General features: G+C 39.0%; 2 protein-coding genes and 1 long non-coding RNA gene across 6 annotated transcripts; all 3 read right to left on the reverse strand.

The window, feature by feature from the left end:
• Nucleotides 1–3,990: 3,990 nt before the first annotated feature.
• SMLR1 (small leucine rich protein 1) lies at nucleotides 3,991–7,714 on the reverse strand. Its single transcript, XM_014874284.2, has 2 exons — nucleotides 7,582–7,714; nucleotides 3,991–4,145 (listed from the first exon to the last, which is right to left on the reverse strand). The coding sequence occupies exons 1-2, from the start codon at nucleotides 7,712–7,714 to the stop codon at nucleotides 3,991–3,993; spliced, it is 288 nt and encodes a 95-aa protein (XP_014729770.1).
• Nucleotides 7,715–54,786: 47,072 nt separating this feature from the next.
• On the reverse strand, nucleotides 54,787–136,603 carry LOC148224378 (uncharacterized). The gene is made up of 3 exons (XR_015802871.1): nucleotides 136,558–136,603; nucleotides 76,848–76,914; nucleotides 54,787–54,847 (listed from the first exon to the last, which is right to left on the reverse strand). It is a non-coding gene; the product is annotated as an uncharacterized LOC148224378 (long non-coding RNA).
• Nucleotides 136,604–154,369: 17,766 nt separating this feature from the next.
• Nucleotides 154,370–204,988, reverse strand: TMEM200A (transmembrane protein 200A). 4 transcript variants are annotated; one of them, XM_088161822.1, is made up of 4 exons: nucleotides 204,735–204,752; nucleotides 199,261–199,418; nucleotides 180,070–180,219; nucleotides 154,370–157,544 (listed from the first exon to the last, which is right to left on the reverse strand). In XM_088161822.1, the coding sequence occupies exon 4, from the start codon at nucleotides 157,526–157,528 to the stop codon at nucleotides 156,053–156,055; it is 1,476 nt and encodes a 491-aa protein (XP_088017948.1). In that variant the 5' UTR covers nucleotides 157,529–157,544; nucleotides 180,070–180,219; nucleotides 199,261–199,418; nucleotides 204,735–204,752; the 3' UTR covers nucleotides 154,370–156,052. The 4 variants fall into 4 exon arrangements, with proteins under 4 accessions (XP_088017948.1, XP_088017947.1, XP_014729745.1 ...); XM_088161821.1 differs by lacking the exons at nucleotides 180,070–180,219; nucleotides 204,735–204,752 and adding an exon at nucleotides 160,592–160,718 and having other exon boundaries at nucleotides 199,261–199,398; XM_014874259.2 differs by lacking the exons at nucleotides 180,070–180,219; nucleotides 199,261–199,418 and having other exon boundaries at nucleotides 204,735–204,988.
• Between the last annotated feature and the right edge of the window lie 33,088 nt (nucleotides 204,989–238,076).

The following is a 238,076-nucleotide window of genomic DNA, read 5'->3' on the forward strand; positions in this document are numbered from 1 at the left end:
CAAAACAAATCGTAAAACTTCTCACTACATTCTTCTTCACTTCTGAGCAATGTATTTTTGGTGCTATTCTCAGTTTAGACGGCTGCCATCTGTCAGCACGCTTGTGTAACAGAAGTTCTCCTTAGCTCTGGCTCTGCGTAGTTTGGATAACATATGACAACAGTAACAGAGATGTTAATTTCTATACATTCTCAACTGCATCCACATTGCCTGGAGAATTAGCAGATAACAGTCTTACCTGCTTTCCTGCAAAACCAGAGCTATTCTGCTTTTCAAAAAGGGGAAGAGAACCCCACCCAGCCTGGTAACATAACCCTGCCACAACACTGCATTGAGTAGGGAGGTTGTTAACGAAGTGGCAAGTTTGGGATATGTGAATGTAGGTCAAAATGGACACATATTCATTTAGAAGGGTTAGTGGATTTTTCCTACGAAAGTGTAAGAAAAAGCTATATTAAAATCTTTAAGGTATTTTTGATATGATGTAGTATTAGTTGCAGATCTCGTTTGATGGGAGGAAAGCATATTACTTGAATTTATTGATTTTGGATTGGTCTGATCAGTTAGACACTAGATCAATATTGGTTTAATTGCAATTGTATTTAATCCTGAAATCTGCAAATATAATATTCTTGAAACAATATTCTTTTCACTGAGATATGTCTTTCTTCAAATACTAATAGAACCTTTTGTCAGTGAAAAATAATAGTATTTTCAGGTCAGCATAGCTTGTGCATAGCTGTCATTTGCATTGATTAACTATGTACTAAATAAACAGCCATTGTCATGCAGAAAAACATAAGACCTAAGTGTGATCAGTCCTTAAAATAGTCAAGGTTCACAGATTCAGGTTGTATGTAATTATTCAAATATTCTGGAATATTGTGTCATTCTGAAATCTCATTGTTACATTTTTATATATAATATACCTACAGCCAAAAACTACACCATGCAAAAAAAGAAATTGTTCCCAAGGCACTTCACAAGCCAGCTTTATAATACATGGGCAATTTCAAATACAATTACAGTAATTAATTCTGCTTAAACACTTAGAAAAGTGAGTCATGTGGGTCTTACAAAAAAACCCCACTTAATACATCTTCCTTTTTAATAATGATAACCTCAGGGTTCATAATAGATGTTGAACTTGTTCTACAGATTATTTCCTAGATAAAGCTTTTGTAAAGGGTAAGCATGCAACTTAATGAAAAACTTTAAACAAATGATTTATTGCTCAAAGCAATGAGGAACTATAGTACAAAGTGTTTCTTGAAGTATTCTTCTATTTGACAGTCAAGCTGAATAGCAACTTTTAATTGGGCCACGGAAGATATCAAACAGATGGAATAAAATGCTGACAACACCTTTGGAAAGTTTGAAACTTCTGATTTTCAGGCTGCTCAGTTGTTTGGGGCTTTCATACTGCGCTTGAAAAAAAGGTAGAGTAGTAATGTTAATACATATTATAAGCGTTATAAATGCTGTGATAATTCCTGTAGTGTTAAAATATTCTGTTTGGTTTGAGGCAAATCCTACCAGAGATTTTGGAGGTAAGTCTATATGAATGTCTCTGCTGGGCCAGACTAAGTGACTAACTCCCCAGATCTCTGTCTCTGAGGGTATTGGTGTTTGCCTTAGGGTGTGTGTAACTATGATTATTATATTAGAAAGTAGTACTTTCCCAAATATTCTTCCAGCCTTGAGCGATTTTTGAAGACTTAGTGGTCTCTCAGTTTTTATCAGTATTTCTCTGCCTCTGGATTTTTGGCTGCTTTTTAAAAATTTTCTCTGGCTGGCATTTTAACCCTTCAGTGTGTCTTAAGGAAAAAAGGAACGAAAAGCACTTTTTGTGTCTTTTGAACCTGGCCCTGCTCTAGCATCCTTGGACAGCATCACTGCAGACATTAGGATAGACACCTATCAATCACTCTCTTCAGACTTTGCCCAGCCAAAAGTGGTTTCACAATCCCTCATCACTTTACCATATCTCTCAGTACCTTTCCAGCGTAAATTATGAGAATTTAAATTCTGTTCGGGGAAGCAAAGGGGATGCAGTCACAGGCAGGAAGGTTTTAAATGTGCTTACTGGTTTTAGGTAGAGTCCTAATTTCACATTATTGCTAGAGACAGGAAGACAGAGGACTCTTCAGTGACAGCAGTAATTGAAGATATTTCCTTGCAATTACTCTCTTCGTATGTATTTAGATAATGCTTGTACACTTTATCTAGACGAAGATGTTATTCTATGGTGTTATTTAAATAGGTGTTTACCGTTTTTGAAGGAATTGTATGGAATAGGATGATGTGTTTCATGCTGGTAGCATGAAAACACATTTCTTAACACTATTCTGTAATGGAACTGAAAACAACAAAGCCTGAGAATTGTCATTGCATGTTACTAAGTTGTGGATGTCAGATCCACCTACATGTTAGCAGTTACAGCTCAATAAGCAGTTCTGTCAAAGGCACAAAGTGTATGTATATAGTATTTTTAGTGTACAGAGAAGTGCTGTTTAAAAGTGTTACTACTTCTTGACATTTCGTATCTCCCCATTCTCAGACACAAAATTAACAAAATCAGTTTTCATTCTGTATTTTTACATGTGGTCCTGGCCAGTTTTTTCTTGGTCTGTGAGAGAGGGAGTGTTTGGGATTCTGTATGTTAGAATTCCTTGAGCATCTGATCCGTATCCCAAATCACTGCTTTAAGAAGGCAGCATCCTTCTTAAATGCAGAGAGTAAATTCTTTGCAGCAGCTGTCTCAACTTCCCTGAAAAGATTGTGTTTACAATTGCAAACAATTGTCTCTTCACCTATGCAATGTATTTTATGTTATTTGCACAGATGTAAGCCAGTGTGATGAATTATGTCTTTTTTAATTTGGGTAGTATGAAAATGGGAGAGAGTGTAAGGGAACTTGATGTTTGAATTCTTTTTTTCTCCACAGACTTTGATAAATTACAGTGTTTTTGTAAATCTGTGGTCATCGCCTCGTTAGTATTTCTATAAAATGATTGCAAGGAGTTTATAGTTAAAGTCTCTAAGAACTGAAACTGCAAAGTACAAAGTAATCTCAGACAAGGCATTATCCGCTCTCTTCTTGAAGGATGGATAATGACAAACAGCTTTAATGAAAGGTAATTGCAGACAGGGACAGTAAACACTGAGGATAGTAATGATAGTCACTTCTCATTCCTTGCCGGTTTGGGTTTAAACTTGAGTCAGAATCAGAGTAGCTAAAAGCCGGTGGTACTTGCAAACGAGTTGGATTTTTGTGGGCCATCTGCCACAGGCAATCTGAGATGCACTGAAAACTGTACATCTACAGCTACAGGGGAGCAGGGGGGAAGATTTTTTTAAAGAAATGTGTGTCAAAAAAAAAAGAAGTCATCCATTTGTCCTTGAAGGAGAATAATAGCTGTTTTACAGAATACTGACTGAATCTTTCCATTAATCTCAAAATTTGGCATTTTCAGTCAGCAGAGAGAAATCGTTTTGTTTCCTGCTACTGTTACATTTTGCTTCCAAATTCTGTGGAAAGGATACTTTACAAAACCCACAATCTTTCCCAAAGTGTACAAGCTAATAAATGTCAGTTCCCCTTCAAAACCCTTTTCAATTTCCCAGATGTCAGTGCTTGGTATCAACTTGCTATTTATACATCTCGATTTCATAAAGGCCGCCTGCCTTGTTTGTGCCAGCTCAGCTCTCCCAGGAGCTGGTTATGTTGCTTTCTCCTTGGCAGGCCAGGGAGGGGCTGGTGAGCAGGGCATTGTCCCTGTCCCCAAATCCTGTGTCACACAGGGGAACCAGTGCAGGTCATGGCAGGAGGCTGTGGTCTCTGCACAGTTTAGCACTTGGAAGGACTGGATGGTGGCAGCTGTTTCATTAGGATGGCACAGCACTGGCTTCTCCGCTCCAGTTTTGTTTTCCTGTGTGGTATTTATTTACAGCCAGTTATGGTTAAACCTGCAGCACTCAGTGCTGGGCTTAAGCTTGCTTCCTGAGGCGTGAAGCTCCCTTAAACGTCCTTGAGTTCTTGTATCTGTTGTCTTTTTGTCCGGATCTCCTGAGTTTCTTCCACTGGCCACGGTGATTCAGGAAGGTGTTCCTGGAGTCTTGTGCCGTGGCCATTTCCTCCTCTACTGAAAATTAATCCAAACAACACAAAAATTCTGTAAGAATATGCTGATTTCTTATGGTGAGTTTTTATAAAGAGAAACAGCTGGCATATATTAATAAGAACTGATCTTACTAAGGGGAAGCTGTCTAAAGAGCACGCTGGTATTAGTTGGCCCATGATCCTAGAGGGGAGCTTCCGAGTGTGAGTCTGGGACTATTGACATCAGCAGAAATGCTCTGTTTTCATTTGCCTCTGCAGCTTTCCATCAGAATAAAATTCTTAAACAGCGAAGAGCATAGTTAGTTTATACTGGCAATTTTTGTTCTGCTTTACAGAGCTGTGTCTGTGCTGTGAGAACCTTGAGCTGGCCTGATCCTCCCAATGCTGCCTGTGGTACAGACAGAACAGAAAAATGCTTGCTACCCACAGAACTGGACATTTTCAGAACATGACTGTGCTGTTGGAGGCTTGGAGAGTATTTGAAGAAGGATAGAGAAGCAGAGAAAATAAAAAATAGTTTGAAAAAACCCAAACCGTAAAATGCTTGTCATTGCTAATTGTTCGGGAGAAATGAGTGCTGTTTTGTTAGATGATTTAGTTTTATTTATAAGGTATTTATGTATTGATATATTTAGGCAGAGCCTCTCACGCACAGAGAAAAAATTAAATGCTTATTTAACAATGAAACAAGGCAGCCGTAGGCAGCCTTGATTTAATAATGAAAAAATCTGCCCTTTTTTTTTTCTTTTTTGTCTTTTTTGGTTTGTGGGGGTTTTTTTGTTTTGTTTTGTTTTTTTATTTATTTCCCAAAAAATGGATCTAGGGAAATAGGCAGCTGAAACCTGCAGAATTTCTGTTGTTCTGTAGGAGAGGTAGCATTTCAAGGAGTCTGCTCTCAGGCTTTTCTGTGGCTATTTCTCTCACCTGATGGTCTTAAGCTGGAAATGGCTACACTTGCTTGTACAGGGAGAGCTGCCCAGGATGTTTTGTGTAAATTGGCTGGAGACCAAAACAGTAGGTTGGTCTCTGACAGTCTCAACTAAAGACAAAGAAGATCTTTGAGCTGTACAGAGCTGGGTATGCAATGCCCAAAGTATTGAATAGACAGGGATTCATCTCACATCCTCCTGAGAATCCCAGCCAGAACACCTGTGATCTGCAAACTGAGTGTCTCCTTTTCTGAGGTATTGAAAAGCCAGATGATTCCCTTCAAGCATCCTTCTCGGATGTGAAAGAGAGAAGCACAGCAGCAATATTCCTTTGGCAAATTAGTCTGCCAACTACCTCATTCACCTCTCTCTTACACCCTTGATTACTAATCTCAGAAAATTTATGAAACCACTGCTTGCTTAAACTCATTACAAATCCAAAGCTAGAATTTCTGTGCTTTAAGAGAAGCAGAATTTAACATCTGGTGCTGTAGATTATTTACAGACCTGTAGAAAGTGTATCTAAGGAGGATGTGAGTGCTGTGAAAAAAGGCAGGACAGTCTGTTTCAGCAGTTGATTGTGCATCATGAATCTAAATGTCTGTGGGTTTTTTTCAGATAGGCTCGTCTGGCTTAATGAAAGTATTTTCTGAGCTCCAGCAAAATACCTGAACTGATAGGATCAGTAGCCCACCTGCTTTTCCTGGCTTGCTTCATGCTAGCTGGAATAGAAAAGCAAGAACATCACCAGGTAACGGAGAGTTCAGTAGCAACTCAATATTATTTCATAACTATGTCTGACTTACACATATGAGCACAGAGCTGATAATTTACTGACAGGGAAAATCCCTGCTTTTGTCTGAAGTCAAATGCAATAATGTCATTAGCTTTCATTTCAATCACTTTCAGGAAAGAAAACTGCTCTATTAATACTTAGCTTTCCTATTTCCTCACAGATACTGAATTGCACGGTGGTTTGGCATTGCACTGTTTTTGTTGTTGTTTTTATTAGTGTGTGAAAAACTATCAGCACCTTGCTCTAAGAATAATCTATAACCCAAGGCAGGGCTGGGTTAGGCATGTGGAGCAGGCTTCTCTTGCAGATTAACTCGGCATCTAAAGCACATCTTGAACAGGAAATTTTCGAGTTTTAGCAGCCTGAAGGTAACTTGAGGGGTGTGCTCATATGCAAACACCTTTCCTCTGTTAAAGCCTAGGATCTAAATGCCTGGAGATGTTACTAAAAACAGGAAGCTAGTTTATTTTATGTTTTTGGCTGCATATGACCTTTCTTATGTTAAGTGGCCAAATTTTCAGGATAGAGCAAAATCTGAGTGCACAGATTGCAGTGTTTGGCCTGGCATCTAAATGAGATTTCTTTCCTGGCCTTGCACTGGTGGGTAAATTCTCCTCCTGTTGGGCTGGTGCACCCCAGGCCAGCTGGGTTCGATGCCTCAGCTGATCCCAGAGCCCCGTGGGCAGGGCTGGCCTGGCTGCCCCAGCCCATGCTCTCGGCTGCAGCTGGAACCTGCAGAGGGACAGCTGTGAAACACTGTCCCAGGCAGGGTTCTCACCTAAATACATCCAGAAGCATCTGCAGTTTACAGAGAAAACCTGGGCTGTCCTCTCGGCTCTCCTGACACTCCATATGGAGAAAATATTCAAAAGACAGATAATCTGAGGAACAAGCTTAGCCCAATGTTGGCGAGGATGTGCTTTCAAAGAGCTGATGGAAAGAATGGTTGAGGCCTCTGATCCGAGTGTGCCCCTGGCTTTGGCAGCTGGAACCCTAAAAGAAGAGCACGTGTGAATCTGCTGCTGCAGCTGGGACCCACATCTGGAGGGCGTGAAGATCATCCCATCAAGACTGGATGGTTGGAGTTACAGGATTTTCCTGTCTAAAAGGAATTCCCTGCCTGCTACAAGTGTAGCCCAGCTGGACTCTGTGAGCATCCTTTATTCTCAGTATACAGATGTGTTACGATCCCTGCACATTTGCACTGGGGTGGGTGTTTGTTTTGGTTTTACTCAGAAGATGGATTTTCGAAGTGAGTTTAAGCTGATTTTAAAATAGAAAAGGCAACATGGCAAATGTGTGCTTAGGTACAAAGTAAATGCAAATACATACTTTTGAAAGAACACAGACACATACTCAAAGCCCAATTACTTATAGGGTGCAATTGCTGCTACCTGTCTCACTGAAGACTTACACAGTGTAAGCACAGAAGAAAATTATGTATATTTTAACTGCTCTTTTCTTTTTTTTCATTCCCCTTCCATAGTGTAAAACAGAAAAATCTCCTATGGTATAGTTTATAAACCCACGGCATTTTAAGTGAGGGGTCAATCCAAGTTCTAAACAAACTGTAGTGTTTTTCAAATAGAAAACGGTCTAAAATACAGTACAACTTCTAAATTTTTTTCTGATCAAGATTGTCTTCAGTTTAGTTAATGGTACAAGCCTAAGTTGTCTGTTGAATGAGAAGGTTTGTCTGCCTCCCCAGTCTTTGTGCCCAAGTCCTGACTCACCTTCTCTTAGTTTGATCCTGAAGTAGGCAATTAGCAGCAGCAGGAGTAAAGTCACAGGCATAAAGATCCCAGCAAAGAGAACATAACCAGGCAGCTCCCTCACAAACACTGACAGTACGTAACCCACGCTCATTTTCCTCTCTGGCAGCCGTGCCAAGCCAGATCCTTAAGGTCCCTAAGTTTGGACCTAATTTATCCTGCTTTCTTCCTTTTCTCCCTGATGGACATTCTGCCCTTTGCTCAGGCCATTATCTCTTTTTGGACTTTGGTTTGTTTGTGCAGGTCTGTGATCCCAGTAGTAGGGAGTTCACTCACAAAGTTACTCAACAACAAAGTTTAAAAGTGTCTATTGAAGTAATGCAGGGCTTTGAAACCTTTGGATGTTGGGCTGGGCAGGGCTCACTGTGTGAGGCTGCTGCTGCCTTTTGAGCAGTCTGTCATCTGCTAATACACTACAGGCCGTTCTGAATAAAAGCACCCTCTTCCTATATATATTATTAATTTTACAGTATATCTCAAATGCTCAGTCGGGGTGAGAATCCTGCTGTGCATTCCACACTGGCACACGTGTGGTCTCAACTCTGAAGAGTTTTCAGACCAAACCACTGAGACAAGAAGCAAATGACTGTGGTGATGCTGTACCAGCAGCATTCTTTCCAAAGAGCAGCGCTGGACAGTGAAACTCAGGAAGGTTTTTTTCCTAGTAAAGTTGAAAATGTATGATTTTGGGGAGTCAGATGTGCCAGAGAATTCAAGTGAACATTCTTTGAAATGTTCAAGTAGTTCTGTTTTTCCCTTCTGGTCATCGGCGTATGGTAAAACTGTACCTTGCATGCACTGATCTTCCTAATCAATTTTTTAAAAGATAATTAGTCATTTTATAGATCTCTACACCTTCAGGTTTGCAACCACATTGTGAGCAGTTCTGTCCAAGAATCCAGAAAGACTCTACAAGGTTTGCTTCACTAGTTGGGTAGGCTGGAACCAAGGGGAAATGCAGTGTATTTTTAGATTTTCAGGGGAAAGAGGTATTTCTGTGTTCACCTTGTTTTCTTCACCTATTGTTTTCAAGAGGCAAACAACCTCATCTAAAAAGTATTTGAAGTTTGCAATTTTTTTGAACTGTAAAATATTTGAGGTCCTCTCTTTTTAACAAGTGATGGAGAATATAATGTTTGCAGCTGAATTCCTTCTTCTGTTAATTACCTGCTGTTGTAATTGATAAAAGAGCAAATGGAATGTGTTTTATTTCTTGCTTGTCCTTGTTCAGCTTCAGCTTCTAACCATTGTATCTTATTCTGCCTTTTCCTACAAGATGTTTGACCTCATTCATAAAGTGCTTTATGATCTACTCATGAAAAGCATGGATTAAAATCCAGATGGTGAAGATATTAATATTATTATAGGCCCATCTGTTGCCAGACAATTCCTTCCTTGAATTGGTACCTGTCAGCTGTGATCAATAAATTCCTTAGACTTTTTTTCTTTGTGCATGAAAAGTTAATTCATTTTTTTTACACTCTTGTAATTGTTATTGTTCGGGTTTGCAAAACAGTTGCAGTATTTGATGAACTCTCTTCTGGCATATTTTTAAAATTCCTTCCTAACTGATGTTCTTATATAAAAATATCTTGAGTAATCAGAGAGCTCAGTCTTTGAGAGTGAAGTCTGTGACTGTCTGGGCACTGTGACATTACAAAATGAACCAGGGGATACTTCTCTTTGGTTTGCCTGTTACAGGCCATAATGATGTTTATGGGTGCTAAATACCTGCATACAGGGGCAAAACACTCACCTGGATTTTTAAAAATTGAGTTGCTTTGTGTGCCTGTGATACATTTTCTCTCTGTCAAATGCAAGGCAGGGGAGGTGAAGTAAGTGGCTTGAATTCTTGTCACACCTTCCTCTGGTGGATCTGGCAGCTGATGGATTGGAAGTGATTAATTTCTGCCCAGGAAGAATAAGAAAATTCTCAACCCTCCACATTTGTACAAACTCCTTGTGAAATGGCAGCTTCCAGCTCTGGTCTCAGCAGTGAGAACAAAACTTGGCTCGTGGCTGCTCAGTGCAGCAATTTTCCTTATTGAAGCAGGACAAATGCAGTAGAAATGAGATCAAACATGTATTTGCCATGAAGGCAGCTCATTTCCTACCTGTGTTGGCTGGGATGGTTTGGTAAGGCCAAGGGGAGCTCAGCTGCTGGGCAGGCAGTGGGGTTTGCAGCAGAGATGCCACGGCCAGAGGAAAACTGGGGAATGTGGGCCAGGTGTGGATTACTAACACAGGAACATACGGGTTCCTGGCTGATCTGTGAAGCTTGGGTGTGTTTGGGAAAATAGATGGATTCATGGGCTTTGTGAACTTGTCACTGACTTTTCACCCTCTGGAAAAACAGAAAGGATTGCTTGTTACCCCTATGGCACTGCAGGGTGGGCCTGCCCAAAGTTTGCTTTATTGTTAACAGGGTTTTCAGCTGTTTCAAAGTTTTCCTTTAGGCTTGAATCAGAATCTTAATTTCCTGTGAGAAGGAATTTAAGGAACATTAATTTTACAGCCAATAAAACTCTTATTTCAGCTGTGTCATTTTGATTATTTGCACGAAATGTGATTTGCACGAATGAATTAATTCAAACTTCAAATGACTTTCTGTTTTCCAAACTTGCCAACTAACACCAGAAATTATGAACATCAACACCTACCTTGTTGGAAGAAATTACTTTTACTGCTCATCTTTATGTGTGTGTGTGTATTAAGGACACATATTTTCACACACATTCTTGTTGAATATTTCGTTTCAATCACAGTTTCCAAAGGCAAATGTTCTCTTAAAATTTCTAGATGGCTTTAGTAGGAAATACAAAAAGGCAAAGAAGGAACTATTGGTGTTGAGGGGGAAAAGTAAGACGTGCCTGTGAAAACTGAACCACAATAAATAAAGAAAACCTGGTTATTGCAGGTGCTCAAGAGCCTTTTGGGCAGAAGCCAGGATGCTCACTTGTGGTACAGGCAAATTGCCAACGTGCACAGCAGATGACCTGGCAGAGCTGAGGTTGCACTTTCTTAGAGAAGACACAGTAAAATTTGCTGTGAGACTGAAACTTCTTTGTAAAAAATCGGTATTTCTATCGTTATGGTGGAAGGAGGAAGCAGGAGTTTGGTCCTGGCCCAGTAAGGACAGAGGCTTCCAGCACACACCAGTGGGTCAAAACTCTTGTTCCTTCCTGAGCCAGGGTTGGAACTGGCCCCAGAGGACTGGATATTCCCAGAGGTGTCCCTAGCCCAGGATGGATGTTGGTAAGCTGGGTAAGCCTGTTGGTAAATTGGTAGGCTTACACTGCTCAGAAACCACATTTTGGATGAAAAAGAGCTTTAGTTCCCAGGACTATCAATGCACAAGGTTTCCTGAAATGTATATTAAGGTTATTAAATCTAAATGCTAAATGTGCATTTAGATCTATCTTTATCCTGGATGTTCTGCTAAAACATCAAAATTGTCTATTCTCCTTTCCAACAGAAATTCAATAAAGGTTATTAGATTGGGTAGTTTGATATCTTTATTATTACAGGCAATTTCATTTCCTTCTATGTCCTTTGCAGAATCCAATAAATTGATTGAGGCTTGTTTTCCCAAAAAGCACTTAGCCTTTGTTTGAAAACATCAGGAGACAGATAATCATCTGTCTCTTTCCATGCCTGTTCATGATGTAAAACACTCACTTCACGTCTAGTTTAGGGTTTTCCATGGTTCTGCTTTCAGCCACTTCTTCTGCCTGCGCCTTCCTCAGTGCATCAGGGAGTTTTGGGAGACCTGTTACTTTTCCCCTGTGAAAGTACTTATGCCTTGCAGTGTCAGGTCTCAATCTCTTTCCTGTTAAGCTACCCATTCTTAATTCCTTACAGCAGGAAATAATGGGGGGTTTGCCCATCCTTGAAACTTCCTTTCAGGTTTTCTGTGCTTTGTCTAATTTTTAAAGGTATCTTTTGAAGTGTGGGCACCCTGACAGTTGCAATCTCATAACAGTGTCACCTGTGACACTCCTAGGGGTAAATTCATGTCTTTGTTCCCACTTGCTAATCAGTTTTTCACTCATTAGGCAGGCTTGTGGGCCCCTGATTGCTAGAGCACTTGGAGGCACTTGGAGAACACACCTACTCTCAGTCTCAGTCCTCTTCAGGATTGTGGTTGCCCAGGGCAAGTTTTAGAGATGACCTTTTAAGCTTGTTTGTAGATAGAAAATTTTTTGTTTGGAAATGTTATAATGGCTTGTGTCATGATATACCCAGCCTTTAACGAATGATCCAGATCATACAACCTAACTGCTTATTACTTCTCCTTACTGCTTAGCATTAACTTTGATTATCTGCACCTTTGAGAAGTGCTGATTTTATATTAGTTTCTACCTGAAGGGTTTTTTTCCCCTCTCCTTCTTTGCTGATTTTCTACTTTGTTGCTTTTCTGATACAAGTATTTGTGTCTTCATAGTGTAAATTGCTTCAAGTTATTGATCCAGCTGAAAAGCTGCATAAACTGTTTCTGGGGTTTGAGGGAAAGTGTTAATAAGATTATTGTGAAACTGGATCCATTTTCTGGTTGAGTTTGTAAACAGCTTTGCTGCCAAATGTGTAACCATCCCCTCACCAGAAGCGCTGTAGTAGCTACCCTGTGGATATGACTTTTAAGATCCCTGCAGCAATTCCTGATTCATTACTTGTGTGTTCTATTGATATAGAAAAGTGATTACTTTTTAATGAGCACATCTTGTGCTATTGATTCAAATGCCTTAGGACTTTTAGGTGTATTGAAGCTGTGGTTGACTTTATCAAACAGACTTGTAATCTCATTAGCAAAGTAACATGTATTTTGCATAAACCGTGCTAAGTAGCTTATTTATATTCTGATTTTCTATCTCTTTGAACAATCTTTGCATTCTTCATGGCTTGCATTAAGTTTTCTTACCCATAACTAGGCCAGATCATTTGAGCATTGGCACAAAAATAATGGGTTTCTACACTTCTCAATATTATGATTAAGATTTATGAAAAATTAACTGAAGTGGAAAAAATGCCAAAACCGTCTTGGCCAACTTCCAGGCCTCTTTCAGGCTTCTTGATTTTCAAAGTTCAGTACAGGTTATCTAAACTTCAGCTTTGTAGTTAATCACCTGTACAGGTGAATAGTAATCTACCTGTGCCCAAACATCTGGCAGTGGTACAAGTAGATGAGCCTTTTCTTTGAGTACAAACCAAAATATTCATTGAGAGTAATACATTCTATACATTATACTTAAACCACCCTAATATGAGCTGCTGTCAAAATCTCTCTTGCTTCTGGTACAATTTGGAAAAAATTAAAAATCTGATTGTTCCTAATCCTCTGACCATGACATTTTCCATTGAGTCCATTTTTTATATTCATGGCTTGTCATGCTAGTCCTTGACTTGAAATATGACTCAGCAGACAGCCAGCAAATTTTTGTTTTGGAATTATTATTTGTGTTTCTGCTAAATACAAATTTGAAAGTGTGTTGGATATTGTAAGTTAATGAATATTTACTCCTTCTATTGAAAAATTTTGCTAAAAATTTTGGAAAGGGATTGATTTCTATTACCCACTTTAGTGTGTGTGTGTATGTGTACAGTTTCTTGTTCGAGTTGCCCACTGTCCACCTGTACTAATGACAACTGGTTCCCAATGACTCTCTGTAATCAGCTGCTCTTCACTGGTTCCAGCACAGGGACTATTCCACCTGTATCTGGCATGACCTAGTCCTGCAGCATCCCTCCTGACAGCTGAATCCCTTTCTCTTAGAAGATCATGGATCTTTAGAGGCTATATGATGAATGATCTCTGTATGAGACTTCAAGCAGTGTGTTAAATGGAAGGGTATCTTTATCTTTTTAATTAAACACTGCAAAACAAACCCAATCTCTTTTTGTCTCATCTCTCAGACAGCTCATGGCTGCCTGTCAGCGTGCTTTTCTCCTTGATTAGTAAAGACGAAATCAGTGTAACCTTTAGGCAGTGTAGATAATTGAGTGAGTGAGGAAAAACAGTGCTGCTCTGATATGATGGAAAGACTGAGCCTGGTTGACCTGGGAATGGTTGTACAGTGGTAGCACAGAGCTGTCTTTTTGTCTAACCCATGGCCCCAGCTGTGATGGCAGTTTGCTGTATCACTGTTTGCTCCCTGCCATCTCGCTTTTCACACAGCAACAAATAAAGCAAGAAGATGTGCTTCTGGAAACTAGGAGAGGTCCAACTTTCATTTGGTGTCCTGATGTGTAACTGATTCTGAAACCACTATGTAAAGGCCCAGAGAAGTAATCACAGCAGTTATAAAATCTAAGCTGCCTGTTTTTTTAGCTGGCTTGATTTCAAGTATATTCTGCTGTTTGTTATGTTTCAATTGAATTATGCCATTTGTTTCCTCTTGGTTACCTAACACCTCATGATAATACTTTAAGACATGTCTGCTGCCCCAGTGTTGCTACCCTACCATACCTCAGGGAGTTCTGAGTCACCATGTAGCTGTAGAGTAATGCACTGTTTCTTTTTCCACTTTCCCATAGTAAAAGATGATGGAGAGCAGGCTACAGTGGCAAGATTTACATCTGTGCCCAGCCAGCTCAACAGGCTGAACTGGAAATGCCCCAGATTCTGCTTCTTGGGCAGCCTGACCCCAGCCCCAGCTGATTTTTGGAGTTGTCCTGTGCAGAGCTTGGAGCTCAGGATATTCTATGATTCCATGATCCAGCATGAGGCTGGGGCAGCTGCAGCGTGGAGAGTGAGGGAGGCTGCTCAGCACCACAGAGAGATTTTAAACCCTGTGAACAAGCTACGGGGTGGGACTAAGGCAGAAGCATTTTATTTGGTGGCTAAACATGCACAGAGGTGTAGCTATATTGACTTTGAAAGCACTGCACTGCAAAGTAAAAAGGTGGCATCTTCCAGATCAGAGTGATTTCCGGGGCATGTTGGCTTATTTGTGCCTACTTGTGTGCCCTAAGTGACCTGAGCCACAACACTTCAGCTGCTTTGCAGGACACCTGAGGATTTTGCAGTATCTCTGTGTGTCCTCATTAGACATACTTAAGAAACAGCCCAAATTTCATAAAGTAGATAGAGCTGTGGAGAGTTCAAGATCCACATTAAAAGTGTCTGTGCCGCTGTTGCCAGTCAGGCAAGCTGTTTCAAGTTACTCACTACAGGTTTGGCAGACATTTGATGTGGGTTTTCCCTGCAAGATTCCCTCATAGGAGACTGAGCTGTGACCGCCTGCTGTTGCACAGGCTCCTTCTCTGGAGAGAGAGGGATCCTCCATAGGGGGATCCAAGCTCCTGGTTGAACAGGGGCAAGCAAAAGCTTACAGGGCTAAGGCTTAATGTAACCCTGGGTGGAAATAACAGGCAGTGAAATGAACAGTACAGCTCGCCAGCAATGCTGGAGAAGTGAGTGTGTGTGCAGAGCTGCCTTCTCTGTCACAGCATCTGGAAGGAAATGAAATCTCTGTGTGAGACAAATTTTCAGCCGCTGCCAGCGAAATCTATGGTTAGTTTAACGCGTTTTGTCAGCTATCTAGTACTCAATTAATGTGACATGAAATAAAATGGCATGAGCACATATCATTCTCTGTTATGTATTTCTGGTGAGTGCTAATTAATTTGTCATTCCACTTTCCACACTGTACATTTACGCAGTAATGAGTTGTAGCCATCTGCTGGCATGAAATGATCTTTTTTTTTCCTCCTCTCCCCAGAAATGAGATAGACAGACCGCCTTTCATGTTTTTCCTTATACTCTAACATATCCAGAAAACCTTATGCTTAACACTGACGTTGGCAACAACAAATGCTAATTTACACATGCAACCATGTAAAACCAAGGAAAGGGTTTTTAACCCTACCTTGTTTGATGATTTAAAATAGTTATTGTGGATAATCTGTCTCAGGGAATTTCATGTAGTGTTTTAGAAGAGCAACAATTGCATTTTTTCCCTGAATGAGGAATGCATTCTAAGGTCTTTTAATTATAAGAATGATAAGGCAAAGATAGTCCATCCTCATCAGAAAACTGTCCCATAGGAGCAGCTTCTCTAGCACAAATGTTAAACCATGCAGAGCCATTTCCATGGCAGAATAAAGGAGCTTCAAACTGGTAAAATAGAAAGAAGGGAAAATAATTGAGGCAATAATTCCGATTTGAAAAAGGTATGGCTGCTCTGAGCATCTACTGCCCTAACATGCTGACTTTTCACTTTATATTGAGAATGCTGATAAACTCTGTAAGACTTGACTGATATGATGGTAAATATATCTGTAAGAGGAGGCAAGACTCTTAAGCTGATTTGTACAGGTACCTCAAGACATTGATTGCATAATTGATCCTGAAGTGAGAGAAAATGAAGCCTCTTTTGTTTAAAATAGCAATTTTACTAATTTGCTTTTTACACTGGAGTTCCCAATGTCTCTTATAAAACTCACTGTTTTTTACATCATCAAGCCCTCAGATAACAAGACAGTTTTAAGCAGTTACCCACCACTGTTGGTACCTCGCCTACTTCATCCTTGATTTCTCTTAGAAGTCCTCGGGGAATAATAGGGATATGTTAGTGTTCATTTTCACAGTTAGTTCAGTAACTTCATCTACAGCTACTTCAAATTTCAGATATTTGCTCCCCCTTATTATCCACCCAGGAATTCCAGCATGGGATCTCCCCAGTTTATTCCAAAGTGAATACTCATGAAAGGAATTCATTTAGCTTCCCTGCAGTGGCCTTGCCAGGTGTTGCCCTTGTAGAGATGTCTGATCCTTATTGCTATTTGACTCCTTGAAAAAATAGAAGTCACAAATTCCAGGAAAATCAAATAAAGCAGATGGGCAGGAAGAGCTGCAGATATGTTTGATGTATTAAACACTCTGAGGACTCTATCTCACAGTGTGCTATCAAGCAAACTTCAGTTTGTATGGACTGAAAAGTGTATGAACACAGAGCAGCACTCTGGCTACTCAGTGGGTATGTGCCCCCAAGCAGATTTTTACCTGCCCTGTCAACATGTGGTGGCTAATCACTCTTCTGGTGAGCTTGTGCCTGCCTGGGCAGTAATCAGGGAGCACATGTGAACTCATAGCCTGCTCTGCCTGGTGATATTTTTGTGTTATGTGTGGATCTGAAGGCTATGATTTATCTGGGCAGTTTTATTGTTTACAAAAACAGAAACAACACGGCATCTGCAGAGCTGCAATAATCTGTAATTATTTTTGCAGCTTCTTTTTTGGTAGGTTGAAAGGCTGGAGAGACATTAGTGAAAATACACTTTTAAAAAGTTTTTTGATTAATTTTCTTTTCCAATCGCCCACACACTGTTTCTTCCAATCATGCTGTTTTTATCTTGGTGGCATTATCTGTTTTCACTTATAGTTAGTTGTGTGACAGCGACCCGCTGATTTTTCAATGGCTTCCAACAGCACTTATTATCTAGCACTCTTCTTCAATCAGTGGATTGCAGAAGTACAGTGCACTCAGGGATACTCAGATAATGGGTCACAATCAAACAACGTTACAGAGATGTGTTCTGCTGTCTTTCTGCAGTGCTTATTTGCCCATTTGGCAGAGTCATGATACCGACATTTGAAGGTCTAATAGGGCTTTCTATCTAAGGGTCCCCAAGCATTGTGCAAAGCACTGATAGATTCGCTCCCTTAAATGTGCTGGGACTTCAGCACCTCCTGGGAATGCTGGAACTCACAATTCTAATTTTACAGCAACAGAAGTAAGATTTTACCCCATCTTCACAAACTTTTAGCAAGAAAGCAACTGCTTTATCTTCTGAGCCTTTCCTGAGGTTCCCTTGATGGAGGACACACAGGGCAGCTGTAGTTGGCAGATTTCCCTGAGCTGGATGGAGGCAGAGAATAATCTCATTTAATCAGTAGCAGAGTAACTTAATGTATCTTTGGTCATACCCAAAGAACTAAGAAACATCTCCCATAGCACAAGGTAGTGGGGAAAATTTGGGATGGCACACAAACAGAAAACAGCTGGGACTTTTTCTGGGCTCTGAACACAAGGGAAGGTAATGGCTGTAGGTTACTTGGGCCTGTCTGCCTGAGTGAGGAAGAACAAAAGCAGAAGGCAGTAGGCAAACTAGGCAGATTAATTAGAAGTTTTGGTGGCTTAAGCCTGAGGGAAACTGTGTTAATGGCACTGTTGGCTGCCGAGAATTTGGAAAAGCAAAGCAGAGTCCTTTTTTTTTTCATTACTAAAAAGGGTCATGTTTTTCAAAAATATATAAACATTTCTATCCCTACTTCACTTCTCTAAATAATAATGTAGCTTGGAAGTGTTCACTACTAGCTGAAGTGTAAAGAGGCAGAAAAACTGTCTCCTATAACCTACTAATCCTAAAAGAGGATAAGGAGCACATATGCTGCTCCTGTTAACTCTGCTTGCTGGGAGTAAGGAAACAGAGTTTAAACCCTAGTAGCCAAAAATGACAAGGAAAAAAAGCAGGAAAAGTGAAAGCAAATCACTCGGTTTACTGCTCTAGCCATTATTTGGAGTTACTAGGAGAAGTAGTACCAAAAATGTGGGGGGGATTACTCTGTTCCAGATATTAGAAATATTCCAGTACAACTTAGAGAAATTTACCTAAATGCCAAGTCTTCTGTCACTGTTGATAGTGTTTAACAGAACTAAATTAGCGTCATAGGGATAAAAAAAGACTTAATTGAAGTAATTTTGTGTACCTTTATGAAAGTTCACAGAGTATTGAAAGGCTTTCAGGCTACAAGAGTATCTTAGAGAAAAAATTTACTCAGAAACATTAGGCTTATTTTGAAAACACTCTTAAAAGGTGATACTGTGACCTTCTCACTGGCTTGTTGTCTCAGTGAATATGAAATACTCTTCTCTCTTTATAAATTTACTGATGGTGCTGAAATAAAGATCAAGGACTCTTTCCCCTATTGTGTTAACAATTTTATGCAGGTAGTGCTGAAGGAAGGCTGAGATGGGCGTTCAGTTTCTCTAGTAACCATTTGGAGATCTGCTCTTTTTACTTGCTGAATTATTTTGTGCTGCCTGAGAATGCTTCTTCTTTTAACTCCTTCACAAACACCCCAGATGGTCTTTGTCATTCACTGTCCCTTTGCTATGATCACATAGATAACAACCACTGGACAGCTATAATTGTTGCTGTAGGTATTTTCCAGCATTTGAAAGTAATACAAGAAATCAAAGAAATATCACTGGAAAAGTTTTCAGGAAGCTGTCTAGTCAATACTCTTCCTCTGAGGCAGGGTCAGGAGCAGCTGTGTCTCTTGAACATGTCAAAATAACCTATCCTTAAATCCCCCTGAGGCCAAGGTTCCAGTAACCTCCTGAGGTACTGCTTCCCTGGGGTACCATGTAATGAGTGGTGTGCTGAGACTTCCCTGCTGTCTAGCCTAAGTGGCCCTTACTGCAAATTAAGTGAATTATTGTTGTATCTTTCAACTGCAGGATACTGTTATCCTTTTATTTTTGACACACACTATAACTTTGTCCTCTGCTTTATGTGTCCTTTCATTCCACTTTTGGAAAAAGCCATTTCCCTCACACACAACCCCCCCCCCAAGCCCCCAGTTTGTTATTATTTCCCTACCTTATTTTTAAATATTTATAATTGTGTCTGTTCTTCTCTGAATTATGCCCAACGTTTTGAGAATAATCCACTCAAACTCCATCTGTAGGTGTCAAGTATTCCCTGGACTGTAATGCTTTTCTCTGTTTGGATATGTTTTTTTTTCTCATGTAGGACTTACCCAGGCAAGAACTGTTCATTTAGGATACACTTTCAGAGTATCCTTTTTTTGAAACTGTGTCTCTTCACTTTTAGATTTTGTGTCACAAAAGCCACCAGGATTGGAACACATCTTGGCTATTTTCCATGGTGTATGCGTATCATTCAGTTTTACTTGTGGCATGGTCCTTTGTACTTTGAATTTTATAATTTTCAGACTATCACTCCAATTGTTCACATTCACTTTAAATCCTAATCTTCTCATCTTAGCATGACCTACATGCTAACTCACCACCCAAGTCATTGAAAAAGATATGAAATAGATTTGTCTTGGGACAGACTGGGTGACCTCACTTGAATGACCCTCTCATTTAAAGCAGATAGTCTAACCTATAAATGTGCATTTACCTTACAGGCTTTATTTCAAGCTCTTTTCTGAGAACAGAAGTGGGACTGTATCAAAGGCGTGCTAACATCAAGACGTACTGCATCAGTAGTTTCTTTTCCTACATGAGACTAGTCATCTTTTCAGAGAAAAAGATGAAAAGGTTTCTTACAGCTTGTTCCTGACAAATGCAGTGTTGTTGAGGAAGGACCTGCTTTCGGGGTTGGAAACTCTACAGTGACATCAGTCAAAATTGTAGAGCATCAGCTCCCTGGATAAAAAGATAGTGGGTTTTTTCTTCACTCATATCTTCAGACAGAAACTGCTCTTTCCATTTAATTTCTTGTCAAACACATATGCTAGCTGAACTAGAACCATTTTGTGAATAAGTTAGCTAGCCCGTTGACATTAACGGGAGGTTTTCTATTGCCATAATTGGCCAGAGTCCTAACTGGCTACAGCTGAAAGCAGTTTCCATGCCAGCACAAACAATAATTGCACTCAGCAAATATTACATCCTGGCAGCTGCAGCTGAACCCTGTAGCTCAACTCTATCGTAGCCTATGAGGGTTCAGTTAATAGTTATTTTATCTTGCAGTAACTAAGATGGTTTTAAAGCTATTTTGTCCTTAATATTAAGCTATATAAATAATACAAATGAGCTGAGAATGTGTATTTTTATATTAGAGATATTCTAGCAATAAAAGCAAGTAAGCAAAGAATTAAAGTAACTTCACATGCTTTTCCTGTTCTCCATTAGCCCATGTGATAGCATTGGCTCTCCAGTTTGTATGGCAAAATGGAACATTAAAGCCCACGTAGTTTTAAAATAATTTCCCTGTGTGTTTCCTTTCTCATATATTTTCCATTCACATTTTGTTGGTTTTGTTGTTTGGGGATCACTTTGTTTTGTTTCTCTTCCCTTCTTCTGTCTTCTCATCCTCTTGTTTTTCAGTAAAATGGTTTGGTTGTGGTCTGTTCCTGGTCTGGCACAGTGGCAGGAAAGGAAGTGCCAGGAGCTGGAGGAATGGCTCAGCAGGCTGTAAGGTTGCAGGGTGTTTCCTACACCCAGTGGAGGGGGGAAGAGCCCAAGTGCTCTTGTGCACGTTGGGGTGGGGGCTGCTCTCAAGAAGCTGGTGATTGCTTGGTGCAACTCTGGTGCAGGAGATGGCTTTTGGCTTCCCAGGGGCTTCGGGGCTTTCTCATCGCTCATGGATGTGGGTGCCATTTGCTCAGGGTCTCTGCTGCAAGAAGTGTGAATGGACTGGAATTATCTGATACAAATATCCATTAGCACTGAAAGTTAATTGCATGTCTATTCAAGCTCACTTTAAGGTGAAATACAGTCTGCAGTGTGCTTGTGTGCTTTGCAGGACAACAATATCTATTTTCAAGATAGGCCTAAGGGGTGAAGCTCCCCTTGTGAACTTGTGAACTTTTCCAGGCAAGGCTGAGTTCCAGAGCAAGCCTATATTCCTGCCAAAGAGCACACTGCTGCTTGGAATGCCTCTTGTTTCTCCTTTCCCAATGAGCTGTGTTACTGTTATGTCTTCCTGAGTAATATTTACCCTTTGTCTCCAGTCACAATTGTTAGGAGGGACATTGGCCTGCCAACAATGCATTCGATGGCATAGGATGCTCTTAAATTAAGTCTTAATATTTGCAAGAACATAGGGTGTGCTCTAGTTTCTAGGCCTCCAGCTATCCCCCGTGGCTCCCTTTATTCATCCCTTCATCAGAAAACTGGAAGGTTTTTCTATCAATATGCTAGGAATAAAATAAATAAATAAGGAATCTGAAAGTATAATAATAGAATTATATGTTGTAGCTTGCAAAGTTCCGTGAATTTGAAACTTGGAATGGAAATGTGCTTCCCCTACAAATAAAAAATAATTGATTAAGTATTTCCATATAGACAGATGGTCACCTTCTCCTAAAAGCCAAGTATGAGACAGTTGTGAGCTAAAAATGGCCATGGTATCCAACATCTGGTAAAATTGTGAGCAGTAATGTAGTAATATTCTATTGTTTAATTTTCTTTATTGAGTTGTTTTCTATGCATGGAGTGATCCCCTTCTCAATTCTTATTTTCATCTCTTCTTGAAATACGTGCTGTGGGAAATAGAGTGTTTTAATTTGCTCTTCAGTATTGTAAAGAAAATTGTTCTTACCCAAAAATAGTGGAGCTTTACTTTTTAAAAACTTCATAGGTGGGTCATACTGCTTTTTTACACCAACGCCAATAACACAGCTCACAATGCTAGTTTAAAACATTCTACTGGATTGCATTAATCTATTGGCCATCATAGATTGTATATACATAGCTCTGGAAGCTTTAAATAGAGCTAAATAAAAAAGCAGCCTTGGGGACTGTATAACCCAAGTATAGAGCAAGAGGGGAAAAAACCCAAAAATCAATGTAATAATCAACAAACTTAGCACAGAGACCATGACTTGTGGTAGTTGTCATAGCAAGGAAAGTTTTAAAAAGTAATCTGAACACAGTCACTGAGTCAACTTTAAGTTGCTACGTTCTGATCATTCTCATACACAAAAGGGTATAATTTGAAACTCAGTGGGTATGTGATGCAAACTGGCAGTGTGAGCCTTTCAGTCTCTGGGTGTTGTTCAGAAAAATAGGTCAGTCAGGAGGGTCAGAATATGGGAAGTCAAAGTAGTCAACACTGGATGCTCTGTAGTATTACAGAAGCAGCAGCATGAATAGATTGCAAGATGAGAGTCCAAAAGGAAGGTTTAGAAAAGCAGATTTTGCAGGTATGCTCTGCATGGACTCAAACAGGTGGGGAAGAGAGCAGGGCTGTGCCTCTCTGAGCCAGGGAGGGGGAAATTGCAGAAACAGACATGGAAATGAAAGCCTCTCACTTCAGTCCTGAACACACACTTACAAATGCCTAGTTAGATTTTCATGGCCTGAAGTGCAGACTTCAGCTGTCTCAGTAATCTTTCATGGATTAAGCCACTGTCTCGAGAGAGACAATTAAGGTCAAGATGAGCTCACAATGTTGGATTCACACTTTACTGTTAAATCATAAACAAGTCGAGATTTCATAGTAGGATACTTTGGACTTTACTCTTAATCTAAAGAGATTCACAAAGAAAATATCTCTTGAAAAATGTAATTTATGCACAATACCTACATTCTTCTGCAAAGCAAATAGCAAAATTTATGCTAGCTTTCCTTGTTACATACTTTGTTTTCCCCAGAAGATACAAATTTTCCTGAATGAGGTTCTAGTGACAAAGTGAGTTTGGGGCTCCCCTAGAATGAGAGGAGTTAATTTCACATTGCATTTGTCCCATAAAAGTTCACCAGCTGCTGTGCTGTAGGGCAGCACGTATGGTAGGAAGGAAAAGAGCTCTCCCTCTGGTCATTGAAGCTACCCAATCTGTGGAGGAAAAAAAAAGCTTTGGGAATGAAAACCCAAGAATTGAAGAAAATTTGATATTATTGATATTATTTGATATTTCTGATTAAATTCCAGTTTTCATGCTTTTATTTGGGCAATATTGTCAGCTCTCACATGATATGTATATTGCTTTCAACCACCAGCAGAACTTTTCTTTGCCATGCAGAGAAGTTAGCAGTAAATTATAGAACTCTGACCATGTGCTTTTTTTCTTTATCCCAGTGGCATCAACCTACTTCACTACCTCTAAAGTCAAAAATGCACCACAGTCAATACAGAATTTCATATCCATACATACAATTGGTAAAAAACTCTGCTTTTTCATTTATTTTGATATTACACTCTGCTAAGTTCTTGGCTTTAAAACTAACACCTGTCTGAAAATCTGAATTGACCTAATATTTCCAGTGATGCATTTTTGAATGGACACATATCCTGTCTCAGATTATTGACCTGGATAAAGTATAAAACAGGTGCTGAAAGTTAAGACTTTACTTCATGGTATTGCTATGCCAAAATCTTGAATATATGTATTGGAACAGCAATTACTCCCATCGTTGTCACATCAGTCTTAAAGGACATAATATCAGTCTTTCTTCTGATGAATATTGGAACATGTGTCAAATCAAGAGACAGTATAAAAACCTGATGTTAAACTCAGTTTAGCTCAACCATGAGTTACTTTGCATTGGCTTCCAAAGTACTTAAAATGTTTGGAATAGAAACAAAAAAAATCTGTAAAACTTGGTAGGAATTCAATGAGAGAGGGAAATTCAGCACACGTCTCTTCTAATTGATGCTCTCACAGGTCAAGCATTCAAACGTATCTTTGGACTTTTCTAAATTTCTGGCAACCACCACTTTGAGACATGAGCTTGCATATATGAAATGATCAGATGAATAAAAAAATGCTACACAACCTAGTACCACTTTCCTGAGCATATTTGATGTTTTCCTTTGTAAAACAACACTACCTAAAACTCGAAAGGATTTCTTTCTAATTAAATATATAATTCAAAAATCTCTACTGAGTAGCCCTATTGAGTATGGTTCGTCACTTAAAAGCCACATTTTGTAAACAAACTTGTGAAGGAAATTAAGGAACTCCCCAAGGAAGGGAATGGTTTTGCAATTTTCCACACTGTTAATTAACTATGGTTTTAATATCACAACAATGTCTTGGGGAGAGTCGAACAGAGTTGAGGAATTCTCCATGATAAGCAGTTAACAGCTGTCCCATTCCAGCTGCATGAAGGACAGATAGCAGAGACCAATATTTGAAGGAAAAGGAAGTACTGCTATCTCCTTTAAAATGCAAGGGACTGGGAGAGGGAGGCTAAATGGCTGGCCAAAGGTTAGATGGTGGACTTTAGTCAGAGTCAAAAATAGAAGCATGATGGCTGGACCATCGAGTCCCAAGGCCATCCCTGCTCTCTTATAACCCTGAATGCAGCTAAGGTGCTTGTTTGTTACATGAAAATCATCAGAAAGGTTGGTTCAGATAAGCTTTCATTGCTCTGAGAGCTTATCTCTGCCTAACTCAAACTCTGACTACTGAGCCTGCAAAGTGGATATCTTACCAGAACTTTAAAAAAATATGTTTCTGTATTTTAAATTCCAGTTGGAATCAAACTGGAGAGCAAGCTAATAGGGATGAAAATTAAAGATAATGCTAAGTGAATAAACTAAATTTTAAATCCCAATTTGTTGTGTCAGACTTTGGTGAAAGTCGCTGTGGTTTCTCTTTTTTTACCTCCTGCCTTGCACCAGAAAGAAATGGAGTGCTTCCCCTGTCCCTCTTTGGTGAAGTGTTGCCCTCCTTGGCTTGTAGAGTACTGTTGTCCAAGATGTCCAAGGGATGTGAGAGGAAAGGTTCTTTCAGCCAATAAAGTCTCAGTATCAGACCAGCATGCACTGGGGATGGATCCTACTGCAGAGACCGTATTTTGCTGAACCTGTTTTGTGCTGTCCCAGCACAAAATAAAAGCTCGTGTCCTGCTTATTGCTGATTTAAACTTAACTTTCCTACCTTGTCTCAAAACACCCTAACCCCTCTTCTTAGGCATCAGAAATGTCATAAAAACCTCTGGAACATAGTTCTAAGGCAGACTGCTATTCTGGAGGGACAAGACAAAAAGTCACTTATGGGAGAGATGTGCAGATGAGTTGATGTGTTTGAGTGCAGCATCTGCTGAAAGAGGCTGTCCAATATGAGCCATATATTTGCCATGGCTGTTGTTCATTTTCAGCTGAACTGCTCCTGGCGGGACTTTCCCAAGGGATGTAGGATGACTGCACTGCATTCTTTCTCTTCCAGCCAAACTACAGGAAGAACTGGGTATCACTCTCTGATTTTTGGGCAACATTAGCTCAGTTACCATTTGCATCATACTAAGTGATAGCTAGTGGAAGCTGTGAGTTTTCCTGGGCAGGGATGGGACTCTGAGGGATGTTTTTGTCTGCAAATATTTCTTAGGGGAAGTGTCTTGGTTGGATATGGTTTCTGTATGTATAGAACAAGAATCTTCCTCCACAAAGCCTTTGGGGATATTGAACCCAGATGTGCTCTAATGATTGTTTTTGCTTTACTATCCTTACTGAGCACTGGCCTTAAAAATAACCTTAAAATGCTTCCTTCCCTTTTCTGTCCTTTGAATGCCAAGATCTCCTTTGATTATCTCTGAAATATCTTATTTTCTTGACAGTTGTATTTTTGGGTACAGACTTATGGGATGTTAAATGCTCTTTCTCTGTGGTGAAGGCCCCATGGTTTATTGTAACACAAGTACATTGACACTAGTAAAGCCATAAATTCATGCCTTGACACTGTACAAATACTGTTTGTATGTTGTGAGAGACTGAACTGTTAATGGTTAATGACTTAAACCGATTGTTTGTGGAGGCTCCAGGGTGCTTTGCTGAGGCCAGGTTTGCACCCTCAGTGGTGGGGGGAGGTGAATTTTTGGGTGTGTGGTGGCAATTTGCATGAGACAGAATGGCTTTGCAAGCTGGGCTTTGAGACAGGTAAAAGACAGATCCCCAGATCCTGCATGCAAGGTGGGATTTCTTTCTTTCTTTCTTTCTTTCTTTCTTTCTTTCTTTCTTTCTTTCTTTCTTTCTTTCTTTCTTTCTTTCTTTCTTTCTTTCTTTCTTTCTTTCTTTCTTTCTTTCTTTCTTTCTTTCTTTCTTTCTTTCTTTCTTTCTTTCTTTCTTTCTTTCTTTCTTTCTTTCTTTCTTTCTTTCTTTCTTTCTTTCTTTCTTTCTTTCTTTCTTTCTTTCTTTCTTTCTTTCTTTCTTCTCTCTTTCTCTCTCTTTCCCCTTATAGATTTCTTAAGGGATATTTTTATGCTTTCATATTACAATATTGCTAAACATATTAATAAATAAAATGGTTACATACTTGCTTTCCATTTGCAACAAAATTGCTATAAAATAAGCGTTACATATATATAATTTACAAAACCCACAAATCATTTAGTAATTTCACTTTAATCTGCCCGAAGGGATCTCTTAACAAGAGCTTGAGTTCCCCTCACCTTCTGGTGACTGTTTAAAGGGAAATACAACACTCTTTGGCAATGATGTAACTGCTGCAGAACTTTTCTCCCCTCTGTCTCTTTTCCATTTTTTACATGTAAAGAAAAATACAGTATTTTTGTACTTAAATAATATCCTTTGCCTCAGACAGGTGTTAGCTCTTACAATATTAGCATATCTCATTTTTCTGATGTATCTCCTGAAGAACAAGCAAGGTTATTCACAGACAGTTAAGCAGCCAAGGACTAGAGTTTGTCTTAAAAAAGAGATTTATTTTGCTTAATAAGTTGCTGTCAGACAGATGCTTCCTGAATCAGTGAATAATCCCTTTGATTTTTTCATGACTGCAGTGAAAGTTGAAACTCGTCAGCCCTTAAAAAATCATAGACCCACAGGGATCTGCTCTACTAAAAAGTCTGCAACTAGAGTGTGAACTTCCTATGGGGAGCTCTGCCCACAGCTGTGTGTTATCCTAATCCAAGAGAGAAGCTCCTTCCTCTGGCCTCTGATCTAACAGTTGTCAGATGACACAGAAAATTGGTCTTTGAAATCATGTCTTGGCATGAGCTATGAATCACGTCTTGTATGAACTATGAAACTATTTTTATTGCTGTTGAGGAGTTTATTATGTCTTTATCAGCAGCAATAATTGCTTATTAAATGTTGCTACAGCTTCTATTTAAATTTTTTGGGATTTATATCAGTAATAGAAAGGTAGGCTAACAAGAAGGCAGCATAATTATGTGAAAGGAAACTCCACCTTAACAAATAGTTGAAATACTATCATGCAGGAAGGTTCCTTAACAAGTTATAGCCTCGGAATGCAGCACAAAATTTCATAAGATCACATTAGTGAAGTATGTTTGTGTTGTTCTCTGAACGTGTTTTGGGTATCTATCAAAAATCAAAGTGGTCTTTGGAATGTTCTTGCTTATCCTCCTAAATGTACTGAGACATAGAGCATTGAGGCAAGGAGGATTTTTTGTGCAGGAAATATGACTACCAGCCATTAATTCCACCTTACTCGCTATTGCCCAAGACCTTGCTTGCTTTGTGTAGCCCTCTTTGTGCCCACGCCCACCCAGTCTGCATCTTAATGTGACAGTGTACAGGAAAACACGGTATAGGGTCTGGGAAATCAGCCCTTGAGAGCAGCCAAAGGAAAACTTTCAGCCTGAGAAGGAAGTGCCTGGGAGCTGGATGCAAAGAGAGCTCTGGTCCTCCTCTGCCCATGCCTGACCCTGCTCTGAATCCCTGACTCTTATGGCAAAGTTTTCTCTCACCCTACCCTAACTTCATACTTGTTCATCTCACAGGGAGCTCCCTGAGACAATGCTTTCCTTGGCTCAAGCTGAAAACTGAAATCAAAAGTCAACATATCCAACACGGCATATCCAATGTATCCAGCATGGCTCCATGCAAGTGATCCCTTGCCTCTCCAATGGCAGTGGCAGTCCAGGGGATTCCCATGAGTCTCTCTCCTTGGCTCACTTCTTGGCGTCTCAATTGCCTGGGGGAAAAGCTGTTCTTAATTTACCCCTTTGTTTCGCTTTATTTCACCCAGCAGCTCTCAGGAGCTCTCAGACACATGTGCTGTGTGCGTGGGGATAGGAGATCTTCATGTATTTACTGCCCAAAAAATGAGGCAATTCATCTCTGCAGTCTCTGTGCTCTCTTGGTGAACCAGAGATGCTGCATGGCACAAGGTGTATGTGGGGCAATATGGGAGCAATAACTCTGCTCTCTTTTAGAAACTCCTGCTCAGAAGGATCGGACCCCAAGAGGAGTCCAAGTGACCTTACAAATCCATCAGGATTAGTGAAGAGATGAGTCTCACACTGTGGTCTGAAAACTGAGGAATGGGACTTTATTCTGCTGCTGTCACTGCTAAAAGTGCCAAAGTACCAATGGATGCATGAACTGGTGAGAATAACGATTTCCACAGAGAATGTAGGACTCTGTCCTTAAAAAAACTCCTGTGTATTTCCAGTGTGTTTCTGCTCTGACTTGCCAAGTTCTGCCATGTGCAAGAGTGCATGCTATGTCTTCCAGGCATTCTGTTGGGCATGGTGACTTCAAGGGAATATGTGATTAGTCATTGTTAAGGAGTATAGAAAAAAACTAAGGGGATTAAAGGTTGTTGCAATTTCCTTGCAATTATCACATTGCAAATTCTCTTTTAGTACTTCTGGGAAAACAGGTCATAATGTCTAAATAAATTTAGAAAGCTGTAATAATTGCTTTTATGCTTTAAATAAATTCTCAGAGTAACATTGACATCTTAGTTTCAAGCTGATTTGGGAAATTTACCATGTGATATGTAATCAAATGAAGTCCTGGAGTAATGCAAGACCTGTCCTTGGATCCAGGGAATGATAGTGCAATATCTGGAAGAGAGCTTTGCCACAGAGGACCTCTCTGGCTGTATTCTTTATTACAAAAACTACTGTGAAGCAGACATGTGTCTGTAGTCTTATGTGTTGATTCAGCAAGGACAAAATGCATGTTTGAATGTACATTCCCTAATGATGGTCCCTAACTTTGGGTCCAAGCCCAGTCCCATGGAGGGGCAGAGAATCTCCTGTTGCCATTTAAGAGTCTAAGAGCCCCATGCCCAGCCCCCTTAACTTATCCTTAGTGGAACAGTGCCAGGTAGAGTCACAACACAACTCTTTTTCACAACTCTGTTTCAAACCATTTTTCTTCTTTCCAAGACTTGTTTTCAAGATATCAAAATGAGCCACAGCAACTCGACAAACCTAAGATGTCAACCTCCTAAACAGGTGTGTTGGTTTGAAAGTAAAACCAGTGCGAGACTCCAAGTCAGTAATACAATTTAATAGGAGAAAAGAGAAAAAAATAAAATACATGCAATAATATAAAAGAAACAACCACCAACACAGTCAGAAATACAACCTGACACCCTGTCAGTCAGGGTGTTGGTAGCAGTCCGTATAAATGGTGGCTGCAGTCCTCCTGGATGACGGATGTGGTTCTGTTGAAGCAGTGCTCCTGTAGAAGGTGCAGTTTTCCTCCGAAGATCTAGCAATGATGTGGAAAAAGGTCCGACTTTCCTCTGGGATTCAGTAGAAAGGTCTGCCTTCGGGTCCCAAACCCCAGTTTTTTATCTAGGTAGGAAAGGCTTGGCTCCTGCCCCTGGTTGGGGCATCTCCCAATGGGGTGATGTAATCTTATCAGTCACACAATAGGACTTAATGGCCCATTAACAGAATATATCTTCTGGAGGAGGGATGGGTTGTGAATAGATAACGATGATCATCCCCCGATCTTATCAGATGGCACATCAGCAGAGGATATCTCCCACAGAGATAAGGATCACCACCCCTCCCACATTTTAACAGATGGTGATAGAATACACATTTTTGCATTGTACCCCAGGACATAATCCACCCCTTATTCTATTACCATCTACATCACACCCAAACCAATACCCTCTTACAGATATATAATACAAAATGAAACCTTACACACAGTTCTCACTAAAAATTAGGTCTCTTTGCGGTACACAACGGGTTTCCCCATCTTTCTGCATTACCCACCAAGTGCAACCAGGTCTTTGAGCAAAAACAATCCCACGGATTGGTTTGCCTTTGCCTGTGGTGGGATTAATCCAAACAGTCTTTCCTAAAATACCTTTCATGTGTACCACTGGGACCTTGTCCCCATTCACTGTGTGTAGGGGTTCAGAGTGGGCAGGACCGGCTCGATTGATGGACCCTCGGGTGTTAACCATCCAGGTGGCTTTGGCCAAGTTTATTTCTCAATTTTTGAAGGTTCTACCACCAAGTGCTTTCAAAGTAGTCTTAAGGAGTCCATTACACCGTTTAACTTTCCCGGCAGTTGGCGCATGGTAAGGAATATGATATATCCATTCAATGTCATGTTTTTTGGCCCACGTGTTGATAAGGCCGTTTTTGAAATGGGTTTCGTTGTCTGATTCAATTCTCTCAGGGGTACCATGCTTCTAAAGGACTTGTTTTTCTAGGCCTAAGATGGTGTTCCGGGTAGTGGCATGAGGCACAGGGTAGGTCTCTAACCATCCTGTGGTTGCTTCCACCATGGTCAGTACGTAGCGTTTGCCCTGGCGGGTTTGGGGAAGGGTGATGTAGTCAATTTGCCAGGCTTCTCTATACCTGTACTTTGACTATCGTCTACCATACTACAGAGGCTTCACCCGCTTGGCCTGTTTGATTGCGGCACAGGTCTCGCAGTCGTGGATGACCTGTGAGATACTGTCCATGGTAAGGTCTACCCCTCGGTCACGGGCTCATCGGTACGTCGCATCTCTCCCCTGATGACCAGAGGCATCATGGGCCTAACGAGCTAGGAATGATTTTCCCTTGTGCTGCCAGTCTAGATCTACCTGTGATACTTTCACTTTGGCAGCTCGGTTCACCTGCTCGTTGTTGTGATGTTCTTCATTAGCCTGGTTTTTGGGTACATGTGCATCCACGTGTCGAACCTTTATGGTCAGTTTCTCTATTCGGGCAGCAATGTCCTGTCAAATCTTAGTTGCCCATATGGGTTTCCCTCTGCGTTGCCAGTTGGCCTTTTTCCAGCGATCCAGCCAACCCCACAGAGCATTAGCTACCATCCATGAGTCAGTGTAGAGATAGAGCCTTGGCTACTTCTCTCGTTTAGCAATATCCAAAGCCAACTGGATGGCTTTTAGCTCTGCGACCTGACTCAATCCACTTTGTCTCTCGGTAGCTTGTGCAACTTGTCGTGTGGGGCTCCATACTGCAGCTTTTTATTTTCGGTTAGTGCCTACAATTTGGCAGGAACTATCAGTGAAGAGGGTATATCGTTTTTCAGTCTCTGGTAGCTCATTATATGGTGGGGCTTCCTCAGCACGTGTCACTTGCTCCTCTTCTTCTTCAGAAGACAATCCAAAAGTCTCACCTTCAGGCCAGTTTGTAATTATTTCCAGAATCCCAGGGCGATTTGGATTCTTAATACGGGCGCGCTGAGTGATGAGGGCAATCCACTTGCTCCATGTGGTGTCAGTGGCGTGATGTGTGGAAGGCACCTTTCCCTTGAACATCTAGCCTAGCACTGGTAGTCGGGGTGCCAGGAGGAGTTGTGTTTCTGTGCCAATCACCTCTGAGGCAGCTTGAACTCCTTCATAGGCGGCTAAGATCTCCTTCTCTGTGGGAGTGTAGTTGGCTTCAGATCCTTTGTAGCTTCTGCTCCAGAATCCCAGTGGTCGACCCCGAGTCTCACCAGGCACCTTCTGCCACAGGCTCCAAGACAAACCATGGTTCCCGGCTGCAGAGTAGAGCATGTTCTTCACATCTGGTCTCGTCCTGACTGGGCCAAGGGCTACTGCGTGAGCAATCTCTTGCTTGATTTGGGCGAAGGCTTGCTGCTGCTTAGGGCCCCAGTGGAAATCGTTCTTTTTGCGGGTAACCAGGTAGAGAGGGTTCACAATCTGACTGTACTCAGGAATGTGCATTCTCCAAAAGCCTATGGCACCTAGGAAGGCTTGTGTTTTCTTCTTGTTGGTAGGTGGAGACATAGCAGTGATCTTATTAATTACTTCTGTTGGGATCTGACGACGTCTATCTTGCCACTTGACTCCTAGAAACTGAATTTCCTGAGCTGGTCCTTTAACTTTACTTCGCTTAATGGCAAAACCAGCTTTCAGCAGAATCTGGATAATCTTCTCTCCTTTCTCGAAGACTTCCCCTGCTGTGCTGCCCCATACAATGATGTCATCGATATACTGTAGATGTTCGGGGGCCTCACCCTTCTCCAGTGCAGCCTGGATCAGCCCATGACAGATGGTGGGACTGTGCTTCCACCCCTGGGGCAGACGATTCCAGGTGTACTGCACGCCCCTCCAGGTGAAAGCAAACTGAGGCCTGTATTCTGCTGCCAGAGGAATGGAGAAAAATGCATTGGCGATATCGATAGTGGCGTACCACTTTGCTGCCTTGGACTCCAGCTCGTACTGGAGTTCTAGCATGTCTGGCACAGCAGCGCTCAGCGGTGGAGTTACTTCATTCAATGCACGATAGTCTACGGTCAATTTCCATTCTCTTTCAGATTTACGCACAGGCCAGATGGGGCTGTTGAAGGGTGAGTGGGTTTTGCTGACTACCCCTTGGCTCTCCAGTTTACGGATCATTTCATGGATGGGAATCACTGAGTCTCTGTCAGTACGGTATTGCCGGCGGTGTACTGTTGTTCTAGCGATTGGTACCTGTTGCCCTTCAACTCTCAGTAGTCCCACAGCAGAGGGGTCATCTGCAAGACCAGGCAAGGTGCTCAGTTTTCTAATGTCGTCTGTCTCTACAGCAGCTATCCCGAAAGCTCAGCGATATCCTTTTGGGTCTTTGAAGTATCCATTTCTAAGATAGTCTATGCCAAGGATGCATGGGGCCTCTGGGCCAGTCACGATGGGGTGTTTCTGCCACCTGTTCCCAGTTAAACTCACTTCGGCCTCCACTACAGTCAGCTGCTGGGATCCTTCTGTTACCCCAGAAATAGAGATGGATTCTTCTCTTACATACTTTGATGGCATCAGAGTACACTGGGCACCGGTGTCAACCAAAGCCTTATGTTTTTGTGGGTCGGATGTGCCAGGCCATCGGATCCACACAGTCCAATAGATCCGATTATCCCTCTCCTCTACCTGGCTAGAGGCAGGGCTCCTCTATTCCTGATCCTGGTACACGTTGCTCTCTCCCTGTAAATAGGTTCTTGAGGTTCCTTCAAGAGGATCAGTCATATCATCATTCTGATACTGTCTGGAGTTCTGTACACGAGAGACTGGAGCAGCATTGACTCTAGATGAACTTCTTGGGGTAGGTGTCCTTCTTTTCAGCTCACGTACCCGGGCTGCTAAGGAGGAGGTGGGTTTTCCATCCCACTTCCTCATGTCTTCTCCATGCTCTTGAAGGAAAAACCAGAGGTTACCTCGTGGAGTGTGTCCTCTCTCCCTGCCTGAGGAACGCCGGCTCCTAATGGCAGAAACTCTTGTTGGTTCAGGAGAGATCTGGTAGTTGTTTTCCTTAAGTTCTTTTTTTAGTTTCTGATGGCCCTCTTCAATCAGGCTTCGGACTTGCTCCACCAGCCTTGTTTCCACGGATGAGACATGGGTACGAAATGGGGCTGTGACAGTGTCCTCATAAATTCTTAGTTTATTGGCTAAGACGCCTACCATGTCTTCACCTTCCCTCCACTGCAGCGTTGCCAGGTAACGGGAATACATCTTTGGTCTAAGTCGTGCAAATCTCAACCACATCTGTGACGTGCACCGGACACAGTCTGGGCTCTTAGGAAATCTCTCATCTTCTGAGAAAATTATCTCCAGCACGGCCAATTCCCTCAGGCATCGGATACCTTGTTCTATTGTGCTCCATTTTCCTTGGTGCACCTGAAGATCTTCTTTACAAAGGTATCTGTCTTTCACACTTGCCAGCAGTCGCCGCCAGAGGCTGAGAGTTTCTTGGGTTCTCCCAATCCCCAGGTCAATGATCCCGGGACAGAGATCCCAGTTGCCTGGCCTCATATCCATCCAGAATGGTGTCATTGGCTGCAGCGTCCCAGATGCGGAGCAGCCAGGTCAAGATGGACTCATTTGTCTGGCGGGTGAATTCTCTCCGCAGGTCACGCAGCTCACCCAGGGATAGAGAGTGAGTGATGATTTCTGGCTCTGTCACTTCTGCTGGGTGCGAAGGTCCTGCCACGTCCTCGTCAGTCACTATGCGAACTGATTTGCTCTTTGATTTCTTCTTTTGAACGGGCGCAACTGCTACTGGTCTAGGCTGTTCTGGCTCAGTGATGGTTTGTGTGGAGATGTTGATGGTGCTTCTGTCTTTTTTCTTCTCTGTGGCAGTCTGCGTAGACACGGACACTGTTGCTTTGCTTTTGGCTTTTTCCTCTTTTGTGGCAGTTTGCATAGACACGGGCACTGTTGCTTTTTGTTTGGTTCTTCTCTTCTTTGTGACATTCTGTGTAGTCGTGGACGAAGTTGATTTGTTTTTTTTTTCCTCTTCCTCAAGAATACGCATCAATACGCCATGTAGTGTTCTGTTTCTAAGCATGTTGTAGGCTGTAAAGGCTGTGCAGAGGAGACAAAGCAGAACTAACAACAATATTATGCTGTCCTTAGCATCCAGTGGGAACTCAACATTTCCAAAAACTACTGTATCAGGCCGGAAAGATTGGAAAAAATCATCCTTTACCCCTCCCCCCAAGGGCTGGGTGTGATTGTTAAAACCCCGGATGTAGCAACCTAGACTAGGACAAGCAAACAAAGTCGAGTATATATTCCGGATTATGTTCATTGCCTCAGAGGTTATCATGCAGTAGACATAATAGGCCAGTAAAGCAATTTTTATACCATATCCTGGTCTACACAGGAGCATTACAGCTGGCAGATAGTTCCCCATGTGTGGAAAAATATAGAGAGCAAGATATAAAACCCATGTAAGCATGTTGAGAATCATGGTGAAAACAAAATTGTAATACTGACTTTCCTCAGTACCCTTCGTGCCCCACGTTGGGTGCCAATTAATGTGTTGGTTTGAAAGTAAAACCAGTGCGAGACTCCAAGTCAGTAATACAATTTAATAGGAGAAAAGAGAAAAAAATAAAATACATGCAATAATATAAAAGAAACAACCACCAACACAGTCAGAAATACAACCTGACACCCTGTCAGTCAGGGTGTTGGTAGCAGTCCGTATAAATGGTGGCTGCAGTCCTCCTGGATGACGGATGTGGTTTTGTTGAAGCAGTGCTCCTGTAGAAGGTGCAGTTTTCCTCCGAAGATCTAGCAATGATGTGGAAAAAGGTCCGACTTTCCTCTGGGATTCGGTAGAAAGGTCTGCCTTCGGGTCCCAAACCCCAGTTTTTTATCTAGGTAGGAAAGGCTTGGCTCCTGCCCCTGGTTGGGGCATCTCCCAATGGGGTGATGTAATCTTATCAGTCACACAATAGGACTTAATGGCCCATTAACAGAATATATCTTCTGGAGGAGGGATGGGTTGTGAATAGATAACGATGATCATCCCCCCATCTTATCAGATGGCACATCAGCAGAGGATATCTCCCACAGAGATAAGGATCACCACCCCTCCCACATTTTAACAGATGGTGATAGAATACACATTTTTGCATTGTACCCCAGGACAACAGGTTTTGAAAAATAAATTATTAAATCAGCATAAATCTCAGAGCTAAAAAAAAAGCTGCTCTGGGATTAAATACACCTAACTGTTTAGTCTGTTTGTAAGCCAGTTTTCTCTGTGGTATCTGGCAGTCAGAGCATAAAAGGCATTCTTGAAATTAATTTTTTTCTAGGACTCTCATGCACAAAAGCATCTGGATACTTGGAACTCAAAAAAAAAAAAAAAGAAAACAAACATAACTCAGATATTGCAGTTCTTACTAAAAGACAGATACTTTCCAGGGATGCATTTCTGGTCAATATAATCTTGAAAAATCTTCAGAATACAATAGATCTGGAGAATGAACACAGCTTATCTGGCACAACAACTCCTTGTAATCTGCCCTTGCTTGAAGCAAGAGCAACAGTTTAAGTTGCTGATTCCAACTAGTTTTCTTGGAAGACAGAGTTCAATTTACATTTATGACTGCCTGAAGCTATTTTGAGGAATCCAAATAAAAGTACAGCTCGCCTTCAAAGCTGTCTCAGAAATGACACAGAAAATGTTAAGCATACTTGTGGCTTGCACTTGTGTCGTTTGTTATTATCAAATGTACATTGCCTCTGGTTTTGAAATCTCAGGGGAACATTTACTCTGCAAAGTATGCCTCCAAATGTAAAAGTGTTTTCTGAAATGCGTTTTGTTATTGTTTCTGAAATACTTTTGATTTTTTTTATTTCTCCTTTGCAAAAACAAAAAGCCTACAGAAAATAAACACATTCATTGCCCTTACAGTGACAGTTGAGGAAAGAAAGAAACCAGCCAATCAAGAAACCTTTTTATGACTTTGAAGTTGAAGTAGTTGTCATAGTAGCTTTTGAGAAATTACAAATTTTGGAGGTTTTTTAAGAGAGATGGATGGGTTTGAAATATGCTGTAAAACGATGTCAGCTCCCAGCCTGAAATAGGATCAGCTCAAAGGGCCAGATCAGCCACAGCACACCAGCACTGCACCCCCTTTTCAGGAGCACACTCAGCACCAGTGGGCCTGGACCTCTAAAGCCAGCAGCCCCTGCCTAGTCCTTGCCATGCTTCCATGGTACCATCCTGTGAAGTGCCTGGAGAATCCAGCCAGGGAGACAGGAGGCTCAGAGGGTCTGAGACTGGCAGCTTTGCCTTGCTGGACTACTTAAGTGATAATACCCTAGATGACAGCATTATATATTGCTGATATAATTAACTTGAAGGTAATCAATTCTTATGAGACCGAGGAGGGGTTGGCCAGTGCTTTGCATTGGGATTTGTACTGGGATCCTGGTGTTGTGAGAGTTCCTAAAAGACCAAAAAGTTTTCAAGCTTTATCCAGAGATTGTAGCAACTGTGTCATGAAACAGCTATGAATGTGTGCCCTCATGTATTCTCACTTCCAGTCAGGAATAAAAAAGACAGAGAGAGCATTAGTGTCTGAGCTTCCCCCATTCTCCAGCAGTTTCAGTGTATATTTGATTTAGCTGTAAGTACCCATTAACTCGGAGAAGTTAAAGGGGATGAAATTTGGACTTTACTTATTTCTTTAAGGTACAAAGAAAAGAAAAATCCTAATTAGCAACATCTTTTGTTTGAGATTTCTTTTTAGCCTGGAAAAATGCTCTTGCATGAATCAAGAAAGGCATTGAACTCTCTGTAATATCATGAGATATTAGTTTGCAACTTACAGGCTATTGTACAGCTCTCTGTATATCATAGAAGCAGTTAAGAAATCTGTATCCTCAATCATTTACTCACAGTTTCCTCACTTGGACCGAATCAGCTGTCCATGACACTGAACTGGGAAATGGATTGCTGAGATCATCTGAGTTAAAAAAACCACACAAAACAAACACAATAAGTCGACAAATAAGTAAAAACTGAGCTTTATTTTGTATTTCTGTATGGTGGAGATGGAACAAGTTGTGTTTGGTTTTGACAGCAAGGACCAGAGAGAAGGCAGGAAGTTTCACAGGCAAAGCAAAGGTACATAAAACTACCCGAATTTAGACCTTCCCTTGGCCCTTAAAGAGAGGCAAGGGGTGGAGGGGCAGAGAGGCATGCAACACAGCATAGTGCCACAGTGCTGCCTCTCCCCTTTTAAACACACCTAAGCTCAATATCTTGTCCATAGGGGGTATCAAACTCAGAAGTTTCAAAAGTATTTTAATCACTAAATATGTCTAGTTATACCTCTCCATGATATTTCCAAGGCACTGGGCTAGGAGAGCATTTGCTTTTCATGTTAATTTATCAGACATATTTGAAAGTTTGCAGTAGCTTTTGGAAAAGCAGAAGTCAAAGGAATAAATTTTTCCTGCCAGCTGCATGAGTTATAAGCTGCTGAAATGTAGTGAGATTTCAGGACAGCTGACAGAACATTATTATTGCAGAAATTCTGATAGACTAAGCAAGGGGACCCAGCAGTTTGAAAACCATCTCATACTTTCTCTTGAATGGTAACAGCCCCTCTGAAACTGAAATTTGTGGAAATGCTTTCCTTCCACTCCTGCCTCCTTCTCCATCAACCTCCTCAAGTCACTACCAAGGATTCAAAGTGATCTCCTTGTCATGCTGACAAAATAAATTAACATGACCCACTATTTTCCATAATAACTATTTGACATTAAAGCAGTTGGTAATTAAAGTGATCCTCGCTGCCTGGTGACACATGCAGTGTGACAAAACAGAGGTAAAGTGGCAGCAGAAGAGCCCATCTCCTTTATTTACTCACTGTATCAGTGCCTTGTCTTTTCAAGTGACTGATCATCTTTTGAGTTACCAAAGAGCGACCGAGTTACATTAAAATGAATATTTGTGGTGAAAATGTTAACTTGAAAGCATCTGCTGTGATAGCCCATAAAATAAAATCAATATACTTTCAGATTCATCATGTCCCTCCCGGGTCTGTGCTTGATTTTGCTGTGGTTTTCCAGAAAACAAAGGCTGCAGCTCAGCCCCGGACTGAGACTGGGAAGCTCTGACCTGGGCAGCTCAGGGATCCAATGTATTGCATGGTACTGGCACAGAGTGGGTTGCTTTGAAACCACCTCCTCTCAATGTTACCTCAGCAGATTTGGACTAGGTGCTTTTAAGAAGAGAAGGCAGTTAAAAGTGGAACAAAATGTTGATTTAAATTATCTGGGTCAGGCCAGGCAGGTTTTAGCAATGCCTTCTTTAGGATAGCCTACCAGAGAAGCGTAGTGCCACGGCTCTCTGGAGGGAGGAAGATCTCCCTGCTGTTGGACCAGCTCTGCTTGATGTGTGCCAGATTGTGGAGCTTGTCTGCACTCCTTCCAGGCCTTGGAAAACCAACACCCATCTGTCTTTTCACATTCATTTTCCAAAACAATAATGACATCTCTATCCTTTATGCCTATTTTACAGTTCCAGTAACATAAATGTACATTGCATTTAAGAAACGCAGTATGAAACTGTCTATATCGCGAAAAAATGCTATGTGAATCAGGACAAAAGAATACTTTGAGACAAAAGATAAAAAAGACGCTTTATTGATGAGTGGAATCTTATGCCAAAGTAGCTGCTAAAAAAAGGCTTTGGAAGATGGAAGTTGATCACACACAGCATGGTCAACAATGTCCTTCCTGCAGAGTGCTGGGCGAAGTGAGTCCGAAAAAGTACAAAGTCAAAGGACTCAGAAACCAGCTGTGGTGATAACAGCAGTGAGGATGGAGTTACACTCCATCCACGACTCTTTACAATGCATATGAGGAAAGGTTTGACCTTCAGAAAAAATACCCAAGTAGCCATCAAATGAAGGAGGAGGAAACAAAGTTCGTTTTAACTTTAACATAGTTTGGATGGGAGATTAAACTGAACAGGAACAATAATTTGCATGTCACTGGGGCTCCACAATATGGTGTGCCAGACAGGGCAAAAGCCTGTAAATGTAAACCTTCATCTCATCTGCTCTGCCACAGCACTTTTGTATGATTCTGGAAAGACTCTCATTCTCTACATGCTTCGCCTTCTCCCTTGTCTCCTGTGACAAAGATAATAAATTCCTGAGAGTAGGAAAGGAAGATGTGGATACATGCTTCAAAGCTTCTGAAGAACTCAGACGCAGTGATGTATTCTCTGCTGCTAGAATTCCTGTACTCATTCCTAAATGAGCTAATTGGAGTTAAGGCATCACTCATGTAAGCTGGGTGCAAAATAGTTGCTCACTCTAGATGTGCAGCTCCATAAAGACATGAAGCTTAATTTCAAAGGCTGAGCTATGACCAGCTGATAATTATACCTGGGGAAAGAACAGCTACTATTGTTAAAGATTCTGTTCTGTTGCTATGGAAACCTCTACAGCATGAAGTGTCTTATATGTGAATGGTATGGATGAAGAAATGCAGAAAAACATTTTGTTATACAAGATCGAGAGCACATGGTCTTTCTTTTTGTGCTTGTGGAAAACAGGAAATATATTTTCAGTGAAGCATGAAGTTATATTAAATATTTTGTTACTGTAACATTTGGTCTCAAGTGCTACCTCTTCTGAGTTTTGAGGAAAGATAATGCCATCTTCACTTGACTGCAGCAGTATCCCTTAATTCTCTCTCAGGGACCCTTGAAAGACCTTTAAAATACAAAATATTCACTCCCTCTGCTCAGTGTTTCTAAATTATTTAAATGACTTGAGGAAAAATCCTATTTAAGCCACTTCTGTGCTGGCAGGTGTCAGGACAGGAGCTCAGCCAGAGAAAAACACATACAAGAGAGTTTTTATTTTCCAAGCTATTTTTAAAATTGCCTAAAATTGTCCAAGGGCAGCTTCAAGTTCTAGGTCCATATGTTGATGAACATGGTGGCCATGGTGGGAAGGCATCTAAGCAAGCACAAGTACGCAAAAAAGTTTTAACTCCTCTAATTTTTACCCTACTTAAAACCCTGCATGAGAGGTGAAGCAATCTCACATGTCTGCCCAATTTCAGCCCTGATCCAGAGACGAAACCAGCTCCTGGTTGTAAATGCTCAGACCAAACCCTCCTAAGATCAGATCTTCAAGGAAATACCTGTGGTAATTAAAATGCCCAGGCTGTAATTCAACTAGAAATCATGCAGCTTCCCAAGAAGACAACCTGACTATTTTCCTTTACAGAGATTTGCATTATGCTTTGCATTAGATCTGCAGTGATCTGTAGCCTTCTGCCCCCAGGTGACCTGCAGCACAGCTCAGACTGTGCTTCAGTCCATCCTTCCAGATATCAGTGTGTCTGAACCATTGCAGGAGGTAAGTGCTTTCTCAGAGTCATTAACATCTGAGTTAAAATTGCCTCCACAATATCAGCTAGGCTGTAATATCAAACTGTGTATGCTCCAGCCATGAAATGGGTTAGCTGAAATCACCCAAGGCAGTGTTTTTTCTGTCAAGAGGTGAATTACACCCACAGTGTGTCAGTTTTGAATAAGCCTTAAGTTTTAAAAGCAAACATTGCACAAAACAAGAGATGCTCAACAGTTTCCTCCCAAGAAAAAAATCTAAACTGTTGATGCATTGATTCTATCTTTAAACCATGACTCCCTTGATGTACTTCAGGCTACGTTTACCTAGAGAGCAAAGAAAAATTTTGAAATTACAATCTAGCAAATTTTCTTGGATTTTAGTGTGATCTCTGCTTTTAAGAAGTCCAAATATAGTTGGTCTGTACTGAACTTCTGGACAGAACCAGATTTCTTGGTACCAAGATGTCGAGAGTTGTGGTTGTTGGTGTGGTGTTGAACTTCCTGGGTTTTTCCAGGAAGCTTTCAAAGTGTTCAGGTCTATCTCCGAAATTCAGAGGCATTTCAGTGTGAAGAGAGGCACCAGATAATGCAAGTTTGATAAAGCAGGGAAGCGTGCTTAGCTCTAGCTATCCATCTTCTGCCTGGTTGTTGCAGGGACCACTGCTCTTCATATAGGGAGTGCTGTTTCAGGCACTACTAATGCTCAGAGTGTGCTTGAGACCTTTTAAGACTCAACCCTGATGATAACCAGATTATTTGCATGCTCAGCAGTGAGATCAAAGGTTCTTGGCTGAATTCCCATTTTTGCTGAGACCAGGGCAAATTACTCAAAACATTACTTGCAGGCATGAATGCAGTTCTCCCTTCTCTGCTCTCAAGCATCCAAGCAGTTGTTTCTCACATATCTTTTTCAATGTGGTGGAAATTCTTCCAAACCCCAAGTTAGTGTATTTCAAGTCATGGCAGCTTGTAAGCTTTTCTGTGTCCTTGATTTTCTGGACTTTTTCTCTTGCTCCAATAATTTTTTTTCTGGCTTTGACATTTTCAAGATGTTTTATATTATTTTTGTGGACAAAGAGAAGAGGATTTAATACATGCCTTCTGTGTTGTTGTGGCACTCAAGTCTATTTCCTTATACATGCAGAATCAGATTTTGATATAATTAGCTAAGTAAGCATATGGTAGGAAGCATAGCTGATATGAATGTTTGTAGAAAGCAGGTCAATGCTTGATTTAAATCAGAACACACATTATTTGCTCTGAAACTATTAAAATTACTTTTTTGGACACTCTCAACTAACTGGCTTTGGCTCCTATGTTTACAAGTCTCATAATGCTTCTTGCATGTGCCTTCAATTTTTTCCAGGCTTTGGTAAGATGGAAAGAAAGTCGAAGCCTTTTTCTTGCTTTTATAAAGCAAATATTTTCCTGTCTTGTTCACGTATGGTGAAGCATGGAAGTACATGGCCAGCTTTTCATATTCTGAATGCTCAGGTAAAAACAGGTTCCTCAACTGAGGTCTGAACAACCACGCTTCTAAGAGTCTAGCAATCATTAGAGTTGCAATCATTAGAGTGTTTCATGTTATGTGCCTCATCCTTGAGGAACACCTATGAACAGATTAGATCCTAATTAATAGGGACCATAATTGGCCTTCTTGGAAATGGTTATAATTACTGTTGCTGAAGGGGCTGGCCCCTCAGCTGAACTCTGGGCTATTCAACCATTGATTTTGACATTAAGCAAATGCTTCACACTGGGCAGCACTACTTTAACTTAGAAAATCCATGCTTTTCAACAGACAAATAATCGTAATATTTGCAAAGATAATCTACTCTAATAGCCTCTCATATTTCAGACATCATAGCTGGAGCTTGTGAGAGAAAAATTTGGAATTTTCTCCCATCATTTCAGCAAAGAAAAGACTAGAAAAGTTGCTAGTGCGAGAAGCCCTTTCACAGATCAGAAATTGAGGTGGTGGTTTCTTAAATATTGTTTGAGGACAAACTGCTGCCTGTTCAGCTTTGTTACATTGTCTCTTGGCCACCTGAAAGAGAAACTAGTTTATACTGTGGAACAGAGTGAGAGATTGGCATGGAGAGAAATAAATGGCAGAGGAGCTCATGGTAGATGGCTGAGAAGAATGTATCCTAATATAATTTTATGTATAAAACTGGTTTTATTGTTTTACACACAGCTTACTGATGGTGCACAGTGCTTTCTGGTCAGGAAGGAGAACACGTTGCACCTCTCTGACCTTGCAAAAGACCAAACTCATGACAGGTTTGTGTTTCCCTAAGCAAGAAGGGAATCCATGTTTGTTATCAAATTGGCTGTCACTTTTTACATTGTTGTCAGTATTAAAAAAATCATTAGAAGACATGGAAATCACTGTTAATTTTATTATCCAGAGATCCAGGTACAGGTACATGATGTTCAAAGACATTTTGGCTGTTTTGTTAATGTCACCTTTCTTCTAGTTACTGCAAACAGAGATTGTAGTGATGCAGTTTATCTGTATTTAAATCCCCTAGAGCCAATAGCTCGACTGAAGGCTGAACTGTGATCTCTTTGTGCATGAAGAAAAGATACTAATTTATTTATATTAATGTCAAGCTTGTCTACTGCACTTTTTTCTTCATCTTAATTGAATGTGTCTGCAGTAGCAGAGAGGGAGTATGCTTAAATAAGAAGGACTAATTGGAAGAAGCTGTCAGGTTAACAGATATTTAGTTGGATATCTTGCACTTCAGTGGAAAGTTTTCCTCAGGATAATCTCACACCATTTCTGAGGGCATATTATGGCTGCATGAGGAAAAGGGTGGGAAGATACCTGTCAGGAAAATGTGTGAGGCTGCTATGTAATCACAATGGGCCTTTTAATCTACAATGGATAAAATACTAAATAGATGAGTTCCCTGTAGGTTACTGAGGCTTTCACAGTTTCTTTTCCATCTTATTTCAGATCCTCTTTAGCCCCTCTCACTCTAGAGAGGGGAGATGGTTCTTCTCTTTTGTCCCTATGGAAGTAACAGAGGCATAAGAGGCAAGAGATGATACATTCTCCATCCGTTGTGTCTCTGCTATGGCTGCAGAACTTGTTTCTACCATCAGCTTACTGAGAGAATATCTAATGTTAGACTGCGTGTGTAAACACAGGGTTAGTATTTCACCTCTTGATGAAATCCCCAGAGAAGATAATGAGCAGCTCCTAGTGATAATAGGCTCTTATTTAAATTAAACTCAATCTTTTTTTCCCTGCAAAACATGTCTTTAGCATGTTTTCCTAATAGCCATATGGGTTTCCTAATAGCCATATGGGTTTAACTCTTAATAGTGGGTATCTAAACACTTTTCAAGCCTAACCTTGTAAAACTGGTGGTATTGATGCAAACCTTCAGTTTGAGAGGTGTCAGCTGCCTCTGGTCTCCGATGGGATACAGGCTGTGTCTAGCACAGGAATCTGTTTCTGCTGGTACCTGTGTAGTGCCCTAGCTAGGCAGTGCAACTGGTGTATCCACTGAGAACAAATTTGCCTAGTGTCTCAGGAATGGGAGAAGAAAAAAGGCTTAGAGAGGCAGAGGAAGGTAGAAGCACTTGCTGCTGACCTTTGAAGAGGGTGGAGTGACTGTGCCCTCTCTCTGGAGCCATTAGCCACAGGCATCCCACTCAGAGCCTGAGATGCTGAGTAGCATCAGGAGCTGCAGGCAAGTGCTTGAGCCATTCTCAGCCGTGACCTGTCCTTACATGGTACTTATGTGCTGGTTTACACGGTGATACATTTTATTGTCTTGTTTGTAAACAGGAAAACAGTTAAACTATTTCCAGCTTTCATTTTGCAACAAGCTGCCCTTTATAACAAGTGAGCTGCCCCCAAGCTCTCTGAATAAACAGGTGGACTGAGTGTGCAGTTTTCCAGTGCTTTTACATAAATAAATGCTTTTGAAAGAAAACTGTGTTAGTCAGAGCCTTCTGAAATGAACAAAAAGCTTTTCTCCACTGAGGACAGACTACATCTTTACACCCACATTCCCAGCCCTTACTGCAGCTACAGATCACCTACCTGCATTGCTCTTTCTCTTCTTTCTTTCTTTCTTTCTTTCTTTCTTTCTTTCTTTCTTTCTTTCTTTCTTTCTTTCTTTCTTTCTTTCTTTCTTTCTTTCTTTCTTTCTTTCTTTCTTTCTTTCTTTCTTTCTTTCTTTCTTTCTTTCTTTCTTTCTTTCTTTCTTTCTTTCTTTCTTTCTTTCTTTCTTTCTTTCTTTCTTTCTTTCTTTCTTTCTTTCTTTCTTTCTTTCTTTCTTTCTTTCTTTCTTTCTTTCTTTCTTTCTTTCTTTCTTTCTTTCTTTCTTTCTTTCTTTCTTTCTTTCTTTCTTTCTTTCTTTCTTTCTTTCTTTCCCATAACAGATTGCATGGAAACTCTCCTGTTCCCAAAGGTTGCTTAGGCACTTCTAGTGAAGAAGAACTTCATTGAAATATTTATACTAGGAGATTCCTTCTTTGATACTAACAATATTTACAGTTAGCTTGATAGATGCAATGCCTTTGCACTAAAACACTAGAGATATTATATTTTTTTTTAAATTGCAAACAGCTATTTTTACATAATTCCATCTGGAGAATGTTCCAAATATAAATTCATGTTCCAGAAATGTATCTATGTTTATTTCTCCTTATATCTAGAGGAAAACATAAAGAAAAACCAGTCCAGAAAATCAGCCGAGAGATTATTTTACGTAGCACTGAGATCTATACCACTTTTCCCTTTATTTACAGGTAAATTCAAAAGAAACCTGAAAAGGTTGGGAAAATACTTGTTTCAAATGATTCCATTATGCTGCTGCTTGCCATAGTGACCTCCTGGTAAAGTTCATATGCTTACAGAAAGTGTTCAGTGCTTTATGAACCTGCAGCCAAGGTTTAGTATGGTTTAAGACTTTTTATCTTTGTTTTGATTTGCAATTTTTCGTGGTTATATTGTACTGGGTAGAGGTGAATATTTTTCCTCCCATTAAATTATAACAGAATGTAGCATCAGCCTACTGGAAACTTCACCTTCCACCCACCGATTCTCTGAGTTAATTACCAGTATCGTTGATTCCAGCTCTGGAAGTCACACTTGATGAGCAAGATATGCCAGCAAATGGTCTTAAAATTAAATATATGCTTAAGCCATCTTTCTTCTCCATTTGTAGTAGTTGTGCCCTACTTGGATCATTTAACATTTGAAACAGAAAACACCTATTATCATTTTCACTTCCGAAATCTTGCTGCCTTAGACTGTTGGGGGCTTTCTCTGCTCTCTTACTGGCACGGAGATGTCTATTCCGCTTCCCTCGCTGGTCAGAAGCGGCTCTGGAAAATGGCATAATGAAATTCCGCCACTTGGTGGCACTAAGAAATTACACAAGCGCCTTACAAACGATGCTGTGAAACACGGCCAAGCGCCGGGTGTTAACCGGGCCCAGTGGCCCTCACAAAGGAAGACATCAGGAAGGGATTTTCTGCCGCCAGGAATCCCAAGGCTGTTTGGCTTGTTGTAGATGTCAGCAGGTTTTCAGGTTTCATCTGCTGGGGCGCTGCTTCTGCACTTGGGCGTGCACAGCAAGTGCCTTGGCTCATCCCGGGCTCTGCTGGCAGAGGTTCTCTTACATTTCTTACTTAAGAATCGGCTCTACCTACCTAGGAGGGTTTTTGCTGGTAGTCGAGGAGAAAGAAGTTGCAAGGCCTTCATTTCCAGTGCCTTAGTTTAGGCAGTGTCAGAGAGTTTCTCTTGGACAAGGAAATTTGCATGGATCTCCCTGGGGAGCCCCCACCCAATGTAAATATTATTGCCTGCTTGGTTAGAAGAGACACAGTAAAGCCATGTAAGGAATAAACTCACTCCAGAGTGTGTGTATGGATGTAAGGGTTTGTGTGTGTGTGTGTGTACGATTTGACTGACTTACCAGCACTTCTAGTACAGAAAATAAAAGAACTGGACCCAGAATTTATTCAGGCTCTTTCTCATCTTGGTTGATAATACCCAGTAAAGGTCAAGTGCCCTAGAAACTGATTTCATTTGTGGTTACATTCCATCTCCCTTCTGCAGCTCTTCTTTCAGATGAGAACTGAAAATTTGTTTTTCTCTTTCCCTCTGAGTAAAGTTTTTCTTGCTGGTGTTATTTATTCAGAACTTTCTACAAGGGCGTATAGGGATAGGAAAAGGGGGAAGGGCTTTAAACTGAAAGAGAGAAGATTTAGATTATGTATTAGGCAGAAAATTTTCGCTGTGATGGTGGTGAGGCACTAGAACAGGTTGCCTACAGATGCCCCATCCCTGAAAGTGTTCCAGGCCAAGCTGGATGAGACTTTGAGCAACCTGACAAGTGAAAGGCATCCTGCTCATAGTGAGGGGGCTGGAACTAGACGATCTTTAAGGTCCCTTCCAACCCAAAAAAAATTCTGTGATTCTGTGATTCTGTGATTCTGTGATTCTGTGATTCTGTGATTCTGTGATTCTGTGATTCTATGAACTGAGAGCTGTTTTTCTGTCTGATCTTTTCTTCTATCATTACTCCTTGTATGTGTGTTTGAGTCTGCTGGTTTGGATTGGAATTCAGTCCATTTTTTATCATAGTAGCTGGTATGAGCTGTGGTTTGGATTATGCTGAAAGCAATGCTGACACCACTGGGATGTTCTATCTGCTGCTTGCTGAGCAGCACTTGGACAGAGCCAAGGCCTTTTCTGCTTCTCAGCTCACCCCTTCTGCAGGCAGTTGTGGGGGGACACATCCATGCTGGGCTGACTCCAACTGACCACAGGGATGTTCCATGTTATATGGTGTCATGTAGTGTGTAGAGCTGGGGGAAGAAGAAGGAAGGAAGGACAGAAGGACATTCGGAGTAATGGTGTTTGTCTTCCCAAGCCACTGTAATGTGTGATGGAACCCTGCTTTTCTGGGGATGGCTGAACACCTGCCTGCCCTTGGGATGTGGTGAATGAATTACTTGTTTTACTTTGCTTGCTTTCCATGCTTTTGCTTTACCAATTAAACTGTTTTTATCTCAGTTCTTTGGGAGTTTTCTCATTTTTACTCTTCTGATTATCTCCCACAAACCACCAGTGGGAAGTGAGCATGCAACTGTGTGGTGCTTGGTTGTTGACTGAGGTTAAACCACAGTGGACTCCTATCAAAGCTCCTATTAAAGAAAGTCAAATTGTGATCATTATTCCCAGCCTTCTCAACTGGGAGAAGTTTTCAGAGTGAAAACACTCTTGGGACAGAAAGGAAGCAGCCATCTGAAAAGCAGTGCTGTTATTTAATTTCCCCATATTTCTAGAACTACAACCATGTCTACACTATTAAATAGTATGGTCAAATAGGATTACTTTTACAGAGCAGAGGAGCTGGTACTGAGGACTCGCTGTGCACTCCATATAGCTTTTTGGAGGGTGTTAGCTCAGGCTTGTGGCTGCCCTGTGGAAGGACCACACCTTGCAGGTGGAATTGCCTGCCTTCCTGTGCTGCTCAGCAGTGTGAACTAGAGGCTGGCTTGTGAAGATTCCCGGGACATTTACCACAGATGTGGCCTCTTCCAAGAAGAACAAAACTGTTTCTGTTTTCTGAGACAAGAGCCAAATTCCCAGGCTGTAGGAGATGCAATGGAATCATAAATTGCTGCTATCCCAATATATTAGTGAGGCTAATGAAATAGGCTGAATGCAAGTATATTACTGAAAAAATTATTCGTCATCAGTGATTTAAACATGGATAACTGGAAGTTATCACCAGCATCTAAGTAAGTGTCTGGCTGGGTTAGCATAACCAGTCCGGGTGTATGTAATGCATATCAAGTGCTGCTGGCAGTGACCCAGCCCATGCTAGGAAGCAAATTATTATTTCAAATGTCCTGGAAAACTATTTGGAAATTGGAAAAGCCGAAGATGAGACTGTAGACTTGACATATTCAAGGAAGGGTAGGGACAGATGCCACAGTGATGGCTGAAAAGAGCTAATGAGATGCTGAGAAGCTGGATGGGAAGTCAAACCAGAGAAATCTGGGATTTTCTTCCATCCTCAGCTTGAAAACTGAGGGAACCTCTACCCTGATAGATAAAAAGCATGGTCAGAAAAAGCTGTATCTGCACAGAACCCCTTAAGCTCAAAATCGAGGTGATCCAAAAGTGATTGAAGCTCTCCAAGTGGAGGTCCAAATGGGTCTCTGTAGGTACAGCCATTATCATCAGATGTCTACTGCACCTGGCAAGCAGGAACAGCAGCTTATAGTTTTTACCACAGAGATGTTTGGGGCCACATAAAACCAATAAAATCAGATCTCTGTTATTCTTCTAAGGAGCAATAACTGGGTGAAAAACATTCTTTCAAGAGCTCCCCAGGCTAAGTGAGATTTAGTGTATCTAATCACTTTATTAATTTATTCACCTGTGACTTTTACATAGCCCACTACAACTGAAAATACCAATAAAAAATATCATGTCAGAAATGACACCTGGATGCATTTCTGGTGTGTCAGTGTCTGGCTTCTAAATATTATCAGAACCTCAGTTTTTGAGTTTTACCACAATGGGCTATATCTTGGTCAGCAGCAAGCTTCAGCTAAGAAAAGATTACCTTTAAAAAAGACCTTTCAGAGATTAATTTTACTGAGTACTGCTGACACTATGAAAAAGAACCTGCATATTGTAAAAATAACACTTTAAAAACAAAATCCAGGCAAAAAAATCCATTTGAATTATTCACTCGGCAAAATCAAAATTGCTGAAAGGTATTCCTGTACAACACCCGTGCAGTAGCAGGTGTACTTGCTCATAAACAGAGGCTAAGGAAATCACTTTGCCAAGCACTATGTCAATGGGGCAAACTGTCTTTAGTAGTCAAAAACAGTGAAACAGCAGGGGGGGCTCTCATTAAAATGGCACATTCCTCTTTAAAGCAGACAGCTGTCCAAGGCAATAGTTATTTGGCAGTTATCCTTAAAAAAATTGTAAAACTTTCTAACATTTGATGTTTACTGAGCATGAAATTTCATCTGACATACTTGGGCCATGACTTTCTCCAGTGACTTGCTTCTTGTTTACATTTGATTTACATCTCATTTACATGGGAAATCAAATGTGTGAACTGCCTTTGTGTAAACTTCAAAACAGGCAGTTTTATGTGTTGGAAGGGTTCATGTTACTGTGTGATCATACAAAAATAGCAAGTAGATCACCAGAAAAAGATGCTTACTGTACAAACTTCTTTCCTTCTTTTTGTTAATGGTGGTGGGAACTGCCTCCTGAAAACGGAAGGAATTACTAAAAGATAGACTGCAAGGTTGCATTCACTCTACCATAATTCAGACCTATCATTAAGCTCAACAAATATCAGCACCAAGGTATCATCACCAGAAACTAGGGGTTGTCACCCTTGCTCCATCACAGCTGTTTGAACAAGAGGTGGGAATAGGCACAGTCCATCTTTATAAAGGCCACCAGAAATGATGGAGCAGTCTCCAGACAGAATTGTTAGAGGAAACACAGTAAGATGAGATGCATTTTTTCCCAGCTAATTGACAACCACGTAAAGGTTAATGCTAAAATCAACTCTCAGCAAAAGCTATAGGTAATTGCTGTGAACTTGAATACGTTAATTACATCTCACATCGTTCTCTACAGAGCATCCAATTAACAGATGGAAGATCAAGAGACTAACAACCTCATCCTGCTCATACTGAAAACTGTATCACAATGCCACTGGTTCCAAGGTACCAGAAGCTTCAATGAAAGCAATGGAAGGTGACAAGTATGACAAAACTTTAAACTAGCCACTATTCCAAAGCAGAGATCATTAAGTCTGACTTTCATAACAAAAAATCTTCATGAAACCATAATAATACAAAGATTTTTGCAGGGACAGAGAAGAATAATATAATAACTTCAGAGTTCACTGTGGAAATATGTTGCAACCTGTGTTCCAAATGTTCTTGAACAGAGAGCAAATAGACACAGAATGACATTTTTTACTATGCAAAAATTAGAGTAATCCCAGCTGAAATTGGTTGAAACTGCCTCAGAAAAGTCATGCTTTACTGAATGACTGGATTCAAAAAAATAAAAAAAAAGCTAGTTGAAACATAAAGTGATACAGATGGAAGGGAAAATGCTACATTTGTGATGACAGACTTCATTAGCTATTATCAGTCAGGAAAGAGATCTTGTCGTCATTATAGAAGCTTCTGAAAGTATCAGATTATCACTTAGCAGTAGCCAAAAGGACAAACACAGTCCAATTAATTGTTAGGAAGAGAGGCAGAAATCGAAAATACCTCAATTCCAGTACAGAAGTCTCAAGTATTTCTCACATCTTCAGTGTTGTTTCTAGTTGTTTCCATTTCTGAGCAGATGGAGAAAAAACAGAGAGTGTAATGGTGATTAGAGGTAGAGAATTTCTTTTGTAGATGCTAAGATTTAACCTCTTCATCTCAGAAAGATTCTCTCTGAGAGACTCAGAGACTTATTAAATGAGATTAGTATGAAGAATGTGATTAAGAAACTATGTACCTTTCATCACAGTACAAAGTTAGAGAGATACTAAGCAAAATAGTTTAGAAGCAAATTTGAGAAAAAGAGAAGGAAATATTTTCATACTTTGTTAGTGAATTGCTGAACTAATTCATTGGCAGAGAAGATTTTGGAGACCAAGAGATTAAATGGGCTTGGAAAGTGATTAGTTGAAGTGATGGAAGAAAGTTTGTCAAAGGCTGTTAGACTCAGCCATGAAACTGCTCCAGCTCCAGAAGCCTCTGAGCAGAGGCTAGCAAGGGGCTAGAAGTGGATGTGTTACTATGTTGTCAACCTGTACTTGTCATCTCTCTAATCATATGCTGCTTCCCTCAGTATCCTCCCTTTGGCAACAGCCTGTAGACAGACCCTTAACTGAAACAATATGAACACTCACAGGGTCCTGAATCCATATTTTACCCAAGAATATGCCAGTTTTTTGCAGATCTGAGAGTAGACAAGAGTCTTGGCCATTGAGGTTGTTTCCATTCACTGGAGGGTGAGTAGCTGATATCAAAATTTGTGTTGGTGCTTCTCAGTGGATTTGGTTTTTTTTCATTTTGTTGGGTTATTGTAAATAATTTTATGCATCTGGCTAGTAGGACAAGCAACTTTATTTGCTTATATCTCCTGTAATCACAAGCTGTATTAAATAGGATGCCCTTCACCTAGGATTTTCAGGAATAGAATGTATCCTATTCTGTAATTACTGCCTTAGTCCTCAGGTATCTGCCATTTCCAGTAGAATCACAAAGTCACTAGGTTGGAAGAGACCTTCAAGATAATTGAGTCCAACCCATGCCCTAACACCTCAACTAAACCATGGCACTGAGTGCCACATCCAATTTATTTTTAAACACATACAGGGATGGTGACTCCACCCTGTGCAGACCATTCCAGTACTTGATCACTCTTTCCATTAAAAAAAATCCTAATATCCAACCTATATTTCCCTTATTGCAGCTTAAGACTGTGTCCTCTCGTTCCATCAGTTGCTGCCTGGAGAAAGAGACCATCCCCCAGGTGGCTACAAACACCTTTCAGGGAGTTGTAGAGAGTGATGAGGTCACCCCTGAGTCTCCTTTTCTCCAGGCTAAACAACCCCAGCTCCCTCAGTCATTCCTCACAGGGTTTGTGTTCCAAGCCCCTCTCCAGCCTTGTTGCTCCAGTGTCTCAACATCCTCCCTAAACTGAGGGGACAGAGCTGGACAGAGCACTCAAGGTGTGACCTCACCAGTGCTGAGGGCAGGGGGAGAATGACCTCCCTGCTCCTGCTGGCCACACTATTCCTGATCCAGGCCAGGATGCCATTGGCCTTCTTGGCCACCAGGGCACACTGCTGGCTCGTGTTCAGTCAGCTGTTGACCAGCACCCCCAGGTCCCTTTCTGCCTGGGCACTGTCCAGCCACACCATCCCCAGCCTGTAACATTGCAGGGGTTATTGTGACCAAAATGCAGGACTCAGCACTTGGATTTATTAAACTTCATCCTATTGGACTCTGCCCATGCATCCAACCATTCCAGGTCTCTTTGCAGAGCCCTCCTACCTTCCAACAGATGGACACACACTCCCAGCTTAGTGTCATCTGCAAATTTATTAATGAAAGACTCAATGCCCTCATCCATGTCATTAATAAAAATATTGAACAGGACTGGCCCCAGCACAGACCCTGAGGGACACCACTGGTGATGATCCCAGCTGGATGCAGCACCATTCCCCAGCACTCTCTGGGCCCGGCCATCCAGCCAGTTCCTAACCCAGCACAGAGTGCTCCTGTCCCAGCCATGGGCTGCAGCTTTTCCAGGAGTTTGCTGTGGGAGACAGTGCCAAAGGCCTTGCTGAAGTCCAGGTACACAACACCCACAGCCTTCCCCACACCCACCAGGTGGGTCACTTGGTCATAAAAGGAGACCAGGCTGGTCAAACATGACCTACCCCTCCTAAACCCCTGCTGGCTGGGTCTGATACCCTGGCCATCCTGTAAGGGCTATGTCATGGCATCAGCATAAACTGTTCTTACCTTACCTGGTACTGAGGTCAGGCTAACTGGCCTGTAATTACTACAGTCCTCCTTTCTACCCTTTTTATGAATAGGCCATTGGTCATCTGGAACTCATAGATTCATGAACATCCAAGCAGCTCAGCAGTTCTCTGACTCCCTCCTCCAGGATAACAGAGGGACCATTCTGCTCCCTGACACCATCTACCATCCCAGGAGGGCAGCTGTCCTGAGGACAAGCCATCTTCCCACTAAAGACTGAGGCAAAAAAAGTGTTAAACGCTTCTGCCTTCTCCTCATCTGTAGTTACTAAGTTCCCTCCTTCATGCTATAAAGAACAAAGGTTTGTCTTACCCCACCTTTTGCCATTAATATATTTGTACAAACATTTTTATTTACTGTGATCTTCAATACTTTTTGCTGTTAAAACCTTAAAATTCTAGTTGAGAGTTACATACATCTTTTATAGTGCCCAAGGCAATCTTGCTGTTGCTTTAGAATGGGGCTAAACCTGTTCAAAATTTATTCTTTGCCACTTTTTGTAGGCTATAATGTAACTAGTATATATGTCACTGGAGAGGGCACAGGACACTGTTTATTTCAGCATTGAGATTAAAATACTTAAAGGAACATGTCTTTTAGACAACTGGGCAATTTAGTATTTGCCCTCCATTTATGGAAGGGTTTTCCCCTCTAACCGTAAATAACATTCACTTTATATATTATATTCCAGACGGTTTAAATCAAACTATTTCTTTTTACCTTGTATTATGCTAAATCTGTTGTTTGAGTGTAATTATTAACATAAGACACACTTATCTGTGTGCATGTGTGTATCATACTGATGAATGATTGTAGCTGACATGTTGACCTTTATCTCAGGGCATTGCCAAAACCAATGACTGAACTCCCTGATTTTTAGTGTTCATTATGTCTGTGTTGGATAGGAACAAAACCCAAACCAGCAGTGTTACAAGTACTGACCTTCTGGCTATTTTCAATTTACCTAATGGCAGAACAGATTAAAATATTCAATCTAAAAAATCTCAAATGCAAAAAAAAATCTCAAATTATGCAAAAACAAGCAAAGAAGTTTGAAGCTTGGATTATCCTTTTCCTTCTTTTATTCAGTCTCAAAGGTCTCTTCCAATCTTAATGGTTCCATGATTCTATGATCTCCCCAGTCTCTGCAGATGAAGAAACAAGAAAAAAAAATCAGTCATGATATTGACTTTCTGTCAACCCTACTTTAGGAAAAAACAGGCTCATTTTTATGTCTTCTCATCTCCTGTTTTCCCTCATCTTCACTTCATTTACCATCTCCAGTGGTGCCTGAACAGTGCATTTTCCACACAATAATTTGTGTCTAGGCCCTTCTCTGTAGTATGGGTTGACAGAAGGAGACCAAAAAGAAAAATCCTGTGACCTATGAAATATGAAGCCCTTCTGCAAAACAGACAAAAGGGTTCAAAACTAGAGTCTTGTACCAAAACTCATATCAGTGTGGCTAAATTAAAAATGAAAGCCATGGGATAAAATAACCTCTAGCATTTTCTTTGTTTATTTTCATAATAGATTTGGTGCAAATAATAGGAATTTATCCTTACTTTCACTGTCCAGGAATATGAGAGAGACTGAGTTTCCACAATATACTCCAGTGATTGAATCCTTATGCAAGCCACTTTCCTAATGGAGATGATAGGAATCTTGCCAAGCTATTGCCTTGAATTGAAATGGTATGTGTGGGAGGACTGTGGAGTGACACCCTGAGCATATTTAGGCATGGCAGATACTTATTATGCAGTCAGAAATATTTCATAATTAAAGTATATGAATTACAGATGATAGTATTTCCTTCTATACCATTTAAAAAATAAAACCCAAAGAAATTTAACTTTAAAGTTGCTTTTTTAGTCTTTGTCCTTCAGATGGGTCTGTGAAGTATTTCTTTCATAATTTGAAGATGTCTTAAGCTGACTGTTTCCCCCCTTTTTATCTCCTGTTGGTCACATCTATTTAATGCAAATTCTGGGAATGAGGGAAACATAAAGCTTACCAACTTAAAAGAAATCCATGCTCAGCTAATCAGCATATCACTCGGAAAAGCCATGTAGAAGGAGACATTTTTGCCTCACATCAATTCTGGAATGTGCTTAAAAGCTGGTTTTTTTCTGAATCTTATTGTTGGAAACAGTTATCATGCTAGAAGGTGACATTGTCTGTGACACAGGCAGAGAGGGAGCCTCACTGCAATGAAAAGCTGCCATTGTGTTTTATAACAAGTTAGCTGCAGTGGAAAACATGACTTTACATGATTCACAAGTTTCTGTGTAAAACACTGTGGGGTTTTTTCCACTGAGCTTCACCAGTGGCTCCACTGACTCTATGGATACAGGAGCAGCCCCCTCATGGATCAGTCCCTCAGGTGCCTTCACTGGCACCTGAGATGGCAAAATTATATAATGCATGGGATAAGAATCAGGATGGACTGGTTTGCTGTAGGACATACTTTTAGCTCTTGGCTTTGTGTGAGCTATAGGACAGGAAATTTAAGGACAACTTACTGTTGCACACCCAGCAAGCATGCTACAGGATCCTATAATAGCATGCAAGGCTACCTTGAGAAAAAGAAATATCAAATACACAGAACTCCACTATTTCAAGTAGGCTAAAGTAGTGTTTACCCTCACGAGAGCATTGTGGGTGCCAGAGGTTTATGTTATTTAATGTCGAGAAGCTTAATAAGCACCTCTTGTCTGAAGTTGGAGTTATATTGGTGTTTCAGTGCCTCTCAGGTAGAGAGCCTAAGATAAACACTGATTATGAGGTTTGGGGAAATGATGGCCATGTGAAATGGAATGAGATTTGATGCTGAGGTGGCCAGAGTAGAGGGCACAATGGCTTCCTCTGGTTTCCTAGGTTCTGTGAAAATCTGCATTCTAATCTGCTGTTGCTTTGGCCACTTACAACACCGTGTCAGCACCTGGCTGTTGAAGATTTTTCTGCCTTGTTGTGAAATATGGTTTGCTCCTTTTAACTTGAACAGATAACTAGATAACTGAGAAATCAGTTGTTTCCTTCTGAAAGACTAAATCTAAAAGTACTAACAAAGTCAGTGAGATTTTAATTTAAGTTATTCATTATATAACTCATAGAAATTGGTCAAAGATATAAACTTTGGTATTTCAAAACAGGTTTATCCATGTAGGCAGACAGTTTTGATAGCAAAGGATATAATGAAAGAGCCAAATTTTTGTACCGGTTTTCCTTCTTGTCAGTATTTATCCTATTTTGCCTGTTTAAAGCTTAGCTTAGATGTACTGTTCCTTCATATGAATCGTTGCTAAATTTTGGGTAATCTGAAAGATCATGCTGTTTATATTTGATACAATGAAGCTGTAGGGCTCCATTGGCAGTGAAAATACCAGAACCAGGATTCTGGCAGTTTATCTCCTCACAGGGCTTCAAACAGGCTGGGAGGATTAGACTAAGTGAGAGCTTTGGTACTAAATGACCCAGTTTGCCCACAACAATGCACTGAGTTTCATTTGAAAGGAAGAATTCAATTTCAGGGCATTTCTGTTGACCCCTAAAGCTCTTTAGAACTTGATTTTTTTTTTTCTTTTGACCAATAGCTGTAATTTGCTGGTCTGAAGAGATACAGGAGGTAATAACTTGTTTTGAATGGATCTCACTATAGAAACAAAAATAAGTACATAATCTGCTTCATGTTTCAGCTGAAGGTGGACATCTGAAATAGCCACAGCCAGTAGAGGACATTTAAAACATTGTGGACCTTCCTTTGGTTTTTAAGTATTTTAATAATGAGCTTCCATGTACAGTGAAGATTTGGGTTAAAGATCTTTAGCTTTGCATAATTTACAAATATCCTTATTGTGTTCTGTTTAGAAAAGGCCACCCAGAGAGATTAGTGATGGTGCTACCATTCTTTTTCTGAGAAGCATGCCAGGACATTATTTTAGTATAAAACAGATGTTTAAGTTGAAGGATTTAAATCTTGCCTTAATTCATTAAGGAGTAAAAGTGATCATTACATCTTTCTAAAAGTGAACTGTTTACATGAAGTCCTACACGGGAAATTAACAGAATTTGTGAAGTAGAAATGCCATCACTGAATCAGCTTACATATATTTATTATAATATTGATTATATTTATAATTATATTATTATATTAACAACTACAGCTGAGGAATAGACTTTAGTTGCATTAAGCAATATGAATTTTCTTTAGGGGGAAGAGATGCCTTAAAGTAGCTTGGAAGGTGAAACTAAAATCGACTGCCCGGTAGAGCATTACCTCCCCTTTCTACAACTGGCAATATAGATACTTTCAGCTGATTCTGCTCTAGGATGTATTCATAAGAAGTTAACGTGTGTATCTTAGAGGAAAAATTGACATTTTTAAATGTCCTGATGGCTGAGTAGTACAAGACAAATTATATTTCCTTATCTCCTTTTGCATTTCTTTAAATTGCAGGTAAAAGTGGAATGAGAATAGAAGTCGTATAATTAAAACTGGTTTTATAGGGGATAAGAAAAAAGAAAAAAATAACAAAGAATAGTGAGGAAAACATGAGATTTCCTTCTCTGTATTAGCGTGAAGATGAAAGTTTCTGGCAGAATGTCCACTTCATAAAAAAACTTCCACTCATATTGACACAATTGCAGAATCTCCATGTCTCTTGCTCCAGTGCAATAGACCTCAGGCAGTATGTACCATAAAGGAAAGAAACAGAATAGTCTTGTACACGTTGGTATAACTTCATGGAGGATCAAAAGGACTCTGAACTGAAAACCCTGGTAATTGGGATCAACTGATCAATGACAACATTGGGTTGGTGTCCAGCAGCAGCCTGGAAAGTTACTCCAGTATTAGGAAATACTGGGAAAGACGCAGAGAACAAAGAAGAATTCTGTCATTGCACAAATCAATGGTTCTCTCATGGGTAAAGTTTTCAGCTCTGGTGGCCTCATCCCTGAAAAGATATGGAAGAACAAGATGAGATTTGAAGAAAGGCCACAGGCACAGTCAAGAAATAAACATTTTCCACATGAGTAATGTTTGAGTTGTTTGAGAAGAAGAGGAGTACAAATTCGAGGATGACATGACAGAAGCAAAGTTATTAGTGCCATGGATAAGAATGATAGAGGTAAATTGTTACCTGTCTTTTCCAGTAGAATTGGGGGCCATCACACAAATTCAGGCAAGAAGCAGATTCAAAACCAAAAAATACAAACTTTTTCATTCAACTGATTTCAACCCTGCCAATGCAATGTGTGAGAAAGAAAATTACACGGTTCCTTAGGGAGATTGGGCTGGATTCTGCTGGTGACCAATGAAACAAACTACAAAAGGCTCAGGGAAAACTTGGAGGTGAGAGATTGAGGGATAATTCACCAGCAGGTAAAAATAATCCTCAGTGATCAGGAATGATCCATCATGCACTCTGACTATTACTGAAGTTGCATAATATTGCTAAAGACAAATAAATAAACATTATTTAATATGTTATTTAATTAATTTTAGATCTAGAGAAAAGGAGCCTGTAAGACCCTCAGAGACTGATGTGTCTAGCACATATATTGACTTCTCAAAATCTAATTAATGTCGTCTACTTGCCATAATGTGTTAGAAGAGGAATGCTTTATTTATTTTTACTTTGTCCTGCTGAGCTCATAAGAATATATTTTATTGGAAGCTTGCTCTCCTAATTATGTTTGTTCTTCTTGTGTGGGGCAACTGGATGTTCTGAGAGAAAATCTGTGGAAATCAGGGATATTGCCAATTATGAAAGAGCTTATTGAACAGAAATTAAAACTCTTTGGAACATGGAAAAAAAGAAGAAAAATTGCAATGAGTCAGTACTCTGCACCAGAAAGAGCTGTGTACATTTATTAGTACATTTGTTGTACTAATTGAATACCAATACAAGTGCCCTGACTGAAAAATTTCCAGCGTACAGCTTTAGTCCAGCCTTGACATAAACTTGGGGATATAAGGTAAACTGTGTGAAAGACTAGGACCAGATTTTGTGATTTCACCTGAATGATTAATACATTCTTTATATTGATCACATTTATTTTGATTATGGAAAGCATTAGCTATCTCATTCATCCCCAAATTATCCTGTCTCAGGTAAAAGAAATCAAAAACTAAAACAATTTAGCAAAACCACATTATAATTAGATATGAATAGAGCCTGAATCTTTTCCTTCTCATTTACAATCTCGCTTTCAATATCTGCTAGGAAAAACCATTTGGGTCCCATTTTCATAAATAAATTTCTTACTTAATTGCCCTAATTACTCTGGCTTACTAAGAAAACTGATGTAGGTTTGCAGCTATTGACTGTGTAACTACTCGTATGTACCCAATTACACCACTTCTGAACTGCATTTTATCTCTGTGGCTAGACCTAATAATAACTCAGGAAGATCACAAGCAAATTCTGTTCTTAAAATAAACTCAGTTTCCATGATAATCTTTTGAGTATATATTTTATGTGAATTACTAATTCGTTTTTTCCTTTTTATTTCACAAGGGTGACATTCATGTATCACATTTATCCAAGTATCACACCAAGCTGGTTGTGCTGCTTTAAAAAAAAGTCTTAGGAGAGGTGTTTCATATAATACTTGAATATATTCCTACACTTAGAGTCAAAGGCAATGAGATGAAGTAACTGACATATAGAAGGGGGAAAGTGAGGACAATTGGGCCCAGGAGACCCTCACTTCCAGCTGTCCTATGGATGATGGGTGTGGTCTCCTTCACCACCCATCTACTCTACCTCAAGTAGGCATTGCTCATGGGATGCTTGGCTGTATCAATTTCAGGAGAATGCCTGATGAACAATGGGCAAATCTTTTTCCCATTTAGGAAAGACCAAAATTATGGTATTGTTTGGATAAACATGCTGCTTGTGTTTCCTGAGTTACCCCTGCAGGGTGGTGCGATGTTCCACAGTATTTTTAAAAAGTTCTTTCATATTTCTCTCCTCTCATTTTGCTCCTGCCCCACTGACACTTTGGATTTTTAATTTAACTGTCATGAAATAAAAGACTCAGTCAAGAGACTTTTGTTACAGCAAGTTTTTTTTTCATCAAACCACTGTGAGGTTACATGTCTACAGTAGGAAAACAATTTGATCCACAAGCACTTCCACTAAGAAGTCCCCTTATGCTACGAAGAACAGATCAAAAGCAAACAGATGCAGGGATCTGGACACTGAAAAGAAAAATCTTATCAGAACCTGGAAATGATGATATTCACGTAATTGCAGAAACCTGTACACAAAACTCTAAGGTCCATCTGTTTGGCTCAGCATCAGCATTAGCTGGATGTGGGGAAGGTGTCCACCCCTGTGGCAGTCCAGACCTCACCGACTGTGCCCTTCTGGCACCGACTGTGGAGCTGCTCCTGCTGCTTGTGGCAGAACACAGGAAAAGAGGAGGGAGGACAGTCCCCTCTGCAACCCTCCAGGTCCCTCATGCCAGCTGCAGCCAGCTGTTGAGCTCTAGGAGCCAAAATACCGTGCTTTGAGCTTGTTAGAAAAATCTGCTTCTTGAACAGCTGAATTTCATCTTGTCTGCAGCACTGCAGCAAAACAGGCCGTGCTGACCCTTCTAGCATCTTAAATCTCTTGCAAACTGGGAAATGAGGGCAGAGGTTGAGTTTTGGAAGACATCTCTACAAAAAGGAATTTCATTGCAAGTTACCATTTCTTTTCTTTTAATCATCTTTATTTGAGATCTGTAGGCTTCTCAGAGAAATAACCTGAAAGTTAACATTATAGGCATTCTGCATCTGTTGTTGTTCACATTTTAGTACTAAAGAGTTAAGATGTTTTACAAAAAATGTATCTGATTATTTTATTTGGAAAATTAATAAAATCCTGACAAAACACTGGCAGTCTGGGTTTGTGGAAATTAGCTAAGAAAGTCTTCATCTGAGAGACACATGCATCAACATTGGTCCCTCACATTCCTCCAAAGTCCACTGAATATCAAAAAAATTCTTTTCCCTAGGATTTTGTTTGGTCTTGCTTTCCTTTGGATTCAAGACAGGTTTTCTGTCTTCTACTTTAATCCTGAAAACATCAGAAAAAGAGTTTTCTGTCTGTTGACATTGTATTTTTTAATCGGCTCTTTCATTATGAGCTGTCCAAAACCAAGTGTCTGCTTTTATAAAATGACAGGTAGATTGAAGAATGATAAGCTGACAGGTTGACAGAAGAATGACACATGATAAAAAAAATTGGGTAGTCAAATCTCTTAGTCTGAAGGAACAACAGCTGTACTGGGAAAGGCTCATCTTGGAATAGAAATAGAAAAATTGAAAAGAAATAGACTTCAATCACAGTAATTACATAGAAAATGGACCCCAGTTCGTTTGCTCAATAATAAAGGTAAATGAATAAACTTCATGAAATGCTTCAAGGAAACGTTGAGGGGTTCTTTTTGTAAATGAAAAGGGAAATGTCAATAAGATGCAGAACTCCCAGAAAGACATACATTATATTGTTAACAAAACAGATGAGAGTTATAAAAATGAGATAAGAATAATCAAACTGACAGACTGTAAATGCAAATTTTACAGCTGTGAAAACTCCTGTCCATCCATATTCTTTTTCTATTAAGCGTCACCATTGCAAATTTAAACTGATCTTTCAAAAAGGTACCTGAGATAAAAGTGGTGAGGGGCATGGAATAAAGCCCATGTGCTAGTGGTTTTCAGGATTTCTAGCTGCACAACATCCACACAATGCAGTATGGACAATAGATCCCCCAAGAAACCCCAAAATAACAGTAAAAGTGAATACACTATCTTGTAGCAATTCTGCATGCTGGCCAAATATGAAAAAAAACAACTCTTAATTGACAGATTCATGATCAAAGAGTGATAGCTGCCTCACAGCTACCCAAATGCTATTTCAGTCTGATCTAAAGCCCTCTGGAAGTAGTAAACCTTCATTCATTTGAACAAGCTTTCCATCAAGCCTTGTATCTCAAGAGAAAAAATATATACACTGTTAGTGCTAAAACCCCAGGAAGGCATCCAGGTGCTCATTACATGAGAAAAGGATGGGCAAACACTTCTGCACTTTACATTTCCAAATTGAAAACTGATAGGAAAAGCCAGTGGTGATCTTGGATGTTTAGTGGAAAGTAAAAACTGGGTCTGACTAACACATTCTTATGTAACCATTACAGGCCACGGGAAAATTCAAAGATTTGCCAAATATTCACTGCAGCAATCTGTTGTCAAGAGCTTTATGCAGTGAGAAATGAGGTTTTCATGAAACTGAAGTTTATAGGTAAAAAAAAACAAAGCTCAGTTGCTTGTCACCTCAGATCCAACTTCACTGCACAGCACATTTTCAGTGACAGCTTGTAACACTGATCAGATAATATGCTGAATGTCATGGAAATGATTCAAAATGTCAAAACAAAGCATAATTATTAAAACAAATCGGAGTGAAGAGGAAAGAGGAACAAAATGAGCATACCTATGAGAGGTTATTTTGGTCTGTAATTTTTTGAGAGCAACATCAAAATTATAGTATTTTAGACTGCATGTTTCTTTTATAGCTCTGGCTTATGATTTTAACTTTGCAGTATCTGTGAGCATACTTATGCTTAAAAATGTTTTGGAAGAAGCAGTTTCAGGCATTTCCTCATCTATACTTTGGGCTACTTTTGAGTTGCACATACTTTTCTGTAGAGGACTGGCCTTCATGATGTAAGTGGGCACATTGCCAAAGATTTCAATTTAGCTGATAGCACATGCAGCTTAGCCCAGGAGACATGCACAGGTAAAATGCTGTGCACAGTGCTAGGCTAAGTGGGGTTTATAGACCATATAGTCAGGAATTTTTCTTAGGGGAGAAGACAAGGAAATGTTTGTCTCAGAGAGACTTGAAAATGAAAATATGACCCCTCTATTATGTACTTGCTATAAAGGAAATGCCTTCTTGTCTTTAATAATATTGTGAGAATTGCTGAAGCAAAGTATAAGGGTTTTAGGTCAGCAAAAATTCACTGTTATTTTCATGGCTCTACAATAGTGGTGGACAAATGATTTGCAACATTTATTCACCTTGTCTATTATATCAACGACAGGATCATGATTTCCTTCAAGCATATCCACAGCTATGTGCATGCAAGCCACTGTACCATGTCACGCACCAGAGAACATATAATGAGCGCAGTGTCACTGGTCACCAAGGACAGAGAACCCTCTGTGGGCTCTGTCACTGTTGGTGTCACTCTTGTCTGGTGCTACTCTAGAGGTGTCAAGAACTCCAGCACTAGAAAATTTATTTTGAAGCAATCTCAATATTTACACTGCCCTAGATGCCCACAGGCTTTGTTCTGTGGTGAAGTTTTAACCAGGATTATGGGGCATCAAACTCATTATGAGTGCATTTAGCCTAGTAAGTATCATGTCAGGAATTGAAGCCATGATCCTGTGATAACATGCTTTCCATAATATCTAATAGTGTTTCCTTAACCCACTGGAGTCACTGTCACATCTCAGTCCTCTTTTATTGTAGAATCATGCAACACAGAATGTTGCTTTCCATCTAAGTATTAGTTTTTAGATTATACTGTCCTCAATGGTTTTATTCCAGCTTTACCTGGATTCTTATTGTGCTGGGTCCAGTTTTCTTTCTTATGACTCTCATAAGACTGCACAGTTGGGTCACCAGCTTGGCAAGTCTCCATGGAAGCAATGGACAGGGATCAGAACTCTGGGGAAATCAGCAGCCTCCCCAAGCTACACTTCAGTATGGCTCCTCTGGCTAAGCACATGGTATTGCTGTAGATCTCCAATGTGCAAAGGCAAAAAAGCTCTTCCAGTGTAAACAGGTGCAAGAAGTCTGTGTCTATAGTCATTTAAGTAACCCATTTAATCAGGCAAATGTGTGTGGTAATATGTATGGTGTGCTTATCTCCATATAAGTCTGTATTCCCCAGCTCAGAGCAGCCAGCATGGAAAAGTAGCAACCAGTAGAGCATTCCCCAGCATGGAAGCTGGAGTATTGGCAGACTGGGAAAATATTAAATGGGGCCAAGGAGTGACATTTGCTGAGTGAAGATTATTTTTATCAGTTAATGTAAGGGCTCTGTTCTTTGTATTAGTGAGTTCATACTGATTTATAGCTATTTTGTCTGGTCTGCATCTGCAGTTCTTCTATATTTTACATATTTAAGAGGAAGAGTGAACTGACCTCATTCAGGTAGGCAAACTGTTTCTCATATATATGCCAAGAGACAAAGACGTCAAACATTTATTTAAGCCTGCAAATATTACAAAATAAAATGAAAAGTATGCTTGAGCAGTCTGCAGCAGAATGGTAATTCTCCAAGAGCCTTATGCTCAGTGTTCCCAGGAATTAAATAGTGTCTGCTATTTTAATATTGATTTTTTATTCTTCATCATACTTAGTCGAGCCTCTCCAAACCAGACACCAGCTATTCTAACAAAGAGTGAGCCAAGGAATGGGAGGACAGTAATATCTACACTCTGCCTACTCCCTTGACTATACCAAGTGATCCATTTTAGAATTCTCATTGCTTCTACTGACTTGTATCACAGCTGGCATTGCAGATTCAAGCTAAGCTCTTTAAAGATATAATTTAAACTCAGCTAAGCTCTTTAAAGAAATCATTTAAACTCAGCATTTATTACAGAAAACATTTTCTTCAGTTATTATGTCACTCATTTTTAGGTTAATTTATACGTAACTTTCAACAAAGGAAAATAAAAATAAAATGCTCCAATGTGAAATCAGGTGAAATGACTGTCAGGATGCCACCATGTGCCAGGGGCACTGTTCCTGAGCTCCTCGTTGGTGCTTCCTTCCTGCAGACTCACCACTTCCCACCTGTAAGCACGCACATGTGCCAGAGGGAGGTGGGGAATCCCCTCCTCATTGTTCCTTTTGGCAGAAGAGCACCAAATGTCTTTGCAGCCATTCCCTATGTGGGTAAAGGCATGAAAATTGTATTGTAGGTGGATTATAGTGGAGAAGTTTTTTCTGCTTTTTCTTTAAAGCTGGTAAAAAAAAATCAAAGCAGCCTGTTTTCCTCGTTTAGGAAAGCAATGTATTTAACAGGATGCTTCTGGCTACTAAATAACCTACAGTGGTTTGCAGGAATGGGAAAGGAAAAAAAAGGTGAAATTCGTTTAGAAAAAAATCCATCAGGATCCACACTTTATAATCTCCAAAACAATACAGTGTTTGTAACGAAAATGCCATCATTTATTCATTACTTATTTTTTCCTGCAAAGTGATTCTCTGTAACTAATAAAGTTAACTGTGCACATAAAGATAATGATGGCTATTAAAAAGTCCTCAAGGGTAGCTACTATAAATTAAGAGGAGCACAAACACTTACTAGATAATAAGTGCAGCTGCATTACTGGTATTTTTATTTCTCATTTTTCTGAGAGCTTAAAAAAGGTGTGACTGTGCTGTCACTGGGGAAAAAAAATACCAGATGATGATTATTGCTAAAATTCAGTGATAAAAATATAGGTATAAATATAAAATGATGAGAAAGGGGACCCCACTGGTAAACCTTGGTTTATCAAGGTTACAGGGAAGTGTCGGGCTGAGCAGGACAGGAGGGATGTTCTTTCCTTTTCCTCTCTCACTGAAGCTGCTTCAGTAACTCTTTCCCACACTTAATAACCTTTTTTCCAAAGACATTTTAATCTAAGAAGAAGATTTTTCCATCTAAGTTTTAAAAATACATAAAGTTCTTCATATCTGGTTTTACATCTCCTCTGCCTACTCTCTTCATACTGCCCCTGGCACTGATGCTGCCTTCTGTCTGAGCTGTGCATGGGTACTGCTGTAACTCCTTTTCCTCTGCCAAGGCTTCTCTACCACATTTTCAAATTGCAATTTATTTTGTTGCAGATAAGCACTAGAATCCAAAGTTTTTAATCTCAAATGTGGACTTTCTTAAATGTCTTAAAGTGGTTCATTTTGAATGAAGACACTGCTGACAGTTTCTCTTAGACTATGTGGTACTCATGATTTGATTTTTGAGATGGTAGTCTTGAGAATTAAAGCCCTGTGATCATCCTGAGAAAAACAGGAGGTAAAAGATGCATACAAGGCTTGCAAAGATGACTGCAATGCTGATAAATTTTATCCTCCCATTTATCAGAGATTTGCCTGACTTAAACTTGATGGGTACACTCAATATTTTCATGTGTTCTTCCTGGGGTCTCATCTTCTCATGTTGAAGCTCATGGGCAAATGAGTACTGATTAAATAGGAATAAATCTTAGAAGAAATAAATTTAAGAAGAAACATAGTATTGGGGGTTGAGATATTTGCAATGTTGCAACATATTTCATGAGAAGCTGTTAAATGCCTTTTTACCACAACTACATTGCACTCTTTAACAAAAATAAAAAACCCTCAGATTTTCTATATAAACATGTAGGTGTTGTTTTTATAATATTTTTTGCATCCTTAATTCTTAAATTATTTTCTAAAGAATTTTGTATTCCATTAGTAGTAAGAAAAACATTTTAAAACCACTAGCATGAAAGATAATTCCATCTGTTTTATGAACCTTCCATCTCCCTTACAGTCCCTCTTTCTTTTGGACATATATTTGTTTTTCTATGCTATTTTCATTAGTTCACTCATTTTATCTGTCAGAAAACTCGGAATCAGCATTACCTTCTACACTCTATTTGAAATTATCTGGTAGGCACATTATAAGTCAGCATAGGTCACCTTTTCGTTGCTTTCCACTGTTTTGCCCACCTTAGCTGAAAAATTGCTCAATGAGATGAAGCTCATTAGACTTCAAATCTCTGAAGAAATGCCTGAGGAAAGAAAAAAAAATTGGAATTTTCTAGATAATTATTTTATTCTGTTGTGGAACACCTCAAGAAAGGAAGAATTCCCTATGAGAATTCTCCAAGTAAAATACTTATTGTGCTGAAAACTGTCCAGGTGAGGTTGCAGCCTGGGATTTATGACTCTTGAGGGAAAGTAGAAGGGAGCTGCATTTGCTGCAATGCTTTTCTGAAATCTCTGTTGGCCCTGGATCATGCTGGAGACCTCCACGGGGAAGAGACACAGTGAAATTATTTCATCCCTCTTTTTCAGGCCCAAGGAGATTTTCACAGAGTATATAATAATATAATATATAATAATATAATAATACCTTTGGTGAGGTATTTTTCATGCAGGTTCTGCTCCCACAGGAGCAGTCCACCTGTGCCTGCAGGTGGACTTGCACAATTTGGAGCAGGGCTCACAGCAGGAAGATTCCCATGCCAGCCATGATGGTCCAAGGCTGCTGGCTGAGCAGATGGAGATAAAAGGCCTCCATCCAGACCCCAGAGCCTACAAGGATCGTGTGTGCATCCCTAAGTGAAGGGACCGAATAAATCCCTCCCCTTTTAGTGAGACATCTGTCAGTGACTGCTTGAAGGGAGCACTGCAGAGCAATTTGGTTCACAGAGCAGAAGTAACTTCCTGCAGTGCAGCAGTGGAAGTGTGCAATGCCTCACAGCAGCATTTGCTGTAGTTTCTTTACACATGTTGATTTGAAGAACATTAACAAAATAAAAACAAGTCTCACACAAGTGAGTGTCCTTCATCCTCAATTGCAGTGAAATCATAGATTCATAGAATTTTTTAGGTTGGAAGTGACCTTCAAGATCATTGAGTTCAGCTGTTAGCACTGCTGGTTCCACCACTGAACTTTGTCTCTTGGCACTTTATCTGCACAGCAGTGCCCAGATTAAGTTCTAGCTGGGCTTAGGCGCCTATGATTTTCTTCATTAATAACTCCATGACATTCTTGCACTTTTGAATTGTCTGCCTCCACTTTCAAAGGTGATAAAGTCTCTTTTTTTTCTCACAGCTTAGTTCAGAGAGAGTTCTCTGTCCTGCCCTTGACACTGAACTCAGGTGCCTTAATTTACTATAATGATATAAACATTGCACTGTTTCCATTTTAGCCAAAGGTTTATTTTTCTAAAACCTGCAATTGTACCAAATCTTGAGATTGTTTAACCAGAATCTGTAAAGGCTTAATATATAAAAAAATGAGGATTAAAAAAAATAAAAAAACTGGGAAAAAAATTAAGTCATCCTTTCTTTAGCAAATTCTTATTCTGGGCAAATGTAAAACTTTATTGGGCAACATAGACTAAAGCTTAGTGTTCACACATGTTGAAGCATCAGCTGTGGTGGTTACACTATCTGAATAGATACTCTGCTTAAGTGGAATCTGTGCTACATCTTAATTATGCCTTCATCACTCTCATGTTGCTGCCCTTAGATGGAAACCAATTCCCAGAAGCTGCCCTAGTTGAGTATGTGAGCTCCAGTTAAATGGACCATCTTTCCTGTTCAGTAGAGCTAGAACATGAGCCTTGGTGAGTATTATTAACTCCTATATCCTAAAAGAAAAAAAAAGCAGCTAGTTTTAAATTGAGCAACTATTTTAGATGTGGGAACTGACAAAGAATTTTAAATGGACCCTAACTTCTTCCATTTATTAAAGCCTACATCATGTCTGTGCTGATGACCTAAAATACTCAGAAATTGAAGTATTCTTCCTTGAGCTAGCACTAGTCTCATCTATTCTATCACATTAGCTTTTCATAAAACAACAGAAAAAAATTAAAGAACAAAACCCCTTGTACTGTTCATATAAATTAATTGCATTCAGGAACGCTGTGTACCACCAGAAGTCAATGAACTGGCTTCATTAACAGTCAAGCCTAGACACAGCTTTGTGTTTTTGTGATTTGCAGCAGCTTCACTAAAGAACAATTACACTTATCAAACAGAGCAGACAGAGAGAAAGAACAGCTTCGAACGTGGCAAATTCCCATGCTTTGAAATCAGGACTCGTTCTTCGGTTTTACAGACTGATTTGGATATAATTGCTACAAGTGGGATGTAGGCAGAGGCTGGAAACCAACACACAGTACTTACAACTCATAACCCACTTCCCACTAAGCCCTGCAAGTGCCCAGAGCTTCAGAATGCTGCCCAGAAGTGCCTCTGGAGACAGAACTTCCTACATTTTTAGCCAACAAGAACGATATCTACATCAAATGCTTCATTTATCAAAGGCTTGTGGCTAGCAGAAAGCAGATGGTGACCCTATATGGCTGCTTCTGACCTGGAATGCACCTGGGAGCACAAGGCACCAGGACCTACAGCCTGATGTGCCCTGCACGTGGAGAAAATTGGGGAGAGGGAGTAGCACCAGTGTCACCAGCTCAGCCTCCCTGCCCTGCTGGAAGGCAAGCACAGACCCTGTCAGTGGCCCCTTTGATACAACTGGCTTCTGTTGATAGGAAACCTAATATAGAAACCCTGCAAAATAGAATGGAAGGTGTTTAAGCATCATATTTCAGTTTTTTTCTAACACATAAGTTCTTTAGGCAATGCACCTTAATAGATCATTGAAGAGAGTAATGAAAATTATGCCATATTAAAAGATTTATGTCAATGAGTATTTCTGGATTTTCTGATTAAGCTTACTATATTTCTGGCATAGATCTGAGAGGGAAATTATTTTTAAGCTTAGTTATCAACCAAAAGAGGCAATGTTTTTCAAATCTTGATTTTGGTTTTTTGTCTTCAGATAAAACCCAGTCAGTTAACAATAAATTTTCCTAGCTTTGCATTGCAATGGTGTTTTGTTTTTTTTTTTATTAAATACTCCATTAAGCTGTATACTGAAATTTTGTGGGTCAGATGATAAACCATTTGCAGACAATTACTTGCTCAAGGCTTGTTTTGAATCCCACTGAAGTTAAAAGAATTATTTTCAATTACTTCAGTGGGTTTGGGACCAGGCAGATAGATTGAGTGAAGCAGATGAGAGAACTCCATGTAAGGAACAAACATCTTGCACAAGAAGGGATTTGACTGTGTCATTCAACAAATAGATAGAGCCACAATAGCTATTAATGTTGTACGTGTTATGGAATTAAAAATCAGCTGACATTAATTTGACAAGCTATTTTTTAACTAAAGAAATGGCAGTGTGGTTAGCTCTAGAGAATAGCAGTTTATCAATGTCTACACTGTTGTACTTGAGGTCACAGGATTGCTTTTGTACAGTTATGAGTCCACAAAGAGCTTTTATTTTAAATGTCTGTATGCACACATACAGACACTGAAATATTTATATAGAAGAGTTCCAACTACCCTTCAGTTACCACAATCAGCAAATAGAAATTTGTTATGCTTATGGCTTCTCATGCTCCTTTGTTAGAGGCTGTCATGTGGGTATTTTCATCTCTGCCTTTTAGTGCGAAGTGCCTTTTATTTATACAGGAATATGTAATCAGTTGCAGTCTGTGAATTAAAATATTACTCACTTGGGGGAAAATGACCTTCTTATAAAGATTGATGGGATAACCACCAGAAACTTAGAGAAATTATGTTTACCATTTTCTAAATGATAACATCTTGAACCAATTTTGATCTCTCTGTATTCCTCATCTACCTCCAACTCATTTGTAGCAGACCAAAGAAAACAAACACAAGTGGAGATGGATGTTTAATTGTTTGATGTTGTCATTATTCTCTCGTAATTTCCTGTCTTTTAAACTTGTACACATTTATGATATTACTCCCTGCTGAGTAATATAAATAACTACCTTTTTACGATTATTTACAACCATGAGCAGAGGAGCTTGCCTTTTTTTCCCCCTTAATGTTATTCTGGAAGCACTTTAAAGCCCTACTAAAGATCCGTATCTTTTTGTACCAAAATCTGTCCTCACAAGATATAAACAGTGTCTGTTCCAGATAATTCCCATTTGAAATACTCACTGTGGAGGCTGCAAGCATGTGATCATCAAAATAAGAGGTAAGACAAATAACCTGTAATCAAGTATTCACTTGTAAATGGCTTTTTAAAGGCTAAAAAGCATACCCCTCTGAGAGCTTCAACAAGAAATTATGTTATGCTAACTCCACAAATTATTCCTGGTATGGAATACATAGACTCTTACCCAGAGAACAAGTCTGAAGTCATCTTTCTTCACAAAACCTGCTGTTTAAAACAAAACTACACTGTGTTAAAATGCTCAGAAAATAGCTTAGCGTCCTTCCTTACAGAAAAATCAGTCAAGATATTTGTAAGCCAGCTGATCAGTCAGCAAGTTCATAAGCCATAAGAAATGTTTACCAACAGTAGAAAACCTGCAAAGGGTTCTCTAAGGCTTTGTTGTTGGTTAACTTTAGTGGTCAGCTAAACACCACAGAGCCCCCAGCTCACTCCCCCCCATCTCAGTGAAAGAGGGGAAGAGAAAAAAGAAGAATAAAAACAAGACAATTTGGGTGTCAAGATAAAACAAACAAGCAAACAAAAGTTTAACAAGTGAAGAACAAGTGGAAGAAGAGAGAAGAAAACCAAAAGAAATTACGCAGAGGGAATCAATCAGCACCTCCTGTGGGCAGTGTGATGCTCAGCCAGTTCCCAAATAAAGGGTGAGTAACACTGCTAAAACCTCTCTTTTTCCTTCTTTCATTGCTTTTATTTTCCTTCTTTTAGTGCATGACGTTATATGGTGTGGAATATTCTTTAGTTAGTTTGCCTCTGTTAGCTTGGGTCACCTCCTGCCCCGTTGCATACCCCTCATCTATTCACTGGGGGCAGAGTGAGAAAAGGCCTTTACACTGTGCAAACACTGATCAGCAAAAGCTATAACATTAATGAGTTATCAGTACTGTCTTGGTCAAAAATCTAAACTGTAGTGCCATATGAGCTACTATGAAGAAAATTAATTATCTCCTTATTAATTATCTCCTATTAATTATCAGGCCCAGTAAAGTCCTTTTAATTTTCACCCTCAAATCTAGTCTTAGTGTATGTTGTGCATTGCTCCCAAAGGAATCAAAAATATTCTTGCTTTTAAAATTTTTTGCTTAGAACTGCCAGATACTAAGAAAGCATCATACAGAAGGCAAGAATACTGCTTCCTTCATGGCACCTCTTTTCTTTCTGTGGAAAAGTTATTCTTCCCTTTATTGATGTGCCTTTTTTTTAAGGGGGCTGTAGTTATTTCTCACACTGCAACAGCCAGCAGATGAATTTTACTGCCTGTATGAGACTGGTGATTCACATTTTAATATCTTTCTCTGGGGGTGTGATGGACATCAGGAGAATGGGGGATTCTTGTATCCTTCCAAAAATCAGAACAACTGCCATGTCCTGGTAGGCAGTGCCTGACCTCCCTGCCAGCTGAATTGGAGGGCAGACCTCCCCTTGACCTGCATGAGCAGGATGGGACCCTCAAGAGCCAACACAGCCTTATAGTTGTCATCCCACAAGTCGAAAGTTTCAAAAGGTCAGTGAAGGTTTTTGAGGCTTACATTTTGCACAAAGCCATGTCACATCAGATCCCCGTTGCTAGGGAAGTTACACCATGCTGCGCATGGAGCCTACAACTGCTGGAAATTTCTTTCAGCTCAATGTGATTCACAGGCATGAGGACTAATAAGAACATATTGTATTATTAAAAATATCAGCTTGACAGGGCTCAGCAAGTGCCTGTAGCAAGCATACCTCGGAAACAGGGGAAAAGCCTGACACCATTAACTCTGCATCTGAGCCTTCTTTCTTATCGGTGGAGAGAGCCAGAGAAATTACATGAGGTTGAGATTTTAATGAGAAGAAGTAGAGGACTAATGAAATGCTAATGAGATCGACATAACCCAGTGTGTCACTGCAGGCTCTCAGTCCTCCCATGCCTGGTAAACAAAGTAGCAACTATTAATTTGCTTGAAGAGGCTTCATGAATTTAACAATGGAATTTAGAAAGCATTGAAAATACCCCATGCATTTAGCTGTGACACTGAATCTTTGGGGTTTTGAGGTATTTCCTGGAGGTGGAAGTAGGGACTCAATTTTCCACCTGCCATGAGCTTGCTAAGATGGCTTCAGACTCAGCCAGTTCCCCCACAGGGATAAGCAGGTAACCAGATGGTTTCTACTCAGGTAACAGCTTTGTTAGGAAGGAGACCTGACAGAAGACTGGGGAGGGCCCATATGTTTTCACGGAAAGAACCAGTTTTGAAAAGGGAGGTTGTTTCAGATGCTGGCACTGGGGTATGGGAGCTGGCTGCAAGATGAGGACTTTTGCTTCACGTCTGTCCAGCTCATCTCTCTTCTTAAGACCCAGCACTTCCCAGTCTACAGGGAACGTTCAGGCAAGAGTCTTCTCTTTCCAGAGCGACATAGCCCTGGGCCACAACAGCCTGTGTCATAAGACTGGAGAGCTAAGAAAGGCAGAAGTAGGTTGAAACTATTTTTAAAGCTCTGTGATCCAAAGATGATCTTTCTCTTATACAAGAGAGAACAAGTTTCAAGATGTTCTGTTTTGCTTTGGGGTGCTTTTGCAGCCCTCAGTAGTCCACACTGCTCTGCAGGGATTAGTGGGACACGAGGCCGTGGCTGCCACTCATCTCCTTTTCAGTGAAAGGACTTGACTCCACAGAATAATAATTTAACTCAGATCTCTCCCAGTACAAAAACAGCCAAAGGCACTACAGGATATGTCCAAAATTACTCCTCAAGTTGTATCAGCTGATTTCTTTATTCACAGCTCCTAAAAAATCCCACTTCTATATAAACTGAACTTCAGGTTTCAATGTTACTGTCCATCAGAGCTACATTTGCAAGCTTGGGACTTATTATGAAGGACTTGTAAATAGTTCTAACCTGGATGATAATTTTTGTCCTAGCAGCTATCAAGACTACCCTGACTAACTTTCCTTCGGATCTTCCATTTATAGAATAAAATTATGAATTCCAATTTGTTCCAGACAAATTGCTTCTTTCCCACAGGGAGAAGAAAAATGCAAAGAGAGAAAATAAAAGCAGTCATTCAGCACATCTTCAAAAATATTTTACCTTGACTTCGCCTTGTTCTATGTTTTCATTTTTGTTCATCTAAGAGAGACGTCTCTTGCCCTTTCAATACATATTTTCAGTTATACATATATCACAATAATTTAGCATACATTTCTCTAATCTTTGATTAATGTCTTACCTTTCACTTAAATACCTATTAACATGAAACCGTCACATCACACGTAATTTTGGTTGAATTCTCATATCACTGAAGTACTGTTAATGAAAACAAATTAGCATTTGAAGCTTTCAAGAGATGATTGCTGTGGTGTTTGGTTTCTCTCGTGACAAGATAGACTCTCTGATTCTTTCAAGTGAGTGAAAAAGCATAATTTCCTTGCAATCAGACTTCTACGCTTTCTTAAGCACTGAATCCCAAGTGAAGTATTTTGTACTTGATTCACAATTCACAAGCCAGAGATTCAGCACTTGGCTGAAAAGTGTGCTCAGGTCACTTCTGGACATTCTGACCAGCACCTGTCTGATATATGCTCACTAGCACTACTTTATTATTTCTTTTACTTTTTTTCCCAGCTGATATGTATGATTCCATCAGACTCTTGTCTTCTCTCTGTGTTTTAAAGAGTCTGGCACAGGAATTACCAGTTACAGAAACACAAGCAATAATACATTTAACCTTCTAAAATTCCTCTTCTGCAACAAATTTCACCTTCAGTTATGAAGTACCACATGCAAATTGCATTCAGTCTACAATTTCAACGAGAATTAGTTCTCAATATGCCTTCATAGATTTAGTTACCAGCTGTATTGCAAATAAATTTCAAGTGCCAGAATTCTGTGACTGATGGTGCATTTGTTTTTATAGCTAACATTTTCAAGACGCATTGAAAATCTTCAAGGTAGCCCTGAGACTGGCAGAAAATTACATTCCTGGAGTCCTTCTACCTTTGTTTTCACTTATGCAAAATGACAGCAGTACTGACTTGACAGAACTACCAAGCAAGACTTAAATTCATTAGTATTTTTAAAGTACTTCAGGACTCCAAAGTGAAGTAGACTTAATGTACTGTTACCTTAAGAAATGTTGACCTTTTCTTATCTCTTTCTGACATTCTCTTAGAACTAGAATAATGCAGTTTTAATCCTGAAAGACAATTTGTTCATAGGGTATTTTTTTAATGACCCTGTGCTGCATTAGCACCTTTATCCCTTTCCTCATGAGTCATGAGGTTCACCTGGACACAAAGGTAAGGGTTGACATCACCTGCCCTGGATGTGCAAAAACAGAGGTGAGGAATTCACAGGGAGCCATGTGGTGCTGCTTCTGGCAGAGCAGTGTCTGCATGAAGGAACTCAGATGCTTTTGCTTTGAATGCAAATCGGGTCAGCTGCCGAAGCTGTCCCCTGATACCACTGTGAGGCTTTGCTGCTGCTGCTCCTCCTGCTGTGTAGATTCATCTCTTTCAGATATCATTGGGGGAGGGCTGCTGTCTCAGACAGAGAAAAGGTTCTTCCTTTCCAGCTCATGCCCTTACCCTGATTGCCACTGACCCTGCTGCTTTGCTAAGTGTAAATGAGGACTGACCTGTATTTTCCTTAGGGCAGGGTCTGATATTCCTAGCAGTGTGTGCTATCCCTGTGCTTAGCCTAGCTCAGCATAGTTGATTATGTCATGTATTTACATGGCTTTGCTACTCTCCTTCCACTGTTTAATTAAATGAAAATTACCTGGGGTTCAGTTTGTTCTCTGTGCTATCTGACTTGTATCATGCAGTTAAAGAAGACTGCTCTTGTTTGTTGAAGTTGTTTTTGTCCAGCGTTAATTAGGATGTCTGCTTCACAGAACCACCACTGTAGTCCTTGGCCTGAATACACTTGTGCACGTTGCTTATCAAAATAATGTGAATAGTTCCACTGAAGAAAAAGCTTAAGTTACACTAGATTATAACACAGTATTTGGGCTCTTTATAGATTATTAGAATGGTGTCTCATATAATTATGACATCACTTAACTCCTCAGTTTGCTCATCTGTACCTCATACCTCATACCTCATTTTACTAGTTTGTTAATCAGTGTCCATCTTGTATGATTGACTTCTCAGTATTATCTTAGTAGTATTATTAGAAGCTTCATGCAATGCAAATAAAATGTATGGGTCTTTAAATAGTGCCACATGTATCTTAGATATTTAGTGGAAAATTAGACACTATAGGAAGAAAAGCACCAGTATAAATTTCACAACGATTCCACCAGTTTAAAACTGAAATACTTACTGTCCTTTCCTCCAAGATTACACCTGGCCTGTGCAGAGTGGGGTTTTAAAGCAACTCCTCCAAAACACTGAATGGTTAAAAAAGAAAAAAAGGCAATTTAGAAAGCAAACTTCAATCTAGTTCAACTTTAGTTAAGGGGAAAGAGGGGAAATAAACAATGAACTCATATAGAGTACATTATAATATATATATGTGTATATATATATATTATAATGCTCATATAGACTTTTGTTAGATCAAAATCCTACATTTAAAGTTGTTTATTTTATAAGGCAGTCTGTAGCAAATGAAAAGAGAGAACTACCATTCCAGGGCAGATCATGAAATGTATAGAATATCAGTGTGTAAAACTTTACACTTTTAACATCTTTTTCTTTGTCTCCTTCCTTCAAAAGATCAAAAATTATGTTCTAGTTTTTATTACTCTTACGGTGTTAACAGTGCAAGCTTCTCCTTGCAAGGATTTCTCAGATTATTCTTATGACAAATATTCATATAGAGATCACCAGGACTGAACTGGGGAAGAATCAGACGTGAAAGACATTACTGGAGATTTGTTATTTTTTCAGAAGGGTGGTGGATATAGTGGGTACTTACAACAAGGATTAATATCCAGCTATACTGTTTACAAAATGTTTTCCACAAGAAGTTTTTTGGTTTTTTTTCCAGTTTCCAGGCCATTAAAATTCCAAAATGTGATTGTTTTAAAAAAACCTGTGGTAATTTTCTATTTGATCACTTTTTGCATTGGACTTCACTCAGGAATATGTTTTAGTAAACTAGCTTTGCATCCTTCTAGTCTGGGGTTGCTCCGTGAATTTCAGGCATCATCTACATAAAGCCTAAGGAATGAAGTGTGGCCTAAGAGTCACTGGTTCTCTAATGTCAGCATCACTGTTTGAAGTCCTCTCAGCACAGGTGCTTCATCCTTGCCAAATTCCTGGTTCCCAGGCTAAAGTAGAAAAGTGTCTTGCATTTTCCTTACTTTGTGCTGGAAGATGTGTTTCCCATCAGTCTCTCCACACCTGCTGGGGCTCTGCAGGTGCTTCTCTCTGGAGTAAAGGCACTGAATCTAACCTGGAAGGGCCAAGTCCCTCAATGTCTCCCAAGAGGTGACACCTCTAGCTGGAGGTGAGACCCACAAGGGCCAGCTCATGCCCCCACCACTTCTGCCTATGAGGCAAAATTATGGAAAGGTATTGATTTGCTGACAATTCATGGAATCTTGGTCTTTCAAACAATTGCTGTAGCAAATAGGACAGACTTGGTGCTAATTCTACAAACGCAGGGCTCTTCAAACCCCAGCTGTTCTTGCCCTGAGAGCCCAAAGCACAGCAGGTGCCTGGAGGGTGACGTGTGCCCTCCACCTTCATCAGGATGGCTCTGTGACAGGGACACACAGCATGGCAGACACAGATTGGCAGCCTCACTAGGCTCTTTCTCCTGCTCCCCCAAAAAGAAAGGAAAGGAAACATGATGGATTTTGATGTCAAGCCCTCCCTTTGAGAGCAGTTGAGCAGTGAGGGTAGCAAGATGGAAGAGGAAACAGCCCTGTGTGATTCGGCAGTGACATAAATGGCCAGCACTGGCACATTTCAATTGTTCTCTTCCCTGACACACTTTCTGCTTTTAGATGTTTGAATTTCCTATAATCTTTACTCAGCCACATGTGGGCAAGTAAACAGATTGTTTTGAATCAAACAGCTGTGCTGACTTATTGCACTGTTTAAAACAAAGCTTGAACATGTTGAATAAACGCAAGGACTGGATGTACCAGCAGATAGAAACAATCTCCCTTCAAACTAAAACACCCACAAGAGGCAGCAGCCCTGCCAGCAAGCAGGGTGGTTTGTGAAAGATTTCCTCCTCCTGGGCCAGGACTGTGCCTCAGCTGCACATGGCAAGGGGGCTGGGAACAGCTGTCCCCAGGTGGGAGGTGACAGATCCCTTCCCAGTGGGAGGATGCCCAGCTCCCTCTTTGCAGCACTGCTGGCCATCTCCCAGTGGTCCCAGGCAGAATCAGGCACTGCAGCAGCCCGTGGCTCTCCAGGCAGGTGGTTTCCAGTTTCCCACATAGAAATCTGGCAGAAGCTGGCTCGTCCTTGCTTTTCCCTCTTGGCAAGGAAATGAACATTTTCTTGTCTGGAGCCTGTGCTCTGGACCAGAGCATAAACAACCCATAACAGAAGGTAATATGAACACTTGACAGGCTGGAGCTCTCAAGTTCTTGCAATGGTTTATACACCAAATCTAAGGCCAGAGCAAATTAAAAGATTCAGGGGTATGTTCTAAACCATAGGGCAGGTAAAACTGGTTCTGAGCTTAGGGTCTCCTGGTGGTCAAAGTCACATGACTGTTTACATTGCAATTCTGCCTTTTCCTGACATAAGGTACAATCTCAAACACACTGTATTTCAATCAAATTTTCTTTTTTTTTTTTTTTTTTCTGTTTGTAAGGCATTTCATGGACCCTGTGTTTACTAAATGAAAAGCGGAAGAACCCCAGTGTGAACTGGTGTGGAGAACTACACATAAGAAATAAGTCTGTAGTGGAAACCCAAGGAGGTTATGGTCACGATCAAACAATATTTTTTTCTTAGTTTCATTTTTGTTGTCATTTTTAGGCTTACTTTCCTGTGCAATTCTCACATCTGAGTTTGAATCTTCTAAAATTTTCCTGAATTTCCACATCATGCTACACTGAACATTTCTGCGAGGAGCCAAGCAACAAAATTTCAATTGCATCTCTAATTATCTAATGTCAGGTGAGAGATCTCCTGCCTGTGCTTACCTCTGCACCATGTCCTGACTAACCCTGACATGAAACAATATTAGGAGAAAAGTCCAGTGAGCTCTCCTGATAGGTAAACTGCACTTTGAAAAACAAGTTTCAGGTTTCCCCTATGTCTATTCATAGCCTAGCAAGTCAAGGATTTTAAAAACAAACTGGGCTGCAATAAAAATATACATATGTATGTGTAGCTGTTTCTGCAAAGAACTGCCCAGGAATGGCATGTCCAGCAAATGGAATATCGAGATTAATAATTGTGGATAAATACCTATGCCGACCTAACCCAACAATGCTGGGTAGAAAGACAACTTAAAAAAAAAAAAAAAAAAAAAAAGAGTAAGCAAGAAAAAAGGAAAAAAGGAAACAGGTGGCTTGTTCCAGGCTTGCCAAGAACATTTTGGAGCCTTGAGAACATCCACTCCTCTGCTTGACTGAATGTTGTTTTTCTCATCCACAGAGTGATTTCTTCTCTTTCCTACAACTTCTTTCTGCTGCCAGCAAATAACCTGCTCTCTGCTCATTTTATCTGTTCCCTGGGGGTAAGCCTTACCATTTAATTCTCCACGTTTTCTCTTCTTCATATCAACTCTTCCTGATATGCAGATGCTGTGTGCTGATAGATGATTACCCTCTCACCTCCATCCTCCTCATTCCTCACTCCGACCAAAGAAGTCAACACTTTTCACTTTGGGGTTGAAAATGCTGCTGTTCCTGTGTGGTATATTGATAGTATTGGTGAACACAGATACTCAGAGTAATCATGAGCAGAGCTATGATTTTCCTCAGCTCACCTGTCTTCCTTCTTCATCACTGAAAACCACTACAACATTTACAGAAAAAAATCTACAATCTTTTTCCTTTAGTGTGAGTACAAATGAGGTCCTGATGCTTCAGCTTGTCCTCTGACTTTAATAAAACCGTGATAATGCTCCTTCTTTCTCATCCATGCTTTAGAAATTCAAATCATTATAAATAGGAGTATTACAGTGAATTACAGCATTGACATATCTATTTACGCTTTTTCTTGCTCAGAACAGGACCAAATATTCCCTGAAACTCTTATGCTCTCCAAGAATTACCTCCATAAAATCTCTACCATATTTCATCAATAGATAAATAGTGCTTTCATATCTTTTTGTATGTCTTAAACATAAACAAGTATGCATGCACCAGACAGCATTGTACAGTGGGGTCAGTGCGTCCAGGTCACAGTAAACCCCAAAACGTTTGTGCTATTCATTTCTGCATATGCAGTATCTGTCCATTTGAGATTTCCAGATGTCTGGAGCCTGGCCAAAGCTACTCCTCCACCAGGACTCTGGACATCTGGAAATTCCAGACATCTGGAAATTTCTGGGGTGAAAAAGAGAACTTACACAGAAACCCAAATGTATTTGTTCAACTTACCAAGAAACCCTAGACGAGGTGATGATGCTCACTCAATGAAAAAGAGCATTAAAAAATGTCTCCTACTGAAAGACAACAGGAGTGCCAAATTCCTCTTTGAACCTCTCAAATCCTGCTTTGTATCTCACTTTGCCTTGGGTTTATTGTTTCCTTTCATTACATCTAAACAGGCACCCTCAGTAACTTCTCTTCACTGTGAAAACATTTCTGAGTACCAAGTTATACAGTGCACTTTCAAGCTCCCATCTTTACTTCTCTCAGTATGCTCAGCCCTAGTCCTGTTTTGTTGGCTTTTTCTTCTACATGGCTCCTTAACTTCTGCTTCTCAAGGGACCTGTGGGCTATTTTTACTGGCACATCACTCCCTGAGTCATATGTGCACAGAGCTTTACAGTGCTGCTGTATAAACACTTGATATGAGCTGTGCACTGATTTGTGAAACTTCAATCGATCAGGAAACTGTTTCAAAACAAGACTAGGCCTACATTATCCTAGAGCTATCTTCTAGAGATAATAAACACATTGTGAATTGAGTTCAATTCATTCTGAGAACAGTGTGGTCAAAGGGAACATTCGTGCTCAGAATATTTGGAATGAGTGAATATGCATGAACACTTTGCTGTTACTGTGGCATAAATCTAAGTCCTGATTAATGGATGTAACTTTTGTGGTCAGAACGATAAATTAGACAGTAAGATTGCAGAGAAAACAATTTAAAAAAAATATAGACACAAGAGGAGGAACATTTACATCCTTGAATCATTAATGGAATAACAGAATGTTGGAGGTGATTTTGGTCAGATGGCTTGCAGTTAATTTTATATACTTGCTCTATAAATTAAAAATTAAGCAGGTATATAAAAACACACAAATAGAAAAAAAGTAGCTAGGTAAAATGAAGGTGGTATCAGATTTAGGAAAGTGAGAATTATTTTAGATCACAATCCTGTTAAGACTCACACTTGGAATTATTGCCAGGAGTTAGTTATATTGCCTGAACTGAAGCAGGCAATCTTTTCAGTTTGTGCATTCTGTTGCTTATAGCTTGGTAAACTGTGGTGAAATTTTCTTTATTTGTGAAGAGCACTTATTACCACTTCCCTAATTCTTGTCAAGAGTTTCCTCTCCTAGATTGTTGTATCCTTTAATATCAATATTATTTCTGGTTGGACCCCATTGTTTTTTCCAGGCTGCTTTCAGTAATCCAACACCTTCAGGGCCAAAGCATTGAGCAGCAACAGCCAGAGACATTTCAAATAACTCACTGCATATTCATGTTGGTAAAGGGGACAGTCTGACAACAAATAATCAAAACATATTTTAAATGAATCTTAAATGTGTCCTAATTTTACAAAAAAAGATAAAAATCCTTTTGATGCATTACTTGAAGTACATTAGTGAACTCTTGTCGTTTTTGTTCTCAATGACCAATGTATGTTTTCAAGCCTTCTTATTAATATGATAAGTAACTTAAGGAAGCAGCTTGAAACTTCAGTTTTACCCCTTTTAATCAAAATCAAACCATACCAGAATCAGAGCATGCCGAAACAAAGCCAGAATATGTTCTCTGTGTGGTCTAGGGTTCACTTATTAATTTTTGGATAATAAGTCTGAGTCTGTCCTTCCCCAGGTGAAACCAACACAATATGTATTTAAGAAATATTAAAACATTTTAAGGCAAAGGACTATACATTAAATGGTCTGTTCCCTGTTTCTTCATTGTTGGATTTGAGGCTTTTAGCTTGTATGGGTTTTTTTATATTTTTTTTACAGACTAGCTCTTAAAGAGCCTTTTTGCATTTGCTCCCTATGACAACTGTAATACTGGCCTTAAAATGTGTGATTGATATCTTCAGCAAAAGGTGGCAATGAAATGCAAAATATTTGTATTTATAAATAGGCACCACTCATTACTCACACAGCAAACAGGAGCTGAGGATCAAATTTTTATTGTATTAAGATGTAAGCGACTTTGAGGAAAGTTAATAATTTTATGAAATATAAGATAATGTTTTCTAGCTAATGAGTTGATAAAAATAAAGGATTTCAAAGTAGGTTTCAACAGGATTTCAGATGGTTTGAAATAATGCTTTAAAAGGGCAGAAAAATCTACATTATCCAAGAATACATGTAATCTATAATTTAATGCATAATATCTGCTCTAACCCAGACATTACCCTGCCAGAATCTGACTCATTATTGTATAAAAATGAATACCTCCAAAATTCTAAGTGCTATATGAAACCTATAAGTAGTATTTACGTTTTGAGTGGCAAAATCTTCAGAAAGAAAAAAAAATTCTCTCCAGATCTTTAGTAAATCGCACACCTGACCATGTCAGGAAAGGAAAAATAATTGTGCCTGCATAATCTTAGTAAAGACATATGAGCTTCATTATGGAAACTCATTATGGAAGCTCTCATTTTTTAGGAATTGAAAGTCTACTTCTCAATCTCTAGCTAAAATCCCATGTCCTTCTAATCTGTATTCACTTGAGAAAGCAGATGGGACTGTTAGAATGAGTAAGACATCATTGAGCCCAGAATTCTTTGACAGATTATAACATTTTAAAACTCAGTTTGAATGATCTTTCAATGTAACACACAGGTTGCACAAATGAAATGTATTTTCTATCCATTTCTCAATGAAAAATCTTCCACATGGAAAGCAATTTTGTTTCCATTTAGAGGGAAAAGTAGAGATCAGATGGAAAGCAATTTAATTGCTTTTTTGAGAAATTCCAGTTGCCAAATTTCTTGTTAGTTGCAGGGGCAAAGAAGAATTCAATTGCAATCCTTTAATTGCAATTGAAATTTAATTGCAATTCTTGATGTGTAAACTTGCAATTTTCTTTCCTGTAGAAGTCTACAGAACCTATGTAATAAAGGAAAAGATTAATCTGTTTTCTTACAGATGTTAAAATCTACTTGCAAAAAACTTTTCCTGAAGGCCATATCTCGTCTTCAACCTGGTTCATCCAGCTTGAAATGTTTCCTCCCAAACTGCTTTTCTTTGCAGTTCTGTCACATTTGTCTCTGAAAAATGTCATGGGGTTGACAGTGGAAGACCCATTTCTTGTTTCTTGTTACGTTGAGTGATTTTGATCATGGCATTTGGAAACAAAATGCTTCTTCTTTCCTCATAAGTCTTTTATCTTGTATAATTTCTCAAGTTTTGTCTTTGGGTGCTTCTCCATGACATAGTGCAGTGCCTTGGCAGTATATCCAAGCTACCTTGGGCACAAAAGCACTGCACATGAACACAAGGTCCTGTCTAGGTTAATTAGCCCAGCTGAGAGGGTTTGTAAGTGGAATATCATGTTGATTCTCCAGCCCTTACTGCACCAGAATTAGGTTGCAGGATATTTCTGAGCAATAATACAGCCTTGTCCTTTGACATCATCGGTGTCAGAGGCTGCAAGGAGACAAAACCTTCAATGTCTCAAGTAGCCAGAAGAGGACGAAGCTCTGAGAGGCAGAAGACCTGCAGAGAGAGCCCCTTAATCTGCCTTGACTGATGAATCCACTGTCACAATTAGTTCTGTGCAAAGGCTGTTGAGGATTAAAAGCAGATGACTGAGAGGGATGCTGGAAGAACAAGAGTGTGTTCACAACACTTGGCTGAGATTATGAAAATCAAATCACAGAACGACAGAATATGCTGAGTTGGAAGGGACCCACAAAGGATCATGGAGTTCAACCCCTGGCCCTGCACAGGACCATCCCCAAGAGTCACCCCAGGTGCCTGAGAGCTTTGCACAAACACTTCCTGAACTCTGTCACATTGCTGCTGTGACCATTTCCCTGTGGAGCCTGTTCCAGTGCCCAACCACCCTCAGGGAGAAGAACCTTTTCCTGATATCCAACTTAAACCTCCCATGAAACAACTTCAGGCCATTCCCTCAAATCTTACAATTTGTCAAAAATACTGGTGTCAGAAACCATTCACATTTTTTCAGAGAGCATCTCGGAAGGATGCTTTTGAGTATATCAAATGCAAGACTTTTGTTGCTAATGGTGACTGTAGTGATTGTGTTGCTCTTGAAATCAAACAATTCCAGGATGCTTCCACTTCTTTTGAGGGGCTATTCTTTTGGCTAATCTGTCTCATGCTATTCCAAGAAGAAAAGAAAATGAACAAGCCTTTTAGGATATCCTAAAGTTCTCTCAGCACCTTCAATGAGTACCAGATTGCCTATTTTCAACCTTGTACAGCACAAAAAGTTTCTCTTCCCTCGTTTCACTGAAAAAGGTTGTTGGCCACTCATAGTGATGAGCAGTACTTTTTTGCATTTTTGCTGTATTACATATCTTTTATAAAGCTACATCTAATGTTAGCTGCATGATGAGAAGGTATTTGTCCTCAGTAATAAAGTAGTGTTTGTCATAGAATTCACCTCACTAAGACATGTATTAGTACTAAAGTGCCTGGACTGTAAAAAGTGAAAGCAAACAGATACAATAAGAAGGTAGGAAAGTGCTTGCTGAATTTTATGCTGATGTTTCCTTTCTTGATGCTTGGAGCAGTGTAATTATCCTGTTGCTTAGAGAATGGCAGGGAGCTTGACTCACACCTTTTAAGTAAAATATTCTCTTTGACTTGTCTAAAACTTGTTTAGGTGGAAATACAGGTTTTTTATGTGTGATTTCAATATACTATGCTTTAAAAATTGCAAACAGTCTGATTTCAATCTGGAAGAAATTCAAAGTAAAAAAATTCACCCAAAAGAGACAAAAACTTTGTTCAAAATATTCTAAGTCTCTGTAACGGCTGATAACACTCATGCAGCTGAAAATAGCCTGTAGACTCGGATTCATAATGTACCTATACTATTATGAATGTCTACAAATGAAACTAATTCAATGGTTTTGATTTGTTCTGTGGAACCAGAAATGGAATAATAAAAAAGAAAATATTCAGCTTATGCAGGATTAGTTCCTGTAACATAATTGGTCTAATGGATAAAGCTATAAAAGTGCATCTTTGCTGATAACAGATTGAAAACAGAAATCTTCTTTCACACAAACATCTGTATGCATTGCTCCAATTCAAGACTTCAAATGACTGCAAAAGAAATTGCTTTATATTAAAAACCCAGTTGTTTCTCATTAGGTTGTTGGGATACTCAAGAGCTGTAATACTGCTTTTGCAGAAAGATGGGAAATTAAATAAAGTATGGTGATGTTTACTGTTGGTATAGCTATTAAACAAACTTCCATTTGCAGTAAGAGCACTATAAGTTACACTCAAAAGAGAATTTAATTAATGGAAGTCTTGTTAATTACCACTAGGGCTTTATTAGTCTTGCAGCATTTCTACTTCAGCAAATTACAATATTTGTACCTTTCAGTGTCATTGGCTGGGTTGGAATTGTTATGCAGTGGGCATGTGTTAACTGCAATTTTGTTTACATCAAAATTATACCTGGCATATTGGTTTGAAGCTGATCAGGAACTTACAAATAACATTATAAGCAACCCATGGTTCTCTGTTCCAACGACCTGATCAGGTCAAATTGAGAACAGACAAGCAGGACCATACAAGATGTTTACTTTGTTATATTATAGGCAACTGCAATTCCTGACTTGTTTAATTGCCTGGGATCAGACCTGATGTGTCCTGGGAAGCTCTCAGAGCATTAATCTGAGCTTCAAAACCATATAATAGATACTGTTTAGGAAAATTTACCTGTCAAATATTTCCTGTAGCTCCCAGAAGTGTTTTCAAAATTGGCTTGCAGTTATAGTGTAGCTTTGAAATATTGTCCAGAAGGTGAATCAGCAGCATATGCGTTTACAGATAATTTTTGAATGAACACAGCTGTATTGCTTAGTGATTCACTGCCACAGTAGTTCAAACTTTTATGTGGCCTGATCAGATGAACTCAAGATGAAGGCAAATGTTTCGCATTATAAATGCATTTGTTATCAGAACTATTTAGCAAGATCATAAAAAAAGCCTTAGAAATTTTCTTCCAGGTGTTTAAATATTTATTTACCATTTCTTTTTAACTCTGGTGCAAATCTTTGTCATCCATATATTTATCCAGTCTTTTGTAGATTTGACACAGAACGAAATATCCAGTATAAATAAATAAAGGATAAGAACAAGCACGATACCTGACAGTGCTGGTGGGTGGGCAACAGCTCCACTAACCACTGCTGCTCTTGTGCATCGTGAGATTCTTGTAGCTGAGCAAGACAGCAGTTCTATCCATGTGAATGAAGCAAGTCATGGAAACTCTGGGTGCTGAAAGCAGATGTCTCTACTAAATGCTTTTAACCCAGTAGTCATCTATCCTGGCTGGAGTCTTACTGTTTAGTGAAAGTAAAGGTGGATGTGATGTCTCAGACACTTAGAAAAGTGGATATGAGTGGATATAAATATATATAAAAATATATATATATATTGGATATATAGTGGATATGCTCAGGGAGCCTTCGGCAGAGCTGAAGTTTGTTTGTGGAGGGGAAGCTTTGTGTTCAATTGTGTTCAAACCACTTTTGTCACCATTGGGTGACAAGGGCTAAGAGTGGGGCCATAGGTGTGATGTGTAAAATGTATAAAAGCGTTTAACAATACTAAAGAAAGGAGATGTAGCAGGACTGCACTATAACGGGTTAGGGGAAAGGAAGATGAAGAAGACTGCAATGGTTATAGCGAAAAGCAGAGAGGGAGGAAAGAGAAAAAAGAAGAGTAAAATTATGAGAAAGAAGAAAACACCAAAACTAGGGAGACAGACATTGTAATTTAATTTGATGCAACATAGAATAAGACAATTCTTGTTGTTTGCTATTTATTTACCCACACTCTGTCTCCATTACCCGAATCAATTTTCAAAGGGATCTTTGACATATAATTCACCAGGGATTGCTCTGACTGATCAATTGAGAAAAAGAAATATACTAGTTTTTGTGGGCTGTTTGAAATAGCTTTCATAGACCATGTGTTGGCTGCATGGATAAGTGGGATATACCCAAGGAAGAAACTGAAAAAGACAGCAAAGGACTGAAGCAAAACAGATGAACAGATAGATTAGCCTTGGGGAGGCTGCACATGCAAAAACAGTTGGTGTGCTCCTTCTTAATCCAAGATGATTCCTGAAACGTATCAGCATTAGAAGATTAACAAAGTTACTAGCCAGCCTGCTGATCTAGCTCTGCTCAGGAGTGAAATCCCTCATCAAATCATAACATTTAGAAAAGCTCCTAGAATTTATCTTCTGTCTCTAACATTTGGACACTGATTAAACAGGATCATCAGATGGGATCATCAGTGTCCGGTTATACAGAGCAGAATTTTGCAAAATTAAATCACTTCTATTCACAACAGATGAACTTGTGATTCTGGCTGCCCAAATAAGCACTACTGAAAAGCCTAGGACAGACACATGGGCTCCAGCAGCTACATCTGTAATATTGTATCATCAAACAGAATGGAAATAGCTTTTTAATGTATTCCTAGTGTCAAAAATAGGTGTCAAATGATTACATGCATCTGGAAATATATTTTCTTTTACTAACTATGTATAAAACACTAAAGTTACTGCATGAGTGCATAAGAAATGATTGTTAAGATAGTTTTCTAATAACATGTATGTCAGGGGTTTTAGGGGAAGGAGATTCCTCCTGGCTGTGCTTCACACCAGAATCAGTACAGATCTGACTGTCATAGAATGATTTCTCTTCACCTCTGCCATCTGTTTGATGTTTTGAAATGTGTGCCCACACGTGTGGAACGATTTCAGGTCACACCCTTACCTTAATGGCTTCAGTCACAGGCTTTCAATGTGCATCTGTGAGAGGAAGCTGAGGGTGGAGGAGAGTTCACTTGCTCTGAGAGCCATTCTGAATCTGCTGTGTTTGACAGGTCTCTCATTGCACTTTTAAAAGCAATTTTTTGTCTTTTTAAATTTTTTTTTCTTTTCTCCTTTTCATTCAATTTTTCATGGACAAATGGAAGAAGAAAAGGCCCTATTATGAATAAATACTGTCTCCAGTTGCTACATGGTGCAAATTTTGCATTTTTAAGTTTTTGTGTGGGCTCCCAGGGACTGCAGCCACTGGTGTGAGTGCCCATGGGTAGTGTGAATAGCTTTGACTTAGAATTTCCTTCTGGGAGGGCTTAAATAGTTTCCTTAAACTTAAATAGCTTCCTTTGTCCACAGATCTGTGACTGGAATTCTACAGAAAATTTGTTGCACATTCAAATGTTCAGTGTAGTTATATCCTACAGTTTGTGCTGTACCACATTTCTGTAAATTCAGGTGCAGAGGACTACAGATATAAGTACCATTCTAAGTGTAGTAAGGTATACCAGATTATGTTTGTATTCTGTATACCAAAAATGTATTTTTAAGTATGAATACTACAGAATTTTTTCTTTATCGAGTTACACAATGTCACCTCTTCTGTTCCTTTGTGCTTTTGGGCATTTATCTGCTAATGTGGCACAAATGGAACCAGGATTAGTTCTATTATTCATGCTACTAACTGGAACTGATAGGAAAAGGAAAGGACCTTTTTCATTTTATTTTAACTTTGTTGAAAAAGCCAGAAACTGAAAATTATCCAAAATCCAACACTACTCAGTATGAGCTTTCATGCCAATGTTTTGTTTTCCAGCTAAATTCCTAAGTCTTCTTGGGAAGCACCAACTGGTAAATGCCTTGGCTGATTTTCAGCAAGTTGTGATCAGCCCCCGCATTTGAGATCAGTATACATTAAATAGTTCATGAACTTTGTTACATCCTGTCTTTAAAAGCTGATTTCAAGGAGTCGAGCAAAACAGCAAATTTTTGAGCATCAGATCCTCCACATTTGAACATACTTGAGTGGTCTTACTTAAGGTTTCATTCACTGTGTGAATAAAAGGATGTTTAGGGCACACCCAAGTGAGAGTTTTATGGCATATTGATTATTTCATTTAGGTACAAGTAATGTTTTAATAAAAAATCTCCAGAGAAAATCCAAAGCCTGAGTTTAAAAAAATTATAGTTTTAATACTTGGCATTCTTTCATGCAGAAATTATTTCAGTCCTTCCTCTTCCTCCCCCTCTGTTCTTGGCTTATTTCTGTACAGTACTGTGAGTGTTAAGTGACTATTGTAATATAAATCTCCTTCTCAGCACTGCCAAAGGATTTTTCCAGCTAAATGCTACATAACCAGCATATGCAAAATGTAATGAACCCATCTGTGGGTGTAAGTCTGTTCAGTATAGCCTAATATTGTCACCCAGACTGCACTTGGGTATGTATCACTTATATGAGAGTTAGCAAGTAGTTCCAAATATTTGCTGAAGAGACATTAAATTACTTTCTCATAGCAAATTTTAGCAAACTGTTACTGATTTGCCGTGTATGCAAGTTTACCTGTTGTTAATTTTCTTCAAAAGAGGAAAATACTTCATGAGCTGTTAGAGAGCAGTTGGATAAGTCCTAATTTATGACTTAGAAAAAAAACAGATTAGCCCACATTATAATGCATAAGACTAAATTCCACTCAATTATGCTGATATAGATCCACTATAATTCCATTAGTCAGTGAATCTTTTTTTCCGAACTAATGCTGAAGTGACTAAAATTCAAATGCTTCCCATAATTTCTGTTGTCATCTTGAAGCAAAATTCAGAGTCTCTTGGTCTTTTTCTTTCTCTTCAGACAGTTTTTAAAGAGTGTCCAAGGGACATTCAGCAAACATGAATGGTACATTTCTACAGGGATTTTTATTCTAAGAAGGCAGAATTTTTAGATCTCTGTATATGAATGTGGAAATGCTGCATTTCTACATTTCTTTGACAGGGAGCAGCCAAAAGTCACGCACCAGTCCTCTTGCTCTGCTGAAGAGACCTGAGCAGGGCACTGCAGACACGCTCGCCAGGCTGGGGGTGTTCCCAGTGGGCACAGAGCATCCTGCCAACTCACTCAGCTGTTTCCCACTTGTAAATGCATGTGCTTGGCCTTTTCCAGGTGCAATTATGCAGTATCATCACTACTGTATCTTACATGTACCTGGTGCAAATGGCTGCTGATTCCAGGTCTTTTTCTAGATGCTCGTGCATTAATTAGATGTTCGTCACATTTTTCTAAAGAAAAGCTTCCTTCAGCTTCTCTTTTTTTTTCCTAAATCAATTATAAGCAATAAAAAATAGGTGAGATTTTGATTGTGTTTCAGTTATGATGAATAATTCCTTCAGTGTGACAAGAGATTTAGTCCTGAAAAACTGAAAAGTACTGCTATACACAGAAATGTTATCTTGCCTTTATTATGAAAAGTTAAATGACATTCTACTGCCTAAGGAGAAGAATTTGAAAAATGGGAAAATATCGCCTAAGAATATTTTAAATTTAATTATCCTTTAAATATGTATTTTATCAAAGATTTTCTCTTCTGTTTTCAATATCAAGCATGCTTCTGCAATCCATACTAAAGAATGTAGGTGCACATTTTAGAACTCTCAAGAGCTTTTGCTATGTAGTCAGTATAGTTGGAACAAAATTAATGTCATGCTTGAAGCTACATGTTTCAGTCTTTCTGTTATACATTTTTTTGGGGAAAAAAAGGGAGCCTTTAGAAGAGACTTTAAAACATATCTAAATTACATCAAATAAAGGCTCAGACTGGCTTCTTTTTTCATGGCAATCATGCATATCTTTATCAGGCAGTCGTATGAATTTAACTTCCATTTGTCACTTGTTCACGGCTTTCTGAGGTGAGCTCATTTGGAGTTGAGGTTAGAAGTACAATCACATCAAATTACTTTGAAAAGTCTGGTCAAAACTTTCTGAAACGATTACTGCTGTGAAAACTTGAGGGCAATCAGTTCTTCAGTTTGGTTCTTCTTCCATTTTTTGTGTGCTGTGAAGGAGAGAAACCTCACTGCCTTACACCCAAAACCATTGGGTCAGATGCCGTGAGACATCAAGCATAGATGTAACACACTTCAAATGGTGAGACTGTGTGACAGCTCTTGAAATGGATGGACTTCCACATTTTTCATGGAAGTAGAAGAATATCAGCTACATGTATCTCCTTATGCTATGGCTATGTGCATTAATGCTCACACAGCCTTCTTCCTTCATGAAAAGGGTACATTTAGAAGTAAAGCCAATAGGAAGAGGTAGGTGCTTCAGTGAGCTCATTTATTCAGGTTTCCTAGACTGATCTTTAAAACACACTTCATCTTCAACTTGAAAGATCTGACATTTGTTAAGACTTCTTTTCTTCTACTGTCTTAAATTGAAAATCTTTTCAGTTTTGAGTGTACTGATACTGATGAAAAGACTCTGAAACCACAAGTTCAAACTGGGAAGAGCATTAGAAATTTACTCTGTATTAAAAAATTATACCACTTCAGTTCTATCCATTTTGATCAGACAGTCATTTCTGCAAGTTTGGGATTTTTTTAGTAAATTCTACTTGTTTTGGTTTTGGAATGGTAAAATGATGTGTTGTTGAACTTCAAAGAAATGCAGCTGTGCCTGTACACAGACCAGATGCTTTGTAGATAAGAAAATGTTGCCTTAGCAGTGATTGGGAAGATATTTATAATATGCAGAATCAGTTACTGGCATTAGAACTCACTCGTTTTAATTCAGCATGTTTTCTCTTTTATTAAATATGATTCTTCCTAGAAATCCTGGCTAGGTTTGCTCCAGAATGTAAACTAACTTGGTAATTGGCCAGTGGTCATTCTGCTTGCTGACATGGAGTACAGCTGTATTTTCCCAAACAAGCTGTTGTCACTGATTCAGGAGGGTATTCACTTGACATCTGTTCCTTAGGAGTTCATGTTTCTATTCATGTTCTGAAATTAACATTGCAGGGATGCAAATGGATAGTCCCAGGTTCAGACTTCTTTTCAAGCAGAAAACTCATAGATAGCTTAGGGGGTTTTATGACTTTTGACCTTTTATAGACATGCAATTAGTGTTTCATTGCTGCATACTAGAATCTCTTATTTGAGTTTTTTTTTGGGATTTCATCTTCCAGCTGAAAGAAAGGACTGCAAAAAAACACGATAAAGGGATTTTGGCTTTTATTTGTGAAACATTCAAGTTTTGATTTATTTTCATTTAACTTTTCTGTCTATACATAGTTTACAAACAGTAAAAAGTTTAATATTATAGTATGTGCTTAAGCATGAAAGCTGCTTATTTAGTAAATAAAAGGTCCTAACTTTTTGCTGCTGCTAAATCCAAGCAATTGACAGCTTATCTATGAGAGCATCAGAAAGAAAAGCTTCACAGTTTTCAGTCATTAAGGTTTTACTTTAATTTTAGCCATTATGAAATAGAGTAACGCTACAGCATTTTCTGTCTTCATCTTGTGAAATCAGGGCAAAATTATGGCCATATATGTCTGTGGTAACAGAAGGAAAGCATCTGTTTCATACCAAAGTATAATGCCTTCCCTAGCAGACAAATTGCAGTTACAGAGAAGTTACTCTGATAATCTGGTTGTGCCAGTAATTTCCTAAAGCATTAGAGAAGGGATTAGGTGAGAAAAGGCAGAAATGCACTCTCATTCCTTCTCCATCGTTTTTCCTTGAAGTCCTATTAAAATTTCACTACAAACCAAAGCAGACTGGAGAATGTAGAAAATCCACCAGGGATTTTATTTTCCATACTAAACTGTACCACTCCTAATCTCTTTGCAGTCCCTGGGACTCTGGTGATTGATAAGCCTTCACTGATATCAGTCAGTGATGTTTAATGGGGCATGTAGCTGGCCAAGTGATCTGTGAAGCTCTTCCTCTACAGCTTCCAGCTGGGAAGAAATTCTTGTCAACCTCAAGCTACTATAACAGTTTGCAAATTAATTTCATTTGGACTGCTGTCACACCACATTAGCTCTCTGAACATTTCTGGTGGTAGCAAAACACAGATCTGTTGCATAAAAATGACATAGGAAGATATGGATTTTTTGTTATTTGGTGACTCAAGTATAATCATTGCATAAAAAAATAATTTCCCCAAATTGCCTAATTGGGTAGCTTTAAACCCCTAACTCAGGCTCTAAAAGCGCAGGTCTTTCTGCAAGAGACAGTGTGTGATCTGATTGTCAGTAGCTGCTCTGGTCTGAACCAGGTGGGAAAAGTGGAAGGGCCACTTGTCCTTAGTTCACTCAGCATTGCTCCTCTATGGAAAATTACTGTCCATCAGACTTTTGAATTGCTTGTTTACTTCTTGCTGTGTGAACTGCTTTTTGTGTAAACTCCACCTTTATTTGCTCCAATCAAAACAAATTCACTTAAATCGTTTACAGGGTAAACTTTACTGGCCTGATTCTTCTTTGTGCAGATAGCACATGAAACTCAGGCCTGAGGAGACCACAATTCCTGTGGTCAAGATCAGCCAGGTGTGGCAAAAAAGGGTGATAGAAAAGCTCCCCTTTGGCTGCAATAGAGTAGTCCCCTGTCTGCATGAGCAACTGATTCTTGTTGGGAGAGAGAATTTTGTGTTCATCTTGCTGGTATACTCTGAAGAAAAGAAACAAACTGAAACTTTTCTAAAATGCCACTGAAACCAGCAGAAACTACATATTCAACAACTTGGGTGAGGAAGAAGATGCTGTTTTCAGATGAAGGTATACCTTTTTTTGCACATTAACAAGACACTATTAGTTATGATCAGGGGTTTTGCTCAGCTTTTCCATGGAGCAGAGCATTTAGTTGCATCTCACTTTTTGCAGTAGAAGACTGGAATGAAAATATCATCACTTTCCAAACACAGTGTTTCACCACTTCTTTTTTTCTGTGAAGCTGCCTCCCCCTGTTCTGGCACTTTTCTACTAGTGAAATCATTTTTTCCCTATTCCAAAAGCACTGATGCAATAGGGCAATTGGAAATATGCAGGGCAAGTAGCATTTCCCTCACCGAGCCCTTTCTTAAAATGTCTGTTGGTTTCTTCCATCATCCCACAGTGCTAAGGAGGTTCTGTTTTGGGGTCGAGCCTATCTCAGTGTCATTTAATATTCTGCAAAAAGTATTTTTAACTACTGTCTTTAAAAACCAGAGAATTTTCTCAGTTTCTTGACATACCTTATGATGTCATGTCCCTCATGTCAGACTTATAGTCATGGTATCTCCCTTTTAATTTTACTTCACTCCTTTTCAAGTATCTTCTTCAAGAGTCTTTACATGGCAAGTACTAAAATTCAAGATATACCAACCTAACAAGATCTTTACTCTGCAACAAGTACTGCTGTGGAGTTCAAAGCTTCAGTTTACATTAAAGGCAATTTTTCAGATATCTATTTTTGTCTCCAAAGTCATTAGATAGAATAATTTGTGAGAATTTGCATGAGACTCCCAATTGCTTGTTCATCTTTTCAGCTCTGCCCGTAATTCTGCTTATTTCACCATATTACTCCAGGTTTACACATCAAGCTCAAGTGAATTAAATAGGAGCTGTCCTTCCATGTATAAAGCCAAATATGGTGAAAAAAGATGGTAGGCATTATAATATGGCCAGTCAAGGTTACTAAAAGTTCTTTACTTTAAAATATCTGCCTACATCCTAAGGGAAATGTGCAAGAAGATATCAAGAGGTGTAGCAGCCAGAGGATGTTCATAGCTCGACCTTTTTGCTACACTTATGTAGAGAACCACAACTTGAACTTACAACTTGAAACTTCTGAGTTGCATGAATCCTGCTCCACAGGTTAGCCTCATCTGGGTTTGCAAAACAGACTCTGCTCTGATTCAAAATTTCTAATAAAAAGGGAGAGATTCTGGATGCTGAGGCCAGCATCAGGGAGATAGGAATGGTAGGTTGTAGTTCCTGGTCTGGTGAAGAGTAGTTACATAAAATGAGCTTCACTGGGCAAGACTGGCAGCTGAAACTAGTTTTGGATAGTATATAAATGCCACAGAAAGAAATGCCTTCTGATAATAAATGCATTCTATTATGCTGTGATATTGAACTGTCAGTAATTCCAGTTGGAAATCCTGTGCTAGGGGCCCAGCCCCTTCCTGTGCTGCCCAAACCTGCTGGATCCTGACTTCAGCCCTCTTGTTTTTCCAGGTAGTGCTGCTGCACAGGGAAGAGGGCTCCCTTCTTGCACCCACGTGTCAGAAGTCCAGAAAACATTTCTCAGTTTGAAAATCCCTGGCCTTTGAGGGGAGGAAGAGGGAAGAGTTTCCTAGCAAAAAACCCCACAGAATCAGATCCCAGCTCCACAGCAAGAATGTAGCAGTAGGAGAGCAGAGGGGATTGAGAAGTAAAAAACACCCTCTAAACCATGATTCACATAAACCTACAAGTACTGCAATACCTGGTGATGTTATGACATGATAGATTTGTTTTCAATTTCATTACTGTCATATCTAATTAGGTTTGATCCAAATTAAATCTAGTTATGTAGAAGGATGATTTACATTTATTTTCTCTAGTGTAGATAAAAACTGTTACCTACAGACTATGGAACACAGGAAGAATGGCACTGAATCCATCGTCTGGTGCTCTCATTTAATCCCAGATGAGGGTCTCTGACAGTGAATCTCGAGGGGAATGGAAATCTCTCACTCTTGGAAAAACAGTGCTGAGTCTGCTCCCCTCTTGCCAATACTTTTCCTTGATTAGCCAAGGATGTTCTTTTCTCTGTTTGTCATGGGCCAGGCACTAAATGGCAGAGCATTTAAAAAGCAGATGCTACAAATTACATCCTAAATCCTCCTAGGAAACTAATTTCCATGTCCAGGTTCTCATCTTGGAAGGTGAGATAACTATTCCCTCTTACCTTGCATGGGTATTAAAGAAATACATTCAGATCTAAGAGGCACTCAGGTACCATAGTGAGGTGAAATGCAGCCTACAGGGCATAATTCCACCTTCAGATGAGGCTATGGAGTGCAGTAAATGACATTTGGTGAGCTGCACTCTGAAAAACAAGAAGAAAGCAAATATTAAATAGCTAGTAGCTGCACGAGAATCTTGTGCTGAATGAGAGGAATGTTAGAAAAAAAGGTACATCATAAAGGTGTGTCATAGTTTGTAGACATACAGTGAAATAATTAAGGTTGTACAGGCTTCCCCTAAATGTCAAATGCTTGATTTTTTTAAATTCTAAATTTTGTTCTGCTATGTTTGGTGTTTTTCTTTGAAAATTAAATCATGTATTTCCCAAGAGAGTTTTCCCTCACTTTGTCCTAAGAAAATTTTCTCATGTAAAATTAAACCTGAAGGGTGTCCTTTTGAAAGGATAGGCAGATTTATTTCATTCTCTTTTTCACTTTGTGTGCCACCTTTCTCCAGGGCAGACCTGCATGGACATGTCCCTACTGGAATTCCACGGTTTAAACTGTGCTCACCTGGATCGCCAGGCTACTCTATCCCCTACACCTGATACCTGCCCGTAATTTGTCTGGGCACACCCCCGTGTTCCTGTGGGGTGGCTTCTCCACTGTGCCCCTGCAGGGGTGTGCAGAGCCCAGCTGTCCCTGGTGGGTGCTCGGTGCTTCCTCTGCACATCTGCAAGCAGCAGCTGGTTGGCACAGATTGGGGCAGCTTTTGCTGGCTGGAGGTGTTGCTCACTTACCCACAGACACTGAGCAGGCAGAAGTGTTAAACACACACATCTGCTCATCTGCATTCTGCCCACCTTTCTTAGAGCTTGGATGGATGTCCAAGCACACACAGCTAAGTCTCAGTTCACTCTCCATTCCTGCTGAAGGCGCTACACATATACTTGGCATTTATACATTTGTGTATGCATAAAGTTATCTCTTCTGAAATTACTGCAGCTTGCTCGCTTTCTTTCTCTCTTTTGTCGACATATTATATTGCTTTTTCTTGATGCCATTTTTCTGAACAGAGACTTGACCTCAGCTTGCATACCTCACAGCAAGAAATTAGATGTTTTCTGATAACTAGCTCTCTTCTTGCTCCCGAAGGACCCTCACTTCTGTTACTCATCCCTCTGACCCATAACTGGCAGCCTCAGAGCAGAAACCAGCAGGTACGGTGAAGTGCCATGCAAAATTCACCAAGTCTCTCCAGTCTGGGTAGATCTTATAATGCAGAGTGGGTACAAGTCTCAGTTTCTTTCCATAGTTATTATTTACCCAAGTTCTTTTGCATTACCATTTGCATCAGCATTTCCAGTCTTTGGCCTTTGTCAACTTTAATTTGCATTTTGAAGAGCTTACTGGGGTTCTCTTTGAGGTCGTCATGCTGAGGAAGGAGGACTAAAGAGATGACTCCTGCTGCAACAGGCAGCTTTAGGAACAATGCTGGCTAACTGCCCTGGTAAACTGAGGGTAAAGAGAAGCTATTTGAGAGCAAAAGAAGAGACAAAATTTGTATATGTCCTTTCTGTGTGCAGGGTGACTTTCTGTTTCCCACTGAAGAGTAGAAGCTTCTAAATATATAAATAATTTGTCTTTCTATGAATCTCATTTTCAAATGTGACAGCAAACAAAACAAGTGATAATCTGGCTTCTGTAGCAGATATTTCAAAGCAGCTTTTTGTTGTTGTTGGGGTTTTGTTGTTGTTGTTCTTGTTTTGTTTTTGTTTTTGTTTTTTTTTCTCTTGAAATACATTGAAATCAAGCAACATCAAGATATGAAGTTCTTGCACCATAATCAGTGTGCTGACAGAGTGATGCCAGCTCCTCCTGTCCTAGTGGAATCATTAAAAATGTATCACTTTAGATCAACAAAAAATAAGGGGGAATCAAAGGAGATTTGTACAAAGGAGATTTGTAGTTTCTGAAGTGTCCCACACTAGCTCTAAGATTTTTTTAATATTGCTGTGTCCAGACCTGTGTTTTATATCAAGCCTTTCAAACCATTTATATCTGGATTATGTACAAATCCTGAAACAATAGCCAGAGCATGATGGTTCCTGTATCTGGCAAAAGTTGCTCATCTTCTTTGTGTGGAATTTCATATTCAGTAAAAACATGTCCTTTACCAAGCCCACTGTTTCTTATGGCCTCAGGTGCAATCAGAAAACATGGGCAGCTCAGTTTAGGAGTTGCAGAAGATATGAACAAATTATGCTTTAAAATGGAAAGAAAAGTTATAATAAAAAATGTTTAGCTCCAGTCCCATCTCACTAAACCAGCCTTATAATTTTTTATGTATAACATGATCAGCTGTTTTTTTAGCACTTAGCATACTGTGTTTAGAGAATGGAGATGGGGAGGTCTTTCCCATACTTTTCCCAATGTGCCATTTACTCTGTCAGTCCTGAAAGGTGAAAAGGCCAAGAGCAGCAATGACTTTAACAACATCAGTGTATAGAAATCAGTGAGCACTGACAAAAATAGGCTTGAACGTTATCACATCTGAAAGTACCTCCTGGCATTAAAAGGTATATTAAGCACAGGACCTATGAGTCAATAGATAGCCAGATGTATAACTTTAGTTTTAAATCTTCAGTAACTTTCTGAAATAATGCCTGGTCAGTTTGCTACTACTCGATTTTCCGGTTTCAGAAATTTCCTCTTGTTCTCTTTATTCAGGCATATAGTCTTTGAAGTCTTCAACAGGAGGAAAATATTCAGGTTGTGAGATGGAGAAAAAATTATGTCTCTGTTCTTCCACCGGATAATGGCAAGTAACATCCTTCAAAGCCAACTCAGCTTAAAGGAGGATATGACTTTGGCTTGGATTTCTAATGTAAATCTTCTTCCAGAAGAACCTATAGGCAGGGGGTAATGATTTTCCTCACACTCCTGTCATGAATTAGCAGAGAGTTAATAAAGCTTTAAAGAGGCATATCTAACGATCTTTAACAACAGGTGGTAAAACTCACTTACCCAGTTTACCCAATACTAGCTGTAAATGAGGGTCCCTCAGGGGATCCAGCCACAGAAAGCCTCTCTTCTTTTAATAATACCAACCTCTGTTTCTATGGAAACAGCACATCGTGTTTGCTGCTAGCAAGGCATGCGATTAGCCCCTTTTAAAATAAACTGTGTTCTCTTTGCATTGTTTTTAAGGCTGAAAAAAGCACTCAGCTTCCAACACATCAAATTATTAATGCCTCTCCTTCTCCTCTAATTAAAAAAAAAAGTCTTTAAGACTTTGGATGTATAGCCTGTATCTGTTAATTATTGCAACAAGTGATGGCCTTTTTGTAGGTTACCATTGCTATGAAGAATGGATATCTCTCTGCTTTATGGCAGGGCATTGGAAAATTTTGGAATTGTGGCTAAAAACAAATGTTACCCTCCTAAAGATGGTAACTGGCTGGCCTCGTTAAGCACATACACCCCTGCACACTTTTTCATATGTTGGAGTTTGGTGATTTGCACCAATGCCTTTTGGAAGTGCTTGCTCTTCATATCACTAGGTAGCTAAAGATGCCAAAAGGCCATCTGTCAGACACTTGGTGTGCCTCATACAAGTGCATGTAGTCACATCTTCTTCTACTGGGCCAGCAGTTTTTCAGCCTGAGTCACTACAAAAATTAATGGAGTTTTCCTCCCCAGCTATTGATGTGAAACAGCACTGAGTAATTAGATTGCAAAGAAAATAAGATGTTAAAACCTGCAACTTATCTGCTTCATTGATGGGTGCTTAGGTCATACTGAAACAATTTTATAAGCTGATGAGCTTACCGTGGAAGCTGGTTTTATAGCTTTCCATATCTTGGGCAGTGAAAATAGACTGGTCCATTTCAAGCTGTGATGGAACGAAGATTTGCAGAGCTTGGAGAGTCTAAAGGATGGCATTGCAGGGTTGTCAGAGTAACAGGCCTTGGGAATCTGCACTGTTTATGTTTAAAGGGAGAAGTCAGCTGGAGGCAGATATCTGAGACATGTTGGATTGATTTGCAGCTTAAAAGCAGATTGTGTTTGGGGAGAGAAGAATGGAACTCTGGCTTGCATCTGTTTTTCAGATTTTATAATGAAAAGATGTTTTCTTTAAAAATGGCATGAACACAGCCCCACTTCAGCAGTAGCAGCAAACACCTAGTGAAGCACAGTCTCACCTTTGCAGTAGGTCATTAAGAGAGAAAGATGGTGTCATGAAAGATATCAAAACAATCCAGGTTAATCAAGTTTAAAAAAAACTAAAAATTGTTTTTGAGGTTTGAAGAAAGATATATTTTATATAACACCAGGCATATTTTATTCACCACTTCATATGGTATCTGAATACCACGTCCTGAAAAATGGAAGAGATTTGATCCTACATTTTTCACTCAGCAAGATGCCCTTTTTGACTGAGGCCTTCTTCAATGCTTATGAACCAAATATAAAAGGGTCATTTGCATATTGAACTTAAGAAACAGCATTGTGGTGAGTACAGGTTGGGATGAGGGAAAAAATTTCAGATGCTGTAGCATTCCCAAGATCAAATTAAGAATTTGTAAATCTATAAATTAACTCTCATGATTTGCAATACAAACATGGCTGATAGCAAACTAGATGTCTCTGTCTTTCCTTTGTGGAAAATAGGACTTTTACAGTGCTAGGAAGCTTTTGATACTTCTGTTTTTCCAGTACTTCTCAGCTATTCTTTGTAATTCATTACTGCAATGGAATTCCTTGTCTGTTAGTTAAATATTACAGCTCTTTAGCCAATTTGTGAAGATCTGCAATTTTCTGTCTGCTCCTATTGTGTTAAATTGTACTTTATCTCTTCTTACTGTGGTGTTTCCAATTCTCTGTTGATCAATATGGTGCACTGTCATTTAAAGGGAATATTTTCACTGGAGTTGAAAAGGTTTTTGTACGAGACACACAATAATTTTCTTTTGAGGTGAATCATCTTTTCCTCTGCCTTGTTCTACACTATTTCTCTGGGTCTTCAGTTTGCAAAGAACTTTCTTAATATCAGCTTTTAAAGATATGTGAGACCTATCTCTATTACAGCTGAAATTGATTAAATGTTTGGAGATATAAAAAACTTTTTTAGTCAATCCCTCGTAGCTATTTTAACCCACAATTCCATATAATCCAAGATACTTCTAGAAGAAACTTTTTTTATAATAAATTTTTAATAGTAGGGTCTTTAGGCCTCTCTGTTTTCAGTTTCTGTTTGAATAAAATAGAACAAAAAAATAAAAGTATTTGAAGTATTCATTTAGTCATTTGTATGTAATTCTGTACTGGGTAATACAGGCCATCAAATACCTCCTTTGATCTGTCCTGCTCTCTTCTTATCTCTTTTCTCCACAGCTTTTTTTTAACATAGAACCATGAGAAAGTTTTTTGACTTTTCTAACATAGCTACAGCTGTCTAAATGTTGTTTCCAAATTTTAATGAACAGACGGTTTCTCTGCTGGTACCCAGAGTGTCAAAGAGCACTCTCTCTCTTGCTCTTTCCTCTCAACATATGTTTAAAAAGTCAGGACTGGATGCTGAAGCAGAAAGTATAGTTAAAAATACTTTTCTTTCATCAGCAACAGTCAGAGTAATATATTTGGCTCCAGTTGTTGAAAAATATAAGCCTCGGAAGGAACTTTTCTTAAACAAAAGAGGAAATATGGTTTTAGAAATGTCATGAAGAGGTATTCTCGACCGTAGCTGTCAAATTATTTCTTCCAGTTTGTTGATCCTTAACAAATTTGAAAAGCTGGTATGTGGGCTCTGCTATACCTTCAAAATTACTTGAAGTTTCACAAGTCATTGCTTTTAATGCTGAGATACTCAGCAAGAGTAAACCAGCAAGATGCATTTCTTAAATATAAATTCATGCGGAATATAAATTCATTCAGGTTTGTTTGAGTTCCTCAATCTTTCTTCTGTGATTAAAATCAGTGTTACTTATTTACTGTCAAGTAGTGTGAGGATTTCTTTTTATATATAAGACCCACTTTATTTTTTTAATATCTATAGTTTGTATAACATGATATGATATATAATATAATGTGATATGATTATGATATGATATGATATGATATGATATGATATGATATGATATGATATGATGGTGTTTGGTTATACTCAGACTTGCTTTTGTATTTATTTATTTTTGCACCAGTAATTGTAGTAATAGATGTTTGTCCCATCCAGAGGCTGTGGCACAGCTGAGAACCTATAATGAGAGCTTAGAAACTGGAACCTTCAGTGATCAAACGTGGTTCCAATACATAGTTCACCAAGAAAAAGGATGTTTCTGCATCCATGTTTACCAAAGAAGATAAGGAAAAAGGGTCTTTTTATTAATTGCAGCATTAAGATGTGATGAACTATGGACCCTAAAATGTAAAGGGCAACTTTATATCCCGTGCACACAGGAGCATATGTGTATGTGTGTGTATCTACTAAACCTTCTTATCACAGGCTCTGGAACTTTGAGCTTTCATCCTCTGCATCCCAGCTTCCAGAACAGGCAGCATGGAAACCAAGAAGGACACCAAAGCATAACTGTAGGTATTTGCGTAGGGAGGTGTCGAATTTTTCTTACATTGAAATTCAACCGCTGACATTTTCCTGTGAAACAAAGTCTGTAATCTAAATTCACAAGCAAGAAATTGTAGATTATGTGCTTTTACTACGTAATCAAACATTCACTCATTATATTTGTCCTCTGATTTGTCTAGCTTACCTCCTTAAAATCTTTGGTTTCATCCTGACAAGATTTTAAAATCTATTTTCTTTTTCTACTGATCTGTGCTAACACTGGTAAAAGTACAATGACTCTGGAATGCTGTGTCTGTCTGAACAGCTTCTTAAGGAGAGACTGAAACAAACAATTTTGGTTTTGTTTTAAGCTGTTTCACTGATGTTAGCAACCAGATCCCTGTTGTGTCCCTGGTAGAGGATTATTATTCTATACCAGTGTGCATCAGCTAATTGCATCAATCTTTCTTTCTCAATTTATGCAAAAGAATGTTGGAAAATAAGAAATTTTTATTGTCACTTACACGTCACAGACTTGCCAGAGACTAGAATTTACAGTAAGGGAATGAGACTATGCTTGTTAATGATTGCTAGGATAAACTGCCAGGATCTCTGCTTTTAAAGACAGGCTACTCATATACTAGCAACAGAAACTGGCAAAACCCAGGGAAAAGTCATAATCCAGGTATTCTCCTTGATGTACAGAAAATACCACTTTGCAGAGTAGGCTCTGCTTCTCCTTTTGCCATTCCAAAAGAACTGCAGAAAATGCTCCTTTTACAGGGAGGATTTCAACCTTGCAGCTTTCTCTAAATGCATAATTTCAAAACTGTAAACTTATTTTAGAGTTGATTTCCTGTGAGAATACAAAGCTGGAACAGACCTCCTGATTGATTGAGGTCATCCTCTGCTTTGTCTGCAGTCTCAGGCAGTCATATCACACACACTCTTTTAACAACTGTTTTAGTGCCGTCCTAAAGCTAGATGCACGTAGATATTTTGTGCATTAAGAGAATCTCCCAAAATGGTTCTTGTGCTAAAACCTCAGAATTTCTTAGTCTGACAAAGTAAAAGCATTTGCAACTGGGTATCTGCTTTCATTACCCAGTAGGCTGCAGACTTCAGGGGTTCCCTGATTTAAATTTTTTAATGTTTCCACCTCAGGTTGGATCATTCCCATTCCCCTTATTCTTCCAGCTTTTGGCCTGGTGTCCCTAATTTCATATTGGTTGTTTCCTCTGTTCTGTAATGCCGTTCTCTCCTCTTAAATTTTCTTACTTGAGATGACTTAAATATTTCTTGTTTGAGGCGTCTTAAGTATTTTCTGTAAATATTTTTCCTTTTTCGTGTGACTGAACTGTCAAATAGGTAATGGCTAAATCTTTGACTCCAAACATTTGCTTTCAAACCCTTCAGCACTTCAAATTCTTTCTTAAATATAGATTTGTCACCACTGGCTTTGCCTCATAATTGTTTCCAGAATTTGTAATTCAGCAAGACAGTGCAAGAGTGAGTATATCAGGGCTTAAGGTGTGAAAGTGTTAAGTATGAGGTAGAATAAAAATGCCCTAGATAAGAACACAACAATCTATCAGCAACAAGAATAATAGAGAGTAGACCAGAAGATTTGTGTGCTCGTGACACTGTTTTTATGCTGGATTTTTCCAGGGAAGGGGATAAGAAGGGCTGGCAAGAGGTCACAAAAGAATCTGCTTGGTACAACCAACAGTTGCTTTCAAAACCAGAAATACTCTGACTGAGGTGATGGCGGCTGCTGAGGAAGTAGCTGACAAAAAGCAAAAGATGTAAATCCAAAGTGCATCAAACTGCAATCCAACACGAGTTCTGAAATGCTCTTGGTGTCAGTCCCACAGTGCCAGCACAGCCCAGCACAGGGTGCAGGGCTCCAGCACAGCCACTCCTGCACCTCCTTGCCTCATAATAGCCCCTTCCTCTTAACAACAGGAGCAGCAGCTCTGGCATACACTTGGAGCTTGTGTGAGACAATTGTGTAAATAACGAAATTGAAAATATCTTTTTCCTTCATATAAGCTGTGAAAAGACTGAACTGTGTAGGAGATGAATGAAAACAAGGGAGGCTTTGCCTTTCAATGTACTTAATAGCGTAGCAATCTGTGGGGGTCATGTTTTCTATCAGCTGAAGGAAAATGTATACATCTACTGCACACCATCTAGCTGAAGGCAGAGTTACAATAGATGATCCTTTAAAAGGCATCTATGTAGTCTTTAAATGTTCAATTATTTTGACTTTATGGTAATTGCATGTTTCAGGTTCAGTTCTGCAAGATGAAGTACACTGCAGTGCATGATTCAGTTTCTTAGAGTGCATTACTGTAATGTTTAAACATGGGGAAATGAGTTGCTGATTACTTTTCAGTCATTATGTTTGAGTTTTAGGTTTTGTATATTTAATCATATCCCATTCATTTAAAAACCCAAAACTATCCTGTGATTTAAAACATGCAGCCAGTTATGCTGGGTAGTGTTTAATACAGTGAACAAATCACTGCTTTTACATTTTACCATTTTTGTGATGTTTTATATCATGGCTAATATAAATAACATAGTTTTCCCTCAGTACTTTTCATTTTGAAGAGCTGTAAAACCTTATCAGAAGAACAATAATAATGTGAGTTTTTGTATCTCCTTCATTTTACAAGAGCAAAATAATGTGAAATCTCTTGGTATTATTCCAAGAAATGGTTTTTCCAACATATGCATACCAATGAATATTTTATTCTTCCAACATTCTTTTTTTCTGCAGTTAACCACAGTAGAAATGGCACTGTAAATGGGAAACATATGCCACCCACATAATAGTTTCTTTATTATCTTGATCTTAATGTCTGTTAAATTTTAGAAATCTTCAGTTAGTGACCTAAATACTTCCAAACAAGTGTTCTGTTGAGGACTACGAATACAGACACAAGTTTGAGGGATTCTCCCAGTATTGAGCATTCCATGAAAATGCAGTTATAGTAGCTCAAATTGGAAGATTGAGTTTGGTTTTTTTAATTACTTGTTTCACGAAATGAGGAAGAAAGTAATAACTCTGTATGTGCCTTATGATGATGTGCCCTATTTTTTTTGTTTTGGTTTTTTTTTTTTTTTGTTTTTTTGTTTTTTTTTTTTTTGTTTTTTTTTTGTTTTTTTTTTGTTTTTGGCTGACCACAGTAAAAATCATAGGATCACAGAATTATTGAGTGGTTTGGGTAGGAAGGGACCTTAAAGATCATCTGTTTTCAATCCCTCTGCCATGGGCAAGGAAGCCATTGACTAGACCAGGTTGCTCAAGGCTCTATCCAACCTGGCTTTGAACAATTTCAGGGGTGGTACAGCCACAGCCTCTCTGGGCAGCTTGTTCCAGTGCCTCACCACCCTCACAGTAAAGTATTTTTTCCTGGTATCTAGGAAGAGCAGACAATCTGAAGTGTTCAAGCTGAGAGCCATCACTACTGACACACTCTTTTACCAACATTCATTGGACAGTTCTGTTCAATAGGCAGCTCTGTTACAATATAATGCATGTACAATATAATCTCTGTGCCCACTGGAAAGATCAAGTGACCACAAAAACCTCTGCTTGCTGCAATAACATGTGTACACGTTTACTCTGTGTTTTGAAGAGGAAGGATGGTGACATGGCAGTGGTGAGTCTCACCCACATGAAGATGCTGGGGCATGACCCGGGTTTTAAATCACTGGAAGTGGAACAAGAGAGTAACACCACCAGTTAGCCTGGACTCCTAGGGAGGGCCCACACTCTGCTCAGTGGCAGTACAAATGGTATCTACAGGAACAGCCATAGGGATTTGTCTGCTTGCAGCCCATGGAATGATCAGGCTTGCCTAAACTAAGGGATTGAACAGCTATTTCATGAAATGGTTGTGTTAACAATGTGTTTGTACTGGATATCTTCTCCATTGATTACAACAGTAATTGACTTCCCAAAATGACTGGGATTACAACACTAAACTCTTTGACCATTCCATGCCTTAATTACGACACCAAAGCATTTTGAGCATTATGTGTAATAACTACAATTCTCTTTTGGAGCCCAGTGCCATGACATCCTACTGCATCCTAGCCATGCTAGGTGGGCTCTTCTGTAGGAAAGGGAGTCCCCAGCAGGTGATCTGTGATTTATTTTTATCATGAGACAAGCTAACCCCACCAACAAGCAGTCTGTGTCTCAGGGTATTTACCAGCAGGAGACTGCATTGTACCTGCTCCACAGGTGAGCAGTCCAAGTGGCTGTTCAGATGGTAACCTCTTCCACCCTCAAGTATTCCCAGTCCTTGGCTGTGGCAATGGGACTGAGCCCTGCCTGATCCCTGAAACCCAGACATCCTTGCAGCCATGTGACTTTCCCGTAGGGATACAGAGGACATGCTTGCAGCACTGCTAGCATCTCATCATTCGAAGGACTGGGCAATCCATGTAAAAGACTATCCATTATATGCAATAACTCAGCCTCACATTAGATGCCTGCCAATGAATATAAATGACCACCGACACAGAAAAGCTGTCCAGCTCTTCACTCTTTTCTCTCTTTGTCATCTGCTGTTTTTCAAAAGACCAACCTGTCTCTGTGCCAAAAACCTCTCTGGATCCACATGCTTGCACTAATATTACTGTTCTCAACAAAGTTACATGATTTCCTTTTGATAAATCTCTGGACAGATTCACCAGGAATTTCCCCACCTCCAGTGACCTGGAAATCCTGTAGCTCCTCCCTGTAGGGATCCCACCTGTCTGACAGGGACTGCTCTTTTAGGAGTTGTCAATATTTACCAGCAAAACACCACTGGATAAGTGAGACCACGTAACACAAATTTCTGATACTGTTCTGCAGGTAGAGCTGAACTTACCCTGATATGAGGAAATGTAACAGAGGATCACTTGGTTTGTCTTGTCAGTATCTGATGAGGATGAGACACTGAAGACAAATAAGATTATGTCAATATAAGAGTCTGTTTCCAGATATTATGGCAGCCAAAGTTTTGGAAAATGTAGTTGTAACAGCCTGACAAAATATGAAACTACCAGATGCAAATGTTTCAAAGCAAAATAGAAGTGTAAAAAGTTGATACCTCAATTAAAAAATAAAATTCACTTCATGAAACAGTTTATTATTGAAGGTTTAGAAGCAAACATACAGGTCCAGGATTCTGTGCATAAATATAATAGAAAGGCATCTTTTGTGTATCTTTTTGAATTAGAGCTTTTTCGAAATAGGTTTTTTCAAAGCAATGCTGTGTTGCCTTTTCTTCCCTCTTCTGCAGAGTATCTGAAGTTGTAGATTTATTACTAAGTACATATTGTGGAGCAGGGAGATCCTCATAAGCATGAAATCCATTTCTATGTGCAGTAATAAATCTTAGAAGCACTATCTTTATCAGCAAGAAAAATAAGTAAGGACTCATTTTGACTTTGTGTATTTCTGCATCATCTTGTTTCCTCTGTGTTTTTTTTTTTTTTACTTCTCCCCTACATATATTCTCATCAGAGGGTTAGAGCATTGTCTCTACCTATTTTTGTTCTCTAAATGCCACCAAATGTTTAGAGGAAGGATGAAAGCTTTGTGCTTAGCACAGACCAAGATAGGTTTGTTAGCTCGTCAGCTAGTGACAGGTATTGACACGATTCCCAGTAAAAATCTGAGATGCTGGAACAGAAGATGAGGTGGAGATTCTCTGGGGATTTCGTGGAGGAGAGCACAGCTTCACACACGCTGTGCAGCCCATGCCTCACATACAACCCCCAGAGAGACACAGGAAAGGCTGATGAGGAAAAATGGCAGTCGGGAGGAAGGTGCTACAGCTGCCACATGAATTCCTGCTGCCTGCAGCTCCGTGTCTAAAGGAGGCAGTCGGAAAGAGGGCCAGTGGGCCAGATGAGTCATTTTCTCAAGGGCTGGATTGAATCACAGACTGTGGGCTGAGTGCTCCTCATCTTGGAGAGCTGGTTAGATTTCACCACGGGCCACTGAAGGCTGGATCAGTTTCAGCTTAAAAGAAAGAGGCCAAAAAGGATATTTATGAAGTCAAAAGCATTGGTGTTTTTGCATGAGTCACCTGCTTGGTGGAGATGACAAGGGTGAAGTGATATTAGTAGTGCTTCCTCTCTAGTGTAAAGTGGCTTCAAGCCAAGCTGGGCACATCTCTGAGGTCCATTTATGTCTGTATTTTCAGTGCCTTTGGTATACCTGCTCTGAACTCATATTCACCATGTCTGTCTCCAAAGTTTTATCTGAAATTCTTTATCAATCAACACATCTGGCCTTCAAGTCTTAATTTAATAGAATACTGTTCAATTAATATTTTTAATAAATAATAAACTTTTTAGTTGTTAACTAAGCCAAGTACAAATCACATTTTATATTAAAGTGACAGATGACAGAAGTGAACATGCCAAGAGTGAGCACTGCAGCGGGCAATTCTTGTACTGTAGTTGTAGATTTGTTTTCTTGCTATCTTTCTATTGACCTTATGTTTTTCTAAATTCATTGCCCAGTGATCTTTGTTAATGTAAAAATCATAACATCATAGAATAATTTACATTAGAAATTATCATTGCAGGTATATCATATTACATCCTGCTTGAGAAAAAAATACAGTGACATTCTCAAATGTCATGAGCATAATTAGAGTGTTTGTTTTTCCTCCTCTATGCATAGAAAAAGGTTTCATCAGAACAAACTGTTTCTTGGTGATTGTAATTGAGGTCTGTAAATCACATCAGATGCTTACTAGGACCATCCCATTAATTTCTTGCACAACTAGGCCAAACATTAGTATCACTATATTTACTTGGCTGCATTTGGAACAAGAATCTAGCTTTTGTACCACTTCACTTTCTCAAGATTGGCTAAATAAAATGAGGTTCTATACAGCAACACTAAGAAGAAATATCTGGTCTAGCTAAAGCAGTTCTTTGCTCTCCCACATAATGCAGTGAAATCTGCCACACAAGTAGTGTAAATACTTTGATTCACAGTATTTGTACTCCAGAATTTGAAATCAGAGCTTTAGTTCAAGGCTTCAGCAAAGCCATGGTGTTCTTCTGAAGATGTTGCTCTCATAACTCTCTAGCCCTCAAAACACCCACACCACCAACAGCTATAGCAGAGACAGAAACTTGTTCTCAAAGAAATACCCCAGTGACCCCCTGGCTGGGGTGTAGTGAGAGAAGGGCCACGAGAAGGCTTCACCAAAAGCTGAGGGTAAGCACACGAGCATGGATTTTGAGAGGGACTGTCAATAGGATCACCATACAGGGCAGAGACTTGTGCAGCCACAAAATTCTGACGATTATGATCACACGTGCAAGTCATCAAGGGTGCAATTGGCCCTGACACTTAACTTTCTCATAAGCAAGTGAGATGCAGGAAACACCCTGTCTATTTGACTACTCGCATTAAATCCTTTTAAAGAAACTTTTCCTCTGATTTATCTAAAAAGTCTGTGGGAGAAAGGGAATGCAGTGTGACATTAGAAAATACAGTTTCAACCCATTACCCAACCTACTTTGCATGTGGCTACTGCTCAAAAAAAAAAAAAAATTAGTGTCATGAGCCAGCTGGACACATCTTTTGCCCATCTGTTTCATATTTATTTATTTTTTCAACATTTGATTTACTGTTTAATGTTTATATTTCTCTTATTTGGTACTCAGTGGAGAACTACAAAAAAGTCATCAATGCCTCCTTCTGTTGCAATCATCCTGGAATTCCCACAGTCAAATATGGCTGCAAAACCAAGTGCAAGCTCTGTCACCAAGAAGACTAACATTTTATTTATGTGCTTTTAACACCTTCAGTGACTCCATATTTCCCAGCTATCTTTACACACTCACTACAACAGTAGCAGAATATTAGAATGTCTAATTTGACTTGGGAGCATTCTCTTTTCCTTCCAAAGAATAAAGACGTTTCTAATAGTCATCATCATAACTCTAAACCTTGTATAGGAGCAATCCTAAATCCTCAAACCCTTTCTTCACTTCCTGCTTTGAAAGACAAGAATCACAATGTGTTTATTCTTGGAAATTAAAAAAAAAAAAAAACTGAAGGGAAGAACTGGAGGGAAATGAATTTTAATGCTGAATGTGTCTCATAGGATCTTCTTTTCAGTTTCTGTTCTGATTTCAGTCAGTCATTGCATCTCTGGGAATTTTTAAGGCTGCTAACCTGATTTGGAAGCAATTTCACTGACACATTCTCAATAAATTAGTTTAGTTTTGTTCTTAAAAGACTGTTTCTTCATACTAGTTAATATTTGTATTGTAGCTCTGCTGCTGAAAGGATACAAGTAAAGATAACTGAGGGAGGAAAAGGGTTACCAAGTGATCATACCCTTAATAAGCATTTAATGAATCAAGAGTACCCCTCACAGCCACCCCTCCTGGCAGCACACAGAGTTAGAGCCAGATCAGCTTGTTCTTGCTTAGAACAGCTAAATCCTAAGTACTCCCAAACATTTCAGACCAAGCAGTCCTAGGAACTGGAGTTCCTACACACAGGAATTGGGGTTTGAAGGGGCTACAAGCCATGGGGATGTGGTGTGTTACCAGTTTTTCTGCAGCTCAGCAACGAGCACTGTCACAAGCTCTACCATTCTTCTGCGTCAGGAATATGATCTAAAGTTAAAGCTACCGGCATTGCAGGGAAATACAAAGTTCCCAGAAGGAACAACCACTGGAAGTGTTATGCTGCCCATCTGAGTCTGGCCATGTCTGCTAAGCAGAAGTTTTAACACTCCTCTCCACAGGCTGCTGTTTTGAAGACCACAGCTACTCAGCCCTTGCCTGCTGCCTCAATTCCTAATATATGGGTAAGAAACTGCTTGGGCACAAAACAGCAGGAAACAACACACTTCTTATCTGCAATCCTACTCACAGGATGTCACGCTCATGACACCAGTTCTGGTTTTGCAATTTCACTTGGGATTGTAAACATTTCTTGGAAAACTGCAACAGTCATCCCAAGAGAACAAGAAGGATGATGGAGTTTACACCAACCATGAGCAGAGAGCAGGAGGTGGCCAGAACAGCAGGTGTTCCTGCTATTGCTTTAGTAGCATGAATTCATAACTACCAGCAGTATATCATTCCCTTTAGTTATTTGGTTATTTTATTTAAAACATAGTTATTGAAGTCATAATATCCAGTTCATTTTTATATGGAGAACATAGGGCTACAGAACAACCCAGGTTTCCTGCTTTTCATATTGTGCAAAACAAAGTACATTGTACTGTATTCCTGCTGTTTGCCCAAATTCCAAAATTTAGATTTATGATTATGTTCAGATGCAGAGGTAAGTCATGTGTCTGTAAACAACGGTCACAGTACAATGAATTTTGGATTGAGCACCTCTCACTTAAAAACATCTGTTCTCCTAGAAGCTTGCATGGTGTCTATTTCATTAAATCTTTTCTGTTGGGTGCTTCCTATTTTTTGGACTTCAATAACTTCCTTTCAGAAAAAGAAGACAGAGAATGGCACTGTCTAGGAAAAAAGCCAAGATAGGCTTTTTAATAACAAACTCAGTGCTCCTGAGATGCATGGGAGCAGCAGTATATGTACAGCCAGAGAGGGCAGCCTGGAGAGCTCCAGCAGGACTGAGCTGCCCTGTTGGATATACCAGTATCAAGAGGCTGAAAATGTCACTGACAATAGCTGGTCAAGAAAAACAGTGCTAAGACAATTCCTACCCATTGAATTGCTGCAGAGCCTGACAGTAAAGAAATTAGAGCTGGAGGAACTGGGCAGGACAGAAATGGTTATAGGGCATGAGTATAGCCCTGGAGATCTTGAGAATGCTCTGAAGAGGTTTAGATATTTTTGGCAAGGGCTTAGGGCAGAATCAGGCCCCCTCTAAATTATGCCAGCTGCCTGGCAATTGCACACAGCAACATGCAGGAGACATGAGGCTGGGTTCTCTAGGACCCCAATGAAACAGCCAGAGAGGTGAGTTCCACTGATGCAACTTTCTGCCTTTTAGCTGATCTCTGCCACAAGAGAAGGGGATGATTTCAAGAAGTTCTAGTTTTCTCCATCTGATTTCATAACACAAAGTCATATGATATAGTCAAGGATTTCTTTGGGAATAGAAAAAATATTTTTGAAGTAAACGTCTTAAGCTCTGTTTTTGGTGAAGAGCCAGCATTATCTTTACTTGTCTATGTCTATGGCCCAGGAGTTAATAACATTATATTTAATGAGCAGAAAGCACTTTTGCAATTAACTTCATTTAGAACAGTATCTGGCTTTATAACATTGATTTTACACTTCATTGGGTTGATTGTTATACTGCTATAAAAGGACCACAGCATTTTATGTATGATTGTTGTTGTTAAAGACAAAGCAGAGTTAAAAGACTTACCCCCTGTTATAGCTGCTACAGGTAACTAAGAGAAACTACAAATTGCTGCAAAACTGAAAATCAGAGAATCACAGAATATTTTGGGTTAGAAGGGACCTATAAAGTCTACCTAGACCAGCCCCTCTGCAATGAGCAGGGACATCTTCAACTAGATCAGGTTGCTCAGGGCCCCATACAAGTTGACCCTGAACGGTTCCAGGAATGGGGCATCCACAGCTTCTCTGGGCAGTCCATTCCAATGCTTCATTATAAAAAATGTCTTCCTGATATCTAGTCTGAATTCACCCTCTTTTTCTTAAATCACTTCCTCCATTACCACCCCAACTTTCCTGCTGATCTTTGTGAACCTTGTCATGAATGCAAGCATGACTGGATTTGATGCAAAGCACTCGTGTTTTCTTGATTCTATGTTAAGATCCAGCACCAGTGCTATAGAATGAAAGAGAAAAAACAAAAAAAACCCTGGGAAAACTGGCAAAAATAAAGAGTTCTTCCATACAAAGCCAGCACCTTTTCTTCTCTCCCCAGATCTCCCTCACAGATCAGCCTAGGCAAGGCTGATGTGTAGTACCAGTGAATCAGCATGGCTTGCCCTGAGCACACTGGCAGAGTTTAATGTACCTGATGTTAATGTAGATAGCTAAATCTGCACTCACATTATCCAGCTTGTGTAGGAGGTATGAATGCAATTGCAGGGAGAAAAAGCATCGGATTTTATTCCATGCATTGTTCTTTATATCGTTAAGGGGAAAAAGTTCTATTATGAGTTTTGTTATAACACATTTGTTAAAGTACACAGGCACACCCCTAGAAGAATGGAAACAGTGATTAGAGAGGGTACAATGACAGAATCACTGTAATAAAAAAATGCCTAGTTTATTAATACCTTTAAAATATCCTAACTAAAGCTCCACTTACATGATCAGGCCTTGTTACCAGTTTTAGTAATTTCTATCCCAGGCTGTGTTTACTCATGTATGGGAACATTTTTGGGATCATATTATTTTGGAAGCAGAGCCTTTATCTATTTTATGTAAGTACACAAATAACTAGGAGTCAGGCTGTCTCTGCAGGCAAAAATCAGTGTAATAGGATATGGGGGAAAATTGAGAGCTTGGAGACACTGTTGAAGAGAGACAAGGCCCTGTCTTCTCCAGAAGGTGAGGATGCCACATCCCTGAGAGGAGAACAGCAGGTTGTGTGGCAGCTGGGAACTCCAGGATTTAATCTTATGTCTCTCCTGCTTCCTTTTCTGTCTGCCAAGAGCTATTAGCCACACATGCACAAACAGTCCAGGAATAGTTACACATGCTTTTAAAAAGCTTGTGCTTGAATTGCGTCTTTAAAAAGCATATTTATACAGTCAATCAAAGCCAACAATATCTCCCAGCCAGTCAGCTGCACCCACTATTTCTTGTAAAATACAGCCTAAATATTCCTCTACTCTCCCCAGCCCTCCCTCCCTCCCCACAGTGGAGGGCTGCTGGTGGCAGCTCCTTGCCCTTGCACTCTGTTTTCATCTCTATTCAGGCAATATTAGAAATACTATGCTCCATCTTATAACTGGGCTGATCTTTCTGCAGAGGCAATGGCATTCCTCTTTCATGCAACATGGAGGCATGCACAGTGCTGGGGGAAAGGGAAGAGAAAGTTTCAGGTGCAATAATTTCCCGTATAAATCCACTCACACATCCAATGCAGTAGAGCTCTCTGTGACTGTATTCTGCAGAGTGCTTTGTGCTGAAGAGCATCCTTGTGGGATCTCCTGGGCTTCTAAAACATCTGCTGCACTTTGATTTTTAAAATCCTTTACTGGGAAGTAATTGAAAAGTAAAGAATTCATAGGCAGGAAAACACTGAACAGTTTTCAGGACACAAGAGAATCACAGTAGGAATTGACTGAAAGTTTGATTAGACTCTTTAGTCTATAGATGTTGAAACTCGCTAATTAATACTGAGTGGCAATATAGATTATTTAATTAGCAGTCTCCAATGAACTGGAGCTGCTGAATTTTGTACTGGAATTATTTCTGACAAAATAACATTGCCTTTCGTTTTTAGCTCTTAGAAACAGAGTTAAGAAAAACTAGATTTTAGTGCAAGGTTGCAGAATAGCAGTTCCAGGGAAACAAGTCTTCTCATTATCAAAAGCACTACAGTGCAACCTCTACCAGTTGCCCTGACAATGTATCTAACAGTGCCATGGAGAAGCCCAGCACCAGGTGTTGAGTGGGTGTTTCTTACTACTTGCTTATTAAAACATTGGTCTTAGCTCAAACTTCCACAACGCCTCCCAATTAGTGCCAATTGTGGTGATGGTTTTGACCATGTGGATGCTTTTCCTCCAGGAACTGGAGTCCTACTGCAGCTTTGAAAGACAGAGTCCCAAGAATAGCATCTCTGGTTTCAGTTTAAATTATATATTTGGTCTGTATTAAAATCCTTCAGATATCAAACTTATAAAAAATGCATAATGAGGAAAACAATGATAAACAACAATACCTAAATATATTCTGGTCTTCAAGATAGCAATAGCAATTACTTTTCAGAAAACAGGGAGCAGTGATAGGGAACAGTTAATACTACTGACAAGCTGCAAATGTAAGATAATTTTACTCAAAGCAACTCCTATCACAAGTTATTACTTAAATTACTTGTCTGAGTTCTAAAAGCCATTTGGACTATCCATAACTGACTCTTAGTGCATATTGATATCAGTATCTGCTATTATTAAAAGAAATCAATCCTCCAATGATATTGTTGAAAGAACCTTTTGCATTTCAAAGAGGCTTTGAGCAGTGTTACTTGAGTTACTTCTGAAATTAACACATGTAAGAGATGAGCATTTTCATAAGACAGAATAAATTGGGGTCAATGCAATTTTGCCTCCATTATGCATGTTGAGAAATGTAAAAATGAGGGAAGACTGGGAGTCTTCAGAGGATTTATAAAGGTTCAGAAGCTTTTGGCTTGGCATCATTAGCAAATTCTTATTCATACAAATTGAATAGAAGGAAAACACAGAAACAGACTGGAAGAAAATTCCTGCATACATTGCATGCTGATGTGAGTTGCAGAAATCAGGAGTGGCAACACTGGAGACACAGCTCAGAGTCTGAGTGGCCCATAAGCAATCCCCAGTGTATGAGACCAGACTGAAGTAACTTACTCCTGTTACCAAATTTTGGTGGCTTTGATGCATCTCCCTTGAAGTTTCAGACCTCTAAGTGTGGACTGGGAGGTGGTATTCCTGGCAGACAAGGAGGGATTATTTTCTTATTAGGGCAAAATCATTAGTGAAATATTATTAATCAACACCTGGCCAGAAGTTTCTGAGAAAAGCTACAGAGAGGTTTAGCTATGCAAGTACAAACTACTTGAAAGATGATCCTCAAAACAAACTTATTCAGCCCTGGCATCTCCCCTGCCCTCTCAATCCAGGAGCCTCACAGCAAAATTATTCTTGTAAAACACCAATTTCATCCTAGTTGCAACTGCTCTGATTGAGACCAAGTAGTCAGCACTTGGATCTTTAGGCCAAAGGCAGAAGGGCTCCCTATTTGCCACTTCAGCTTGAAAGCAGGATGTCCTATTTATTGAATAAGTAGGAACATCAGTGATAGCAAGAGGAAGGTGGGACATATGGAGAAATGCTGAATTTCTCTTGTCCTCTTGTTCTCTTGTATTCTTCTCTTTTTGAAACAGAAATTGCTCTGAAAAAAAAGGGTAGTTTAATGAAATTGGGCCTTCTCACATTCACATCACATACGCCCTCTGCATTTAAACTAAATTTGGGTCAGGTGATTGTTCAGATTGTCTATGCAACTAGTCAAAATAGTAACAGCTGAAAGGGAAGGATGAACAAACATTTGTTCTGCAATAGCTGTACTGTGGGAGGATGATTCAAACCCTCTATAATACTTTTTTTTAAGTATTGAGGGATACCAAGTATTTTCAGCTTTGAAACATTTCCATTCAGCATCCTTCTGTTGGATTAATGGTTTTATTTTTTCCTCACAGGTTGTTCTGAAAAAAGTTGTGTGATGTGCTTTGCTTTAGAAAATATAAAATCTATCAGAGAAAAAGAAAATTGATGTTGCCACATATCCATTAGAAACTGGTAAAGTAGGTGGATTTATGCTCTGTTAGCAGAGAAATGGGAAGTTCTGTTTTAATTCATTGCATACAACTTCTGCTATACTAGGATGGCCAATTCTTCACACAGAAACAGCTTTACAGTTCAGTCTGTACCTGAGCAAAACATAAATTTTGTCTTTTGAGTAGCAAAATATATGTTCAGTCCTTTTGCTATATTATACCAACCTCTTTGGATCAAAATACTAAGTAGATTTTTGTCACTTTGTTTTTCTTCTAAGTATATCCAAGCCATCACAGTGGGAAAACTCTGTCACATATCAGCACTCCTGGACTTCTTACACACTAGATGTTCTCAAAGGGGCATGCTCAAGCTGTTATTCCTAACCAGAAAGAGATCTCTTCCCATCTCATCTCATTGTGACCTCATCTGGTTGTTCATGCTCTTTTCCCCACCAGATCCTTTCGTTGAGCTAACGCTTAAAGATCTCTGTCTTCAGATAAGCACGAGAAGCCAGAGCTGCTGCTTATTCTCTGGTGTGGATTTTGATGAGATGGAGTCAAGTTCAGGATGTTAAGAAAATGCTGGGAACATGCATTCATACTAAGTTTAGGCCTAGTATCCTTCTACTGATCAGTAAACAGAGAAGATTTCGGAGGAGTCCTGAGTTGCCTTTCTGCAGATTGTACTGTTCGTGTCCATCTGGGTTTGTAGGGAGATAAACTGCTTTTTGTGTGTGACTGAACAAATACATGTAAGTGAAATCATTGACATCTATTAGACATAAAGACATCATCTCTGAGCTGCAAAGTATAAAGGTTGGGAGAGTGTTTCAAGAAAACAACTTTTGCTCTGTTTTTTAACTCTTCTTGGGGCATTTCCTGTTGGTTACTTCTATTAGTACTCTGCATTTACTTGTATCCATGGTGTGCAACAGCCTGAACCCAGAGAAGGTGAAAATCACAACCTGCTCAAGAAGAAAATGATACACCAAAGTTTGGCTCTACCAGCACACCAGAAGAGGTAAACCTTGCCTACAGAGTTTTTGAAGATTTGACTCACAGATAGCTCTCCCCCCTTAACAGTTAAGCAAGCTGACCACCAAACCTCTGGCTTGAATTCTGTCTAGATGCTGCTGTACTTTAGTGTTCTCAGTGTTGAGACAGAAGATGCAGTTTTATCTTCATCTTGGAAAGGCAGATCCCTGGAAAAGGGAGGCTGTAAGTTCCTTGGTCAACAAAATCTGAAATAAGCAGCCAACAAGCACAGAGACTAGAGCTGTAAGACTTAAAAGGATTCACAGTCTGGGGCAGACAAGAACACCTGGCACTTTACTATGTTTAGGCCAAAGGATGTGCTGAGCACGTGTTTCAGATACTTAAGACACAGTAACAAACTATTTTAAGGAAAAATATTGTAGCTATTTTCTATACTTAGAACCCAGTCAGAATGCACTGAAGATAAGGAAAAAATGTTCATGAACTTTGGAGGCCTTTGGATCACGCTCTTTCAGGATAGCAAACATCAAAACAACAGGTCATGTTGTGTTTTAACTGTGCCCAGTGCCAAGTACTTCTTCCCTTTTAAGACTTTTTGGGAGTTTTTTTCGCTTTTAAAATAAAATCATAGAGGGCATCCTTGGAATTAATTCCCCCTCTTCTAAAACCGGACAGTCTACTACATAAAGTAAGAGACATTTTCTGTAATAGGTTTCACATGTGCTGAGACACCAGGAAGGTTATAAAGGAGGCTGCAGTGTAGGGAAGTCATCAGGTGGGTTGATGTGGAGAACAAACAAGAACACAGTTACACTATTATTCCTTCCTGAATCAAAGCAGTGTTTCATTCTCACATCTTGACCTAATTTAGCTTCTCAACCAAGAGAGCAGGAATGGGATAGAAATAATTTAAAACTTCTGCCTTTACTACCACTGAAAGTGTAGGGGGAAAGTCATTGAGCATTTCTCTGTATGACAGCTGTGTTTTTCTCAAGCTCCCTCATATCTGCAAAGCAACAATATTCAGAAAAGTCCTGAGACAACAACCCAGAAACATTTTGCCTAAAGTTGCAATGGTTAATTGTGCTAGTATATAAGCTTGAAACAATTCCTCCCCAAACAAAGCAACATTTCATGTCAGGTTTATCTAATATCTATAGTATGTTCCCTGCACATACAGTTGTCACTCTGAACACTAGAATTCTGGTAACCACATTAAATAAAGGAAGTGGAAGGTATATTTTGTTCTGATGAATTTCATTTTGCTGGTTAAGGCCTCCCACGTGCTCAGTTCAAGGAAATTCCAGTTGTTAAAAGAGGAATTTTTGGGTTCTTTAACTTTGAAAACACCACTAAATTCACATGTATTTTTTTCTCCATCTTGACATAAATGCACACCATGTACGAGAAGATATATTAGCAAGACACATTTATAGAAAAGCCAGCTAGATATATTAGACTGCATCAACAATGATTCCAGTGAAAACAAAATAAAAATCAAGTTCACGTTTATTTTTTGCCTGTGTCCAGCTATTGCATGAGTTGGACAGGATGACAGGTTGTAACACTTACCAAACCCATACTTTGCTTGATATCAAAGAGAATTGCCTTATGCAACAAGAATGTTTCAGGAAAATCTTGACAGTTTTAACAAAAAACAAGCAAACAAGAAAAATTGCAAGCCACTTGCATCCATCCTCACCCTGAAAACACATACCTGTAGCTTGTTATGATGCTAGTAGCTACAACAGAAAATTAAATATTAACTCAGAATAATTTGGGCCTGAAATGAAACATGCTTGCAGCAAGCAATTTAGATTTCAGTCTTGCTCCATGCATTGCATCTATTGTCTGTGGGAGCAGAAAATACTCTGAGAGGTAACTCAGTAGTTACCTCTGAGAGGCTTTTTGAAGAGAAATTAGCCATGTATTTATGGTCAGTTTATAGTAGCAAGGGAAAATGTAGGGATAATTTAGTTGCCAGTTCAGGAAAAAGAAAGCCTTGGACAAAACAGATTTGTCTATTCAGTGTAAATAAGGAAACACAGTTAATGCAGTATATGGTATAACACAGTATGCAGCACTTCAAGTTTGATGCTGGTGAAACATTTCTACTAATTAGAAAAATTCCACTTTCTAATTACAATTAATGTAACTAAAATGTACACATATCACTTTGCAGAAGCAAAACATCCTGGGTAAAATTCTGAAGAATTCTGAGCAGAAATTGTTCTTATTGTGATTCTGTTTATGAAGCCTTGGTTCACTAACTCAACTACATGAAGAGCACATTTAACCAGAAATTGCATAGTTTCTTCCCTGAACATGATGTTAAAACTGAAAGGTTTCACCTGATTAAAAAAAATAAAACTCAAAGTAAGACACAATTCTATTACAAGACCTTGCAGTTCATCAGGCAGGAAAGAGAACATGTCACTAAACTTATCCCACGAGAAACAGGACATGGCTTGACACTAGGAATGCAACAGATCATTTGAATTGCAAATAATTAACATTTTAATCTCTAAATTACACACATATTGATAGTGGTAGAATTAGAGCTACTTTTCAAGGATGGTGTTAGTTTTCCTGTTATTAATAGAATTAACTTTAATTGTGTTTGCAGGTTCCTGTTCAGGACTAGGGCTTTGTTAGATCAGACGCTACAAACACACACAGTGATAGTGGTCCCTCATTTCAAATTAGGCTTCTTCAAGCCTTTATTTGTATTATTTTTCTTGTAAGTCAGCCTCGAGACAGAAACAATTTTATTTTTAGGAGATCAGAGTCAAACTCTTATCTGAAGATGTTTCAGTAAAAGTTTTTCACACATTAAGGCTGGTTAATTCCTAATTAAGACCAGATCTACCACACCATAGAGCCCACTAATGAGAATCTTTACTTCAGACTGGGTTAATGCCAGAAATTGCTTAAGACTGGCTTATATTTAACATTTTTCCTAACTATACCTCTTAGCTGTTTCATTGGGTAATTTATTAACCAAACTCCATAATTAGTTTTCATCATTCTTTTCCCAATTTCACTCTGTCTATAAGAATAAACCACTTGAATGTTAGAAAAAATACAACTACAATTTCGATTAGTGAGTTTGTTTAAATACATGACCAAAGCATAATTGTTGCTGGTAAAGTAAATGCTGTGGGCTATTCATAGAATAAACAGAGAAACTGAGCTAAGTTTTATATTCTTTCAAGCCAAAAAGAAAAATGTTTACTTCTTTCCATTTCGATCCAACAAGTGTGAATATTCTTATTCCCCCACAGTGGCAAGTGCAGGCATGGAGAAGCTGGTATTTGCAGCTGGAATATCTACATGCCTAAAGATGTTGCTGCCAGAGCACAATTTCTTTTCTCAGCTAGCCATGAGAAGATGGAGCAGATTCAATCCTGACACCTACTGCTGACTAACTCCCAGCATAGTTAACAAGCTCAAATTAAACCTTTTTACTTTTAAAATTCAGTGGCTGCAGGATTAATTACGACTATGGGAGGAATCAGGCATGGTGTGTTGAAAATGCAAATGTTACAGAAAGTGGCCTGCAGGTGGGTGAATTATTTTGGAAGGCCTATTGTAATAACCACTAGAGCTGGGAGGCGGCTGCAAGCACTCAGGTCTGCCAGAACTGGTTTCTGAGTTTCATGGATCCAGTCAGGTAAGTAAACAGGAGCAGGAACCAAGAGAAGAGGTAGAGGTGGAAATGATGCAGGAAGGGGGTATGTATCAGCCACCCTCTCAGATTCCCTTCAGACAGCAGTCCACAGGAGGCAGCTGCCCTCAAAGCCTTGCAAACCTCACTGGAACCCTACTTCTCTTTCCTTTGTGTGCTTTCAGTACACTCAGCTGAAAAAGTAAATGGCTTCAAATAATGGTCTGGAATTGGCTAAAGTTCCAGAAAAAAATGCTGGTAAAATAATACTCAGGGCTAAGAAAATGTTAAAACACAGAAGCATAAAATCAGGAAATGCTCTGTTTGTAGTCAAGCATTGCAAAATCCACTTAATATGGTTGTTGAGGTAAGACAAACTTTGGTGTCTAAGAAGACAGTAATGAAAGCTAAAATTTTACATACAAACTAATTAGCCGAGGTGGGAGTAATAAATTTCAGAGTTTCAGAGACTTTCATAATGAGCTAAGGCTTAGACAAGACACACTTTGTTCTATTGTATGATCAATACGAGCACAAGCACTGTTTCCAAAAATCACAGCAGTGTTTATGTACTTTGAATTCTCATTGTCAAAATTTCAAAAGGAACTAATTCTGCAGTAAATGAGCAAACAACCTGAAAATTTTCTTGTAAATTAGGTTTGGTTTAACCCGGAGGAGTACAAAGAAAATAGCTATGACTACCGAGGATGTAATGTAGTTAATGGTAGTTTAAAGATTTCAATTACAAAAATATTTGCTTAGTTCCAGGTCCAGATTTTGGGAAATATTGTAGCAGCCACTTCCTACAACCATAAGATAAAATCTCAAGGATGGAATCTGCCTCCCCAGGCCTGCTAAGCAAAAGGCTAACACGTATCAGTTAATTCTGAGAAGAGGCTGTGCTTCTGCAGCTCTCAGGAGCCCTTGTGAAGAGCTGAAGATAATCCCATTGGGTCAAATGGTTTGCAAATGCACGAAAAGGATCATTCTTGACCTGTAACAACCAGGCTTCAAGTATGGGGGAATATACAGATCATATAAGAAAATGTTTTCCACTGAAGAGAGCGATTTCAGTACACCAAGAACCGAACCACTGGTGAAACCACCAGAGCACTGAATGAGAACTGTGGTGTCCCATTCTGTTCAAGAGAAATTTTATAATGGTTAATGAAAGCAGCAAGACAAGGAAGCCAAATCGAGATATGTGAGAGCCAGGGCAGCAGTGCACAGGATTGATTCCAGGAGCTGATACATGAAACAGAGAAGAGCAGAAGAGTCTGAAGGGAGAAGTACACTCACTGGTCAATTTTAGTTAGGTTTGACTGCTGAGCAAAAAGTGTCCAAAGAAATAACTGTGATTAGTAAAGGGGAGCTAAATATCACTTCTTCAAGGGCAGATGAGGAAAACAAAGGAAAGCAGCCCAGAAATCTCCATCCCTATGTATGCCAGAAAGTGAGAGAAGAGAGTTGTAGGAGGGGAAGTCAGCCAAAGGATTAGACAAGGGGAATGACAGCTACTCACTCTGTCAACTTTCTCTTTGAGGTAAGCTACAAGATCCCATGCAGCAAGAGAGATAGAAACAGCAAAGGGAGGTATAAAAGAAGTGACACAAACATGTTTAAGTAAAAAGCCAGCAGACTAGTACTAAACAAAGACGTCTGAGACTGATGACTGGGCTGCCCCCAGCCACCCCTCTCCCTGAGTCAGGGACCATCCCACCACGTCCTGCACACACCTGACCTGGTTTTGCCAGTCTGGCCAGCAGCGAGAAGGACTTAATGACTTCCTAAATTTTGTTCTCCTTCAAGCTTCTCTGAAGTCTGCACTCTCTCCAGTGAGGAATGCAGTGGCTCAGTCTCTCACACACTCAGTGGTCCTTCTGATGCCCACGAGGCCAAAGACAAAGACATGGTCAACTCCATGATTTGGAGTTGGGTGTCTCAACTCCATCAGCCTCTGGCATTCATGGTCTAAGTACATTAAAATAGAGGCTTAAAGCCCCAGATATCTCCTGCAATGGTATCCTAAAGTAGTTACAGTGCATCAAATAAAATCCCACTCATTAAGACGTTCTAGCTTAGTCATCAGCCAAAGGTCTTATGCCACCAGTTATGAAAAATACAGCTGATTGACCATTATCAAATAATTTGAATTGATCTTCAAAGCTATATTTAGAAATTTAAGATGTGACATTTTATGAGGATCAGAATATATGTTGTTTTAAAAGAGTAGGAAAAGGGTATTAAAGTGGGTTCTGGAAGTCTGTTACATAGTTTGAAAGCAGAATAGACTAACTCATGGGGCTGTATATGATATTATTACTCCCTGGATTATTATCATAACAAAAATCACATTCCTCCCTGGAAAGAGTGAGATAAATTCCAGCACCCTTCCTTTAGCAAGAGTGTAAGGGCCTCCGTTACTCCTGGAGTAACCATACCTTAGTCAAAGACTTGCAAATAAGAACAATACTTACAATGGGGTGAGTTGAGATGAATTTTCACTTTACCCATTGCAGTTCTGAGGTGGGACTGTATGAAGAATGTGAACCTTGACCTAGATTGCCAATTTGCTTTACACTATTGGAAAACTCTTGGATAAAGATGTATCAAGGAAATTTTGTCTAGAAAACACTTTGAATGCAAAGCCAACCCAATTCTCATCAGGTATTTTTCTTAAACAGTTTTAAAAAGATACTATTAAGTTTTTAAGTGCCTCCTGTGAAGTACTAAGTGCTGTTAATTTTCATGGTCATTAATTACTTCTTCCAGTAGAGAAATTCAGAACACTTTCCTGTCTAAGAACCATTAAGGTCAATGAGCAGCAGGAGATGCATGAAGAGAGAGACAAATAAATGCAGAACTGCCACTGATGATCTAGGGAACCAGGTACAGGGAGTAGAAATCTAAGTACTGAAGTAGTCATTGTTAAGAAACCTGCTGTAGTACCCATTTCTTACAATATTAGTGTTTCAACTTTGTGAAAATATATGGATTTCACTTGACACTGCTAACCCTATGACTGCTATGTAAAATATTTAACCATCTATTAGAGCCTCCAAGGCTTCCACAGTCAGCTGAAGGCTTCAGTGCTTTCCATTCATAGTGTATGAATAATACATATAGCCTTCACATCTCCAAAGGCTTATTAGCCTTCCTATAATGGGCCTTCTTATTATCAGCACCAAAGTTTCCATGGGTTTTATGTATGATGAAAGTAACAATGCAGTGTGAAACACATACCTCCCTGCTAAAAGAGATAATCACTCCAATTTCTGCAGGTGAAGCCTGTACTTACAGAAGGAAAAGAATGTCCCTGCCAGCTTAAGAGAATGTCTGTCTTAGGAACTCTATAATTGAAAAAAGAGGCCATTTTTCTTCATCTTCTCCCTTTTAAATGTGCTCTCACTCATAAATTCATTTGTTAGTCTGTACAATGATTATTGTGAATCTAGAGCTGGAAATGCATTGTTGGGTTTTAAGCAGCAGAAGTTACTATTATGTATCTCCAGAAGAAGACATAAATGATCAAAACCCTGTCCTGAAGCAAGATTGTGTATACATAGAAATGGATCAATAAGATACCCCGTGTATTTTTATTTTCTGTCTTACACTAGAAGTCAAATGAGTCAAATGTGAGCAAATTAAGAAGCCAGAGAGAGGAGTAATGGGTTCTGCTTTCTGCTGTGGCACTGATTCACAGTGGAATAACATCAGATATGCCTGACACCACACGTGGCCATTTCTTCTGCAAAACAGGTCTTTAACCCCTCACATGTATGTTTATTATTCTACACCTGTGTAGTTATTATAGGATGATAATAATTTTTTACTTGACTGTGGCTTCATGAGGATTTGTTGAAGTTCAATACTGGCATGGATAAAAGTTACCCTAGGAAATTAAAATAGTATTTAAATTTCAACCAGTTGAATGCACACATTCAGACATGCTCAGCTAACTACTTCTAGTGCTTATCAGCTCTATCAGTAAAAAATATTCTGTAAGACAGTATCAGGACACAAAAGAATGGAAAGTACTTCAAGAATATAATTTTCATCAAGAAAATATGAACAAATTATTTCTGCACCCTAGTAACCTGTTGATAAAATATAATCGTGTAGAAACCGTGGTTTGAGCACTGACATCTGCCTCAGTAGAGCTTATTCTTATTAAAGTCACTGAGGTTTCCCATGGGTGGACCACAAAACCGATTTAAACTCCCCTGAAAGTAGCTGAGGACTGTTCTTTGGAGCATTTGAAGCATCTGCAGATGGTATTCTTGGAAGAGAGAAGATTCATTCAACTTTCAGTTTATAAATCATACTTATATGGAAAAAGTTTATCAGCCTTTAGAACGCATTCTCATATTGACATATGGTTGTATTTCTTTGAGCAGTTTCCCTCCTATTTTTCAAAATAATACACAGAATCAAACAAATTGCTTTTTGTTTTATATTTGTCATTTATACGAGTTCCAGGATGGCATTAGGAAACACAGAACATTGCACAAAGGCTTGATTTATCTTTAGTATGCTATGCATCCATTAGTTATATAATTTGAATTACTAACAGTGTAGTATTATTCCATTACTCAGCAAGGGAGCTATCAGGAGCATATGAACAGATTGCTGAATTTTTCTTTAGCATTTCCAGTGTTTAGCATAATTATTCAAAAAAATACTACAGAAGAGAAGCAAACAGATTCATGTCACTCAAGGCAGGGAGAAAATAGAGAAGATACTTTTTAAGTAATACATTAAAGTACAGATAAATGAACACAAGCCTTTGAAGCATTGACACTATATACATGCACCAACATCCCAGAAACTGACCCCTGTGTGAGATCGATGGCAGAGGGTCATGACAGGAATTTTGTTGATATAATATTTGAAGAACTCCAGTTTTGATCTGGTTTAATCTCTGTTGAATAAACTATAAAATTGTTTATGTTTCAACACTTTGCATGCAAATTATGACCAAATTTAGATATTTCTTGCTTTGACAAAGTGTGTCATGTCACCATTAGATTCTCAGACAAGCCAATGTTTGCTGTACAGGCACTATTGAGAAGAGCATAATTTGTAGTAAACTTAGAAATGTTTATGCATGTGCTTAATTTTCTGCCACAAGTGGCTCTGCTGAGGCAAATGAAGCTATTCCCATCACAAAGTAAAACATGCACAAAAATGTAAGTGTTAACAGGGATCCAGGCTGCACTTAGATACAGACAAGAATTGAAGGGGGCTTGGGGTGAGATTAGGACACGGGTGTCAAAAGGTATCAGGCTCCTTAGTCAGAAATAGCTTTGAAATTGCCTTTCTGAATTTCAACTCAGAAATATATTTCCAACACTGAGTACACATCCATTGTGTTGTCTCTACGTTCTCAAGGAAAACATTTAGCAAGGCTACTATGAAGATAAGTAACGTGATTTTTAAATACACAGAGGGGAAAGTGAAGGCAGTGTTCTTTCCCTTATACAAGAGGGAGGAATTTCTAAAGTATTCTCTGTGCTGGACATAGACTTCCCCTGATTTTGGAGGGAGGAGAAGGTGCTTTGGCCTTCATAAAGCTAGAAAATCTATGACTTGTCCTAGTGGAAGCTGAAAGAAGAAGAGCAGACTCTTGTGTAGAAGTTCTCTGATTCTACACCTTCGACAAACCACTGCAGCACATCCTCAGTGTGGAATTCCACATATTGATTACATAGCTAAGAAAATGCTAGCACATGAGGAATAAATTGCAAGCCTTAAATTATGCTTAGAGACCTTAAATTAGCAAAATCAAACTTGAATATAGCTCCAGGTATAGAACGCACAGCTGGCTTATCACTGTAGCTTGCATCAGAGCAACTCCACAGAAATAAATCAGTAAAACCAGTGCATATAAAAAGGCAATCAGAAGTGATCTGCCACCCCCTTCTGCCATGCCCACCTGCAAAATGAGATCAATGGCTGTATTAATGGAAAACATCTAGATAGATGTAATCTATTATGATTCATAATAACATGTAGACATTCACCAAAAAATTCAGGATAGATACTTTATTCCCTTGAAAAAATTCAATCTTCATTCTTGCCATAAAATATTTTGGTAGTTGAAAATCTTGGCAAAAGCAAGGGTATCTGATAAAAACTAGATTTAAGAACTTGGAAAGTTTTTTAGTACAGGAAGTAACTAGTCTTATTCTCCTCCAGATAATTCAGCATTTTTGCGTAGAATTGAATTTAAAAATTGATAGGCAGAAGAATGTGACAAATCAGGGACCTACAGCCCTTCCTAAGATAAGTGTTTACTTATTCATCAGTGAGCTTTCCAGTTTAATGAAGAATTATATCAGCCAGTTCATCTCTCCCATGTGGAACTAAAGAAAAATAGAGGTGGAATGGATCAGAATGGAGTGGAATGGACAGTGTCATCCATCCTCCTGCTCTGTAGTACAAAAACGTACATAAACATCATTAATGACCAAAATTAACTATCCTTTTCTTAAAAGTGCCTTCTGCTGAAAACCTTTGAGCAGTGTCCCATGGATACAGTAGCAGGGAGGAAAGTGGGGAATTCATGAAAAGTCATTAAGAAGACCACAAAGAAGTGAACAGCAGAATTTTTCACCTGAAAGTGAAAACGAGTTGTGACCCTTGGTTGTAATCTCTTACGAGAAGAAAGGAGCTGATTACGAACATTATGGTAATTTTTCCTGTGAAGAAATGAATATTTTCAATGCAAAGCATCACACGAGAGAAAATGATTCAGAAAGGACTCAAATTGCCAAAATTTTGGAGCAGCACTGTTTTTGCATATCTATTTTCTATGGAGATTTCTAGCCATTCTTCTCTTAATTGTAATTAAGTTTAACCTGATGCCTTTTATTCTATCCATGCTTTCAGTTTTTTCTGGTGAGGATTGTGACTGCTGGGTTCATTTGAACTGGACTTCATGTTTCACAACCATAGGCATGCAGCATACACTTGCTCCTGTTTTCTTGTAGAGCTATTAATTTCAGTGAGCGTGTATTTTCTTGGATGGGTTGTATGAGCATGTAATGAAACAATTTCAGTACATATAAGACATCTACCACTTTTCTCCCACTCAAAAAGCATCTTTTCTTGTCCTAGCAGTCCAATGTGATTTGTTCCTGAAAAATCTTTTTCTTTTTCTCATTATCTGCTAATATTCACAAATGCTTTGCTTATTTATTCCAGAATTTTTAAGATATTTAGTTGACCAGAGCCAAAGCTCTGGCTCTTCTTTATCAACTTGTTCAGAGGCTAGTATGTCTAGACTGTTCTCTCCTTTTACAAATCTACCCAAGAGCCACAGTTCTTCATAACACCAACTCTCTGTTGCGAAATAGCCTTTACCTGTTCGCCGGGTCTTGTAACTCATCTGAGAAGGCTAAATTTGAAAATACCTTCAGGAAACTAACCCAAGGACCTGAACTTTTTTATCCAAAATCTAGCCTGGCTTCGTACTCTTTTAACTACCACAATATTTATATAAGCTGATTGTTTAAGGTTAGTCTTTCGAAAAGATATCAACCACTTCAGACTTCTTTCCTCCACCTGTTAATATCATCCATCCGTTGTTGAATAGCTAGAAAAAGTATTTTGTCTTTCTGTTAAGACTTCAGATACTTTAAAATTAATTATTTTTAGCTTTTCTTAGCCTTTCTCTTTGCATACCTTTTAATATCCTTCCATTTTTCCTTTGCATACTACAACCACTTACTTTTTCAATTCAGCTTTCAAATCTGATGTTGCTTCTGATTCATCTGCACTTTCTCTTTATCCCTGTGAGGCCACTGCAGAGCTGTTGGTACAGTTAGATTAGTTTTCTATTACTTTTCCATTGCAACTCTCATTGGGAAAGTTAAAATTTGCAGTTCTGGTGTTACTATTTTCCGGAACAGTTTCCTAGAATCTGGTCTATCCAGCAGCTTCAGTCATGAAGACTACAAGCTGAAAGTCATCAGTTATTTTGATATTTTAAAATTTCTCCATTCTCTTCTCACTTGATGCATTTAAGACCACATCCAGAAGCAGAGGAAAACCAAAGCTATTTTACTTCTAATTCTGGTTGGGGAAATGTTTCCTAATTGTATTCATGCATGGGGAGGAATATTTTAACTCTTTTCAATATTCTAAAAACTGAAAAGCATGGGAGCATTTTCAACATTAAAAGAAAGAATAAATCAAATTGTGAATATTTTCCTAAATCTATTGACGTTTCAGTACTGCAAAGTTTATAGTGTTTCAACCAAATTGAGTATTGTTGTCAATAATAATAATAGTGCTTTATGTAAGTATGAGAGAAGAGCTCATTTTGGTAAATGTGTCATCTCTCACAAATCTCTGTTAAATTTTAAACTTTTCACGTATCAGAAATGTGCATTTGATCCTCAATTGAATCCTTTCAATTCTCGATTGAAAAATTGATCCTCAAAACACACAGAAGGAGAACTGAATTTTATGCAAGTTCAATGATAATAGTAGAAGTACTTACAAATCTAGCACTTTTGGAGGTTTAGGTCTTTTAGAAAAACATGCTAACATACAAGATTTGATATTCACTTTTTGTTCATTGAAAGACAGAGATTGAATGACACCACAAGTGTCAGATGTGGTGATGCAAGCATAGAGTATTTTATTCATAGAATACCCAGCTTCTTTGATGACAATGCTAAAAAAATCTGGTTTTTTTACAATCTTTTTTTTCAGAGTCTCTTGTGAAATTAATATTTTATTTCTGCCTACACTGCAAAACTTTAGACTAGTATTCTATTCACAAAGCTCCATTTTTGTAATGGATTGTAAAAATTCTCCTAGCACCAACTGATGTGCTCCACTTAAGTATGAAAACTGTTGAGAGTTTGTATTGCTCAGGCAGATATAAGCAATGTATGCTTTTACAAGACTACAAAAAAGCAAACAAAAACAAAAAAAAGAAAAAAAGTTTCTAAATATTCCAAACAGTCTTCAGTATATCTGTTTATGTTCCAGTGTGAAATGCATGACTCTGGGATGTACTCTATATGGTTGTCTGTTCTCTCTTAATAGCAAAGAAACAAAATAAAATAATATCCTTCTTAGACTTCCATCAAGAGCTAGGAGGAAGAATTTGAGAAATAGAAGTTATTTTTCTTCAGAGATGCTCAACTGTATTACACCAGGTCATAATTAAATCAGTTGAGAGTGATATCTCTGGAACACTCATTTTAAGTCAGACTGGTATTAATCATCTCCAAGGTGATCCCAGTTTCTATGGGAACTATGATATTTGTTTGTGTTCCTAGCACTGGCTGGTCGCCCAAGTTTGGCAGCCTCCCTATAGTAATCCAGCAGATTAGAATGTTAAGTCTCCGTCATGAATTTTTCATTACTGCTGTCAGCATGACACTGTCCTTTATAGAAATAATTACTAATTAATAAATCCTGCTCTGTGTTCAGATGGGAAAGGTTGCCTATGCTAAACCTGCCCTTCTGTAACCAAGCTGTTTAAATCCTTTTCAATTTTATCAAGCAAAGAAAGCTCATTTTTTCACTTGCTGAGCTCTTTCAAAAATGTCTAAACTCCACCATTTGTTTTATTCCCGTGACTTTTAGAAATACTTTCCTGCTTCAATTGGTATCTTTCCTGTGTGGAGATGCCATGCTTTGCTTCCCTTTTTATTTTGGTAGGAGGGAAGAGGACAGAACTTATAAAGTCAGTTCCAGTTGATTCATGCTGAAAATCTGGTCTCCCTTCACTATGAAGCAATATAAACTCTCAAACACACCTCCACTGTCATGGCAAAGTACAGAGGTATCACAGTACCTGGTGTCCTTATGGTTTTTTCCTACAAAGACATGCTTATCATGAAAAAGTTGCCCCTTCTCTTTTTATTGTCATTTATTTTTTTCCTTTAAAGGACCTGTTAGAGCATTCATACCTAAAGCTTGCTCAAGCCTTTCTTTTGATCTCAGCCAAGCAGAGAAGCTCAGGGGGCTCACTATGAAGAATTTGCAGTAATGGGCCCAATCAACAGGTGAAGGGTCAAGCCTCAAGGAGTGGAGGTACTGGCCCAGGATCCATTGCCATCGTTCATCAATCCTCCAAGTGCAGAAATCTCCAGAGTTCCCTGATTCTGAGAGGCCTCACTCAGAGGGAGATTGCAGGTCAAACCTGCTGTGGGCCAGGAGATCTCCAAGGGTCTCATTTTGGACTGCTGTTTATAAGGCATGGAGAAAGTGGACCTTAGTGATCACACTGTTTCACTCTGGTCACCCTTCAGGTTGAAAACTTTCTTTGGGAGTTTGAGAACAAAAACATTATCCCGATTTTGCTGTTATTCAAGCAAAAAGAAAAATGTTTCCAAGGCTGTTCAAAAAAAACCACCAACAACAGCAACAAAAAAACTAACCAGGAGCTTGTTAGACAGCACAAGTTCCAGACATTCAGGAAGAATCACTGCAAGTGCTTACATCAACTTTGTAGCACCACAGAAAAAAACCCACAATCATTTATGACACAAGGGAAATATCACTCACAAAGCTTTTACATAATTTGTAAAACCTAATAATTAAACACAGAGTTCTGTGAATATTGTTCCTCTGCATATCATAGAGAACTGACATAAATTATTACCAATACCTCAGACTTATTACCAAGAATAGATAATGTTATGGAGTTTATAAGTACATAATTTACATTTCTCCAGTTATGTCTGCTACATATTATGGGGGCTATTCTTTGCTCCTATCAAGCATTTATCAGAAAGATTATTTTATACTGTAAAACACTCACAATTGTAATTTCGTTTTGTTTTCTACTAAAATACTTAATCAAAACAAGTTTGATTTTATTTGCCCTTTTGCTTGGAGGAGGAGCTTTCCAAAAATGAAAAAAAGCAATACTCCCATAGGCAGGGACTTAGTCCAGGGCTCTTAGTCCAATAGCTAATCTAATGTTGTGGCATACTGCACCTCACTTAGATGTAATAAGTAAGAATTTTTGACATTCTTAATTTGGAAAGGCAAAGCATCCTCACAGTTACAATTCACAGAACTCTGTGCTAGCAACAGCTCAGCCCTTAGCTGCAGGTACCAAAGAAATGCCAAAGGCTTGGACCAGAGTATTCTCAACATCAGTACTTCAGTCCAGTCACAGATACTCTAAACTTAGATATAATATGTGAGTCAGATAAGTAGATATGATCAAGCTAGAATTAATTAAGATCTGTTGTGTTTTAACCCCAGACAGCAACTAAGCACCACTCAGCTGCACTCTGTGTGATCCTTAGAAACACAGAGTATGCCATAAATCAAAGAAATGCTAAAAAGAAAATAAACTCGTTTTCAAGTTTTTCTCGGTGGATGCCACAGCATACAAATTAGAAGTTTGGGTTATTCTCTTCTCAGTCTACCATATTTTATGCACATGTTCTATGTTCTATATGTTTTATGCACAGTAAAATACAGCGTTTCAAAACTCATTTAAGAGGATATCCTTCTTCACGAAAAATGAAAAAAACTGTTACATGAATAACGAGGCGACTGAAATTAACTCTTGTTCCTTAGAGGAGTACAAGCTCTGTCTCGTTTAGAGAAACTTATGGAAGAAAGGCGATCCTGGTGTGACAACTGTTTTAAAATTCACAGGGTGCGACCACTCTGCACACTTTTCATACCCTTATGAAAAACAAACTTTTCCTGGCATCTCTTCAGGGAAAGAAGCAGTTGTGAAGGGGATGATATCTAAGATGCTTAATCCTTTCATAATGAATTAATAATGAATCCTTTCATAATGAAGTGTGTCTCATGAGAAGGTCTTCAGAACTGTGTACCAGCCTCATAGGCATGGCCAAACTCCCGTACAAGGACCTGGCAGTGTGCCTTGCTTCTCAGAACAAGCACCTTTGAACACAACAGGGCAGCTCAGCTTCTCCATGAAGCCACACTTTCTTTCCTCTGCCATCAGCTGAAGTTGTCAGCTTGCCTTCGTGCAGCTCACAAAGTGGACAGTATATCTCCACATACAGAGTAGCTTGTGCATAAGATTATTCAGGTTTTTTTTATTGCTCTTCTGTTTAATAAGTTTCTGTCACTGGGGCAGTCAACAAAGGAAATATTATGAAATGTGGTGTTTCTAAAGGCATCTCAGCAGTTAATGGTTTGACTGACATGGGACTCTGTAAACTCTTGTGCACTCTATTAAGAATGTCAGCTCAGAGAAGCATTCAAATGTCTAAACTATTGCACAACAACAAGTGATGTAAAGGAAAGTCAGATTTCAAACTCTTCTTTGGGTCTAAACACAAAGGTACAGACAATTTAATTGGGATTAGCCTACTTCTAGATTAGTAATGGCTAACCAGGTGAATATCTGCCTACCATAAGCTTGAGTATTTCTCTGGGAATTTCTTTTCCAAATCTATATTTTACAGTAAAGTCATACATTATGAAACAGCTAGTATACCTCATTACAGTAAAAAGATTTTAAAGAGAAAAGCTGCAAAACTGGGAAAAGAAAGTGGATTATTATTTAAAAACTAGCAGGAAGCCTGTAAGAAGTGTTTGTTTGAGTACAGGACTTTTAGCAGGAAGAGAAGGAGGAGTTAAGATTTATTTAAGATTTTTTTCTCTTCATGACATAAAACTAACTTAAGATTTGCTTTTTGTATTGTACTTTTATCACCCAGGAACTAAAAAGATACATGGATATATCATTTCATTTCTGCCAGTGGAACTGTGCCAAAAAAGTACTATATAGAAAATTAAACTCACTACAAGCAACCATACTGGTAATAAAAATAAAAACAATAAATCTTCTGCATATGCAGTAAGACAGCCCAGATATCAGATTTCTTTCCTCCATAGGGATCGTTTACTGTTCTCAGCAAAGTCCAGCATTACACTACAATGAATGTCAATTTGATAAAGCGGAAAAATTAAACCAAAGACAGTCTGGTGAATTCAACTGCCTGCTTCACCTGAGGTGAGGTGCTCACCCCAGGATGTGCCTGAGCAGCCCCCAGCTCTTCGTCCCACCTCCTAGACAGCCATGTTTGCATTAATTAATTAACATATACATTACACTCTGTAACCATATGAAGTTACAAAAGATTTGCAACCTGTGAAGTACCTCTGCAGGTGAACAGGTCATGTTTCAACATCAGCAATTTGAAAGACTTACTTGAACTAAGGCAAAACATGAGGTTGTATCTATGTGCCCCATCCTTGCCTCTTGGGAGGAGAAAAGGGCTGGTCAAATTTTCTTATGGAAAGACTTGTGCAAGGCTTACTTCCCAGGACTAATTTTTAAAACAGTAGTATGCTGCTGTTGGAGGAAAGAACTCCAAGAATTGGTCAAATAAAATAATAAAAATTAATTTCATTACTGAATTTGGCATATAGGTTTAAGGCAAATATTGGCATTATGTGTACTGGCTTATAGCTTAAGGTTGTACCCTAATAATCAAATATATACAGCTAATTAATATTGCACTTTTTTTTCTTTCAGTAAAGGTGTAACTAATGTAGCAATGGAAGATGCACAGCTAGAGAAATGTGCTTCCATTGTCACCAGAATTTCTAATAAAAGAATGCAGCACAATGACCTAGATACAGTATATCACTACTCTCTCACTACCCTCACAGATGGATAAACCCAATGTGTTAAATGGACAGAACTCTTGCCCCAGTGCTATTCTCAGTGGTTAGATTATTGCATAAACTCTGACTTGTAATTAGTTTGAAATTCCCACACTGCCTAATTATGGAGAGTAATTTCCCAAGGTTCCCTTCCTTATGAGCAGAGAGAAATAGGCTCCTCCAGAAGGTTTGAGGTTTTTTAGGTGTGCTGGTTCACTTACTATAAAGGTTCTTTTCTTCATTGAATTATTAAATGTAAAGAGACATTGGGAAACTTAACCTCATTTTCAGATTTTTTCAAGCATAGCTAATATATGTCTCTGTGTTTATGTGGAAGGAAAGGAGAGTTTCACTCTCCATTGCACAACTAAATCACAGTAGTTTTGTATGACAATGTGTGTTAACTAACCTCTGTAATCATCAGCAGAAGCAACTGATTCAAGAAGAAATGTCAAATTTATGAATGTTTGCCCAGAAAAATAACCCCCAAATCTGCCTTTTCTAACCACTTTGGATCATCTGTAAAAAGATGGACAGAAATATTGGTCAGTTGGGGTGCAAGTTTTACTTACATCATTATAATATGACTTATTCCAACATTTCAGCATTCTTATGAGAGAGGTATGTTCAGGAATGCTAGAATAAATAAATGTCAGGATGAATACTGCTAAAAAGGGAATGTTGTCAGTGATAGCAATACAGTAATGGCACAGATCATTGAGAGAAATTAATAGCATAATGGTTTGCTTTTTCTTTTAATTGCTTTTCATTTAACTGAAAGATTGAGGCTCTGGTTTCCATCCAAATCTTTTCACAAGTAATTGGTGGGTGCAAACTTCTGTCAAAAGTTAATATTTTCCAATAGCCCTCAAACCAAAGTAGGCAATAGAATGTTAGCACTGGCATTTCTAATTAGAGCTCTAATTACATAAAATCTTTTTGCCCAAAACCAGCAAGAAACTGTTCCTACTGTTAATGGGAGTAGTGCTCCCACCAATCAACATTCTGGTACAGTATTCATTTATGTGAATGTGAAAAGCCCATTGCTGCATACTACCCACTGTCTACTGTTACCCACATGTAACTTGAGTGGCAAAAACCCATCCAGCACTTTACGATCCTTCCAGCTTTCTTTAAAATTCTGCCTCAGCACGGTGCTTTTCACTTTTTAATAAGTATGTTATCAAGAATAAACTAATATCAGAAGCAATAGGGAACCTCAGCTGCAAGCCAGCAAATTCCAGTATTCTTTATACCACCACATGGACGCATAGAATCATTTAGGCTGGGAAAGGCTTCGGAGAACATGCCATCCCTAAAAAAAGTTCCCAAGTGCCACATTTATATGTATTTTAAATTCCTTTAAGACTAGTGACTCCACCAGTTCCCTGGGCAGCCCGTTCCAGTTCTTGATAAGCCTCTCAGTGAAGAAATTTCTTTTACTATTTAATCTAATCTTCCCCTGGCACAGCTTGAAACCATTTCCTTTTGTCCTAGAGTCATAGAATATGCTGAGTTGGAAGGGCCTCATTAGGATCATCGAGTTTAACCCCTGGCCCTGCACAGGACACCCCAGGAGTCACACCATGTGCCCAAGAGCATTGTCCAAATGCTGCTTGAGCTCTGCCAGGCTTGGTGCTGTCACCACTGCCCTGAAGAGCCTGTTCCAGTGCCCAACCACCCTCTGGGTGAAACACCTTTCCTGATATCTAACCTAAACCACCCCTGGCTCAGCTTCATGCTGTTTCCTTGAGTCCTCTCACTGGTCACCAGAGAGAAGAGATCAGTGCTTCCTCTGTTATACCTTTAATGTATTGATTTTTCTTGCCTCTTTATACTTTTTTTCCCCCAGTAAGTTCAATTAAAAAGTGTCTTTACCTTACTCCCTCAGTTCTATATCACTTCATTACTATTTGTGGATTTTATAGACTGGGATGCCACTGGCAGTTGATACTGCTCACAGTTAAATACTATATAGTGTTACTCACCAAAGTAAAATTTTTCACCCAGAAGAAAGAGAGAGGAATGGAACAAAATTAAACAAATACGCAGAACACAAAACCAAGATGCCCTAAAAAGGAATAGCTTGTGCTGTATGGGCAAGAGGGAGAGCAGGGAGGGGTGTCTCATGATGATTTCTTCTCTGCATTGAATTTTGTCTCCTCTAATTACCTGAAGAAACAATATAGCCCTGCAGGAAAGAAAAACATTGGCAAACAGCATCGTAACCAGTGTTTTCTCCACTTTCTATGTTTCTTTAATCAGACATAAAAGAATCTTTTAAATCATATGTATAAAAAATAAAAGAGAAAGCAAACTTTTCTCAGCACAAATAAAGGACTTTTCTGGCTTTGGGAAATTTCATAGAGCTGACCAGGAAACAAACACATCTTCCCAGCACAACAGACTCTGTAGCAACCAGTGTGTGTCTGACTATTTTATGTTCATGCACAGTGTTTAAACTGCACCAAGTTCATGCTACTTCTTCCATGAGCATAAAAACATAAGACCATATACTTGCCTAGATGGCTGCACCAGCCTGTAATATTGGTCAGGAATGGACCTAAAAAATTCTTGCACAAGAGTAGAAGTGTCATTAATTCTGCCTTTACTATTCACAGGTATCCTGGCTAAAGACTCAGAGAAAATCTTTGCATGTGATCTTGCAGAGTTTATGTTCAAATACCAGAGCATAGCTTGAACAGTAAAATTTAACCAAGATTTACTTTTTTTAAGGTATTTAGGTTCATGTCTCTCCTTGCTGCCTTAAAAAACTAGAGTCAACCCTGTAAATTTGGCTTCACCCACATACAGGCAATTTTGCTTAAATGACATCAGATCTGTAAGCACATTTACAGTGGTATGTCTCTAAATTCCAGCTGTGTTCCCAGAGGCTCAGTAATGTAGAAAACCTTCTGATAAAAAGTGCTGATAAAATGGAAAATATGCCATTGCAGTTCTGCTGTAGCACTTGCACATCAAACACCCTTCCATGGGCTAAGAACAGATCTCTGGCCTCTGCTGTGAATAACAAAAGTATAGCCCCAGGTCTTTGTCTTATCAGCATAAATCTTAGTGTCTGAGTCACTTAAAACCTCATGTTCAAAAAGATCACAGAAGTGGTACAAAATATTCATTTGTTTGAGAAAACATAGAGCAATAGAGGAATAAAACATTTTTTCTTGTTGCTTGAGCTCAGCAGTTGGTGTGCTATGGATGCTGCCTAGTCAGAGTTAGGAAAATTGGCAGAGAAGGCCAGCAATTAGATAGCAGATGAGTGTGCACATCCAGTTAAGCTATAAGGTGACTGCTTGAGAAGCCCATACAAACTGAAGAAAAGCAGTGAGAGGGACTCTTTGGGAAAGGAACCCAGTGGCTCCATTCCTAAAAGACAGAAAGGCGGTTTGCCATGGGGAGGGCTGATTAATGTGCTATCAAGTCAGCTATTTGTATTGCTCCTCACCCAGATGGCTAATATGGCTTTTTGAACAGAATTCTGCCTTAACTGACAGGCTGAAGCTGGTTTCTCCCCTGAGGATTTTAGAATCTTACCAGAACTGCTCACTTGCCTTGGTCATGAGAACAAGATGACAAAGGTATGCATATGCTTAACACAAAACAATTGTCCTTTTCGATTGGTGAAAGCATTCTTCCTTCTGATCTTTCAATCTTCCATTCATTTACAAATAATAATTTGGCTTTGGTCTCTTTCTTACGACTTTTTTTTTGCAACCTGCAGGAGAATCAGCCTCAAGTAGATGACTGCAGGGAGCACCACCCTGAGGTGGGGGTGTTGTCTCTGGGTCCTGCAAGAGTCTGTGAGCCCCACAGGGGTCTGCCACAGAGGAAAGCAGCCTCCATTCTGTGCCTCCCTTTGGACTGTGTTTGCTGTTACACTCTCCAAATGATGACAGTAGACTACTTCTCTAAACGGTGCTTTATATTTGCAGGGAAAATCAAAATACAAGAGTACTTGTCCTGTATCTTCTTACCTAAGAACCATTCTTTCCAGTGATGGTTGTCCCAAGAGCATGTACATTATCCTCTCTGCCCCAGGGTCTCTCAACTATTTATATCATCTATGTGATACCTCTTTGTGGTGTTGTTTCCTCTGTCCACAGGGGGTTTAAAGGCTCTGCTCCAGCCTGCAAGGGGGGATGGCAATCTCTGCGGGTAAAAATGTATATTTAGCCATCAAACAGCTGTTATTTAGGAGCCTTTCTATCTCTCAAGTGTAAAGGACAGCCAGATTTCAGGGCAGGGTAGACAAAAACGCCAGTGAATGCATCTGTTTAGGAGTTCCTACTCCATTTGCCTCAGCCTCCAGCCATCAGCACCAGTTAATGTGGTCATTTGACTTGTGAGCTAGGAGAGAAGCAGAACAGACTCTCTTGTTTCCTCAGGATGAGGCCCTTTGCAGGCTGGCAAAGCTGCAATAGCTATATGCTTGTACATAGCTGGTGTGTGCATCAAGAATGCATTATGGCAGCCTCCAAGGGTCACACAGCTGGTCCCAGGCAGAATATATCCCATAAAATGTCGTAGGCATATGAGTCCATAGGGTTCCTGCATACCAGGAAGTGTTAAATCAAATACTGAGACACCTTATTTTAAACCCTGGTGACTGAAGGGTCTGGAGCTACTTAAATGTTTCTGCTGATCACTGGAGTTATGTAAACAATCCTCACACCTGGGAGCAAAATGTTTTTCCCTTTTCCTATCTCAAAAGTCAAATGCCCCCTTTTGACATTGCTTTTTTGTAAAAAGAGGTTTAATAAATAAGTGATCAAGAAGATAAAGAAACAGAATGAGAATACCTTACACATCTAGAAATTTTTCTTTTTTCACCCTCTTATGTTCTTCTGCTCTGTGTTTTGGTCTGAATGAAATGGTTCTTAGTACAGGTCTCCATTCCTGTCAAAGCCTGCCATCAGTCACTTCCAAGGAAGGAAGCAGATCATTCTGAAATAATCATCGCTATCACTTTTTTTCTCCCCATCTCTACACAGAAACTACAGAAATTACACTGTGAAATTAAACTTCTCTTCTCCTCTGTCTTCCATGTTCTCTTATAAGAACACTGAAGAAAAACAGCACAAAAATTAAGTTATTATTGTAGGAATCTATCCAGATACACCTACAATCATGTTAACATGGTATAAATTCATTCACCCAGCTCCATATGCAGCCACAAGACAGATTCAGACTGACTGCTGGGATACCTACAACCCATTCCACATCAGATGAGCATGTGTGTTTTCTTTGGGTGCATATGGCTCTATAAGGAGCTCCTTGTTTCCACAAGGAGCTAAACTCCTTGAGCTTTTGTAGCTACCCCAGGTAATTCTCTCCAGGCCCAGATCATCAAAATTAAGTTAAAAAAAATCAAGAGGCTCCCTTAAAAAGAAAAATCAGATATTTTACAAGCAACTTTTTAAATTTAAAAATTTAAGCTTTTCTCCATAATTTTCTCTCTTGTGAGTTTGCAGAATATGCTGAAGCAACATTCACAGGAATTTTGGTAGGACAGAAGTAGTTTTCTAGGGCTTGTTTCCCCTTCCATTGAGAACATCTATTCCCACAAAGTGCAAGAAAATTAGTGTCCAAGTAGCTCAAGATTTACAATCAAACCATGACAATTGGCAATATGGTTACAACAGGCAGCTCTTTGGCACCTGCTGCTTTCCAGGACCCTTTCCAGCAGTCCTCAACCCCACACTTCCCAAAATACACAATTTCCAACTCTCTAGTGGGTCACTGTTTTTTGGCAGAGCCCCTTCAGCTCTATTCTGGCCCAGCTTGTACCCCTTCTGTGGAGAGTCACTCCTCTGACAGCTTTCTTGCTTGCTCAGCAACCTGTCCAGTTTCTTGTCACCAGACTCCTACCTGGTTCATAATCTAGGGCAGCCAAGACCTCAGACACTTCTGCCATCTCTAGACTTGGAACCATCTCCTGATGCTGATTTTTTTTTCAGGCTAAGCTTCTGCAGTAGTCAGTGGTATCTTTGGCGATTCCCCAGGCTTACCGGGTGGGAAAGATGTAGTTCTTCAAATAGTAGTTATCCCTAATGTTTGTCACCAAGCTTCTGGGTTACAAAGACTGGGAGGAGGACTATCCTACCTTCCTTTTTGTCTGAGTTGCCTGCTTTTCCTCTGGAGGAATGCTGCTTACCTTTAAGGAAAAAAATAAATGGAATAAATGGGCTTTTATTTTTTTTTTGAAACTGGTCAATCTGTTCATTTTTCCATATACTTCTGATCCTGTCTGGCAATTTTCCCTCCATTTTTCCTGGCAGTCTCCCCACACAACAAGTGTCTCACTCCCTGGCTGGCTGCTGCAGAGCTTCATGTCCAGCTCCATTTGCTACCTGCTGTGGCATTTGTAGAAAAATGTGTATTGAACTTGGCTGAATGAAGAGGATGTGAGAGACCAGGAGTGCAGCTTCCATACCTAGGCAAAAAAGGAAAGAAAAACAAAAAAGTGCTATGTATTCCTTTATTTAATATCTTTGCATGGAACCCAAAACAGAAATTCGCCTTCATTTTTTCTTTGTCAAAATAAGCATTTCACAAAAACTTCTACTTTCCAGTTACTCCATTTTGATATTTCATTACTTATTTCTCCTACTTTCACTCTTATTTAATATTTTAGTATTGTCTTCTTTTCATCAAAGGAGTGAAGGAGATTAATATATTGCATGTTTATTAGGAGGAAGCAAGGATGATTCCACCAAACAGGAAACCCACTACTGAAGGGACCAGCCTCCTTCTGCATCCTGATGTATATCCAGAGCTGTGGTCACCCTGTAATCAATCCTGTAATTTTCTTTTTTTCTGTCCAACCTCTTTTATATTTGTAAGTACGGCTTGATGACAAAATTGAAGTCAGATTACAGACCCTGCCCTACACTGCCAAGGATTTCCCTGGAGGAGAAAAATTGTTCTGTGGCCACCTTCCTGGTAATTATTATCAAGTTGTGGGTTGGGTTTTTCTTTCAGGAAATCAGATAGTGCCAGGGAGGGATCTATAAAGACCCTAAACACCATGCAGATTATTTCCCATCCCACATAAAACATTAAAACCAAGCAAAACAGAAGGAAATTGACTGAAGAGACTTCTGTCCTTTTAATATGAAATGTGAGGAACACTCTGTTATTTAAACATAAGATGTTCTGGGGGGGAGAGGGGTTTGTCATTGCTTTAGAAATATTGCCAATAGCACCAGCTCTTAAGTTTATGAGTGCTCGTAGTAATATAATTCTATGAACCCTAAATAAAATTTAGTTTAACTTTCTAGAAATGCTACAAAGCCAAATTTCTTCCTATGCTCATTCCTTCAAAAGCAAACTTTGAGAAGAATTTGGGATTCTACAAAGAGTTCTTTAACAGGAACTAGTACATTTTCAAGCATGCATTATATTTGGTGGCACCTTTACAAGGATATCTGTAGCCTGAGGCTTGTGGTATCACTATTGTAAGGTGCAGGCTATGAAGGATAAGCAAAGATTCTGGAGCAGAGGTAGAATGACATGGAAAATAAATTAACTCAGCCATTCTTGCAATGGAAAGGCTTTACTGCAAGGAGTATGGCAGATACACTGCTCTGAGTTTCATGCCATGCCCCTGATACTGTTGCATTGCCTTAAGTGCCTGTTAAATCTTTCCTTCCCCATGAGCAACGAAGGATGCTGCTGCTCCTACTGAAAACATCCACAGTTTGAGAATGATGGACAGAGTCAGAAGCAAAAGACAGTTAATTTAAGCACAAAAATTGGAATAGCAAGTGTCTGAAACAGGAAGGATTTAGACAATCTGCTGGGCAAATGTTTCCCTCTCATTTTCTTCTCTGTTAAAGCCAACTTTTCACTGTGATGGGAAACACAGAAAGGTGACAGGGCTAGGAGAAAAAGAAATATAAACCTCAATTCTGACCAATAGAATATTGAAATTTTGTTAACTAATTAAATTCTGCTATATCCAACCACATATATGCTGTGGATGTTCATATACTTTTCAATATGTTATTTATGTTCCTTGGAGAAAGCAAATGTTGTTTTCCTTTGAGATAACATTGCAGCAGTTATATATGTCCTTTGTCAGTATTACTTGAGTAGGAGAAAAAACAGATGGTTCCTTCACACTGAAAAAGGCATGTACTACATTCTGAGCTTTAGGATGATACCCACAGGCTTGAGTAACAAAAGAATCCTGGAGGAATTGAACTATGCTGATTCAGACAGAGAATCAAGATTAAGTGGAAATTTTATGATAATTTCAGGGTCTGCATCCTGCTAGTCCTGTTGGTATTGCCTTTTCTGACACTGTTCAGCTTTTCCCATGTTATTAGGCAGAAGTCCAGAAACTGACATTTTCTGCAATTCTACCAGAAACCAAATGTCATTTTAAGATAGATGAATCAGTTGTAGTATCAGCTACTGGATTTGCAGGAGATACAGCTGGCTACATGAAGACCTGTACCAATACTGATGTAAACCTTATTATAAAAAACACATATACTGAAGTTTCTTTCACCTTTGTAAAGTTCCCAATGTACCCAGTGTTCCTAGGATAATAAAACATTACCTCTTACAGCTTAGCAGCATATATGAAATAACTAAAGGGTCTTCAATCTGTCTTGTACTCTTGCTTATCACATTCATATTACCACTAACTTTAGTTATTAAGGTTTTTTTCTACTATTAGAGGTGCATTAAAACAAATAGGCCACTTTAGCTAGATTTGGTATTCTGGGAATACTTTCTTTTAAATAGAGCAGATACTAAATGATGAACAGATATGGAGAAGCCAACACCTTTATGAAGAGATACTGCCATTTCAACTCTTCTGGCCAGCTTCAAAAACTTAAAAAGAAACATGTTTAAAGCAGTTGTATGAAAGAAGGAAGGGGCCAGGACACATTTCTGCAGCAGGTTCTGTTCTATAAATAGAAAAAAAGAGAAAAATCCTTGTCCATGTAATTTACTCATTCTCCAAAATGGCATGTAGTTAGTTCTGTCAAATGGTGATTTTTTGTCTCTCCACTATACCAAACTTAACACAGAATTCATCCAAGAGTGTGGTTTTTTACAAGAAGCATAAGTTTCTCAGAACCATTTTTATTCAATTTCTACAAGTTCTGTGGCAGAGTTTCATCACAGAGAAGCCAGTTTTTAAAGTAAAATAAGTTTTACTCCTCTGTGGCATCATTTGCTTCTACAACCTTGAAAATGCAAGACAAAAGACTACACTATCTTAAGGGGGAAAATGAGCAAAGGCAATGACAACACGACCATTTTTGTCCTCCAAATGTCTGCAGCTTTAAAGTGACTTATAACTTACATCTTTATCCTAGCAGACACTCATTCAGAAAGAAAGTAATCTGTAGGCAATAAAAGCAAAGCATTTCCCTAAACTAGGCCCTGGGCTCCTTAGGAGGACATTCAGGTAAATATTTTTTGCAGGTTATGGCTGAGCTTTCCGAACATGCAGAAATGATCCATCGTCCTTGTCATAGTACTCAGCCTGGGTGATCTTAAGTATCTACAGAGGATCTGTCAGCTTCAGCAAATTGAATTTTCCCCTTCAAGAAAGCCAGTGTTCTCTTCAAATCTCACTGTGCTCAGGTTTTAACACACATCCTTTCTATCTCCAACTGCATGTTTCTTTATTCTGAATCTATATTTTATTAAATACAAAAGATTTTATTAGATAGATAACATAAAGAAATGCAACCTGAATGCAAGGCAGATTTTCTTTTCTGTAGGTACTAACGGGAAAATTAATGTCAGCTGGACTACATAATCTCTGTATGTGCTTGCCAGGAGTACTCCCACATTGCTTATCCTGGCACCTGGGTGAAAATACTTTTAAGTGTTGATATCTTCAGAAGCCAATGTGAAAAATATCCTTGAAAATAAGGTTATCTATGGATAATTAATTATTTTTTTGGTTCAGTGAAAAGCAGTCTTCTTTTTCCCAATCCAAGTTTATAAGCATGATCCAGCCTAGTGTACCCCATCATGAAGCTTTGCAAGCCTGACCTTTTGTCTCTAGTGAAGCTTATACCTTATCCCTATCAGATACTTTTCACGTGCTTTTGAAAAGCAAGGACTATGCCTGAAGTTTAGGTGGCTATTTTAAAAATAAATTCTAGTTTTTATTTTGCAAAGCATTGTTTTCTTACAATGCATTTAAATGCCTTTCAATCTGCCAACGCCTACATATGCTTGCAAAGACTGGTATCAACACATCTGAAAAGTTGGAGTGTTTCTTCACTGTGATATGTATTCCTGATGTCAAGGAAGGGAAGAAGGGGAACTAGTGTGACTGCATGGAATTTACTGCTTATATTGGTAAATATTCACTCTGTAAGGAGGCTCAGCCACTGATCTTCTCAGAGATCTGACTCAAAACTGAGTTGGGAAGTCCAATGGCCCTTTCCCCTTTCCAGCCAGTACACAGGTTTGAGTTACAGGATGTCAAACGGAAAGAGTGATTTCTTGTCACATGGAGAATTTGTAAACATGCATCTTAATGATGTTTAACACCACATAATGAGGAGGTCACGTCTTCATAGGGGTATTTTTTTGGTTAATAATATGTGTGATGGTTTGCTCCTCCCCTGCTTATGCCATAACCACCAGTGAGCGTTGTGATGGCTGCATCCAGCTTACTCTGGACTTCAGGGATGGATGGCAGCACAGCAGACAGGGACTGTCCGAACAGTGACCCTGATATCTTGCTGGCATGCAAATACAACTGAAAGTCAATCATGTTACACCATAAATAAAGATATCCCAGGGCCTGTTGAGCTCTCCTGCATGGCTGCACACTAAGATATCACTGTGGGTAGGGATGCCTCTGTAGGTTACTTCTTGAGGTTCAGAGATTCTTTGCCACAGCAGACTTTTGGTAAGAGATACCAATCTTCTTTGAAATATTAGCTAAGGTGATACAAAAGAAGTGGTTGTGTACATATAATCCTTTAGACATTAACTGTTGACCAATTCTAGATCTAGCTGTACACCTAAACTCCCCTCTGAGAAGGAGTTTAGAACAGAAAGGAGGCCCTTCTTGAATTCATCAGGGGGATCTCCCTGACAGTTTTGCCTAATCTTGTCTCTGCAGAAAATAATCAAATGTACCTTACCATCGAATTTTTTTAAACCACAGTCACCTTTATTATCAAACTTTGTTAAATCATTGGTTTATATCAAGAAACATATTGCTACTTACCTATTCCTTCTACTTACATACACCCCCATATGAGGAAAGAGTTCACTCCATCTGCAACACTGTGTGATAAGAACAGAAATATGTTTGCAATGAACTTTCAAAATCTGTTGCCAGCAACAGATCTCTTCCTGATACAGTGCACTAACCTTTTAATTTTTCTGAGGCTCTCCAAAAATGATAAAATCAGAGATGTTTTGTATAAAAACGTTGGTTTTTATAAGTCAGAGAATTTAATAACAGAGTAGCCTGAATGCTTCAAGAAGCTATGTGGTAATATTTTAGGCTGCACAGACTTAGGATGCTAGAATCCTTTTACGGTTCTTTAATCTCATTAATAAATTTCACGCTTTATGAATTTCTGCTTTAATTATTTATATTTTGCTTACTTCCACCAAGGCAGGAACAAATAAAGGCAGCCTATCATTTTGAACACACATATCTTCCTCTCCCCACTCCCTTTGCACCCTGCTGTTTTTCTCTGATGAGCAACAAAACCAGAATATTCTGAAGTAGATCAGCCTTCAGCTCTAATAACAAACGTTGTGTGTGTATATATAACTATGGCTGTAAATTCATATGTATATACAATCTAGCACATGATTCAAATTAAATAATTTTATTAACAAAAATAAACCTTCCAGTATGTTCTGGAAGTCAGTAAGACATAGAAGGGCTCAGGGATACATCTTTTCCATCTGCCTTAGGTCTGGAAAGCTGCTTATAACAGGAACTAATTAAGATCTGCAGATCTATGAGGAGAAAGTAACTGACTACTAGAAACACACAGTCATTAAAAAGCACCCAAGCCTACCTTTAGCAACAGAATAGAAGCTGAATAAATGACTTACCAATAATACATATCAAGAAAATTTTCTGCTCTCTTTTCAGGAAGAGATTTTGATTTCTCTAATGGTGTGCTCATTCACAGACAAACACCAAGACACTGGATGCTTGAAAGATGAGTAAATACAGACAAAGTCACAGAGAGGGATTCCACAGATTCACAGGGCTTCATTACCAGAATAGATATTAGAAGCTACAGCTTGTTATGTTTCTAAAAATCTCTAGTCTACTAATGCTGTCCAAAATCACAATTCATCTGAGTCACTGATATTATGAAGAGAGGGTGAGTTGCACAATCAACTGTCCCCTGGCAGTCTGGGATATTCGTGAAGCTGCAAATATCAGAGAGTTGTTAATGACTTCCAGAAATTCCCTCACCTATCCTACCTGCCAAAAGAAAGTGCAGGGTAAAATGAGCTATTAAGATAAAGCATGAAAAACCTTGCAAAAAACTGTCAGTCTTAGATAACAGTGTCATAAGAATAAAAGCATTCTCAGAAATTCAGTGGAAAAGAAACAGATGTGGTTTCTTCCTTAGTAGAATAATCAAGACTGTTTTCTGTGACCATAAGTAAGATCCCTCCATTTCAGCATTAGTTATAAGGCATATGGATTTAAAAAGTAAAACATAATGAGAATCTAACGTTCATGTTATTAATTCCTAACCTCTCCTAATCTACTGTATTCATCTGACTCCTCTATACAAGAATCAAAGGGTGCTGCCATGTACTAAAGTTATAAATCTAATTCTCTTCCTAGTCCTCATAAAGAGATAATAAAGAGCACTTGTTTGCTGGAGGTAGCACAATATGCTCACATCATTTATCAGAGTGCTTTCTGATGTTAAAATGATAATGAATTCTCTACAGGTGCCAGATGAGTTTAACTACATTGTACTCTCTGTGTGATAAAAGGTGATCTTCATATTTTTCATTCACATATTTTTATTTTGAATCAATGAAGAACATTGAAAAAGTAGTGATTGCAGTAAGACAGTAATTACAACAACAATTGGAGCAACATTCCTTTAAGGTGGAATAAAACATGACTAAATTTATAATTATTTCAGAAAAATGCTAAAAAATTGCACCCTGGAAAGAGTTAGGTGAAGTGATTCTGTACAGTGATATCAAAATGGCATTTATGAAAGCATATCAGTGAAAATACATGTTTAACAGACTCAAAAATGAACTTTTGTGACTATACTATGGAAACCATACAGGTTATTACTGAAAATATTATATTCCATTGAGTCCCCATAGTAACATTATACTCTTGGATAGCAGTTATAGCTCATTGTTTTTAGAATTATATTGGACATATATTTTAAACCTTCAGACAATCAAGATAAGTAGGTAGAAGCATAGGAATATTTTTTCCTGTGGTGGCTGAATTACAAAGCAGATCATTGCTAACCAAGTTAAACATTGTCTTTACCTAGAATTTTTACCTTCCCTTTGTATAAAACTTAATTTCCCAGTAAAAAAGACTGTGAGAAATGGTAGTTGTGACAACTGAGCAGAGATATCCCCAGGTACAAGAGCCAAAAGATCTCTATCACAATCACTGTAGCAAATACCAACTGGCTCTTGTTAAGCACTATGTGTGCTGTAGACAAGATGCTCCTAGAAACTCAAATGCTCATGAGCTGATCCGATTAACTTCAAATAAAAAGGGTAAATTACAGTGAAACTTCAAGTTAACTGTTGTTCTCTTTTGGACAAATTCTGACAGTTTCAGATGAAAAGTAGTTATTGAAGTCAGGCAGGCTGGTGATTTGGGTCTCAGGTAAGAGAGACCTTTTTTTTAAACTAGCAGCACAGAAATGTACTCCATGAACATCAACTGTACAAAGCTTCTGGAAATAACTCCAGATCCAGATGGATTAATGAGAGTGTCACCAAATGAAATTATATAAAAAACACTGACACCTCATGTGAGGAAACAGTGGGGAAATGCAGGTTACAGAGCAGTGAGTGTGGGAACACAGTGCAAAGCCTGAAGTGCCATGCTCGGCCACCCTTTAACTCATTTTGAAATTAAATAGTCCCTGCCTCAAAGCACTAGAAGTGATAGGTTTGTTCCAGATTAAGCCTATATGGCTAAGTGATTACTCTGCCTCATTTTTTTCAACTAGGGTAACTAGTAGGTATTAGAAATGGCAAAGAAAAGTCACCAGTAGGAAAAAAGTCTGGAAATGGGAGATAGAAACTGTGAAAATGGAAACTCCTCACCTAGGAGAAAGCTGAATTCAAGCCCTGAATGCTCTCACAGTGTGGGGGCACATAATCTCCAATATAGTGGACAGAAGAAATTGACATATGAAACATATCGTAGCAAGTGATTTCAGTAAGTCAACTGACGCTACTGACAGAGGTAAGGCAATGTATGCTAGAATTAGTGATCCACTGAATTTATTTATTTATGAAATTGCAGAAAGAAGAAGTTACTTGTTCACTTGCAGACCTGTCAGATACAGGTCATACGGAAAGCTTCAGAAAAATAAAAAAATCAAGGCACTAAAGACAAGAATGAAAATAGGAAGCAGGGTAAGATGAAGAGTAGATGTGCCACATTAAACTGGTATCTCTTTTCGAAATAATAATTTTCTGGACAAAATATGCAAACCTTCAACTCACCAGTTTGCTCAGAGCCCCATTCAACCAGGCCTTGAACACCTCCAGGAATAAGGCATCCATAACTTCTGACAACCCATTCCAGTGCCTCACCACCCTCACAGTAAACATGTAAACATTTTTTCATAATATCTAATTTAAGGCTACTCACTTTTAATTTGAACACATCCCCTTGTCCTGTCACTATATGCTCTTGTAAATAGTTTTGCCCCATTTTTCTTGTAGGCTCTCTTTGGGTATTGGAAAGCCATAATTAGGTCACCCCGAAGCCTTCTCTTTTCCAGGCTGAAGATTCCCAATTCTCTCAGCCTTTCCTCTTAGGAGAGGTGGTCCAGCCCTCTGATCAACTTGGTGTCCCTCCTCTGGACTCACTCCAGCAGGTCCCTGTCCTTCCTGTGCTGGGCCCCCAGAGCTGGATGCAGCACAGCAGGTGGGGTGTCACCAGGCAGGAGCAGAGGGACAGAATCCCCTCCCTCACCCTGCTGGCCATGTTATTCTAAAATAAAAGTATTTTAACTATCCCATTTCCATTCCTAATGAGACTTAGGGATGTAATTCTGACAACTGTTACTCAGACAAGTAATACTATTAAGAAATGATCTTTACTGAATGTATAAAATATTTGAGGTTTATTTCAGACACTGAATCCTGGAATACAAATCAATATGGCCATACAGAGAATATGGACAGAGGAATTAATAAGTGTCACTTGAAAGTTAAACAGAACAGCTGTGATAACTGCAACCAATTTGCCCCTGAGTTTAATTTGAAAAGATTTAGACAAAGGGCATGAACTTGCCCTTGAGTAGCTAAATCATACTAATTGAAGCACTCCTACATTGTAATAGGCTATTTATTCCATTTACACTCTCATATATACATGCACAGTCTTGCTAAAAGATTTATACTTGCTCATCACAATATCATATTTAGTAGGAAAATTAACCAAAAAAAAAAAAAGAGTGCCGGGAAGATGAAGGCAGAATTTCCTGGACAGGATTAGAAGAAAGCTCATATAAAGAAATAATTAAAGAGTATAAGACTAAAGCAATCCACAAGTGGCATGAAGCTTCTCAGAGAGAAGCTGCTGCTGCAGGTTAATTCTGTTTCCCGAATTTCTCTCAGCAGAAACTATAGGACTAGCAGTGCTGTATTTTAAGAATGAGCAAAATCAACTTAGAATCTGAAAAATGCACTACAATATGGTAGCAAAAAAAAGTGTATTTAGGTAACATAAGAGGCAGGATAGTTGTAGATGTCTACCTCCAAACCTGGCAACCTCAGAATTCTGCTCAGTTAATAACATTAAATTCCACTTTCTTCCAAAACCATACTGAGTGTGCCAGCTCACCTTTCCATCCTTTACACAGCTCCATCCTTAGGACAGCCATCAGGATGAGTAACACTGTGCCAGAATCCTTCTGCTGCTGAGTAAACTCATGCCTTCCCATCCATTAAGCCATGTGCAATTGAGCAGCTGAAAGCATTTGTCAATCCCTCCTGCTGAACTTGGCACTGTTCTGCCAGGAAGGGTTTGGTTCATTGCCTCCCAGGGATAGTAAATTGGAAGAACCAGGGAGTAGTTAAAGTATCAACCTGTCTAGAACCCAAGCCCTGTTTCAAGGATTTTATCCAGCAACCATTTCATGTAAAATACAGAAGCAATTCTGGAAGAGATTGTAACCCTATCACTGCGGAGTGGTGCTCTTTATTTCCTGTTGAAACTTGCCCAAAAAATGTGCGTTGCTCAGGAGGGACAGACCTAACCATCAATCTGATCCATGGGCAGTAATTAAGAAGCTTACCTAAGAAGTAGAAAGTACATTTTTAATAGCCTTTGGCAGAGGAAAGAGAAAACTCATTGTTTCGATGATCTAAATGATCTTTTCTTTTTTTAGTTACTACATGTATAGCATGCAGAACCATGACATGTCCTCTGAATAGATGTAAGGTTTAGCTGCTTATTCTTGGAAAAATTTTGTGATGTAGCTCCACAACTGTTTCCTCTGATGACAAAACTGTCCCGACTTTGGCTTCTTTTTCACCCTGCAGTGTATCTGAGAAACTCATTGTGGGCTGCACATCAATAATGGAAATAAAATTTTTAAAAAGTCTGTGAACTGTATCAGAAACTGATTATGATATTTATAGCCTAAAGATACAATTTAAGACATGCTTTTGTCTTTATCATTTCCTTACCTGCCAACAGCACATGGCTCCCATTTTGGCCACAATAAGGTTCCTGTATACCCCAGTGTATTCCAAAGGGTCCAGACATCTTTGCCCCACTACAGTTTCTGACTTCAGGCCTCTTGAACATCTACAAATTTTCCCAACCTGAGCTTGAGTTGGAACTACCTAAGAAATATGAAATTATGCAATGTCCTACATGAACCCTGAAGGGAGGTGATCCTTCCCCTCTACACAGCACTGGTGAGGCCACATCTGGAGTGTTGGGTCCAGTTCTGGTCTCCTTAGAAGAAAGACATGGACATACTGGAGCCAGATGTGTGAAAGGCCACAAGGATGATGAAGGGACCCATGAGGAATGGTTGAGCCAGCTGGGACTGTTTCGCCTAGAGAGGGCTCAGGAGGATCTTGTCATTGTGTATAAGTACCTAAAGTAGGTATAAAAAAGGAGCCAGGCTCTGGAAAGAGTCAGGACAAGGGACAATGGACACAAAGTGAAACACAGGAGGGTGCCTATGACCATTAGATAACCTCTTTTTTTTTACTGTGAGTGTGACCAAGCACTGACACAGGTCACAAAGCGAAGTTGTGAGGTCTCTTTCCTTGGGGTTATGTAAAAACCATCTTGACAGAGTTCTGGGCAACCAGCTCTACATTGTGAGAGAGCCTTTCTCGAGCAGGAAGGGAGGTAGACAAAATGACCTCCACAGCTCCCTTTCAACCTCAACACTCCTGTGATTATCTGAATGAAATACTTCATTTTATGCAAATATGGGAATATTTTTTAGTAGGTCTGTCAGCCATGAAGTTTCTTTATATGGTGCTATTTTGATAGTTTTACCTTGGTAATTTTTTCCCAAGTGAGTACATTTTTCAGTTCCTATTATCCTTGTTAAAATTAAAAGCTCATCCCCTACTATACTTACAAAGGAACTACCATTCTCACATATGATAGTATGTGAAAACTCTGTGATTTAATGTAGCTATTAAGGAAATAAAAAGCTTACATCACACATGTTTTTAATAGTGTTTTCCATTTTTATAATAATACTGCCCAACTAAAAGAGCAGGATGTTCTTTTTATACAAAGTTTCTTGTAGCAAAACCACTTGGAATACATTTCACATTTCATGGGTAAAAAAAGCATTCAACCTTTCCATGTGTAGATATGTCACTGAAATCAATTAGTCACGAAGAAATATCTTCAGGCAGGCTAATAATTTAGGCAGAATGTTGTGTACAGTGTTATGATACACAATTATAATTTGATATGTAAGACTGGAGATCATAGAGGAAAAAACAGGTCTTACAATGGATATGTGTAGAGAGACATTTTATTGCAAAAAATAGCAAATGTCTTAAGAACACAAACCAGTGAGTTATTAAAAGCTTCATAGCAAAATATTTAGCCAACTCTGTTACAATATATAGGCTTGAGGTTCTAACAGTTAACACTATGCCTCAACTCACTGAGCAAGTAATGCTCCTGGTACATAAACATTGCACAGCTGAAATACGGAGCTGAATATTAAAAAAAAAAAAAGAGAGAGGGTATTTTATCCTCGATCTTTCATAATCTAAGTAATTGAGAAATTACAACATTTTAACAAGCTTGATTCTTTTTGGGAAAAGCCATTAAAAATAATTCCTGAGTATTTAGGGTAAGTGAATATATCAAATCTGACCAATTAAGACCAACATCCTGTTGGGTGAGCTTTGCAGCTTTGAAGGGACATCCTCTAGCGTGGCTGTAATGGCAGGATCATGGCCTAAACAGCAATGAAATACATGAAAACCTTCTGATACACACACTCCAATACTCCTTTTCTTTAGCAATAGCCTACAACTGTCAACTGTGAAGCTTGCTTTGCTGAGAAAAAGATGGTTTTAAATGTCAATTCCTTTTGCAAAATCTTGTAATGCAAATTGACACAACTAAGCCTTCGGTAAACCATCACCAATAATTATGTGAAATATATAAATCAAAATTTAGGCAAAGGGCTTTCATACTATGTTACTATACATATTGAATTATATGCTTTGTATCAGTACTTTGAACATAGAGATCTAGTTATCTAGCATCTTGTTATTGTAATGAGAGGCAATATATTCATTCTCCATTATTGTCTTCAGATACAAGTTACAATATCATCTTATTATACACCATGTTTCTAAAATCCTGCTGGCATCCATCATCTTCCTAAGATTTTAATTGAATCTTTCTATTTTGATTTTAAAACTGCTGCCAATCAAAGTGGTTTAGAGACTTAAACCCAGAAAAACATTCCGATTTCTTACTTTATATATGCTTTTCCAGAATTACAGGATTAAATTACAGTGGATGTAGAAAGATTATTGTACAAAGCATAGTTAATAATTCACAACACTGGTATTCAGCTTGATCAGTTACAGTGAATTACAAAAATGATTTTATTATATCCACTCTTTTCTATCCACCCACCCCAGAATGTAAACAAGTTTCTCACAATGACAATGGCAAGACTGCAGTTACTGAGATATACTGCATGTGAAAGACAACACCTAGGAATAAAGGCCTGGGTTTGACAATTCCAGCACATGCTCCTGCTCACTTCCCATTCTAGACCACAAGACCACTGCTTGCAGTCTCCTGCAGTCTTTAAATCAAGAGAACTTACAGGTAAATCGAGCTATTTCCTAGTGCAGTCTCCTAGAGTCAAATTGGTGAAAAGTAACATGCGTATATAGAACAAAAGAGATAGTGGCTTGGGAATAATCGGAATCAGTCGTAACAAAACTTTCCGAGCAATGATAATGTACAGTACTGCAGCTGAATGTTATTAAGACAAGAAACTCTTGTATTACAAAGATGAAGATCTCTATTCGCACAAGCCAATTTTAGTGGGCTATTAAGCATTTGGTTAAGAACAGGCTTGTACAGTCTCACTGAAAAGGAAACACTTGTCAAAATGCTTTTTTAAAAAATACCGTATGACATCTTCTAAATTGCAATTTAAATATTAAAATCTTGTTTCAGAAGTTCCTCGCTTCAGGTTGTTACTCAAAAACTCATCATGTTCAAAACTCAAATTATTATGAGATCTTGATATCATAAGAAGCTTTTCCTTATTAGTAAAGTCTTTCTTGACTGCTGCTTGTGGCACAAGTAACCTATCCATTGGGTCCTCCTTGTTTTCTAGTTTCATATAGCCTTTACTGTTGCTCCGATCCAGTCTGGGCCAGCTGGGGTGTTTCCTTTGCTCAGCTTGGACAGTGAGCGTAGACGGACCCCGGTCCAAGTCCAGGGATTTAGAATGTGAAGACAGAAGATGCAAAGATGTGTTGGAACCAAACTGCTTCCTGGCAGCACCAGGAGACAAAAGCTTTCCTGTGCTCGGTCCGAGAGTCATAGGAGATTTGAGCGGATCAGACGCAGTGTCCGCAAATGAATAGTGCCGTGGCAGCATGGAAGCGGCCGGCCTGTAGGATTCATTGGTATCAGGTAGTGGAATGGCCAGAGAATCCATGGACAGATTTCTCGACTGACTCCTGGTGATCTCTGAGTCCTCAGTTATGTTGTCTATACTGGGTTCATCGATAACACAGTTATTCAGTTTAATTACTGGCAGTGTGAAAGCACTAATGGAAGAAGATACAATGGATTTTGTTTCACACTTTATAGAGTTAGTGTTTTTGTCATCTGAAGCCTTGCTGGAGTGAGGGTAAAGTCCAAAGACTGAACCAGACTGCTCAGCAAGCAGAGGTGGCAGGAGGCTACTTGTGGTCCTATCTTCATTGAGGGTAATCTCATCTTCTTCAGCAGAACTATCCATTCTAAGATTACTCCTGAAGCCAGAGAAAGGCGCAACCGTGTTCGCAGCCAGCCGTGACGCACAGGAGCTCCCGCTGTGCCGGAGCTCTCCTTCCCCCAACAAGCCAGTGAAGGCACCGCTCAGCTGCTTTTGTTCCCTGATCCTCAGCGTGTGGATGTCTATTACAGTGGAGTATATGTCTCTCATGTGTATTATTTTTGTTTCCTTGTCACGGTTTTCATGCAGAATGGCATTTGCACAGATAAAAATGAAGATTCCAATGCCCATAGTGAAAGGGCCCAGCATTTTCATCTTATCCGAGTGCACGTGCTGTTCAAAGAAGCGAAGCAAAATGCTTCCTTGGCTTCTCAGAGTCCGGGTTTCATTTACAGATGGATTATCTCCAGATCCTAACAGCTGTTCCTTCTGGGGCCAGTATCCAAGGATGGCCATTGCAATTCCAAAGAATGCAATAAGCACTCCCAAAACAAGAAAGAATCCTGATGGAGAATAGAGACGGATTTTGCCTCTGACAATTACTACATCTGTCCTGGGCCGCCTTCTAACTGGTTTCTTCTCCTCAGGAACTGGTACTCCAGCAAGATTTACATGTTGCTGAGATCTGGCAGAGTCTTGCCTTTTTAAGGCAGCCAGTCCTGTTATGACTCCTCCAGTTGCTATCATAGTCCTATATTGTGCCCTGGAGAAAAAAAGAAAAAAAAGCAGAAATGTTGAGGCAAGCAAAGGTTGTCTCTACAAATATAAATAGCTTTTTGTTAATATGCAAATATTTCTTGATAATTAAAACACTCCTGGGTTATAAAAAAGCTACTACTATAGCTCCAGTTGTGAGATAATAGCAGTTTTGAGATTCATATTGTATTCTTAAAAAAAAAAAAAAGATTTTCCAGAAGTCCTTTTGCACTGTAAATATAGATAATAAGGCTTCCATCAGTGATACAGACAGTAAAGCTAGTGCTCTTAGTGGTTATATAACAAGACTAAAGATAAGATATCCAGAAGTCTTAACAGACAATTCATCTCTGGACTAGTCTGCAGCAAAGTAAATAATATATTATTACCTTGTTGATAATTTTAGCACTTTAGCTACTAGTTCTTTTTAAAACTTCTGAGACACAATGGCTGTGAATATAGTTCATTCTACATTTCCCCTTCAAGAGATCTTTCCTGATTTCAATATATATTCATACATATTTATTACAGCATTTAAATAAGCTTTTATTAAGTCTATTCGGATTGCCTGAGTCTCAGCTAGAGAATCATTTTTGCTGTTCTTAATAATGCTGATCCTCACATATCTAGATATTTTTTCCGCCTTGTTTGTTCTTCTTGGACTACAAAACCTTCGTTAAGTTTTATCAGACAAGAAATTTTCAATAATTTCAAATTAATAATTTCAAGTTTTCCTAGTTTTATGACGAAATTTTATTTCATTTTAGACTTACTTTGGTACCTGGCTGCCTATCACATGAAACATTAACCAGCAAGGGTTTAAAAGAGAAAGTCTTATTTGATAGCTTTTTATGAGCAAAAGTAACAAATGAAACACAGTTCAGGATAACTCTAGTTTACAAGGCAATTTTTACTAAAAAATCGTTTCTGTGCTTAATTAACTAGTATTAGAATTAATGAGAGATGATATTATAGAGTAAAATTAAGATACTGAAAGTTAGGTATGAAAAAATTATGTCCTCTTTGGTAGTGTTATTATGCTCAGAGATAAAGAAAGGCTGACAGCCTGTTGCAGAGGAAAAAGCTCTGTGTCAAAGCTGGGGGTGGTTAAAGAAGCAAAACCAAAGTGTGACTGAGTGAACAAAGAGAAGTGCTGAAAAGCAGAGGTAAAGCAAATTGGTGACTGCTTGCAATTTACAGGCAGTGATTTTCATCAGGTCTCTCAAACTTGTAATTTTGTTTTAAATTTTAGCAGTGCACCTCTGGAGAAAAAAAAATTATGTCTCTTGTGTTAGGAGAAACAGACAGACTCTGTTATGATATGACACTATCACAGATTTCCAACACTGCAAGCAGGTGTCACATAAACACATCTGCAAACAGCAATGGGTCCTACCCACCAAATATGAACTGGATTATGAAATTAATAAGGCATTTGAAATAGGTGGCCAAGCGGAAGGAAATGGGAAACAGCAATTCAGATGACAGACAGAAAGACTAACAACCTGAACTCCCTCCCTGCACCCTCACTGTTAAATTGACAAAGGGCTTCCTCTCTTTCTGGGTAACATTTCCTTTATGAAGGAAAGACTTGAAAAGGTCTAGGGTGCTAAGTATATTGCGTTTTCTGAATTTTTGCAAAAGAAATCATAACATTATTCCAAAAATTGCAAAAATGTCACTTATACTCTCAGGTTTCATGTTCATAATCTCTCTGGGAATTTTCAGACTTTGTAATTAATTTCTTTTTTGATACTACCTGCAAAATTTCCACTTCTGGACAAATTAATGTTTTGAATGCTTCATAAAAATATTTTTTTTTTGTTCAAGTTAACAATTTCACAATACTGTAAAGCAAGTTATTTGACATTGATAGTCTTTCAAACTTTCTCATGTGCTTATGTTGATGGGTTTCTGCCGAAACAAAAGTTCATTATTCTGCAAAACAATGTTTTGAATGTCTGGACAGAAATACACAGGACTTAATCAATATAAAAGATGTTGTATTTTGTCATGACTCAATTAAATGCAATTAGTTTTCTCTATGAAATAAATTAAGATAATTACAGAACATCTTTACTGAAATGTAAAATCATTTAGCTATAATCTAGTTTGTTCCATTAATCTTTTACAGTTGCCAGACCTTTGTGGCGAACAAGGAGTTTCCATATTCACGTGGTGTTTTACAGGTACACACAAATCCACTCTGTTCCTTCTCAGGGCTGCCAAGGAAGTGCACAGGTGCAGCAGTTGAGAGCAAAAGTCACACTGTGCCTATTGGTAGGATTTGTTATTTTGTGTACTGTTCTGTGCTTATTACAGCTACCTGAATTGCACTAAAGGGTGAACAGAATAAGCTTACATCTACTTACTAAATATTTTAAACGTACCTCCCCTCTAACTCCAAAAAGTAGAGCAAATAAAAACATGCTTAAGAATTACATCTTGGGGTATCTTTCTGTAGGAAGTTCTCATTTGAAAATTTTGCAGAAACTGGGAAACTATATCTCAATTTCATTATTACCTATTACTTGAAGGACAGAAATTGAGATTTCTGAAAGTGAGAGAAAGCAAGATCTCTCAAGGCACACAGCTGGGTTCCAAACCATTCTATGATTCTATGATTCTGTGATTTAAGGGGAACACATTCCTCTTTTTCTTTGAACTGCACCAGAAATCGGGCTCAGAGGCGAAAAAAGTCTGGCTGCCAAAAGATACAAGCTTATTTTGTACACAGGAAAAGTCTCTTTCCTATTTCTTGAGTTCACAACAATATTAATGTACTCTCTTCCACAGAAAAAAAACCACAGTCGGGTTTGTAAATAATAATTTGTAACAAGCCAATTTTGATCTCTTCCACATCTAATAAAATCAATAATGTTAAAATACATAATAACATGAGATGGTTTCACTTCATGCTGACAGCTTTACCAAACCAATTACAATGAAGCACATATTAAGATGAAAACCATATTTTAGAAAATATTGTATTTATAATAGATGTTGCAGATACATATGATTTATTCTGCAGATCTGTTTAGCTTTGTCACATACCAGGCATAATACGAGTGCTGCTCATTAAATGCTGCTCAAAATAGAAATAGATTGGTGGAGTTCTGCCCTTCCATCCTTGAGGGAGTCAGAGGACTCCCATCCGTCCCACAGTCGGGCAATAGGACACCTGGGGGGTGAAGAGGAGGGGAAATGGGTCTCCATTCAGGGAGATAACAAAATTTCCTCCCGACCCTCGTCACCTAGCCAGGTGCCACTTCAGAATCGGTATGAAGCCCTGGATCTAGAGGGTCAGTCAGATGATTTAGAAGAAAATGACATGCCCAGAGAGCCTCCCAATTACGCTTCACCTGTCAGACGGCTCACAGGTAGTAGTCTCTAGTATTAACGTTACTAAATTTTGAATTTTAACAATAACACAAATTTTCATATCAGGGAAAGCTTCTTTCACATTTGATAAACCTAGAGTCCCAGAAATGAAGGAGGTGACAGACTGTTTACTCATAAAACATTTCTCATATCCAAGAATGCAAATGATAAATTGTAAGAGAAATTAAGACATAATGGAGTAAACAAATTAATATTGAGCTGTATTTAACACAACTATGCTTTCTCTTGATGAACAATGTATACATATCAATATGCTATCTGTGCATAGAAGCTGTCATCTGGAACAATGTGTTCTATTCCAAGGGTAAAAATATCCAACTTTATAGGCCCAAAGGGATTAATCATTCTGGTAGAGACAATACAGCAATAGCCAAACAAAGAGTAGTTCCACAAGCAGAGAAAACCATCTCAAATCACAATTTTATGTACCAGCAGTTTTTTATTTAGCAGAGTTTAACAAGCAGCCCTGCACACCAATAGGTGTTACTATGCATCTCCCTTCTATCCACTCATCAAAACAGGACCTGGCTGAACAGATTAAAAAATAAAGCAACAAAGCAAAAAACATCCTTTGCATTTATGACTGTGGGGTTTAGTTAGTAAAACTTTAATTGATAGTAGGTGAGAAAAAAGCATGTGGATTGTGATCCTAAAAATCTTTGTGATTTCAGCTAGTATTTCAAAGTCATGCTAGCAAAAGCCAAGGATGTGACATTTAAAACATTAAAGCTTTGAAATTTCCAGGTGAATCCAAGCCATTTGGGTTCAAATTCCCTTTAATGGTGTCTGTTCTAGGCTGTAAAGGGATAAGCTCAGGGACTAATCATGCCCTTTTAACCTCCGGGCTGCCAATCACCTTGTGGAAGCAGGACAAATTGTGCAAGCAGTTTCACAGCACAAAAAAAGGGATGACAAGCTGCCCACAGGTCAGGCAAGGCAAGAGCACCAGGGTGTCCAAGTGGCAGCAGTAAGCAGAAAGTCCACTGCAGACATGAAAAGATGAGGTTCCCTAGATGTTGGTAGACCATGCAGCTGTATCAAACAGTCTGTATTTGCTTTAGAATAGAACCACATTAAACAGTTAAATCTCTGCAATCATAATTGAAAAATAAAAGCTTGCTATTAAGGACACATCTGATGTTAAATCTGAAGTTTGACAGTTATTCAGTTATTTTAAATATCTAGATCTGGCAGTGGTTTTCAAATCTGCACTGTACTGGTTGAAGCAAGACCATGGGGGCCCAGCAGAATCTGTGAAAGATAACTAGGTATGGCACATCAGAAGTTTTTCATTGCACAAATTTGAGAACTCAAGCAAACTAAGAAGGGGAAATGAATTTTTAAAAAACCAGTCCAGGCTTTAATAAGAGTTACGAGATCTCATTTTCATACATATTTTTATAACTATACTGTGTCATTTTGAAGCACATACAAAGAGGCACCTTTGCATGGTACAAAGGGTCACAGATCCTTTCTATCAAAGTGATTTGGATGCAAATTTCAGTTGCGGCAGGTATTTGAAGGAGACACATTGAACCCACAGTGGATATATCAAATACTATTTGCACTCAAATTCATTCTATTTCATCAGTAAACCTGGACCATGGCACTCCCAATCATGATCATTATGACAATTCACTTGTACTAAAGCACAGGAAAGAAAGTACAAGTATGCCTGTGAGTAACCCAACTTTAACCTAACTTCCTAGCCTAGCTTTCCTCAAGCTCTTACACTGTCTGCATAACAACTCGGAGGAAAGGTTATAAAATTACACCAAATCACAGCAATTACAATAAGAAAGCCTTGACCCGCCACTATTATTTGGGGGGGGGGAAATGAAACCCATACCAAACCACCAAACTAGTCTAATAAAGTTATACTTAATTACTATTAACTAATTCTCTCAACTGGACAGGGACCAGACCTTTCTTACAGAGATAAAACTGATCAATATACTAGTCTTCACAATGACTTAGTTTCTCTTGGCAGTAATACAACCCTCTCTTTCCTTTAGAAATATTTTCTCTCCTTTAGGGGGAGAAAGTTCCTTCCTTTATCCAGTTTGCACGTCTTGTGTGTGTCCTTGTCTCCTGTCCTAAGACCATCTGCTTGGTTCTGGCTTCTTGATCACCCCTCTGTAGGTACTGGGGGCTGTTGCTTTGTCCTCCCAGAGCTGCCTCTTCTCCAGGGCCGAATCTGCCCCCTCTCAGCTCAGCCTGCTCTCAGAAGACAGCTTCAGGTCCTGGCCTCCCTGGGGCCCCATGCTGAACTTGCTCCAGTCTGCAAACATCCTTCTTCACACTTTATTAATGTGAAACTCAAACTATTTGGGCTTTTATTTGGCTCTAAACTAACGTGAAATAATACAGCAATAACTAGGGAATTTGAACTAACATTTGCAAACTTAGAAATACTGAAAAATATAATTGTAGGATAAGTGAAGGTGCCTGTTAGTCAGATTTGGGGAGTGCTGTGACTCCATGCTTTAAATCACAGTGAAAAAAATCCCTTTACTTCATCACTTACCATATCTGCCACATACATTAATTATTCCAAATATCATGCCAAGGTCAAATGTAAGGTGAACACCCAACAATACTGCATAAAGATGAATGCCTGAGCTGCTTATCCTCTTTGCTATTATTTCTCCTGCAGCCTGATCCTTTCAGCGGGTCATATATTGTAATTCTGTGCAAAATCAGCAACATTCAATATCGGCAGCATTACACAGAGCTCGTTAACTACTCACAAAAGCACAGAACACACATCAAAGAGGGAAAGGAGGAACCTGAGTTTCTATATTTTGTTTCCAAGATGCTGCTCTATGACTTGGCCTAGATTTGGTCTGCCAGCTTTTGCATGGCCCAGTTGAACTCACTTTTAAATTTGTTCCATCTGCAACTATGTCTACTGGCACACTGCAGTAGATCAGGCGTGGGTCTACAGAAGTCGTGGATTTTACCAATGTAAAACTCACAAAACATGAGGTCTCCTATGTCTAGAACAGCTTCCCAGTCATTATACAGGGAACCAAACACATTCTCAGGTCACAAAACATCTGTCTCACACAGCATAAACCCACCTGTCCCACCACTGTCATGTGCAATGTCCTGAATTCCCAGCTGTCCGTCTCTTCCTATTGGAACTATTTTAGTTAAAGTCCTAGATGATGAACTAAAGGAACACAAGGTTTCAGACACTGCATGTACTTATTTGTGGAATGCTTACATAACCTCTGTATCCACTGTATTAAATTATCAGTAAATTCAGTGCTGTAACTTGTTTTTGGAAGTGAACACCTATAACTTCTTTGCTTATGCATAAAAATTTCCACTTCCTATGCATAGATATATCACATCTTGTTCCATAATCTATTACAGAACTACAGCAAAAAGCAAGGAGCTAAAAAAAGACTGGGGAAACAAAAATGGCAAGTACCTTTAAAAGATTTGAAGAAAAGTTGCTTAAAATGCAATTGATTAATAAACTTTTTAAATTTTCTTCTTAGAAGAAAAAAAAAAATCTCAGAATATGCACATAGAAAAATAAAAACTGGATAACAAGGTTTCACTGTTGCTTTTATTTGCTTTCATTATCCAGTTAGTCAGAGTCTTTCTACTAAAAAACAGCTAGGATTTTTTTAGCCTAAACTGAGCAAGGTGATAACTGCCCTTTATGACTGAAGTGACAAAATCTGTTTCCAAGCTATTTTAGCACTTTAGTTTGTGTAAACCCATTTTCTAGTGAAAATCAGTACTACAAATGGAAGTAGATATTGGCTATTTAGCCAAATATGCATAATTACTTTAGATACTTTTGTTCACTCAGATTATTAGTGTTCATATTCAGTAAATAGAAATCCTGGTTTATATATGTCTACAGGCACAGAAGTAGACTATTTCAAACCTTTTATGCCATGCAATCTGTCACTTTCAGTATCAACAGAAAGTAAAGCATTTTGTTGAAAATCACATTATAAGCACAATCTAATTAAAACATGTAAAATAAGCATGCGGCTATTGATGCATTTGTTTTGTTTTGGTTTTTTTTTTTAGTTTTTATATTTTGGACGTCACCAAGGGAAAAAAGGAACTTCTTTTAGAAGCAAGTGAAAATTTTGATGTAATACTATAGCCTATCACCTCTAAAACTGAAATCCAAAATGAACAGAACTAATCTAAATTCTGAAGCAAGTTCACACGATGCAGATCAGAGACCAGTTATCAACCATAAGTCATGAAATAAATTTTATAAAGGTCTCTAGATGTTTCTGAAAGACTGAATGTGTAAAAGCAGAGTAAAAGATATATTCTCTGCCGTCTACTGCAAAGGAAAAGAATGACTAAACATGCCAGGGTTCAGCACACCAGAAAAACTCAGTTTCCTAATAAAAAACAAGCATGAAACAAGGTTGGAAATGTTAGGAAATACCTTAATTTTCAAGCACTAGGATTGCTGGTTCTTCAATTCTTACACGCAAAATTTTGAATAAGACAGTGACTGACACTTGGTGTGGAGGTAAAAGCACAGCAACGCTGGAGTGCTCTGGCTACCGTTTTACACTCACGTATCATCCAGCTTAACTAGCAATATGCTGCTTGATTTAATCAGAGCCAAAACCTCCAGCCTGGACACACACCTCATGTAGGAAGTGAGCAGATCTCAAGACCAAACACCAAATGTCCTTATCTGCACTACATGCTCAATTAATCAAGTTAATTTGCAGGTTATAACAACTGTAATTTCTCACAGCATACAAATCCAATGACTGTAAGACCAAATAGTACCAGGAACAAAATGGAGTAGGTATTTCACAGAAAGCTTAAGGAATGCCCATATTAATATGAAATCAAATCTATTTGCTCCACAGCTGTCTGAGCAACACTGTCACCCTGACCTAGAAAATACTTCCTGTTCTATAAAACATGCACTCAAAGGAGCAGGAGTTAGCATGCTGTGTTTACTGTCAAAAGACTTAGCACCAATTTTTTAAACATAAATAATGCAGGAGTCTAACTCTCAAGAGCGCTTAGTTATCTATAATGTGTAGTTGTATTAGAAGATCTCAGTGTATGATAGAGGTACAAAAATTATGTTAAGTGCTCAACAAAATTTAAGTACCTAGGACCAAAAAGAAACTGCAAAAGCCACAGAGCTAGCCCTGCTACTTGTCCATTAAGCCTGGCAACATAATTTTAAATTAGTGGCCAAGATAATTATCTGGAAATGGACGTGTCCCGAGTGCCAGACCCCTCCACCAGCAAGAGACTTTATTCTATGTCATTAGTAAAGTTCATGCCAGGGGTCTTTAGAAGGAGAACAGGAATTTGGGGTCCCTGAACACCCCAGCCACAAGGTGTGAGTGTTTATGTGGCCAAGACAAACATTTACCATAGCACAACTGTGGCCCTAAGCTATCATTGCACTCACCTTGTCTGTCACTACCTTCTGAAATCTCTTCTGAAAACACGAGTCAGCACTAGGATGTCTTTTACACTGAAGGCCTTCATGCAAGTTTATCTACTCTGCCAAGCAGCAACACAAATCAGCCCCTCCTAAGGTCTCTGCTGTTATAGCTAGCAAGGTCACAGTACCTGAGTTGTCACATTTAAAGACATTTCCAGCATCTCAACACTAATTTTTGGTGATTCAGAGGTACAGGTGGACTCTCAATTACAATACCATTATATTCGTTTACAGGGGCAGAAAAGTCAGTGTACGAGGTTTAGGTTATTCTATGTTAGCAAATCAATTTGTTTCAAAGGCTATCATTGTATCACAGCTATTATTAGGACATTCATAATGGAGAGAAAATTTTCTTGGGTCTCAAGAATCCCACAAAAATAAGCAAACTGGTTAGTATGATGCTATTTCCAGTATGTCAACAATACTTTCAAATGCTAGATACAAAAAAGGGATAGTCAAGCACTATTTCATAGAGAATGGAAAGCATAGTTCAAAAATACTTCTGGTATACCACATCGTCAAACTTTTTTGTCCATTTATGGATGACAGAGAAATAAATTATTAAATTAACAGTAAACTTCAATTATGTCTTCAATTGCAGGCTAGAATGATCCTGCCAGACATCCACATGGGGGCATCAGTAGAACCTGTAAGCATCCACACTTCTACTCAGCCTGCTGATGGGCAAACACAAGTTACAAAGTACAGACAAGAGCAGCAGTTTCAAGACACAGATTAATATTTCACATGTATAAAACAACAGAAATGTCAATATGAAGCCACTTCTGTTATGCAATTTATCCACCACAAACAATTTCTTCTGTAATTGTAATCAGCTCCAATATCACTTGCATTACAATAAACATTATTTGTCGTTCCCAAAATTAAGGGTACTATGAACAGGAGGAACCCACTGGGAGCAAAGTAACCTATGAGCAGTGAGACACTAAGAGAAAGACATGCTGAAACTCTGTGGGCCAAATTTGTGGAACTCAAGCTTTGGTAGCAGAATTCACTTATACAGGATACATGACTTGCATAGTAACTTCCTTTTTCCTTTTACCATCAAAAATCTGTGAACATTATTGGGGATTAAAGCTAAACAATTCCTTGGTAGTGCATGAACAAAGGCCAGTTAAACAGAACAGAATAACCGCTGCCTCCTCACTTCTACTTGCTTCCAGCATGTCCAAGTGTTCATACAGGGGACTTCACATATAGCACAAAACTTGTGACCCTTAAAAGGTCCTCCCTCACCTCAGACACCTACACTCCAAGCTGCTGCCCTACATTTTAAACATACATAGCTCGTCCATGGGGCTGAATCCCCTGAAATATGGCTGAATTGCTCTTACTTCATTTTACCTCTGTGAATCAGCCTGTCCTGGTATTTTACAGAAAACCATCTCCCTCCAGTTGTTCCAGTTAGATTGAGTTCCTAATAGAGAACTCGTGCAACAGTAGGCTTCCAGGCCTTAGGAAAATTAGAATATTTCTAGCACATGAGGAATGATAAACAGTAGTGGTACCTAAGGTGTGGTGCCCTAGTTAAAGACCTATTAATGGATGCATTGCTGATAGCATGCTGGCTTATCTGGTGTGTTGTGCATTTTCAGTGCCCTCTATTTGTAAAGCCTATGTATCTGTGTTTTAACATATTTGACCTACCCTGTAATTGCCCATGTAATTTCAAACATGATCTCAGTTGACTCATGTGATCATGACAGATGTCAACACTGACTGATGCTAGGTAACATTTTAATTCAGGAGGAAAAGCAAACTATTATTAGCATGTATTATAGGTTGCAATTTCTTCACAAAGACTTGCAGTAATTTTTTCTCGCCTTGAGGTCCTCATTTAGTTTATTGTTACGTCATCTCATGCCATTAATATTTCACCTACTTTGCTTTAGTCTGGATATAGTCATTGTTAATTAAAGAGATAAATATCAGTTTAATGAATTTTCTCCTCACTTGCACAAAGCCAGTGTAATGTTCAGAATCAAGCACTTACAACTTAGGCACATTTAAACTAAAATGAATGCATAATCACAATTCTTTGAGGCACCTTGTTAAAAACTGTTGATCTGTGATACAAATATAGACAGCATAAACAATTAAGAGATGATTCCAACAAGAAGTTAAAAGTCCAAAAGACAGAAAACACAGTCAAGTTTCTCAAGTGTAAAATTTACATTTCTGGCTTTAGAATTTTCTCAGATAATCACAGAGCATTTGTAGCTATCAATCAGCCTGGTATAGCTAAACATTTAGCCAAATTTCTGAATACATTGCTGAGGAGAAAAGAAAGTAAGGGTCAGTAAAACTCAGCAGACTACTGAATAACAACAGATACAGTATGGGTTACTCTCTTTTCTTTCAGGAAATTACTGCAAAACTGCCAATTCCGTGTAAAAAACGGGAAGAAGAAATGGGGAGAGGGAGATTATGCTGAAAGTGTAGCTACAGGAAGCTGTCAGCAGCTCACCATAAAGGTTTCAGTTCAGAGTGTAGGGGAAAGAGTGAAATACAATTACACCAGTTAATTACTTTTTCAGTAGAAGGCTATCAACACGTTGTCAGATTACTTCAAATAGATTTTTTTAGGCAGTTAAAGAAACAAGAAAAAGCAACACTAAAATTATCTATGCATATTTGAAGGCATTCACTAAAATTCACAGAACACTTAAAAAATCTTTATTTATGATTCCTCTTTTCTCACAGTTGTGTTCAAAGGTCACAATTCAACGCATATTCCTCCTAGAGGAAATACAGAAGGAATACTAATGTAAGTATGGAGTAAGAGGCAGCTTTAAAATATAACAGACATTATGGAACAGTAGGGACTGTCCAGATTAGTACAACCAGGGCATGCCTGATGTGTAGCCAGTCTCCAGTTTCGTGAGATACTGTCAATGCCACGATTCTGAACACAGCTACTAATCTCTTTCACTTCCTTATGAAAACCTCAAGGGCTTTGATTCTGCAGAAAAGGCACTTCCTAGAAAACTATGGGTAAAGTAAATGGGTTAGACAGCTAGATTAGTGTGCATATGTATGTATTTATACAAGAGTTCAAGTTCATTATGTGACTAAAATGTGAATAAAGTAATTACTTCTTTAACAGCAGTGAAAGAAGTGCAGTAATGGTACAGTAAGCCAGATACCTGATAAAGCAAAAAGGACGACTGGTTTGTTTGTTTGTTTGTTTGTTTGTTTGTTTTTCTAAAAGTCTGCCCAAGAATTAGCAGAGCAAAGATCAAAAGGAAAAAGTTCTGTATAACTGAGCTGATAGAACTGAGCTTGATATTTGAAATAGTGGCTGATAGAACTGCAGACACTGAGGACCACACAAAATGAATAAAGTAGAGAAGCATGCAGAAAGATGAACCAGATCACGCAACTATGTGCAAACAGTCTGGAATGTCAGAGATAGAAGGTAATTTAACCAAGGCAAATGCCAAAAAAATTAAGATAACAAATGCAAACATGCTCAAAAGCAAGGAAAAAATCAAACTAACAAAGATACCTATGCAAGCAATGAAAAAACATGACAGATGATAATAAAATCAAAAGGGAAAGTAAAAAAAAAAGCATCTGGTTATGAGAACTGCTTGATTTGTAGGAAATATGTAAGGTCTGTGGGAGTTAACTAGTCAGATACACTTGCAGCTTCTGGTAGATTTGGCAGCTGATCACATCCTCCAAGTTCAGCTGGAGGACAAGATTTTACAGAATAAGATTCTCCTTTTCCTTTCACATCACATCACTGTTCTTCCTCTATAGAAAGGATCTACCATCACCTGCCCAGAGGCCAAAATAATCACTTCACTGGTGCTTTATTTAGACTTCTCATTTAGGCTTCTCATTTACTCTTTCATTTTCCTTATCCTAGGGCATCAGTCAGACACCATCAAGAAGGCTTGCTGCAGTCCTTTCAGGAGTCGTGGACTGCTCTGTGCTTGCTCAGTACAGCCAGCTAGCACAGCCACCATCAGACAGAGTGGGTCATAAGCCCCCAGCCTCAGACACTTACACCACCAGGTTGCCCTGAAACACATGCAGATCGTTTCCCAGGGTGCCTTGATATTCCAGGGGGTGGTTCTAAGAGAGGCACATCCCAACTGAGAGCATTCCAGGTTCTGCCAACTCTGATGCTTCTGCCTTTCAAATTACTGTGAATTTGAGAAAAGGTTCAACACAAGCCTTTGGCAATTTTTCACAGCTGAGTTGATGAGTGGGTGAAAGAAAGGGTCAGAACAGAGGGCACTCACAACATTTCTGCTGTAGCCACTGAAAGCTAAATTCAGAAGTTGCTTACAACATAATTTGAAATATAATTTCTGTACTGTCTGAAAACGGGATAGATCATTTAGTATTCTTCTTGTTTTTAATACTGGCAAATTTCTATTTGTTGCAATTGCTATTCAGGATCTTTGAAGGATCCTGCTGCAAAGCTGCAACCATGAACACCCTGAGCACTTCATATTGGCTAAAAGCTGTGTCTAGATTTTTCACGTGGACAGTCCACCTCCATATAACTCCAAATCACATTTTCCAAGCTATGGAAAATGCTTGTATAGCAGACCTCTATTACCTTCTTACTGATAACATGTGTCAGCCTTGTGCCACTCAGACAGAAGGAGCCTTCCCCATCCTGGGAATAGCCAGTGACAACATTGGCCCTGATAGTTTCCCAAGGGCTGTTACTACATGGCTTTGCTGTAACAGGAGCACAACACTCAGCTCATCACTGCCAGACATGCTGAAAGGAGGGAGACAATACTAGGAACTGCTTTATTTAAGCTGACTTAAATCTCCAAACGCAAACCCAACTGCTGTGTACTTTTTCTAACTTTTTTAGTTCATAATCTATATGTAGATCCAGAAATCTAGCCTGAAAAATCCCCACCTGAGCAGTAAAATAATGTATCCATTTTGCAGGAGGTTTGTGTGTGCACATTATATGGAGCCAGGACCTTAGAAGACAAGCCCAGATGTGTCCACCTGCTTTGGGGCTAGTGAGACAGATCTCTAAACTAGCCTGGAAGAAATTACTGCTTCTCCAGCTCAGAGGTCTTCCCAAAGAAGACTCCCTTGCATGAAGAACCTTTCTTGATAAAATAATTCTCACTTATATTGAAATCATTACAGAAATGTGAGTAAAGAACATTTTTGTTATCATCAAAGACTCACAGAACAGCTTGGGTTGCAGTGACCTTAAAGATCTTCTAGTTCTAACCACCCTGCTGTGGACAGGGACACCTTCCAATAGATTAGGGTGCTCAAAGCCCCATCCAACTCAGCTTTGAACACCTCCAGGGATGGTGAATCTACAACTTCTCTGAACAACCAGTTCCAGAGCCCCACCATCCTCATACTAAATAATTTATTCCTTATATCTAATCTAAATTCATCCTCTTCCACTTTAAAGCGATTTCCCCTTGCCTTACCACTACATGCCCTTGTAAAAAGCCCCTCTCCTGCTCTCCTTTAGGCCCCATTTAGGTACTGAATGCTCCCCAGAGTCTTCTCTTCTCTCAGCCTGTATTTATTGGAGAGGTGCTCCAATCCTCTCACTATCTTTGCAGCCTCCTCTGGACTCATTCCAATAGGTCATTAATCATTAACAGATGTTAATGACATCACCATCATCATCCCCTGGTGCCATAAATACCCCATGTGATCCTGCTCACAGAGGATCAGTGTCTGTAAGAAGATTCTAATTTTCTTTTCATCTGAAGTATGACATAGGTCATGCAACTCCTAAAGCATCATGACCATGGTGTCACATAAACTTCTTTCAGAGTTGCTGGGAAATCCATGTCATTCTAAAAGCCACAAGTCCTACGAGCTCTGAGAGCTGGTCAGAAATTGAGATACCAATGTGTCATCTTTTTCTAGCTTGAAAACATGCAATCCATGCATGATGAAACAATTCATGCATGCTACAGCACCATACTTCTCTTCTCTTCTCTCTTCTCTTCTCTTCTCTTCTCTTCTCTTCTCTTCTCTTCTCTTCTCTTCTCTTCTCTTCTCTTCTCTTCTCCTTTTCTCCTCTCTTCTCTTCTCCTCTATTCTATTCTACCCATAAATAAGCACAGTGACACCTGTCCTTGGTAAGTGTGAAAAAGCTCTAATTGCATCACACCGCCATGTAACACTTGTTCTGAAAAAATAGTACTCAAGAACATTGGTGAAGTACAGTACAGCCCAGAGAATATTTGTATGAAACCTTCAATTTTCCAGCACTTCCTGATTATCTTCTGATTTGAGCTGTGTGACCCAGCTGAGCATTAACATTGATTTTTTGATTTAATTACTGACACTCTGGCTTGGAGAGCTGTGACATGCTGAAATTCAAATGAATAGGCCTTGCCCTGGCCTCCTCCTAATGCATGCTGTGCTGATTAATCCAATCCTGTTTTGATTTTCTGCATGCACGATACGTTTATCCATTCCCATTCCTTCACAATGAGTGCTGTTCACAATTTGCATCCCTGATTTACCACTGATTAACCATATGCCCCACATCAGCTTCATGTACTTCACTGAAACTGGTATCACAGAAACCTGTTGCTGTATAAGGAACAGGGGCAGTAAGAACAAGGCAAAGGGAGGGCAGACAGGAACTCAATCTGTGTTTTGAGGAAGGATTTATGGATTTAGATTTGTATAAGCTGCAAAAGGCATATATTCTTCACAACATCTTTATTCCTATCCCTTTCTCTTGACAGCATATGTGGTTGCATTACAGCTCAGTTGTTAAGAACCTTTATTTCATGACTAAAGTAAGTAGATTAAATCCATCCAGTGCCAACTCAACTGTCTCGTGGAAGGGGGAAAGAAAGAGATGCTATTCTGAGCTAAAAAGTACTGACTCATGCTTCTTACTGTAAAATCATAACCAGATCCCCACCATACCAAAACTGACTCTTAGTCAATATCACAATGAAGTCATGTTCAGGAATATAGCTATAAAAATGACATCATCATCAGATTATCACCAATAGAATTTAACCACTTCCTAAAGTTGAACATCCATTTCCTCTATTTGGAACAATTAATCCACAAAAAAGCTGAGGGCAAAATCTTGAAAAGTGATGCAGAAACTTTTTCAGCAATTACCTGGGAATCTTCATTCAAAATGGAAATTGAGTTCCCAAATTACTTAGGAGTTTTTGAGAGTTTTACACTTGTAAACTGTAGGGTTTGAACCTAAAATTACAAAAAGGTTCCTCTTTAAGCATCTGAGTATTAGATCTTCCCAAATTCAATCCGTTAACTGGGCCATGGCTCTTTTTCTCTGACCCTACAACACAGTCTTCAAATTCCTATTTAGTAATCACCAAGAAATTAAGTTATAACTGTTTCCCTAGGGCAGCTGTTCCTTGTTTCTGCCTTATTCTTCCCATATGTCAGCCTTATAAAGAATTGGATTTTAGATTTTCAGACAAGCTTTCAACTGATGAATTCCCACCTTTGCTGTCTGTAGATCTAGAAGGCTTTACTGTAACAGTCTTTGACAATGCAAAAAGAAGAAAAACCATATTAAACAAGAACACCAATGTCATACTGTTCACTTTCCTAATGTGTTTATAGGAATTGCCCCGTCTTTGCATTTTTCACTCTTTATTTCAGCAGTCCAGTCTGCCTGGGGTCTTATGAGTTGTACATAAAAAGCAGATTTAAACATATTAAATGATGCATAAATTCAGTAGTTCCTCCTTTAAATTACAGTAGGCTTTATATAGCAAGGAGGTGTGTTTGTAGGTAAAAAAACAAGCCTATTAGCAAAATTATTATCAAAGATTTACCAGTCTTTTGTTGAAAGGATCTAATTATAAAGTCTTTCCATTTTGCTCTTTGAAAAAATGCTTCCTTATAGTTCACAGCCAATGTGAACTTCTGAAGAGCCTTCCTGTAGAAAATTGCAGTAGATGGGGAAAATGAATAATATATCATAAATCTACACAGAAAACAATCTTTATTATAAACATATCACTATCATATATAGGCAGCAGCAATAGTTTATTCATAAGCTCTCTCTTGTCAGCAGTGTATGTAATTTGTGGACTTAGCATCAAATGATCATCAAATGATTACACAAGTGCTACATTACTGAATATACCATGCATTCAAGACTGATTTGCTTATGCAAACAGAAAATAAACATATTAATAGCATAAACAAATTATATAAGTTTTTTTTCCCTAAAGTCTGCCTTGCTGAAACACTGAGGCTGGCCCATCGACACAGTCCTCTTCATAGGAATCACTTCACATATTACATTTAATATTCAACTCCTCAGAAAACATTTTGTTCTTTCTCTATAATTGAAAAAAAACCCTATGCTTTGTATCACATTAACATTCAGAATCACTTCTGAAAATAGAGACTCATAGCACGTCCTGAGCTGGAAGAGACTCAAGAATCATTGACAAGAACCACTGAGTCCAACTCCTGGCCCTGCCAGGATTCCCCAGGAGTCCCACCATGTGTCTGAGTGCATTGTCCAAACTCTACATGAACTCTTGTAAGGCTTGGTGCTGTCACCACTTCCCTGGGGAGCCTGTTCCAGTGCCCAACCACCCTCTGAGCGAAGCATCTTTTCCTAGAACTCAACCTAAACACAACTGCAGTCCATTCCCTCACTGGTGATGAGAGTGAAGAGACTGGTGTCTGCCCCTCTGCCTCTGCTTCCCCTCAAATGAAGATTTTGAAGCCTACAATGAGGTCTCCCCTCACTCTCTTCTCCAGGCTGAACAAACAAAGTAACCTTCACCACTCCTCATAAGGCTTCCCCAACTGACTGAAAATGTTTCTTAAAGCCAATCTAAAATCTAGGGATTATTCCCGTTCTTATGAAATTCTCTTACTGCCATTCTAAATCCTGTTTCTCAGAGCCTTCTACTGCCAGCTGCTGTCAAGAAGCATAAATGGCGTCCTGAAGAGCACAAGTCAATTTGAGGTGGAGCAGCTTAGGGAATTGGAGATTTTAGCCTGGAGAAAAGGAGTGGGCTCAGGGGTGACCTCATCACTCTCTACAGCTATCTGAAAGGAGAGTGTAGTGTGCTGGGGTGGGCCTCTTCTCCCAGGTAACAGGTGGCAGAATGAAAGGAAAAGGCCTCAAGTTGCACCAGGAAAGGTTTACACTGGATATTAGGAAAAAATTCTTCACCGCGAGGGTTTGTCAGATGTTGGAACAAGACTACTCAGGGAAGTGGCTGAGTGACCAACTGTGGAGGTATTTAAAAGATGTGGCACTTGGGGACATGGCTTAGTGGTGGACTGGGCAGACTTAGGTTAATAGCTGGACTCTTGGTCGGATCATCTTAAAGGTCTTTTTCCAACCTAAACAATTCTATGACTGAAGGGTATCTGAAGATGTATATGTTAGACTGTGCTCTCTCTATAGGGCAGGCACACTGATTGTGATCTGCTGCTCTTTTCCAAGCCGTGTAGGAGTTAACAACTCTGTCAATTCTGAACAATTTTTAGTTAACAGGTGATTTTAAAGTGTTTTCTGTTACTAGATACATTTCAGAAATTAAAGCAAACACTCAGTGAAGATTGCTTTGACACTAATTAGTTAAATTCCTTGAAAACATGTAAAGCAAAACTTTTATTCCAGTTCATTACACAAAAGTGGTCTTATTGGAACCATCGTGAGGGACAGTTCCAAAACTGAGATCAGATTGCATACTGTACTCCTCAGGGCAACATTATTAAAACAAAAGAAAAACTTGCAGCCAGTGAGATTTAGATGGGACTGTTTGTACTAAACATAAACACAGATGTCTTCCTGAGTCACTGCCTGAATCCAGGCACCCTAGATTAACAGAAATTAAATTCTCCTATCATCATAGACAAAACACAGATAAAGAACCTACTGCTTACTCTTGTAAGCCAAATATCATATACTTAAGAGAATATCTGTTGCATAACAGCAGTGAATTTAATTAGTTTGTTTCAGTAGTGAATTTAATTATACTGTTTATCTGTGAACATTTATGCAAAGATATATATCTTCACATTTGCATCCTGACATGACTAATGAAAGTACAGTGTTTTGTCTGTAACTAATTCATTTTCACTTAATACTGCAATGACTGATTAATTTCATTTTCTGGTGTGGAGGCCATCCTGGAACACAGTCAATGTTCCTTCAGAACCTCTGAACTTAATTATCCCCAAATAGAAGGCGAAGAAATGGAGACAATTTTTCTCTCTCCTTTTTTCTTTTCTTTATCTCTGAAATTACCTGCTGTGTTTCAGAAGATTTTTCAAAGATTTACAGCAAAGCAAATGCTACTCTGATTGGTGCCCAATTCTCAACAAAAACTTTGCATTTGTAAGGCAAGTAAAATTCGTTCTGGAAATGTCTGTTAGGATTACATTTAGTGTAATTCATTTAAACTAAATTAGAAAAAAAATCACCTATATTTATAGTTCTGGTCCTACTTTTTTAAACTGCATATAAAACTATCATTGGCTTCTATGGAAGTTTTAGATGTGCAAGGAATACAAAATTATATTAAAGGATATGGGCCATTTATTTAAGAGTTTGACTCGATGATCCTTGTGGGTCCCTTCCAACTTATCCTGTGAAATTGTGAATCTGTGATATTAAGTTGCTTCTCCCACAAGAAATAGTATTATGAATACCAAATAAGTACACTGGTGAGGAGATCTTGAATTTTGAGAACACAGCAGATGTCTCCTCTCAGTATGGAGCAAAGGTAGGTCTTTTCATTCAATTTCTAATTGTTTCAGCTTTCCAAGACTTCTCACATCATTGCCAAAACATTTTTCCATTCTACAATTATGGAATGTAATCTCAAATTCTGATACATGACTGAAAAATAATAAATCAGGTATGAGAACTGAGTCACAAAAATCAAGATGGCTGTGACAACACTGCATGAAATTCTAATTATTGACAAGAATTGCAAAATTTGCACTGACTTATAGAAGGACAGACCTTCACTTGTCAAATAAAATATTATTGTGTGGATATTCTGACATGGTCCTTTCACGAACACTAACATATTTTGGAAGCTACAGGAATGTGAGGAACACCACATAGAATATGAGAAAATGTAGAATGCAAGAAGAAAATTTTTCTTACAGTGCTAGCTTTCCAAAATAAAATATTATTATTTCTAGTGGATAATCCAGCAACCTATGCAGCAACTCAGCATTCTGAATTTTTAGTTGCCCAGGCATGGTACCCCAGGAGTGACTTTGAAAGTGGAGCAATATGGAGAATTGTTTAGATGTGAATATAAATAGCTTTTATCTTTGCAAAATCTTAAGCAAGCAAAACTAGTTCTGGGTCATAGTTTTCTATGTGTCATTACCAGTTTAAAAAGTTACTTTTCAGAACAAATTTTGATTAAATACTCCCTTTGTCAGGGGAAAAAAAAAGTTTCACTTTCCAAACACTCAAAAAATATTTTGGTTGTCTCAACTTTTGTTCTCAATTTTTATTAGTTTAGAGAAACCTGTCTACTTATTGTGGTATGGATGCCCATACAGGCATCATGAGTTTTCTAATCTCTATTGCATCTTCTGCAAACAGATTTAATTAGAAAAACTGCTGTTCTGATGTACATGTAGTATATCCTACATTTTAGCTCCATTCTATTTTAAATTTACAACATTGATTAAATAAAAACATGATGTAAAGAAACTTCACAGCAACTCTTCTTTCATATTATCGTCAATAATATGAGACAGAATGAAACGTTTCACACTTAAAAATGATTTCTTTAACCAAAATATTTCAGGTACAGAATGAGTCATAAATTACAACTTCTGTCAAAAGAAAGACACACTTCATATAGAACTGAAATTCATCTGATTTAAAAAATATCTGTTTATAAAATGTGATTCTGATCTCCACAAATTATGCTGCTTGTAAGAAACTTTAAAAAAATACTCACACCATTTTTAGATTCATACATTACCACCTGTCACAGGCTGCAGCCAGGCTTGACCCCTGAGGTTTTCCAAATTTTTGTCTTTGCTACAGAACATCCTACAAGCTTGCCAAGAGCTAAAATGCTGCTGCCCAAATAGAGTAGATTTATTAGAAAAGCTGAAGAAGTTTATTGCAGCGACCAGTTATTTTCCTTTAAGGTATCCCATTGTTCTCTCACTGAAATGTACTTTTGGTTGCCAAAACTTTTACATATTCCTGCTTGCTGGGTTTTATGAAGAACGAATTTTTAAACAATAGCTGCAAAGCTATTTTAAATCAGGAAGCTCCACCAAATAGATATTCTCTAAGGGTGATGGAGTTTCTGAACTTTATTTTCACTACAGTATTTTGTCAGACAACATAGTGCTTATCCTGGATAGAAGCTCAGTCAGGAAAACTTCCTGAACGATTTTTAGTATCCTGTTGCATCTTCCTCTCTGCCAGGCAAAAGACCACACATATCCTTCCAACTGCTGCCTGGGGACTTCTGAACAGCATTCATTTTACTTTCATCGAAGTGACCCCTTTGTCCCCTTCTTGGGGCTCCCTACTTGGTATCACACATGGGAGGATAAGCAGAGAAACAGAACAGATGGTGGCAACAGATGCCATTGCTCATCACAGGTGAAAGGCCATGGCTAAATTCACCAGCCCACAATTCCCATGTTTCCCTCAGCTCCCCCACCTCACATACTGTTACAAATACATCATCAGGAGAGGAACTTGGTTACAGGCCTACATATGAATCTTCCAACTCACAGCAAGGCTGATACCTTGATGAAACTTTGAATCCATGTTTAGAATTTAAGCATAGCTAATTAAAATAAAACCAAACGTTCACATATTTTCTACTCCTTGCTTTACTTGTTGCAGGAATAACTGAGAGCAAATAGCAAAAGGACACATTTTTTCTTAACTTTTTGTATCTGACAATATTCTTACACAGCAGGTTCTCTTTTTAATGTGGTCATTTAGACTGTTATTTGTAAGAGGTTTATTATACAGCAATACAAAAAATAGAGATAAATATGTTAACCTATTCGGGAGTACTCACAAGTCTAGCATTTGAAACTCACATTAGGCACTGATTTCTACCTTACATTGTCCCCCTTACTACTCTTTAATACACAAAAAATACATATTGAAGCTAAAAGCTCTTCAGAACTATTTGCACTGTCCTAACAGCCAGCCTTAAAATTGACAATGAAAAATAAAATGTTTATGTCTCCTGGGAAAAGACTTTATGATTACTGCATGATGCCACCAGCTAAAAGGCAAATACTAAATCCCCGTTTCCAGCCAAAATGCCTAGGAGAGACTAAAAGCAAAGAAGGGGGCAAGGCTTAGCATAGTTCACCTAGTCAAATATTCATATCTTGCATCAGGGATTTTCAAACTTCTGATGTTTGAAGACACCTAAAAATCTTCAATGCAACCTCCTGTAGAATGTATACAAACTTCTTTCCTCATTTTCCATAAGTGTCTTAGTTGTTCACAGACCCAGCCCCATTAACTTTCCATTAATTCCAAAAATAACATGCCGAAAACCACAATTAGAAATTCAGCAGCCAAATGAACCACCTTTTAAAGCTGAAAAGAATTAGTTTTAGAAGACAAATTTGTGAGGAAAAATTAAGGCAGGGGCGGAGAAAGAAACCAAAATAAAAAACCACATACTTGAAATTTCTTTACTGCATGTCAGAACGATTTCATAGACGTGTCCAGACATTGCAGCAAACTTCTTAACTTCTCAGGGCCAGATCCAATTGTCCTCATCCCACAGGAAGATCAGATCTCCAAATCTCTTGAGGCCGTAATGGACTGCTACTGAAAGTCAATGGCAAATCTCATGTCAGCTCCAAAAGGCAGAATTGGCAGTGATCAAATCTCTCTCCCATCACCATTATGTCTCCATCCACTAACTCCTTAAATCTCCATGTCTAACTGTTATTTTAACAGCCAGATGTCTTAAACAGGCACACTTGAGCTATGAAGCAGATCTTCCACAGATGGATCCAGGTCCTTCGTGCTGACTTTGACTAAATCCTGTTCTCCCCACTCTCCCTGCTAGGAAACCTTTGGCAGTTCCCAAGATAGCTGGTTTCCTTCACCCAGAAGCTGTTTCATTCACATGTAACTGTAGGCAGTGCTATCAGAAATTAAGTAAGATCTCTGCAGTGTAAGAGTAAGTATATCTGATCAGAAAAAAATAAAATAAGAAATTAGAAGAAATCAGAAGAAACAAAAAGCTCAGTATGAAGCTTTTACTCATAGGAAGAAAGCAATCATACAATAACCTTGGGTTAGCCCTAAAACCTAGAAATGAACGAGATGTCTGTCTCTGAAAACATTTGTTTTCTTGGTACTCATTGAATTTTTGAAATATACAGTTGCTTTTGCACAAATGTTCGTATTGTTAACTTATTCATCTGTGTTGGTGATAAAGCCATCATAACTTATCATTTTCTCTAGTCTCAGAATTCAACATTTCACTCCATAATGCCAAATTGGAAAACACTTAGGCAACAAAGTAAAAAGTCCCTGAATGCTGTTTATCAAAATAGTAACATCTGAAAATGAATTCAAATACAGAACATTTGCTGCTGTGCTGTCATAAAAATTCACAGCTGCACTACAGACCTGTGGTCTATGTTCTCTTGGGATATCTGCTGAGGTGGGAGAAAAGAACCCCAGCCCAACAAAGGAAGACAGGCTAAAAAATCCTCCCCCTGTAATAAAGGAATTAATACAGACATGGCATCAACCTCGAGCTGAAATGCAGCCATGTTCTTGAACACAGGACAGAGATTTGCTGCCTCTAGTTGCAGCCATTCTTGCCATATAATCACTACTTTGTTGGCTGGACTAGATGCTGTTGCTATGACTCATCTGGGATATCACCACGCTGCAGGAGAAATCCTGCTGTGAACTACAGTCTGTTCAATGTAGGAGTATTACAGTAGCTCACAGAAATTGTTCTAGGGCACTTACAGATGCCAAAATGCATTAGCTCTGTTACAAACAGTTCAAGTGGAACAGAGTGGAGCTACTCATTTGAGTAAGATTTTATTTACCGTTGGTACACAGGAAAGAGTTGGGTCTTAGTGATGCCATCTCTTTAAAAAATATGCAATTTCTAACACACAGTACACTGCAGATTATAAATTCCTTGAGGAGGTTTGAGAACAAGTCATACAGTGCTGCAAGTCCCACTAACTCTCTCTGCACCTGGGTCTTCGTGCTTCTATCTCTTCTGCATCCTATTAGCACTTCATGCTTTCTTCATGCACTTTCCTCAATCTTTCTTACTTTTTTCCTATTTAGGAAACAATTCTGGATTTCAGTTTTACTGGGAGGATTTTAAGATCTGAGATAGAGATCTGTTATGCCAAAAATTCTAGGAGCTGGCACCAGCCGGCTCTTCAATTTAGTACAATGTTTCTCACACTGAACTCTGTACAATAGGCAACTGAAAATCTGGGAAACGGAACAAAAGTATTTTTAGAAAACCACACCAAAACTTAGCAAGATACAATGCTAATGAAGAGAAAGAAACATATAGATAAATTATGTTTACAAAGCTATTAAAACAGTGACTGGAAAACTCTTATTAATTAAGATGTTCCAGCTCCAGCTCAGCAGGGTTGAGTGTTGCCACCAAGGGAAGTGCGCTTTGCCCTGCTGCACCCAACTCCAAAACTTCTCAGTTCAGTCTTGAAGTGCCTTTGTGGAACAGCAGAATCAGATGTGCCAGGATGAAAGTTACTGCAAGTCGCAATGGAACATGCAAATACTTTGTTAATCTTCATTAGTGATTTATGCTTATATGCTAAAATATGACCTGTAGCAACGGAGGAGTTGTCATGTGTTCACACCTGCTGTTCTGAAATAGAGGGAAGCTTTGGCGAGCACGGGGATGGACAGCTGCAGGACTAACAACTTACACCACCGCTGCAAAACCCACCACTTAATTGGGGTCAGAGACCAGGAACACTGTCTAACTAGCCAGATGCCTGCCCAGCCTTTGGGTAGGTTGAGAACAGATTACAGAGCTCAAGCTGTCACTGTCACCAACACCACAGCCTGTTTGTGTAGGGCATGTGGAAAGTATCAACTTCATCAACTTTATCCAATCAAGGACCTCTTCAAGGGGATAGTAATCTGAGAGAGGAAGTGATAAAAGCACAGGGACACAAATTCTTACACAAGGGATAAACAGAGACAATGCCAAAAACCTCCAGATGCTAACTGATGGGCCATTAAGAAACTGAGGGGTGTGCATGAAGTGTGCTGGTGCATTCACTCACAATTCTCAAGCTGAACTAGTCAGTGAGTGGCTCTGGGATCTCACAGGGGTCTGAGGGGAGCAAAGTCCACGCTGGTTTTGGGGATCTACAAGTGTGGAGTACCTGTGGGACACTGTTTGCAACAAGCACCTAGCTGGACGAGCTGGTGAGTAGAAAACCATGGGGTGGGTAAGGGGGATCCAGGCAGGAATGTTGGGCAGACAGAAGGGGCCAAACCAATGCTTGGGAGATTCACAAAAGTGTGAGTACTTTCACTGCTGAATGTCAATCCTTACCAGTCAAAGAGGAGGAAGAGAACCTGGACTATAACATCACTCTTGAAAGCGTTGCACGTGGATGCTGTTGAAGACAGTACCTTGTCTCTGGCAGCCTGAGTAGTCACGTCCTCTGTGTGTGTGTGTGTCTGTCTGTCTGTCTGTCTGTCTCTGGGGTACCAGTTTAGCCTTGCCACTGGTCGAACCTCCAAATAGGAAAGCAGCTGCCATGTCCATCATCTGGGAAGGAGACCTCTAGGTTTTACAGCATCGCAGGCTGGGCTCCAGCAGCCAGGAAAAACTGTCAGGCTCTGGAGCTCTGGATAGAACGGCTGCTCATAACATCCCATAACTGTTTGGTAAAAGCTGATGCATAGATGGCCTGCAATACTACAGTCAAATGAACATTTCTTAAGTAACAGCCCTTCTTTACATGACCCATACTACCAGCTTCCCATTGGGAAAAAAATTTAATTCACATTCATAGTCTTAGCTCACTGCTCCTGAAGGACTGCTGAGGCTCTTGGAATAAAATACAAAAGCAATCCATCTTATCCCTCCCAGCAGAAACAGAGTGGTAAGTAGAAGCCTGCCATAAAAATGAAGATAAGCCCATACTTTGTTTAGTTATCTAGATATAGGAGTGTTACCTGAACTAATCTTTAGTTGAGAAAAAAGGCTAGAAAGGAAGAGGTATGGAAGCCACCAAATTCTAGTGTTAATTTTCTTCTCTGGGTATTCTGCCTATGCTTCACCTCCATTTCCCCATGCTCTGCATAATTTTCAAGTCATTTGTCTTATCAATGAGACATCTGAATGCCTATATGTGCCTTGAAAGCACACAACAAGACAAAAGGTTAACTCTTAAGTTCAAGCAACAGGAGGTTGCCATCAGTTTAAATGGGATCAGAATGTTATATGCAATTCAGAAGTAATTTTTTTCATTCTCAGTAATTCTTGATATGTGCCTTGCTGTTTTTCAAGACGATTGCTGCTATGGTTTATTATTTATCTGCTTAGGAGTCTTTGGAGGTGTTTTTAAATCTAAAGAGATCATATCTTGTTTTTCATTCTTAAACATTCATGCTTCAGCATTAAATTGGCTTATTAAACTATATGATCATCATTATTGTGGAACTTGAAAACACTGATCTTTTTATAACCTTAAAAAGTAAAAGATTAATTTTAATTTACCCACATGGAACTTAAATTGTTATTTCTATAGTGATAGAAGTATGCTTTATGATTATAAATTTAGCATAAACTTCTGCAGACAGCCTGATTTATGAACATCTGCCTATCTGCACTTTCTTCTTAATTTTAGAATCACAACAATTGTACAGCAAATTCATCAGAGTTATTGCATTTTGTACGCAAAATAACATTATAATTTTACAAGCTGGATGAAGTATTTGTTCAGAAATAAAATGCTTTTAATGCACCTAAATCCTGGAATTCCCTTCATTAAAATCAGTGTGATTTTTCATGTGACAAACGGCTACTAAAACTGGCAAAAATTTGCAGAGTTGAGGCCAGAGCATCATAGCTTTTCATTTTGCTGCTTGGCAGTTAGTGAAAAACTGTCATTCCCCAGAAACTGGCAGATCTAATCATATGTGCAATTTCATGTGGTTTTACTTATCAAAGAAACACGTAAGCTGTATGATTTTCTAAGTTTGTATTTTAGTTTATTTGTAGGTTTGACACTTTGACTAACCATAAGGAATTAATAGGAGGCACGTGGCCAAAAAATGGAAAAAATATTTTTATAAGTAATCCTGCTGTGTAAAATTTCTTCCATTTTTAGTTAATGAAAATAGTTCAGCTCTTAAGCTTTTAGCAGCAATAACATACACAGTAAAAACAGCACCTTTGAGCTCCTTTCAGCATCACAGACTATAAAAATAAAACACAGTGATCCACATCTCAAAAGAGAACCACAGTATCATAGAATACTCTGAGTTGGAAGGGACCCACAAGGATCATTGGGTCCAGCTCCTGGCCCTGCACAGGACACCCCAAGGGTCACACCATGTGCCCAAGAGAATTGTCCAAACACTTCTTGAGCTCTGTCAGGCTGGTGCTGTGACCACTGCCCTGGGCAGCCTGTTACCATCCCCAGTCATCCTCTGGGCGAAGAACCTTTTCCTGATATCCAACCTAAACCTCCCCTGGCACAGCTTCAGGCCATTCCCTCAGGTCCTGGCACTGGGCACCAGAGAGATCTGTACTTCCCCTGATACACCTTCAGTGTACTAATTTTCCTTGCCTGTGTATACTTCTAATTTTCCTAGTAAGTTCAATAAAAAAATTGCATTTGCCTCACCTAACTGATGACTGTAGAGAACAAGCCTCTTCTTTCCTGCAGGCACATCTGTGTATATACTTCCAGCAAATGTAATATTACCTTCATTCCCCTGAACTTCCCCTAGATTTTAATTTTCTATTACGGTGCATCAATTATCCTCAGGAGTTGTTCATATTAAAATTAATTGAAAGGTGCATTCAGCAGGGTATTTTCATGCTTAGCAAGCTGACTGCAGTTAAGTATGGTATGACCACAGAGAAAAATATTTTCTCTGAATATCTTTTTAATCTAGGCCTGTCATATGCTTCTGTACTCTAAAAGCCTTATTTTGGCTTGCTCCCAATGTTCTCTTGAAACAAAGCCTGGTCTCTGTGGGAGATGACTTGTCAGTATGTTACCATACGTGTCCACATCCGAGAAACAGGGTTGGTTACTTCCTCACTTCCTCAGAGGAACCAGGAAAAACGTTTTATCAAACTCACTCTAAGATGTTGACGATCAGAATATTTCGACATTTATAGATAATGCCTACCATTGCCTCATCTTCCTTCAAAAACTATTTCAGAGTGACATTAAAGGCTTTATCCACAGCAACTTTATGACAAAGCAAGGATTGAAGTCCATTGTGTGTGTTCAGTATAAAGTAGACCATATAAAAAAAAAAATGCAACCAAGTAAAACAAGACTACATTACAGGGAAAGTAAGGATTGTATAAAAATACTAACTCACTTTAGATGGTCACTGATTTCCTTAGCTCTCTATACTTCTCTTCATCTTTTGTTTCGTAAGTCACTCATTTGTTCCAAGACCTTAAGAGTTTTATTCAGCACAGCACTGGACAGATTTTTGGTAATGATAAATCGTAATTAATAGTAACCTTAAATCATCAAGAAGCTGAACTTCTTGTTAAGTTCATTAATTTATGGTGTAAGTGCACAGTGTATAGGTTTTACAGAAGTAGAAAGAAATAAAATATATTTTTTGTTCACTATACATGTACTAATGGGTAGTGTACCGGTATATTAGTACACATGTACTACTATTCAGTGCTTGTGGAGCTTTCAGCAAATAAAAAGTGACTAAATTATTACTTTCAGATAAAACAAGGGGGTTTGTAGATGAATCCAGCATGTATTATTAAGTATTTGCTTTTACAACATTAACAGCACTTTTACAACAATCATTGGATATTCTCTGTTGTCCGGCCTTTAAACAGACACTCAGCATCTTTTGTGCAGACTGTAAAGAGTCTCTCCCCCTTTTATGATCAGCCAGAATTGCAGCCACTGGGCAAACTAACACCATGCTCACAAGGGCAGTAAACGGAACTCTGAGCTACAGACAACAAAATCCAAAACACAGCACCATGCAATGGGTGCTTGCTTGGGCCGTGCAAGCAGAGAAGCACATCCTGCTGCCTTGGATGCAACATTACTTTTCTATTTCTTTTTGCAGAGGTGCTGCTTTCCTCAGATGTCAGGGTGCTGGTTAAGCAGTTAACAAAATCTCTGACACGGCAATGTGCAGATACAATCAACTTCGTGTTGAACAGCTCCTTACTAGCTGAAGGGCTCTCATGAAAACTAATAGCCCTGCCCTTCAGGCACTGGTACAAGGATTGCCATTTGTCTGAGGAAGCTGCATCCTAGGGAAAGTACAAGAGAAAATTAGTTCTCATGTCTGTCCTCACATTTTGAGAGCCAGTGCTCGTTTTTCTCCACATTCATCCAAACAGAATTATCTTTTAGCACAACTCTGTGTGTGGCTGACAGAGCCCAATTTTTAATGAACACATATGATTAATTGGAATATGAGAATATGCACAGTTCTAGGCGAACTTCTAGGGGAAGATCTTTATGAAAGGTCCACTGCAGAAGACTTACTATTTTGTAATGATTTGACAACAAATAATTTCCATTAGATTTTGGGGAAGTGTATTCAAAATATTTCTGACTGCAAAGATGTGTCATTCACTAACAGAAAAATGATGGACTAGAGTATGTATACAACTGTCAAAATATTTAAATCATGTGCTATAATATAAATCCTTAGATTTTCAGGAAACCTGCATAAAGCTAGATCATGAATGTATATTTTTAATCACTATGAAAAACTTGTATATCTGCATATTAAGGCTTATTGATGTCCTTTCTGTAAAATCTCCCACTTCCTCTGCCATCAGCATCTCAATCTAAAATTTAATCATTGCTAATGATCACTACAGTCAGATATACTCCAGATGAAGGGCTTTTGCAGTTAAAGTCAAACTGAGCATAATGAAACCTCCCATAGTTCACTGGGAAAAAAAATGGATCCAGAGTATGACTCACCTCTCTTTCCGTAAGCATTGTAATGAAGAAACAGTTATGAAAATCTGTCATTCTTTGGTAATTCCCGTATTTTCCCTACTGATATTTTTCAAGATTATCCACCAAATATACCGAGCTTCTTCAGTATTTTCCTTGTACCTCACTCTGCACTGACACCTTTTTGCAGGCAAGATGAAATGTAGAACTAACTAGATAGCTGTAGATCTAAATGATTTCTAAATATTTTGCTTTAAAAGATGATCTGAGGCTGCAATTTATAATGCATAAAAATGCTTACAAAAATGAATCATGATGGCTTGACATCTGGTCCACCAGTTCCACCTGATTCTGTCACCTACCACAACTATTTATAAGATAACTATTTTAAATGGCCCTGCCTCTCCTCTTTCCTGTGATACATTGTATTCTGCATCATTGCAAGGAAATGGTTTCCTTTTATGAAGTCCATTTAAAATGCCAAGTTAACCAGTTGGTCATTTTTTCTGTAAATTCTTCTTTGTAATTTTGCCAGAATTTAATCCCTTAGGCCTTTTATGAAACTGCATCTGATGCTTTTGTGAAAGCATCACCAAAAACTGGTTGCTTGACTGTTAAATGAGATTGGGGGAAAATATATAGCAATAGTGACACTCATATTTTTAACTGCTCATTTGAAAATCTGAAACTTCTTACATACATATAAATTCTAGGCTGATTATTGGTATAACCGGGACATGAGTTCTGTTATCTGTTAAGGCTCTACAGTAACATGAAAGAACAGGATACACACACACACAAAGAATAATGATCTGCTCTGTGCAAAATTGTAAAATACCATTTAAAGAAAAATATATCACAAAACCTTTCTTTATGCAACACAGATTTTGCAGACTAACATCTCAGTTCTCCATTATTAATCAAGACACCATATTTAAGAATGGGGATAATTCTGAATGTTTTGCATAATTTTCTGTCAGTATTCCTCATATAAATGATTTTCCATGTGAAACAGAGTAAGTCAGAAAGAACTGCACAATCATATTAAGTTATGAATCTGGGCAATAACAAAGTTTATTCGTATTAAATCATGAATATCAGACTTTGAGCCCAGTTCTAGACTCTGCAAATACAAAGTCCAAGAGTTTTGGGTAGCAAAAGAGAATTTTTGGACTGACAAGATATTTACGTTATTAAATTATGCATATGAAATCCTGGTTCCACTGAAATTAACAGTCAAACTCTCAACAATTCTTTGAGACCACCGCATCATGGGTTACTTTGACATGTGAACTAAGTCAGAAATCTTACCCACATTTTGGTCTAACCTTGCAAACACACAAGTAGCACAGTAATTCTTCATATTATTCTCAGTAGGTGCTAGTGCAAACTTTGCCAACTTGTTAGTTATCCCATAAACAAGTCAAACCAATTTCTTCACCAACAGTGTGTCTGGTAATTTTTACCTTCTTTGTTAAAATAGCCAAAGCATTATTTTGCTTCTGAAATATGGATTCCTCCTTAGAGTATTTATTTGAGATAGCATTTGAATGCGATACTAGAGGGATTAAGCATGTTTAAAAATCATAGTTCATTCATAGTTAGCCAGACCACGTTGTCATCTATTTTATTTCTGTTTGGGAAAAACTGGCATGTCTAACCTTCCTTCTCTCAGGCCTACCAGTGGGGCAATCCAACACCTCACCAAGAACAAAACACAAGTGTCATTATGTCCTAATGATCTATCCTCATCAGTTCCTTGGGACAGAATCTCCAAATCCCACAATTGAGGCTTAACAGTGGACAAGAGTAACTGAGACTCAGCCAACAGCAGTTGCCTGTAAGAAAAAGGCAGTTTTACAGTGACACTTCTTCCTTTTGAGTGTCCTTCCAGGAACAGAGACATCAAAGGTGCTAGCCTGCAAAAAGGACAATTTTCCCAGGGAAAGAAAGAGCATCCTTGCTGACTGTCTTGCATTTAGCCCCATAGTAGGGAGGGTATCTCCCTGTTTTCCCAGTCAGACTTGTCCCAAAATCTCAGAAATACAGAACCTTGCCAACCAAAAGCTCTTTCTCTAAATACCACGATGATAAAATAGATCCTTAAATATTTAATTGCAGGTGAATTTTGTTCAAAGTTGGCTGGTATTAAAAAAAAATTATATTCCACAAACAAGATATTTTAAGACAAAAAAAAAGGAATGTCAAACTTTTAGCTATTTTCCCTTCAATTCCCAGAAGTAAGGCTCAGGCTTTTCTGATGAACTGCTGAGCCAATGCACAACCAGGAATTCAGGCAGGGAATTTAATGGGACAGAAGTCGCAACCTTCACAGAAGTGTTAGACAGACATTGAACCTCATCTCCACGGTCAATAAAGGTGTCAACAGATTGCTTCACATCTGGAATGGCTCAAACCCTATCCATCCATCCATCCATCTATCTATCTATCTATCTATCTATCTATCTATCTATCTATCCATCCATCCATCCATCTACCTGGCCCCAAAGAGTTCAGACTCATCTTTACATGCATATAAACCAAAATCACATATTCTTAAATTGCAGAACTATGGAATAATGTAGGCTGAAAAACCCTCCACCACTAGCTCCAAAGTTAGATCACATATGCAATTCACATTGATTTTCCTATAAACTGCAAAGGAAGACAAAAGAAAGACTGTTATTTCAACTGAGAAACAGTTCTGAAAATTATGAAATGATTTAGCCATATATGTTATGTAAGACACACGATTCAAGTCTTTGTTCAAATGATGAAGAATAAAGTGCTTGTATGCCACGTTGTAAATAAACCTTGCTCCTTACAACTCGTGGCCTGACAGCTGCCCCTGCACTTACAGGGTTTGTGTCAATTATCCCATCCTACATGGAAATATGTGAAGCACACATCCAATAGACATCATGTCCTGTGCATTATTAGCTCAGGCATCACCAAAGATACTGAATTTTGTTTGACAGGCTTACCAACACCAATGGTCCTTCTGCCAAACACAAACAATGCATTAGAGGCATGAAGTGTCTGCAGAATTTTGCTTCTACTTAGACACATTTGTTTCATTCACTACGTTGAGTATGTGCAATATAAACTTTATCCAAGGAGGTGCATGCTGGAGAACCACAGTACCTTTATTTAGTTTATCCATACAGTTGGAGAGAGCTGTCTAAAGTCAACAGCTGGCCCATTATGTTTGTCTACATAACAAGCTTACATTAAACAGTTCAAAATAATAAGTTTGATGGAATTTAAATCCCTCTAGAGAAAAGCACTATTTAGCCACAAACTTACAACTGACTGTTCAGCCAAAAAAAATATGTATGTGCATGGATATTTTAGGCCAGAAGAGATAATTTTCTTCTGCATACATAAGCAAGGAAATTCAGTTCTCATTTCTGTATCAAGTCTATAACTCCTCCATGAATTACTTATTTCAGAAAGATAGTCTTGATTTTAATAGAGAAAACTCAGCTCTTAGAAGATACTTAAATTCATTCTTCTCACTGTTAGAAATATTTCCAATTTCAATTGTTATTTGCAGTTTCAATATTTTGATTTCCAAGACATTTTGGTGCATGACATCTTCTAGGATTGATGACTCTGCTCAGGTTCCAACATTCACAGGGCTCTTCCATTCATGGTATATAATACTGATTTGATTTTGCATAGCACCTGTCATTCAAATGTCTCAAAAAATCCTCATGGGTGTGTAAGAATGGCAAGCTTCCTACAGAAATATCCCCATTTGCAGCCAGGCAAACTGAAGGAAAAGACACTAAAGACCATATTCTCCAAAGAGATGAAAGTAACATGGGAACAAGGCTTCTATGCATTTCTGGGAAGGCAGGGTCAGACAAGCTGTCCAAACTCACAGGCCAACTCTGGTAAAGCCAGGAACAAACCCCTCATTGACAAGATTCTTATGCCTGTGCTTCCATAACAAGACAATTGCTATCTGAATATATTATTTGTAGATACTGCTGTATAAATTTCAGATGTACAACTCTGCATTTGAAACAGCTCAGAAATATACTACAGATTTAATACTGGTATTTCAATTACAGCAGCAGTACAAACTGTCAGCACAGGAATGCAACAGCTTTTACACCACTTTAGCAACTGGCTGCTCTTACCCCTTTTCATACAAGACACTTTAAGCCTAATGAATCACAAACACCAATATTCACAGCAAGCCCAAATTTGCCTTGGCAGCTGCTGAAACTCTGACCTGTGGCAGAGAAAATGAAGACCTCAGCCTGGCAGTTCACTCCCCAGTGACTGTGTGTCAGTGGAAGCATGCACACTCAGTCGCTTCTTTTCACATCGGAACCTGGGAGGAAGGTTTTTTTTTCTGGATCAATGAATACTGCTGAGTAGCTGAAAGAACTTAATAGGTTTTCTCCAAAATGCAGCCAATAGCTATCAGAGTGTATTCTGAGAGGAGTTTTATTAGGCATAGGCCTCTTACTCTCACAGCCTTATGTCATACAATGCAGCAGGTCAGATCACAGAAAATGAGTGTTTCCAATCCCAGGAAATGGGGTTGCAGAACCCTAAGGAAAAAAGCAAGTTCTCAACACATCTATATAGCCCTTCCTACAACTCCAACCTTAACTGGTCAAGCATACAGGGATGTAAAGGTTACTGAAATTGTACTACTGTTTGTGAAATGAGGTATATAGAGGGGTTTCATTAAGGGTCTTTTTTTTTTTTTTTTTTTTCCAGAATGAACATGTCATCTCCTGAAATTTACTGGCCACAGAAAGTATTCAGTACCTGTGTTATAGCATTTCTAAAAGTTCTCTAAAAAGTGTTTCTCCTGGACTAGAAGAGACATCTTCCCCATTATGTTGCCATTAAGAGTTTGAATATCATTAATAAGAAAACGACATATCTTCTTAATATCTTGATTAACTTAATTAAGCTATCATATGGTTCATAATATTCTATTATAATAAAAGAAATTAGATGGAAAAAAATTCTTCCAAATCTGAACTTCCAAGGTTCATTCTACTTCAGACATGTTACTCATCATTTAGAAATTTAGAACACAGATCTTTTAAAATCCAGCTGATAAAAGTTCAGGGACATTAAGACAATAACAACAAAAAAATACCACCTTAACATGGCTCAGATAAACTAGGGTGTCATGTTTGCAGAAAGCACATTCAGAATGCTTTGGGGGTTTCCTAGGATGGCAGCTTATTAGCAGAAACTGATTGTCATGGCTTTGAACTAAAACACTTCTAGCTGCTGAGAGCTGTTTTGGCTCGCTTGTGTAATAAAGGCATAATTCACAGAAAACATTTTTGACATTTCTGGGCCATGTAGGAACCAGCACTAGGCCCACGACTACCTAACACACTGAATGACATCCTAACCTCGTTGAAATACAAAAGAAATCTGCCTGTGACTTCACACAGCCAGGATCTCAAGACACTACCAGTGCAACAGTAACCAAATAAGAATAATTCAATCTTTTTACAGTGTTCTTGAGCTCACAGCAGGAAAAGACAATTTTTGACTGTCATAATCCAATACTCAATCCGTAGTATCTAACCCTCCACCAGTTTTGTGACATATATTAGAACTTGCATTAAAATCGAGGATTTATACTGATACAAAATGTAACAATAGCAGAGAATCCAAATTCTTACCTCTTTGCTGACCTGTTTAATTTATACAACTCTAAAAATTAGCTTTGAAGGAGTCACTCAGTGGTCCAGTATGCAGCTCCTAGCTGTGTGCACCCTAGATATATGCAAAGCTGAATTACCTTTTGATTCCTGAAGCATTTGCTGCTCTGATGTAGGAAAAAGCAAAACAGGAGATGTGAAGCAAAGGAGGATAGGATGGATCTCCTACGCTACAAAGAGAGGAGAGAGCATTGCATGGACAGAAAAAACCTGAAGTATTTAAAGGACTGTTTCACAGAGGAACAGAGTAGGTCAGCAATTATCACACCTTACATATAACACCGTGCCCATGAGATTGTTACATGTTTTACTACGCTCTGGTATCTTGTCTTCATCTATACAATACAGGAGTGGCTGGGGTTCACATCATAAAATAGGGCTACAGCATTAAGGTGCTTCTGCAGTTATTCCTTGAGGCAAACAAAAAAAGTAGGGCCTACAAGCCTCCATATGAATAAAATCTATTACCTGATTTTATTTTTTTTAATGATGAGAGGAGCAATAGTTGCACAAATTCCCCAGTCTTGTCCCAAGATAGATAGATAGACAGATACACCCACACACAAACTTATATATGGACTTATATACTTATACACACTTATATATGGAAAAGGCAGGTTTGCTTGAGAAAAACAGAAATTACTGTAATATCAGCCAGAAGAGCCATATTAGATTCAGATGAACATTCAAATAATGCAATACTAGCTTGTCTACACAGCCATACTTTTTCCATACTCCTTCTTCAAGAGCTATCCAGACACAATTTGGAGAGTTGCTGCACTATAAATATGCAGTCTGACTCTGTAAAAACAAGCAAAATCCATATCAAGAATAAGCAATAAAAAAGTTTTACAATAAAGTATCCTGAAAACTCAAACACAAGCCAAATATAAAATTATTAACAGAAACCACTCATCAATTTCAATTTTATCATTCTCCCAAAGCTGTAACATGAAGTTGGATAATCTTTTGGGTTTTGATGGAATCCAGGATCATTTCTCTGTCTGTTTTTCAGATCTCTGCTGCACCTCATATTTTCCATTTTTATAGTCTGATCATGATGACTGATAATCCTTCTGAAAAACCTGTTTAAAGCAAGTTATGCTCAGCAACAGTCATCTTCTAGCTTTTGCACACAATGAGCTTGTTTAATCACAGCCACATGGTTTTTACATGTGATATATGTGAAAGTGATTTTAAACACTTTTTCAACCGTTTCTATAACCTCACTGAATCTAAAACAGTGAGAAATGTATAAAGTGGGATCTGTAGACCTTTTCTGTCTCATCCTCTCATTGATGTTGCTGAGATGGTAATTTCCGACCAAGATGAGATTTTTTTGGCACAGGAATTGTAGAAACCTGCCCAATACATTAACTTCAAGGTCCATGTGATTACATGCTCAAAATCTCAGCTTTTGAAAAAACAAACTGCCTCAAGATTTAGATAAAAAAATCTTGAAAACATGAACCACATGCTTATCTTAGCAACCTCTGTGAATATCTTATGTGAATCAGCATATGTTGGCTGGAGTGTGGCTGAACACCCCCCCAGGATACACCACCCACAGCACATCAGCCTCAGTACATGACAGTCTAAAAGGCAGAAACATGGTGAAAAGGAAGACAAGAAGCAGTACAAACATGCATATGACCATGCTAAGGACAATCTTTCAGAGCAATGCAGTTGTTGAAGAGAAGCTTTTAAGCTGAGTGTTTGCAAAGCCTTCTAAAGCTGCAAAGTGTTCTCTCTCTGGAGAACAGGAGGCACAACAGATCAGATCCCTTTCTAAGGCCCTTTAACTGCTCTGTCAAAGCCTCTGCTGTCACTGCTGAAGACCTAAGTGTTATTCCTACCATGTTTTTCTCTTCTAAATTGCTAGCTTTGGCAAATGTGAACACCTGGCCTCATCATTCCTTGTGGATTTACTGAAAGACATGAAGGAAAGCAGTGTCATGATATTAATGCCACACATACTTCTAGCCACACTACATAAAACCCACTTCCTCTAGTCACTCAGCTAAGAGCCTCCCTACTAACTGACTAAGGTATTATTTGCAAAAATTATAGTCTTGTTGCTATAGAATAATTGATGTTTGTGGTTGTTGCTGTACTACTGGCTTATCCATCTATCTACATTCTGCCTTCATAATACCATTATATTCACAGTCCTGCAATTGTAAAGGAATGAGAATTTACCTACAGTCGTTTACCTACCATTTTTAAGTAAAGTATAATAAACTGTGTCACTTTGTGTGAGTTTGCTGCTTTAGCACACAGCTACTGAATGCCTGTAACTGAATCAAATGTAGGTGATTAAGCACAACAATAAGAGTACTAATATAAAGGAATCAAAAGAACCCACATAATAAACATTACCCAGACCTCCAAGATTCAGGTCTAATCTGAGAATCCACAAGCCTCTGAGTCCAAGAAGAGTTTCAGCCACATGCTTTTGTAAATATGGATATTCCCAAGCACAGTCTTACTGTTGGAAGGGCAACATTCTCAACTAATTTCACAGCACATGACTCATCAGAAAAGTCTTCCAATCCAAATTTCCATAACATCAGCACCCTCTGCAAGGGCCTTCTCAATTTCAGACTGGTTTAACTATACTCTCACTTTCCCCATCTGAATTCATAGTCTGCTCTAGCTTCCCTTTTCCTTCCCCATTTCCCTATTTCCCTTCTTCAACTATGTATATAGCTAGATTAGGGGAAAAAAAGCTCCAGATTGAATTCTGAAGCCCATCTCTTCAGTCACACGGTCTAACAAAGCCATATCCACAGGCTGATACTGATCTTGGCTTTTTAAGGAGTTTTAAGCAATGTGTTAGGCCCATTTCCCAAGCACTCAATATTCTCAGCTGAAAATTCCCCCTAAGCACAAACCCGAAAATCAAGATGACAAACCTTACTCAGAATCAAATTTTGCCTAGAACCAATTAAAATATTCTATAAAAGAGATAAAGGCTTTTCCCTGAGTCTAGGTCTAAACTCTGGAAGGAAGAACTACAGAGACTAAGGCTCACACAAACTACTTTCAGCTACACATTCTTCCATTGGAGTTTTCTTCCTTAACACAGGGTAAATACTTGGTAACATGCACACTGATAAAAATGGTTGCAAAAGCAAAGACCAGGTACTCTCACAATTCTTTACAGAAAGCAGGAAAAACCACGATGGTCACATGTCATGAAGTCACAGAATCATTTAGATTGGAAAAGACCACAGAGACCATGAGTCCAGCCATTACCTTAGTAGTGATTTCCAAGCCCACCACTAAACCATGTCTCTACATGCCACATGGACATGCTTTTTAAGTACCTCCAGGGATGGTGACTCAACCACTTCCCTTGGCAGCCTGTTACAATGCTTGACAACCCTTTCAGTGGAGAATTTTGTCCTAACCTATAATCACACATTTCCCTGCTATAAAAGCTGCGCAACAAAATATTAACAGAAAGCTATACTACTTCATCTGGGCCCAGCCTCTCATAGCCTAAATCTGATTCTGATAATCTTACAATTTTTACAGGAATTATATAATATATATAATGCCATCTAGTCATAATCTCCGAATTTCACAGGGAAAAACCAACCAACCAAACACCAATCTAACTGAATTTAAAGGTTCACAAGTTTAAGAACTTAAATAAAAAAGAACTATAGTTTCAGTTATAACCTCTTTTCATTGCTGTTTCAACTGTACAGCCAGTAGGACAATAAAAAAATTACAAAATGGCATTCTGCAAAACACAGCATTGCTTGTCCTTAATCAGTAAACGCTTCTGTGTGTAATTTGATTGGTATGCATAGTGGTTGCAGGCTTGGATTGGACCCGTGTCTTTCTAATATAATATAGTCTATTGAACTATGTTCCAGCAATGTATGCAGATATTCCACCACGGGCACCAGTTAATGAGGCCACGTCCTAGGAGAATAATATTGAATTAGCAAAAGAATGGCAATAAATTCAGAATAGGCGTCTGCAAAGTAATTTGAGAAGAAATGTCTTCCTGGCAAAGAGCAAAGCAAACACTTTGTAGGGGTCATAGGAAGGGTTTGGGGAAAGCACTTTGGCACTGAATTAATGCAAAGTGATTCTACTCCTCTAAAGTCTATAAACTGTATTAATAGGCAAGACAGAACTTCCCAATAAGAGTCCGTTAGGCCTCTGGATGATTATTATTAGTATCTGCTAGCCACCTTTGTACAAGCTTTTATTACCAGGCAAATATAAGAAACTGTCAGCTAGACCTTTATTTTGTGTGTAAATTTTGTGCTTGTTTGGCAAATCTCTTTTAATCCATTTGGGAGCATGGTCACAGTATCAGTGAAGTTGGAAGTGACCACAGTAGGTCATCTGGTCCAACCTCCTTTCTCGAGCAGGAGAATGTGGCATAGGAATGGGTCTAGACAGTTCTTCAATATTTCCTGTGAGGGAGACTCCATAGCCTCTCTGGGCAATCCATTCCAGTGCACAGTCACCACATAGTAAAGAAATTCTTCCCTGTATTCAGGTGGAACTTCCTATGCATCAGTTTCTGTCCACTGCCTCTCATACTAGTGGTTGGCACCACCAAGCAGAGCCTGGTTCCATTCTCTTGGCACCACTCTTTAGATATTTATACACATGGATGAAGTCCCCTCCCAGTTATCTCTTCTCAAGGCTGAACAGGCTCAGCTCCCTCAGCCTTTTCTCATAAGAGAGATACTCCAGTCCCCAGTCACCATCACAGCCCGCCAGGGGCTCCATGTCTCTCCTGTACTGAGGAGCCCAGGACTGGACACTCCAGATGTGGCCTCACCAGGGCTGAGTAGAGGGGCAGGATCACCTCCCTTGTCCTGCTGGCAATGCTCTTCTTAATGCACCCCAGGACTCTTTTGGCCTTCTTTGCCACAATGTGGCCACTCTCTTGGTGCCCCAGAACGTTGTTCCACCAAGTCCACAAATTTTGTGTATCCAAAAAGTTCTCCAAATTCCATTTTCCATGTAACTGAAGTTACTACTGTGATAGCAAACTGACATCAGATTTCTTTTAACATAATTAGAGCAGACAATGTCTTCTAAATATAGCTCTTAACATACTATTTCTATTTAAAATCTATGTATATTAGGATCATTGTAGTAAGATAGTTTGGGCCGAGATGGAAAAACATTCTAACAAGTCATGGACCCACCATGTCCCTTTCACACTACCACAAGGGACAGTTGTGGTCAAGGTCAGCTAGCACCCTGCCAGGCACTCAGCTGGTTCAGTCCAGAAGCTCTTTTGGAACAGTCAAATTGGATATGACAGTCTGAAAGATGGTTTAACACCCCCTCAGAGTCAGACCACTCTGGCTGACCTCATGGCCAGAAAACATGTCTTGGCTTCGTTAGTTTCTTTATACAGATACAGCAAAAACATATCAGAAAGAAAAATCTGTGCAACTAGGGTAGCTAAGTATTCACAATAAACACCAGTTAATTATCCAGTGTTTGAAGGATGTTCTCACTGTGCTTATTGTGCTTGCTCACTGGTCTTCTGTGAGACAATGACAAATTACATAGATCAAAATAGTGATAACTTCTGGGTTTAGAGTATTAGTCTGCTTGAAAATGAAAACAACAGGTCACCTAACTTTCAAGTACTTGAAAACGCAGTTTCTATCATTGTTAGCAAACTATCCTTCACAAATCCCTTTCCTTTCTTATGTCTGTCTGAACCGATTTACTTACAGTGTATCTTCTGGAAGAAGTGTTTAACATCAATTGTGCAGAACATTTTACTTACTACACAACAAAGACAGTTCATTTAAAATGCATCTCAGTAAGACAAGAATTAATCTCTTTATTGTCCAGTCTGAGATGCTTCAAAAAAGAAAAACCACCACATCCTTTATTGTTACTTTTATTCTTATCGTCATTATTCGAGTTTTTTTCCATTTATAGCACTGGATATAGCATAATTTCTCTTTAGAAATGCAACTTACTATATCTCATCCTTTTTCTGCCTTCATATTTTTTCCATCTTCAATACTTCCATTCTGTATTTTGCTCTTTGTTCCCCTTTTCTTTCTCCCTCTCCTGCTTTCTTCCTTGGGTTTGTCTTTTTTTTTTTTTAATCTGTTTTCTCTCATCTAACTTCTTCCTGCAAAAATAATAGCATGCCTCAGGTGAAACAAGCCAACTGTTAAATACACAATAATTTATAGCAAGAAGCACAACTCTGCCCAATCTCAAACTGTACCAGGTTTATTCACCTGACCCAACCATGACATCCATGTCTAGAAACCACAAGCACATCCCTTTTTCCAAACAGAGGGCTGCCCCACACCTTATGCATCAAGTTTGTCTAGCACAAGATCATACAGAAGACAGCAGTTGTTATGTACACCCCGTGTGCTCCAAGGAACAGCCCTTGGGAAAGTTTCTTTGCTGCAGTAAAATGATGCCCCAACACACAAGGCTGCTTTCATCCTCTTTACGAAGGAATGAGGTTGGACATCTCACATGTACATCACATATGTGATATGCTTTTGTTAATTTGAATTGCCCAAACGAAAGGGAAAACTCCAGGATTCTGAGCAACAATTTTACACCAGATGGATGGACAAGTAATAGCACTTTTTCTCATTTAATACATAGCAAAACGGAAGTGATAAAATTAGCTAGATACAAACTCATTCTTCAACAATGTACAACTGATTACAGATAAGCAGAGTAATTTATTCAGACACATTCAGATGGTGAATGTGAAGAAAAAAAACCTATATTACCGTTACCACTATGACACCAAATTCAACATAATAAGTGACATTTACAACAAGCTTCTAATTAATGTGCTTTTATGGTGGTTTAAATTGATAGAAATTAAAATTAGTTTGGGAATTTCCCCTTTATTAGAAAAAAAAGTATGACTACTATTGAAAAGCTCTAAAAAACTTGGTTTCCCATCACAGTCACACTCTGAGCTAATGCTACAGATTTACAGGTATTGAAGCACAAACCTCTACTACTTAAAGAATTTAGTGAAACTAACCAATGTCAGAACTGATAAGCTATTATCACTCAGCTGTATCAATGCTTTGTCAAAAATGCCGTTCTCATGTCACAGTCAGAATGAATGTCATTTCAACTGATTTAAATTTCAGCACGTTTTATCAATGGGTTTTTAAACCACAACAATGGGATGCTCAGCCCAACTGTATCTGTGAAACAGCAACTAGAAAAAACAAATTCATATAAAAAGGGATTTTTTTCTCTTTCCTTCTGTTTCTTTGTCCTTAAATTCGTTCCTATGAAAAGTAACCTATGCTATATTTTACATCTCTTGAGATTTTTAAAACGTGATTTATTATTGAGTGTATCTAAAGCATTCTTCATTAAAATCCTGTTTTTCCTGATTCAGTAAGAGCTTCATCATTGAGTTTAGTAAGGAAAAATTAAAAGACAATTTAGAGAAATACCTCCTTTATTACTACTTATTTCAATCAGAGGAAAATGGTCACACTTCCAACAAAAGGAACAATTTCAGTGGTATATAAATGATAACAAGATGTTGATATAGACAGACACAAGAGAGCAAAGTAAAAACCATTTACATTTCACATAAGACTTTTCAGAATCTTTATACACAAAAAAGGTATTTTGTTGCTTTATTTTCCATAAATCTGTTTTTCCTGAAAATCTCTATCATCACGTCTTATTTGCAATGCTCCTCAGATGCCTGGCTTTGTTTAGGTGGCTTTGCACCACCCTGTCACACTTTTTTAGGTACTAAAACACGCAGAAAAAGGAATAATAAATTTCCCTAACTAGAAACACTGATGGATAGAGGAAATGACTGAGGATAAACATCCATCTTTCTCAGGTCTTCTGGACACAAAACCATTTTAAACCCACCACAAACATGTTCTGCTGCTGCTGCAAATAAAAGGCTTCAAGTAGCTCTCTATTACAGGTTATCCATCCCATTTGGCTAGCTGTGCAAAAAAAAAGAAAAACTTGATTTTTAAAAGGCATCTATGAATCATGTTGCTTAAAATCACTGATCATGTAAGAAGGCTGAGGAAGGAAACTGTAATTTCATGTACACTAAGAGATCAATATAATGTCAGTATTTCAGTACTAAGTTCTGTCATCAGGTCACTTGGACTGCCTCTAGCAAGATTCACCTATTTGAAGAGCAGTTACATGTAGACATGCACCTGGTACTGAATGGTCTGATGTGGAAATAGATAATGATGGAATAGGGTAACATCTTGCCTTAGAGCTAGACTGAAGCCTCAGCATGAAAGTTTAGAACAGTGTTTATTCTCACACACTCCACAAATGGTAGACACTGAGGAGCTAGTAAAACTAGTGGGCAGAGCAACAGCAGTGTAAAACATCTGCTCAGTAGTTTAATTCAATTATGTTGTCAGCATTTCACCTTTCCATGCAATCAACAGTCCACTTAACCCACACAATCTCTGGTTAAGTAGGATCTTATGTTTTAACCAGTAAAGAAGAGAACCAGAAGCTTTTCCTTATAGTATTTTTGTTGTACAACTAATGTGCTAACTAAAACTACAGCACTAACTCAAGCACTGCATGCAATTTCCATTTACTTCTAGTGAGAGTGTATGCAACTTCTCTAAAAAGATTTTTAACTCCTCACCTATTTATTAGTACCTTTGAGTTACTCAAAGGCAGTTAGCAGCACAGGAAGCTATGCAAAGATTCTGCTGATAAATGGGCACTGAGAATGGACCTCCCAAAATCCTGACAGTAAGGGATTTCTTCCCATATCCATCATAATGCAGCATCAGAATTTTTAACAAGGTTTCATAGAATAGATTGGTCTTCTTAAAGGCTTTTACATAGAACTGTTACACAAACAATAACATTCTACCTGGTTTTCAGCTGCCTTTCCAGAAGTGTTTTCCTTAGACTCTGTTTACTAGCCTCACAGAGGCATAAAAAGTTGAGATGCCTAAACTGGTATGAGACACCTATGCCTTTATGTTTCACACGTCTTCCTACACTACTCTCCTATCTTGCACACCAGAAAATTATTTGCAACTGCCCCTTTGTTCCAGTATCATGAGATCAAACATGTAGATTACAAGTAACTGACCTGTTTACGAAGCACAATGGCACCAAATCAAATTGAGGCATCATAACTAGCTATGACACAAAATTCCTCTTCTACTACATTCTCTACCACTATTACAGACAAGTCTGACAGGATTCTACTGTTAGTTTTTCCAAAAAGGGGGAAAACTATTCATGACAACAAGTTTCATATATTTTATATCATAACTTAGGGGGAGTTTTCACTGATTTTCAGCATTTCAGACTTCTGGCTCCTAAAACACACTGAACAAAACACAAGAAGTAGCAGTCTCCTCCTGCTGTTGCATTGATGTACTTTACTCCTTAACCAATTTTTACTTAGCATTTTCCCCTGAGAGGTGAGAGCCAACAGAGAATAGCCAACCCATGAGATGTCACTAAGGTGAGCGCCTGCTCACAGCACGGGCATTCTGTGTCATAGACCCAGCATTCAGGGAAGTAGAGGCAGAACACATTGAGAGGGCTCGGTCCAGGGAAGGTCCAGTAGTGCAGCTAAGACAATGAAGAGTTTCACTGAAGTTACCATGACCTACTGCCATGTGCAATGAACTCAGACCATGAGTGATAATTTGGGACGGAAGTTGGAATTGCATACATGCTTGAGAGTGAGTAAACTTTTCAGTCCTTTGTCAAAGCAAGGCTTGCTTAGTCCATACTTCACAGGATTAAATTCAAACAGCCCACTTTTTATAATCTGATTACAGAGCTCCAATAAAAATGAATTCCAGCGAGGTTATATTGGGCAAAACTATTTCAGTACATAGAATAAAATAATTCGAGCGTGCTGAACGATTCCATCAGTAGTCCAACTTTCATTTGGATCATTGCTGCAATCCAACCAAGGAGCAACAAATAGAACGTTTCTATGCCAACAAAGTATAAATTACATATTATTTTATTTCCCAAATTACTAGGTAAGTACCTCAAATCTTTATCCATGAGAGTGTTTTTCTATTTTCTGGACAAAACATCTAATTGTAACTCATGTTTTGAATTACTAAAAATCACCTTACAATTATCTTCTAACAAGTATTTAGCTAGAAGTACATTTCCTGGCAACAAAAAGTACACTAAACCATTCCAAACATGAATGACCCTTTAGCTTCATCATTAAGGAACTTCAGTTACATACAATGGAAATATAATTTTCTGGTTTAAATGTTGGGGTTTTTTTTCACACTTTCCACAAAGCAGCACCAAAACTACTAAAAGGAAGAGAAAAAAAAAAAAAAAAAAAAGGACCGCTCCTTCCTATCTGGACACTTGGTTTCCATCACATGGATTGTATGCTCCGTCTACTTAGAGAAAAATAACAGAATAGTTGCTAGTGTATTGATCTAGCATCAAGGTAAGCCAGAGAAACCTTAGCTGACAGAATTTTATTGAGCAATATAGTCCTCATGTCCTAAGAGCATTATGAAGTTCAAGTCCACTCCATCGCTACAGGTTATTTTGTAGTTCATGTTACAGAGAACGCTACACTAAAGGAATACTTTTGTCCGGGTACTTTTGCCTTTGAACAATAAAAGCCGTTTTATTTTTCATAACTACTGCATACAAAAGACTATTAAGTGTCAAGCAGACACAGCTACTGCAATTCCAGATCGGCACAACAGCTGCACATGTATTGAATTCAAGCGCAAACACTAACAATGTTTACGTTAGTAGGATATCAGGAGTATCTGCCATGCACCCGAGCTGTTCGCAGTACTTTTGTTTCAAAGTCTGCCTCACCGGTAAGCTACCCGGTGAGCGATTTATTTAGCACTGAGTTGCGCTCGCACGCAAGGGAATAAGGCAACCCCCTTGTCATCCCCATCTGTCTCTCATCCTTCCAGATAACCAGCACACCACCATTTTCCCCGCAAACAAAGGTTAAGGAAAGCCCAGCCCCTGTGAAAATAAAGGCAATGGGGCAACTCGCCGAGTGGGGAGCGGCACAGGGGGGAACAGCCCGGGGCAGCCCCCGGCGGGGCAGGGCTGAGCCGGGATCCCGACCGGCGGGGCAGGCGACGGCAGCACTAAAGTATTTCGGACCAAGCGCAGACAAAAGAGGGTGTGTAGCAGCTGCACGGAGCGCGGCAGCCGCCGGCACGCCAGCCCGCTCCGTTCGGAGGCAGAAAGTCCATTTCTGGCAGGGAAAAACCCACCCCCCGTGCCGCTCCGTCCCTGCCCCTCGCCGCCGAGGGCAGGGGCGCGTCTCCCCGTGGCCCCCGGCACCGCCGGCAGAACGCGCAGGGCGCAGCCCCTCCGCTCCCGAGGAGAGGTGACGGCTGCGGGCGGGTTGAAGTTCGGGGGAGACGGGTAGACCCCGATCGCATTCACCTCCACTCGCCCCGCTGCTTACCTGTGGGGAGGTGCGCGGTGCCCGCAGCCCTCCCGGCGCAGCGAGCGGCGGAGCTGCGCGGTGCCCGTCAGACACGGGGCTTCTCCGGTGAGGCGGCGGCTGGCTCAGGGAGTGACAGGGCGGCGGCTCCCCTCGCCCTTCCCCGGCACCGTGCTCGGCGAGAGGCGGGCGGGGGCAGGCATGGCGAGCAGGCAGGAGCGGGGCCGGGGCGGTCACTGCCGGCCGGAGGAGGACGCCCGCCGCCCGGGGGCTGCGCGCCCCCCCGCCGCCGGCAGCGCACGGCCAGCCGGAGGCGGCCTCCCCCTGCTCGCCCCGCGGCGACGGGCGGGTGCCATAGCAGCGCTCCGCGGGAGCCGCCGCGGGGGAGCGGCCGCCAAGCAGCCGCCCGGGGGGCGTGGGCGGGCGGCGGCTCCGCGGCGCAAAACTTTCCCGGCTCCTTAGCGGGGTGCCCGGGCGGCGCTCGCCCCTGGCGGTGCTGCGGGGGAGGCGGGAGGGGACGGACCCCGCTCTCACCGCCGGACCGACCGCTCCGCTCAGCTCCGCCTGGGCTCGGCCCCCACCGCCTGCCCGCAGCAAAGTTTCGCTCCGAAACCTCGCGGCTGCGGCCCCATCTCTATGGAAATGACCCCCTGGTTTCCCGCCGCTCCCTACGGGACGAGGCGGAGACGGGCAGCCCCCTCGCCAGTCGCGGCGATGGGAGGCAGCCGGGACAAGCCCAGCGGGCGCTAGGCAGGTCTAGCCGCAGGCAGCGCCCGGGACGGGACAACAGCCGGGGAAAAGGGCAGGCTGAGCCGCGGGACCGGGAGGCGGCTCCTTCTCTACGTCCCGTCCCCGGGGAAGTTTACCGGCTCCCCGAGGGAGAGCGCGGGCCGCAGCGCCCCGCTCCCACCGGAACCAGCCGGCCGGAGCGCCTCCTCTCCCCGCGCTGCTCTGCCCGCAGCCCCGCCGGAGCAGCGCATTTGTAGCGCGCCCGGTTCCGCCCCGCCGGGCTCCGGGGCCGCGGCCGCGAGGGAGGAGCCAGCGGCGGGCGGCGGGGGAGCGCGGGGTGCCGGTCGCGGTGTCGGGGCGCGCCTGGGGTCTTCTGGTGGGAATCGGCCTTTCCCGGCGGGGGTCAGGCTTTCCTGACGGTGCCGAGGGCAGCGGGGGCTCTCCGGGTGTGGGGCCGGGTGCCCGCCCTCGCTGACCCCGTGTGAGAGCCGGACGGAAGCCGTGGGAGCGCAGAGTGATTCACCGCAACGTGGGGGCTCTTTACCTCGGATGCAATTACGTTTTATGATTCAGCTTTGCATTTTTACGCTTAATTTGGGGAGTTTCTTTTGAGGCCGCCCGCCCACCCCTCGTGTCCAGCCAGGGATGGCAAAGGTGACAAAGGTGATCTACCTGATGCTCACATCTTCCAGTCGGGCGAGGTAATCCAGCAGATTTTCTTGGGAGAGGAGATGACTCCAAGCCTGCATGGGAGCTCTTCACATTTATAAGTCAAACATGTCTTTTGGGGGTAAAATAAAAACTACTCTGCACTTAGTTCGCATTGATAGAAGGTTTTATTTCATTTTTTTAAATTGATTGGACCTAAGTGTTGCTATTTCCTTTTATTCAATATACCACAATTCTACCTAATGCATCTCCCAAAAAAAGAAAAATGCTGAACTTGGTATAAACATACCTAATTTTTTTCAAGGAAAGTGCTTTCCTCAAGATAGTGACTTAGGAGTTACCATCCATGCTGCAATAGTTCTTCCAATGATCAGTGCCTACAGTTGCTTTGTGGTTGTACAGTGTGTTGTCAGTTCTCGGTGTATGCTTTATAAACATTATAATCCTGGTGGCTGCAGTGGCTTCTACATTAAATACATCCTCCATTATCACCTTATTGTAGCAAGGAGACACACATGCCAGTGATTCCAGACTAGCATAGAGACGGGTACTATTCCTCAGAAGTTTGAAACATTGCATTTCCAGCCGCTCAGCATGTTATGTTGATCACTTTCAAGTGATCACTTTCAAGTGTCAGATTTCTATCTGTTCATTGAGCTATTGCTGGATCTGTAATTTAGTTTGTGTGTGATGTAACTTGTATTTCATGTCAACTAGTGAGAGAACAGGTCTGCAGGCAGTTGTGTACTTCAGAGATGTCAAATTTCGAAAGATCCAGCTGTGTATCACAGAGGCAATGGATGAAAACATGATACATGCCCACCAAATCCCAAGTAGATGCAATATGTAATATCTCTACTAGTAAAAAACTGGACATTTTCTTTAGAATTTATGAAAAATGTTCATGTGGAAGAGATAGGGAAACTTCACACCCCTGTGCTGTCATTAGATGCTGAAATGTTGATGAGGGATGTGACATGCACCACTGCTGGTTTCAGCACTGCTTTTGTACTGTCTCTGGAAGGGCTGGGGCTTTTAAATCTAAAAGGCAAAAAAATTGTTCAGATCTTACTACTGACCTTCTTTTCCTTTCAACAGTGGATACAAAAGTATCACCATACTTTTTTTCTTGTGGCTTAACCTCAGCTGGCAACTAAACACAACACAGCCACTCACTTACTGTCCCCTGGTGGGATGGCAGAGAATCTGAAGAGCAAAAGTGAGAAAACTCATGGGCTGAGGTAGGCATTTAATAGGTAAAGCAAAAGCCATGTATGCAAGCAAGGCAAAACAAGGAATTCATTTACCACTTCCCATGGGCAGGCAGGTATTCAGCCATCTCCAGGAGAGCAGAGCTCCATCACCCATAGCAGTGACTTGGGAATGCTACCACTCCGAACATGCCTCTCTTCCTCCTTCCTCCAGCTCTCTATGCTGAGCATGATACCATACACTATGGAATTTCCATGTGGTCAGTTGGGGTCAGCTATCCCAGCTTTCCACTTTCCTCCCAGCTCCTTGTGCACTCCCAACCTTCCCACTGGTGGATTGGAGTGAGAAGCAGAAAAGGCCTTGGCTCTTAGATAAGCACTGCTTGGCAATAATTAACATGGCATCCCCATGTTATCAACAGCACAGCTCCCAACAGCTAGCCCCATACAGCTGCTATGAAGAAACCATCCTCATAAATCCTCAGATGATTTATGGTCTCAAAGAGTGCCCATCCCAAAAAAGACCCTAGGCAAGTGACAGAAAGAACTAGTGTGCTTGGAGGACTAATTTCAGTGCTGTTATTAGGTGAGAAGCATCTCTAGGATAGACTTTCCCTTGCATTTGCTGTATATGCAAAACCCACTGACAGTGAATCACATAATTGTTGTTTTTTTTACATGATCCGTAAGTTACATGTAGAAAAATGTGATAATTTATATTAGTGTGGGCAACACCTTTTGTGGAAGATTTCTGTGGATTATAGTACAAGAGCTGCCCACCCTAGTGACAGACATTTGGAAGATGTGTTTTGCAAGAGGATGAAGTTCAGTTTTGCTACTTGCCTGTGTTGCCTGGAGCCTTCTAAAATTCTACCATTCTGCATTCTTACAGATGGATAGTGTCTGCTCCTTCTCCTAAATACAACAGTTTTATATTGACCTTAAAGCCACTGATTTAAGGAATTTGCTCCTGACCTGCAGTAGAAAGGAAAGAAGAGAATAAGGCCCCCAGGCTCTTTAGATCTCAGTCATCTGCACATCTCTGGAGAGTCAAACAATGTTAAGACCAATATTTCAGTCATTAAATGTCAACATTGATACTGAGAACAATAAACAGTAAAACAAACATTTTAGTACATTAATTATGAAAATGGTTACTTCTGAGATCATAACAAGAATCAGTAATTTTAGCCTCATAAGTGAGATTCTCCCTTTGAAAGGCATAGAATATTTTTCTTTGAAAGTTGGGATGTCAACAGTATTATAATAGTTTCCCTTCCAACCTACACGTTTCAGTTCATGCTATGAAAAACCATTCATTTATTGTAATAAGCAAGGCAGTGGGTGGATTAAGCTGCATGTCTTCCATAAATTTAATCCAATTAAAGAGGAAGCTGGCATTCTTTTAGCTTTGGACAGGATATTTTTCTAAGATCCAGATCCATTTCTACTTTGAATTTCACTAAAAATTGTAACACTTGTTCTGTGTAATAATGAGGCAAATATGAAACATCCTGAATTGGGAACATGAATGAAACAAGACTGAAAGGATCCCCACTAGAGGTAAAGAGCTGTACTCAGGTCTAGACCATTACAGTGAGAATAAATGACACCATAAGATTTTATTTTTGCTAAGTCTTACTGTGAGTTGTACTGTGATACTGCTATCTTACATACCTTATTTTCCATATTATACAAAAAAACCAGTCTACATTAGTTATCCCTTTAATTCTGATTAAGACATTAAAAAAATCTTCAAACCATTATTTGTTCTAATGGATTTGTTCATACTAAATTTTTTTACAGTGTAATTGGCAAGAATATGGTCTCTGTAAGAAGTGGATGAGTGTCACGAATTTCTTGGTGATAATAAATTATTTCTTAGTCAATAAATAATAAACACATAACTGCAAAAACAATTCCGCCTTAATGACTGATTTCTGCCTCTAAAAGTACAAAATCTAAGCTCTTTAATCTGTACATAAGAAAATGCTTAAGCAATCAAAGACTGAAATAGTGTCTAAATATTATATATCAATCCTGTTCCATGTACTCAGGGCATAAAAGCTAGTAACCAAAACTCAGTCATAAATGATCTAAATAATCCCACTGTCTCTCAAACAAAAACTACCTTTCCTGACCATGAGAAGTCTAGAAGATGTCTCTTTACTGCTTTTTCTTATCCTATGCTCTACTGGCCATATACATGCTCTATATGGGCCTATACATGCCATACTGACAGGTTAGCTCCTTGCCCCTTAGGTCAGCAATGATTACCAACCAACGAGATGGTTAACAGGTCATTAATTTTTTTTTCTTTATTCTCTGGTGCCACTAGGCCTACCAGGATCTCATCATCAGTACTAACAGAGCTACTTCACTGGTGTCCATGTACCACCAGTGTGAAACTCATTTCTATACTGCCTAGAAAAATGTTGAAAACTACTTGGATGCTGCAATGCCAACGCCACTGATTCTCAAGCTGACCAGATCAATTCCTGGTACTTGTGTGTTGCACACTCTCTTTCCTCAGCTGGAGGCTTTTCATGGCAGATAGCATCCCCTCTATTTGCAGCTGTATGCCACCGAGGGAAATCAGTGAAATCCTGTTTAGCAGAAGTATGGTGCAGATATTTGGTAACAGCAAAAAAGCCAAGAAACACAGAGCCAAGAAAACGTCAGAATCATACAGAGAATCTTGGCATGTGTCACTATTTATCTTAACAATAGTTACACAGCACGCAATACTATGTAATTTGCCATTTATTGGCTTGAGCTTTACCTCAACCAGTTTCTGTAACTAGTGAGAATATAGACAGAAATGTCTGCTTCCAAATGATTTGTGAGCTGTCAACAGCACTTAAAATGCTGATTTAACTAAATCCTTTCATACTATCCTACAGTCTAACTTTTTAAAAAAGGATAGAAACTCAGCACTCCAAGTATGATGAAAGCCTATATATATAAAAAATAAAGCTTTGGAAATCATGTTGGTAATTTTTTAAGTAGAAACTCAAGGTTTTCTCTGCTAGCATTGAGAGTATGTATGGCTTTTTGTATATAAAAATAATTTTCTAGAATATCTATTCTTTTATTAACAGCTGAAGTATGAAACAATTACTTGAACTGAGTGGGTTTTAATCTGTCTTGAAGTGGTTTAAGAAATCAGATCTTCTTAAACATGTTCCACTGGCATAACAAAAATTTATTTTGGCTGTATTTGAAATGTTCATCTGAAAAATGCATTATTATATATTATGAATACCTGCATATGTTAGAATGCATAATGTTGACGTCTAATAAAAATAACATAAATAGAACCATTATTTATTATGCACCTGTAGGTGAACAGGCTCTGAACAAGACACAGAATAAAGGAAGTAAAATATCTGTGAAGTGGAGCTCTAATGCATAGGATACTGAGGGAAAAAAAATTTCCCAAAAGGTCTTTCTTTTCAGTTTATTATTAAAGTCTGTGTAGATTAAGAACTTTGGCCTATGTCTGGGAGATTTTCTCTAGTTGGCATCCTTAAACAGCAGCAGCAGCATCTTGAAAGAAAGTTGGAAAGTAACATACAGCTTTTATGTTCATCATACAAGAAACACTTGATAAATAAAGTATTAGTGGAATAATTTTTTTAAAAAGAACAAATATACATAAAATATAGTCTTTTCTCAGATTACTGAATTGTTTGAAGAGGACACTTTTTCTTTTCTGCATGTAAGGTTTCCCGATACTGAATCAAAAAACACAGCTCTTCTGTTTGCACTTTCAAGTCAAGGCAAGAAAGTGGGATGCTGGCACAGCCAGTAGAGTATTCCTTTGTTGGCATAAGGATTTTCTCTGCCTTTGAAATGCCAGAAATAGTGCCAGCAACACAGAAGATGGCTTACAAGATTACTATCTTTTCATCATTTATTTCTGGGAAAATAACATAAAGCAACATACTGTGCAACTTAACTTACTAATTTCATAAGAAATTTCCCATGGAAGTGCTGTCATGAGCATCAGTCATAGTATCTCCAGATAAAGTTCCACTGGGGAATTAGAAGAAGTTAGAAACAAGTGAAGCAGGACCATCTTGGAGAAAAGTATTGTTGCTCTTTTGAATGAAAATCTAAATAACGGAGAAAGTATAATTGCTTCACAATTTTGAATGGTGTCACTGAAATATTTTATATGCCATATAGTAATTATTTTGTGATCATTTCAGTTGTGATGATAGTGAGTTCAGTCTTCATGCCATTCCATGCCATCCCAAATTTTTTTCACTATTTTTGGGGTGGAGGAAACGATGAAGCACTAGAAGTGAATAGATGACTCTCATTTGAAAACATATATCCCCACCAAAATGCATCATTAAGGGAATTATCAATTATTCCTCTGTTACATACTTCCATAGAGAAGAAGCCATATCTATGTTACAAATAAATGTGTAAATAATTACCTACAACTACTACCAGTGCCATTCCTAAATATTATTGTTTCTAGACAAAGTAGAAACTGGAACTGAACAACAGCTTGCTTTGTTAAGAAAGCATGAGGGTTTCTGTTGTGAGGGTCTTTCCACGTGATGCGATTATGCAAGTCTTCCAAAATATTAGTCCCATTGAGAGTCTAGACACAAGTTGGCTTTTATTTCAAAAGTTTGAGAAGGTGTACAAAACCTAAGCATCAGGTCTTCCTGGAAATCTGTAAAATATCAGTCATAATTTCCAAGCTTTATGAAAAAGAGATTATAGTTTGTTGTTCTGTTACTTTTTATGCTTATTTCTAAGAGACAAATGCTGGGTAATTCTGTAACAAAGACAACCAAATATGGCAATTAAAGCAGACTACTTAATGACACCAGGAAATTAACATTTCCTATGAGAATAATTATTAAAATTGTGTTTATGCCTAAGCCAACATTTTGTTTCCAACAAAACTCAAATCTATAGTCTGTTACTTGATATTTCAAGGACTTTACCATGTGTAAAAGATTAGTCCCTGTAAATTTTTTCTCACCAGTCCTCTCAGCATCTCATTTTAGCCACCACTCTTTTTTTTTTTTTTCCCACTGGTGTTAGAAGCTAGAGTATGGACTCAGGGAACAATGTTTGTCTGACTTAAACTGGGGGAATAGAGTAAAACTAAGAGTACGTACAGTAGAATTAAGGGAAGTATTCAATTTTTGTTGACAAACCCCTTTAAATTCAGTAGCCAAAATATTTCTCTTGATGAAGTGTGGCTTGAGCCTCCTCAAGATGTAGACATCATAAAACAAACATTTCAAGACATAATTAACTTTAAACATAAATAAACATGTTTAAACAACTGAAAACCCTGTGGGTTTTGACAGAGTTCTGAGTGTTCTGACTCAGTAATGACTTGAGGTCTTTGTGCTATAAAAATAATGAGATTGGGGTCCTAATTCTTATTAGAGCTTTTCTAAAATAGGAGTATTCAATAACTCCTGCCATTTTGTAGTTTTCAGAGTGCAGTTTAGCCTAACAGTAACGTCTTCAGATACTCTGCTTGTCCTCCTCAAAAGGTATTCTGAAACAGTGGAGAAATGTTGTAAGCCCTGAAGGAAAGAAGACAGACATGACTTCATGCCTTCTGGATTTGGATCTGCATGAGAGCTATTTCTGTAGTCATATGCCCCATCAACATATACCTGATAATATGTTGCAATAACTTACATTTTTTCCTATCACCTTAGAAAATATTTTTGGTGTTTTTTTCTGGCATGGAACTTGTGCTTATGAATAGTGGATTTTAAATACATGCATACATACATACATACATACATACATACAAAAATTATATATTTTAATTACCTTCTGAAAAAATACATATTTGTCTCCTCCCTCAGAAATATTGTATTGCATGGGGACTTAAGTGTTCCCACAAGAATCAAGCAAGACATACTGGAAGGTACATTGCATTTAGAGGATTGTATGCTAAAGCAATCAAACTGAAAGATATGTTCCAGCTACAAAAAGAGAAAAAAACCTGAAAGAAATCCTTGACATTTTTAGCCCAGTTTAAAAGGGCATTCTGCTGTCTGTCTTTTATGTAGACGTGAGTTAGAAACCTGTAAACGACATTTTCATTCATGAACCAGTAACCCAGAATACAGCAGATTCTCAGCATAGTTTATGTCAGGAAATTGTCTTAGAAAAGACTGTGGAGGTAACTACTACGATAAAATGTAAAAGCAAAAACTGGGAGATAAGGAAAACCTCTGTACAACGATAACATTGAAGGCTTTTATTTATGTTTTTAATATTCTCTGTACTGCTTAAAGGATTCTAGATGACTGTAAGGGATGATTTAGATATGAACATGTAATCTGCTGCCTATTTCCAGTAAATTATTGATATAAAATGCTTAAGAAAGCAAGAAAATTAACAGTGGAGTCATTCATTAATGTGTTAAATTTCCATTATTAATAATTCTGTGACAATCATATCAATCTACCATTCAGCCTGTTTTATGACAATACTGTCTCAAATCTCATTTATGAATGGGTTATAACTGAGTAGTTATTTGTGAAAATTAGATCTGTTTAAATGGTAATTAACATAGGAGCTTGAGAAAGGGAAGTCTGTTATTCATTATTTCCATACATCTCCCAGGATTTATTACATCAAAATCCTAAGTACAGCACTATTCTCTTCAGAGAAATAGTGATACCTTCACTGAAGTGCAAAAGATGGAAAGAGATCATGTCAAAACATATTAACCTGATAACAGAAAAACTTCGTTTTTAAGATGTTTTTAAGCCATTTTCCAGCCGTATTTAATTAAAAGGAGACATTCTGGAACAAAAGCTCTACTTGACTACCTGAGCATATTGCTAATTGTTTGTGCACATCTGCTGATGAGCACATATCAGGCTGGCTGGAGCCTCTGTTAATGAAGTTTTCCAAAATATCAATTAATTCTTTGTGTTGAAATGAAGCGCATGGAATTTTGTCAGTCTAGTTTGTTTATTTTAGTGTCTCTTCTGAAAATATCTTTCTTCTTCACAGCTTGACCAAAGCTGGATAATGTCTTCCTCAGGAGAGCAGTTCTGCTACAGTTATTTATACATAAGCAGACAGTTTGTTATGTACCCATCTGCTCTCAAAATGTCATTGACTTTAATGTGAAATTAGTGACCTGGATATGGCAGAGGAAGGTATTACCTAATACTTACTACCATTTTATCTGTTAATGAAAGCCATCATGTAGATGACAGGGTAATGATGTCAGCTTTGGTCTCCCAGTTATATTTCAGTGTGAATATTTACCTTTTTTTTTAGGTATATTTCCTTCTACAGTTTCCAATTGTCACAGCACTCCTGTTCTCAGCAGAGTATTAGAAAGCATGTCTGTTCACTGACTGACTGAAACATAAGAGCTTCCATTTTTCATTTAGTCATCAGCTGTGTTTCAACTCTACTGTTTATTTACCATGGGACCTGAAGCATCTTAGTATTCCCATAGAGAGAATCTTAAATCCATATTTTTAGGGGGAAAAAATGCTTCTGATTTGCAATACATTTTAAAGTATATTTTATTTGAACTTTGCTGCTAACCAGTTTAATTCAGCTAAAATCCTATGATTTGTCTGTGATGTTTATGCCTTTAAAAGCCCTTGACAAGCTGAGATTAATGTCAGGCATGCTGACCAGGCAGGTCTCATATTTTTTCCTACTACAGTGTTTTTCCCTCTGGAGTCAGGGATTGTCATGGATGGAAGGACACGATAAAATATTATTTCATGAGCATGCTTTTGTGTTTATTGACAGAGCCTTTGTTTCCCTACCTTAGCAGACACCAACCCATGACAAAGGAGGAAGGCTTCAAGAATGCTGGCTCAGGACCATGTGGAGTAATGAACTTTCATTACCAAAGTGTGGGAGTTTGTTAGTCCAAGTGTAAGTTCTTCACACATACTATTAATAAATTAGAGGGGTTTGGGTTGAAAATTAGCTTTCTGGAATAAAAATAATGAATGTCACAGGCAACAGAAGTTTGATGTGCCACGACCCTCAGCCTTATTCTTTAACACCTGTGCCATTCTGATTTGACCCTGTTCTTACAGCATGTTTCTGATTAAAAAAAAAAAAAAAAAAAAAGTAGAGAAAATGACAAAACTATTCTTTACAGATGGCTTTTTCAGGTCATGATGAGTCAAAGGGGATGATGCCTATGAAGTCCCCAGATATGTGAATTCTGGAAATAGGAAAGGCTTGCAGTAAAAAATATTCAGAAATACTTTTAAAACACTGGACTCCATTCAAATGGCTCTGGTTTGTTGACTTGTGGAGAAATCTGGAATCTTATCTCCATAACATGAAAGTAAGTCACCAAGAATACAGTCTCAGGTCACATGTGCATAGAAAAGTTGTTGTGAGGAAAGGTAGGCCATAAATTTAAACTTCATTTGCTGTTTTGCATAGTCTCCACATACCTAATTCATTTGAATTTAGGTCCTCTATAGCATTCAGCTTAGTCCTCTTCTAAAGGCAAGGTATTCTGACTTCACTGGAGTGTGTTAACATGTAGAGTTACTGCAAAATGTATTGATTGCAGTGTCCCTTACTGATTGTATCACTTACTGACACTGTGCTATATATTGGTCTCAGTGGTGCTCAGTGACAGAACAGGAGGCAATGGGCACAAAGTGAAACGCAGCAGAGTCCCTCTGGACATCAGGAAACACAGGTTTACTGTGAGTACTGGCACAGGTTGCCCAGGGAGGTTGTGGAGTCTCTGTCCTTGGAGGAGCTCAAAGGCCATTGTCTTGGACAAATGGCTTCAGGTAGCCCTACTTGAGCAAGGAGCAAATGATCTCTGGAGGTCACTTCAAACCTCAATTATTCTGTGACTCTACAGCTATGGCTTTTAGAAAATTTAAGTGTACTCATTCCAGGCAGATTTATCAGATGAGGGAGGATAGAATTGAATTTTGTCCACATTACATAATAAGTCTGATGCTTTTCTTAGATATTACCTAACACCTTTCATCTCAAGTTAGCAAGCCAGGGTTTATCCTTTGCAATAACTACAAAAAAACAGTGATGGTAAATTGAATTTAATCTTGATCTTTTCTCGAGCACACATTTTTATACCAATTGAAGTTAATTGCAACTGCTCAGCATGGATCCACCATGTTCTCTAAGTGAAATATCAAAGTATCTTTATCAATATATAATGCAATTACAACAATACAGCTGCAGCCACCTTATTAATGCACCCATTTGCCTTTCCATTGGGTTGTAAACTTAAATATCATAGTCCTGTTGTCTTTGCCCTTATTGTTTCCTCAGCTTCTTTCAAAACCCATACACCACTTTCACTGCAGTGGTACCACTGTATGGTGGCCAGGCTTACTGAAATACTGTTCAATGCCTTCCACACCACTGATGATTTTTGCAGAAAATTCTTCAGGAAAATTCTACATTCCTTTAAATATACCTTTTAAAGATTTAAGTACAGCACACAATCCCAACAGCTTTGCATGTAACAATAGAGAGCCTTGCACATGAACAAGAACCTTTACTTCTGCAGGCAATTCCCTTGACTTCAGAAATATTACTGGAATTGGGACGTTGCTAGGATGACAATGCAGTGTTTGAAGCACACATCAAATAATAACATGTGTTTATATGGTTAAATTGCTCATTGATTTTCTACCCTGTTCATTGTTTTCTGAAGATACACCTGATAGTTTCCTCATCTGAATGTCTGAATTCATTACTCGGTTTTCCTAATCTTCAGGACTTTTAAATTACAGATTGATTCAAATCAAGCCTGCAATACTTTACGTATAATTGAATATCTTGTAAAATTAAATATCACTTCAAATACTCTTGTTCAGCGATTATTTTTCATTGTGCCTATATCATGTAAGTAATTTAAGCAAGGATTTGTCTGCCATTCACATTTTGAGTTTGACTGCTTTCCAGTGAAACTCAAAGTTTCATGCATTTAACAGTAAAACAGAATAATACATTTTCCAGCTTTCAATACTTGGAAGCAGATTGTTCCTGATTTCCAGTTAGTATTTTAAAACTGAGTGATTGTATGTAGAATTATTTGAAAAATCTTAAGCTTATAGGCCAACAAGAGAAGGCAAAGAAGGGAACAACTTAATATTATTTGTGGCTGTTTTCCAGTGGTAATCAACGATGTATATTTCAAATAACGGGGCAATAAATGGGTGAAGGCAACAGGAAAGTTAAGAGCACAAAGATAGGTTTATCGTTTCCAAGCAGATGTTTACTGAAAGAGAAGATCTGCTTTTCTTCAAATGGATGACATTTTTCAGAGCTACAGATTCAGAACCTGAGAGCAGGTGTGAATGTGTTTAATGTTGCTTAATCCAAATTGTTTATACAGCTTTAGAGCTGTTCCTTTTGCAAGCCTTTTGCCAGGTGGGGTTTATCTGCTTTCACAACAGCTGATAGAGGAATGATGTTTCCTTCCCGCTCCCCTTTCCAAAGCCAAGATCAAGCCAATGGCTTGTGAGATGCAGAAGGCAAGGCCATGTCTAAGTCCTGATGACTGCTAAGAAACTCAAAGAAACCATAAAAACTTCATGCTATTGCAGCAGCAGCAGCAACAGCAGCAAGATTTTCATGCTCTTCAGTGAGATTATCATCAAGGCTTGAAATTTTGACAGCTGGTCCTCTAGCCCACACTCGGGAAAAGAAAGGTTGAAGATAGTATCAATTTTCCTTGACAAAATGGATTTGAACAAGTAAGCAGAGGTTCATATTCTATTCACCTATATGTACAGTTTCTAAAACTAAATAAACATATTTAAGTGTTTTTATTTTATTTTTGTACTACTGGTCTTCAGAAATAATGATTTTAGTTAGTTGGTTGTGTTATGCTTGATTTGAATTAAAGTTACAGAGCTTTGCTAAATACTTCTAAGTACTTCTTTTTCCTGTTACACCTTTTCTCTAAAATATATTCAAGCACTACAAAAATGCAATATCCGTTCCATTTAATCATGAACAGCAACATCTCCAACATATCTCCAACATATTATATGTAATTTCAGAGATATAGGTCTTCTGCTTGCCAGTCTAAAAGCATGCTTCAATCCAGATTGATCACAACTGTAATTTCATCAGGGGGTGATGCTGGGATTCTAAACTGCAAATGCACAGCTCAAGCAGTTTGTGAGTGGTAGCTAATCCTTTTGATTAAATACCAGAACTGGGGTTTAGCTCAGGACTGTGTCACTATCTGTCATCCACCAGTCTTGTCCCTTCCCTAGGAGAAAGTAAATTGTCAAAAGCACAAGAAACAGCCTCAAACTACACTGCGAAGGTACTTTGGAGAAACTGGTAAGAAAAGATGCTCGACTTAGCAGGACAGGGATTAGTCCTAGAGGTTGGGATATAAAGTAACCGACCTCACAGTCATTAATGAGAGGAAATTAGACAAAGAAAAAGTTTCCTGGGTAAGTACTGCATGGCTGGCTTGACCATGAACTCACAGCAGCAGTGGCACCACAGTCATACATTAAGCATAAGTGGCTGAGAGCAGCATTGCAGAACCGAGATTATTGGATAATTATGTTGATCTGTATCAGGAAAGAGCTTCCTTACAGATATTTCAGTAAATCGTCATTATCCTTTCTGATTTTATGAATGTTGACTGTAAGGTGTGTACAGAGGTGAGAAGGATCAATTGGTTCTTCTGAATCCTTGAAATTGAGGAGACTGAATTATGTCAGTCCAACTAAAAATGTATTTTCATATGCATTTTTCCTTCTGAGAATGTTTTAAGCCATTTTTTCCTCTAAAGAGAAGGGGGGAAAAAGCTGTTATTTACAATCTAACCATGAAATCAGAGAGAATCTGGAAAACTGGTAAGATCAATTTTCAATCTCATACAAAACCAGGAGACATTATGAGTCCAGACCATCATTATAACTTGGAAAATGGTCAGGCACAGAAGTAATCTTTCTCTGTTTACTTTGTTCTCCCATTTGGCGCCACACTATTGGTTCTGGAGAGTACAGGCAGTCCTTATACTGTGGTTATACCTCTGCAATTTTTTACTAAATTTCACCCTTGCTTAGGACCCACTCAAATTACTTCTAATACCTTTTAACAGCTGCAGATTACCTTTTTTTTTTCTTTTAAGCATTCTGAAGCTGCAGTTCATAGTTAATCTGGTATAGACTTGACTAAAAGGTACAGTTGAACCCTTTTTTAGCAATTTCTTTTTTCCTGTTTTATTCTAGATTTTTACCACACCATAATATATGCTAGTCTTTTATCAGATACACAGCATAACCTTAAATTAATGCATGTTCTGAAATAATGACTTATTATAATAAGTTAATTTTATTAATATTGGATTCCTAATAGGCTATTTTTCTACCTGTTTTTATCTCCAGCTTGGATAAAAAAAAAATCTAAAACATACATGGAATACGAGATAGATTTTTCAGAAAATTGCTAGCTATGCTGCCACCTAGTGAATCTGTACAATCTCTGATAATACTTTTGTTCATTAAGAGATTTACCTCCTTTTTCTTGAAGGCAAAATATATATATTTTTTAGAATGTTTTCAATAAAATAACAGGCTAGAAATGTATTAAATATATTACGATTTTATTTAAAATTTGGTTTGAAATAGCCAGATACAACTATAGTAAAATGTTAGTGCATTGAGCCTGGGCACTGTAGTTAATCATTAAATACCTTTTTCCTGGAGGATTGTCCTACAGAAATGAAAAAAATCATAATCATAAGGCCACTGTGCATGTAAGTATCTGTTTCAAATCTTTGTGTTCTCTAATGGTTAAAGCATCACCGTTTTACCAGCCATTCTGGGTTTGTTCCTTCTCAAATAAAATCAAGGCACTTGCCGTTTTCCTTAATCAACATGCGTTCTGCTGTAGCTGCAAGACTGAATCACACATTTGCCAAACTATTTTATCTAAAAATCACCTGCCCAAAAAGCATATCAGTCCCTGTTTGCAAACACTTTTAAGGAAGATAGAAAGACTGCTTGGATTTCATCTAAGAAAATCACAAACTCAGTGAGCTTGATTTTTTTTTTATCTGTTATGCATCTTAGTCATCTTAGTGTGGGAAAATGTTGAGAAAATTTATTATTTCTGGGGAACAACGATAGATGATCCAGAATTAAATCAATTTTTTTCTAAGAGCAGTCAGCATTCTGTAAGAACAACAATGACATAAACCTTATCATCTAACATTTAGAGTATTTTCATGTAAGTGAATGGTTATATAACGTCTGTGCAATCTTAATGCTCTATTCAAATCCTAGAAATATGTCCTGAAAATCCTCATCCTATACACTTATTATCGCTACAATATATTAAAATGGGCCTAGAAAAATAAAGACGATTGATCATAGCACCGTACAATACCTATTTATTTCAGGATAAATTTTATTATTTGCAGCCTGCAGTTAGGGTTGCCTCTTCTTTGTTCTTTTTCTCCATAAAATTTTGTTCTAGTTTTTTAAAGGGAAATTTGCTCTGGCTGCTGAAGCTGGAGGTTTTGTGTCCTGGAAGAGTCTCAAATCAGGCTGGTCTGCCTGATGCGAGGGCAGATCCACCACCCTCAGGTTAAAGATGGTTTAAATCCAAATAATCTCTTTCCTAGATGAGTCATTGTGCACGGTTGGTCTGTGGTTTTCATTCAATAAAGGATAATCAGAATAACTAAGGAATAGGCTGAGCAGAATTAGAATGCTGGGAGTTTGAACATTTTAAAATGCTAAAAGGTCAATCCAAATTTGGATATCATCAATTCATTTCATAATCCTCTACTGTATGGAGGATATAATGCATTTAATACTTCTGTGGCTCCCCAGACCAAGTTTCATCAAAGTGTGCATCAGTGCAGACACATCTGTGGCTCACAATAAAACCATTTCATATTGGAGATAAATTTATCATCTATAAGTATTTTAAGGGTGATTTTGAACATGTCTACAGTAAGTTAACATTTAGGAACAAGGGAGTGTAAGCCAGCATGAGATTTTACAGAATGAATCTTGAGTAAGATTAGAGTTCATGTGAAATTTAGATTGACAGAAGCTGAACCCATACTTTTCAACCCTTGTGCTTTATATCCTAAGTAAGTTATCTTCATACTAATGTATGTGCTTCTATACAACCAGAGAAGTTTGTTTAGTCTTAGGGCTGCAGTATATACAGGTAGCCCTAATGGATCCAACTCTGAGTGCTTAAAACTTCCTCTAGGGACAGGTTTTAGGGAAGCAGACTATTTTGAGTGTTGAAGATTCTGGAATATTTGGCTGGCAGCAGTCATAGCAGGAATTAACCTAACTGGTCAGCCTTGCTTTGGGTTGATCTTAGCAGTTGTGCAGCTCAGTGAAAAGTGACATCAGCTGCAAAAGCACATGTTCACAATTACCAAATCCAGCAGCCTGACAGCAGCAAGGCTGCAGCAGCTCCATGTCCCCGGGGCTGGGCAGTAGCACATGCCCACGGTAGTCACAGGAGCACAGATGACCCAGCAGGTGAGCACAAACACACACAACACAGATACACACACACACACTGCCAGCCACACAGAGCAACACAGAAATCACAGCACTCACACCCTGTCTCCCTGTCTGGCTCATTTCTATGTAGTTCTGCTAGTGGGAAATGTGCATGTGTATATGCAGAGGGATATATACAAGTTTCTAGACTTAAACACAGTCCACCAGGTATATGGCCTTGGATTCTCAGTCTCTCCAGCTGCTGGCACCTGGGATCCCCTAAAACAAACATCCCCACTGCCCACACACGCACACCATCACATACACACATATGCAGTTATTTTTAATCTTAGCCTCATTAAAAACTGTCTGTTGTATTAAGAAATATTGAAGAAAGCTCTTGTGAGCAAAGGCTGCTCTTTTCTATTCAAGACAGCTAAAAATAGAAATAGGAGAATGAGAAATTCTTATGTAGTTTGTCCAACACTTGGAAACCTTCAATACATAATGCTCTTCTAGTTTTAGCTCTTCTAGATCTGCCACTTTCCAATAGGCAATTTTCTGCTTTTATTTCTGGTAAATCTGTACAGAATGCAGGTTGTAATACTAAATGCAAGATTATGTGACATCCTGTGAACCAAAGACATAGTTTATAATAATTTCATACAGTATGACATTCATTTCTCACTTTAGAGAGATATTTTATAACTACTTTTTTTTTTTTCCACTTTGAAAAGCTATTAATTAGCAGCACTAGCCAAGCAAGATATGCACCATTCACCAATATCTCTTGACTATTATTTACTTCATAATACATCTTTGGTAATGTTATTAACACTAATGTCTTACACAGATATTATCCCTGAGTGGCAGCTCTGCAGGTGCTTATCTCCTAAGGATAGTGTGCACTTGACCACATTATTACTGTTTCCTTGAAATACACTATTATATATATTGATTTAATTCTAACAGTATCCAGCCACGCTGCTGCATACAGCTGGTGTCATTTCTAGCCTTCCAAAAATAGGATCAAGAGCACTTTCAGAATCAACAACAACATTTGGGCAACATTTGGCATCTCAACAGCAGGAGCAGTTGATTCTTGTCTCAGTGGGATGTCTGAGTCTTTCCTGGGTGAGATGTTTGCATTGGCAGTGGTAAAATTTCAGTGAGGACTGGGTGGAGATTCTTGTGCAGTACAGTGATATGCTTGTCATCCTGAAGATGCCAGTCCTATAATTACCAAATGATTGAATTCAGGTTGTATTTCTGCAGATTCCTCTAAAGAAATGCAAAGATAGGATGGCCAATCATGTGAGACCACAGAACCAGTCAGACAGCACAGATTCTGTTCTATACTGAAAATGCACAGAAGAGGCTGAAGGTCAGGCAAACTGAGGCAGAAAAAAGGCTACTGCTTTGCTAGTGAAAGCATGTAATCTGAATACAAGTCATATTATTATCACTACTAGTTCTGCCAGGGTCCCTGAAAACTGCATTTGCCAGAAGTGCCTGGTAATATAGTCCAATGATACTATTCTGAGAGGAAAAGATGGAGAAGGTCTTTGTGCCATACAGCTCGGGGAGGCGTTATTGCAAGTTTTCTCCTTATTACACTTGAGAGATGGTTAGACATGGCAGAAATCAGTGTTGGTGCAGCAGCTCAGAATGTGGCATTATCTAAACGAAAATTCTGGGTGGGAGGATCTGTGGTTACCAAAATTTACATAAGTAAGAGATGTTCAGCACCACATCAGATGAAGCCACATAAGGCAGGGGAGCAGTTTCAGAGGAAAAGGATAGGGGAGCATTACATGCTTTCCAGAATGTTTCCACAACATCACATTTCTTCATTCCTTAGCTTACTGAACTTTTCTGTCCAGTCTCCTTGAACATTGCGGACTGCCAGCAACATGGTTCTGATGCTCTTCTCCTCAAACTTGAGAATCCACAGGTACTTCTATGCTATGCAATCTTTTCGTAGCTCACTACATTTTCCTCTTTTACACTCTGCTCCTGTTATTTGCCAGATGCTGAATGCCCAATAAGAGTTGTTATCATCACAAAAGGCAGGCAGTAAGGTGGGAGATGCATTTGGCAGCCGCAGTTTTATACCTTTTGTGAGAAGAAACATCACTGATGAACGAATGCCTATTTCAAAAGTTCTGAATAGAGCACAGCAAGGTACACTGACATCATTCACTAAAATTCACTAAAATGCTCCCATTTTGCATTCTACCTGTTTGAAAGGTCAGAACTATCGATTCTTAAGTGAGAAACATAGTGATTCTGAAGCTGAAACTACAACAGAGTGCTTTCATGTGCAAAAGTTGCATTTTGTACCCCCTGCAGACATGCACGAAATTTACATCGACATGAACAGACTTTTTTGAAATTTGAAGATGTGGTGACCTAAGCCTGTCACCTTTTCAGTGCCTTGTTATTTGTGCGTTCTTAGGCATTCAATAAGCAGAACAACAGCTGGAATGGCTGGGTTTTGTGTGAGAGACACCCCTCCAACACATACACACATTCAGAAAGCCATCCAGTTGTCCAGCTGAAACACAAAGCTCTTGTGCTATTAAACCCAAAGGTCCCCTCACCATACTACTCCACAGAACTTTACAAGATACTCTATAAATTTCTATGCACTTTTAAAAGAGCATGGATCAAGTTTTTATATTTTTCTAAATATAATAATGATCATAATTTAAAGTCTGCACAGGGCAGACAGGAAAAAGAGGCCGCTCTTGTGAATGCAGAGCAACCATACATCCAGCTCTCCATAAGCAAGACTTAGTGCAGAACAAAAAGGAAATGGATTCTATCTAGTGCCTGGTTAGATACAGAAAATCTTTAAATGCATGAGCATGAATGATCCCTCCTTTCAATAAATACCTATTTAACTCTCTCTAGTCTCTGTTCCAGGTCAGCTTTTCTAGGCATTGATATAAGCAATATTCTAGATAAGAGTGAAAAAGACTCAGTGTCTATTGAGAAACTTAAACAAAATATTTATAACAAAACCCGAATCTGACCAGATTCTCATCCCAAAACAGGATTATCATGCAGAAATCTGACAGATGAAGAAGTCTTGTCTGTATTCTTCTTACAGAGCTTTGTATTACGGGGAGACGGGTTTGTAGGTGACTGTTACCAGGCTCCATTCTGATCCTGGGATCATCTCCGTACTGCCAGTATCTCAGTATCCTTTTCCAAACCACAGACAAGAATGTCACACAAATAAATCCTTTACCAGCCCCACTTAATAAACAAAGAGCTAGGTGCTACTTCTTCTCTTTTTGTTCTTGGGACACTGTGCTAAATTTTTCCAGTGGTCTCACATTGCAGGGCAGACATGACTTTTCAAGGCAAACACTGTTTTGAGAGCTTTGTAGAGACCATTGCTATGAAGATTTTTCAAAAGAAAAAATCCTTACCTCTTCCCAAAAGACAAGGATGCAAGTGGCTTATTGCTCTGTGTAAAACACATTTTAAGGGCGAGCAGCCTGGCCTACTGGAAAGTGTCCATGCAGATGTCAGGGGCTTCAAACTAGATGATCTTTAAGGTCCCTTTCAACCCAAATCATTCTATGATTTTATGATTCTATTAAATTTAGAGTGTTTTCAACTGGAGAGAAAACTTTCCATCAGGAGATGGTATGTAGTTGGGCCCAGAGTGTAGAGGCTGCATGAATGAGCTACCCAGCCAGTGGTGCAGGGTGCCAGCCTGCCAAAATGCAAATGAACACGAGTGTGCTTGAACTTCTTGGGCTGTGGAGTTTGCATTCCCTCAGACAAAGCTCACAAATGTCTGTACTTTCTTGCCAGGTGATCAGAAATATGTCACACACATGAGCAGAACCAGCACTTGATGCAAACAAGTAGATTTCCAGATCCATTTAAATTGATCTAACTCCAGACTATCATGATCCTCCCTTCTATGCATCAGTGTTACCAGCTCATCTTGTCATATCCAGTGGTAAACTTGATTGTACATAATGAGATCAAAAGCACACACCACTAACTTCTGCTCTGCCAATTTAAATTTGTGGGTTAAAACACATTTAAACCATGAAAACTGATTTTAAAAAATAAAAACAAACAAACAAATCCTTAGACTCTAATGATCTTTCCTCATCTGTTTTTCTAAAATAGATATTAAAGCTATAATATTAAATAGCAGAAATTGTTTCCATGATGCAAGACTGGAGGATATTTGCACTGCTTAATATTTTGTAATCATTTTTGAGAATTTGAACAAGAGTTTTGTAGTAAATGCAGACAGCAAAACCTGATCATAAAGCTTAGAAGATTAGAGGCAATCTTTGTAATCAAGTGATGTAAAAGTTACATGGTTATGGTTGCCATCAGCAAAATAAAGTGTTTTACAAAGATAAAAGAAAGAAGGTTGGTGCTTTTCATTTACCTACCCTTGAAGTAGGTAAATATCAGCTGTGTTTGGATTGAAAAAGTACACTACATGCAAACTTAAATGTTACGGTTTAAAACAACTTACCATCTGATTATTTTTCCTTTAAATGTAGTAATTATTTCCAAATGAATTCTAAATTAATATTCATTTAAGAAGCAGATTAGGCAGTTCATAACTTTAAAGGCATTTCGTTTTTGAGACAGAAAAGGCTGGTCTTAAGTACCAAGACTACCACACTGTCAAATTTCAGATCATTTTATTTTAATGTCTTCTTTGTGAGAACTAAAACAAGCCTCTAGGGAAATTGTTTTGGCCTCAAGCTTTTGGTCTCCAAACACTGTTTGTACAGCACTGGTTTAACATTTAGGTTGACCTGTTTGAAGTCAGTATTTGGACTTGGTAACCCTTGTGTGTCCCTTCCAACCCAGAATGTTCTGTGACTCTATGATCCAAGTCTATTTTCTGAAATAGACTTCAGGATTTTGCAAAGTTGGATTGTTTTTTCTTTTTAACCTGGAATAAATATAATTTCACTGCTGGCTTCAACATACAGAATATTTGGGGTAGACATAATATGTGTGTATTTTTTCCAGACATAGAATTACTGGGAAAGTTTTGTGCAAAGTTAATTAAATATTATATCCATGGACTGGAGGTGAATCATGCTTTCTGATAAAACTAGTAACTTGAGGCTTCAAAACCTCAAGAGCATTAGGAAGTCTGTGCTAATAATAAATTGTTTTGACTGCAGTTAATGTCTTAGAATGCATATAAATAAATTAATTAATAAGAGAGCCCACTGAGATTATAGCAAAACCAATTAATGCATCATTTTGCATGCAATTAGGAAAATGCCAGTCACTGAAAGAATAGCTGGCAAGTGTCCTGCACCAGACCTTTAGCAGTTAACACATGGTTTAGTTAACATTCACTTCTACCAGTCTACTGCACCAGTTTCCATGACCCCCATATATGTTAAGTGTAAGTAAAATGATAACTTTAGTTATCATTGCTGATAAAACTACAGAACTTATCTCCATTCTTTCAAGCAACAGCTCGTGTTCTTTTTATTGGAGAAGCATAACTCAAAAGAAAGATCTGCTCTGGGAATATTTAAAGCATCTGTACTTGAGAAGTTAGATCTTTCTTTCTTTACCAGTACTGTAATTATCAGGGCATCAGATACTGTTTATGCCACTGAAATATTTTATTTGTTCTAATACAGATTATTTTAGTGTGGGTTGAACTTTTCAATAAAACTAAGGGAGAAAATCTATCCCCACTGAAATGATGTTATCAGCTGTCATGATTTTTCACCAAGGTTGATCAATTCACCACCTCTTGAAGGTGTTGCACTCTGAACTGGCAGTCATGGGGATTTGCAAAGTTTTTGTTTTTATCATGGAGACTACACAGTTTTACTTCAGTGTTACCACACTGGAGTCGAAAGTCTCAAGTATAATGCAAAGTAGCGTCTGATTGTAGCACTTCATTAATTACAAACCATCAATTGTACGCAGTACAGGGGCTAGCAAGATCCTTCCAGGTCTTTACTCCCTTGCTTCAACAAGAGCTGAATATGAAATATTTTTGCTAATTGTCAAAGCCAGTGACATGGAAAATGTCAGCAGAGCAATTACACATTTTATTTTGAACAATATTTATAAAATAAGGTCTGGTTTTCTGCAGAAGAGGATACAGCAGACAAGCACAAGAACATAGTTTGTTTTTTTCTTGGAAGTCCATGAAACCCAACAGTTTATTATTGTTGACTCTTTCAAAAGACAAAAAGGCACCCTTCAACCATACAATATCATTTCCCTCAACTGGAGGAAAATAACTAGGAAGAATTCATTGTCAATAAAAACTGCAGTAACTGTTTTGTTACCGCTTGCTTATGTGGAACAAGGCTGTTAGCTCCTACAGTGCTCTATGATAGTTTTTACTGTGCCAAGATTCTATTTAGTCACTCTTTGATTTAATCAAAACCAACAATACAATTCTTTTTACTTTATCCTTCCAAATGGGGAACAATAGCCAAAAACTCCTACTGTAAATAAAATGATATAGCAACATTGTACACACACATACAAACACAGGCAGGTGGGGGTATATTCAGGGATCTGTTTTCTGAAATTTGCAGTCTGTACAGCAGAGAAGGATGAGGCGGTTGTGAAACAGTTCTTAAACTAACCCAGTTTATAGCTCGGTATTCTAAAGTAATGCAGAATTAGCTGTGGCTTCTTTCCTAATTCGTTATGCTAGCAGGGACATTAATCTCTTTGGAGCAGTTTGGTGACAAGACTTTAATATCAAGAGTCAAAACTGGAAAAATAACTCCTCATTTCCTCTCAGTCAAATTAGATTTGTGAACAGCTTTGTGAAGCAAAATTGACAATATAGTTGATAATATGTATCTCTACAAGCATTTCTTAAAATTATAGAATAAGAAGGATAAAAGTATTGTTGTATGGTAGCATTTGAAACTTCATTTAGTAGTTACTATGCCACCCTTTGATTGCCTTGATTAAATTTTTAGTCATACAAGTAATAACAGTCCACATTGGTTATTTTTTCTAAGATACAGCTGAGTTTTAGATACTTCATAAACTTTAAAACTAAAGATACATTCAGCCATCTATTCCTAGTATCTGTGTATCTCTGGCAATTAAGATCACAAACAACCCTTAGTTGATGTAGGACAGGGCAACATGAAAGAGAAAGCAATCCTGAGGTGGTCAGATTTTTCAGTGGAAAAAAAAAACCCAAACTTTTCCTGTACTATGCTCTAGAAACAGCCTTGCATGGTACTGAACTGGCATGATGGGACATCTGAGATGCAGCACTGCAGAAGCTCAGACCTCATGCTGTGACAGGAGGATGACTAGAGATTTTGAGGGTGTTATTAGAGATTCTAAACTCCCAACTACACTTTGGCAAGAAGATACAAAAAAGAAGCATCTGGCTACACATCAGAATGGTAATGAAATCTGTTCACTGGAGTACAACAACTTAAGGTAAATGCTGTAGGAGGATTTCAGCCCTGACTTTATATTAAAGTTGCCATGAATACATTCTCTTCCACTGACTGTTTGAGACCAGGGATTAACAATTTGCCAAGCAGCAGTAAGATGTGGCTGAAGCACTGATTACCTAAGTGACTGCCCCAGCCATTTCCACTGCAGACATGCAAGTGGAGTCTCATGAGACTCAAATCAAACCTATAGACTGAATCTCCTCTGCACTGGATACAAACACAATGAGCACCCACTTTTCAGAAGACTTGAGCATGAGTGAACAGCGGCAGCAATATCACCCTCAGAAGAACAGAAAACCATGGTTTTAGCCATTACCCAGGACTCCGGGATCAATAAGATATGAATGAAATTAAATAATAATCCCAAAGGCAAATCTAACCTGCAGGAAAACCTACTTTTCCTCATTCAGCCCTTACCAGACATTCCTACCAATATGATTTGTTAGAACCGCTGCAAATACAGAAATCAGTGCATGTCTAATGATGACAAAGGCTCGCTCACTCATCATCTGAAGTTTCAGTCATGCTCATTGTGAAAAACAGCCGTGGTGATTGAAGGTATCCTGCCTTCAGTGCCCATGATTGCCTGCGTAGCTAAATTGCTGTACAGGAGTACCCAAACAGCTGAAGTTTGACAGCTTTCTAGCTGAGAAACAGTAAGGACCTGGAAATCATGCTTCACATCAGGACAGCTCTTTCCAAAACAGCTGTTTGTATGCATCCTTATTTAAGTTGGTCACTAGTCCAACAGATATCTTAAACCAAATTCTTACCAATGAGCTTTGCAGTTGTGCATTCTGTGAGGCCAGAGCCTGTAAACCTGTGTGTTTCCAGCTGAACCTGTTTCTATTATAACACTTTAGTCCTGCTTGTATTATGCACTGCATTGGCAATATTTAGCTACTGTAGGAGCAATAAACCTTGTCATAGTTTTCCACATAATCAATGTCACACTTCTCATGCCTCACTGAATCTTGCCTCTTACAACTCTGCCACACCCTGACTGATGAACCATGTATACCAAAATATGTTTTCTCATATTCAGCCAGTGTATAAGTAAATACAATAATGTACAATGCATATGGTTGTTTTGGGCATGCATTTTCTTAAAATTATTGGCCTTTTAACAGTGAAATGATAGCACTCTGCTTTAGACACATGCAGAAGAATTTCTCACTTCTTTTGATGTTGTATTGCTTCAGTCTGACTGCCTGCAATGTAAACAAGACCTACAGTCAGAAGATATTTATTTATAAAATGTGTGGGTTTAGGAGCCACAGAAAGAGTGAAACAAAGCTAAATTGGCAAACTCTTACATTTTCCCACATATATTGTAACTGCCTAGACTGCATCACAAAGCTGATTTATTTCAGTACTTTTGGAAAAGAAGCTTAATTTCATTAATGCACTATAGAAGCACAGAACAACCATGATGTGGCTGCTTTCATACACAGTATCTTCAGCCTGTAGAAAGATATTTACTTGTCCTTGACATCCTCACTCTGGCCCCTCTCCTGGAGAAGGTGCTTAAGCTGAGATCACTAATTTCTGACCTATCACTACTGGCATGTGCTCCCCTCCAAACAACAATCCTACCCCATTTTGTAATGGGTGGCAGTCTGAAGGTTTAAGCCATACCCCCAATCCCTGCTCTGCCTAACCTGAAGCAGAGATTTTAAAGTAATTTCCTGTGCCCTGTATGCTAACCAAGAAGCTCTCAGGTAACTCACAGTGAAACTGGAAGGTTCCTCCTCACACAAATAATTTCGAAGTCCTGAAAAGCACAAATTACAGCCATCAACAAGAATGTAGGCCCACTAATTGATACACTGTCTAAGGCCACGGTCATGCTAGATCTGTAGACCAAAAAACTTACACCCTTGTCACCAGAACAAATGTTTATACAGGGCAGGTCCTTTGGAGTGGAGTTTTCTTCATGGCATTATGAAGTTGCATAGCTGGAATAGAGGCAAAAAGCAGGAGGAAGCAGTCTGCTGAAGTGGGCTTGTGAATCCTTTTATTTATGTCACGATTGTATATTCCCAAAAAAATAAGAATTTACAGATATTCAAACTTTCCAGTTTCCTATCTCCATTGTGTAGGTAGACATTATTGATTATTGTTCCATTCATGGTTTCAACTAACATTCTGTATCAAATGTGGAGTGGTTACATGACTTCTTCACCTGGATATGTTAAGTAGACAGGAGCACTCAGGCAGTGGGCAGAAATTACTTGTTTAGTGTGGTAATGTTGTAAGAAATAGGCTGTACATGCCCTAAATATTAATGAACTAAATAAATGTATTTACCATGTGGTGACATCTTTTTTGAATTAATACCACATTACATAGTTCATCTTTGAGAACACCTTGAACAAAAAGAGTCTGAACCAATGGATGCCAAATTACTTAAACTGTTGCTTCTAATGTATAAAATAAGTATATGATACAGCCTGTTTTATTCTACCATCTAGCTCAATTACATCCACCTCACCTGGCTTCATACGCCGACATGATTCCTTAAAACAAAAATCTGCAACTGACTGGAACTGTCATTATTTAATGAATAGTACAAATCAAAAAAAGTGCATTGTGAAATGTGTTAAAACTTATTCATCATCATATTCAAACTTATGTGATGAATAAACTGGAGGAGTACTGTCAGTGGTTAGTTACACATGATTCAGCAATTCTCAATCTGTTAAAACAACAATCCAGAAGTGCTGGGTGACAGCAGGAACTGCTTAGCAGCAGTGCTCCACTGCACAACTCAGTGACTCCTAAAAGAATTCAGTATCTCTTACTGGGAGGTGCATGAATCAAGGGTGTCTTGCCCAGTTTGCTGCAGGAGGAGGGAAGGGTGAGTGTAGGAGAGACAGTCTTTGTCCCCAGCACAAGCCAAACAAAACCCAAAGCTGACTTGGCTTGAGCAGGTCAGACCTCGTTCCTGTGCTTCAAATACGTTCTCTTGCTTTAATCTTTCAAAACACTGACAAGCTGACAGCAGTCTACTGATTATTCACAAGGTGCAGCAAGCTCCAGTTTTCCCAGTCTCACTGTGGCCATCTGAGAAGTGGCCTCTGGGCCAAAACTGATTGTACACAGGCACTTGTGTTTGCCAACAAGGGCACTTTGTTTCAGGATTTGCTTGTATGTCTTCCTAGTAAGTCTCACTCGTCTGCCTAGCTGATTCATCCTACTGATTCGATGTCAGGAGAATTCAAAAGTTTTGTTGAGATTCTTGTTTCCTTGCTGCCTGATGAACATTTCTGTATATGGCTTGATGCTCTTTTTGAGGTTGGGCTGTCTCAGACATGTGGCTGTACCTCAGGGTGGTGTATTTCTCAGACTGGCCAAGACCTTTCTCAGCAAGAGGTACAGTCCTGACTTCGGGCATGACTGAGTCACTGCTTGACAAAATCTTACATTTACAAAACATGACTGAAAAATCTCCCTTTGAATGCATGTTGTGATTTACAATGAGCAATTAAAGCTTGTGAACAAAATTCAAGTGATATTTTACAACACCTTTTCTGTACTGAAGGTGTAAGAGCTGTATAGATCACTTATGGGCAAAACATGTAAATGCCATGTATCCACATGGGAGCCCCAGCTTATGTCATAGTTCAGCTATACAGGCTCAGTTAAGGATATGCATCACTTTCTAGATGTTGCCCAGGTCAAAAAGGTTTCTGTATCCATCCCTTGGGAACAACAGAAAGCAGCTTTGTCAAACATTAGCACCTCTGAGGATCTACCAGCTGAACCACTTATAAAATGTCACTAAGCATTTTCCATCAGAATAGACTTGGTAAGTTGTTATTTTCAGTTAGCACTAAACATTTTTTGTAAACTCACTACAACTGACTGCTGGTTCAGCTCTCTGGTTTGTGGTTCTAAATCAAGAGGGGAGCAAGCAAATAATATAATCTTGTATCCATCCTTCTCAGCAATTAGTGGACCAGCCTTGGTTTTTTGAGTATTCCACGTCATACTAGTCTTATTTACTAGAAAAGCTCAAAGAGTAACCTTTCAAGAAGCAGAGCCAGTATAATTCAAGCAAAATGATTTGAGGGAAAGGAGATAGGTACGTCTCTTTTTTTTTTTTTGAGGTTGACTAGTTACTACTCACAGTTTGGGTTTCTGGCCTAACTTGACAAACCAATGCTCCATCAAGATAGAAATCTTCACTATTCCAATGCACTGAAACAAGGATCAATGTACATCCTGATAAATCTACAGATATGATTCCACCATCTATTTTCACACAATTGGCCAGGGGGTTGGTTAAAGACACTGATCCATCCAAAACCCACCAAAACTTGATGTTTTCAGTTTAGCCTGCACTGCTGATTGCATGACCACATGAATGGCTGCAGAGAGGAGAGCTGGATTATGACTGCCAGTTTAGGCTAGAGGGGAATTGCAGTGCAGGGCTACAGTGCCTGAGGTCTCTGCATTGCCCCGTGACAAGAGCTGGAGTCCTCTGGTAAGTCAGCAAGTAGCAACATGGTCAGCACAGTAGTCATGGCCCCAGTGAGAAATTTGTACTTTGGGGAGAAAAGTCAGCATGATATCACTTACAAGATTAAATTATTTTTTATTTAGTCTTCTGAAGCAGTGTCATACTGAACATCTTCAGTCTGATTGTTTTCTTTTTGGTACATGAAATTTCATTTTTGTGATTCATAAATTTTTAACCCTTACTTTATTTTTTTCTTGTTCTCATTGTCCAGTAACATTGCATTTTTATTTGATACAATTTTCGTAAAGGTGTATTGGTTTTGCACGACCTGGTTTTTGGTAGCAGGAAGGCCTCAAAGATGGGAAGCTGCTGGAAGCTTCCCACCATGTCCAGCAGAGCCAGTCTTGATGGCACTGAAGATGGACATGCTGCTGGCCAAAACTGGCCCAATGAGAGAGGCTGGTAATGCCTCTGTGATGGCATATTTAAGAAGGAAATGAAAACAAAGTCAAAGGTGTTTCTGCTAGTCAGGGAAGAGGAGGAGGTGAGAACATGTGAGGGAAACAACATGGAGACACCAAAATCAATGCGGAAGGAGGGGCAGGAGCTGCTCCAGGTGCCAGAGCTGAGATTCCTCTGCAGGCTGTGGTGAGACCATGGTGAGGTAGCCTGTGAGGATCCACGGGGGATGCAGAGATCCCCCCACAGCCCATGGGGATCCACCGGAGATGCAGAGATCCCCCCACAGCCCATGGGAGAGGTGCCCATGCTGGAGCAGGTGATGCCTGGAGGAGGCTGTGATCCAGTGGGAGACCTGCCGGTGGAGAGAGGAGCCCCTGCTCCCAGGCTGGAGCAGCCTGTCCTTGGAGGACTGCACCCCATGGGAAGAGACCTTTCCCACAGCAGTTTTGGGAGGACTGTGTGCCTGTGGAAGGGATTTACGTTGCAGCAGGTGCAGTTTGGCTGCTGCTCGCAGGAAGTGGACCACAGTAGGAGTTCACGGAGAGCTGTCTCCCATGGGAGGAACTCCATGGTCTCGCGGGGAAGGACTCCTCTCCTGGAGCAGCAGAAGAAAATTTCTGTGATGACCTGACCAAACCCCCGTGCCCTGTGTCCCTGCACTCTCAACGGGAGAGAGGGAGGGGCTGGGGGGGAAAAAAGTGTTTCAAGGGCTTATTTTACTTTTCATTATCCTCCTCTGATTCTGTTAGTAATAAATTCACTTTGCAACCGTAAGCTGAGCTGTTTTGCCTTTGAAGTGTTTTTTTTTCTCCTGGTCCTTATCTCAACTCGTGAATCCTTCGCTAACTTTTTTCCTCGCCTCTGCCCAGCTGTGGCAGGGGAGGGTGAGAGAGTGACTCTTGTGGGTGCCTGGCATTGGGGCAGTGTCAAGCCGTGACAAAAGCATAATATAAACAGCTTTGATTTCACAGGCCCTTCATTTCTAGAAGGTTTTCTAAAAAAAAAAAAAAAAGAAAAAAAAAAAAAAGAAGGCATTTACAGCTAAGTTTGTTATTTCATCTCTTGTGCACTGTTGTCAGTGATAGTAAGAATGAAGAGGAATAAAATCTAATTTACGTTACTATTAAATCACAGTCAAATTAAATTTCTTCCTTTCAAATTGCCAAATAATTTGCATACCTGTAATAGAGAGAAGTTGGTTCTTGTGTTGAATCTTATTGAAGTGAGACAACTCATTTTTCCAGTAGTACTGCAGATAGTACAGATGAAAATATTTTAAAGTTTATATACCAAAATCTTGAATATTAGAAATGGCATATTTAATCAGAAGCACATGATTTAAGGAAAGATTATTATTTTAATAATATTCTTCAAAGTTAATTCTTTCAGCTGAGGGATTTGTCTACTTGAAAAGCTCAATGAATGGGCATGTTCGGAAGCCTTGAAATTTCCCTTAGCTCTGATCAAATTTTAAAAGGTTTGTCTGGCTTGTTTCCCTTTATCTACATCTGACTAATGGATGTGCATGTTTTCTCCCTGGACCTTATATAGCCTTTCTCCTAGGTGATATGGGTTTTCTCTTGCATCTGCTGTATGTTTACATCTCTTCTTGTCTTACAGTTGCATGTCTTCCTCTTCAGTAGCACAGAAATGAGAACTGGTATGTTGACTTTAAGATTTGCTCCTTCACTGATATTGGAATTTTTTTCCCTTTCTTTTAGGCATCTCTGCACTATGGTTCATGCTAGCATAAATGCCTGATAAATGACAGCAATATGTTGTTGGCATTTTCTTTGAGGGATGGGGAAAGCGACAGAAGTGCTGCCTCAGGGTCTTTCCCTATATGTTATTGAAAAGGTTAGAGGACAACTGATGTTCTTTTCATGATAATTCAGCACTGGATCTGAGATTACATATTCTGTCTTCAATACATTTGTTTGAATATATTTTTAATTGTTTTTAAAAATAGGTTGGTAGTAAGTGAAAAGAAAATACTAAAGTGTCTGTAATGCATTTGAAGATGAAGCCAAATTAAGAGAGCATAAAATTGCCCACAGGATACTTTGCTTGTATCTTTAGTATGTACCAACTCCTACTCATCACACTTGTAACTTTGAGACCTGGCCCTGTACAGAATGTGCCACACAGCTGTGATGTATAGATGTGTACACATCACATGCCTTACACATTCCTTTAGTACTAAAATGTGCTAAAATTAACCATAACTCTGACCTCAGTGAAAACCTCAGAGGCCTGTCAAAAGTTGTGCTATTTGTAGTCTATGGTGCCATAGGCTCTCTCATAAGTCAACAAGGGAGGTAAATACAATAACTCACACATCATGTTTCAAGGGTTTTGATATATTGGCTTGTTCATTCAGAAGTGTCACTTCAAGGCAGTTGTGGACAAGCTGTGGGGTAATTTGGTGCATGCCCAGCCTGCATCTGCTAACACAGGCATGCTGGTCAGGAACCCCACCTCTTGCTATTGTATAACCAACTATGTGAGCTGAAATCTGTACCATTGATAGGTCTTTAGCCTGATCTGTTTAAAACCTGAGATTTTTATCCTTCTGTTCGGAAGAATTTTATAGTAAATAGAAATGTTATCCTGTCATATTCTAATTAAAGTAATTTTCATTAATTTCATTACTTATTTTTATTAACCAGGGATAGTTAAAATCCTAATTATTGAACCCAGATGTATGAAGAAATGGGTCCCAGTGATTGGCTATATTACTAACAAACAGAGATCACTCACACTTAGAACTGTTCTGAATTTGACTTGAAGTTACACTGTAAATTGCTCTCTCTAAAATGTTACTATTATTGGGTTTTTGTTGCTCTGACTTATAAGGCTTGATTGAGGCATATAAATATTCAGGTTTCACCACACTAAACACAGGCAACCCTTTGCTGGGTAGTTTTTGATTCTACTGTAATAAATAGAATCATTAATGAAGACAAATATCAGCATCCATACTCAGTCCTCGTCTCCATAGTACTCTTTTCCTGGTTGCTTTATCTATAACATATGCAAGTAACTGAAATCACTTTTGAGAAGCATTTCGAAGTATTTATGTTCCATGACCCTTTATGTATATAATAGCAGCCTCTCTGCTATCATCACTTCCCTTAAAGTGTGCAGCCTGCATTTCCATGTGCAAGTGGCCATTTTGCTGTAGAATTAGACACCCAGGGCTAAATGTGCATATTGTTGTGTATGGCTAGAGTTCGCTTGACACTTTTTGAAGTGTCAAGCTTTTCTGCTTTAGAGGAATTGTTCTAGGGTGTTAGTCTTCTTATAGGATGAAGAAGGGACCTTTCCAACATTTTAATGTATCTCTCTCCTTTTACACTGCTCGGTTGATAACGGAAGTATCTTTCTGCTTTGCACTCGGTTTTATCTTTCCAGTTTTTGGAGACTTTTTTTCTGCCCTACTCTTTGCAAGGAAGTAAGAAGTGTGACAGAAAGGTGTGATTTTTAATTTACACCAAAGTTCTCAACAAATAATGACTTTTCACACCCTGTTCTTGTTGCTTAGCCTGGGGGAGGAGTTGTATGGCTACTGTTGTCATATCAAATTAAACCCACTCATGTAATTCAGAAAGGCATTCCTCTTAAACTTAACCCTTCTAAGCTGCTGAAGTCGACAGGCATAAAAGTATAAGCTGAAGTGTGTGTCTTTTGGAGGGTCTCTGCTGTTGATGGATGAAAATGGAAATGTTTTTATTCAAGGAGGTTTTTTGGGTTTGTTTTCTTTTGAACACAAATGCTGATGAGGTTTGTGAGGGTGAATCCTCATGTTATCCTGGAGTTGCTGCAGGCTCAGGGTATGGAAGGAAATGTTTGACCAGCAATGCCAGACA

The sequence above is a fragment of the Sturnus vulgaris genome, chromosome 3 (genome assembly GCF_052056855.1).
Source record: "Sturnus vulgaris isolate bStuVul1 chromosome 3, bStuVul1.hap1, whole genome shotgun sequence".
NCBI classification, from domain to species: domain Eukaryota; kingdom Metazoa; phylum Chordata; class Aves; order Passeriformes; family Sturnidae; genus Sturnus; species Sturnus vulgaris.

Coding starts and splice junctions, on each gene's coding strand:
- SMLR1 (XM_014874284.2), bottom strand. CDS start 7,714: ATGAGCGTGGGTTACGTACTGTCAGTGTTTGTGAGGGAGCTGCCTGGT. Junction 4,146..7,581: donor CAGGATCAAACTAAGAGAAG/GTGAGTCAGGAC, acceptor ATTAATTTTCAG/TAGAGGAGGAAATGGCCACG.
- TMEM200A (XM_014874259.2), bottom strand. CDS start 157,528: ATGATAGCAACTGGAGGAGTCATAACAGGACTGGCTGCCTTAAAAAGG.